The following is a 281,954-nucleotide window of genomic DNA, read 5'->3' on the forward strand; positions in this document are numbered from 1 at the left end:
TGTCGACAGCAATTTTCACCTTAATTATTTTTGGTGGCAGGAGTCGGGTGGCCGAGGACGTGTCCAGCACGCGCTAATGTTTAATATCCGCCAGGATAATGGCGGGGGTGTCGAGGGTTTCGAGGGTGGTGAGGGAAGTCGGGGAAGAGCCCTGAGGAAGACACCCAAGCCAAACCAAACCAGACCAGACAGCTATGCAAATTTCCGACTTTATTTGTGTATTAAAAGGAGACCGCCGTTGTGATGAACCAGGGGAATACCTTGTGACGTGCGACAGTTCGTGGAAAGTTTTCGAAGAACTCTACTTACGCAAATGTAACAAGGTTATCGTGCCGCTAGGTGTCAAGACAATAAATATAAACCATAAATATCTGAATAATATTCAAATTTATATGGCCATTCAATAAATTGGCGCCGTCAAATCACTTTGAATTTGTTATATGGCGAAAAAAATAACAATAAATTGATACTTTAACAATCGTAAAAGCAAGTGCGTAAATTCCTTGAATTATTTAAATGAAATGCACTCCTTAAACCTTGAAAATAGTTTGGTTTTCGATAAAGGTATTCTAATTTTCGTTTTATTGTTTACATTTATTGAATTGTTTATGCACAATTGAAAAACACTTTTACGAGTGTCCCATGGGTGAGGTTTACAAGTCTTTACATCTAAAAATAAATTAAATGGAAGGTTTAAACTTGTTAAATAACTCTATTTTAATTAATAATTATATATTTTAAAGTGATTACATATGAGGTATGTAGGTTTGCCCTAGAGTTACAAAACCTACAACTATCCAAGTATTCCCCGAAAGTCAAGGGGCATCTGCAAAACGGAAGCGAAGCGTGTGCTCGTAAATTATTGTGGTCGCACACAGCTACAGGACACACACACACACACACACTGACAGCCGCAGGATGTCAGCTAGATGTTGCTGTGTGCGGCTGCGTTTGTTTGCCCATTTGGGCCATCGTCCTTTCGTGTCCTGGCTGTCTAACATTGTCCGTTCATTGTCTTGCCATGGCCTGTTTTTTGTGAGCGGTGAAAAAGTGGATAGTGGAAAATGGGAAGTTGGAAGTGGGAAATGGGAAAGTGGGGGTGGGGTTTTCCTTTCTGTTTGCCATTCAATATTGGCGCCGTTGTGGCCCCTCTCGGCGACTCCTTGCAAGTCCTTGCCGCTCTTCCTCCACTGCCCCTTCTGCCATAAAATGTTCAATTAGTTAATGAAAAATTTTCCAATTGGAAAACAACATTCGAGTCCAACTAACGATGTGGATTGGCGGGGAAAGGGGAGAAAGGGGGAGTGAAAGGATAAGGACAAGGGAAAGGGGCCTTTTGCCTTTGTGGACTATGCCTTCAGGTCGGAAATTTATGCATGTGATTTATGCACAACAACGATTGCCAATTACAATATCATTTCTCTTCTTGTCTCCTCGGCTTTGTGTTTGCATTTGTTCATTTTGTCGTGCCTGTGGGCTCCTTTTTCACCTTTTTTACCTGTGCCTTCGGCCGGTTGTGTGCGTGTGTGGGGTGCCATTAAGAAATCAAAAAGTCAAAACACGTGAGGAATTATATAAGTTAACATACGACAGCGGGAGTTTTCGGAAAGAGCAACCAGGGTTAAAGGATAAGGAACTGCTTGGAAATTAATTGATTTTTTCAGAGTTTTGTGATGATTAAGTATTTTTTGATATATATATCTCCTTTGTTGATGAATAAATAGAAGTTTATTTTAATTTGTTAGTTCTCCTATCAATCTTATGTTTAGTTTTGGGGGACTAGGAAATTGTTATCCTGATTTTGTTTATGAATACATGTGTATAACTAATATAATACTATACCATAATATATTATATTAATTGGAGATAATGAAAGAGAAAAAGGTCCTAGTTCTCATATCAATGAATCTTATGTTTAGTTTTCCCACTCCCCCTTAAAAGATACTCATGTCAAATTTGAATTAGAGCAGAACATTGGTCATTGGCACGAACCCTCTCAAGGGCCCTTTAACCCCCCTTAACCCTCGATGACCCCCTCCCCGCTGAGCACCCAAGCATTCAGCCATCGCCAGAATCAAAAGTCAACAACTCTCGCTTTGTTTTACTTTCCCAGCAAACAGAAATTAAAGCCAGAGAAAAGCAAAACGAGTGGCGGACAGGAAAAGCCAACGCATGACACAGAAATTCAGGGAAGGAAGGTGGTGGCAGAACAAAAAGCAGAAAGCGAACTGCCGTGGAAATGGGGAAAACGCGCGAAGGGAAATGATGGAAATATTGAGAACGCATATGAGAAGAGCAAAAACCCAAAAAATAGTCGAGACTTTGGCGCGCGGCGTTCGGTAAACAGGGGAAAAACGTTCGGCAAACACAAACTCGCTGGTTGACCGAGCATCAATAGAGCGGCTAACTTGCCGGATTTTCACTGTGGAAAAACAAAGGAAAAGCTCGGCTCGAATGCGGGAGTTTCCTGTGCAGGGCGGCTAATGAAGCCTGAAATCGATTTGTGGAGTAAAACAGAATGCTGCGCTCTATTCCCCTGCGATCTCTGATCGATTCAAGCGAAGGGTGATCGCCACTGAACCACTTGACCCATCTGCACCACCTGTGCCACCCACATTTCCTTCAGCTTCGGTGGATACCCGATCGACAGGCAGCTGTTTCCATCTCGGAATCCCCGAATTTACAGCATTCATCTTCCTTTTAGTGGCATTACTTTTTGTTCTTCGGCAATTTACGACCGCAGCCTTTGTTTACTTCCCCCATTGGAGCTCATTTTATTGGCCTCTCCTCCTCGAAACTTAGCTCTGCACATGCCTCACACATTTCATACACTGACAATAAAACGGGGTGCAAAGTGTGAATGGTATATGAATAATATATCATTAGGAGTTCCCTTAAAGGCAATACATATTATTTCTTTAAACACAGGAAACCAATTATTGAAAATTTCTGAGAAAAGTAGTTTTTAAATGATCAATTGAGTTAAAAAGAAGCAAAATACTACAGTTTTCGCTTAGTGGAGTGGTTCGATGGCGACGCAAAGGAAACAAAAGTGCTCAAGCAGCACTGAACCACCGAACCAGCGAGCCACCGAGGTGTCAAGTGTTTTGGCTTATCTTCTGCGGTTGCTGCCTCTTGTTTGTAGGCCAACATCATGGAGTTAGGATGCGAAAACCAAGATTCTTCAGGCCGCCGACGTGTCTGCTTCTCGAATTGCGTCAAAAATTATCGCCATTAAATGTAGATGAGCGTTTAGTTGTAAAGTTATTGGCCCATAAATAACCCCTGAGTCTGCAGTTATCCGCATCCTCAGGTTTTCGAGGAGGGGACTGTTTGTTCTCTTCATTCATAAAATGAATGTGATTTATGAACCGAGGTGCTTGCGGATCTTTTGATTGCGGTTCTAATAAGGATGATAGTCGTTGCAAATTGAAATTCATTTGCTGATTGAGCAGGAATTTAGTGAAATAAAAAATGCTTAGTCGGTGGGAGGAGAAGAGAAATTTTACAAGACGAAGTTTATGTGACAGTGAGGATTTAATTGATTATATTTTAAAAGTCTATTTAAAAGTTTGAATAGTGTATGTCAAGGTATAAGTTTATTTATAGAAAGGTGCATTTGTTCAAGTGTTTATTTAAATTAGTAAGTAATACAATTTGGAAACTAACAAAAAATATTGCCAGACTTTGTAAAACATAACGATTGTTTCTCACCTAAAATGTTGCTAGCGCCATCTATTTCAGAGATTCAAAAGTACAACTAAAAGCGGGAGTTCCTGCCTTGACCGTAAGGTGGCGATCTGTTGGTTGCCAAATAAAAATACAAGGTGGCGCTAGGAAGAAATAAAACCAAATTCTTAGTTTTAAATGTTGGCAATGTAAAATAAATAAGATCTTACGTTTGATTAACGTACTCCCCCATAAAAATAGTCCGATCTTCATCAGACATTTCTGTAGTCTTCGATTTTCGCCTCAAGCATTCCTCAACACGTCGACTTTTAATGCTTCTTAAGCTGCAGGAAACCGCGGGAAAGTTATTGGGCATTCCTATGGACTCGGCATAGAACAAGACTGCCCTGTTGTGACTGCAACTGTCTAATGAGTAGATAAATTGATAGAAATAGTATGACGTTAAAATGATATTCAAGTGAGCTTACAAGCCTCATGAAGTAGCTTACTGGCGGCAACAACGTCCACGTTTTCGCAACCTGGTTGGGGAGCCTGTCCGAAATTCGGGTAAAAGTCTACTGTGCCTCGAGGTGTTATGTCCCCGAAAAGGGGATAATCCGTGTGGATCACATCCACAAATCGAGCGGCGTTTGAGCGCAAGCTGTCATCCGATCGACTCGAGAAAAGGGGAAGCGCAGGATCGAGTCCTGTGACTCTGCCCAGAGATCCATTGAAGTGCCGGCCAATTCCTCCAGCGATGTGAGCTCCCAGGCTGTGACCTATGACATGAACCCCTTCGAGATTTATTCCATGCCGCTGGAGGAACTCCTCCAGCAGTTTCGCAAGAACCCGAGCGACTTTCTTCACCGCCAAACGGGAGGTGGGGTAATCCAGATTGGCCGCTGGTCCCCAGTCAGCCACGAGGACATTCTCGAATCCCTGGGAGGTGTAAGCTTGGGAGTTCCAAGGTTATAAGGTGACTGGAATAGTACCACCTCTTACCATTTCTCAGCGGCAAAATAGAGCCATGCGTGCGAGATCCCAGGTAGCCATGAACGATTAGCTTAACGGACTCCGTTGTTCTCAACACATCCACATTCTGAAGGAGCACATCCCCCGAGGGCTTCAGGTAGTAAATGCTGCTCTGATCCAGCAGAGAATCCAGCAGGGCGGCCTGCAGCCCCAGAAACTGGCAGATGATCGGCACCAGACAGAAACTGCTCTTGGCCATGACTGAAGTAGAGTTCTCCCCGGAAAATAACTAGAATTGGCAATCGAACTCCACCCTTTTATACCCCTGGCTAGCATGCGATCCTCTAATCGATCGATTAGGGAAAATCTGCCACAGATGACGCACTTTCGGCTGGCTTTTCGTAAGATTACTTTATTATCGCTAGGTATTAAGTAATTTCCACATATACTACACACACGCACATGAAGCTTAGTTAGTTAGAATGCAAGCAATCGGTATTCGGTAGTGGGACTTCCCTGATTTCGGAGATGGCAGTTGGCTTTCGACAGCAGAGCGCTGCATCCTATCGCCTGAGGAAATCGGATCCCTCGCCTACGGGCTTGATCATCCAGCGGACCTTCTTGAGGGAGCTGTTCCTCCCCCCCAGGGTTTCCCACCACATCCCGGTCTCCCCGGCGTCCTTCTCGTTTGGGGCCAAGTACCTGCCGAACAGGTTGGTGGTGGCGCAGTTGTTGAACCAGCCGGCGCCCTTGTGCTTCGTGGCGCAGCTGCAGTCGACGCAGTTGTCGTTGTCCTGGTCCAGAGTGCTGAACTTGGCCCCGGCGTGGTAGAACAGGGAGTCACCCGCGTTGGGCTGCAGGTCGTCCTGGAACCTGCCCAGCAGCGAGAGGGGGAACAGCTCCGGCTCGCTGCCGATGGCGAAGGGGGCGTAGCCGGCGTAGAACTCGGTGCCCGAGGAGTCCTCCAGCACGATCCGCAGCTCCTGCAGCGAGGAGGAGGTCAGGGCGTGCAGCTTGTTCAGCCCGATGAAGAAGTCGCCGGCCAGGTTGCCGAACCCGTCGCGGTAGTCCAGCCATCCCCGCTCGAAGCTCACGTCGTCGGAGCTGCGGCTCAGCACCACCGTCCACTCCTCGGCGCACTGCACGTAGAAGGGCTCCCACTGGGGCTTGAGCTGGATCCTGAGGAACTGTGAAATTAAGGGCTCTTCCGCACAGCTGGTGGGCAAGGGGCGCCCGGCGGGGCTTCCATGGGGTCCTGGTGTTTGGAAGAAGTCTGGCCTTCCCGATTCGAAGCCTTTACTTCTTATCAAGTGGCTCTGTCGCCTGGAAGATAGGTTTCCTATTATTATGTTTATTCTTTGAATGGTTTTTACCCACCTGAGAGTCCGCGTGAGGTTGCCCACTTCAATCTGGAGAGCCCTGATTTTCACGTTAGTGGAGACCAGCAGGGTGGCCAGGGCATCTAGACGATTCGGAACACTCACTTCGGATCCAGTTGCCTGATCCTGCGGAACATCCCGGGTATTCCTCGATAAATCTGTAGGGTGGAATATCAACGCTACTTAATCTGTTTTATTTAAGAAACTGAGTAGACAGAGAGGCAAACACAACACCGAAATCTCTTAAGCTCAACTAGGTTACCCTTCATCTTGTGTCGGTTGTTTAGCTTGTGCTTTAGCTGCCTAACTCGGCGAGGGCCAAAAACCTGATCGGTTTCACCTTTAAGCTCGTCCAGGGTGCTCCTCGAGAGCCGCTGGATGTGCTCGAAGCTGTCCAGTCGCTGCTGGAAGTCCAGTTGCTGGGCCTTCATCGATTCCATGCGGGCAGCACTGCTCTCCACCAGCTGGTCCAGTCTGGAAAAACCCACAAGTTCATATCAAGCGAAGAGTAAGTGGTGCAGCGTTGTTCTAATCGAAGTGACCCAAATGAACGACCCCGCCAAAGCTTGATTTTGGGTCTTTCCTTCTATACCCACTGATTAGAAAAACAAACTAAGTGGACCGGATAACGAAATGTATAAAGCATACAATCCGACATAAAAAATGAGCAATTAAAGGCAACAAAGAACGAAATAGATTAACTAAACAAGCAGCTAATTATAAACACTCTCCGGATGCGTGCGAAAATCAGAAGAAATTTCTGCGAATCTATTGCAATAAATTTTAACCTAACAAGAAAGGAAGCCAGCTTCGGCGAACCGAAGCCTATATACTCTTGCAGTCATCACAGATGTCGGGCAAAATGCATAAAGGCTAAGCCACAATAAAGTAATTATGAATTTCTATTTATTTTTCCCCTTGTTTCTATTAATTTTCAGCAATTAACTAATGATAACTAATTTATTCTATACTGAATTTAATTTATTTTCTTTTTGTATCCTTATTTCAGGTCATGGTTATGGCGAAGAACAGACAGAAGGCCTGCGCGACCCAGTCTCCCGACTCATCCCGAAAATCCACATTGCATCAGCCAAGGAAGCGAACGGGGACACAACGTTGAATTCTAAATTTAGCAATAGTTAATTCACTAGACTCGCATCTAAGACTCACAAGACATGGATTGTCCCAAAATCTACAGTATAAACCTAGGGAATAGTTTTTCTAAATTATATAAAATAAAATAGAAATATCGAAATTTTGCATTATTTTTGGGGGTTCAATTGGGAAATATGAAAGGTAGGCGATTTTTTGGGTTTGCAATTTTACTTAAAAATTTGTAGCATAATTTTGGGAACAATTAATTTTTAAATTTTTTCAATTTTCGTTTAAAAAAGTGTAGCATACTTTTGGGGGCAAGTAAAAATATTAAATTTAAAATGTGGCCACCTGCTATAGCATTCTGTTCGCCTGGTACTTCAAAGTGAGCACTGGCTAAAATTTTGAGCTTGGCCGACCGATTTCGACGAGCAAAATTGAAATTTTTGGATTTCAAATACCAGGCGAACAGAATGCATTAGTAGGCGATTTTTTAGTTTTGCAATTTTACATAAAAAATTTGTAGCATACTTTTGGGAAAAATTAATTTTTGATTTTTGCAATTTTCATTAAAAAAGTGTAGCATACTTTTGGGGGCAAGTAAAACTTTTAATTTTAAACATGGCCACCTGCTATGGCATTCTGTTCGCCTGGTACTTCAAAATTGGTTTGGCCCAAAAATTTTGGATTTGGCTGGTCCGCCAAGTGAAGGAAGTTTGGTTGAATATGTTGGGTTTGGCTGGCTAATATTTAAAAAGGGGCCGTCCCTAAATCTCGTGACCCAAATTTTTTCTATTTTGCCCCCCTCCCCTCCTATGTGACGCATCACACATACAAATTATAACCCCCTACAACATAACGTAACTCTCTGATGAACCCCCCACCCCCCTAGTCAATAGCCTCTTTTCAATACCCTCTGCAAGGGTATAAAAAGCTGCAGCAGACGTTGCCTAACGATCACATTAATGGCAGATAATTGAAAGCCAGGTTAAGCGATGAATTCTTCTGCCAAATAACTCGCAGCTTCCAAAAAAGGCGCTTCCACACGTTTACTGTTTTAGCGGATATTTTTCGAAAGTGTTTTAAAGACGATTTGTTGTCTATTGAAAACCAGTTCTCACTTCTTATCGATGACTTCCAGCCGGTGGCGCTGGTCCTGGTCCAAGGTCACCAAGACACTGACGCGGTCTTGCAGATTGGCCATCAGCTCCTTGAAGTCGCAGCTTGGGGGGAATGTTGGTGGTCCCGGGACTCTGGAGATTGGCGAAACGGAAAGGGAGACGGGTCGTTAAGCAAACACGAGGCCAGCGCATTGAACTTGTTCTGGCCAAAACGAAACCTGCTGGCCAAAAGTCAGCAGCTTGAAATTCACATTACGGTGGACGATCGAGAGAAGAGCAAACATCACGTTATGCTAAATACGTTTTTGCATTTCGCACAAAGGGTTTATTTGTGTTATTTATCTTTTTTTGTCGAAAGAAATACTTTTTTGGCAAGCTCTTGACTTGTTTGTTTTATAGGCAATCTGCTTTGCTACGTTGTTTTTCAGTTTGGTTGCGATTCTGCCAATTTTTAATTTAAATAAAAATGATCAAACTTTGGACTTGCATTAATCACTTGTGAAATTGAAAGGAAACAACACAAATGTGCAGGAAATACATATACATAGTCAGAAATTTTTTGATAAGCACTGTGACATTTTTTAAAGCGCTCTGACATTTGTTTTCCTATAATTTATACATAGTTTTTTTCACTCATTCGGATAGTTTTTTTGTAAGAGATTTCTTGTTTTGCCCACCGATCATTAGCTCGATGTTAACCTGTCTTTCGATCGTCTGCCGTATTTCGACTGTGACGCACTCGGAAGTTACTGGGCCTGCGCGACCGCGTCTGGTTAATTTGGGCGTAACGCGGCGGAGGCGGAGGGGGCGGGGCCTGGGTTACTCCGGGGACTTCCACCACGGAACCAGTGGCGAAACCGCAGATCGCAGCCATGAAAACCAAGGCTAACGCCCCTAATTTCGGCATCATCTTGTCACTTGTTTACGCGGCTCACGAAACTAACAAGTCACTCGGAAACATCCGAGAATAAGACTCCCAACTTTGAGTCCACAAAGATAAGCGCGCTGAGTATTTTAAGACCGTTCAGTTCGATACTCGCGAGGGCACTAAGTGAATATCAAAATCCGACAGCAGTTCAAAGAAGCTTTCGCTCAGCAAAAAGCTTTTTTAAGATGTTGGGTTTTGTTTCTTTGGGGATCGCCTTTGTTTACACATCTGTCTTAAAGACTGAGAAGAATTCCCCGGGCTTTTTCCTCAATTTGGGCTGTCAATCATCCAGGTGATTACCAAACATACCAAGCATGGCAAGCCTCCTATGGCTTGTTTAAATCGAAGAACAATAGTATTGAGTATTGTTTATTGCTGGTGCAAAAAAATGAGAAGATGGAATCACCACTATAGCTACTTATCTTAAGCTTAACTATAGTCTTTAGTATATCATTTTAATGCTAATTAGCATTTCGCAAGGAGTGTTGAGTATAATATTGATGAATGAATTAGCTGTCGCTTAAGTAATATTTCATTAACAATGTTGGTGGCTTTAAGAACTTGTAATCAGCTACCAGTTTAACGTTAGGTAATTTTAAGTTTTATTAAACGTATTTTACAGCTTTATTCTTTTGAGATTAGGCAAAATTCTAAACATGATTTACTGCCCGTAAACCTACTTTTCCAAAGCTCCAGTCTTAAGCCACAAAAGCTAATTGCCAGATAATTTTATGCAAACGATGCCAGGGATTCCCTAACCTCACCTTTCGAAGTTCATTGAGTAGTTTGCATGCCAATGATATGCAAATCCCATTCATGGCAGTTTGTGTAGGCCTGCCTCAACTTCTAGCCATATTACACTCATATGTCGTCCGATAAGAAAGGGTTTGCCTTCGCAACCGGTGACTAATTGTGCGCTGGATTGCATGCCAATGCCCAAGTTCTCGACCCCTGTGATTTTCCCCGCTGCAATGACATTCTATATATAGAGTTCTACGAGCGCAATTTTATTTATATGGATTTTGGCCTTAGCCGTCATCAGCTAGAAATAATGAAAGACTCACGAGCAGAATACACTTGGATGCAACTGCATTTCCCATTCGGTTTTACAACTTGTTCACGAGCTTACCTTTGATTTTTGTCAGCTGTAATTGTTTACAATTTCAATGGTGATGGATTTTATGGGTTTCTGAAGGCCTACAGCTGCATCCGCGTGGCTCAAACCTTTTCAGCTGGCCATTTGCGAATAGTTCGTGCCGAGATGCCCGCTTGAAGATACCAAAAGTCAGGCCCAGCGTCAGTCATCTCTATTTGGTGGGTAAGATGAATTGCTGGGGTAATGACGCAATCATCGGGCGATTGGGAAAAAATTTCTTTACATTGTGCACATTGCTTGTCATTTGCCAAAAAAGAGTTGCGTCATTAACATAATTAATGCCTTTGAATCCCATTGATGCCACCCTTTTCCGCCTCCATCCAATCTTCCGACTTGTCATCCTCTTGAGAAAATTCATCACTTGAATTGGGGATGAGTTTATTTCAAAGGCCGCCAGCACTTGAAGCAATCAAGAATTATTAGCCCATATTGTTATTTATTGCTAGACGCCAAACAACCGTCGAAATTTCTTGGAAAACATAAAACAGAACACTCAGATCGTTACTTTTGATTGGCCTCGGCCACTTTTTATTAAATATTAAATTATTGTACATGTTTAACTTATTCAAATTGTATTTAGTTGCCATCCATTTGTGTTAAATTATAAACATTCAATATTTTTCCACTTCTAATGCGAGTACACCCACAGTGTCTGTACTCCAGCCAAATATTGTTTGGTTCGTCTTTCGCTACATAGAAATCAACTACAAATATTTACAAAATCTTCATTCATATTTTCTTAAGGGTTGCGGGCTTCACCCGCCTTTCGTTTAACTATACAAAAATGCTTACGAGGTAAACATAAAAATTGCATGCTCCATCTAAACTATCGCCTATCTGCATCGAGAGTTCGTAATTTGCGTTAATAGATTTATTTTGTTTTTAACAAAGGTACATTAAATATTTACGACGAATTCAATGCATTAAAAATATTAAGTTTCTCCTCGTTCCAGCCCTCCGCCAGTTAAGTTTTACCTTTCGTTCCCAGGGTTCCGAGGGGGGAGTTGCCCTGCCGCTTAGCTGCTATATAGAATAAGTTGCGCTAAAAACATTCTTAGTTATTTACTCGTTACTCATTACGTTACTCGTTTCGATTACGTTAGGGATTAGCTTAGTTTTCTCTCCACTACCTTTTGTTTGGTTTGCTCGACTCGTCTCGCCTCATCTCGTTCCGAATGTTGTGCAAAGTAATCAATTGGAGTTGCTCGGAAAATGCATCGAAAAATGATTTCTGCGCCTCTGATAAAATCTGCATTAACGCAAGCGGAAACGGAAACAAAGTCCTCTTCAATCTCCGCTAATTCGTTCGATTCTGTTCGATTCGATTTGTTCCATTGGCCATTGGCTTAAAAACTATGGACGTAACCTTCGGGATGGGAAAAGTGCAAAAGTGCGTTGCCATGCTTCGTTACCTTTTGTTTAGCGATCCTACAATTAATTTGGTAAAATTCACGGAAAACCGAGGAGAAATGAATGCGTAAACATCCTCCTTGCTAAATTTTGAGTGCGTGCAAAATTTTGTTTCGGTCTAACGTACCTCTCCTCTCGGCTAGCAAATAATTATAAACAATTTCGCCTGCCCAGCTTCTACATGCGTTGGTTCTCTAAAGTGCCTAATTCTTTATCTTTATTAAGTTTTCGTTTACTTTGTGTGTTGTGTGTGTTTACCTTGCTGAAGTGTTCGAGTGTTTGTTTTTTGCATACTTTTTTCATAAATCACAGAAAAAGTTTATTCATTTGAAATATTTGGTTTTGGATTTGCATTTGCTTAAATTTGACTTTTACCTTTTGCTACAAAATATAATCTGGTTGTGGAACGCTATTAAAACGTGGCCCTAATCGAGGTGTTCTATATAAGTATCAACTATCTGTACGGGCTTGATATCTCCTAAGAATCGTGTCTTGATCAGAGAATCTTAGCAATTTGATTGCCTACAACTCAAATTGGCTCGTCGCTCCCATAGATTTATACGATATTCATAATATATTTTGTTCTACGCTTAGTTTGCTCTACTCAAATCGTTTTTGATTCATTTACTTGTCTCAAAACCATGTGAAGTGTCTTTGATTTCAATTTGCACATTTGTTAGCTCTCGTTTGAACTTCTCTTCAATAGTTGTGGAGCCCGAAGTGATCGGGCGTCCTCTCGTTTTGGCCAAATACGTTACGTTTCTTAGAGTATGGAAATGGATTGGGCTTAGTTTCGATTCTTCTCGCTACAAACTCTATGTAAAATACTTGGTTAGGTTACTTTAGTGTTTAGTTGATGGCTATTTTATCTCGAATTTACGTTGGTTGATTGCTAAAAATTTGATTCTACTATTTGCGTTCTTTGCTAGTTTAATTGTTTATCTATTCGCTTAAGTTTGCATCGAAAATTTCATGATTTATGATCCGCCAGCCTCGCTCTCAACCTTTGATTTTTTACTAAATGTTTCTAGGAATTCAATCATCTTATCCGCGCGCCAGCCAACCTCTGTAAAAAGAACTCAAAAGTTAAATATGAACATAGGAAAACAAAACCTGCAAACTTAAATGGTATAAATGATTTAAATTTATTCGTTTAACATATGTTTTTAAGATTGTTTTACTTGCTTTTTACATAAATTCATTTAATAGTTATAAAATTATCACTTAAACAGCGCGGCAAATCGATATAATTTATAATGACAAAGGAAAGCGATACGAAATCATACAAACAAACAAATAAAAAGAGCTGTGAGTGGAAATGAAGACAAAATAACATTTTGTGTCCTTGAATTTTCCCTGTGACGATCTAAATTTAGTAAAATATAAAATTTAGTTGCATAATTGCTTGGAAATAATTGTTGAGCGCAATTGGTGTTTTTTTCAGCGCATTCTCGCCAACCCAATAATTTTTATAAATTGCACTCTATTAAAGCAGTCACCAATCAAATTTTTATTTGAAAAAAAATTCTGAAAAGTATGGCGCAACAGCTGAAACCGATCCAGAGACCTATTTTATAATGCAGACACCATTTTTCAATAAGTCTGTGTCTCGCTTTCAGTCGCTTGGCTTTAGTTTTCAGTGACACTACTTCTGTGACTGCAAACGAAAGTATTTCGTGGACCACAAAGCCAATTCACTCACTAAAAGCAATCTTTAAATGTTAAGTTCTTTAGCTTACAAAAGAATACAGAAAAACATGTCTGCGCTTTGACTAAACTGAGTATCCTTTTCGCGGCTGCAGGATGGCGAGAAACCTAAACTAACTTTAAGCGATTTGACTGAAAATAAAATGCCGCCGTCGGTTCCATGTCTTCTGCTAAACTCCTCAGCTAACCTCGCGAAATCGAACTAATAACTAAAGTATCATAGAATTATAGTACAAACTCTCGCGCGCGCGAAGTTATTTGCTTGCGTTTATATATGGCTGTCGATTGCTGGATGGTGCGATAGGTTGATTGACAGATCGGTAGTCCGGGAGGGTGGTGGTTGGGTGATTGATGCCGAGGACTGTGGTCCTAACAGTAGAAACGTACGCCATCCACAGAGAGGACTTGCTTTAATTTTCATTTATTCTGTCGATTTGGCTCCGTATAAAGCTGCACGCCTTCCACGGTGAAAATTGAGGTTTCTGTTTTGTAAGGGCGAGAAAGGACGTTGGTAATTAGTAAAAAAAAAGAATGGAATTATAATTGTAATTAAAAAGTTTGAGTTATGACAACATGTTGGACTCTGACCATGACATAATTTAATTTACGGCCATCGACGAGCGACAATTAAAATGGCCATTGGCGAAATTACATTTCCAGCCACACATGATACACCCACGCAGTTGTCAGGCTCGCCCAACCACCCACAAAATGCACTCAGCTGTGTACAGTGGACACTCTAATGGGTGTAATTGTTGAACATTGCATACATTGTCCATAGAGCTTCATCCTAATCCAAATAGTTTTAGGTACACAATCTTTACTGCTTAATAAACATATCCTTTCATTCACAATGTCCCTGTTTCTAGTATTCACTGTACTACACAGTGTGCTAGCCACATAAACCGCTTACGGGGTGTGATGACCTTTTCCTGGCCATGATAAATGAAGCGCATTAGTTGCGTTTTAATTGATTCTATCTGTCCACGCTGCGTATACGTAATTTACCACCCCTTTGCAAAGAACTGGGTTTGGAGTTCTCCGCAGCGACTGTGATTTAGACCGAAATTAGCATGGCACCCCATCTGGATTTGTGCGGGGAAAAAATATAACCAGTTCTGTGTAAACAAATCACGCGTTAATCGCATTTTAAGCACACTTTAAGCTGCCCTCGATTAAGTGCAAGTCCGAGGGGGGGAATTTGGAATTTGCACTTTATTCATTTATTTTCGGATTTCCCACTGCATTCTCGAGTGGCTTTGTGCCCCTATTTGTGGGTATTTGTATGTACTCTGAAAGCCCTCTCCATTGCAGTTTATTCTCCATTCCCCCCTTCCCCTTTCCCCTTTTCCCGTCGAGTTCCCCTGCACTGCATTTGCCAAATTGCATAGTCCACAACTCGATGCCGGTCTGTAGGTCTGACCCTTGAATATCCTTTTTTCGGAAATGTTTCCATTTACCGAGCAGCATCCGATAGGAGGTCTGCTAATGAATGCAGGCCCTCAGGAAGTCGGTTTGCATTTTATTTACTCGAAAATGCAGGGATTCTCTAATGGCATTGGAATAGAATCTCGGCCAAAAATTACGAGTATTTTTTAGACAAATTAATAACAGATACTCACAGAAGTTTTCTGTTTCCAATTCGATGCTCTAGATAATAGTAACTTTTTGTTGAGTGTACCCAGGCTAGATTGCGGATTTTAAAACGAACCTTTATTTACTTTTAGATGTTCACTTATAGCAATCTAATTAGTGGACCAGCTTGATTTTCTGTATTTGTCCAACAAGTTTGTCCTTTGCATTTGGTATTTATTTGGCCCAACTTGTTGCAAACTTTTGCCACCACTCGAAGTACAAATTAAAACTGGCAAATGCAATTACTGTTAACTGTACCTCGGAAACACTCGCTCAGCCGGCGAGGAAAACTGCTCGAAAGGCAAACAAATTGTCGCGAAACTTAAATGAGTTGTCCCTGCAAAAGAATGGCCACCTTCGCGAAATTTTCCCTGACTTTCCGCCAACTTCGGGCAAACATTTGATCCTTTTTTCCCACTCCCTTTTCCTTGCTTTGTTAATTGCTTTTCTTTCCGGCCACAGACAAAGGCCGTAAATGTTTAATGCACTAATTCAATTCGCAGGACTCACCGTCTGGCAATTCGTAGAGTTTCTTTGGCAACTGCGCAAAGTACGGATGCTGCAGTGCATCGTCGGCGCCCAAACGCTGCTCCGGATTCAGCTGCAGGAAGCCGTTCGCTATCGTCTCGCCCTCGATGATGTCGTACAGTCGTGGGAAGTTGTGACCCAGTTTCCGAGGTCGGTAGAAACCTGTCCAAAAGAACCAAATTAGCTTTAGCTCTGGTGTTCAACGTGGCCGAAAGTCCAGCCAATTACTTACCCAGCTTGTGCGGCTTGTAGCCGGGAAAGTGGGTGACCCCCGCCCACGTGTCCTCGGTGGGCGTGCCCAGCAGTTTGAATATCTTGTCCAGCTGATCGTAGGTATCACGTATGCCCGGGAACGTCGGCATCCCGGTCACCATCTCCACGAAGATGCAGCCCACGCCCCACATGTCCAGCGAGGTCGAGTACTCCGTGCTGCCCAGCAGGACGTCTGAAATGGTCACGAACCTCGGGTAAGTAAATGCACCTCGGAGCTCGGAGCTCCTCCGTTTTGTTGCGAAATAAATTGCCATTTAAAACAAACAAGAGGGGGTGGAGGAGGGGGAAAGGCAGGTGGAGCAGGAAGAGAAAGCTCCGCACTTCCTCTGCTGCTCTTTGCAACCTTTTTGTTTATCTACTCTGCCGCTTTTTGGCCAGCAGCTAGCCAAGTTTAGAACTGCCTGGGGAGCACACGAGGTACTGTTTAAATACGAGGAGTTAAAGGTACCTAACGATCCCATCTAAAGGGTTTACAAAACTCAACAAAAACATTTAAAGTGGTTTAATAACTCGAAATGGTAAACAATTTAAACAAAGGCCTCTATTTGCCTACACTTTCTTTTCAATACAGAAACCGTTTTGTACTTCTTTTGTACCCAAATCGACTGAACTGTTTTGAAAATTTGTACCCTAGTGTGCTGCATTTTAGTTTCCACAGCGATTTTCCGGCCAGGTGGCGACAGGTGCCCGTGGCAACCACATCCGCATCCGCATCCTCATCCGCAGCTTTCCCCTTTTTTTTTTTTTTTTTTGTTTTTGCCAGATGCCGCTTTTTGCCTGCCGGCGTTGTCTGCCAAGAAGTGCAGATTAAATTTGTTTAACATGCTTCCGAACTATTCCCCAGCTGACGGTGATGGCGTCCAGAGTACAGGGTTCAGGGGTCAGGGGTCAGTTGTGCGGGAGGGGACTGCACTATGCAGGTATTTCGCCCGGCACAAAGTGTTTATGCCCAGGGAGTTGCATGTTAGAAAAATTATTCCTCTATCTCTGCGCTCTCCTCGCTTTAGTTTTTCATTTTCATTTAGCTCGCCGGCTAAATTGATGGAAAAATCCCTGCCATGCAGAGCGAATTGTTTACCCATTGTCGAGGGAGGGATCTGGATCTTAGTGGCGCATTAATTTAATCCCGCCCGAGCTCCTTTGCCGAGCGAACAATTTTCAGCCTGTATGGACGCCAATTAATTGGCTTTGCGAGCGCAAAACAAACGAAATAATTTAATGCGATTTTCAAATTGGTTCGACTTTGGGCTTGGCTTGAGCTCAAACTGCAAATTGTTTGCGCTGCTGAAGAGTGATTACTAGTTTTTTTATTTTGGCTGTGAAAAGCTTACATGGAAAGGCTCTTAAGTGTTCAGCTTTGGAGGGATTAAAAGAAAGGGAAGTACTTCTACAAAAATCGAATGCAAAAATCAAACCTACACTTTGTTTGGTTCTAGGAATCTCACAACATAATTGCTTGCTTTTGTATTTTTGGATAGTTCTGTATGACCTTTTAATTTAATGTTAGGTACTGAAATATTTTCACTATGAACTCTCGGGCTTAGAAGTGAGGTACCCCCTCTCCTTTCCCCTTTTTCATTCGGAAAACTCACCTGGAGGGCGGTACCATAACGTGACCACCTCGTGGGAGTAGGTGTGGCTGGGCACGCTCTTGGCCCTGGCCAGTCCGAAGTCGGCCAACTTGAGCTCGCCGCAGTCGCTGATGAGCAGGTTCTGCGGCTTGACATCCCGGTGGAGGACTCGCCGCTTGTGGCAGTAGGACAGTCCACGGAGCAGCTGGAAGAGGAACAGGCGCACGTTGCGGTGGTCCAAGCCACCGGGGTGCTTTTCCATATATTGCGACAGATCGGTATTCTGAAATGGGTTGGCAATGCATTCAAATTATTACTAAAGGCTAGAATACCTCCTAGAGAAGTTGTTACGATAGATGCTTCATTCTTTCGATCTCCCAACAATCTTTAGGATCTTTTAAACTACTCACCACATATTCAAAGACGAAGGTCAGCGTCTCGCGCGTGTGGACGATGTCGTGCAGCGTAACGATGTTGCTGTGTTTCAGTTCTTTCAGCAGCGAGGCCTCGCGAATGGCGGTGAAGGGGGCTCCCTCCTCCTCCTGGAGGCGAATCTCCTTGAGCGCCACCCGCTGGTAGGTTAATCTGCAATACAAACGAGGAGGGGGAATTAATAAAATAAATACTCGAGCGGGAATGTCCGACAGGAACAACAATTGCACAGCTGCCGGCGAGGCAACAAAGAATTAGGCTCGCAATTTGTGGTAGGAACCCTCCCGAAATGTCGTCCTTGCCGAAAGTCAGGACATGTGGTGGGTGAGGACCGAGGGGCTGTGTATATTAAACAGACATAACGACCCAACACGCAGGGAAATGTACGGCAAACACTTAAATTAGGATAAGGGACAGGACACGGAAAGGCAAAGAGGACACAGCATCGCAGCAGTGATGGCAGCTTAGCGTGTTTTTTTAGGCCAAATTACTGGTTTTTCTAGCAAGAAAAAACAGCAAATTGGCCATAAAAGGTCAAAAATGATCAAAATATTTAATGCTACACCTTTTTGAGCTCGTATTGACATGTACAAGTGATTGGCATTCAAATCTGAAAATTTTTAGTTTTGGCCATTTTTCGCAAAAAATGATGATGTAACCCCCTTACCAAAAATGCGACAAAATGGCCAAAAAATGAATTTTTCGAAGTCTGCCAAAAAGTGATTGGGGTCGTTAGCCTAGGTGCTAAGCTGCAAAAAACAGTCATTCTTTTAGTTCTATGACCCTTTTTGGCTGAGATAGAGCTAGAAAGCCCCAAAACATCTCATATTTTATAGTCGAAAATAGTTGTATCTGAGTTTTCAACAAAAATTATTAAATCTCTCCTTCACTGTGATTACAAAACGTAGTTTTTAAAGTTTTGCGCTGCTAAAACATCTATCTAAAAAAAAGTGCCAGCACGGAAAGCGGGTTGTGGATGTGGCGCTGGGGAAGGGACACGGCGGAGGACATTTGAAGTGTCAAATTAGGTTAAAATATTTGACACTGCCGCGCAGACGTTGGCAATTTATGCGGCTTTCTCGCATTGCCAGGGCAACATCTAATTGGCGAGGCGAAGACCGCCCAAAAAAGAACGCTGCAAGGAGGCAAATCTCGCCATAAAGTAGTTGGCTTTAAGAGCAGCAGCCAGAGTGAATTTGCGAAAGTTTCTTAATGGCTCAAGCATGCCAGGATGAAGATGTCACTCGAATATGTCAAAGTGGAGCTTCTAGGGGCTGGAATTTATCACGCCACCAGCTAATTGGGCAGGCGAGGGTTAATGACGATGATGAGGACTCCTCGTGACGAACTTGGTATCATCAATTTGTCGAGCAGCATCATAAACTCCGCCTGGCAAGTAAATATGCTCGAAATACCCAAAACTTTTTATCGCAGACGTAAAAATTCACCGAGTTCTCCCCGTTTCCGAAGAATATCTTCGGGTTGCGAATTAAACCTTTTATGCCATATCAAAATGTATTCTAAAACGCACTCGGTTAATAAACCTTCATCTAGGAGCCCAAGAAAAATGCCGTAAAAAGCTTATGTCCTTACCGCATCGTGAGCAATTTCCCTGCAGAGGAAAAACAGCTGCCAGGCAGGAGGGATTTTCCCAGGAAAATTGTACACAGAAAGGAAAGTGAGTAAAAGCTAAGTTCATTTACCCGCCTAATGGAATTTTAGTTAAGAACCTACACTTTTTTCTCTGTGCATCGCAAAGCTGTAAAATATCTAGATAATTTTTCAAGTGCCCAATGGCGGAAGATTGTAAAGAGGATTTGTTGATGCGAAACTTTGTCTTGTTAATGCTAAAATAATACGATTTAGTTAAGCATAAGCCAAAAATTGCGTGAGCCATCAAAGTTGGGCAGAACTTTTGGCAATCAAAGTTTCCCCAGCCAGATGACGACTTTTTGCGACAGCTGACCTACTAAATGCTAATCAGTACTCGACTTCTGCTCGACGGATTCCGGCTTGGTTTCTTGCCCTTTTCTGTGTTTGCATAGGTAGAAAATAGTACGAGAATTCCGGAACAAACACAGTGGGAAATACAAAGAAAACCAGGACAAGGCGAGGGAAAACGAAAGTCAAATAGAAGTGAAATCATTCATGAAATCTTTTACAATTGGCAAACGGAGAAGGATCCAGAGTCGGGGGATTCATTCGGCAGAAAAAAAACAGTCCGAGAGGAAGCATAAATCTTGGAGAAGGAAAGTGACCTAAATTTCCATTTGAAAAGAAAAAAAAGAAGAAAAAACAGAGCGCCAGGAGTCGCAGGCTCACAGCAAAAGGACTCTAAACAAAGGCGAGGCCTAAGAAAAGTAAAAGCCAAAACTGAGGGGTCACATTTCCATTCGGCAGATAAATTAGAGCGAATTAATTGCATTTCGTATAAACAAAGGCTAATTGGAACTCATTTCGCATGTAAGTGCTGTCGTGCATAGCAAATGAGAAAAGGAAGCGGGGAACTAGGAGACTTAGGGGTACAATGGCGAGGGAAAGCGAGGGAAAACGAGGGAAAACTCCGGCGAAGAGGCTGTCAAACAACTTTGTTCGTCTTTCACGTAATGCCCATTGTTAAAAGGAAGAAGTTCGGGCCAACACCAAAGCAAATGATTGTCAAATAAATCAAAAACAAAAGGGAGAAGCAGGATGAAGTGTGCGGGAGCAGGAGGCAGCAGGAAATGGGAAAATGGGGTGGGAAAGAGGGTGGCCAAGTGGCTGTGACAGGCAAAAAAAAGGGGATTGGGTGGCATCTATCATCGGAAAAGCAGGACAGCTCTGCTGTCAGAAAGGTGACGAAGCTCCCTCTTCCCGCTTTTCCAGGCCCATTTGTCAAATTATGAAGGGAAACCCCTCGTAACCCCGACTCCAATTCGAACTCCGGCTCCTTAAACAACTGAAATCAGTGCCAGACGAGGCGCAAATGAGCCAGCATTTTGTACTGCCATGTTTTCGTGGAGGGGAGGGGGAGGTGGAAGGGGAGGGGTAACGGAAAGTAGGCTGTGGAAACCCAAGGAGTCAACTCAATTGTGGGGCAAGTTTTCACAGAAGTGCACTGCACTGGGGTAAAAAAGTGTACTTAAATTTAACAATGAGAATTGAAATAATTGAGAGGTTAATGAAATAAATTACAATCCAATATTAAAATAAATAGTTATCACTATGTAAATCTTTAGAGCATTATAAGTTCCCAGTTTCAAGACCCTTCTTTCAGTTTGCTTCTTATTTTCTTACCCTTTGGGTAATTCATCTCAGTGCAGAGTTAGGCCAAGCCAACAATTTGGAACAAAGGAAGAAAAGGAGCCGGGAAAAGGACACTCCCGCTGCTCCTGCTGCTGCCAGTGCAATCTCCTTCTCCCGCCGGGTGACCCACATCGCTCCTAGCCATATAGCTACATGGCTACACAGACTCATATCCCAGACCACCCTTTTGGCCGTGATTGATAGCCACATTTGCATGGCTCTGGCTGTAATGAGTCTGCCAACGGGGACAAAGGCGGAGGGCCAAGAAACCGGGGAAACCAGAAGGGAGAGCTCCGAAAATAAGTGGGTAAACGGATGCACGAGGAAACTAGCGAATAAATCAAGCCAAAATGACGACACATTTTTTCGAGCTAAAAAAGCGAATCCATTTTGATCGGGGTCCATCACAAAATTCAAGCTGCGAGATGTCGGCAATAATTTCTTGTTTAACCCACTGACACGGCGACCCAGTTTGGGCACTATTTGGTGGGGATCCCCCTTTATTTGGGCGTGGTACTCACTTGCTAAATCCTTTGTAGACCGTCGCATAGGACCCTTCGCCCAGCGGCTCCAGTTTGACGTAGGCCTCCTGCTTGCCAAATGGGGAGTCGCCCTGTGGGAAAAAGGACGAAAGCAGAGGAGAAAAAACAAATGGAGTCGAGTGAAAAATGTATCATGTTTGTTAATTAATTAAGCAAAGTTAGTTCGCCGTGCGGTTCAGTTCGCGTTACATTAGCGCATGATGTAATCAGCGGGAATGAATGCCCACTTTAGCAGCCCACATGTTTGCTTTCCAGCTTGTTTTTCAATTACGCGAAAGCCAACGTTGGTTTTTTAGCAGGCCTTTTAATTAATTACTTAACAGGGAGTTCGCTTTGCAGCTCACTGGGTAAACACAGTTGTTCAAATTTATTGTTTAATTATACATATTATTTGTGGGCCTAAAAGTATGCTTTCAAGTGTTGAAAACTAATCTGTAGTTTTTTCATTTGCCGTTCAGTCTGCAAGCGGCGCCACAATAAAATATTTGAAAATGAAAAACTTACAATTGTTAAAGTTCTCTGAACAAGGAATATCCTTTAATTCGATGCACCAAAATATATAAATTACAATTCAATAAGACTATCCTTAGAGTCACCTGCGGCTTTCTTTCTTAGTTTAGGTTAAATTTATTTATAAACGGGAACACTCAATGCCTAGACAAAGGGTCCCAACAAGATAAATTTCAAAGAGAATAAAAATTTTCAATACCAAACCAGACTCAGCAAGGCTGACTTCATGCGAATGCAGCCAGAAACAGTTGGGAATTATATTGTCAGGCGAAAAGAAAATTCAATGCACACATAAGTATGCTATACAGAACTGGATATAGAGAACATTAGGTGGTTGATGCCTTAAAGTCCTTATTTGTTATTAAGAGGACTATTACCTCAGAAATGTTCTCTCTCGAAATATTTAATAACTATATATACGTTAATATAAAAATATAATGAACTCTACTTACACCAAATGCACTGAACCGTTTGCGTCGCGGATGCGTTTCCTGCTTGTTGAGAAAGACCTCGGACTTGGGTCTGGGCGGCTTCTTGGGTCGCATGACCACGTGCGAGTGGTACTTCATCTCCTCGCGGATGTCCTCGTCCAGCAGCTTGCTGTCGGAGGACACGGAAAGCTGTCTCTGGACGCGATCGTGGTGGTCGGTGCTGTCCGTGCTGCGCCAGTCTGCAAAGGGAAAATAAGGCGAAACGGAATGCTTGAGTACGAGTATCAGCCAAAACAAAGTGAAGCAGGTAAGAGCCAAAGTGCAAAGGAAGAGCCGCTTAATGAGCAGTCGCCGGAGCAGCAGCCCCACTTAAAAACCAAATTAGTGGCCCCGACAACAGCCTTCAAGTGAGTCGCAAGTGGAAGGCAGCCTGCTCAAAGGACTATTTACGTACACTCGCTGAAAAAGGCTATCTGGAATCGCGTTTACGGAACTTTACTCAAGAACTTGGCTGTCTTGAAGTGCGAAATGTATAAGTCTTTTTGCATATTTACTATTTAAAGGAACCAATGTTTGCTATTTACAAAGTATTTTACCTATTCAAATTATAATTTTATGGTTCAACTGGAATATTTATATTCCTTTATTTTTTGCGGGGAATAATTAATTAAATTTTTTTATTGCTGATTGAGGTTGAAGTATTTTTTACTCCCCTTCAATGCATTTTTGCCAGCGTAGGAAAATAATTGCTAGATGGACCTCGCATTTCTCATTTCCTTAATGAGCACAAAGGTGCACAAGCGAAAAGAAAGGAAGAGAAGTGGAAAACTCCGCCAGCGAACTCATTATGCACATCATCAATATAATGAAGAATGAGAGATGCCGGGATCTTTGGCCGAAATAAATCGAGTCTGGCCAACCTTGAAATGGCCGGATTGAATGAATGACTGGCAGACGTAGGAGAAGTGGGCCATGTTTGCCTTGCCCCAACCTCGTTATAATAAAATGTTTCAAAAGCAACCGCAGCAGATGGCGAAAGTTGGTCTAGGACAAAGTTTTGTGGGCGGAGTGCAGGTGTGCTGCCTGTCCAGGTGCGAAATCTGGGACTGGGTCACCTAGTAACCCGCTGATGATATTTCTCCATTTTCCATTTCCCACTCCCCATTTCCCATTTGCCCATTCATTGACTTTGCGGCGCCCCGGGCTTTCCGCCGAGTTCACGCCCGCCCAGCTGCGTTCCCTGTTTGTTTGGTTTTCTATTTGAGCACTAATTACATTTTAAATTATGTTTGCTTTTCCCAGTTGCAGTTCGCAACGTAACCGTGACTGACTTTTCGCAGGTGGAAGGCGGGGGGAAGTTTTCCAACTCAGGTGCAGCAGCATCTGCTGCGTTCGTTCGTAATATTTATTCAACAAAGTTGCAGCCGCTCTGTAAATTGCTTTGCTTAAAGCGACGGCTCTTCAAGATTGGAACTTCTCCAAAGGAACCAATGACACACATAGCACTAACACTAAAACAAATAAAGCCAAACATCTCGAGATATTTTCCACTTGCGAATTCGCAACATGTTTCCCATTCGACTTTACTTTTTTCACTCGAATCATAAAAAATTTAATATTCGCTCGCAAGATGTTCTTCCGGCAAGAGTTTCCTTATTCCTGCGGAATGCTTGAAAAATTACTAACATAAAAATTAAAAATTCAGCAGCAGCTGATTGTAGAAAAGAAAACTTTGAGCAGCCCGCAGAGAGCCATAGAACGGGGGTGGGAGGGGTTTTCCGGGCGGAAGGAAAAACTGACGAGCTGGCGCTGAAAGATGATCCAAAGAGGCAGCACGGAAAGAAAAATAGTTCTCTTAGATGTTATACTTTGTTGCAATTGCGATATAACACAAGCAAATAATTTCTTTTCAAAGAGACTCACAAGTAGTAGGTAGTTAAATCAAAGAATTTAATTTTAACAACATTTTCTAGGCACTCGATTTGGTTCTCAGTGCATCATAGAAGGATACACATCCTTAGCTTCGTATCCTCCGCTTGCTGACAGCGATTAAATGCGCAATATGTGCCATAAATGAGCCAAATAAAGGAAAAACTTCAATAAAACCGAATATATATTTCAAAATGTTCTCGTTTTTCAGCCCGCCCGCTTTTATTCCCTATATCTTGTCTAGTCGCTCGAGTGGAATGGCATTTGGCGTCGTCTCCTTTCCTTTTCCTCGCTTTCCTGGCAAATCAGCGAAGGAAGAACAACAAACGGCGGCAAGCATTTGATTTGCAAAATTGACTGAGCATTGGAAAAGTGCCTGTAAAATTGGAAAATGAGAGCGATCGCAAAGGGGAAGGGGGCCGACTTTGGCCGCTTGCTCGGAAAGTCCTCAAATTGAATTGCTGGAGTGAGTGAGTGCCAAGAGCAGCCAGCAACTGCCAGCCAGCGAATATATCCTTTTGGCAACGATAATTGGATGCGAGAGTGGCAATGCGAAAGTTGCCATTTTTGGCATGGATATTTTCGGGTCATCATAACGATTATTGTTACTTCCATTAGAATGGCTCGGTTATGGATATGGATATCGATTCGGATAGGAGAAGCGAATTGGGGCACAGAATGTGCTTAAGAGCTTTAAAGATTTCATTATGGTAACTATTGATATTAACACACCAATTGGTACAGGAATTCTCTCCTCTTTAAGAAGGCTTAAAACCTTAAACTTTTTTGGCAGACCCTTTCGGTTACCTTATCTCCACCTGACCCACTTTGGTTTTATCTTTCCCGTTCCCTTAGTTACCTTTCGGCACACCCCATAAAGTTATTTAGTATTCCATTCTCTCCACTCAACTCTTTTATCGCCCTCGCTGGATGCCTTCCCCTATATTATGTTTCCCCCGTCCAACGCCTCCGTATAAAGTTTTATTGCATTTCCCTTACACATATCTTGCCACAAGAAAAAAAAAGAAAAGTACATATATAAATGTGAAAAATCTGTGACGCGAAAATCTTGAAATGCAAACGAAATCAGTACAGGAAGCTGTCGCCAAAAAAAGCGGAGGAACTAAAATGAAAGAAGATAAGTTGAGGGAAATTCGCTTGTAAAATGAAAACAATGAAAATTATGCAAGCGCATCAAGGAGAGCACTTGCAAAAAAAAGATAAAAATAGCACTGGGGATTCTGGGGGTTTCAAGGGAAAGGAGAGGGGAAGGGGAAAGCAGATGTCCACTGAGGCTGTCGCTGATGTCTGGTATATCTGCCCCCCTCCCCCTTCCCCACTCCACAACTCGTCCTTCGACCAGGGTCTCTTGTTGATATAGTTATGCAAATGCTATGCAAGGATGTCACGTCCTCCCGCTGACTTAAAGCCACGCACACATGGGACAAATACAAAGTGAGTGTGCCAGGGGAGCGGTGAGCTCTTCCCATTCCTCTGAACACTACACTTGAATAAAAACAATGAAAATATATAAGCAGTCTAAAATAACATAATACAGATACCACCGTTAACTACCTATATATTTATTATTCTTCAGAAAGAGTTGAAGAAACAGAAAGGAACACAAGAACTAATAGTTGTTTTATCTAGGATTTCATTTCTTTTGAAGTAATAAATATTTTCCTAGCTATTCTACTTGAATTTTAATAACATTAGTGCCACAGAAATGTTTCGAGTGCCCCATATTTGTTCGGTATGTGTGCTCTTAGTCTGCGGCCCCATCCGCTGTTGTCCTTTTGCATTATTGCATATTATTGTAATTTCTGTTTACTATTTGTTTTTGGCTTTGCAACAATATTTATGTCTTTTGGGGCCTGTCTGGAGGCTGCATGAGCGTCATAAAAAATAGCGGAATCACAGCGGCTTGTTGCATAATGCTGAGTGGGTCAGCCGGCGGCCACGCCCCGGAAAAGCAGTAGTGTGCCGTGGAAAGCCATAAAAAATGTGCGCATAAAAGTTTTTACTTTTCATTTGCATAAGGATGGGGCACGGGGGAAATTGGGAAGGGATCGGGCGAGCCTTCAAGTATTATTCTTTTTTTTATGACCATGTGTGACTGTATACTGTATATATATTATTATTCATATGCGCGTGTCGAGCATTTGCGTAAAAATTTAATAAAGCGACACTCGAAACTCGACACTTCCGCTTTGCTTTTCGCCCACTTCCGTTTCCCATTCCCAGTTTTTCGGGACTTTTCCCGAATTTACATGGTTGCCTTGGCCGGGAAATGGCATTTTGATAAGAGCAATGGCAACCCTGGTCGGCCATCGACAACGAATTTAAAATTGCCCAAAAATAAAGGAGTCTAAAATTGTTTCTCCCGATATTTTCCCCCAAAAAAGGATGTGTCTATGGCGTTTTATCTGGCGACATCTCAGCAGCCCCCGATTTTTCCCACTCCACACTCGCTGTTTATGTTTGTGATTTATTATTCAAGCAAGAAATTAAATTTTCTCTTTTTACTGCAGCTCGGCATCGAACTCATCCTTTTTTCTCGGCCCCTTCCACCAACTGTCTGCACGTTTTGGCATCGCTCTATGCCCCCCAAAACCCCCTTTTGGCCATGCTCTTCCCGTTTAGTGCCTAAATTTATTGTGTTGTTGTAGAATTCAATTACAATACTGAGAACGAAGACCAAGAGGCGGCGGAAAGACAAAAATCTACCCAAAATGGGGGAGCTTTTGGGGTTGGATATGCAATGTTGCATCCTGAAATGTTTGTTTTCCATTTTCGAAGCCCCCGAATCATGAAATGCCTGATTAAAGTGAAATTAAATTGTTGCTAGACTCAAAGGCTTGCGATCCCAATTCGAGTTTCGATTAAAATCTACATCCATGATGGAGATTTAGGAGGGCAAAGGATGTGCAATGTATGCCTTGCACAAATATTGCCTTATCTCTTTCAAAATTCATTCCCATAAACCGAGTTAGAAACGTTAGGTAAAGGGAAATCAAATTGATACGCAGTAAGCCTGAATTTAGATCAAGAAGAGCATAATGGAATAAAGCCAAAGTTGTCAATAAATTGCTCAACAGTTCTTGAAGCGAATCTGCGACCGAAATAACCATTTAGTCCTTGGGAAACTTCATATTTTAATGGCCACCCCCTTGTTTAGTATGCAAGATTTATAGTCGGCCAGAATTCAATTACGGGGATGACAACCTTTTTCGGGCGCAGACTGCATCCTTGAATCCTTGAATCATGGCATCCTTGAATCCTCGCTAAGCCAATGGGCTTGTGCAAATGTCTCAATATGACAATGGTGACCCGCTGCGTTTTGTCATTACTTTTGGCTGTCGCCTGCAATCGTCCTTTCCCCCGCCCAACTTTTATTGACAAAAGGATGCGATCCTGCGAGCACAACAACCGACTGCTTGACATCTATTTTAATGACATTCTCAAAAGCTTTGCCGCATAAAATATGGCAATTTAAACTGCTGTCCGAAGAAAACTATTAAAAGTCTGGGATATTTCCGGTTTGAAGGAGGGAAAAAGGGTAAAACCGAGTCAGGACATGCTGTGCAAATAAGAATATTCAAAGTAACAGATTTAGAGGGGGGAATAATAAAAGCGTTTTACCTTGTGGTTTGTTATTATCATTTTTCGCAGACTCTTGTGCTAAAAATAAACAAAATAGAAAGAAACGGGGGGAGAGTATTAAATTAAAAAGTGTTTCATTGAAGCAAGTAGCAAAAGTGCAAACTATAACTACGGAAACAAGCATTAAAGTACGGGAGGAAAAGGCGGTTAAAAGTGCATTCAAAAATTAATTTATGGCGCAAGCCAGTTAAGCTCTGTTTTTGCCCAAGGAAAATCCACTCGGTCACGGAGTTTATCAAAATATGGTTCGGATTTTATGATTTACAATCAATTAAGTGTGTGGGGTTACGATGTTTACGAGCGTTTTTTGCCCTCTGAACTTTGTTGACAAATAAAAGCATAAATCGCGCGTAATAATTGGCCGAAAACAGGAAAAGCCAAGCCAGCGAAAGGCAAGCACATTTAATGGCTTATACACAAGCGCATTGGACATGGTCAGGAGAGCAGGACAACAGAAGCCAACAATACAAGCAAAGTGAGCGGGGAAGCACATAAAAGTCGTTAAAAGATTTACTCTATTCCCGGTGCATGCACTGTGGAAAATAACGAACAACTACTCAGGTAAATAAAGTGATGACTGAAGTATGGTTATTCTTATTCTATAAGTTGTTAAAATGGTTTAACTAAATTATAATCTATACCATAAACTATATTATTATTTAAGGATAAAGTACTTTTAAATCCTTTTCTCTCTGTGCAACTCTTATAAGTATTTATTTCGCTTTTCGCACTCTCCTTTCGCCGGATAACTTTCCTCGCGTGTTTTCGATTCGTTTTCTTTGAATAAGGAATCGACATTTGATTAGAGATTTCGGTTTTCTTATGGGACTTGTTCTAGTTTTTCGGGCGTGAGCGCGTGTCTGGGACTTGAGCTCCTGTCCCTGGCGTTCATCACTTCCAATTACACTCTTATTTATTGCGGAGGATAAGTGCAGAAAAATAGCGAAGTATCAGCAAATTGATTTGTGCGTGTGGATTAGCAAGGGCATTTGTGTCTGGTTGCCCAAGGACTTTCGAAGATCGAGTTGTCACTCGATGGTGTGTTTAATTACTCAAACCCGATCGGAAAACAATCGATTTCGGGTGCGAAAGCGTTTCCAATTAAGCGGAGGCGAGGGAAAACCAAGAACGGCCAACGGACACGTACAAACAATTTTCAAAACGTGGCAAATTATTAATTGCTGACACTGGGAGTCCCTTTTTTTTTTTTTGCTACTCTTGAATTAATTACCCACACCCGCGTTTAGTAACTCTATTAGTGCGGAATGGTTAGGAGTGCGCCAGATTCAACACTTGAAACCATTTTTCGACTGAGGGATTGCCACATCAGTGGGCGAAATCCCTCACAAAAGGCTCAAGACTTCAGCAACAGACATCGACCACTTTGATGTTTCGTAATTAAGGAGAACAAATCCTTCCTCGTTCGAACTTTTCCTCTTTTCCTATTCTCCGCACTTTTCCACACGCCACATCCTGGCGAGACAGCCAGACAAACACACACTGAACTGTATGTATTACTTAACAAATTACATACAAATTACTTTACTCCGTTTTCCCTCAAGGGGAAGGGGGAGCATTTTCCGCTCTGCAAACAAGGAAATGGGAAATCGCTAAGCGTTTATAGGGAATATGAAAGCTAGTGGTGCGAAATTAAACTTTCACGAACGTAACATAATTCCTCTATGTTTTAATCAAGATCCCTTCGAGAGTATAAGTTTTACTAAATTAACTTCTCTTGTTTTTCATAGTAACTACTATTGTTTGGGTCGAAGTCCACATCACGCTACCATCTCTATATGCTATATCCCCGATATGCCGCCTGTCATGTCAAAATGTTTACTTTCGTTGCCTCGGAAGGAGTCTTCAGCTTATTCGTCTTCAACTCTTAGACATTTGTTTGTAATTCGCAAACAAAAACAGAAAACAATTGGCGGCTCATCACTCATCATGTCATGAGTTTTCGGGGGTGGACGGAAAACATATGACGGCATATTTGTCTCAGCAAGACAACCCTTTCTCCTACAAACTCACACATTTAAATTGGCTGGGGAAAAATCTGAAGGCACCCAAAATGCCACGCAAAACTGACGTTGATGGTAATTAAAAGCGAGTGGTTTCCATTCTAAAAGGGTTGAGTGGCGTTGGCAGTGTCGGCATGAAATGAAATTACTAACGGAAAATTAGCGGCATGGCACACATGGCGTATGCTTAATTTCCTGCCTTCCCTTTGTCCTGTTTAAAAGCAAAAGCGTGCGAGAGCGCTGCAAATTATGCTCATCATTGTGACACAATTAGCGGGGCGGCAAAAGCGGTGAAAGCTGTGAAAGCTGCACAAGCGGCAGCAGCGACTTGCAACTTAACCCTAACGGATGTCGACGCGTCCTCTCCTGCGGTATGGTGGCAACTCTGGACAGTTGCACTTGGAGAAAAAACCATTGCAAATGATTTGTAATGAAATATAAGTAATATAAGAAACTTATAGAACATTGAACCATTCTTAGAAGATTTTAAAATGATAAGCACTGAGAATTCATCTTGAAAATCTGATAGCTATTCAAGATCTTTATAAGATTTTCTTCAAGTGCCTTAATAGGAGACAGGAGAGACCAGGATATTCTGGGCTAGGCCACTGCGCACACACTGCAATTTTGCCATTTTTCTATGAAAGTCATTTCATGCATGCGGAATTAGTTTATGTGCGCAATTTCAAAAGAAGTGCCGCAACGGGGAAAAAAGGGAAGTGGAAGTGGGAAAATTTCACACTAAACGCTGGATATTATGCAACATTGTTCATGGGAGACGGGGTTCTCCCCCTTGAAAATATTCTGCGGTCTTGCAGCCAGCCGAAGGAGGAACCGAGAAAAATTACCGACTAGCCACTTTTAAATTAAACAACCCAGCCAATCTATTGCCCCCTGTAAGCCAGATTAATTCCAGCCAACTTCGCCTTGACCAAGCCCCCCATCGAATTGATTTGTCACAAATGCTCCATCAGAGGAGATTTACAACCTCAATTTGTCGTCTATTTACCGGCCATTTCTGCCCAGACTCCTAAGACGTATCGGAAATTGCACAATGGAAGTGAAATGAATTGATTTCTAATGCGATTCTCCAGCCACACTCTTTTTTCATCGCAGTTTGGGGAAAGGTGAAAAGTTGCGAGGCAGCAACAGGAATCCAATTTACTTGCAGTTGCAGCTTCTCTTTGGCGGAGCAAATATTAATAAGCAATAAAACGGATTCCTCCTTTCTGTTTGCCATGGGAGATAAAGATTTATCAATAATATTTTTACTGCTGGTCGTAAAAAATTAAGGACCACGAGGAGCTGCTGCTTGAGTAATTGAAATCGCTGGCTGGCTTTCGTTTTAATTAACTTCAAAAGGTTTGCTCGATAAACAAGCCTCCGAGGCATATACTCGTACGGGTACATAGCCTTACCACCGGATTCCATCCCAGTTATTGGCCACTGATTTGCGGCAACTGCAAACAAAAGGCGGGGGGCGTGGTCGCGGAGCTGCCACTGCAATATATCATCCGTTGTTTGTCATTCCGTGCAGACCAAAAACAAAAAAAGCGGTGGAGAATATACGAGTATACGCAAGTGCACAATGCCCCATGTTGAAGTCCCGTCATGTATGGAAACGCCGCATTGTTTGCCGCTGCGAATCGCTCAGGAAAATAGCAAAAATGGAGCAGGATCGCCGGGCAATAGCACACCGAGCTATTGAGCGAATCGGGACTGAGGATTCCACAAAGGACACACGTAGACAATTTTAGCCCACAAAGCGGGCGAATTCAAAAGAGATGTTTGGTCAGTAAATAGGCATCGCTTTTGGTTGGCGAGAGCCCTCAGGATTGAAGTGGCACTGATTGATGCAGGAAAGTGAATAGGAGGGGGACCACTAAATACCCTTTAGGATATATATTAAACACACATAGAATATCTATACCAACAGATACATTTCTATTAATTAAACCAAACATGCGGCGTTTGAATCCAGGCTCATCCGATAAAATATGCAAATGAAACCACACATTTAATGCTAAAGTAATCGACGTTTGATTAATACGTTAGTGCAGGAATCAGGGAACTCTGGCCGCAATTTGTGCAAAGGCTATTGCTACTCCAAAACTCAATCATTCCCAGTGGATGCCTATATCCCCTGAAAACCCCTGAAGCCCAACCCGCAACCCCCTTTCCCTTGGTCTTTGCTCTGCGAAATGTAAACGACAATCAACTTGAAATGCAGCTCTCCAAAAACGTAATGGGAATAATTTGCAGCAATTTCATTCCGAAGGCCTCTCACACAGACACAAACGCACGCACACGCACACGCACACGCACACAGTCACTCTCGCAAATGACAATCAAAATTTGAAGTAGTCTGCGTGGCAGGAAGGAAACGGAAACGCCGGCTGACCAAATGAAATGCGTAGGCCATAGGTAAACCAGTGGGGATAAGGCCCGGCGATGGCGATGGCTATACCCGTGACTATATGACTACGGGATTGGGATTCGGTTGGGGTTTCGGTTTGGTCTGGGGCTTGGCGATGCCCCAAGGCTGTCACAGCCAACACACATAACGGACGTTATCTGTTCCGGAGGCCAGGACACGCATATGACGAGCCAGGAGCAAAAGGAGGGGAATGGCTAAGCCCAAAGACCAGCAGGATATACTGACAGAATTTGTTATCAAGTGGAGTTATTAGAAATCTGAACATACAATAGAATACTGCTGGGAAGAAGAAAGTATTTCTTAGGCATTTAATTTTTTATATATTTCTAATATTTTTGAAATAATTAAATGCTTTATAAATGTTGGAAGATCATTATAATTATATTATTTTATTGAACTAAATTGAAACTAATTAAAGAATTATTTTAACAATTGTTCCTTAATTTGCTTAAGAGTTTAATCCATTGTACACTATCTATTTAAGATATATTTTCAAGTTTCTATTGCTCCATAATTTTCTCTCACTGCTGGAAAATAGAAGTGGAGTGTCGGCCGGCTTTTCCCAGCGGCCCAATACCCAAATGTATGGCAATGCCAGCTTTGTAGGCGGGTCTGTGTGGACAACCACATTTGCAAGTTGCTTATAATTCACGCACACCTTTGCCTCCTGAATGTGTTTCAAGGATATCAGTTGGCACACGCAGACAGGACAGCCTTTAGTTACAATTGCCACCACCGAAGGCAAAGGGCGACCCCCAGAGCATCCCTCCCCCGCCAGCCAACCACTTTGTCATAATATGAATCTAATTCCGTTTTTGGGGCTCGGGTTTCGGGGTTCGAGACCCGAGGTCCTTCGATGACGCTGTGGATCCTTCAGCTGTCAGTCGAAATGTGCGCTGATTGCAACCAAAATGCCCTCAAGTTATCCTACTTCTCGTGATCCCATTCAGAGATACAATATTCGTATTATCCTCCTTCTATCAAGGCTATTAACAAGTGGAAGAAGTAAAACCTTTTAAGGCTGTCCTGTCCATTTTTTGTTGTTCGCTGGCCCATTATTATTTTTATTATATCGAGCGGTGTCTGCCAAGGAATTTATAATGACAAGCGAGAATTTTAATATTGTGCCACTTTCTTGGTCCTCCTTGGACTTGGGGGCGTGGCACTGCCCATGGGCATTGTTGGCCGCAGCGAGATGCAATAAAATAGAAGCGCTCATCAAACCACGGGGGCGATGCTCATGGCCGGGCTCCACTATTAAAAAGTTTCCCAGCACATTTTCAGGACCCGCCCGTCGGTTAAGGAGTAATAAAGGCGGGGCGGGGGGAAAAAGGATGTCCACTGTGCCTCAAGTTGGCCATAATGAGCTTAGTATGCATGGAGCGGCGAATTGTCAAAAGACATTTTCTGGACAATTTTCTTTTTCGTCATACAAACGGAAAACGGGAAGCGGGGTTTTTTTACGAAGGAGAAGGACAATGGAAAAATTGCCAGTGGTGAGCCGAAAGTTGGAGGGGAGTGGCTCGGGTTTGGATTATTATAAAGCTTTCACTTTGCTTAGTTGGGCAGACAAAGTTTCAAAGAAAATTGATTGCATTAGTGAAGGGGTGTGCGCTAAAAAGAAACATGAGCAACATTTAAGAGTGCCAAGCTAGGAAAAAAAAGTATACATAATTCATGAATAACTATTTTTATTTCCTTATCATATTTATGTTCATCCCAAATTTAATCATAGAAACCATGTTGACACCCCTCTCCTAATGAATTGAGTTTGCGAGTGAAAGAGTTGTTATTTGTGTGCATTTGCCACAGTTACCCACTGTGGCATCTCTTTTAAACAAGCCAATTAGCAAACTTTTCATTTATCAAAGCTTAAAAAAGCCTTTGGCCTTTTGATAAGCTCACACTCCCTTCGAGTTACCCCATTTTTTCCAGCTTTTCCAGCTTCAGACGTCATGCAAATGCGGTGTAGTTGCCGGAAAAACACTCGAAAAAAGGGAAGAGAAAATCAAACGGAGAGAAATATGCGGACCGCAAATTTTCCATGTCATTGCATAAGTCGCTTCATTAGCCCAGCCAAAAAACGACCGAAAACCACCAAAAAATTGTCTCACGCAGAATGACATCAAACAAAAAGGAGAGACCAAAGGAAAAGCAAAGAATTTTCCACCCAAAAAAAAACTAAATCATTAAAACACAGAATGGTTTCCAAATGCGGCGGAAAAAACAAGTCAGCGAAGGCGACGTTAATAAACTGCAACGATTCTGACAGCGAGGAAGGGGTGGTGACCCCAAAAGGGGTGAGTGGGTGGTGGTGGGTAGTGGGGTGGCCTTCTGGAAGCCACAAGAAAGACGCTGCCGAAACCGCAAGGCGTCGGGTGAATTCTGTGCAGAGATTCCGGTTGCGGCTGCCAGTTAGAATTTTAAAATGAACCGCAGGAAAGCGCCTTAATAGACGTGGAAGGTATAAAAAGCACGCCGAAAATTGTCAAAGGGTTGTTAAAAAAAAAGGAGAAACACCACCCCCACAAGACACGTTCACAAAACAAAGTGAAACAAAAAGATTTACTTTAAGTATTTTGCCAATAAATTTAAATCACAGACAGTGAAAAGGGTGGCTAAAAAGGGAGCAGGAAGAGGACCCAAGGAAGCGGCATTAAAAACAAACAAACGCACAGGATCCTGCGAGTCAAAGTACAAAATAAAAATAAACAAAAGCTCAAACAAGAAAGGATGGCAAAAAAAAGGAAAAAAAGAAACGCGTCAGAAGCCAAATAAAGCGTTAAAAGGATTTATGCGCAAGTTGAGTAGAGTTTATACAAGGACCTTCTTCTTTCACCCTATAAAAGTAGCTTACAGGTGGAATGACCTGGCTTTAAGGGAAGCCCAGAGAAAAACCTTAGCACACTTTATCGCCGAATTCAATGTCTTTCAGGCCTTGTTCCCCTGCAAATTAAATTCATTCCTCGAATTTATGCTTCACGCATAATTGTAAAACACGCTTTGCCATCTTTATCGGGGTGGTTTTAAAAAGTTTTATGCGAGTCCTTGTGGCCAATATGTTTTTCGCAATTTTACACAGCTATGTTCGCATAATTTGCGCATATAAACAATAATCTTTTGCGAAAGCGCCGAGCATAAATTGTTCATATCCTCCGCTTCCCCTTCTCTAATGGCAAACAGCGTTGTTGTTTTGCTGAAGATAACTTATAAATCATGTAATCAAAACAACAACAAAAACGGGAACAGCATGAAAAACTGAAATTGCTTTTTGCTGATGGGAAAGGTGGGGGAAGGGGCTGGGAAATTGCGGGGGCAGCGGGGTTGTGCTGTGCTAACTGTGTTGAATTTTCTCTGCTGGCTTTCACAACTCTGTAATTTATTGTGCGTTATATAACTTTATGATTGCGTGGGTCGAGGGTGGCTCAAAAAAAAACTTTTGCAGAATTGATTCCGATAGATAAGGGAATTAAAAAGTTTGCATCGATAGTTCTGTGAATTACGACAAAATGTTTGGACATCTCCCGACTTGAACTTGTTTAACTTTAAAGGGCTAGAACAAAATACCTAATAAGTATTGACAGTCACGCTTCTACTTTACACAGCATCCCACTTTAAATGCTGATAGAATTATTTGCAAACTTAGTAAAAACCTTGAAACTAAAAGAATTCGTGTCGTGACATATTGTAAACACAAAATGCATTTCCCTTTCATAGGAATAGTTTGCACACCAATGGAATTCAATGTCAGACGACGCTACTTGGAGGAAAGTCGGAGAGTGGTAAGTGCTCCTCCATGGCTGCGAGACAATAATGGGTTTAAAGCCCGGGAAAGATATATGGAGCATGCACAATTTCCATTTGGTTATGAATAATTCCCTTGTTGCTGTGCAGTTGCTTGTTAATATTTCCATTTCCGTTGTTTTATGGCCCGATTCCGAAAGGCCTAGAGCCTAGACATCGGTAAGACAATGGATATACACGAGTACACAAGGCGGCATTAAGGGGGAGTACATTGGAGTTCGGGTTCGAGTTGAGTGGCCCGCTTACAAGGACAATAACAAGGAGCAACAGCTTCAAGTACGAGCAACAAATGAAGCCATTACATTCACGGGCTTATCGGCAATGTCAACGGGTCTCGGCCACCTCGCCGTTTCCCTCCGCACCCAGGAAAAACTGCCATTGTTTGCATAAAATTGCAATTTACAATTATGAGAAAAACAGTCGCAAGGAAAATGATGACAGGGCGCCACGCTTATCGCGGAAGTTTTTGCTCAGATAAGCTGCAAGGCGAAAGGCGAAATGGAACAGAAAGAACTTGTTTGCATTAGCTAAATGAGACAAAAATTTGATAAATTGCAAAGAGGCTGCGGTGCACAGAGAAAAATTCAGCCACATTTTGTAGAGCTTCTTTATAACATTAAATACAGCGAATACTTTTTGTATTAATTTTTTCTCTGTCAAGGGAAATATGTTAGGGAATTCGCCCGTTGCACCAAGGGAATTAGGAAAAGCCGAGAAAATGGAACTCGCTTCCATAATTAGACACGCCGCTCACACAAGATGGAGGCATAAATTATTGCCAGTCAGTCTGGGCGGAATCGGAGGTTGAGGCCTGGCATCTTATCATTAAATTAGTTTCGGTGGAGGAGGGCAGCTTAAATGAGAGATTATTACACAAGCGGGCGATAAATTAGGCAAAGCCTTAGAATGAGGCCATTCGAGGCTTCAGTTTTGGCAAGTTTCTTACAGCTAATAGACGAATGCCCTTACTGAAAAAACAAACTAGACTTATTGTACAGAAACTGCATATTGTTAGTAGGTAATTTTATATTACATTATCTAAGCAAGCATAATATATAATATTTAGTTTGCATAACTCACCTCCATATCTGCAATTTGTCTTGTCAGCGGGTATATTGCCATTCGGTTCGAGGCGGTCCAAGTATTCCTCCGAATTGTAGCCGTTGTATGGAACTTTGTTACCGTGGTTGTGGTGCCCGCCGTGTCCGCCGCGGTGGTGGTGGTGGTGGTGATGGTGGTGCGTCGAGTCCTCGCCGTCTTCGCGGGAGATTGCTGCAAGACAGGAACAAAGGAAGCCGCAGTTTAGTTCGAGCTCTCTCCAGGTTCTCTCCCGGGAAGCGGTGCCCTAATTAAATTACAGGCCATTGAGATGTCAATATCCATAAACGCTGGAGTGGCAGGCAAGCCACTTCAGTTTCGGACCCTCCCAACTTCACTTTTCAGCTTTTCCCCCTTCAGGCCATTAGCCTTGACAGCCAAGTATGAAGAGGTGAAGTGGTTGGGGGGTCGGTTCTCGGGATGCCAATCAACGCCTATCGGACAGCCTCCCTTTTTTCGGGTCAATATGCCAAGCTCTTTGCGGTTTTGTGGCTGTGAAGCCACAGGATTGTGGTCCTGACTCCTTGCCCTGAATCTGACATTCTCCGGCAAATGTTTACATTTTCTTCCAATCAACTTAAAACCCAAACGACAAATTTTCTAAATTAACTTTCCACAGTGGATGCCTTGGGTGCACGTTTAGTAAAAGAATAGGTAGATTCACAAAAGAAACTTAAGCGAATGCAACTTCCTCGTAAAAAAAATATGAATAACGATATTTCCCTTATACCATTTAAGTAATTTGATGGGAAATTATGATATTCCCACTCCTTCTACTAATTTGCGTTCCCTTTAAACGGGGTTTAAGCCAAACCATTGATAGTCACAGCTCATAAAGAGGAGAATGAGGGTAGAGAATGGTCAGGGGTTTTTAGAGGGTGTTCAGGCAAATATCGTGGGTACTTTGAATGTGCCGAATATGCAAATGATTCGACGACGGGGAGGCCACGGCAAACAAAAGGCGAAAAAATTGCCTAAGCTTTTGTACAAATTTATATGGCAGCGCCGAAAAAAGGACACAAAACGGGTAAAATCACGAAGGACACTGGAGAGGCGGTGCTGGAGAGAGCTCGCTGCGCCTTCCAATTTCCAAAACGGAAACACAAAAGGCGAAACCAGCAGGGCCATGTTGGCCAAGTTTACCTGGTCCGTAGTATCCCGTCGAAAAAAAAAGAAAAAAAAGAGGAACACGCGAAGCGAGTCAAACGGAAATTGGTTGGATATCAGCTTACCGCCGCGACTCACATGCAAATCCTTTTTTCGGGGGTCCTGGTGAGCCTGCAATTTGCTAACGATATGCATACAAGTGGGCGTGGCAAGTCGCCAGAAGGGAGATGGAGAGGAAATCCAGAGGATTTCCCTGGAAAAAGTCAATAAATTCTAATCAAGCGGAGTGAGCAGGCAGAAGCCAAAGAATGAGCAGCAGAAAAAGCTCGGGTTTCTAATCAAATTCTTCTGAATTTTGGCCATTTCTTGTGCTCCCACTAATGTTCATCATCTGGCAGCAGACAAAATACATTATGGAGAGTCTTAAGCTGCGATTCAGGGCATCAAATATGTTTAATTAATAGCAAGGGCAAATATGCAACCCAAGGGAGACCGAAACATAAGTTCCACCCTCGTCCAGAAGAATGATGTCACCCACCACAAATCACAAATTACCGCAAATCGTCGCTACAAATAAGCAATTTATTTGCAAAGTCGACGGAGGAGTGGGTCTGGTGTCCAAAATGCAATGCGAAATGCCCCAAAATCATATCTCAGCAGTCTGGGGAAAGAAATCCCATAAAGTTGTGCCAAAACACGCCGGAAAGTGGCTGGAGTTGGGAGAAGCTGGAGCTGGGAATGTAATCAATAAAATATGTTCAGCATAAAGTACAAGCCAAAAGGGAGTTGGCTGATTTTTTGACAGGCGGGCGAACTTACAGCTGAGTTTCGAATATTAGAACTACGAATTTACGCTGCTTATAATTTAATATAATAGCTTGGCTGCAAAAGTTATCTTCCGTTCAAGTTCTTTGAAATCGATAACCTTAATTTGTGTTGAAGTTCATATTCGGTGCTACTATTTTGGCCCTGGCTGTATGCACATTATGCAATCCGACCGCAAAACCAGAGATGCCACACAGCATTACATCAACTCCGGTTATGTTCTTCCCCCAATTTGAGAGCCACACACATTTCGGTTGGATCGCGTAGCCAAAATGGGAAATAAGCATTATGTGGCGGGCAACTTTTGGCAGCTCTGCCAGGAAAATCGGAATACTTTAAAAGTTCTCTTCGCTTTAGGGAAGCCTGGCGATTTAAAACGCCAACACCCAAACAAATTCCGCTGACGCATGAGTGACAGGACAAGGCGAGAACACGGAGCTCGGACTTCGGCAGGACACCAGAAAAGCCAATTGGACAAAGTCCGCAAATTGCAGGGAACCCAGAAGAAAGAGACATAACGAACCCGAAGGATAGAGACGGAGATAGAGACAACAGCAGCGGCCAAATTAAATCAAGGCAAAACCACAAAAGGAAAAGGCCAGCAGAACGAGGAAAAAGTGCGGAAAACTTCATCGAGTAAATGCAATAAATTTGCAAGGATCTGGAGATGGAGCGGAGGAACATGTCAGGACGACGGGAGATATATGGTTGGAAAGCGGGGGCGAATCGAAACCTATTACGCCTCGGGCACAAGGAATTCGTTTGCACTCCTTTCCCGAAGGACTTAACGGGTACTAAAACCCAAAAAGCCCCGAAAACTTCCAAAACTGAGAAAGTGTTGAGCTGGCAAGGGATTGGCAACCTTAGATAGCCATAAAAACCGGATCGGGGCAAACGTCCGATGATTATGACGAGCCAATGGGTAATCAAATGGTTAAGGCTGGCCGTTTCCTGGAATTTTATGCGATAAGTTTTTGTACTATGAGCAGGATAAAGGAAGTTTACACATGCAAAAATGTGGTAAAAACAAGAAGGAGTAACGAAACTCTCAACAATAAACCTAAACCTTTGGAGCTTTGTTTCAATTTGATTACCGTCATTCTATTTTTTTACTGTGTGGCTACAAATTCGCTTTTTCAGGATTAAACCCCACTCAAACCAAACCTCCTTTGGCCAACAGTAACTAACGCAGGCAACGCAGACAATAGACGAAATCAGTAATTTATCCTTCAAATTGGCCGCCGCAACCCAAGCGAGCAGACAAAGCCAAATCCAATTGAATCCTGGGAAACCCAGAGCCAGAGCTGATGTGACACTTCAAATGCTGACAAAATACATCGCATTAACGAAGCTTCCTTGGCGGAACAATGGGAAACGGCGTTGCAATTTGCCGAGTCAAATTAAATGTTAAATTTCGAGAGATTGCACTCTGTGTGACTGATGTGGTCATGCAATTAAGGCCTTTGCAATTTAATCAATTTATCAATTAAGCAAAAAAGGAAAATCAGGAGGGCCCTAGGACATTTCAACTTCTGTGCTTCTGTGCTCCGTTTTTCAGCTCTCAGTGCTACTTTCAGCTACTGCTTTAAAAGGCAATTTCATTAGCATTTCAAAGTGCCGCTCGTGGGTCCTCCTCCCCCTCACCCACTTTCCCAATTCGCCGGCGAACAGAGTCAATAATGTTGTTAATTGCCCTCCTCCAAGTGGGCGTGGTCCTCGCCGAACAATGCTGTTGCGCGTCGGCAATTAACTTTTGTAAATAATGCATAATTGTCGGGCGGAATGTGGAAAAATAAAAAGCGGGAAACAACGGGTGGAAAAATATAAAACAGGAGTAAAAACAAGTACTGCGTCCAATGAACTGTTTAAACTTTAAACCACTGGATTCGGGGGCAAGAGGTTCGCGGCTGATCAGTCTGCCCGGTTCAATTGAATCAGCTGGCCAGACGGGCGGTTAATTGTTTAAATGATTTGCATATTCGAGACCAAAAGAAAGATGTTTACATGGCGATAGAGTGTAGAACTGCAGGAGATTGTAATTTAATCGAGCCATTTCGAAACTAGTCTGCACCTCCTTTAATTACCGGGCCATTCAAAAAGCAATCTTCCTTTAAACTAGATTCCAATTATCCTCTATGCACTCAATTTTATTATAAATTTTGCATAGTTTGCGAGCTGATGAAAAGTGCGAGTCGAAGGGGCATCCACTCTCGCCGGCGACAGCGATGGCTGTGAACTTTTTAATTTAATTAATAGACGCTGCCGCACCAACAAAAACGACAAAGAACGAAAACGAGACAGACGCCCTGGAAAAACAACGATATTAACGAGACGAAAGCAAAGGCATTGAATTACACGAAGTTCGGCGGGGAAGGAAAAATCAGGGGAGGGGCATCTCAACTAAGGTGTGCGTCTCCTCCATCCAACGCACTTAAAACTTGTTATTAATTAAAATAATTTCTGCAGCCGAGGCGTGTGGCAATTTATGGATTCCAAGGATTTAAAGAGCTCAGTTTCGGTGGCGCACCACAGAAATGTCAGCTCCTCAACCGTTGCAGGTGTGGTTACACAGTAAGAAATTGTTAGCTACTAAAGTTCTTTAAAAGATATTGTAGTGAAACACCTTCCATAATTTCGTTGCTTAAAAGCTGTATTTTCTGGCCAAGATTGCTATTGAAAACATACAATATGTTTTCACTTATTAATACATTTTTTTTCCTGTGCTTCTTATAGTTGCTGCTCCTGTTCTGTCCTCCATCTCCACAATTTTCTTCAGTTAACAATTAACTTTAATGACTGTAAAAAGAGCCATGTACCGAGGCACTTAAGTGGCGCATTTTCGGACGGGGAACCACAGACGGCAGACAGAGAGTTGAAATTGTAAAATTGTTTGTGGCATTAAGTGCGGTTAAGTGGTTTTTCCAAGGTGTCCTGTCGCCTCCGTTCGACTTGATTCTTTTTGACAGAAATTGAAAATTACAACAGCTTTTATACTACGTCTTCTATGCGCACATCAAAGTGAGTGAGCTTAAGTCAGTTGCCAGAAACCGATTTATGCTTTTGTCAGCTGAATTTGAATTGGAGTTCGGCTTGCAAGCCCCGAGGCTCCGAAAAAGGTGAGCAAAGAAATCAACGACGACTTGTAAGTCCTGGCCAAACAAGTTAACACTTCTGCGGGACATTTTCGAGCAAGGAGTGGGGGCAATACGGAGTGAGGCAGCCAGACAATCAGACAGGCCTCGAGGCTCTAAAAGGAGGATTCACCAGAAGGGAGGATTTGCGACACAACAACTGGCAGAAGGTTCAAATGCTCGACATCGAAAAGGCGCAAAGTATAGGTTTCTTACGTAGATGTTAGACACCTTTAGATACACTACAAAATAGTTAAGGGAATAGGGAATAGTCAGTTTAAAAAAAGTGTACAAAAGCTAAGATTTGTATTTATTTCTTTTTAGTTTCTATTGAATAAATAAGTCGTAGCTTCTTCTTTTTAAATAGTGATTGGTTGACTTCGTCAAAGAGTATTTATAGTTCGTCTTTTAAGAAACCCGGTAACCCAAGAAAACTCCATCCAATTCCTGTCAATTGAACACGCAACATTTGGGCCCTGAAAAGGATATCCAGTGGCAAATAAAATATTTAAGCCCAACATTGTGCCAGGACATGGCCAAATTGAAGGCTCAATAAGGCCAACTTTTCCGCACTTGCCAACAACCCGATTTCCCCAACAATTCCCCCTGCCTCGCCACTAAACCGTTTTGCAAAAATTGTCAGAGGCCCGTGGCAAAATATATCCTTTGCCATAACAAATAAAAAAGGCCGAACTTTTTTGGCAAAAATCAATAAATATTTGAGGAGCCGGAAGGCAGGGAACAATCCTCGGGATTGCATTTAATTTAAAACTCATAAATACCAAATGCGCTCGCTGGCTTCATAATCATAAACTGTGAATAAATTGCTGTGTAGCGAGATACAATTTGTGTGATCATCTTCTCCTGCCAAAAACCAAGGATGAAATGTTATGGAAAATTATTGAAAATCTCCCAAGTGTAATTGAGTGTTAAATGCGACCCATCGCCCGTGTTCAAGTCATCAAAGTGTCAGCAGGAAATAATTAAGAAAATATTTAGCCAGTTTTGTTCGAGGCAAATTGAAATTGTTCACGAAACTTGAAACACGAATTGAGCAGCGGCATCGGGGGAAATCCAAGGAAAAGTCTGCAGACACAATTGCCGCTCCACTTGAGACACTATTCCCGATGCTGGATGGGCATTATAATAGCTCCCTCACTGTCTGTTAACTTGGCAGATGAGCATGCTCGAGGATTTCATTTGTTGAAGGCTTCAACTCGTACTTCAGCTCCAACTTGACTCGAACTTTCTTCTACTTACGCATATTTTAAATGCACAAAATATGCTCCAAAGGGTTGCTAAAAGGAGCGACAGGGCTTCCCCCGGCAAGCATTTTTGCAGCAATTTAATTTGCTCCTTTGCATAACAATCAGCGGGGAGCGTTCCTAGCAGGGATAATCAACGTTTTCACTCATTATCATTATCAAGTCGCTGACTTTTCTCCTCCATCTCTCCCTGTGTATATGTATTTGTATATATATTGCTATCTGTATCTCCGCGCCTCGAAGTGGCCTCTAGGGTCTTCAGCTAATGGCCCGCGGCGCCGGAAGTTTTTTTGTGTAGACTCCGAGTTTCGCTTTGCCCCAGCTCCACTATTCCGGAGTCTATAGTGCACTTGACTTTACAAAATATAAGGCAACTCTTCTGGATCACATAGAGAAATGCCTTTAGGTTTAGAAGTTTATCTACTTCAATAAATATTCATCTCATACTTAGGTTAAAAATACCAATCAATAATAATTCATCAAGATACATAAGGCCTCCCTTTATTTTTTTTTTTTTGATAGGGAAATTAAATCAATAAGAAATGGTTCACACTTTTTCCTGTGTATTTTTACCTCCTTTCTCACTCTTTATCATTTTGTTCGGAGTTTGTAAATATGAAGTTTGATAAGTGGGCGGCTCGGGAGGGGAGTGTCTAAGTGTTTGGCCTGGTTTAGGGGGCAACTTGGCAGCTCGGTGGGAAAGGGGCAAGAAAGCAGAAAGGACCTTCCCACTTTTGACTTGGCGCAGACGGCAAACGTCGCCGAAAAAGTTTCTCTAGGTGCAGATTCTTTATGAGATTACTTGGTCTTCGACAAGATATGAGAATAGACACTCACCAACCATAGAAAGGTGCATTTATCTAGGGGTGCGCACAAATTTCAGCTCAAAATAATAATTTCAATGAATGAAAATGGCTGAACATTCCGCGAAATTCATGGCTCATTAAAAGGAATTTATCTAATTAAGTTTTGGGTTCTTGTACCGCCCCTTAAATCCTTCCTTTTTTCTCGATTTCAGCCCACTGTTCTCGAGTTCTTCTGCCACCCAGTCACGCACTCACCCACACCAAGTTTTTTCGCCAAACAACTTTAGCAGAATGCTTTTGTTTATGTTCTCTTAAAATGGCAATCGCTGACTCCTCTGGCTTTTCTTTGTGTTTTTTTTAGGTTGCCACAAATGTCGTTACGTGCACAAGTTGCGCTTTTAAAATAATTACAAAAGAAGACAAGCCGAGAGTGCAGTCTGTTCTGCCTCAGCGAAAAAATAAAAATATGGTCAAAGTTTCCAAACAGCAGAGATGATGGGAAAAAAGTGTAGCCGGCTTTTGTGCGACCCTGTGGGGAGGGGGCAAAGTTTAAGGGCCACTGAATGAGCAGCTGTTACACAAGAAATTGTCTGAAAAGACTGCACTATGGCATATATCTATATATCTGTATAGATTGCATAACGACATCAGTTACCGGTTGACTCAAAATAGAAAAACGAAGTGAAGCCAAGTGTGGCTAATGCGAAAAGGGCGGCGATGGAGGCTTTTGGACTCAGCGTCTTGGAAAATATACTACCAGTACTTCCAGCCACACGTCAATAACTTCATGCCCAAAAAAATATATATACGTATTGCATAAGGAATAGCTTAAATACGCAGCAACAGCAACAAAATAAGAACAGCCACGGAGCTTAGACAAAATGTATTATGCACGGACGATAAAACGTTTTGTGTTCGTGGGGCAAAAAAATGGGACAACAAGGAATGCAGGAAACAGTAGACAATGCAAGCCCCCGAGCGCCGGGGCACCGAGGTGTTAATACTTGGGTGGCTCTAACCAAAGCAGGACAAAGGGGAGGGGGGTTCCTGCATTAAAATGCCGCCCACGCAGGTTGACACTATTTCTCTAGGAAAGAAAAAAGTTTCAAATTGAAGGAGGAAAAACGTTGAGTTTGAATTCTAGATCATATTAGATTATAAGTTACACATCAAGATTAATAATCCCTTAAAGATTCCAGCAAAGCTTTGCAACACATGTCACCAAATATCTTTAATTTAAAATGCATAAAGAATGCTGTGTGACTTTTCTTCAAGTGCCTTCGGGTTTGGACAACTTTCAGCCACGTCATCAGGCAAACATTAAGTCGGCAGCATCCTGAAGCTGAACTAAGGCTGGCTTTTGTGGGGGCGTTAATGGGTTAAAAGTGCGCTTAGAGCGTGTATAGATTTTATAATGTGTTTGCTCTGAGTCTCACCTCCGTTCCAACCCCTCCTTTGCATCTTGCATGAGTTGCAGTTTTTTTTAGCATCGAAAGAAAGGAAAAAGAGGACGACACCTGCAAGCGGCATTTTTCTCACTCGTCCTTTGCCGTTTTCACTTCCGCTTCTGCTGAGCTGGCAAACTTTTCCCCAAGTGTACGGTTGCGGGTGTGTGCGTAGGTATAGAGTGCGTATGTGTGTGTGGCTTGATTACAAAATACAGTTTAATGTTGATTACACATGCAAGGAGCACAGCCTGCAGGCCAAGGAATAGCAATTGGATTACACTCGGGGAAATTGACTAGAATATTTATACTTAAAAAAATATCCAATAATCAATTTAAAGAAGTAGTCCACATAAACTAAATTTAACATTTAATTATAGAAGCAAGCGACATTTTCCTCAGCCAACTTTCCTTTTTTATTGATTAATATATTTCTTTCTCTGTAGAAACAGGCTGTTGCTGATGGCGACTTGGCTTGTGCCGTAACAAAAGACTTCTGCTGCCAGTGACTATCCATCTCCACATCCCTATCTCTATCCCCATCTCTTTCCGGCAAGGTGTTTCCCTCTCTGTCTGAAGCTCAGTTGCTCTTAAGCCTCATTACTCATACAATGTTGACACTAAACTAGTTGTCTGGCATGCATGCATTAATACAAAAGTGTGAAAAATGCTCTTCCTTGAAATTGCTTTGGAAATAAACCGGATAGCTTTAACTTTCTGTAAGAAAATTCAAGGAAATATTCAAGGTACCTAAGGGCATTTAAAACATTGCACAAAGTTTGGAAATGGCTGGAATAGTTAAGGTAAATACCAGCACAGTTTCGTGTACTAAAGAGCACCGGTAAACAGAGTCTACAGTTTGACATCTACTGACCAATCAAGCCCCTCTAAAAACCGAACAAAACAATCACGCAATCAACTTAAGTATGCAAATTATAATAAATTTGTTTTGTTTATGAACTGCTAATGATTTGGTTACGATTTTTATGTGTTTTGTTTTCTGCCGCCGCTTTTCCTTCTGTTGTTTTTGCGTGTGCAGGAAATGAGGAAAACTGTCGCAAATTTGATTTACAACACGCCGGCGTAAGAGGAAAAAAATTGTTGCAGCAAAATTTCCATGTCACCCACAGAGTCTGGAAAGACTTGACAATTGTCATGACAGATTATTCATTATTCAACAATGCGCGGCGAACGTGATGTAGCATTTGAAAAGCAAACGACGGCGATAATAATAATGATGCTTCTGGAAGAGTGAGAGTTGCAAATGTGATAATCACCAAATTGTATTAAATTTAATGCGATTTGGCTAAGTTTTAACACATTTTCTGAGGGCACGTGAACAAAGTTGTCGGGCCGCATGGAAAAGTGAATGTTAGCCATGAAACCGCGTTTCCGCTCCCCAGTAAGTTTATCTTTTTCGCTCACGAAGGTGTTAAATGGAAATCGTAAACCATTTTCTTTGTCATGAAATGTGAATGGATGTTTTTTTCACTCTATATTCGCTGCAGAGATATTGTTTTACTTGCACTGTATCGAATTTAACAAATGGAAAGTACTGGTCAAAAAAAAAAAAACATATTCAGCTCGGTTTTTTATCAAATTTAAAGGCTTTAAGTGAAGACCTTAAATACTTGAAATACTTTTCACAATTTTTAGGGGAGGTTTTCATTTCTTTTAGTACCGAAATTTCCCTTATTCATTAGCCGACAAAAGCCCATAAAAAGAGGCAAAAATCTGTTCTGCTCCTGAAACTTTCCCCCATTACCCGAACATGTCAATCTAAAAGGACCTCCCAGGAAGCAACCGGAACAGAAATTGAATTTCCAGTTTTTCTACCTTCAAACGAAGAGAGTAAACATTTTTGGATAAATGAAATTGAAAACTTTCGACAGCTTTAATGAAAATAAATATTAATTTGTTTTTCGGGCCCTCGCGAAGCCTTTTAGTCCGCGGATTAGCTTGTCGGTTCTCAGGAGGCTGCAAGTTTCGACAACTTTAATTGGTTTAAAATTAAAAACTCCGAAGTGGGATAAAGAAATGCAAAAGGAAGGAGGAACGGGGAGTGGGGAAAAGTGAAAGAAAATACGACACAGAAATATTTTGTGACAATTTCAGGAGGTGGATTGTTGGCGAAACACACCCCGGTTCACATGAATGGCTGTCAGTGGCAACGCGGCAATTTTCTATATAAATCATAAGCGAAAAAAACAGGGCAAATAAAGAGAAAACAGGCAGGAGAGCTCGTTTATCGAGTGTTTAACTTTGGTTGGGGGACTCGTTGTTTTCAAGAGCCTCCGAGTGGGGTTTCGGTCGGGAATCCACCTTTGGAGCTGGTCAAACAATTGTGTGCCTACCGCAAAACTGCAGAGGGCTCCCCATATCGATTGCAGGTCCCAAAGCCCAAAGCTCCCAACCCCCCAATCCTATATTATGCAAAACCACCCCAAACAACCGTGCTGCCTGGCTGATAAGCAACATGGCAACAAAATGTTGAATGTTGCAAATGCCAACGTGTGGCAGCTTGTGATAGCAGAGCACAAGACTCCCAAAAAGGGGGTTGCTATTCTATACACTAAGAAAAACATGTGAATAGAAGACATTTGTCCATAAAACCATTTAGAATAACCACATACTTAAATTTATTGCATTTAATTTAAAATCCCTTTGGATTGGTTTTGAGTACTCCATATTTATTATACTAGTAAACCCAGCGAACTCCGTTCCGCCACCAGATGGCGATAGTTTTAGGTAAAACTTCGTTTGGTGTTTAAAAGATAAAGAAAATTTTTTTTTGTTTTATATATGAAAAGGAAAAATTTTATTTCGATACCATTAAAACTTTGGCCATTTCCGAGTGTTTTGCAATATTACACGTTGGTTCCTCAATAATTTGAAGATTTAACGGTAATTTTAATGCTGAATGAGCCGTTTGGCATCTTTCTAACAATATGGCTGCTATTCCCGAAGAAGCAACTGCAACAGCTATGTTGGATCTCGCCCGAACAGTTGCTAAAGCTAATGACATGAGGAATGTCTTGTCAGTACCACCAGGGGCATCTAGGAAATATAAACCACCATTTTCTTCATCGATTGCCTTCATTAAAGTATCATAAACTTTCTTCTGTTGGGAATTCAACAGGGGTACATTCGTTTGAACTAATAAATTTAATTCCTGGTGATCATATTCACGTTCCCGTTCTAATTCTCGATTAAATGCCTCATTCATTTCACGATTTGGCGCTGGCATTCTAACCTGATTAATATATTACCGCACATGAGGTAACACTTATCTTCGATCAAGAGTAAAACCCGATAATGTATCTCCTCATTCATCAAATTGTTCACAATCAGGATGGCGACTTCGTCTATTGTTGGAGCATTAAATGTCCTTTTGTGTGTTCCAGATGGTCGTTTATCTGCTTTTATGACAACTTTATAGTCATCATTTGGCATGCGCTCTAAAGCACTCTTAAACAACCTGATGTTCATGAAGCAGACACTGCAAGTCTTGAAGAATTGCTCGTTTCATCCCTTCATTGATCGCATTCTTCCATGTTGCCCATGAAATACGTGTATATTTTTAAATTTTTTTTGTGTATCTTCGAAAGGAAGTAATGATCCAATTCGATGGTGAATCTGCCCTTGTATCTAAGATAAAGTAAGTTATTCTTTAACTAAATTCTATGTAATACCAAAAAAAACCTTAAAAGTCGGATTAAATCCTCGTTCTTCGATAATATCTGCCCCAAATGACGTCATTTGGAAACAACCATTGTATTTTCGGGTATTTGCAAGAAAGTGGCGTGATTCTTGTGTTTCACCACAAAGCAACGAATACAATGGCTCAGGTGGCGGAGTCAACAATGGCAATTTAACTTTACCATTAAAGCAGCATAATCCAGGCGTTTCTCCGGAAAACTTCAGTGCACCGCAATACTCGCAAACAACGTCCATTTGCCCAATGCAAACGCTAGGATGCAAGCTGTAATCAGTGATGGAATCGTATTGAAACGCTGCTCGATTCAAATCAGCACTTGATAAATTTCTTCTGCGTCGCAAATGATCTATTTCTTGACCTCTGTTGTAAGCTCGACGATTCTGCATTGTCAACCGAGCCGTATTACGGATTGCCTCTCTTTGCTCTGCTGATTGAGAAGCACGACGTCGACCCATACTAACGCGGTTCTGTTCACGTTCATTGTTTTGTTCTTCTTCAGACCTTCCATTTGCAGTATTTCGTAGTCTTCTTGCATTACGGCTTTGTCGGGAAAGATTCGATCGTCTTGGTCGCAGCATTATTTATTAAACTTCCCTTCACTTCAATTCACAAAAAGCACGAAAAACTTCACTTCAATTCAATTCACCAAAATCACAAATAACTTCAATTCACTTCAAAAAAATTGAGTTAAAATGCTATGGTAGTGTGTGCTTGTCAGTTTGATGAGGTAATAACTCAGTTTATATGCGATTTTTGGTATGTCGAACGGAATAAAAAGTACCCTAACTCCTATTCCGGGCTCTAAGCTACCTTCCTACCAATTTTCAGCCAAATCTGTTCAGCCGTTCTTAAGTTATAAGTGGTGGAACTAACACAACTTGCTTTTATATATATAGATTTTAAATGCTAACCTTTTTAAATAATTCTAACCACTCTTTTCTCTTTGTGCACTTTGTTATGCCCATTTTGAGTGATGTATGACTGGGGTGGGTGGCTTTGGGGTGGTGAGTGGTTGAGGTGGTGGTTTCAGGTTTTGGTGGCCATGCAAATCCGTCACGGTGCGTCCGCCGCTGGTCCACTGAACCCCCGAAAATGCGACGACAAGCGGCATGGTGTGAGCAATATTTTCGCAGCGACTGTGCGAATGTTAACCCATGAACCATATACCGTGGGCTGGGACAAAAAGCCCTGCGTGGCACGTGTCTGCACTTTGAGCTCAAACGAGCCAGCAGCCAACTCCATTAGCGGCGGCATGGGCGTCGGGGGTTAAGCGGGAAGGGGGAAAGGGGGTTGCAAATGCCATCACCTGAGGCCGCCGAAAAACCAAGAGAGGCCCGCTTATCGAGGGAGTCCTTGTTGCACGATTGCAGCCTTTGCGATTTTATTTCCCCGAGCTACTTTATTTTTTCCAAGCCGCTTGTTACCCACTGCACTTCAAATGCAGTGAGCTATGAAACCGATTCGGCAGGATAAAGGTGCGCAAAGCCTAAGGATATTCTTTAAAGAACTTTAAAAAAGCAAATACTTAAAAATATCAGACAGTTGTTTTCTATGGCTTACTGCTTGCGTTTGTAATTTAAGTTGTTTAAATCTGTATAAAATCGTTTTCCTAAATTTCAAGTCCCTAAAAAGACTACCGTTAAATCTTATAAAATTTAACGAACTTGAACTATTTTCCCATTCTTCTTTTCCGGTTGTTTTAGCAGCTTAAATGCCTTTCCATAGATTCTCAATTTAGGAGATATTTCCTCTGGCATTTTCTCATTTTCAGCTTTGGTGGCCTGATTTCTTGACTTTTCCCGCCCCCGAAATCCCCCACTCGTGCTCACGTCTTGCTTCATTATTTTTTATAGCCAGGCCATTATCTATTTACATATGTCTAGGCCATCCGCCGTCTCCTTCGCAGCTTTACTTTTATTAGATTTCGCATTTCCATTTTATTGGCAATTCTCGCACAATCGCCTTCAAACTGTGAACTCGCATTTAGCGCGAGACATTCGCACTTTTCAAGTTGGCGTATTAAACATCCTTCAGTGGCATCCTCCCAGCAAACATTTTAGCTTGCATTTCCCCGCCCCCTCAGCAAACTCTGGCTCTCAAACAGATTTACATGCGATTTGCATAAATTGAGTGCTTCCTTTGAGGCCGCCGATGATGACGATGCGGATGTTGTCGTCCCAGCTCTTTGGAGTTGCTCATGTCCCGGTCCCCGAGGCCACTTCCCTTGAAACCCCCTGGTTAAGACCTAAGACCCCCTCCTCTGGGCTCCCTTTTCAAATGAATTTAAATCTCTGACAAAGAAGTGGGCTGCCGTTCCGCAAAAGTTAATGTTTCAATTATCCTATAAATTCAAAGGCAACCAAGTGCACTGGGAATAGTAAGTTAAAGGTGATCCAATTTATAGATCAGAAAATAAAAAAACTTTAAATTTAATTAAAACCATTTGCTTATTATTACTTTCAAAATAATACCCTCTTTTCTTTTTTATGCCTGAAAAATTAGTTATAAAGCAATTGTCCTTTTTAAAAAAGCACCCCTATTGATTTCTGCCCGCTGGGAATTATTTTGATTGGAATTCTTCTCGATTTTCGGCCACATTTTGGGGGTCATTGAAGGGTTAAGCGTTTACTTTCTGCATTGAGTTTTCCGGTGGCCTGAGAGTGAACAATTTGATTTGACATAATTGGGGTAAAGTCAAGCGGAAACGATTATTGTGTGCATGTGAGGGTAAGTAGGGGGAGGTGTGGAAAGTGGGCGTGTGCACAAGCAAAGTAATTCAATTTCCCGGCTTGCAACTTTTTTGGCTGCTGGTCAGCGAAAAAAGAGAAGGGTTTGCTTTGGCTGGGCATGTGTAACCCATTTTTTTCCAGTCGGCTGTCGCATTGCGTCAGCGAATATGAAGCCACCCACCACCCACTCGGCACCCTCTTCTCACCCACTCAACTGCTCAACCACTCACCTGCCAACCCCCACTTAACCCACCCAGGCAGTTAGTTTAAACTTGTTTGCCTCAACTTTTTCCGTTTCTAGCTGGCCTTTGCATTAAAAATGCATGCGAAAGTCGTTTGACAAAAGTTTTCCTCCACGAGAGACAAAAGGGGAGGCGGAAAAGCTGGGCGGTGGGTGTGGGAGAGGACACCTTGAAGGCCAAAGGCAAAGTTGCCCCCGAAGCAAAGTTGACAGTTACATGCGGGTTAGACAAGATTCTCCCAGAGATTCACTTTAAAATGCAAGGACTGCGAGAAAGCGGCAAAAGGGCAAAGGTAAGGGCTAAGAGCTTAAGGACTCCACTCAGGCAATCGATAATTTCCAGCAATTCAATTACGGGTTTCCAGGACACACGACACAACACAACACATGCCACAACAAATCGAAATTCCCACGCTCATTGAAATGACTTCAAGGCGAGGAAAATATTATCAAATGACGGCAAAAACATCCGAGTTATGTCACACAAATGAACAAAATGATAAGGAAAATTCATGGGAAAATACTCGGGGAAAATTCGTTGGCAAAATGTCAGGCAAAAATGTTGACATTGTTCGGCTTAAGATACAAAACACACGGACTGCAGAAAAGAGCGGGCATTGTTGGGCGAAGAAGTTGACAAATCAAGTTTTCCTCCTTCGTATTTTTCTTGTGCATAACGAGCTCATAGCTCATAGCTCACAGCTCAGAGCTCAGAAATGTGTGTGTTTGGATAGCAGTGCATCAAACGAAATGAAAAGATGAAAAGCAAACGAAAAGAAAATTATGAAAATGCACAAGAGGCAGTGCTCTAATGGAAAGGCTTAAAGGCAACTTGTCAAGTGAAATGCGAGTGAATACACAAAAATCACAGAAGCCAAACTTAAATCTCTACGGCTAAGAAATTCCAACAGAATATAAGATAAATACCATACATTCTCATTTCCCAATTAGGATTAAAGATTAAAGCATTTGCGGACACCTTTAAGCTCGGCTTTCAATCTAAGTGCATTAAATGTTTACGCATTTCTCTAAACCTAAAGTGATCCTTCAGCTAATCCTGCTGAGTAAACTTAAGCTGCGAACTTAAAAAGTTAAAGTCTCATCCGCAATCCATTAGAGCCAGTCAAAGTGCCATAAATAATGCCCCACAATGCATCAGAGGAGCCAGACACAAATACAAATCGCCGGGAGTCGGGGGAAAAGGACTCCAGTTGGTAGGGAAGAGCACATGCTCACTGCACTCCCATCCGGGCTTTTATTCAAATTGTCAACTCGAAATGGGCTGCAAAAAACTGAAAATCAGCACGCCAGAAAGCAGAAAAGAACAGAACTGCAGAGTTCAACTGAGCGTATGTGCAATGTTTGCGAATGACAATTTACGAGTGGCCAGAAGGACGAAAGCCAGGACTCCGGCACTTCTCCGCTAATTGCCAGCAAAACAAGCTCTCAAATCAACTTTACACACCGAGGAAAATTCCAGCCAGCTCTTGTAACGATTTTAAGGTGATATTTGCTGGGGCCACACGCTTTTTACTTTTTATTATTAATGGCCTGGCGAACGGAGGCGGCCAGACAATGACTCATATGCTAATTTCGGCCACAACAAATGTTTGGGAGCCAACTTCGCACACCTCCAACTTTTAAGTCCCCTTTCCCGATGACATTGAACGATATGCCGCCTGTTTTCCTGCAGAAGGAAACAAGATGTTGGCCCACCGGTGGGAAAGCTCTCACCTTTTTTGCCAACTTTGATTGATGGCTATTACAAGTTTGGCTTGTCTAGTTCCTTTGTTTTACGCTTTTTGCGGCAACACTCAAGGACATTCGAGAATAACTGGCGAAACACCGAAAAGCTTTCAGTCAAATGAGTTACGACACACACGGAAAAACCGAAGCAGGGAAAAATGGAAAAGTAATCTGTTTGAGGTGAGAAAGTTAGGCAATCTGTGCAAATCAAAGTTTATATTGCAAAGCCGAAGCCAATAAAATATTTAATATATAATCTTCGTTCCGAGAATTTCAATTATAAACTTTGGCAGCCTCTAAATGAAAATAAAATCACTTGACAACTGGAGGAAAGCTGAAGACTGAGAATTATATATCATTTGGCGAGCAACTATTTCCACAGCAAACTTCAGTTTTTAATAAGCCTGAAAGTTTGTTAAACTTCTTTTTTTTGGGAAGTAATTTCCAAATTTACGACTTTACAGTGGCGCCCTAAAACAAGAACTTTAAAACTGCCCAAAAAGGGAAGTAATCCAAAAGGAGCACACACAAGTAAAATAAAAAGCAAAAACTTGTTTATGACTTGCAAATTTCCGGTAAAAGCCAAAACAAGTGCAGCTCGCAAAAAATGGGACTAGAAATGGGGAAACTTGTCCAAGGAGCAAATCAACTTTTTCGAACTGGAAGGAGGATGGCAGCCGGAGGAGGATGACAAACGAACTAGAAATCCCCGCACTTGGGTAAATAACTAAGACGGAAGTGGAGCCATTCGACCGGAGGCCAAAGGCAGGACGAGATGAGGTGGGCAAATGAACTTTAAAATGGATATCCCCGAGGTGGAAAGCGGAGCCCGAGACTCGCAACTAATGTAATCAAATCAAAATGAAACGCCCGCCAAGCAACTAACCAAGGCAAATTGCCAGCAAGAGATGAGCGATTTTGGGAAGGGTTGGCAAAAGACATTTTAGACATGCTATCTAAAATACCTCATAAATAGTAGAAGTCCTTAAAACCATTGTTAAAATAGAATGAAAAAATAATTATCTGATTTACTGTTCACTCAATAAACTTTTTAACTGATAAATACCACGAAAATCTGATTAAAGATAGTAAAGAACAGTTTAAACCACATCATATTGCGCTCATAAAGCAGTTTCATTCTTCCCCACTGAAAACAAATTAAATTGAAAATGTCATTCCCATATCGCCGGCCATCTCTGGCGACCGGAGAGCATTGGACTCGAGGCAATCGGAAGATGGCGAAAGGAAATATTGTCATTGAAATGCAAGTCCTGTGCCACCGCGACTCCACCTGGCCAAACGCAAATGCAAATTGAGCGGCAGTGGGGAGTTGGTGCGGAGACAACAATAATAATAATAATAAAGGAAAAAATAATAATTTGCAACAAAAGTCAGTCAAGTGGTCGGCGGTCGGTGGTCGGTCGGGTTGGTTAACCGCAGAAGAGAGTTCAGTTCTTGCCCCCCGTTTGTGCCACTGTCAATATTTGCCACCGCCGTCTGGTTTGTCATCATCATCGAAGTGATGGCTTCTCCATGGTTCTTCATCGATATGCAGACGACACAGAAATCTCAGGACAAGGACAATTTTTTTGTTTTCTCTTGGATTGAATTCTGTGGGACTGAACTGCGAGGCCTCAATCTTTTGATCGCCAGCGCAGCGCACTTCATTTGCATGCAATCATTTGTTTATTTGCTTGTAAATAAAGCCAGGGAGTTCCTGCTAATGGAAACGATAACTTATTCCCAGAGTTGCTAATTGAAGTAGCTGCCTTCAAGGAAAGTTGAGTCATGTTTGGTCTTAGGTCTACAATCTGCGTACGTTTACGTTTTGAAGCACCACAAAGAAACCATAAATGATTGAGAGGCTAAGAGACTCTCGTCCTGCTGCAAAAAGGCGTAGTAAATTTAAATCAGCATTACTTCCCACTTTCCTGCGGAAGCCTCAGACATTTTCTGGGTGGAAAACAACTGACCCGTGGTCAGAGTGAATGTAAAAAAATAATGGAAAATAATTTTCAATTTGCCTGGGCCCCCGTCCTTCCAGCAATTTATTGGAATATGTTTCTCGGCCCTTCCTGTTCGGTTCTGTTTTTATTTTCCCCCACTCGAGATGTATATGTACAACGGTAATTCTAGACGCTTGGCATGCGCCGCTCGTGGTTTATTATTACCCCCCACCCCCGACTTTTCCGAGCCGCCTTCCCACTCCAAGTGTGTGCTTTGCTCTTCTTGAGCCAGGCAGCCATACAGCCAGGGAGGCAGCCAAGCAAACATTTCCAACAGAGGAAACAAACAATAATATGTGAAAAAGGAACAAATATATACTAGAGCGTATATATGAAAATAAAGGAAAAATGCTGGCCAGACCCTAACAAGCGAGACAATAGCCAAAAGCTGTAAATTGTGGGCGGGGATGGGCGGCGGGCCAAGCAACAAACTAGAACAATGAACGGCGTACGAATGTCTAGAGGAATGTCTGCCGCCTTGCCGAGCAGTGGCGTCCAAACTGTAATTAAAACTGTGCCTGCGAAACTGTGCAGAGTCAAGAGTGTCAAGTGCAAAGATATGGAAAAGAATTTCCAAGGCGAGAGCCGAGGGGAAACTCACGGTAAGAAGGAAATCATTTTACGGCCGCATGACAGACAATAAACGAAAACGGGAAAACAGGAAAACTTGGGGGCGTGTAAGCCGAAGGTTGGTGGAAGGAAGAGCTCCGGGAAGCCATTACCTCGGTGGTGCAGGTGCCACATTTGCTGTGGGCACACATGCACACAGCCAACACCTTGAACCAGTTTAAGTGAAAAGAAAGGAGAAATTATGGCAGAGTGAGAGCGCGCTGCAGAACTCAAAATAATGAAGTGCGAGGGCGCCGACACTGACATTTTCCTCAAGACCGGGAAAGCCCTGATGACGAGGAGTCGACCTGCCCGCCGAGCAAAAGTCATTAGCGAAGCACATGGCACAGTGATTTAGCATTTAGCAAAAATAAATACTAATCTGATGCATTACTTATCTTTAGAACCATAAGAAACGAGCTTGTTGTGCTGATTTCAACGCTCATTTTGTAAGAAGAAGGAAGAAGTTTTACATATAATACTATCGTGGTATCAAATAAGTTTTTAAAAGTCGCTTGAAGAGTCACTTTTCCCCAATCTCGGACCAGTGTACCGCTGGGTGGGCTTTTGGGGCAGATTTGTGGGGTAAATGCCGACAGTCGGAGCTGTCAGGAAATGCAGCAAAGTTGCCTTTTGCCTTAGGCCGAAGAAGAAATTCTAGACGTGAGTGGCGGCCACTCCTCTGCAATCTCGCCTCCTGTTGTCAGGCCCGTGCCCCTTGTCAAATATTTAACACTTGGTTTACTTTGCATTTGTTTCGCTCCCCGTGGCACATGGAAATTAAATGTTTACGCTTTTTGTGGCAGCAAGTGGGCGTCGACGTCCCCAACTCGAGGAGGCAGCGCTCAAGTGGATTTCATGGGGCAACAACCAAAATGGCAACCAATTTGGAGAACTGCACATTTCCATATCCATACAGCTTTGCCCGCCCACGCAATCAATGCGGCAGAAATATTTCACAACTGCAGAAATGCAATCAGAAATCAGGAATCGGGAATCAGGGATTGGGAATCGGGAATCGCGCCAAATGCCGACCAAATCACGTAGCATAATATTTTGTTATTTTGTCGGTCTGCACTGCGTCTGCATCGCATTGACAGGCATAAGTCTGTGAGATATGCCACGAATGGAAATCTATATGCGAGAGCGGATTTTCAAAGTCACGCGCCACCGAACAGCGGAGAGCATGGGTTAAGACCCGCACCACCACAAATGGCTAAAAGTCAGACAACAATCGATGATGAGCACATGTAGGGGGTGCAGGGGGTAAAGGGGGTTAAGGAGTGGGTTTCCGCAGAACAGCATAGAAATTTGCAGAATTCTCTTGGCAAACGAGCTTTGAATTCATCCATTTCTGATTAAAGAGGGAATAATTTTCTAAAGAGGTTTCTTTAATGTTTGTGGGAATTAAGCTTGAATTTATGGAAAATAAATATGTGATAACTTCTTAATTTAGTAGGCAGAGAAAGCAGGAATCCGCTGAATATAATCTGAAATAGTTTACTTTATATTCCGCTTAAAAAATAGTGTTCCCTTTGCAAACTCCCATCCGCTTTCACTACAAGGAACATCAGTGGAGCTTGAGTCTTTGTCGCCTCAGAAGACGCCAGAGAACATTTCTATTAAAATGCGAAAAGCCTTTTGTGGCACCCCCTCCCAGTTTTCGGTGTATTTCCCTTGTTTATGCGGTGGCTGTCTGGCTGTGTGTTTATCGGCGGAGCTTCTGCTTTCGCCGCTGCTGTTGGCATTGCACTTTGCATGCAAAAAACATAATAATCGCAGGGGGAGGGGGATAGTGGGGGTAGAGTGTAGGGGGAAGGGGGAGGGGAAGGAGCACGGACGTGTTAGAGTCTTCCGATCACAAATGTCGTGAACGTTGTTTGACGTCAGCATAAGCCACCGAAAATAAACAATACCAGAAGCGAACAAAATGCAGCGGCATAGATAAACAATAAACAAAGACACGAGCAGCACAGCACAGCACAGCATCAGCAGAAATGGCAAATTGAAAACTGCATTAAGAAGCGCCCAAAGGAAAGGGGGGCGAAGGGGTGAGAAGTCGGGGGACGATCCCTTGACATTCAGAACAGAATTCAGAGTCATTGAACGAGCAGAAGACAACGAAAAAAATTAAAGAACAACCTAAAGATGCCAAAAATAAAGTTGTAAAAGAAAAAATAGGAACCAGACAAACTGGCGGCAAGCTTCGCTAGTTGTACACTTGAAGATATTTACGGAAGAATTATTTATAATAAATAAATATATCAAAAAATTAACATGTTATTTTTTTTAGTTAAAAAATTTACAAAATTAAAAGCCATTAAACCAAAGAAATAAATACTTTCTTAACATATATTTTTCTCTCTGCAGCTAATTGCGAAATGACTTTCAAACTATTCCAGCCTAATTGAATTCTACTCGCGTTGCCAAACAACAGACATGAAAAAACCAGTAAACACCGCCAAAGAAACCAAACAACGAAAATAGTAGAGGCCGCATTGAAAACAGAATTTTTACGATTTACGTCGGAAGGCTGTGAATTTCACTTTAAATACTTTTATTATGGGCGGTGAGCCGCCGAAGAAAAAAAAAGAAAAGGGAAAAAACTCGTGGGGTGGGGAGCTGCTCGCATTCAAGGCACGTTTTCCAGGCAACGTTGACGCTTGGTTCGGCGCAAAAAGCTTTGGCTTTTTCTCCGGCTCCAGGCAACACATGTACCTGTAATGGGCCCATTCGACAAGAGTCGAAACAGCAGCAACAGCAACAATGAGCCGTTTAAAAACAAATTATCGAACATGTACGGAACGCCTGTCACCGGCAGAGAGTGAAATAATAAAACGGAATAAGGGAAAAATGTTTATGGACAGTCAATGATAGTCGGCGAAAATGCAGAATAATCCCGAACACGAGGGCCCAAGGGGTTAAGCTGTCTGAAATGGGGAAATGTGTTTGGGGATCGGTGAAAAAAGATAAACACATACAATTGACAGAAGTAGAACAAAGCTAGTGATGTAATGCAACTCAGGGACTGCCAGGTAAATGTTTAGGTGATTTTTAGTTTTTTGCTAAGCGCTTAACATCTGTATTTATTTGTAAACATATCAGCTTTTGATTGCCTGTTTTAGTGCTCATAAAAGGTTGGTTGCTGTCATGTTTAACGAATTTTAATGCCTAAATGCATGTTTAAAGTAATGGAATTAATAATTATACGTTTTATTGGTATTTAAATTACAAATTAAAAGCAAATATGTTCGGCTTCCAGGAAATCTTATAAACTTTGGGCCAGCTAACCACATAATTAAATTTCATAACTGTTTGAATTTTCCCCAGCCGCCTTAACCCTTAACCATTAACCCCGTGCACAGTTCACTGCCCAGTGCCACTCATCAATGTCACAAACATGAGCGCAGGAAAATCGAGGAAAACCCTCCATTTAAGAGGCCTCACTAAATTGCTCAGAAATTCGTGTAATAAAACATAGAAACACCCGCATAAATTTCTTTTCAACGCGCTGGGAGCGTAAAAAAATCTTCCGGTTTATGGATTTTGCGCTGGAAACATATAGTATACGTATTTTCCCATATCACACACTTAATAGTGCAGCATTTAGTGGGAGAGGGAGGGGAACTGCATTAAATGTGCTTAAGCGAGCGAGAGGTCATGTGCGTGATTACTCATACGCCGTGTGGCCGTCGCGGAGATCATCTCCTGGCATGCCGGAAAATAAATATAAAGCCGAGGCGAGCTGGTGAGCTGGCGAGCTGAAACTGAAAGAACGCTTCATATCAATGACATGACATATTAAACGGGCCACCAAAGCGGATTTGTCCACACATACGTACTCGCAATCTCCAGATAAAAGTTGGGGTGGAAGGTTAGTGGGAGGGAAGTGGGCGGTGGGGTTTGGGGGCGGGGCCGATGGCATCTGTAGCGCTTCTGCTCTTCACAAATCAGAGCGTAAATACAATGCTGAAAGGCGATGAGAAGGCAAGACGAGAAGCGAGAAACGAGAAGCGATGCGTGTTCAGATAGCGGAATCTGCTCAGTGGCACTTGAATGGACTGCGAGGTACAGTGGGTGCACTTTAAGTACAGTAAACTCATGAGAAATATTCTAAGAAACTCTGTTAATCTGCTATCAAATCCAACACTTATTTATACTTCTTTATAGGTAAACCACTCAACCACTTTTTAATTGATTTTTAATCACATCTTTATCATTCCTATTCCAACTTAAAGCTCATAGCCCGCATTTTTCAGCAGGACAACTCAACCCCCGCTGCAAATCATTCGCCAAGGGCTCTGCAGATTCACTCAAAGCAGTTATCACTGTATCAGAAGCACATATGCGGGCAGGGTCCAGTTCGGCCCATCTGAGGGCACTGAAAAGACTCGTGAAGTGGGGGGAAGTGGGGGAGTGGCCTTATATAGAGGGTGGGAGGGAGTATGGAGTTCGAAGAGATAAAAGCGGCGATGGAGGAAGCATCAACAGTCGGCGGCCATTAGCTGCTTATCGCGCTTCGTCTTCGGCTGCTGATTCTTTTATATACGTTCTCCTCCTCCCTCTTGGTTTTTCTTCTTTTTGTCATTGAGTAGGACGGAAAATAGCAGCGACAGTGAGCTCAAGTGTAAAGTTGGCAAGTGGCTGCGACTGGCGGCCAGATGGACGGACACCAGTCAAGGGTTAAAGCCATAGACAACGTCGAGTGTGTTTGGCCATGGCTTGTGACACAAATGTTATCAGAAAGGATTATGACAAGCCTGCGAAAAGGGGGAAAAGCAGAGAAGCCGAGAGGTGGAACACTTTGCCGGGAACTGTATCAGTGGCACAAAGAAATAGAGACGCCGGCGATGATGATGATGATGATGCGACGGCGACACGATATAGCCGACAACCAAGTGTCAAAGTCGGACATTCGACGCCATAAAATATTTACACCGAAAGGAAGCAAGGAGCTCCGGGCAATCTCGAGAATCTCACTTCAGTTTCGAAAAGTTATCCTCTATTTCCCAGGCAAAAAATAAGGAGAGGAGGGATAAGTGTCACAATTGTCGGTTAAGTAAGTCGAGGATTCTCACTTCAGTCTGGAAGAGTTTGTAGCTCTTTCTCACTCAAGCCTTTCAGATCTAAGAACTCTGAAGAACTAACAAATTAGGTTAAAGTTTTTTTACAACATAGCAAATACACGAATAAAAGTGAATGTAAACTAATTTATGTATAGGAAACCATAATCCCCAAACAAGAATATAGTTCGAGCATTCTTATCGTAAAACCACTTTATAGACATCTTGAGAGAACACGAACCCAACAATCACGACTCCCATGAATCATTCCCAGTTATCTGCAGCTCAACGAGAACCAGAAAACGCAGGATGACAAAGAACTCTCGATCGCCGCAAGTAAACACACATAAACGTTGAGTGTATGTGATTCCGGTGTGTGCTCTTCTGATCTATGGAACTCACTCATCAAAAGCTGGAAAGGAAACGCGTTGAATTCCCTGGTTAATCGCAAGATACACAGCAAGAAAAGAAAGTTTACCTAGTACAAAAGCCGACCCTCTCTGCGATTCTAAAGCTGTATTCTATATTCTTACAAACAAAGTGCTACATGATATTAAAAACCTCATTAAACATTTCCAAGTAAACAAAGGTAAGTCTTTTTTTGTTGCGTGTAAGTACTTAATTTCTTGTGCAACGTCTTGCAGCTTCATAACTTTTATGGTCGTCGAATGAAGCAGTTTAGAAGGAACGACAGTGAGTTGCAGGCACAACTCAGCCACAAGCTGGCTGTAATTAAAAACGAGGGAAGACCAGCGGCAGCTCGTGCGGCAATTAACGATAGTTAAGCTGCGAGTATCAGTTCGCTGACAAACAGCCACGACAAGTCCAACGAGTTGCAACTACTGTTAGTGGGTTTTGCAATGGCCTTGGCAGCCAACTTGCAACTTGCAACTTGCAACTGGAGTGACATTCTTGGGTTTTATTTCTCTGCTTTTTAGTTGCATCAGCAGCTGCTGCGCCAAACTCCTCAATAATGCAATGAAAACATTTAAACTTCAGCTGAAATAAAATCAACTTTACTAGTTCTTTAGCTTTTCTTCGAGGGCCATGCAACATTTATGAGCCGAGGAGAAGCAGAAGCTCCCAAATGGCAAAATCGTGAGAAATTGTTTCAATGCTAGCTCAAGTTGCATTCGAAATTGTTTCCGCTTGAAGGATTTCCCAATTGTTGGGGGGCTGTTGCAACTTCGAGGAGAGAACGCTGACATGCTGGGTGTGGCGGAGAATATTCGCTAAAAATTTCATCTTTCATCGAAATGAATGCTAAAATTGCTCACTGAACATGAGATGAAATGTGGTAAAATTATTGGAGCCATAGGGAATTTATTGTTTTTGGTTTGATTGATGAAAGGGAATCATTTAAGGAACTGTAGGTTCTAAATAAAATTTAAAGAGATTCCCATTTTAGAGGAATTATAATTATAATCCTGAGAATGTAAGCTTATAATTGATTGCCTCAGCTTTGAACAACCTTTTCCAGCACCATATTAAACCATACAAGGCCCATATTTTCGGTCTTTCAAAACAAAGACTCCGACACAAAATGTCAATTAAATACTCAGGCCACATACGGTCGGTTTTTGAGTCAAACAAGACCATTAGTCAGATATTCAGGGGCTTACCTGTGGCAATCAAACTGTGTTAACGTTTTGGTGCCGCAGTATCTTTGACTACGCCTTTGACTAGCTCGCAAAACAGAAAACCACTCCGATTATGGGAAGAAAAACAGCTGTTCGCCGAACTAGTTTCTGGAACAAGAAATGGAGGCAGCAAAAAAAGCCAAACAAAACCAAAAAAAAAACCGTTTGCGTGGGCGTTGAAAGACAATTAGCCGCATGCCGCAAAATCAAACTACCGAAACGGGTTTTTCAGTGAGTCAACTCGGTGCAAACTATACGGGTTTCCATGTCATGCCCAAATAACCACCACAAATGCATGGCGAATTTTATGAAATCCAAAAATTAGGGGGAGCCATCGAACCATCCACAATCCACACACATTCGATCAAGTAATTCATCAAAATTTGTTTACACTTCCCCCAATTTCTGGCATAGTTCGGGGTCTTTTGTCTGTCAAATTGCATTTGACTGGGAACGAGTGCATTCAATTACCCCGCGAAAAGAGCCAAACTGACAACCTATCAAAATGCTTTTTTAGACCATTAAAAGCTTTTCCCACCATGCCGACGCAAACGCAAAAAATCGATGGGTTTCCGTCTGAAAATGCGAATTTGTTTTGCATTTATTTCCTTCTCGTTGTGTTTTGTATCTGTTGCGGTCTGGCAGGAGCAAAGTTTTTTAAATAAAAATTGCGTCTACTTGTATTTTTTATTTGCGAATTGTGCTTTCGGTCAGAAAAAGCTAAAGGACAGCATAAAAGAGCTTCGCTTTCTGTTCGTCTAAATGCAAAATTTCGGCATGGAGTGGGTACTGAGTTACCAAGGGTAAAGTTGATTGAAGTTTAGGCTCTTTAGGGCAGGAAATGTTTTGAATTCATAACAGATACTACAGAACTTGATATGTGCAATAAAAACCATTGAATGAATCGCTTTTCACTGCAGAGCTAAATTCTACAATTTAATTGCATATTGCTTGGCATAACTTAACAACAGTCTGATGAATTGCTATAGCTTCAACTTCACATTTGACATTATCTGCACCGCCTTTTCGAATCAAACACGTTTTCGAAGCCCCAACTTTGTATGCAATAATGTAAATAAATTTATCTATAGAATATTGCATTACCATAACTAACTATTGTTCGAAAGAAACTGCACCCACATGAAATGCAATCATAGAATGACTCAACCCATCGAGAGTTTTTCCAGGGAACATTACCAAGTAGAGGCAAAATTGGTTAGCCACAATTTGGCTTTGGAATAGCTATTTCTAATGAATACTCACTTAGTCTGCCGAAGCTGTGCGATAGCCTCTTCTTGAGCTTCTGCAGGGCTCCTCCCTTCTTCTCGCGCATTGTGACGCCTGAAAATAAGTGGGGAAAAATATACATAAATACATTTACGAAAACAAATCACTTAATTGCGCTGAAATGTGAGAGATTTATTAAGTGACATGCAGTGATTGCATAATGATGGCTCCAATCAAGTTGTCTGTTTGTCAGTGTGTGTATGTTGGGAAAACTTCAAAACAAACAGAGGAAACAAAACACAGATTTCGTTGTTATAAACGAACATAAATCAGTCGAGCGTGGTCGCCCATAATAAACAGGGTGACCCCAGAGACGGAAAATTGGGGGACTGCATTTCCCCAAATGAATAATCAACACATTTTACACCAACCAAAAATATTCGACCGAAAATAGAAAATGCATTTCGCGGTTTATTTTTGTATTCGAGGGGATACTGCTCACTCCCCTCCACGATCCATTGGTATAATTAAGTTTTCTTTTTAATTCCGTTGTTTGTCAAAATGATCAAATAATAACATTTAGCAAAAAGCGCTTGTTTGAATGTTCAGTGAGGCATGAAAATTGTTTTCTGCTATTTCGAGGGGGTTTCAATGGGAGGAGTGTCTGGCTTTGCTGGTTTGTTGATTGCATTAACAATTTGTAATTGAGTTTTTACCCACTATTATTAGAACACACGAAAAAAAAGTAATTTGAGTGGTCAAATGTAAATAAGCAAGTGGGTCAGCGACTGGAATTGTGTTGCGTTACGAAAGGAAAAACTATCATTGCTTTGAAATTATTTGTTAATGTGTTTAATCAAAAACCAATCTAAATTGTTACTTGTGTTTATCCGACTCCCACATTTCCTATTCAAATCTTCTTGTTTACACTTCCTGATCGCAGTCTTCTTGATTATCCACCAGTTTCTATTGGATTACCACCATCCGAATAAGGAAATTGGCACTTGAGCAATCATTTGTCAAACTCTTCACAACTCTTAAGTCGCAGAACTGACACTGATTGAGATGACCACTCCACAACGACCTCCACAATGCCCCTACGTCCATATAATATCCGCTCCATTCCCCGACTGCCCACAGAACTAAATAACAACATGGAAACCAGTTTTGTCCGAGAATAAAAGCGACTTTGACAATTGCATACAGAAAATAACTAAAAACTTCTCTCCCTCCATAAAGTGTACTGCTCGTTATTTATTTACCCATATATGAATATGCGAGCTGTGTTAAATCAGGCGACAAAGTGCATGCTGGAGTGTTGAGATAACTTCTTGTTCGATCCCCCTGAGTATTGTTTGGGCTGTTGTCGAAAGCAATTTGGCTTAAACAAAGCAAGAAGAAGTCAAGCCCAAGCAATTTATGGCCGTGGAGTGCTTTGCATAAGTTCTAAGCGCCTCCCTCCCATTGCCACCCGCTCTTCAGCTGCAACTCAATTACGGGGCCATCGGAGTCATAACTATAAGCTGTTGTTGACTTCTAAAACGGCTATTCAAAAACATAACCCGGGGGCTAAAAAAGAGGGAGGTAATTTGACAACAAAGAACTTGGATACAGAGAGAAATTAACGTTTCTAATGTCAACGCAAAACTATCAAAAATGTATGTTGATAGTAGGGGTTTCTTTAATAATAACACATGATGATACGTGATCCCCAAACCTATTTTAAAACCTTTCACTTGAATACCTTTTAAACTATTAATTTATATTTATATACAGTTTTTTCTCTGTGCATCACAACAAAGAGGACCATACAGTTGCGTTGTTTTTGGTGTTGTCTATATAAGTGAACTGGAAATATGATTACGATGGCGATGCTGATGCTAATGCCGGTTGACAGAGCCAGACACAACCAGGCGAGCCAGGCGAGCCAGGCTAGCCAGGCGATTGCATATAAATGACACTCACTGTGCACAGTGATTTACATAAAATGGCGCCAGCCTTAATAGTTTTTGATAAATGGATGTCAATATTGCAGGCGCCCCTCCCCGAAATTGGTGCGGAGTTGTTAACAGAAAACTTATTTAATTAAATGCGTGGCGCAAAAGTTTCTTCTCTGCGACGAAGTTGCAGTTGCAAAGCGGCATTGCATTAATGAGTTGCATATGCAAACATCAAAGTTTGCAATCAAAATCAATGTCAGCGCCAGACGACGACGACAAATTGTGGGCAACCAAGTTCCAAGTTCCCAGTTCCCAGTTCCAGATCAAAGGCGAGCGATATAGGCGAGAGATATATACTACACAGACAGGTAGAGTTGAGTGGCATTGAGTGGGTTCAATAGCCCGAGGTTCCCTCGCCCATCCGCCCATGATATCTGTTGGTTGGGCGTGGCCAGTCAGGCGTGCCACAGGCAAAAATAGCAAGAGCACTGGCAACTGAACAGTCACTCCTGCAAATGTTCGTCAATGGCTGTGACATCTAATTAGAGAACAAATAATGAGGAGCCACAAAACAGGCAAAAACAAATAATCAAAAATCCAAAGGTGGGCTCAAAAAGGAAGGTTTGCAAAGGCAAGAATTTTTTATTGACTTTCCCATGATATATGGGAAATATTAATTGATCCATCCCTTATTGGTTTTATTGAGTCTACTGTTTATGTTACCAGAAATAGTTCAATGCTCAGTTGATTAGTGGATATCAAATATTTATAAAAGCCTAAGAGGTTTCTATAAATTGCAAAAAATTTATGATAGTTCTCTGAATTAAACTCCTATCTTATTCTCGGTAAGCAAAACGTAATGTACGTATTGTATATGTTTACCAAAAATCTCTCTCCCGGAATTCCGTTCTTGGAAAATATATGTTTATGCTTCTAGTCAGATTAACCCAATTTATACAACTTAGTAGTTTACAAACTGTGCAAATTTTCGGATCGTTTTTATCCTCTAACAGGTGCCGAGCAAAGTGCCCCTTTCGAAACGTATTTATTAGCCACAAAAGCAGGCCGGCAATTACCCCCTCGAAGAAAACGGCACCCAAACAGTTGACACAAGCCAAACGATATGACGAGCACTTTCCAAATTTCTTGTTAATGACGTAATTACCTTCCGCCGAGCAAAACAAAGGCGAAAGGAGAAGCAGCCGGCGAGGAAAAGTGGAAAAGCGCGAGACAGGCGTGAAAATCGTGAAAGAGGCGAAGCAGATTTCGTGGCAGGCCACACGACGTATACGTGACATTTTGGCCACGACACTCGGCAGCTCACCCACAAATGTGTGCAAAATAATAGAAACATTTATGCAATTAAATAAATTGAAACTAAATGCATATAAAAGATAAATTTAACTTTTTTTGTTATATTTTGTTTATGGAGTTTAAAAACTTGTTTAACGATTGTTAACCGAAATCTTAGTAATAAGTTATAGTAACGATTATAAAGTGGTAAACACATTTGTAGGCAAGTATCCTTTCCGCTTGCTCTCCATCTCCTGGCTTTTAGCCAACTTGCACACATTCTCTGATTCAATGCAGGGGAAAATAGAATGATGAGAAAAATTACAAAACGGCTAACAAAATAGGGAAACGCAGAGCTGTTGCTAGCAAAAATATTTTGACACTTTTCGGCGACAAGCAGCTGACTAATTGCGAGAGTTTAGCTCTTTTGGAGAATGCATAAAAAATCCCTAAAAATAGAAGAGATTGGAGTAAAATGCATTAGCGACAGCTGACGGAACTGCTTGTCCAAGAATGCTCGATGATTAAATGGCTAATAAATGACGCGAGAATTTTTTGCCACTACTCTCCAGCTAGTAAAAAAAAAATTGTGGGCCAAAAATAGGTAAAAGATGACGGCGAAAAAACGCAGTCACGTGACTGGTGAGGGAAATTAAAAAAAATAGGTAAATTCACAGTTTTTCCATAGTTCATGATCTAACTGAACCCGACTAAAAAACTGAGTTCAAGCTTTTATCAATATTAAATTTGTTGGGCAAACAAAACTTTATACAAATTTTATTTATTTTGCGGCTTATTAATATGCAATAGAGGGAGATGCAAAGTCTGTGTTTAATTAAAAAGCATTTGTAACTAATTAAACGTTGAATAATGGAATGTCCAAAGCGGATGAAGCTTAAACTAATTAAAAAGCTCCAGGCCAAAGGAAAGTAATTAAACATAAAAACTATTAGAGCTTAGCATTAATATAAAACAAATATTGATTTGCACTCATAACTATCTGAAATTAAAACCTATTTATTTTCGTTTTCCTTTACGCAAACATAAATTTCAAGTTTTGGCTGGCCTTAACCCTTTATCGCCGGAGCTTTCTACGCCTTTGGCATCCTCATCCATCAGCAGAGCTATAAAACACGCATCATTTATTTACCAGGCAAATAATAAAATTAAAAAACCATAAAAAACACAGCCTCGAAAAGCGTGATTATTTAGTTTTGAAATATTCATGTTCGCCCGAGGCAAACACAAATTTTATTACCATATAGAACTATTTTTTATCGCCGGCCCATCAAATCTAATCAAATTAAAGTCGGAGAAAGGGAGAGTTTCCTCGAAAGATGGGGCGTGATGGATAAGAAAACTGGGTAGGAAATTAGTCAACCAGTTGCATGTTTTCGTAATGGAAAAATACGTATATATTTTTGGGTGAGTGTATTGGCCACCTGTTTTAATAGTTTTTGCACACGGCAACGCCAGCTTTTTGACTGGAGTTGCGTGTTCATGAATCGTTCGTCTGAAACTCGCCAAAAAGCAGAAAACTTGGCAGAAGGAGGGACCTGCCGAATCCAAGCATGATTAAAATTGAAACGTATTTTTCAGAAAGTAACCCCAAAAAGGGAACAAAGCTGAAGCAGCTGGAGAGTTTAATTGGAGTTGAGTTTTAGTTTCAAACAACTATTCGACTTAAGCCTCATTTCTTCAAAGTTAATCATTAAAACAGCTGTAAAATTACACATGAGTTTGGGATACAAAAACATGCTGATAAGAAACTAGAGGGTTGGGTTGCATGGAGATAAGAAAACAGATAAGCTAAATCGAAATCTGTGGGCTATAATAACAGTTTAATAATTAATATGGTACTATAACAGGGTAGAAGTTTATATCTTCCATTTTTCATTAACAAATAGTTAATAGCTTACTAGTTAAATTTAACGATTTTAATAAAGTCCGAAAATCAGAACTGCGTTTCGATCATAAAACAGCCATAATTCTCTAATTGATTTAGCCATCGGTTGCCAGCCTCAAACTTAATCAATTTGACATTGTATTGCGATGTAAAGGCGGCTTTCATAATTAGACAGCCGAGAGCGACTTGGGAAATAATTAAATTGTATTTAGCCTAAAAGCAACACCAAAACTAGTTGGCCACAATCTAAACGAGTTGCACTAATAAATCAGACGGAGATAGAAACAGATATTCCATAATGAGTTTCGGATGCGTTTGCTTGATGTTTGCTATTTGATTGAAAGAGGGAACCGAAGGGGTTCGTATTTGGAGGCTTATCGCCGACCATAAAACATAATGTCTGATTAAATAAATGATTTCGATTTGCCTCGGTTCGTGACGTCAGTGGTTCGTCGCCGGCGATCGTCTTGGGTTCAATGTTCCCTAATAAACAAAATAAAGTTCAATTCGACTTGAATTAATATCAATTGAGGAAGGAGAAGTCGCTTTTCAAACGGGTTCCCAGAAAAAAGAGGGAGATAAATGGGCGAAAGGGAGGGCAGAAAGAACTGGATTGCACAATTTTTCAATTAAATGCAGTTTCTGCTTCTGGCAGTTGCATTTATATAACTCTTCTCTTTTATTTCTCCCCTGCTCGTGTCAAAATATTTACGCTTAATTTTAATAAAATTTACTTTGAAGCCTGCCATTCTTCTTTCCGTATTTGTGTTGCATTTTAAACGGGGCTTTTGCCGCATATTTTAAAATATGCATTTATTTATTTGCATTTTGAGGCACTGCATCAAATAAAAAATACATGTATATTTATTCGTTTTTTGCGGATGGGGATGAGCAGCAGGAAGTTGGGGATTTGTGAGTGATGCAGGAATTTAAACTGAGAGTTTAATTTATTGGGCATTTCTTCTGTCAATTAAAGGAAAGGAAAAAAAAAAAATATTGAAGAATTTTGTAAAGAAATTTCTGGGATTAAGGAATTACTTATAAGGAATAAAAACATTAAGCTGCAAAAACTTTATAAATTAGTACACACTCAAAAAAATTCTAAATATTTTTTGGTATTCTTTTCTATATCAAAACGTATTCTCTTTTCCTTTTCATTTTTTTTCGGTACTCACTGAACTTGTTTATATTTTTGAAGTCTATAAAAATAATAAACAAATGCTTTTATTACACTGTGAATTCCGCTTAACTAAAAATAAACCGAGTAACCCTAAAAAACTGCCAATTAAAGCCAATCAATACAAATAAATTAAAAGAAACAACGAAACATCAAGTTTTTGTTTATCTCCAACAGAATTCCTTCCGAACAGAAATTCAAGTACAACAGAGGAATTTTGTGTGCTCCAGTGATTAAACAAAAATATATACATAGTATGTATAGGGATTATTTATGATGTGTATATACGCACCGGCACCAAAATTATTGTTGTTAATTTTAGTGGGCTGACTGATTAATTCGGCCATGTTGCTGCTTTTGATTCGAAGATATGCACACAGTTCAGTTTGTTCAAATGTTGCTTAACTGATTATTTAGTTGGGATAACACACTCGTTTATGGCACACATTTCTTTGGTTTTCTTCGGTACTTCGGTAAATTTCACTGGGTTTCAAATCCGATGGAGATATATGAACTCCACACACTGCACACACTCTCAAATTAAATATACGGGCTTATCAATTTTTTTATCAGACGTCGACGCCGAAGTTGCAGCAAACGAGGTCAAATATTATCTGCAGACAAAACAACAATAAATCTACGACCACAGACAACAACAAGCACCACAGAAAAAGTTTGCCGCTCGCAAGACACTTTTTTGTTGTGGGCTCTGCTTTTTCTGGGGTGGCGATTGTTAGGGGTGGTTGTTGGTTTTTATGATTTCCAAAGGTTTTCAGGTTCTGATGGTAATCGCAAAAATCAGTAAACAAATATTTTAATACAATTTTAAAGCGAATATTGGCAGCAAAAGCCAAAGTTAAACGTTTTCCGCATTTTTTATAAGCTGTCCAGTAATTTATTTATTTCTCGTAAAAAAATTAATGATATGCAAATAAAAACTTGAAACGGTGGAATTTTAATATTTAGTAAATGTTTCTGTTAAAGTCACTTTTTTCACACTTTTTTTTTCCATTTTTTGCACAGTGTTTGAGTTGTTATAAGTTTTTAGACTTTGTAAAGTTTTGAATGTTTTTGCACATTAATTATAATATGTGATTGCCAACAAACAATAAAAACAAATTATAATTGTTACAAAATTCACACTTTTTTGCTAATGTTTCGCAAATTTCGGGGTGTTATTTTGAGGATTTCTTAGCCGGGACGCACAACCTGCCGCTTTGGGTTTCGCACACGAAATGAGGTCAACGAGAAACGGGACAAAGGACGTCGACTGCGGAGCGGCAGCGACTTCGACTGCGGCGTCGGCGTTTTACGTTACGCCAGGCGAACAAGAAGAAGAAGCGGTAAAAGTAGCGCAAGGGCGACCAAAAGTGGGCGGTGGGTGGTAGTTCTACAAGGTGGTGCTCTCTCTTTTTCGGAGAGCTCAAGCCGGCTTGTGGAACCTAAGAGAGCGAGAGAGCTGCAGGAGTCCCGCTCTTAAGGGGTGAAATATCATGTCCTACCCCGCGTATACGCAATGCTACATGATTCAGGACTTGAGGGTGAGGGCAGGTCGCGACTCAATCGGAAAAAGGGGTGGCAAAATCAAAGGATGCGGGCTCAGCTTAGCTGGGTCAAAGGCAAATCTCGTTAAGAGATCAAAAACAAGAAGTATAGCTCGAGCTGTGCAGTTTGGCAGTCACTGCAATTCCGAGCATTTGCGTCACACTTTTCCGGCGATGCATGCAAATTGCGAGAAGGGGAAAAATATCTTGAGTCAGCTGATCGAAATCGAAGCTGCGACTCGGCTAGTGATTTACAGGAATCTCAGATAAAATTACAAGTCTCTTCGGATATCTTTAGTAAGTATATTTCTGGTCTCTTTGTTACTCATGGGGCATTTTTCATTCAGCTTCCTCAGAAGTTCATTATCACGATTATCTCGCATTGCCGCCAAATATTTAAACTTGAAAGTCACGCACCGCCTTGAACTCGAACAAATTATGATACATATTTATTTTTGGTACAGTGGTCTCTAATGCAAATATATTTACTTTATTTGAGTTATTTAAATGACCATTGTTATCCGTGACTATTATTTATTTATTGAGTGCAAGGCTATGCTCTCAAGAACTCTAACATTTTATTAGTAAATATATTCATTTTATTACCCAAAAGGTACACAAAAGAATTATCAAAATAACTAAAAACCATTAGCACCTTAAATGCAGTGCTAATGGATTTTTAGTGCTTTAAGCTATGACTTTCTTTCCCAGTGACTACTGTATTTAACTTTTAATGATTTGGGCTTCGTTTAACTGTGCGAATCGTAATTGCCAAAAGAAAAAAAAAACCCAAAGATAGCAATAATAATGAACTGCTCTGGCTCAAAAATAACCTTCAGTTTCGGTTTCCTTTTCGCAGCTGAACGCACTTCAACCCGTGCAAAGCCTCGCAAATAAGTGGAATTCAAATAAACGTGGGGGCGCTGGTCCCAAGGGTTAAGCCGGGGGGACTTGGGGGTTAAGGGGCGTTAAGGGGGTAGAAACGGACCCGAACTCGGACTTCTAATTGAAACTAGAGACCGCATTTCGTTGGGGTGCGCACTTCGCGGCTCCGGCTGCTCAAATAGCAAACAATTCAAATAAACAAACACAAAACACACACACGAGGCAAATAAATAAATAAGCTGCACATAACACAGGGCAACAACAATAAGGGTACACAAATTATTAAATATGATTATTATATTTATTGCGGCCCATTATTGTTGTTGCCTGTTTGTTATTTAAGCTGTGATTTATGAGGCTGCGACAAAAATTCAAAAAAAGCCAGCAGCAATGTGACGTACAATATCTGCAGTTTGAAAGCCACTGGGCGAGTGAAAGAGATCGGTAGATGGCGCGCGAAAGAGACGGGGACAGAGGGAGCGAGCGAGAGCGAAACGTCAGCCGCGGCGAACGTTCAATTGTGAACTGAAAACACGACAGCATCATCAGCGGAGCGACAGCAGCACGAAGCAACACAGCAGCAACATCGCAGGCACTGCAGCAACATCGTAGCAACACAGCAGCAACATTGCAGCAGCAACACCCCAGTGACAGCAACATGCAGCAGTACCAACAACAGCAACATCGCAGCAGCAGCAGGAATTGCAGCACCAGCGACGTCGTGGTGAGTTTTCCCCGCTTATTTCAGCTACTATCAAAATTCATTCAGGCAAAAAAAAAGAAAGAAAAGCGCAGCCGGCAAAGTTTGAACAGCTGAAGAAGAGCTTTGCGTTCCGGTTTAATTCGCTTCGCTCGGCTTACGTCACAAACAAACACTGAGAACCAAAAAAAAAGAAGCCATAAAGCCACAGAGAGAAATATGCAGCAAATGATTGCATTATATAAATATTGGGATATATATTTAAATCTGAACAATAAAACAAATTAAAAAATATTGTATACATTTATATAATTTTTAAATTTATTGGAATAATAAATAAATTATATTTAACGAAATAATAAATTATAAAGTGTTCAAAATGTTTGGTTATTAAAACCAACAAAAATGTATACACATTAAAGTCACGAAACTTGTTTTGTCTGCTCATTCAGCAACCAAAACAAAGCACAACAAAACCAAAAAGTAAACAAAATAAAATAATAAAATCAAAACAAAAGAAGAGAAGAAAAGAGAGAAAAGTGCTGATGTAGCTGCTACGAGGAAGTGTTGGCGAAAATAAATAATTTAAGAAGCACATTGTTTAATGCAGCAGTGGCCGAAAAGCATGAATCATCAGCCAAAAAAGAGAGAGGGAGAGGAAGACACCGAGAGAAGGAGAGGGAGTTAGGTGCAAAGGCATCCACAACAGAGAATCTGAGAAAACGGGTATCCAATGAAGGAATGTGGCCACGCAACAAACAAATGAGAGAATAAACTCTCTCAAATGACTTGACTTCCACACGATTTTCACCACTCTACGTGAAGAGAGCAATAGAGGGGGACATGGGGGTGGAAAAGAGAGGGGAGACTGCCCAAGAAGGAGAGGGCACTACACATTGGGGCATCGCACATTTGGTGCTCTATTTTAAATTATTAATGAGCGGCTTGTTCAGTTATTAAAAGCCTGGGAATATCGCAGAAGTCTCCCTGAAAGAGAAGCATTCTCTCTCTCCTCCTGCTCTTTTCTTTCTCCCTTTCTCTGTGCAATTCCCCTGCGAGTTCTCCGCGTAGCAGGCGCCAAGTTAAGAGCCCAAATTCCCCACCTAAAAAATTTGATTAGGTCTAGCCTTCGGTTTCTTCAGCTTTCTTGGCAATAAAAAAGGTTTTATCTGTTTAATGCATTTCCGAAAAAGGATACGTTTTCCTCCCTTCTTTAGGGATAGGTTAGGTTTATCGCATGATTTCCAATGATGATTTAGAGACCCATTAATTATTGGTATATATAATAATTGAGTTGTTACTTTACAGTTTAATAAAGTAAGGATGAAAACGTTAAAAATAGCATTACGAAAAAGGTAGCATAAATTTAGTTTTCCTAAAAATACTTCTAATACAAATTAGATACTGCTTTTTGTGTTCAGTAAGTTTTCTGTTCCCTTATGGATTTTTTTCATTTTTCATTTTGCAACTCTTTTTCTACTAAAACACATCGAAAGCCATGAAAACATGTCAAACCTAGGGGCTACCCATCTTCGGCACCCCTTGCACACGAACCCTTATCAGGACTTTGCCGCAAAAAATATCAATCATTTCCACCGAGCTGACTTTTCACGCAGGACCTTTCCTCTCCGCCCTTCGTTTCAATTACCCGAAACCGGGCTAATTTGCATTTGGATCGCCCGGAGGCCTGAAAAACCGTACCGCAAAAACCGCACCTGGAAAAACTTTTGCGGCTGCCATGCGAGGAAAATAAATTTTGTAGTCATGGTGCTTCTTGTTGTTTGGGGCCCGAAAGTGTTGCATTTGTTTAGGCCGGCGAGACACGCACTCCCCCCACCGAGGAATCCAGGCGGCTTCTACTCGATTTTCCCCGGGAAAAGGGCCTCCTGCCCCCGGTTTTCCTGACTTTTCCCTAAGGTGACCAAAAGGCGGAGCAACAGTCACACAGGCTGAGCAAACAACAGGAGGCTAAAAATTGCGTGTGAAATGGTTTTAACTTTTGCTTTTTATCTTCAGTGCTGCACTGGCACGTGAGGGTCCTTGGGAGTGGGTCCTTCGAAGTTACGCATACGCCGTGTTAACCAATTCATGCTGCCAGCTACCAGTTCATTCTGCTTTTTATTGTGTACGCTCTGAACCGGAAAGGCGAAAAGTTTGCAAGGCACTGAGAAAATGGATACTAATTAGGGGCTCGTATCTTTATTTAAGTTACATAACTTAAAATCTTTAAAGTATTCAAATATAAATTCAAGCTAGTAAATAAATAAACATAATATATTAAAGTTTTATCTTGATATCAAACAATATTATTTCTCCCAGTGTAAGTGCGTGTTCTCAGGCGGCTTTTCTCACTTTTTTCATCTGGCTTAACTCAACAAAAAGTAAATCTTCCTCTTCTTTGTTGCCTTAGTTGACATTTTATTTCTTACTTTGCGTAGGTAAATTTAATGGGAAGCGACGTGCCCCTCCTCAATTTCCTGTCATGCTGCAGAAACTTTCGGCATTCGAAATGAATTTTATTTGAAATCGAAACGGATTAAGGGCACCAGAAAAATAAACTCCTTCGATCGACCAAACTGGCCAATCAATTCGGACTCGGGGGCGTGGGTGTGTTTTTGTGTGTGTGCCAAGGGGCGGGGCAAATGGACCGGCCAACTTAATTGACTTTTGAAGTGACTAACCATCAATCCTCGACCCAAAAACCCCCCACTTCACATGTGGGTAACATAAAATCATTTAAATAATAAATGCTGCTAAAAGTTTATTCGGGGAGCTTAGCATGTAATCAAAGTTTGGCTAATGAAAACATTTGCAAAATGTTTGCCCCAATTTCCCTCCCGCTCGTTCCACTCAGACTTTATGTGTGTGGGTCCATAAAATCAATAAACTTAAATAACTACAAATAACTGGGAAATTGGGGCACAGCCCAGCAAGGAGGAAAGGATCTAAAATGCAATTACCTTCCTCGTAATCCTCTTTTTCCACAGGATTTGGGATGTATGCGATGAGCTGCAATTTCCCACACGTTGGCCTTTGCTTTTTTTCCCCAATACATATATATACAAACATATTTGCTAATGAGATGGATTAAGGACCAAAAAGTTGCGGACAAAGTTGACCGTCCACTTCCCTCTCCGAAAACCGCAATAATAATTCATGTTTACGTCAGCCAAATAAATATGCTAAATAATGTTTGCCTGTGTTTGTTGTGGTTTAGTTATGGCTTTGCGAGAGATGAGAAAGGAAATTGACAATTTCCTGTGGAGGGAGTTGCAGCGCAGGGCATTAAATCGGATTTAAATGTGCGGGATATATAAACCAATTAAAGGGATTCGATTAAAAGTATGCAAACAAGAAAAAAAAGCTCGCAAAAAGTTAATAACATTTGAATGGGTTTTCAACGGCTTCTTATCATGGTTGTTTTTAGATTACATTTCTGAATGACCTCATTTTATAGAGAACATAAATTACAACTTATTCCATTGCAACTTAATTCCGATTTTATTCGGTATTTAAACATAGTGGAACGCAACAAAACTTAAGACTAATCTCACAATAGGATGAAATTTCACACATGTGCTAGAACCAATAAAGTCTTAGCTATAAAACCCAAGCAACTCAATCGAAAGGATAATTAAAAATCCGCCTCGACAAAGTCGGTTTATAATGTCATAACATTCTGGCTGCGCCATATATTCCGCACATTGGTTTCCTGCCCTCGATTCCCCATTCGCTTCGTTCCCCAACAGTCTCTAACATTTCCCTCTTGAGCAAACCAATCGACCATGAACTGGCCGTTCTTCAAAGCCCCCTAAGCCCCCTATTTCTCATCGCATACTCGAATGCGAGAAGGCCCCTCCACATATTCCGGCAATCAACAATGAGCGAAGCACAAACTTCCGGTCTCACTTTCATTCAATTCTGCCCTGCACTTTATTGCAATAAAAGAGGAAAAAACAAACGAAAATCGCATAAAATGCAAAACGTTCTCGGTTCCACTAAAAAGGTCTATAAACATTTTGAGTCATCAACTTGGCTTTTTTTCCGCCGCGCGAAGAGTGCGAACCAATTTACAGCTATGCCCAAAAAGAAAACAGAATTAAAGCAAACAAACAGCACGCACAAGCGTTTAATGGAGGCCGAAATGTGGGGATGTGGGGGAAATAGCAGCTGATGACGACGAAAAAATAGGAGGAAGAGCCCCACATGTGTGACTCTGCAGCGAATCGAATTGGAATAAAATGGGGAAAAACGGAAATAATTTCCGTGAAAAGTGGCAAGTGTCTCAAGTGCTTTAATTGCCCGCAATCCGACAGATAGTTTTCATCTGCGCAAAACTAATTTGAGGGCACAACTCTCGAGGGGAATTAAATATATGAAAAATAGGAGAGCTACTTGACGAATGTCTCAAGTGCTTCAATTGCTGGCTAATTTTCTATAGACAGAATGATTGGAAAAGTAACACTATAAAAAGTACTCTATATAAAGCGAAATAGTATTTTTAAGGGGTCACATTTGTTTAAAAGGACACGCTCAAATTTGCATAAAACCATTTGCATATAAATTGCCAAAACTAATTAAGCCACAGATATTTCAAACGTTTTTTGGTACGACAACACAAAACCACAAATATTAAATAATTTTATTATACAAGCAATCACAGTTTGCACAAGATTTTTTTGTTGTAAATTCTCTCTATAATTTAATTGCCTGCAGCGATCTGCAAATATAATTTGGCAAACTAATTTGACGTGCAACTTGGTGGTGCTTCTCTTGCAGACTAGTGTAAAGTTTAGTTCACTTTAAAATTTGCATAATTAGACAAAAGAGTTTGGCCGGAGAGTTGGGCAAAGTCCTTGCAAGGAAGTGAACTCCTCTTTTAACCGTCTACCCTTTTTCCCTCCTCTTCAAACATTTTCCATTTGCATTCTGTTTATTTTGCGATTGAAGATGCAACTTTTGTGGCTCACAAATCTTTTTTGTTTCTTGGCTTTCCAAGGGAAGCAGAAACTGCAGTCGGTTATTTATTTATTTTTCTTCTGGCTCGGTCTTTCAGCTCAGCCAACACAAAACTTGGCTGGCTGCTGAAATTATGTATTTGTGGAGTTATGAAATTTATTAGCCTCAAATGGTACACTCCCATCTTTCTAGTTTTAATTGGAAGTTGCAGCAGATTAAAACAAATGTTCTTAAAACAGCAATTTCTCGGAATATCTGGTGTGTTTGCTTTGCTTTGTCGTTTTATTTTGATTAATGGTTATGTGAGAACAAAACCTAAACAGCGCATGAGTTTTTGGGGCGGAGGGAAGCTTTTGAACAGCGGGAGTCCGCATAGTTTTGATGTTATTGAGTTTTCAGGTTGATTAGTGCTCCTCAGGAATTGTTTGCCAGGCATTTAATTAAGTTATTTTCGGTTAATTACAAAGCAAACGTTGAGGTGATGTCATCAATGCGAAGTCGAAGCCATTGATTTAATTTAAGCAGGCTCTCGAATCCATTCAGCTCGCAGTTCGTTTGTCAGAAGTTAATTAAGCAACTGAAGATGTGGAATGCAAGAAATTCGTTTCGTTTCCCTTTATGCAGAGCATGAAATGTTCCCTGGCCATTCAACGATAAAAAAAACATGGACGAGGAGCAATATAAAAACAGGACATGCAACCATGGCGATCCTGGTGGCAGGCGGTGAGCAAATTAAAACGCTTCGCAATGCACAAAAGGGTTAAATGGCTTAACCGATGGGCGGGGGCCTCGGGGGGCGTGGCCATTGTAAAGGCCAATAAAACTGCGTGAGTAATGTGGCAAATGCCGGCCGTCGAGGGAGTTGCAGCTCATAAATTGATTGAAGCAAAGGGAAAACTGATATGGCAAAGGAAGTACAGGGAACCATTTCAAGATAAATATGCAAAAATGGTGAGGCAAAAAACACTCTGCAGATCTTAGTTACTTTTAAGATACTCAAATTTAATTATAGCATACACGTTTTGCATATTTCTCTCTTTTAATATTTGCCAAAATAGTATTAAGAGTAATTTCTGTAAATGTTAGCATACATTTTTAATTATTATAACCTTACATTTTCTTTCCCTGCAGATGAGAACAAGAACGAGAACGAGACAACGTCGACTGGCCAACACTTTAGTTTAAGTGTGCGATACCGAACTGAGCCCACGTGGCGTATGAGTGACGTGAATTTATGTAAGCTGTCCGAGGAAGGAAGAGCGGGGGGAGAGGAGAGGGGAAGGCGGAGGGAAACTGCTTAACTTGCCACACGTTCTAATCAGTGAATGCAACTGCAAACATTTTGTTTGCCTGCTGCCCAAAGTTACTTCAGCCGGGGAGAGTGGAGAACCGGTTTCAGCAGCAGTTGTTCACCTTCAGCGTCCTTTAAGCCAGACTGAAGCGAGAGTGACAGGGAGGCAGGGGGGCTACGGTGATGGGGAGGGACCTCCGCCCGGCCAATGTTGCATGCCACACAGACCCAAACCAAAGTAAACCAAACACAAAACGAACCAAACAACCGACAACTGAGAACTGAGAACTCAGAACCGAGCACCGAGAAACAACAACGGCGAGAACAACAAAAATAAACCCAACGAGAGGAACAACAAGAAGTGTTTGGAATGCACAATTGAAATTGAGATTTATGTGGCCATCAGATACCCTGTACGAATGGGAAAGGGCAGCAAGTCAGAGGGTAACGAGGTTACTTTCTAGAGTGTACAAATATTTAAGGAATGTATCATAAAGAAAGTACATAGCACAGGAAAATAGATTTGCTTTAATGGAATAATATTGATGCATTAATTAGATATGATGTGCATCTGATGAATTTTTTAAACTCTTATGAAATACCCCCTCAACTCACATTACCCCCTGAAAAATGCCGCTACCCTGGAAGTCACAAATCAGCGACTGCATTGGCCAAATGCCTGGCATGCTGCTGCTGTTGGTAACTGCTGGCTGGCACAGCTTGGAAAACTCACGGAAAACACCGGGGGAAAGTGGGAAAGGGGGAACAGGGGCAGGAGGGAGCCACAGCTGGGAATCACTATGTATGTGGGTAAACCAGTTGAGTGGCAGGCTGCTGGCGATTCTCATTCCGCTTCCAATTCCAAACTCCCAAATCGGTGACACAACAACAATAAAGCACTTCAGTTTCCGATGGAGAGGCGGGGGAAAGTGGGTAGGAAAGTGGGTGGCTAGGTGGGTGGTGGGAGAGCGAGGTACAACGTCGGCAATTACAATTCAATTAATGCGCTTAGTGCAATTCTTCTTCGCCTTCGTTCCTGCATTCTTCGCCTACTTATGCCCACTTATACTTTTTCGCAGTATAGTAAACACATGATAAGAAGCAGGAAAATTGCTCAAGAAGGCGGGATGGAATAGGGGGAGGGAGTGGGCAAAGGGGAAAGGAAAGAAACGGGATGGGTTGGAGTCCAAGAACTTGGAAATTTAATCGCCGCCGCACAAAGTTAAACGACCGCGCAAGTTGCTTAAGTCGCAGACGTGGAAAAGTGGGCGGTGGGAGGTGAAGGCCAGGCGCACGGGGGCGTGGCATTTGACAGCCGTCGTGGCAATCAGCTCATGTGTGAGCATATTGCTTTCGCTAAGGGCCCAAGAAAATAATTACGCTTTAACATAAAAAAAATATTGTATTATTATACTGGTTAAAATTAAAATCCTGGGATCTACAAAAATAATAATTTAGAAATTATTTATATGCGAAATTAAAATAAAAATTAAATGTAATTTTTTGGTAATAACTTAATAACTTTGTTCTATGTTGTGTGCCTGACTTCTTTATTCGAGCCCTTAACTTTCAGTTTGCATTGCATCCTTATAGGTGCTTACACCGCTTCTTTTTCTTCCTTCTATTCCCCCCATCATGGGTGTTGTTTTTCAGGTTGTTAGGGGGGCAAAAATGTGCGGAAAGGGGGCTTTGTTCCTTCAAGAAAAGGCAGCGTTGCACAATGAACGGTTTTAAATTGCATTTTATTTAATTAAGCTTACGGCATAAAAGAAGAAATTGAGACAGGGAGAGTCGGAAAATATTCTCGAGAAGTTTTCCTTTTTCTTTAAACAAGAGAAACTCCACAACTTTTTTGGGTCTCCAGAAGATTTGTTTTGTGGAATCGCTGAATTTGTTTTTGGGACTCAACAAGGAGTTTGTGGGGAACAAACAAAAACGAAGTTCAGCCAACAAAGAATTAACAATGGCTGAAAGAAATCATTACAAACTCTTTTATTATAAGAAAGTTTATAATAAGGGAGTTTTTTATGGTATTGTGCAAATCATTGAAAGGTGAATTGGGATTAAACATTAAAGGGAACTTATATTTCCCAACCAACTAGGTTTTGTTTCCTCCTAAATTATAAAAAAAATCAAGGGAGATCCTAATGCCTCTTAAGTGCTATTAAAACAATCCCCACTTAGTCTTTCTTCTCTATACCCTCATCTAAATATTTTTTTTTGCCAAATCTCACTAATTAGCAAACAAAATAATTTCCACATCTCGGTTGCCAAAGAAAAAACTTTTCACAGAAATCCTCGTGTTGGTTTTCACTTTAAGCAAATAGAAAAGAGAGCTCCATCCTCTCTCTTACCCTTAGTTTTTCCTTTTTTCCTCTCAAAGGTCGCGTTGGACGAGACGAGTCCCCGAACTAGCGTTAAAGTTACATAATAAAACTAATAATAATTATCAACGCCATTGTCAGGACATCAACAGAACGGCGAACCAAAACAAACAGCGAACAGGCGAATAAAAACCATAGAGTAGAGAATAGAAACTTGATGTAGGTGGTGGGATTCGGATGATGAATACACGATAAAAAAAACAAAGTTTTCTTATATAAACAAACACTTTATATAACAAAAGAATATATTATAAATTTATATTTTATAATATTATTATTATTATTACTATTATTATTATAATATTTAAATTATTATAACATTTGGTTAAAGTAATGTGGATTTTCTCGCTGTGCAGCAACTAAAACCAACTTTTCTGCTGTTGGTGTTTGGTGACATGGTCTCAAAGAACAACAACTAGAACAAGCGAACCGGCAGCAGTTACACCATTTGCCTGTTGTTGAGGTCCTGGCGAGATTCCCTCTCCAATTTTCGCCTTTTCTCATCTCGGCTGACACTGCAGGGGGAAGCTGGATGGCTTCGCCTGCCCATCATCGTTGTCATTGTCTCCTGGCAACAACAACCGGAGAATCAGCCACAATGAGCGGCGCAAATGGCAGCCGGGACAATAAAATGTCATAATGAAAGTTTTCCTTTTTTAAAGCTATAGAAAGAGCGAAGGCGACCGGCGAACGGCGTTCTCGAGAGTTATAAATGGGACAGACTAATGGGATTGTTGACTGGTCTATATGGCGGCAATGGCTGACTATAAAATGGCGGTTTAGTCTCATGTTTTGGGGCATGTTTGCCCTTGACAATGGACTGAATACGCTTACCAGAAAGCGAGAAGGATGATGGAGCATCTTAAATGTGCCAGGATATCGAAAACTTACCTGAAATAAAAGAAAATTAAATCAGTTAGAACTAGTGGGTAATAACATTTAAAAAGTGGCTTACTAATTTTAATTATTTGTGCAAAGCTAAGAGACAAAGAGGCTTTAATCGAAATCAAAATAATTAATTGTAGAAAAAAATGCACACAGTAAATGTTCATTAAAATGTTAATCTGTTCAATTAACCATTTAAACACATTCCTTTCATATTTTTATTGATAAATGTCATAATTGCAATTTGCAATATTTACATTCACACATTTCAATGCATTTTCCTTTGTCAGCGGCTGTTGTTTGCGGTGGTCTATTGAAGTCATCTCGCTGCTGAACAGAAATTAAATTACTTAACCCTAATTAGTATTGGCATGACAGTGAGTAACCGCGGCTGAAACTGCCACTACTACTGCTACTGCTAACTGTGAAATTTTCGCAGTTGATTAATAATAAAAGACAGCCAAAGTTCAGTCATGCAACACGACTTGCAGAAGCCATCTTTCCGCAGCCAACCTTCAGTTTTGGCTTAGTTCGTCTTCGTTTTTCCATCCCGGGTGTTGAGAGCGGAGACTCAAGTCTGGGATGCCTTCACATCAATTAGTGGTTTCATGTTGTGCATGACAGGCGAAGTTGCTCTCAAGATTTATATCAGGCATGTGTATAACTTCCTCTACGATTCATAGCTATCTCTTTCAATGCACTCAGAAAATACTTCAAGTACCGCAATGGTTTTATAGTTCTTCACAAATAAAATTTGAAGAATCCAGAAGGTGTTCAAGAAATGATCTATTCAGGAGAAATGTTTACTTTATCGATCCAATTCTTTTTAGAAAACTTTCACAAAAGACTGACTACCTTTCCAATAACCGATACCCAAAATCCTTCGAGTGTAAGAAATGCATGTTGCCTTGGTATTCAAGGATTGCATTCTGCGCCTCTGACGAGGTTGTCGTTCATCAACGTCTTTTCCCAAGGAGCTTTATTCTCCGTCTTCATTTTCCATTCTGGGATCCCTGTTTCATACTTTTTTTGTTCTGTTTTCGGGACTCGCAGGTGTTGCCCGCTGTCTGCGATTCCAGCTGATAGACAAAGTGTCAAATGAGTAATGCAAATTGCAGGCAAAGGCAGCCGAAGGCAGCCAAAGGAGCTGCCAAAGAATCCTGTTTGAGCGAAGGGTTATGGAGCAGACATTTGCATATGTAGACCAAGCAGCGCTTCCTTTTGGCAATTTCAGGGTTCTTCGTGCTCGGGAGTTTCTGGTTAGTTAGTCAGTCACTTTGGCAGCGTTTTGCAGCTGTCATGCATATGGAAGTAGGTCGTAAATCTCTGCCACTTTCGGCTGCCTGCAACGCAGATTCCATTGCCTTTGCATACTTGATGAATGCGAGTGCAGAGGATGTGACGCCCTTTTGATTAATAACTGCAAATTGCCATAATAGTTCACATGATTTGCTCAGTCTCCTATTTACGACTGTTGTGTTAAGTCATGAGAAAACGGGAAATATGACGTTTGTATGGTGTGAAAATTGGGAGTAGTTTGTGATGCAAGTTGCAAATAAATCTCGAGAGGTAAGGAACGACTTCCGGTATCTCCGACAAATCCCCACTTGGTGGATTTGTCGGAGATACCGGAAGTCGTTCCAAAGCAATAAAATCTTTAAGCATCGCATTTACAATTAAAGTCTACTCTACTCAACTTGCTGTAAAACGAACTTATTTAAGAACTTATTACCCCTTTAAGCTCTTTGTTATTTTTTAATAAATCTCTCTCCATTGTTACCTCACGCTCGTAAAACAATATTAAGATATTACTTTGCCCCATTACCTATTTATTTAACCATTGCTGCCACGAACAATTTCGCTTCAGCCCATCTGCCTTCCGCCCGTCGTCGCTTTAAGCTGCAAAAACTGTGTCAGTTCAGTGGTTCAACATTGGCCCAATCGACCCACAATCCGCAAAACCTTCAATATGCAGCTCAACCTCAAAACCACCACCCATCCATCCGTCCATCCATCCAGCAGTTCGGCTTTCTCCTCGCCTGGCAATCATAATTGGTTGGACAATTTGCCTCCGGCAAACATTTACAACATTTTACATGTAGAACGGCTTCCATGACCGCCTCCTCCACTCCTCTGCTGCTCTGCTCCCCTTTTGACCCCCTCGATACTTTTTAATTGAATAAAGTGCACTTTGAACCAGCCAACCCAAAACTGCCCCTGGGCAACACGCCCATCCAACTTGTGACACTTTCATTGTGTAAAATGTCCTGCAAAGAGTGAAGCTAAAGCAGAACTACAGAGAAAAAGATTTGTAATTTTGTAACCTTTTTTTTGGTTTAAAAATTTTTGAACTTAAGCTCAGATAAATACTCCTTGCAATAACTTTAAGTATATCTTAAATACCTTACAACTTTTAAAGAATTGTGTACTTTATATTATTTAAGATGTTAAGCAGAATGTTTCCATGTGTAAAAAAAAAGCGGAGAACGGAAGGCAAGACCAAATGAAGCATGAGAAGTGAGAGAATCGTGCGACAAGCAATTTTTCTGGTAATAAAAGTGCGCCAATAACCCACTGCACTCTGCACCGCCCCACCCAAAACCCTTCCCCCCCTCATAATCCCCCTCTAGCCACATTAGGCCTACTCCACACTTGCCACACATAAAAAGCCAAGGAAGCAGGAGGCGGTTAGATTGAGTTGTGTGTAGGCCTCTCCACTGATGCCCCCGATCCGTATCCATTCATTTCTGTTAATTTATTGCCCTGTGATAGCCAAAAATGGCCGAGAGGGGAGTGGGCTGGAGGGGAGGGGGAGGAAGCTGTCTAACTGCGGAGGTGGGAAGGTGGAAAGTGGGCGGTGGAAGGAGGAAAGAGGAAGAGCTGGGGAAAACCATTGCACGTCGCAAGTGCCAATGCTTAAAACTTTTTGCTACGTGACTCGACAAGTGGCCAAGAAAAGGCAGCAGGCGCAAAGGGGAAGCAGGAGGTTCTGGCCAATACGTGGCTCAAATATGCACGCACGCATACACCAGGGCAGCCCACAAACAGTGAGAGAAATAAATAGTGACAAGAACAATAGAAGTCATATGTACGAAACTGAAGAGACATACAATCAATACAAATTCATATTTCCCGCAGATTTTATAAAACGTTTTCTTGAATTTCTGTACTATTTCTAGTACCAATTTAAAGTAATACCAATAACCAACTTTATTTTCAGTGACTAAACTCCAGCAGACTGTTGCCATCAGCGTGGCTCCTTCGTGCTCGCTTTTTTGGCCCGCCTAATTTCTTTCCCGCAGCATCGCCGCCCGCACTCACACGGATACACACGCACACACATGCACTCGGCGGGGAGACACCGACACGCATACATATACATAAAAATCAGGTCATGTTCGCTGCTCAAAGTAATGGAATTTGTAATGCGTTCTCCCGCTTTTCCGCCCTTGTTTTACCGCCCACCGCCCATCCAGCGCCCCCTTTGATTGCCGCGGAATGTCGTTCTGTGTGCTCGTCTTCGTCTTGGTTTTTCCTGGCTCCCTACCGATTTTCCCCCTGCTCGCCCGCACTTTCCCATACCCCTTCTGCCCCCCAAAAAGAAGCAGAAGCTTTTCCCCATTTGCCACTCTTTCCCCTGCTTGATTTTGCGTGCCCGTCGCTGCAAATTAACTTCTTCTTCTTCGGTAGGGTGGGGGGAGGAAAAGTGGAGAGGGAGGGGCATAGATGGCTGGAAAAGTAGGTCCAAGGGGGAGGGGACTATCTTAAGATACAGGGAAATTCGCCTGTCAATGCTCAAGTGGCAGGGCAAAAGTGGAAACTTCAGTGGCTCCGCTTGTTTGCCATTATTAACAATCTTTGTTGCCATTTCCTTCGAGTCTGCCATGTGTTCCAACCACGCCCCTCCCACCGCCCCCATTTCGCAAATGTATTCAATTAGTTAACTGAAGAAAAATTACATCATTAGCTGGAGGTTCGGCGATTCGAGGGGAGGGAGGACGACAGGGCGACAGGAAACGCTCGGGAGGTTTATTAAAATTAATAATTGTCCTGGCCCGACATTAAAAGAAAGCGGTGATAAGGGGGCGAAGATGTCCTGGGGAACGAGGATACTTTTGATAATAATAGAAATTTAATGGAGTCGACAATGATGAAAGGGAGTGCTTAAGTGTGTAGTTACATCTGTGATTTGCGGAACAAAGGAACTAATTGAAACCTGATTCCATTGAGAGTTTCAAAGGAATTAAGTAGGAAATACTCAGGCAAACAAAGGGACTTCAAACAATCAAAGGCTTATGACCACTTTAAGCCAAGAAAATGATTTGTTTAAATTTAAAGCAAACTTGATTCAATAAAACTTTAAATCATGCATTATAGATACTTTATCACACCCAATTTTATCACCCACTTCGCCTTCTCCTCAACTTCATTATCATTCCACTCGAAAGTTGATCAACCTAAGTTCTTGTCAACTTCAGCTGACTTTCATCATAATTTAATTAAATTGGGTGAATAGAGAACATGCCCCTCCCCACTTTTGTGGTATCCTCCTCCAGTAAGTTCAAGTCAATCGAGCGACACAAGCTCTTGGGCTCTTCATTATTTGGGTCATATTGGAGGGAAAATTCCGGCCAAGAAAAACTTTTCAATTGGCCTAATGACGGGAAACTTCCTGGCACAAGCACTTGACTCGACTGGCTGGCAAATTGGCCAGCAAAATGAGCCAACTACAAGGAAAAGTCGATATTCCCCCACCACGACAACGCCCACAACTCCGCCAATTGCATTCAACTACGACGAAGTTTTGGCGTTTGCTAAAATGTTTTAAAAATACTAAATGCAATGCAAGTGCGGAGAAAGCACCAAGAAAATTAGGAAAGCAAACAAACAAACAAGCAAGCAAACAGCAAAGACCACGAAAACAAACCGAAAATGTTGCATTCCATCGCTGGGCAAAAACTTTTCTATTTTCACACATTCGTTGGCCAAAATCCAAGAACTATAACCGAAATATGCAACCTATATGTGTTTTTATATCTATATCCAATGTGCCATCAGAAAGCGCGCAAAGTGCTGGGAAAATTGTGGAAGAAGCTCGCCAAGAAAAAAGGAAATGGGAGTGGTTGAAGTTTGTGGGAAATAGTGTGCGAGAAATCACTGAAACTAGTTCGCCGATAAAGCAAATCCAAATAAGATATGGATTTGGGTCTTTTTGTACAAATAAAAACACAGTTGCTTAAATCATTCTTCGCAATCTCAGTTGATCCTGCCGCTCTTAAAATTCGATTCTTGGCACTTATCCCAATAAAGATTACGCTTCCCCGGTCATTTGCACTCAAAATGCAATATGCACGCCCGACCATATAGCTAAAGCCCCATCTAAATCAGTCGAAGGGAGCACCTCGGAAAAAGCCAGACGGAGTCACAGACGCATCTGCTTAGCATATCAATGCGGAGCGATTTGCATTTAGAGCTGCCACCACAGATATTAACACCATTTCGGTGGGGGAGCCTCCAAAAGTCTTAGGTGTTTGTTATTTATGCGTCTGTTTGCACTAATTCCGCTCGTACAGTGAAGCCACCTGAAGAGGGGCGGTGGTTATCCACAGACAGGCATGGACAGAGGTCAGCGAGCAGAGGAGAAGTCGAGGTGACGTCCGTGAAGTGAAGTGACAGTCTGCAAACTTAAGCGGGCTTATCAGAAATTCTAATTGAAATCAACAAAAGAAAAACAAAGGCAACGAAAGTGAAATATAAATTGAATTACATATTTTATGCAAACAAAGCCGGGCGAACATCCCGGACCGTAACCCTTTGCCCCGCACCCTTAACCCCTTTCAGTGCGATTTGCCAAAACTTCTGCTTCGTGTCAACATGACGCCTCATGCGGTGTCCACATGGAAACTGAGAGAAAATGTTAAGAAATATCTACCAAAAAAACAAAAGAGTAATTTAGATACCTGAAAACTTGGATATTTCCCACATGAAAGGGGGTCAAAAATTCAACTATCGAAAAGAGGAAAACTTTGAATGCAGTTCTTTTATGGATGCGATTACAAACGTCTAGAGGTATCCCACTTTGGAATCTGTCTAAAATTGGCAAAGTTATAGGAATTTATAGATTTTATTAAGAAATCCTTTCAAAATATTACAAGATTTCCTGTGAGTGTCCGTGCAAATTGTAGCTTTTCCTCGGGGAGGGTAAGAGCCAAAAGGATATCCCTGGACTTTCCCGTCAACTCCCCATCCACTTGAAAACCCTCCCCTGGGCAACATGTGTCTTTGTTTATTAAATAGTTTCTGTGCAAATCCTTTGGCACTTGCTTTGTGCCTTGTTGGAGATTATTGTGCATGTTGGAAATCCCGGACAACCCTTCTATCTTGTCCATCAATTAGTGTAGAGTGCAACTATTTTTATGGCTTACTGAGCAGTTTGCAACAAATCCAGGGACTTTGTTGAGTTGTCCACAGCAGCAGGGATTACATAAAGCTATTTTTTGTTAACTGCTACTTGACAATGTTGCTACTTTGGGATTTCTGCTCACGTAGTTGACATAAATTGAAAGTGCAGAGGTAAAAGTAAATAGGAAATACAGAGAATTATATTTGGATTGGTACTCGAAGGGCTTTAAGAAAATTCAAAGGAATTCTACTCTATATTTATGTAGAATCGTCAAAATGTTCAGCCCATAATAACTGGCATTTGGGACTCCCATTAAAGAAAGCACCTGATCACATTCAAAGTGCCATCAAACCTCCGCTCACATATGATAATTAGTTCTCGCACGTCTTCTTATCGAGCAACACCTTTCACATAAAGAATAAAAATCGAATAAATTAAATTAAAAAATCAGATATATATCTGCATAATTTCGGAGACAACGTGAGGCGCCTGACAAAGCTCGTGGCTCGATTTGCATAGAACTGAAATAACAGCATAATAATGAAATCAAATCAAGACGGAATGGAGTGCAAAATCAAATTAAGTTCTGCTGCATATGGAAATATTTTACCCAACTAATTCAATTAACAGCACAATGCAAAAAGGGCAAAATATGCGGTGTGTGTGTGTGTGTGTGAAAGGATATTCCTTTGTTGGGCTGGGGACCTCGGCGAAAAGACGGTCGGGTCCTTGCCCTCGACTCGATCAAAGGGGCGCAGGACAAAGGGGCCGAGGCCAAAAGGAGCCGGACCAAGGTAAAATTTCCGTATACAAAACACGCGCCACATGTGCGATTGCCAGCTCCCAAGGATGTGGCAGGATGGCACGATGGCAGGATGGCAGGATGGCAGGATGCTGGTGCCGCTCGCAGGACGCTGATGGTGACTCAAGAGCACTAAGCTCCAAGCGGCAACATCCGTTTCATAAACGCAATAGTTGGAGCCCAGAGAGCCAGGCCAACTTACAGTGGTGGCAAACATTAAAAGTTTTTTAATGGTAAATTAGGCTGTGCACGGTAAAAATAATATTATAAACTACTTCCAATTATATTTAAATAAATATAATTTCTACAAGATCAGTTGAAATGGTAGTGGCAAATAGGTAAATAGGTTATACTAATAATAACAGAAACTGTTATTTTCATTTTAATGAAAAGCTGGCGAGTATTCAAATTCTTACAAGAAGATTTACAAACTATGAAATTTACGCTGCATTGTAACAGCCCAAATGACAGCATTATGTTCTTGACATCAACTAAAATAAAGTTTGTTATTTACTCCCTGTCAATTTGGCCATAAATCACCCCCCCTTGATTTTTGTAAACCTTGAACCACAGTGCAACTTCTTTTCACATCAGGCCAGAGGACCAAACGACCTGCCACACAAAACCTTGCCCAGGAGTCTGTGAACTCTCTGCTGGCTCAAGTTCCTGTGTGCCTGTGTGACAATTTTCCATGACCCCTTCCTGGCTTTACCGCCCGCCCCCTTTCCCATCACCTTTTGTGTGCTATTTTCACGCTTTTACGCCGCAATTGTTGTGGCAACGTGGGGCGAAGAAGGAACTGCATTGAAAGCGAGGAGAGCGACTTTGCCTAACCATATGAAAGAAGTGATGACTTTAAAACTAACCTACAATTGCCCAGCAGCCAACAGTTTGATGGGGTTCCATTGTGGCGACAGTTTGAGAGCGATTGCGGGCAGGAAGTCTATTTAGGCCGGCGTCTATTGTGCGGAGGTCACTGAATTTGTGGGCTTTATGCCAAAGTTCGTGAACTTTTTGATGGCAAACACGGCAAACCACCGTCGCCAGCCACTTTTTCAATCGAACGCCGAAAGGCGGGAAAACTCATTAACAAATTGCAGAAAGTGCTGGCTGTCGGGCCAATTTCCCCACCTGACCATGACGTGAATTATGCAGCAGTTCTGTGCAGGAGACAATCGCAGAACGCCCAGACATGCTCCACATTTGTCTCGGGTTAACATGTCACGAAGTCGCCACGTCACGACTTTGACAACATTTGATGGCTCTGGATGGTTCTGGATGGGTGGGAATCGGGGATCGGGGATCGAGGGGAGGGGGTTTGGGGATGATGCACACAGCGTGATGGAACACTTAGAAGCCATTAATAACTGGGTTATGTAATCGAGACAAGAACCCAGTGAATGACAGCCCAAGAGCCGCCGAGAAGTGGAGCCATGAGCAGCGAAGCGAGGGAGGTCAAGAGAAAGCTGGCTGCGGCTGTCAATGAACGAATGTGGAGCATTCAATTGTCAGTCTACACTGAAAGACTTCTTTGGAATTAGCTGGAAGGTAATGGTACGATGGCGTTTTGCTTGGGGTAATTAGATTATGTTCTATGGCATTTCAGACTCATTTAACCACGGATAAGTTCTCTGCTTAATTAGAGTAAGCATTGCATAATCTTATCGCAATAAGTAAGTAGTTATATTTCCAAATTCTTTTTCAAGTGCATAAGTTGTATGGTTTCATAGCTAAAGTGACTGACATTTGATTTCCAGAGGGATTCGGTTGGTCATCTCACCTTCTCCATTTAGTTTTCCCCAGTCAAAACAGGCGTTTCCCACAACCACGACAATTTCAATTTCGATTGCCTGGCAGAGAGTGTGACAAGTGTCAACAATTATCAAGTATACGCCACCTGGTCACGAATGCAACCAACACCGGAGCCCCGTTCCCATTCCCCGGCTGCAATCTCCCCGCGGAATGACACACGTGCGTCAATTGCCACCGAATTAATTGAGCGCGCTCATGAGACTGCCAATTAGCGGAATCAAGCGAATTTATGGCCAACAGCAGCATAGCAAAGCGAAATGTAACGAAAGAAAAAGGCACAAGCGAAATGCTAGGCAAGATATATCAATAGACAGATATACGAGTATATTGTATATATGCAAGACAAACGGAACATCAAATCGGACTGTCAATTTGTGAGGTCGAGCAGAAAACGCGTGTCCAGCCCATAAAAAAGATGCTAACAAAATTCTCAACGCAGAAATATGATAGAATAGAAAAGAAGATAAACGGCAAAATACTTTTGTGAAGAGCAGAGAATGTCAAAAATTAGCAACGAAAATAAATGAGGCCCGCGAGAAGGAAAAAGACATTCTATAGAGAAAGGAAAACTTTTCGTGAAGTTTATTATTATTTTTGCTGCCTTGCCGGCCAACTCTTTACACATTTTGCTTTGGTCGGGTAATTTGGCCTTATCTCCGCTTCGGACAACAAAAGAAACCAGAGAAGTGAACCGCGCAAAAAATCTATGAGAAACTTGTCGCTAATTTTGACAACAATTTGCAATTTGGCCCTCCTCCTCGGCAACTTCGCTAAGGCATCTTAATGATGGCTAATTAAAAACCTCAACTGTCACAAAGTAACGAAAAAGAAGAGAAAATAAAACATTTTTATCTGCTTGCCTAAAAATAAAAACGCAGAATATAAAACCAGATAAGTCCGTCGTGGCAATTAAACAAAATCATTTTGTGCTGTATCGTTTTGTGTTTGTTTGGAAAACAAAAGATTGTTTCGCCCGCGTTAAAAATAGCCCGTTGAGATGGCCAAAAATATCCCAAAGTATCTCGAAGATATGTGGCGTGGCATGCGGATAGACAGACAGCCAGTCAGACAAGTGCTTTTGTTATTCCGAATGGAAATGCTCGAGCAGCAGCTGAAAGCAAAAGTTGCCGTTCTCGCCCACGCATTTTCCAGGAAAACCGGGGAAGCAAAAATGGGGGTCTGGCGGAAAAGGAAGCCGCAAACAAATTACAGCCTCCGAACGACAGCTGTAGCTGTGGAGGAACAATTGCAGCGACAAGCATCCCACAGAACAGTCGGCTGCCTGTCCAGAGAACTGGGAAATATACATTCGTGTGGCAACTGAAAGTCAATAAATACTCAGCTATGCAAATACTTTGAGAAAATTAGGGAATGTATCTAGGTAAACATGGAAAGGAGAGTGGGTAAACGAAAGTTTATTTAAGATATTTATTAGAACGCCGTTGAAACTGTTTAATCTCCTGATAATCCTCATGCCTGTCCTTAATTGTATAAAAAAATATTGTCTATATTCAAATACGAATGGTTTTAAATCTAAGAACACCCTTTAAAGGGCACGCTTTTGCAACCTAGACTTTCTGTCGCACAAGGACATCTCACATTGAAAACTAAAATCCGACAAAAAACGCAACAAAACAAAACAAAACACAGAAGTACCCAAGAGAAAGACCAGGAACACAATAACAAACAGAAAATGGCATAATAGGCCTTGTGGGCGTTTGCCAGTGGGCGTGGCAGTGGCGGGAGGCCAGAAGGGAAAAGCGCAATCAAGCGTTTCTACATAGTTTTGCCGAGAAACAAAAAAAAAATTACAACAAATTTTCTACTACAATGCCTACAGAACACTAGCAACAAAGAGGAAACAACTTTGCACAAGGCCCCCATAAAAAAGGTAAAAAATCATAAAAATGCCTGGGAATACGAGTGGATAAAACGCAATGCTCATAAAAATTGTTACGCACATTGAGCAGAGGCAGCATGTGTGCGAGCCCAAAGGATCTCCGGAAAAAGGACCCACACCTGAAGGGCACCGTCTGTTGCTCCACGCAAAATTGAAAAAAATACAAATTTCACTGCTACAGTTTCCATTTTCATGCCTTAAATGCTGGAGCTTTTTTCCTGCAATGCCTGCAAGTGGCAGTAAAATTAAATGAAAATTGGAGCCAAGCAAAAAATATACAAACCGAAATAAATACAAATTATATGCGCTGGATAAGGGAAAACTAGATGAGCCGGCAACCGAGACGAGAATTTAACATGTGCATTTAATTAATGTTCATTAAATATTTACAAATTGCGGTAGAACACCGCAAAATGTTTTGGGATGCATCTGAAAATGGTGTGAAATTCGGGAGGACCAAAGGGTGGGGGCAAAACAGTAACTGCGGCAGGACAATGCAATTCGCTCGTTCTCACTTTCCATCTATGCCTCTATGTGCATGTCAGGGTGATCCACTATCTGACTTGAATATAAGTATAAGGTAACAACTATACAAAAAAGATTTGAAAATAAATCAGTTTGGCAATGGCTTTGCAGCTCAAACATTTTTGATTATAAAAAGGTCTTGAAATTGGTTATGATTAAATACAGTGCACCCTACTGATTGAGTTTGGTTTTCTAAGTGAGTGTGTCCGGTACATTTCACATTCTGCGGTGCCATTTGGTTGGGGCGTGCGAATTTTCAGTTCTATTTGGTTCGATTTGATGCGTGTTCCGCTGCGGTTGGCACTTGGAACCGTCATAGATGTCGGACATGAGTCCTTCGAAGGACCGAGGGGGGTCAGAGGTCAGCGGGTCAAGGGGTTGGGGGTCCACTCTGTGCAGTGACAGTGGTCAGTGCTGTTTGAAATTTCGGTTTTCGTTATTGGATTTGCGGTGAAGGAAGCTCCAATGGGCGAAAAGTCAATAGGAAATAAAGTTCAAGGAGAGATGCAAGCGGATTTACTAAGTTTATCAAGATTACAAACTAAAATTGCCACTTGAACAGATTTAAAGGTAACTCTTTTGAATTTTACTCTTATTTGGAATAAGATAATTAAATATGTAAAAAGTATTTGAGAATGATTAAATAGTTATGAAACAATATTTACACGTTCCATTGACCTGAAACCACAGTCCATTAGCATTAGGTACTTATCGAGAATGCAAGGCATGCCTTGAATACATGTTTAATTAGTTTGAGAAGCTATGCACATGCAATTGAGCATTGCAGCCTCTTCCGAAGGGGAATAAATCAATCAGTGTTCCAGGCAGGTGATCAAATAAATTAAATTCCTCAATTATTGCTAGGAAGCCAAAACCATAGCAAAGGCCATAAACACTTTGGCGTCGAGACCATAGTAATTGCCATGAGTGAGCAGATTTTCCAGCCCATTTGGTAGTTGTGCGTCAATGGAGAACGGGGAACTTAATTTGCAAAATATGCAAAACTTTACAATAAATACAGAATACAGAATTTGGTACGCCGCGTATCGCATCGATTCGCCACTCAAACTGATTGCGAGGGAAGTGAAAAACTGCAAAAGGAAGCACAAACAAAACCGAATTGCGAGTTTCCCATTTTGGCATAACGATTTTCCCTCTTTTCATTTTCTCTTTTTTGTGAACTGTGTTCGATGACAGGCAAAACGAGGCGAGCGACAATTAAAACCGAAATAAAAACAAAAACCGAGAGAAATTGTTAGGCGATGATGTCCGAGATGATTCCGCACGATACGTCACAGAACATTCAACGTTACTCGAGTGGAAACTGCGCTCCACCTAATGAGGGGGTGTTCCCCCCAGGAAAGGGGACTGTCTGCGGATTCTTTGGGTCGGAGTAAGTCATGTTCAGGTGCTGCGTGATTTGAATGGAATCTATAACCTTTTCCCAGTGGTTGAAAAAGGAATGTTGGTTACCACAGGAAAGAAATATCCAGGTAAGGAAAGAGCTTTAATGTTTAATTAAGTAGAATTACATAAAATTTAATATTTTTTATAAACCAATTAAGTGTAGTCACGCTGCCATCACTAATCCGAAGGACTCAAGCAACAAACCGACTGAACACAAATTTTATGCGACCACGCGCCATTTGATTTCCCTCGAAAAAGGGAAAACCAACAGAGAAACGGGTGGAGAGTAGAGTAAAGTGGAAATTCAAATGGAAATACTTGAAGCGGTTGCATCGACCAGTTTATCAAAAAGATGCTCCCGAAAGATTTCGCCCCCTCGAGTTATGCATTTCTTTCTAATGAACTCCCGGCCTTTCAGCGCTTTCCTCTTGGCTCGGCTCCTCCGCCTTTCCCGAGCAATAAAAATCGTAATGGAGCAGGGAACATAAAACAGAACGCCGCAGTGGACGCAGAGCCTTTTGGAGCGGGCCGAGGTGAATTTTATGCGCGTAATTAGCAGCAATTAGGGCGGAGGGGGCGTGCGGATATTCAATATTCGGTAAACAGAGCTTAACATGGACTCAGGCCATTCATTAATGTCTGACGGCAAATTATTTCTGTTTTCCCCGTGTGTTTGCCTTCTTCTGTATCTCTTTTTGTACCTTTTATTCACACGCCTCGAATGGCATTTGCGAAATGCAAATTACGCTAAGCAAATTAGCGCGGAAGCGCCAAAGTGCAAGAAAAGAAAAAAACAAGAAAGGAAAGGGGGAGTGAATTCGAGTGGGGTGTGCGCCAGGGAAATTCAAGACAAATTAGCTGGGAATGTACAATAATGCGCCATATGCGGGTGCACAATGCCAAATGAGCTGCGAACGCCGTTGCAAATAAGAAAACTAAGTAGCCACAGAGGAGATATTTATGGAAATGAATTCAGGTGACTCACTGGCGTAGGAAAGACCTACAGGAAAGTGTCAGGGAAAGGTTAAAACTGGGTTAAAGGTTCGCATTACTTGTATTCTAACCAAATTGTAAGCCGAGTTGGTTTGAATGGGTAAATATTCTTCCATTGCAAAATAGCTCTTTCTAAGTCATCGTAGTGCTCTCGAGCTAACTTCTTGACACCTCCGAGTCGTTACAATTAAATGTGAAATATAACCGCGGAGCAGGCTGTGCAGGTGCAGCCTCTGAAGACCTAGTTAAGTTGTTAGAGTGCACAATAAACTCATTCATAAGTCTGGCGTAAAGTCTCACAGCAATTTAGCCAAAGTCTTCACACCGCGACGGATTCGCCCACAAATCAAATTGCAATCCCCGAGAGCCGGGGAAAGCTGGACTGGGTTGGGTTTTACCTGAGAAGGGTTATATTGGTGCACTCGGAAAAAAACCTACAGCAAAAGCTTAGTGACATAAGATATAAATAAGTTTCGAGTGACATATCTATCGCTTTAAATTTCATTGGAAGATATTTTTGAATCCTTCTTGTAAGGGATATTACTCGGTGCCTACTCGTAGTAAATATTTTGTATTTATTTTTGCGAGTGCTGGGAGGGAAACAGGAAACGCGATGAACAGACCGACACCTGGCCTTTCTGCTCATGACAAACTGCCACTCCAGGCGTGCCTGGGAAAGCGGGAAAAGCGGTGGGCAATTGAAAAATGACGCCCGGCCAGCCGGTGGAAATGCATTCAGCAAATGAAGCCGGCCCAAAAGCACGTGAACCGAGCAAACAAGCCTCAAAAAGGGAGCATCAGCAGCTGTGGGAATCCAGTTTCAATGCGACCAATATGTCAATATGCAGACTGCTGTTTGAGCCCATTTTTTGCCTCTTTTGCCCACTATATGTTCTATTAGCGATCCACTAATTGCAAAAATTTGTTTCGCATTTATCCGGTGAGCCGTCGACAAATAAAAGGCCAAAAGCGAGAGCGCGCGTGTGGTTTTGCTGCTTTATGATCATTAAATATTTGACAAATGTTATCAGCGATTTGGTTATCGGTTACCTGATGCTGAAATAAACTTATAAAACGGTTTGTGTTGACCCTCAGCTCTAGGCCCTAATTGAAAACGGCAATCGGAGTAGAAAAATGTAAAAAACGCACACACATTTTACCCCTTGTTTGTTTATGTTATTTGCCCTGGGTAAAGTTGCATTGGCTGCGATAAGCAGCGAAATCACAACTGATAAAAAAAATAAAAGTCAAATGAACAGACATCAGAGACAAACAACAGAATGTTATGTAAATAGTAATGAGATAAGGGAAATAGTAAGCTGAAATGGAGTTTTCCTTTGGCCAATATGGAATAATATGTGTCAACTAAAATAAGTATTTTTATCTTCAAATATTAATAATAAAAATAAATTATTTTCTGTTCTTATAAATATTGCAATTCGAACCTTATTTAACATTCAGGAATTCATTAGCTTTAAGTGCATTCGATTTTTCCGATGCACTATATATTGAGTGATTTTAGTGAAAAATGCAAAGTCCACTTTATTCGTCTATTATATGTATACCACTCAAATGAATCACGTTTCATGCTGTGTCATTCCACTATCAAACATTCCTCTTCATTTTAGTTGATAAGAAACAACACAGAAAATTACTTCGAAATGAGAATGTTAGGATAAAAATGGCAGCCAGCTAACTTGTCAGTTTGGCAGTGTTATCTGCCAAAAAAAAAACAAAACAAAGAACAACGAACCAGAGTTTTTGCACAACTTTCATCGAAGAAAACCGTTAACCGGCAACCGTTAGCCCTGATTTAATTAGAAGATTTTAGCTTGCTTGCTACAGTTTATCAAACTCTGAAAACAACACACGATTTTAACATCAAACTGTGACCATGGCTGGTATTTCATTTTTTCCCTCGTATGTTTCTTTTACTGGCTCTTAAAGCAGGTTTTCCATTTGGCCTTTGGCATAAGCCACACACTGAACTACTCGAGTGCCCAGCAAAAGCCGCACAAGTCGCTCGTTTGAATGTTTGGCTTTGTGTGTCAGTGTTTAAGCCATACAAATATGAGTAAAGGTACAGTGGATGCGTTTGAAATTGGAAAATAAATGTTTGGTTTTATTGTCTTGCTTTGAATTAGGGTAATACTCTTACAGCCAATCATTACTAGTACATAAGAAACTCTTAAATTAAAGTAAAGCACGTTCCCTTTATCTAGTGTCTACCGTTTGAGGTAAAGTAAAACGTCGAACAAGAGAAATATGCATGATGTTGTAGCTGCTGTTGTTTTTTGTGATTATTCCTCTCTTTTTGTGGCTGCTGCGCGTAAAATCAATAAATTCGAGCGGGTTCAGAGGTGACGACAACGTCGAAAATGCTTATGACCTTCAGGCCTCCCGCTGACCTTCGCAATGGCCCCTGGCCCCGCCCCGCCCCTTTTATTCCGTGTTACCGTTTTCCGCCTTGGCAATTAAATTTTGTACGTAACTTTTTACACTCTTGCTGGCCGGCACTTCTTAATTATCGTTGTTAAGCTGGTTATGGTTTGTTGGCGCTTTTATGCCTTGGCCTTTTCTTTATTTTTTGTTGAAATTTATTCCCCAGCAGTGGCATTCATTAATATCTTGCCTTATTTGCTGCCCTCGCTTCGCTCTTTTGGTTATTGATATTAATAAAACTTTTCTTTCTTCAGAGACCAGAAAACAAATCCGCCAGCAATCGTTGCTCAACAAGTTACGTCAGAGGGGCAAAATGATGCGTTGGTGGAGAACTCAAATGTTTTGCCCGGATCCCTGAATACAAAACAAAAGATTAAGCTCCGAGGGATTAGGATTACGTCCCTGTATGCCAGGCAAACAAGTACACGGAAGTCTTTGGCAAAGTAAAGATAAGCGGAAGAATTATGGAACTTTACTTTAACAAATATGCCTACGTAATTGCCAAAACTTTAATAAAATGTTTAAAGTTTGTTTGTGTTGATACCAACCAAATGTTTTAAAAATAACAACATTCAACTGTAATAGTTATGAATTCGATGTTCCTAAAAAAAAGTTCTTTAATATTTTAGGAGGTAATTAAACTTAATTGCTTTTTGGTTTCTATTTTTTATTTTTATTTTAAGAAGGTTGCACTAAATGTTGGTTGACCAACTTACTTTAATTGCAGAGTTTGACTTTAACTGGAAGCCAGCAATTTAATATATTGGATTGCCTTGAACTTATGAACCTTGCGTTTGTGTTTCTGCTATTTTGTGGGTGAGTTTTGTTTTTTAACTATTTAGTTGGCAATAGGGAATTATTAACTACTTAGAATATACTAAGGAGTTATCTCTTTTTTAATGGCGGATCTTGGTTTTGAGATTACTTACCATCTTTAGCGTTTGTGGCCGCCATTGTTGTTGTGGTGGCCATAGTTTTATTAGTTTTTGATTTTGTTGTTGGTGTTGTGGTGGCAGAGGCCGCTGCCGACGCCGACGTCGCTGCTTTGTAGAAAGCCGTGGTTGTTGTTGTTTCCAGGGCGTCAGCAGCTGACAAACTTCGCGAACAGTGCATTAGTCACCTGTTTTTTACAGGTGCAAAAGGGGTGGCAAGTGGGTGGTTGTGTTTATCAGCTGATAAGAGGGAAAAAACGCGAAATTTTATAGTGACCGGGGAAAGGGGTGAGGAAATGCTGTTGGGTAAGCGGAAACTGCACAAAATCTAACCAAGGCAACATAACAAGATCACTAAAAGCTTGAATTCTTTTTAATTTGTTTATTTAATTCTTTTCTTTTCTTTTAAGATAAGATTCGATAATTTCACCTCCTATAAGATTTAATTTTAATATTTCGATTTGCTGTTTGGGTGATTTCGGGTAATAAATATTGCCTGGTTGGTTTTTGTGTTTTTTTTTTTTTTAGAAATCAAATCTATAGATTAATATTTTCGGGTACTTTTTGCTTGTGTTTTTTGGTTCACTTCATTGGGCAAAACTTTCTATTTTTCTCTTTTTTTTCGTTTAACATATTTTCAGCGCACCTGCAGCCGACGTTATGTATAATTAAATTTATAAATTTTTTTTTAATTATTGGGGCCTTTCTTCTTGTTGTTTTTATTTCATTTTGGTTGCATGTGCGTCGGTGTTTATGTGTTTGTGTATTCGCGTATGTGTGTGTTTATACGAATGTTGGTGCACTGTGTTTTGTTGTTGTTGCCAGTGACGCGAACGCGTGCTTTACCGCTCGCACCTGCACGTTTTGACTGGCTCGAAATGTTGCCGCACGTTTCTAGCAGCCGCCGCACATGTTTTCGTTATTTAAACGCGTTTATTTCTTTATAATTTAACAATTGTTTTTTTACGGCGACTCGCGGAGCGAGCTCGAATTTGGTCACACCACATCGCAAGTGAGGCCGTGCGTAGCCCTGTCGCAAAATACCAGGCGGCGCAAAAATACCAAAGCACGTAGCTGAAAATACTGCATGCGTCTAACAGCACACACATAACAGCACTCTGTAAATTTATATATATTTAAAAAATCGAAAGAGATTATATCCTGCTTTTGCTGTATTTATTTAATGCTTGTAAAAAAATGGAAACAGGATCGAACATTTAAATACAAAATACAATTCACCGTAACATATATATCTTACTATCACAACAACATCCTGCCATCTGCACATCTGGCAACGCGGTGACAAATTTAAAAAACCGTTACACTAGGCTATTTCAAACTTAATTAATCTTATGCATTTAGATTCCTTTGAATAGTAACTTTAAACAAAAAAAATCTAGAATGCAAAAATTGTAGAAGAGATCATATAAAAAAATTACCACTAATAAATGTGTTTTACTTCAGTACAAGATTGATCAATGTTATTTGCAAAATTGAAACACTTTTGAACCCTTGGCGAATTTCCGAATTTTATTGTTTCCAATGAAAAAGGCGACCTTGGCAGACACTTTTCACACTTGTTGGCCAACTTGGCCAAAACGGTGACCTTGACAGCAAAATATGACACAAATATTCGGACAATAAATCGCAAACGGCAACAACAAGCGGCTTAGTCCGATAAGTGAGGTAATTTCGGATGACGAAGATCACCCGACTTCTCCCACTCGCTCCCAGTTTTTTTTGTCACCCACTTTGCGCGGGTATTTATTATTGTTTTTTATTTGTTAGTATTCCGCACGATTGTTGAGTGAAAGTTGCCACCGTTTAGAGTGATGTGTTTTTTGTTGCTGCTGCCACGCCCCGTCCGCCTTATCGTCACCTGTCGCTGGATGTGAGTGAGGTGTTAATTCGACAGTCAATTGTGTAAAAAGAGTGCGGCTAACAATTGCATAATACCCAGGCTGAAACCGAAACTCGAGCAAATTTTTAGGGCCATCGGATCACGAAAAAAAGCACTTAGCCATCAAACAACTCCAGGAAAAGCCATAAAAATCGACAGAACCGAAATGGGGTTTTTTTCGGATACTGGAAAACGTGTTCTCCCCGTGCCGAAATCAATTTGGAGCTGCAGAATTGAAAGCCACAAGCTGGGGGTCATAAAAGCACATGAAAGATCGCTTACGAGATCCCAGAGCAAAGTCAATGTCCTTAGCAATCCACTTCGATCTTTGATTTCTTTTGATGCCCTCGAAAAGAGCATATTTCTTTTGTAAACATTAGTCTTAAGATATAGTTATTCATAAATAAAAAAATTATTAAAGTCAATCCATATATAATACCTACTAGGTTTAAAATATTTAATTTAGATTTAAAGACTTGAAAAGATTCTTTAAAACGTATTTGAAAGGGTATTCCAGCCTTGTATTCCAAATCACGATTTACTCACTCGGTTCTTTATGATCTTTGCTTGTGTATCGTTTTAGCCCTTGCAGGTTTGGCCTGTTTGCAGAGCTCTTGTTGGCCAAAGGGCCAAGAACGAGTTCTGTCCGCCGATCGAGTCGCAAATGGACCGATCGATCAGCGCATGAAAGTGCCATGCGAACAGGAGATAAGTTTTCCTTCTAGTCACTGCGGCGTTTTCTCCGCCATCGAATGACCCATTTAACTACATTCAAATGGACTCATTTGCATAGAACACATTCGGATTCGGATTCGGATTTTGGTTCGCCGCCCTCGTGGGCGTTTGTTTCGGTTTCCGTGCATTTCTAATGAATTATTAACCCAGAACCGGGGAAAACGCATCCCAGAGGTGCATCTTCCCTGCAGAGACAGTCGGGCCAAAGCTAATTGACTCTAAAAATAGCCGGAGCAGGTTTCTCCGTCTCCGTCTGAGTCTGGGGAACGGGTTTCCACCGAAGACCAAAGAGCCAAGCAGCAGAACGGCGGCCCAAATGGGTTTCTTGTAGGAGCGTTTAACCAAACAAGAAAACGAGAAAAATCTGCCGATCAAATGTCGCTGCTGCGATCGAGTCAACGAGGAATGATAGTGAAAAAGGTGGAAAAGCAGCAGAAAAAGGGGGAGTTATGTACACAGGCCGCTGATCATCGACCGATTCCAATGCAGACTAATGGCCAATAGCCGCACAGTAGGACGATGCCAGGAAAAAGTAATTAAATTTCATGTTGATAAATTTTTAAATAAAATTTTATGGCAAAAGAGATTATAATATCAGCATGATTGCTTATGCATAACATATTTGTTCAAAAAAGTACAAAAACTAGATTAAATATATGAATGTTTCTCACCTCCTCGTACATATTGTAAATATTTAAAGTAAATAAGGATTTACCGTATGCAGGAATAAAATACATAGGTTTACGTTTGCTAAAATAGAAGGTCCCTAAATAAACACGGAATTATTTATTTAGGATGCAGGCAATAACTTTTCCAATTTCTAGATAAGAAAGAATGTAATGGTTTTTAGTTATTTGTAGAAGTGATTTTTTTGGCTATACCTATCTGCAATCCTTGTTATGTTAACCAAATACTGATGGCCGATAAAGCAAACACGATTGATGACGGCTCTGCGGTTTTAGCCACTTTTGTGCCCCATCCGCTTGGCCAATTACAAGTGCAGCTTCTTGTGCAACCTCTTGGCCAAAACCCTTTTAATTCCCGGTTCCTTTTGCCAGTCGAGTCCAGCCTGGTCCAGTTCAATGACATTCGGGACAGGAATTGGCCAAGCCGCCGGCGTTGATACTGCCACTTTTCTCCATCTCTTTTCATTTTAGCCCTGTTGGCTTGTTTGTCTGCCAACAAAGTTGACTGCGACTGCGCAGCCGGCGGTTTGTATAAAATGCGTTGGGCCTAAAGAAATTTCACACAGTTGCGGCCGAGAGGCGCTAGTGAACATATCTTGAGATTGAAATATATATTTTAAATAAGAATTAAATAGTACTTAAATCGTTGAAATGAAGCCCGTTGCCTTGATTCTGGTTTTCCTGGCTTTAAGCCAAGGCAGAGTGCTCAACTTACCCAAGGAGGCGGTTGATATTCCCGTGGCCATTATCGAGGACAAGGAGTCGCCAGTGGCCTTACCTCTGGTGAAGGAGGAGCCCAAGCCAGAGGAGCAGCAGCCCATCATTCCCGAGGAGAAGGCCAAGGTACTGAAGGAGGAAATTAAACCCGAGATCAAGGAGGAGATCAAGCCAGAAATCAAAGAGGAGGTTAAGCCTGAAATCAAAGAAAACAAAGAGAAGATCAAGGAGCAGATTGAGGAGCAGATTAAGCAGCAGATCAGCGAGAAGCTAAAGGAGAAATCCCTGGATGTCAAGGAGCAACCTCAGGAAATCAAGGAGGAAGTCAAACAGGAGATCCCTGAGATCAAGGAGGAAATCAAACCAGCGGAGGAACCTGTTAAAAAGGATCTGAAGAACCTGCCAGCCGAGGAAGCAGTTGCTGTGCCCGCCGAGGAACCAAATCCGTTGGATCAGGAGCAGCCGGAGAACCAGGATGGAGTCCAACCCCAGGTGCGCCAGGCCACCCAGGCCACGCCCACCCAGCAGAGCACCACGCAGGGCAACTTCGTGCAGCAGTTGATCCAGAACTCCCCGATCGGCCAGTTCCTCAACCAGTTCCAGCCGCAGCCAGCCAACCAGCCAGCTCCCGCCGCCAATCCCGCTGCACCTGCTCAGGCCCAAGCCGATGACGCCGCTGCCGAGGCTCCGGCCACGCCGGCTCCCACGGTTCCCGGCTTCCTCAATCCCCAGGCGGCCATCACCTCCGCCCAGCAGGCCGTCCAGAATGCCGCCCAGACCGCCGTGAACGCCACCACGCAGGCCTTCCAGGGCATCCAGCAGTTCGCCAGCAACCTGGGCAACCAGTTCCAGAACACCCTCTCCAGCCTGACCGGCCAGCAGCAGCAGCAGCAGGCGGTGTCCACCACCCCGCGTCCGCCCGGTCCCATCCAGCAGTTCGTGAGCAACGTCTTCGGGGGCAACAACAACGCCACGGCCGCTGCTCCCGCCGCCCAGCAGAGCGGCAATCCCCTCCAGGGAATCATCAACTTCCTGGGCGGCAATCGCCCGCAGAACGCCCCCGCTGCTCCGGCCACGGAGAAGCCCGCCGTGGACGACAAGATCGATCCCGCCAAGGACGAGGTCGCCGAGTTCGTTCCCGAATCCGAGAACGAGGTGCGCACGAGCGGCGAGATCGTGGACGACTCCTTCGAGGAGGCCGGCGTTCCGGCCAACGAGGTCATCGTGGTCAACGACGATGCCGGCGAGGCTGGAGAAGTGGTTGATCCCGTCCAGAACCAGCCAGTGGCCACCGATGCAGTGGCTCTCTAAGAGGTTCCCATCTGGAAGATAACTTACAAACCGACTGATTTTTCGTCCACTCTTTCCGATTTCCATTGAAAGCGAGGGAGTGGATCGGAAAATGCTTCTTTAGTTTTCTAAGTGCATGCACCGCAACAAATTATTTATTTCATACTCAGCCCAGGAATTTATCTATAAAATGAGAGAACACAAATCATTAAATAAAAGAAGTAACTTTACTAAAAAGAGTTTATATTGGGAGAAGAAGTTATTTTGGGAAAAAGAATGGAAACACTCCCAGAAATTATTCAAAAATTATCTCATATTTATTTGAATTACTTCCATTTGTTTTCTTGGTTTATTATTCTCGAGATGTTTTTGGTTTATCTTTGTTTTGTTTCACATTAAGGTGGTTCAATAGCTCAAAATGGTTACTTCAACCGAGACGCGGTAAATGTACATTCATACACATTCATATAAGGCTAAGTATCTGAAGTGTTTCGAACTTAGGCGAGAGAACGAAGGCTTCCAATTTAAACTAGGTGTCGCAGCTGGAGTTGAACTTTTGCCCAAATATTTAAGCTAGTTTCCATATACTTTGATTTTTTTGTTGAAATTCCATTTCAGTTTTCGCTTTTGTGTTTTAGTTATTCTTTAGCTAAGGTTCTGGGGCTCGTGGGCTGCCTTAAGTAATTTTGGGTTTGAGCTGGAGAATGGTTCTACTTAAAGTTAGTTTGGGTTTCTTAGAGGGAAGAAGGGAAACTGGGGCAGTGATTGGGATTTGGGGCAGTGTTCTATTGACTGAAGGGATACTTTTGATAAATTTGTAATGCTGAAAATCGGATCGTTGAGCAGTGAGTTACAGGTGAGGGAGCAAGAGTGATTATGTGATTATCGGAATCGATTTAGTACTTATCCAAGTAGAGTCTTTTTCGAGATTGGTACATGAACTTAATAAGACTTTTGATTTGTTCGATAGTTTCGTAGGATAGTGCGTAACAGGCGGGGGATCTGTGGAGTGGATCCCCGTAACTATAGTATGCAAATATAGCCGGGACCTCCTTCCCTACACGAAGTGGAATTTATGCTAAGTAAACGTTCGTATAAGTTGGCCAAACATAACAGTGTCTTAAAGCATTTGCTCTGGCATTTCGCTCAGTGTATATGTACGTGGTAAAGTAATCGAGATATAGAGATATAGATAGCAGCCGTACACGGGTGTAAATATCGAGTAAATATCGAGGCATTCAATATAATTTTGATTGGTGTGGGGTTACTTTGGATAGAAAGTACTTGGTTCGTTCTTCTGAAGCCGTTCAATGTTTTCTGTGTCTTGTGGGTCGGGTATACACGAATAGGTGAATATATATGTTATGTTTATGTATATATAGATGTAAATATATGTGGGTATTACAATCATATGTCTGTTCAGATACGTTTACAATGCAAGTGTGTCCGTGTCTGTATTTGGTTTCCGTTTCCGTTTCCGTTTCTGATTCTGTTTCTGATTCTGTTTCTGGATGAACGTGTATATAGCGTGGCTAATATATAGTGTCTTTGATTTAGCAGTTAGCAGAGGATTACAGTTCTCTATATAAAGGTCATCTAATAGGCAGGAATGAGTACAGTTTTTTTCCGGCAAAAAGGTACAATACTTGTATATATAGTTTCGATATACTGATCGGGTTGGCTACAAAGCTTAGCGCTAAGCTTCTGCTGCTGGACAAAAGGCTCGAATCGAATCGAATCGAAAACAAATCAAAGGTCTGAAACTCTCCCCTCGTTTTTGGTCGCTTTTATAAAAATAAAAATCCACTTCCGCTCCTCACACTACCAAAAAATATTGCACAATCGGAATCTAGAAAATATAAAGCGCTTATCAAATATCAATCGTCCATAGCGTAATTATCTGTATATCCCTATAAATATAATTTATGTATATCCGTTGTAACCTAAGCTTGGTTTGGGTTTGGGTAAATTTTCGAATTCTTGTGGGTTATATTAACATGCAGACATCAAAAAGTTACGCGATTTAGTTTATGTGTATAATTTCAGTTATATCGTAAGAGTAACCATATCATATGTCTTAGATTTGCTTTTGGTTTTAGCTGCGATTGCTGGGGTGCCTTTGGGGCGTTGGTTTTCAATGGAAAGTAAAAAAAAATTGAATTAAGGGAAGACATTTTGAGACAATATCATAGATACTATAAATCAAATTCATAAATTTAAATCACAATTTTAAGAATGATGATGTTGGAATGTTGGATTAAGAAAGTTAATAGAATAGAAATTTAATTATAATTGCAAAGTAACACAAGTTATAAATCCAGTTAAAGAACCAATAAACCAACGCCCCAGATATTTCTCCCCCGATTGTTCAGATTATCATCCTAAGTAGTGTAGCTCCAAAGCAACTTTAGCTAGCTTAGATCGTAGATTGTGGTGTAAGTATTACATTTATCGTACATATGTATAGTATCATTGCTATTAGCATGTGTCCTTGGCTTCCTGGCTTCTGGGAACCCGTCGCCCAACTTAAGCGCTGCTATATCGACTTGTAGAATGCGGAGATACGAACTAAAGGTAGCAAAACTAGACTAGAATACAGTTTGGTTTTGGTTTCCTCCTCGAGTGCGTGGCGAGTTCCGTGACCCCGGTTGCTTATAAATTCGTTTCAGTTCTGTGGGGTGGCAGGACTCCGGCGGCGGACGACTGGGTGCTGCTCTTGGTGGCCACGGCTCCGCCGGGCGTGGCCATCCGCACCCGTTCCCCCACTCCGGGACCCAGAATCCTGCGCTGCAGCAGGCGAGTGGCGGATCCAGAGGCCTGAATCACGCCGGGATTCGCCGATCCGTGGCCGCCGTTCATGGACCACTCGTTCTGCTTGAGGAGAAACTGCTTGACGTTGTACTCCATCTGGGCGATGTCCACGTGCTGGGTGGTCGTGTGCAGCTCCGCCTGCACGGAGCGCGTCTTGTCCGTGTCATTGGGGTAGTACTTGTAGTTCAGGATATCACACGTGGGCTGTTCCGGGCAGACGAGCGCCTCCGACCCCGAGGACGTGGACTCCCCGGCGGGGCTGGTCTGGTCGTTCGGCGGTGTCCCCGAGATGGTGGTGTACGCCACCGGCAGTCCCGACCTGGTGGTCCTCCTGTAGTAGGTCGTGCACATCTCCGCCTTCTTGGGCGGAACCGCAGTGCTTCCCATTGGATTCTCTGGCAGAGAGTTGCTGGTGATGTCCGTCTTGGGGGACAGGGAGTCCTCGGTGGACTTCTCCGGATAGCCGTTGGTCAGCTGCTGCGGCGTGGTCTTGTAGCCCGAGTCCATGGAGAGCTTCTCGATGGAGATGGAGTCCATGCGGTCGAGCGTGGAGTACGAGGACTGGCGCTCCGTTCCCGAGTTCGAGTCGCTGGTGGGCGGCGCCTGCTGCAGGTTGCGCTGCTCCAGCTGCTGCGTGTTGTGCTGCACCCACTCCGCCACTCGGCTGAGCTGCTGGCGCCGCAGAAGGACACTTTCCTGGTAGTCGATGGCGTCGCTCAGCGAACTCGAGTTCGCCGAGTGCTTGGGCGAGTTCACTCCGGGATTCGGAGTCGCCTCGCAGGGCTTCACCTCCGCCGACTGGTCGACCTCGGGACTGGGGGACTCCACCTGGGGCTCCAGCACGGGCTGCAGGGCCACGTTCTCGTGCGGATTGGCGGGTCCTTGCCAGGCCTCCACCGCCGACTGCGCGTTGCTCTCCTTGCTGGTGATGATGTCCTTGCCGTCGTTGAGCTCCTCGTCCAGCAGCTTCTCCCGCCGCTTGTAGATCACCGGCGTGTAGGTCTCGATGGACTCCAGGTTGTCCAGCAGGATGTTGCTCTGCCCGTTCTGCTGGATCCGCATGGCGCACAGGCGCGGTCCTCGGTACTTCGGGTTCTCCGCCTGCAAAGGATAAATAGTTTTAGCATACTCTTATTTAAATGCAGTTTTTGATAAAATTAAGTTTTGGGTCACCACTGGCCAGTTTTGGGTCACCACTATAAACTTCTGAATTATTAGGGGTATCCCACTTTAAAATCAAATTAAGGTACTCTACTTCCATTAAAACCCCTTTCCCACCTTGATCGTTTTTATGAGGTTCCTGTTGAAGGTCTCGAACATCTTGGCCCCCTCGCAGCTGCTGGTCTTGTTGCTCCACAGGCTCTGGACGCTTCCGGAGTTCGTGGACTTCAGCTGGGTTCCCGATGGCGCGGCAGGAGCGGGATTGCCTGGAGGAGCCGCCGGAGCAACTGGCTTGCTGGGCGCCGGTTCGCAGACATCCTCCAGCTTCACGGGAGCCACTGTTTGCTGGGGAGGAGCCTGCTCCGCTTCCAGGAGACTTGGCTGCGAGACTCCGGACAGCAGGGGCTTGCTGGACTCGTCCTCCAGCTCATCGGGGACCACTCCCACCGCACTGGCTTCGTACTTGTTGAGGAGCTGCAGGGCGGTGCCTCCGCCATCGATGAACCTCCTCTGGTAGCCGTTCCTCAGCTGGCCGAGATTGCTGGTCTCCAGGAGATACTTCTCGGCGGCATAGGCGCCCAAGTGGGTGGTCGGGTACATCATCGTGGAGGTGGTCAGCTTCCCGTTGGCATAGTCCGCGTTCTGACCGGCAATCGAGGTCCTTTCGCAGAGGCGGTGGTGACCCAGAATGGGGTTCACCATCAGGTCGTCCTTCTTGGCCGGAGTGAACAGCTTGTCCATGTCGTTGAGGTCCGAGACGGAGCTCTTGGTCTCCGAGATGACGGAGTCGCTGGACTTGACCATCTTCATCAGATACGGACTGTTGGTCCGCGACGGGGAGTTCAGATTGCTGTGGCACCTCAGGCAGAGTTGGGTGAGAGGCTCGTTGAGTCCCGATCCCTGGAGCTGCAGCTGGTGGGGCGTCTGGGTGGCCACCGAGTAGGAACGGGACACGTCCGCCAGGACCTGCAGGTCCTGCTTGCTGCACTGGCACGTGTCGCAGTGCTTCACCTCGTTCGCCTTCAGCTCGTCCTCCAGAAACTTGGCCATTATGGTGGGCGAAATCATGTCGGGATTGGTTGCATTGTTATTATTGTTGCTGATGCTTCCGTTGCTCTGATTGCTGCATTTGTTGTTGCTGCTCGTGCTGTTGTTGTTGTTATTGTTGTTGTTGCTAATGGTGTCCTTGGTGTTGCTTGTGGGCTGAGTTGACTGCTGCTGAGGACTTGCGACCGCATTCCCGTTGGCGGCATCTAAATTGGGGATAGATATTTAAATTAGTAGAGCTACTAGGAAGAAAGGTTTAATAAATATGATATATTTATAAGTAATTGCAAACAAATTGGATTGGGGAAAATAAATGTTAAAGGTAGTTAAAAAAGCTTGTTAAGTAAACTTAAATTACGGTTTTGTGCAATTCATTTCGCTTCGAAGAACTTAATATTCACAATTTCTACAAGAAAAGACAAAGCCAGCAAAATCGATATAAATTAGACTCAATGAAAACTAGTTTACTCCAATTTGACTATGTTGTTGAGCTCGACTACAAAAGAGCTGTGTGCAAAAAATTTGCCTCGCAAAATATGCACATATTAAAACTAACAAAAATTTCCCAAATTGATCAACAAAAGTTTCTGGCCACAATCATGCCTCTGCAGCATTTCGGACAACAATATGTTTTCGGCAAAACATGTAAACATTTCCGAGAGCGAGTCGGAAAAACTATGCCAAGAATTATTCTGCAGCAGTTTCAAATTGCAATTATGACAACAAAAACGGAAAACAATGAAGCGAAAAAGGGAAATAATATATACAAATTAAATTGGAGCGCAGGCAATTAATGCAAATGAACAAAACCGATGAGGAATGAATGCCAATGCAGAGCACAATGATGTGGAATACGAGCAATTATACAGCAGCAATCAAATTGTAAGCTACTGCCAATCAAATAAGTGAAATCAGAAATTAAAAAATAAATTTACCCCGTGGATCTAACATCTACCAATTCTAGGATTGCTATTATTCTATAGTTTCAATGGTTAAACAAAATACTCTTCTTAAATTAAATGAAATAAGGTGGATGAAATCAAAGGGTGAACTTAACGCAGTCTTCGTGATTCAGTCGGGTGCCTAGAAAACGTAAATCAACAAACGAAACGTAAATCAAAATGCGAAATCAGTTGGAAATCGGGGAGAAATCAAAGGGTTCAACATGGTCTACTAACACCTACCGATTCCCCGCATCGAGTAAACCATGGCCGTGGGCGGGAAGGGGCAGGCGGAGGGGGGCGGCGAGTCGGAGGCCGGAAGCACTTTGTAGGAAGCTGTGGTGGCCACGCCCACTCCGCTGTTGCTGCACTCGGAGTCGGAGTGGGAGTTCGTCTCCAGTCGCATGTACGCCGACACCTTCGATTGGATATCAATGGGTAGCTGCATCGAGAGAAGTCATTTAGAGCGATTTCTACCTAGAAGGGGGGTTTGGGGGAGGGGAGATTACTATATATATATTGGATACGAACCGAGGACACTTTTTGGGACACGAAACTATCCGGCTTGCACTGCAGCAATTGGATGGCCAGGCTAATGTCGGCCTTGTAGCGTTCCTGTGCAGGAAGAAAAGAGAGCGAGAGGACACAGATAAGAAAGCGTCACGGAAGTGGTACAACGACCAGGATTACACTGGGAGAAATATATGCTATAGTCTTAAAAGTAATGTGCATTTCTATTGTAAAACCTTAAGATTTATTTCCCTATAAAATACTGAATAGAACCTCAAGCACTGGTTGTGTAATTATAGTTATTATTATTTCAAAGCTCCGATACACATTTTGTATTTTAAGGAACTTTTTCCAGTGAATTTATTATCGTGCGGTTGGTTGGTTGGCAGTGTGTTTGCATGGGTTAGTTTGCGAGTGTAGCTTCTTGCTTCTTTTGACACTTTTCGTATGCAAATGTCAAATATGTTTGCTGTTCGTTTTGTTTCACTCGACTCCTGCCACTGCGAAAGTTCACTTGCCGCGTCCTCTGCCCCAAAAACCCTTTTACACATTGTTAAGCAAACTTTTTTCAAGGGGTATGGCTGTGATTTAGGGGTGTTGGGGATTGTTAAGATTGCATTTTTAATTGGATATTTTAAATTTGTAAAGGCTAATAGTTCTTTTCCTTACTTGGCTAAAATATAAAAAGAATATTTTTCAGATAAATTTTATTTATTCTTTTTAAAATGAAAAGGATACAATCACTTCAAGAACAGGTAACTATTTCCTATTGCCTAATATTCAAAGTTTAGAAATACCTTTTTATATTTAATACACTATTTGTGTATACTCTTAGTGTTAACTATTTCCAGGATACTTGGCAACCGATATCCTTACCCTCTGAGGACAGCCTTCTTAGTTCGGTTCGCTGTTGCTTTTGTGAATTTTGGTGTCAGCGGCAGGGCCTCAAAAAGTTCGCTCCTGTTTTGCTTTTGTGTTTGCTTTTTCCCTTTATTTTTGTGGCACACACGAACACACAATCACACACACCCAAACACACACACACATACAAACAGGAGGAACTTTCAGATGCCTTTTTAAATTTTCACAAATGCGATGCACTCGAACTTGTTAAACAAGCAACAACAGCCAAGAAAAACAGGGGAAACTGAGCGGGGGAAAATGCTACGACTGCATTGGTGACCCAAATACAACAACACCACAATCCAAATAGCAACAACAACAACAACAACAGCAGCAGAGGCAATGGCTTCGGGGAAAATGGAAAACGCAGGATGGCAGTAACGGCATTTTGCACCACGTTTACCAACACTTACACGCCCCACCGCCCAACCATTTTCCAGCTCCGTTTCGGTTGGTTTTCTCACGCTGCATTTTCACACAACAGGGAAATCCACACGGTAAGAAAACACAAAATCTTTTTTAAACAATTTTTAAACTTAAAAAAAAACTCTAAACAAATATTACATTTAACTCGATTATTTTATATTGCTTTAACTTCCAAAGAATGAAGGAATTTCTCTTTAGACAAAACCCCAATCCCAGTTGTTTTTCCCTGTGCAAGGAAAACAAGGAAGCGCAATGGGGGAAAAATAGGAAAATACGAGTGAGAGCCTCGCAAGGAACTGCGAAATGACGCCGCTTGCATTTTATGTTCATTTTCCCTTATTTTTCTTTGCCACGTCTTCCCTGGCATTTTTATTATTTTGTGTGCTCTCCGGGCTCCGCGCTGCGAGCAATTTTATAAATAGAAAAATGCATAAAAATTGCATGAAATAGGAATGAAATAAATTCCGACTGGGAAACCGGAGGAGGCGGAGGCGGAGGCGGCCACAGCCACTGGGGGCGTGGCAAGTGGCCCGGCTTGGAAGTGGCAGCTAAATAAGCGGATGCATTGATTGAACTCGAAAACGTTGATTGTCAGTTGGGGCAAGAGCGTGAAAGTAATTTCTTTAAGCAGGGCATTATTGTGTTGGGAAATGGAATTCCACTTCCACTCCGAATTGATTGATGGATTACAGCCACAGCTTATTCGTGCTGCACTCGTTTGTACTCGCTTGTTGGTTTCCTATTGCCAGTCATAAGCTTTCCGATTATTTTCCTTGGAATGCACTTCTGCTGAAATGCAAGAAATTTCAGATTTTTCCTTTAAATTTTGTACAGTATTTGAACAAAAATGAACTGGATTTTAAGGTATTTGTAAATGCAGTAAAGCTATTTAACTACAAGCACTACAAATTTGGCATGTTTTTACTGCCCAGCTCTTTGAAATTAAACTCCCGCAGATCGTATCTCTTTGATCCCTTAACAGTTTCGCCAACTTGATTGACCCATTTTTGCGGAGATGCGCGTCTCTTCAATCCAGTTTAGTGGCGCAGCTGCAGCCATAAAGAAAGCCACCCGGAAAACCACCCGGAAAACCCCCGTCATTGCATCGCCTGCCATTGGCAGCCCTTCAGAACCCATTTGCCCAACTGGCCTAAGCACGTTCGATACTCGGCGAATGCAAAATAAATTCCCAGCTTTGCACTCTTTAATGAAGAGCTTCGAGCTTCGAGCACTCCATCAGCAGTCCGTGCTTCAAGGACTGCAAGGACCTGGGCGCTAAATTTAAAACGTGCCACGGCCGGCCATCGATTCGAATCGGTTTTAATTAAAAGCCGGCTCCCCGCCTCCTCCACATATTTAGAATTGCGTGATTGCAGTGCAAAGTGCATGTCGGGGAAGTAATAAAGATAATTGAATCATTAGCGTGTGTAAGCTAATTGTATGCATTTAATTAGCAGCCCATAAAATCCCCTTGCCCGAAATCAACTTCGACTACGATTCATATAGATGCTGGCACTGGACCCAAATCAAACATCATCAAAGAGGGCTTAATTGCCAGAGAAGTGCGGTGGGGGAAAATGCTTTTTATGGCGAATAAAAAGGGAGCGGCGAAAGCAACGAAACAATGCGCTGTTAAGCATTAAAAAATTCTTTAAATTCCTGCAGCTTAAATGTTTTTACATACAGCAAGTTCCATTTCCGATATCCGTGATATGTAATTACTTATATTCCCAACGCTTATTTGCCATAATTTTTTGTAAATACTGCAATATCCTCTCGAATGCAGTCACCCCGTAGCCTTAATTAATTCACCCATCAGATTCCCCTGCCATATTGTATGCGACATTAAATTCATTGCATACTTTGCGGCTGCAGGCGCGCGGAAAACCCGCAATGAAAAGGGAAAAGCGCGGAAAAACGAGAGTGGAACGTTCCGCGGCAAAGGAAAAGCGTAGCACATTCGTAGGCCGCAAGTCTGATTGCCTTTTGTCGCTCTGTTTGTGCGGCTTCCACAACCCAGTGCTCCTCCGCTTTTTTCGCAGGTTCCCTTTTTTCCGGTGGCTTAGAGTCCGTCACGGCTTTTGTGCAATTTCACGCTTGTTTGCTGACCAACAGCTGACCGCAAGCCAAAACCAGAGCTCCTGGAGAGTAGGAAAACCGGTTTGCCGACCGGGAAAAAGGGAAAACCAAGGGGGAAACTCAAAAGAGGTGGCATGCATGTGCGCTCGCCATTTGCGGTGGCTTTTGATTCGGCAATAAAACGCGATGACAGGCGACAATTGGCGCCAGTTTGTGAATAGCATGCAAAATTGTCAAATAGCTGCGAGGTGCCAGCTTCATAATGAATAATAAATTAGTTATGGCGGGCAAAACAATCAAATTGGGGCAAAGGAAATTACACATTAGCTGTGAGTTTTCGCGACTGGCCAATTAGTGAAATCAAATAAAGCGCTGCATGCGAAAAACCCCATTGCAGTTTGGCGGTCATAAACTTTTTTATAGCTGACATAAAATTCGGTTTAACTAGCAGCACGAGTTTAATTGTTTTCAAATTGTTTAATTCAAGTTTAAAAATTTTGGGAGCGACATAGTTGGATAACTGCCGGCCATAAAAGTGGAAACCGATTTTGGCTGTTTAAATTACCAACATGGATGTTTCCAGCATCTCAATTAACAACTACGCAGTTCCGATTAGACCCGCATAAACATTTGGCCCCTCCCCATTTCCCCTATTTTCCTGGGTGGAAAACGTCGCTAGGAAAAGCAAGTTGGAGCTCTGTTTGTGTCATTTGGTCCACGAGAGATTTCCGCCCCACAGACACACACATGTTAACCCACAGCCAACGATGCATGTGCACAAATATTATGGTTAATTATGTGGCACAGTTTTCCCACAGAACAGAGAACGGAGAATAGAGAACACGGCAATTTCCCGACTCTAATTAACATTTTTCCGTGCGCTGCCACGCCTTTTTTGTGCGAACGCGAATGCGAATGCGAAATCGCCGTCTTTAAGTTCGACCAACCGCAAAATCAAAACCACAAATGCAAATGCCAACTAAATTATGAGAAAATTAATTTCCACAGATGACAGCCGCAACAACAAGAGCTGCAGAATTGCATAGTAAATTAAGTTACTGCAAAGGGGTTTTGGCTCAGGGGCGGCTGAATCTAATTAGTTGCTCAAAAGCCCAGCCATCGTTCAGGGTTTAGAGGGGGTGGTGCGGTGGTGCGTTGGTGGGTTAGGCCCTGGGTGGTGGTGCTGCACCCAACCAGCAAGTGGGTGATGGACTGCCGGCAGATAGACGGAGACAGGCATTTGAGCTAAGTGAATCTGCATGTCATTCATGTCAGGACATTTAGTGCAGCAGGATGCGTCGAGATGAGCTTGTTTCACTGCGGGAAAACTCCAGCCAGCTGGATGAACATATGTGTTTAGTTCTGTGAATACAACTATGAAATACAATTATGAGATATAATTATGAAATATAATTAGGGAAAAACCAAGTTGTAGTAGGGAAATCACAGGAAGGTCACAGGGAATATCTTTTTACTCTACTTTCATTTTCTGAAAACTAAAGTAATGTCATTTCCCTGGGCAATTTTCCCGAGTGCCTGCTAGCTGCTTATGCATCTGCCCAATTAGTTTCAGCCTGGTTGCACTCCGGCATTCGGATTTATGTGATTAATCAGGAAGGAACAGAGCATCCCCATCCCCCGTTTGGACTAGGACAACGGCTACAATCAAAATCCGGGTAATCTGGAAAAAACTAGCTGCATGTGCTGGCCCTAAATTTGCTCGGCAGGAACAACAAGAAAATGCTGAAATGTCAACATTTCCCCATAAATACACTCGCACACATGGACCCAAAAATTAGCATAAGCGTAAACATTGCCAAGTGGCATTTAGGGAGTCAAACATTTTGGCACTGCATTAAATACACAGCATTTGCACAATGCCCAACTGGAAGCGAACATAGGCGGCGATGAAGAGGGTAAGGGGGAATCCTGTACACTGCCACTGCCAAAAGCAAATAAAATTGCCCAAAAAAGCATCAGGACCCACTGATGATTGGCCGCCTCACTATGCCCGATGTTGCCACATATACGTACAGTTTTCGGTGGCAAGGGTTTAATGCTCGCTTGTGCGTGGCAAATTTGTAGAATTTACATTTTTATTCCTCGGCCAGAGGAATATTATACAACACATGGCGAGCATTAGAAGGGACGGAGCTAATGAAGGCTAAAAGGCTCTGAATACCCTTAAGATGATTGGCATGGGGTTATCCCATCCATAAGGGGGATTATCACGGACATGGATGTTTGTTTTTATGTTTTATAGGTGGCTTAAGATGAGGTAAGGATGAGGTTCTAAGAAATTGTTGGCTTTTTTTTATAGGTTATATATTTCATGAAGTTATAAGTAGAGAAGAGATCTCATATTTCTTGACTTGTAATTGTTAATATTATCCCATTGCAGATCTTTCCTTTGTAATCTCCTGAATAGCAGACAGTAATCATTGAATAAATAACCCTACCTACAAAAGTGGTATCGAAATACAATAACAATACAATGTAGCAAGTGAATTCCTTTTATGGGCGAAACTTCCTAGGAATGCAATCATGGCAACATATACCCATATATCAACGGTTAAACCCGAATCGTTTCCGATTCATTCGTGGTGAACTTTTCACATTCCCATTCAGAAAGTTAATGTACCTTTCCACCACCGAGGAATCCCATTTGAAATCCCCTCCGCCTTCTGCAAAGCGAAAAGGCAAAACTAAAGCAAAATCATTGAAACTTGCACGAGGCGCATCATTTATTCATCACGCACAGTCTGAATGACAGAAGGACATGGTCGTACATTATTGTGTGGCACCCCCACTCCATCCACATCCTCACAGCAAATATCCTTATCCAAACACTCGCCCACAGTCGAGTCGGTCAATCATGGAAATGGCCATAAATGTATACGTACTGTTTGCATTTGTGTTTTCTGTTTTATCTTGCTTGGATTTGAAAGTTCGATCCCAGATCCACTTGCTCGAAAGTGCGAAAGTTTCCCGGCTTCTTGACTCTGGGAAAGTCAACCCCAGAAGATGAAGGCTAATCTTTTTGTCCCCGAGAGTGTTTTTGTTGGCTTTTCGAATTTGTGTGGCCGAGGATGTTTTCATCACTAATTTGACCACACAGGGTGGAAATAAATTATTTTGAAGCAAGCTCGTTGCCCAATTTTAGTTTGTTGCCTCATATTTTCAAGTATCTTGAAGTCGAAAGAGTGAAAAATGTTTATTTAATTTTCCCCTTGGTTTAATAACTCATTTAAATTTCCTTTTCAAGAGGGTCTGCTTCGCAGCGAAGTGGGAAACCAGAATTTCTGCACCTGTTCGCCTTTTCGTTTTCACCCTCCTTTTATTTCCTTTTATTTTTGGTCTGCGTTTCTTTATTTCTATTTCTCCTTTTCTTACCGAAAGCAGATGTAATTATTTTTAATGAGCGACTGCAGAAATACACATGAAACACATCGTGGAGGACGAAAGAATTTTTTATATGGGTCGAAGTGTGTCTGACGAAATAAAAAGGAAAATGTCCCCGTAATTCAGGCAGCAAAAGGCAGAAATCAGAGTGAAAAATGTGGAAAATCATCGTGGGCATCATCGTGAGCAAAGGCCCCAAAGGGCATCAAATCTTTCAATCTAAAATCCAAATATTGTAACATCATCAAACCAGTGACTTCATTAAAACCAAGGAGCGCAGGGAAAACTTATTTCAGTTTCAGGTCAAGAAAACTCTGCGTGTGTGTGTGAGTTTCTGTGTGCCACACTAATTTGAGGCTTGTGTTTTAATTAAAAAGGACAATATATTTGCATGACAGGCACGGCGATGAAACGCCCGGAGACGAACAGCTGGCCCATAAAGCAGCAGCAGCCAAGGACATCAGGATATCAGGACACCCGTTAAGGTGGGAACACGAAATGAATTGCTTAATTTATGTGGACCTCTTGATTAGCAGCCTTTCTAACGATGAGATAATCCCTTAAGCCAACTAAACTTAAATCTCAACTTACAATAAAAGCTTCATGCCACAAAAGGCATCAATTTTCTGCAATCAATATGCCCTTCAATAATTCAGATACCCCTTGGCAAACAAATGTGGGAATCACGTCAAAATTAAATTGACGGATCGATAAAAAACAGATTTTCCATAAAAATGCGTTTCAATCAAAAAACAAAAATACGCGATAAAAAATAAAATCAAAGGGACAGGCAGACGTGGAGAAAAAAACAAAAGGCCGTCGACATTGCGTAAGCGAAACGTGCAAAATGCTGAAAAGAAGAAGCCGAGCGTGGAAAATCGGGGGGAAAGTCCGGGAAAACATATCACGATGAATCATGCAGCCAGTTGGCGCCAAATGTCAAAAACAATGCAACCTCGCAATAAAGCCAAAACAACAAATTATGATTTACAACAAGAGAGTGGAGAAGCCGGGGGAAAAAGGATAAAAAGCATAAGTAGAATGAAAGGAATCACTGTAATTACAAAACCTGAAGGAAAACCCGGGATTAAGTACACGCATTGTTACATTTATACGTGCACGTGTTGCAGGGTTGGGAAAAGATATTGCACGCTTTACACAGTGAAAAACAATAGGGTACATGACACAAAACATCTATTTTAAAAAGTCAATTTACAAGGCTTTACAGAGAATTATAAGTGCAGGTCTATTGTTGGTTAAATTATCATAAATCTTATGAAAAGTCTGACATATTTTTAACACCCTTTATTTGCTGTGTACCTACAATGTGTGTGATTTGTTGTGGCTGCTCTTTTTTTCGTCACTTCAGGAGCAAAAGTTGCTCGGGAAGAGAAAATTTATTTGCGTGTCGGGCGAACAGGGAAAAATTGGCGGGAAGGCACCCCGTGAAAATGCGTGGCATGGAAAACAATAAGGAAAACTCTGCGGCGAAAGGAGGCGGACCCGCAAATGGAAATGGAAGCGGAGTGCTTTGGCGAGGGCAACGTTAAGCAGTTGCAATTAGTGTGGAGTGTTTGGTTACGGTGAGATCCTGAAAAGGATTCGAGGCGTGTGTGAACAACCTGGCCTAATTGATGGGTGTGTGAGTGAATGAGCCGGCGAACAACCATAAATCAAACGGAGAGGAATGTAACTAATGAATAGTTAAGGCTAAGGAGCATCAGCAACAGTTTGATAAATGTAAGGGATAGTAAAAGACTATTTAGAAATTCAATATTCCCTGAAAAATTTAAATGGAATTTCAATATATGGTTACTCGTGCAATTGAAACTAATCAATTGAGCAATCACAATTATAAAATAAAGCTGCCCTTAGCAAAACTTATCTAAGGTTTAACTTGAAATTTAGGATAAGTGCAAGATATTTTAAGACTTCTGCAAAATAAAAATCTTTTTAAAGGCAAGGCAGCTTAGCAACGCAAAATTCATAACTCTTTTTGGTTGACTGCCTCTCGTTTCTGCTGCTCGTCTGCTCTATTTATTTAATATTTATTTCAAATTTATTTATTTAGCAGGCCGCCGCGCACACTTGGAAAAGGCCAAAAATGAAAAAGCACACACACTCGTGCGGAGAAAATTCTATGCCAAAATCGAGGACCTCGCAAAAAAGGCATTTTTGGGGGTTACAACTTTGAAGCCTCAAAAGGGGAGGAAAAACCGAAGGATGGAGAAGGGATATATATATTTAGTATATATATATTGGGCCAGTTGCTGCTAAAAGACCAACCAAAGGTGTTTCAAATGTGTTTCCAAAGTGCTTAAAGTGCCGGGCAAACTATTTGCAAAATTTCCGCTTTTTTGTGTTTGTTGTGTTTTTCGCAGGGCTTTCCACGTTTTCCATTTTGCGGGAGAAAGATCGAACAAAGTTTTCACCCCGGTAAGCAGCCAAGCAAAGTGATAATGTGCACAAAGTAAAAGTAGAAGCAGGCAGGCAAACAACCCAACAACCAAACAACCAACAAATAACAACCGCACAACAACAGCGAGTTGTAAAGCTTTTACACTAAACAACAAAGTTAAGCTGGATATTTTTTCCCTATCTTGTGCAGTTGCACAAGTTTTATGACTACAACAGAAGCTCACAAACACCGACAAATACGGAAAAATGCGAGGAACTGCTTTACAACACGCACGTGCAACGCGGCGTATGCGCAATGTCCGTCTCAAAGTGGCTGTAAATGCATAAAGGATAAGAAGCGCTAGGAAATAAAACCAAATACTATTGCCTCAATAACAAAGCAGCTTACGTTGAATCGAACAAACGAAATGCAAAGGAGAGTGGGGATTAAGATTGAAGAAAGGACACAAAACAGTGGAGAGGAAAAGCCTAAGGAAAGTACGATAAATTGTAATTACCTAAAAGGATTGCAGAAGTGCAAGGAATTTTTGTGGAGAAAATCGGATTGCCTGGCATCGCAAAAATTGCAATGAATAAAACGATTTGCCTGAAACGTAATAACAATTGTAAGAGGTTTAATAGGAAATGTATAGAAGGGGTAAAAAACATTCCCCCCTTTTTATTGTGCAAACTCTTTGCCAGCTTGTGTAGGCCCATGGAAAACCAACACTAATTCTGTAAGTGCACAGGAACTGGCACTTTAACCCGCCTGGACTTTCTGCAGAGGCCATCAAGATTGATTTATGTAAATGATTGCCACACTTTGCGCCAGATAATAAATAACCCCACGGAGCCGAAGGAAACTAATCAGAAACTAAGAGACAACAAGAGCGATAAAAACGCAGGGGAAAAGCGGTGAGGAAAAGCGGGCGGAAAAGCGGGCTGGAAAAGGAATGAAAACCCGAGCAAACTTCGCCGTAATGCAGCAGTCGCCTTTTGGCTTTTGACTGACGGACAGACGTTGGGAATTTTTTGCATGCCACTTAAGCCCTCCTCTTAGCCAAGAACAAAGGCGAGAGAGAGAGACGGCCTCTGGAGGAGCGAGGAAGAGGGGGATAGTGATGGTGGAGCACCGGCGGAGCAGACACAATGATATATTGCTGATTTGCGTGCCGCAGCCGAGGAAGTTTCCTTTTACAGTTCGCTAAGGGCAATTCGATATGCATACATCAAGTGCAGGGACACGACCACCACTTCCAGGATCCAAATCCTGAACTCAGAACCCCATATTCCTTACTCCGTACCCCTCTCTTCCCCCGGGTGACGACCTCCATTGCAAAGTTGCTACATGGCAAATAGTACGCACCGGATTGACAAATGGTCGGGGCCGGGGACTCGTAATGGGAAAACTCCAATCCGCCCAGAGATCTGTTGTGTTTTCGGATGAGATCCGCTAGTTGTGCTACAAGTTTTCATGGTATATCAACACGGAAGTTTCCGATGCTAACAATGCCTCCCAGCGACATCGGTAACTCATGAGGGGGGCTAGTCGTTCCCTTAAAATAAGAACAAGGTCTTGCTCTTTAAGCTCCCTGCAATCCTGCAACTTTCCCAATGGAATTATTTTTGCCAACCCAAGTCGAAGGACAATCGGCCACAGAGAATGCTAACAATAGTTGACACTTGGCTTTAATCGCTGCAACGAGGGTAACGCGAGCAAATTAAAAAGCTGCCAACTAATGGTCCGCACCAAAAACTCATTTGCGCACTTGGCCACACTGGTGCTGGCATTAATAGCTGAGCAGGGCGGAAACTTCGGAATGAAAATTGCATAATTCCAAGCTGGCCATGCCCCACTCCCTACTCCCCACTCCACCCGGGAAAACCAGACACATGTGAAACTGGGCGGCAAAGTGGGCGGAGCCCTCTCCACATGAAAGTTGCATGTAATTCCAGGAATGTAGCTGCACATTCTCTGATATGTGCACTTGTATTTACAGCTTTTGATTTTGCCATTTTTCATTTTGGCATTTTGTTTGCCTAACAGATTTTACATCCCAAATTTGGACCCCTCGCGTTGTGCAGATTTCATTGTGAAACGAAGCCACCATGTGGATGCTGTTGTTTTAGAAATAATAAAAATATACAGCAGGCTTTCGGAGTTATGTGGATTGAAGTGGTTTAGGGAACTCCAGAAAGTTTAAACAAGTTTAAAAGTTTAATGGAGATTGCTAGTTTTGGCAATCTGATCAGAGGTGATGAAGAAAAAAAACATTCCAATTGAGAATTTCCACAAAAGGTCTAACTATTTGACAGTGGTTTTGAATAAAGTTTGCTTGCCACTTCAGATTGAATTGCTTGTTATACACTTGTTCAATCACACTTGAAGAACCCGCTCATATCTTCAATAATTGCCCCGTATCAGTGGCTTCTTCTAATTTCCCCAGCTCTCGATAAAGGTTGGCCAACATCTTGAGCTCTAAAATTGGCCACATTTACGTAGAGTATACTTGAACATTTCCTCCCTACCTGCCACATTAATTTATCTTTCCAGCCACTTGAGCATTTTCTGCTTCTGGCATGCAAATCCCCCACCACTCGCCGACCCACCAACTCACCCGTTCACCCATTCACCCACTCACCCACTAACCGTTCAAATTCCACCCACTTCAGCTTAAATTGCTCTCAAAACTAAAGGCTCGCATATGTAGACACTCTCGTGGACGGACACAATCCGACTAAATATAGTAGCACCCCCGGCGGCGCTAGAGGGTTAAAATGAGAATTCCGGCCACTAAAAATAAATGGGAGACCAAAGTTGAGTAAAGTAAGTAAGGCTGCTATCATGATTGATTCACCGAATTAAGGCTAATTGCATAAAAAATATGAGGTGCACATGTAGTCGGCAGTAGGGTTGAAGAGCAATTAAGGCTAAAACAGCTATGAAAATACACTGGTCAAAAAGAATTTCAAAGTATTACAATTGATCGAAATAAAAATCGAATACAACTTCATTACTTTATGTGTATTTAAGCTTAAGCTTTAATGGTGTTGCTACGGTCTTTATTAATTCAATCTGACCATTAACCTAACCCAGTTTTTGTCAGTGCATTTAAATATATATAGACGGCGCCACAATCATGGACATGGACATGGCTACGAACACGGACACGGACACTCAACCCTGGGCACAACAAAAAAGGAACTGGGAACTTGGCGCCAACATTTTGCGTTTGGCGCAGACATTAAAATGCTTAAAATATCGATTTGTTACAAAGGCTCAAAATGTAAGGCCGCCATTTGGGCCAAAATGCTCAAAGCGGAGCGCACGAGCAACAGTCTGCCACTTAAATAGCCGGAGAAAATGGATGGAAAAGGCAGAAATAGAGAAAAGCTGCGGTAGAGATTTTCTCGGTATACATATTTGAATCCAATTTGAATCTTATTTTTCTGCAATTATAAACACAAATTGGGGAGGAAAATTTAAGGCAAACGTTTTTTTCTGGGTAAGCCAAGACCCAGGGCAATAAATATTTTTATATGTATTGTTTGTCCTTGGGAAATGTTTTAAATGTGCGGAAATCGTTGTTCTTAAATATGGAATTATATTTTCTGACTCTTAGCTACCCAATTTCTGTTTCCAAGTTTGGAAACCCATCACTGCAAGTGCGAAGCTATTAATCTGTTTGCCGATTTATATATCCTTGCACCTATCAGCCGCCCAACTATGTGGGCAATTTATCCAACCATCCATCTGGATGGGAGAATCCATCAATTTGTCCATGCTCAAACACTCGGCACTTATTTTTTGTTTTTGGGTATCTGTGGCCGGATCTTCTCCTGTCTTTTCTTCGCCCGAATAGACATTTATAGCCCGAAAAGTTAGCCCGAATGTAAACCTGCACATCCTGGCCAGTTGCCTCGGCTATTTAGTGTGTGTCTATGGCTTCCCTTCTGCCTTTTTTCCATTTTGGGAGCCTCCCAGCTCACCTTTTTGCCAAACTTCGCTTTGCACCTGTGTTTTTTGGGTAATTTCTGCCGACCGCTTACGGGGGTTTTTTTTTAGCATTTAGGTTTTATGTGCGCCGGGCCAAAGGCAAAACGGATTCCTATCATGACTGAGAACTCGGCTCTGATTTTTCCGCACTGTTATTGCTGTAATATGAAACAATTTTTTTTCGTCCCCTTTTGGCCGAGTTTTCCGTTTTGAAGCGTTTCAACTTTCGGTTCGGTTGTCCGTGTGTTTTACGGGTTACGGGTTTACTCCACGGCTACGTGCATTTTGGCCGCATATTTTCCGGTCGTGATGCTACTGCCACTGCTACTGCGAATGCCACTGCTACTGCTACTGCCACTGTCGTTGTTTTGGTTCATTTCACATGCACCCGGAACCATTTCCATTGTTTGCGCGGGGAAATTAAAAAACCGAACACGCAAAGCGAACTGGAAAAATGTTTTGTGGGCAGCGCAGGATGAAGTGGAAAGGAATCCCGAATTGTTTACTTTGCATTCGCGTAGCAGATAACGGATAGTTATGGGCATTATAGGGGATATGCACGGGGGTTTATAGAGCGGCAATGCCCGTTGATTGAATGCCGGATTTTCGCATATTCTTTATGGGGCAGGGATCAAATGTTGCACGGAACGAGTGCGGAATATTCTCCACGGACTTTTTGAAATTAAAACTGAACGATTTATTACAAAAAATAACAATGGATTTTCTGCCCGTCTCATGGAAAGCCAAATTTTAAAACATGAAAATAATAATAGTTGCTGATGGACGGTAACAGATTGCATGAATATTCAATTAAATTCAGAGCGCTTCCAGAATCAAATAAAGCTAAAAGTCCAAATAAATCTAAATTCGCTGAACAACTGTGTCAATTCTAAACGTTTTGGTTAAATTATCGGAAAATCTGCATTTAAATTGGTGGAAAATCGTATTCTACAACACCCCCTCTGATAAATACCGCAAATGAAGTTTTCAACAGGGGATTATATTGCAAATAGCTCTCTCAAATTTAACCAAGCAAAAGTTAATATAAATTCATAATTGGCTATAAGCTGCCAAATTCCTTCCTAAATATTTAATAAGCCTCCATCGTTCTCGTTCCCCCTTCAGTTTCTTAACCAGCTGCTGTAATCCTCTGCGAAATTTCATTAAGCATCTTGATGCACGCTCTATCTCATTACCAACTCCGGACCCACTTAAAACATTTGATAATTTAATCACCCCGGAATTTCTATTATTTGGTTCGGCTTATTGTCGGTTAAATCACAGACAGATTGGGTTGTTGGGCCAAAAAGCAATTTTATCAGTGGCCAAGCAAGTCGACGAGCCCACTAACCAACTGCCAACTGGCAAGCCAAGCGGCAACCAACTCAGCACACTTAACCGCAAAAAGCACCACCCAACCATCCAACCATCCAACCATCCAACCACCCGACCACCGCCCAACCACTCGCCCACCTAAGCCGGCTGGCTGAGTGCTTAGTGGGATGCCACATTAGGCAAATATGTAAATAACTTTTAAGGAATTAAGCGCACTCACACAAAAGCCGAAAGAGGAGCCAAAGACGTCGAGTGCCCAGGAGGAACGTCTATGTGCTAGACAATACATAGCTCCTTGGGTCTTGCTTATCAGCCGATAAACAAGGCCTACAATACAATCACTTATACGCCATGTTGCACCGGTCTGTTGGACACAAAATGGGGCATGCAACAGGGGGAAATCCCATGGAAGCGGAAGGCAATGAAGTGCGTTTGTGCACTTGGAGAAAATGCTTGGCTACACGCATCAAATAAAGTCTTGCGTCAAAAGTCACAAGAGCAAGAGACAACTAAGTGGCGCCCAACGAAGGGCACAAGCTGCATCTTAGAGCTTTTTACTTGTTCGATTACTCTACTGTACTTTTCAGCCAATTTCTCTCTGTGTTTTAGGTGGAAAACATTAATTACACACACGTTTGCCAGAGGACCAGAGCAGGCAGTCCCGAACAGCAGCCACGAAGAGCAGTCAGACCAGAAGGCAAACCACAAGCGCGTCATTACCAAACAGGGAAAAGCGGAGATGGATAATGGAAAGCGGGGGTGGTGGGTGGTGGTGGCATAGTGGGAAAGGACCTGGGAATTGAGAGTGACGCAGAAAGGGGGCCAACGGGAATTGGGAATCGTTTCATACTTCGCCACGTGAACTCCTGCTGCATTTTATCTGCTCCAGTTGCAAAGGATGCGACGCAACGGGACTCTCCACGTGCGAAAGGGACAAACACATCGGACGTAAAAGTGTGAGAGGGACGGAGGACGGCCCCGAGCATATTTACATTTGCTCGGCATTTAATGCAAGTGGGAATTACAAAAGGAGGGCGTGGCTAACGATGGTGTTGTTGTTGTCCTTGTTGTTGTCCTGGGTGTCTGGCTGTCTCCTGGCAGGCGATTTAAAATATTCGAACCAAGCCGCAGAAAGAAAGAGTGAGCGATGGGGATAGTTGAAAGCAGGAGGGCCTAGGCTTAAAAGCATGAACGGAAACAGCATATTTTGCATTACACAGTTACAAATTAGGGACCAGCATCGATTTTTAATAACTTTTTTATAAAAAGTATAAATTTATATGAAATACATTTTGAAGAAAGTAATAAAGTTCTTTACATTTCTCGAAACTTTAAAGTAAGTTTTCTAAACGTAAACAAATTCATAGAGAATGCTTTGATGTTATTAATGGGCGAAGAGATTTAATCAAGCCACAATTTGTCTATTTCTTCCTCTGTAATACTCTGTTCCCAGCTTTTCAGCCAGCATTTTCCCGTAAGAGCGGTAAACAATAATAACGGGCAACAACAATGAAGCATGATGGCCCTGGGAGGATTACAGGACACATCCATGGAAGGCGACGCAGGGGGGTTCTGAGGGGGCTTCATGGGGGGCGAGGAGCAGAAGAGCTGAAACTGAAGCATCGAGCGAGTATGCGACTAAGTGTTTTGCAACGGAAATGCCGGGCTATCATGCAAAAAGCCACTGTCAGATTAACGAACCATGGCCAAAACAGATAGCGGGTGGAAGGGGGCTGAAGCGGGTGGCAAAGGGGGGATGAGTGGGGTGGGGGGGACGGTTGAAACGTAGGTAGCCTGAAGGTAAATGGCATCGGGAGACCCGCTTTTCAGGCACGTGACGCAGCGACAGTCCATGACCAAGTGCTGATTTTTTATCAGCCGGATTGCTAGGAAGTCGACAGGAAGAAGAGGAAGAACGACGGGCCAAGAACTGAACGAAAACTGGCAAAAAGGTTATTGACATTGTTGTTTCCACTCTCCACTCTTCATTCTCCACTCACCGCTCTCCGCTCCCCAAACTCTCCATCTGCATTTCTGTCTCGTCTGATTCGTTCACTTCAGAAATTCGTAGACTTGCTGGCAAACAGACGGCGAAAAAATGCAGAATGAAAAATGATCTGAAAGCTGGGAATTATGGTGGCTGAAATACACTACTTTAAAGAGAAAGCTTAAAACTTGTGACTTTACCGTATTTTTAAGGGTTTGTTACTTTTAAAGTTTTAAACCATAGATCTATAAAGATTGAATATCACGTATACGTTGTGTGGCCCCTTCTTTATAACCCATTAAACAGCTTCTAACCAACTCTTAATCAATTTGTCCATATCTCAAACCATATAAATTGAATGAAACATAAAATCTGGGCTTAAGTTTTAAAATTTTAAGGTCTGTCTCCTCAAAAGCAGTCATCAATTTCTGAGCGCTCAAAACAAAAGCTCAATTATTTTTGATCACCAATAAAACTTTGGCGAGCCACTTCGGATTGCCACCCAGCAATCAAAATGCAAGTCCCGCCACTTGTGTGTGACAAAACCCCTTGAAAACATCATTGGATCCTTCAAGCGGGTCCAAAACCGCTTAAAAGGCATTGCATACTTGCAGGCGCCTCCTTGAGAAGCACAAAAAGCATAAAGAGCGCCAGCCAGGACAAAAATAAAACGCTGCACAAAAACAGCAACAGCAACAGAAAAACAAAGCAAAGTCAAGCGGAACGTAACAGAAACTGCGCAACTTTGAAGAGGTGGAAATGCTTTTTAAGTATTAATTTGCGCAAACACTCGACGCAGCGACGAAAAAGCGACGAGGAAAAAAACAAAGGCGGAAAAAAACAAGTTAATAAAGCAGTTGCAGCTGTAGCACCTCCTCAATTTCTGTTTTCCCTCCCCCTTTCCTCATTTCCACCTCTTGTTGGCTTGCACTTAAAATTAAAACTGAAACAATGCAATTAGGAAATTACAAATTCAAAATCCAATCACTAGAGAACCAATTATTAAGTAAAATATTCCTCCTATTCTTTTTGTAATAGTTTAAATGCTTGTCAAACTTAAGAAATATTTTAGGACATATGTATGTTTGGGTGATATTATATTATAGTTTCCACTTGTCTAATTAAATAGATTTTTTCAAGTATTTTGATTGTTCTAGTTTATTTCTCCTCAGTGTAATCGCTTCGCCCAATGTGCCACTAATTGCTTGCAACATGGTCTATCGTTTTGCGCAATCACCTCGCCCGAACACCTAGGACACCCGCAGGACAGTTCGGTTAAAAGGTTTCCCAGCCAGCCCCCAATGCAACCTCCCCTTTCATCGGAGTGCATTTTTACTGTTTTGCGTTAATTGAAAACTTTTTTCGAGCAGATATTCGTATTTTTCGCAGCATGGCAGAAACAAAACTGAATTGGAAAACTTTTCTAGTTTTACCCACACTACGAAACGGAGTGTGCAAAGTTGTCGTAAGTAGAAGGGCAACTCAGAGTTTTTAACGCTTTGCCGCCTTTCATTTGTTTAGACTTCAGCCCCCTCATCCAACCACTCCGTTGAAGGCTTAAAGTTGCAGTGGTCTGCCTCCCCCGCCAAAAAAAGGGAAAACACCCCGAATTCGGAGCCAGACTTAAGTGTGTTGGTGTTTCCTCTCAGAACTCGGCGGCCAATTAGTCGGTTGCATGAAATCCGAGGAAAGTGCAGGATTTCGGGGGCTTCAACTGGTTGTGGCAGCTGTTATATTCGGGACTTGGACTTGAACAAATCGGAAATCCCTCTAAGCTCTTCGGGCTGACGCGCTTTTTCACTGCAACATTGTAAGGGAATGAACTGAAGTCGAAAGACTTTGGAAAGTACTTTTTTCGCTAAAAGTGGAAGCTAATATTCAAGAGTAGTTAAAGGTCTTTATTGCCCTTCTAATCAGTACTTCGACAAATCTTTAGAACACGTATTTCATTACTAGTTAATGACCTTTTAACATTTGCACGTTATAAACCTATAACCTGTTCATTAATGCGCAACTAACAAGAAATTCATTCACAAAAAATCGCTTTGAAAGCTCTTTAAATTCATAAGTGACTTCATACAACAGGTTTTTTTTTGTTTTCTGGGAGAGATAAGAGAACTTTTTACAGATTCTGCAATCTATTTAAGCGACTTAAAACTATAATCAGTTTATTTTAATTAAAACAACTATTGTACGAGTAACTACTCGATTAACTGTTTATCATGGATAATATAAAACCACCTGGCTTACACACATTTCTTCTGAGAAAAGGTTTACTGAACCCTTTCCCCCATTATTAGGAAAACTTTTATAAAGACAATACGGGTACTTACGATTTCCCTCTGCAGCTTGGCGATGTTGAAGTTGGCCTGGGCGAGCCGGACACTCAGAGTGGCCACATCGCTGGTCAGCTGGGCCCGCTCGCCGGCGTTCCGGTCGACCAGCTTGAGCATCTTGTCCTCCAGGCTCTGGTTGACCTTCTGCACCCGCTTGTGCGACTCGTAGAGCCGATCGTACTTGTCCTGCCACGCGATCACGCTGTCCTCGAGCTCCACCTGCCGCTCGCTCTCCCGCAGACAGGCCGACTCCAAGGCGAAGAGCTGCGTCTGCTTTTCGATTAACGCCTGCTGCAGCTGTTCAATTTCCGTCGCCGGGGGGCGGAAGTGGCCGCCGTTGCGGGGGGGCGTGGCAGCTGTGGATGCAGCCGACGGGGCTGATGTGTGGGTGGTTTCTGCCGCTTTCGGTGTGGCCGCCTGCAATTGAGTAAGCACACAGAATGAAATTACGAGCTGCAAATATTTTGTAATTAATTTCGCTTCCGGAGAGCCAACGCATACCGGACGCAGAGTGTCACACTGTTTCGGCTGCAAAACCCGTACTGAGAAGCCCGGACAAAGCGGGCTCCGTAGAATGCTGCGGACAGCTCCATTATTCTACCAGCAGATCTCCTTTCCCGTCGCTCTGCTTTTCTTCTTTTGCTTAATTTTGAAACAACATTTTAAAAAGCTTTGAGCTGCCGTGTCATAAAAATGCTCGTCATGCCCATGAATTCGAGGGGAAAGGGGACGAGGGTCGGATTTAACCCCACTCGCACAGCATCTGCTGCAGATAAGGTATTAATCAATGGGTTAAGTCCGGGTGAGAGTCGGAATACCCTTCCAATACTCATTAAATGTCGACTGGATTTTCACAGATATTATTATTTTCCACTTCCACCTTAGAGCTTGTTTGTACATATTTAAAATTTAATTGCAAAACAATCTTGGATTGTGGCTTTCAAAATGTAAGGGTGAAGTCACCATTTGAATGTAAATAGAGCCATAAATTGCTTAAAAGGTAATACATTTTATAAGGTAGAATCTTTTGCTAAAATTTAGAAAGATAACAAATGTTGCGTGTATTTTTAAAATTTTGTTTTAATGTTTTTAGGATCCAAAGACCCCACAGTTCGGTACGTAGAGTACACTATATGGATCTAGAGCTGTTGACAACTGATAAGCGAAGTGTAACTGTGGATTATACCGCACGCAAACAGAGAGAAATTCCAAATGCAGGAGAGTGAAAAACAACGAGGGAGATCACTTAAAGAGAACTGAAAAAGTTATAATGCATTACATATGAATATACACAATTAATCATCCTGATAGTCGAAATATCGTCGAACATTGTCTGTTAACACTATTTAAAATACTTTGCAGATAACAGCAGTTGCTAAATAAATGAATTAGTCTAACAGCTTAATTATTTCGTATGCTTTCTAAAAGTTACCTAACACTAGGAAACTTTGCAGTAAGGCACGAAAATGTAGAGTTATCAAGCTCAGAGGAATTTTCTATTAGGTTTATCTTTATAAGAAATTACGGCGCATGTTCGACACCTATAAAAGCACTGCGCTAAGTTCAAAATTCTAAAGTGTTTTAGTCAACAAGTTGGAAAATGAATTTGTTGTGGAGTATCTTAGTCCTGAACATTGTTTTCAGAGCAATAGGAGTTGTGGTATAGTCCTTTAACAATATAATATATATAAAACATTATAAAAAAAATACATATTTCAGAGCGCAGAAGTCACGACAAATTCACCAACAGAGGTATAGTCCTTAAACAATATAATATATATAATACATTATGAAAAAAATACATATTTCAGAGCGTATCAGTCTCGCAATCACCAGCAGAGGTATAGTCCTTAAACAATATTATATATATAATACATTATGAAAAAAATACATATTTCAGAGCGTATCAGTCTCGCAATCACCAGCAGAGGTATAGTCCTTAAACAATATTATATATATAATACATTATGAAAAAAAATACATATTTCAGAGCGTATCAGTCTCGCAATCACCAACAGAGGTATAGTCCTTAAACAATATAATATATATAATACATTATGAAAAAAATACATATTTCAGAGCGTATCAGTCTCGCAATCAACAGCAGAGGTATAGTCCTTAAACAATATAATATATATAATACATTATGAAAAAAATACATATTTCAGAGCGTATTAGTCTCGCAATCAACAGCAGAGGTATAGTCCTTAAACAATATAATATATATAATACATTATGTAAAAAATACATATTTTTTAGAGCGCAGAAGTCACGACAAAGTCACCAACAACAGAGGTATAGTCCTCAAACAATATAATATATATAACACATTATAAAAAAAAATACATATTTCAGAGCGCAGAAGTCACGACAAAGTCACCAACAACAGAGGTATAGTCCTTAAACAATATAATATATATAATACATTATAAAAAAAATACATATTTCAGAGCGCAGAAGTCACGACAAAGTCACCAACAACAGAGGTATTGTCCTTAAACAATATAATATATATAATACATTATGAAAAAAATACATATTTCAGACCGCACAAGTCACGACAAAGTCACCAAAAAAAGAGGTATGGTCCTTAAACAATATAATATTTATAATAATAATAATAAAAGTTTATTTCACAGGAAAAAAAGGATGAGGTATAGTCCTTAAACAATATAAAAATACACTATTTAAAAGTATATTTCTCAGATGGATAAACTTAATGACAAGATAAACGCCGAACTTGAAAAAATTGTTTCCAAACATGGTTCTGATTGCAGTGGAAACTCTGAATTTTCAGCTTACCTGGTTAAAATTCGCGAAGCGATTAAAAAGGATAAAACCCACATAGAAGAAAAGTTTGACTTGAAGTCAGACTTTGAAGCCTACGATCGACTGCGTATAACGCTGGAACAACAAATCGATTTTCGTATTGTAGCCATTAAGAGTATGCTTCCCTTTTTCGATCCCAGCAGCTCATGCTATCAGTTTTACCTAAAGCAAAAGGAAACACTTACAAATTCAAAAAAACTAACTAATGAGCAAAAGCAACAACATTTAGTTGAAAACTCGAACGATTGCCCCAATACAGACGATAATGATTCGGATTATGATTATATTTACTAACGCAACACAAAATTTCAGATTGAAATTTTTAAACATAAATGTAAAAATGTATTGTACAACAAAAAAATGTTGCCTTGTTGCTTAAGTTACTTTTTTTGTTGTACAATACATTTTTTACATTTATGTTTAAAAAATTTCGAACAACAGTGTGGAAAAAGTGTAAAAAAAATAATAAATATTTACTTTAATCACGAGCAGAACCCAAAAAGCTGTTATTAATACCAATACTCATCCGTCTCCGGATAGTCCAATTTAGTTGAGGATTTCGAGTTTAGCAGCGAGTCTTGGCGCAGATGGCTTATGGCCGGAATCAAAGTGCAAACTACGTTCTCAAACAACTAATTGGATTAACTTGACACAAAAACGAGAGGGAGTTTGAGTTTGCAGCCAGAATGTCGCCAGTGGAAACTTTGTCTTCGGTTACTCCTTCGACTACTTGAAACCGTTGGAAAACCGCATGAGTTTTCCTTTCGTCACATATGAGCGACATGGGTTGGCGAGGAAAAGTCGCCCGCCGCCCGGGCTCAAACCTAAAAACTGCAAAATGTACAGAAAATTTAATTAAAAAAGGATTTTCGGCCTGGCAAGTTGCTTGGCTTCTCCTCCGCTGACTTGGCCCCTTTCGATTTTTCTCGCCTCACTCCTTCTGCTAACACACATTTTCTCAAGCCAAATAATTTTTCTTCGCACTCCGTTTTTGCCAGCAACGCATAAGAAAATTCAATTTATAGTTTGTGTGTGTGGGCGTGGCAAATTGCCAAAGACAGACAATGCCATTAATTAATTTGGAAAGCATTTTGCGAGCGGAAGAAGGCGGTAACAATTAAAACGGAACCGGTTAAAGTGCCGTGGGTGTTTTGGGGGCCAAAACAGTGAGGAGCTGGCCAAAAAGTTTGCTACCGGCCTGTCCATGTGTGAGTTTCCGGTCCAGGCACACATTTTCCCGGCATATGATAGTTGTTTTCCCCCTACGATTTGTTTGCCTTTGGTCATTAAAACCATTTTCGTGTTCCAACATTTTTCTGCTTTTATGTCGACATTTGTGTTGGGTTTTTGCTTGCGGCTCGTTTTTCAATAATTTATTAAATGCTTTTTGTTTTGATGTACACAAACAATTTAACATGCTAAACGGGGGGGCTGTCCGTGGCCTAAATAGCGATTGGTTTTTATTATTGCCTCTTTTTGTTAATCATTTATAATTGATATTATTAAGGATTATCTCGTAAATTGAAAAATAGGCTAGGTACAAATTTTTCGTTTTTGCTATAATGCCCTGTTAATTATCCTCCTAGGATGATATCGCATTTAATTTTCCTGTCAAGATTCCGATATGTCTGTGACAACTTAATATAGAATGTGGCTCATGGCTTTGTTAAATTGATTAACCCCTAATTAAAATTGGCAAATCGAAACGTTTCAAAATTAAATTTTATTTTGCAAATCGCTTTTCAAAGCTGACCAAATTATCTCCCTTTAAATAAAGTTTTACAATAAATAAATAATAGATTAAGTACATCATGAATGAATCGCTGGGCAAAAGGCTTTTCCAGACTTTTCGTCACCAAAACTTTTCATCAAATTCAAAGTTTTAAGTCCTCCTTTTTGCTTTCCACTTGATTCCCACTTGTATCTTTTCGCTGCTCATTTTTCATGGTTAAGAAAAATTTGGGGAAAGGAAAAGCTGCTTGTTGAGTTTTCCCATGCACGTTGATGACTCTCCGAAAACCGGTTTCTAATTGTCATCCTTTCGCTCGAAGTGCATTGGAAAACCCAAAAAGTAATGAGAGGAGCTTGAGAAAATGCGCAAAATGGGGAGTTCGGAGTCCTTGTCATTATTTATTATGTTGCTCGAGTCTTTCATTACACAAGCATTTTTGTCTTTCATTTGTTGCCTTTTGTGTCAAAAAAAAGTGAAGGGAAGTTACAAGGAAACGAGGGAGAATTTCTTATCAACCGAGGATGTTGTCGCATTCCTTCACTGCTTATTTACAGTTATTCGGTTGCTCATTTTCTCCGACATTTATCTCCTCACCCACACAAAGGCTTAAAAAGTGGGGGAAACGGAAGTGTGGCGCCCAAGTGTAGACTTTGAAAAAAAAGAATAATTCCCATCATTATAGAGTTCGAGGTTCACTTTGAACTCAGTGAAGAGTGTAGAGAAGAATCCTTTTTGAACTAGGACTAGAAATATCTGTATATTAACAACCATTTTTGAACAGTATACCTAAACGTATTAATATATTATATATTTTATATATGTAAGGAAACTACGTACAGTTTTGTTTTACAAAAGAGTATGATTATATTTAGGTACGCAGATTTCCTCCCCAAGGAACTAACCTACAGTTCTGGTTCATTTGAGGGGATAATTACAGATCCACCAAAGTCCCTGTTCCCCGATATCCTTCCTGTTGTTTCAGTAACCCAAAACTCGCGACTCTTTCCTGGCCCAATCGATAAACAAATGCGGTAAACATCAATGGACAGCGGGAAAGGACCCAGCGGGAAACTCACACAAGAGTGCTTGGGCAAACAACCTCGTTGGATGATGAATGGAAGGTCAATCGCCGTGACCCCGGCGAAAAAGAGAAAAAGTGGGGCCAAAGGCAGCGCTGACATTTAACGCAAAGCGACGCGAGCCTGTCAATGCCAATGTCCTGGATGAGAAGCCAGGATACGAGGATGCAGGCAAGGAAAGGGGATAGGGGGAGGAGACAAAGCAGAGGACAAGGAGCAGCTCGAGATCCCGACCAGGAATGTTTATGCGAATGCCTGGGCACAAAAACATACGTGACGTGCCTCACTTGTTATCCCCGTCTCGTTTACGTTGGCTCTCTGGCCCTTTCTATTCATGAATTTAAGCACTCGAAAAAAAAGTTTAAGTAATCAACAGAATTTCCAAAAAAAATTCATTTTACAATACTCAAAGCGATTAACCTATACATATTTTAAAATACTACTACTACTATTTTAGAGCAATTAAATTAGGAAAAATGTTTTTTAAAATTAGTATAGCTATCTAATTTGGGGAACCATTTTCTTCCAGTGCCCTTAAGCGGCGGAAGCGATGTGCACCGACTGACAGCTGAAGGAACACGAATAAACGAGAAGTCCTGGCAGCGGAGAAGCGAAATCCCTCAGCTGGAAAAATGCCTCATCTTGGCCTGACAGTTCGCCGAGTTGCGTCAACTTGTCGTCATATTTTTCAGTCAACTGAAAGTTCTCTATGACTTTCTCGATGTGAGGATATGTGTAAGGAGGGACCAGATTGCGAGTGTATGTGTGTGTGTGTGTGTGTGCTTGTGTAATTAGGATAATGGTTGCAGTGGCAAACCATCAGGGGTTTTGCCATCATTCAATATCATATTTATAGATGCCACGGCAATCGCTTAAGGCTCTTTACCATTGCAGAATTATTTACTGCGGCACCTAAGCATTGAATTTATGATTCCTGTTGACTATTTTAACAGATATAAGAAAGCTTGAGTAGTAGAATAATAGAACCTAAGGAAATCGCAAACAATTTCAAGCGTTCTAAGCTATTTGACAATTATATTAAAATCATGCTAGTAATAAAAGGGTATTAATCTTAATGGTTGAGCTCAGTTTAATTAACAATAAGGCTTTCCAAGTAATTATAACCAGGTTGCACTCATAAACCCAAGCATAATGCCACTGTACATTATCATTAAACCCACAGAAAATGGGTGGGTGTGTATTTCGACCCATATCTTGTTGTGCGTCTGTAAACCTGGTTAAATATTCCGAACATTTTGCGCCTGACACATTATGTTAATACGAATGTAGTTTAATGCTGGCAAATATTGAGCTACATGTATTCAACTCAAACCACGCACACACGTACACAGAAAGACACGCAAAATTTATGCATATTTTGATGACATTTTGAACGCAGAACGCAAAATGTCAAATACATAAAAATGAAAAGCCGACGATACGAGTAACAAAGTGAAAGAGTAAACCGAACGGCGAAATCATTTCATCCAATACACGCACATTACGTTCCCCCTTTTACACAGAGCAAAATCATTTTTATCACTCGCAAAATCATAAATAAGTTAAAGAGAAATTTAGTTAAAATTATGTAACTTCTTAATAACCACTTGGCCTCCCATTTCTTAATAAGAATTCATTTTTGTTTTGATTTTAATCGTTTAGTAAAAACTGATTATCTTTTTTAATTCTCAGTGCAGTGAAATACATATCGAATAACACGAAAGCGGAAATCGATGACGGCCATTTTGCCGTAAATTGAGGCATTTTGCCCCAACGCTCTTGTAATTGTACCGCTGAAAGATGGAAAGTGACGATGGGGGAAAACGGCTGGGAAAATGTAGAAAATGGGAGGTGGCAAGAATATCTACTGGATGGCGGCGACACATTCAACCGGCTATTTTTAGCTCGATTTTCATTTAATTTGCTGCCCATGCTGCATAACTAAAAATGGCGAACGGTAGTCAAGCTTAAAATCCAAGGGAGGCCCTGGAAAACCGGGCGGGAAAAACCAACCGGCGGTTTATGTTTTCAATTACGCCGGCCGCGAAATTTGCAATTTAGATAGCAATTTTTAGGGGAAATTTGAGCGTGTTTTTATGTTTTTTTCTTCTATGTTTTATTTTTGTTAGTAGTATCCACGCAATTTGGCAAATTGTGCGCAGGGCCAAAAACCACGTATGTGCGGGGCTAATACCAATTTCTAGTCAATTACGCAAATTTTGAATGTTTAAAGACCCACTTTTTGTGTGCAGGAGAACTCAATTGGTTTGAGCGCAGAATTTCTGGGTCGAATTAAAATTGTTGCAAAACTCGTTATAAGTAAACACGTTAGCTAAACTTTATATTAGTTCAGCATTTTGAATAATAGATAAATTGTTTAGTAATTTATATAGTTTGTAAAAATAGTAAAAAATGTTATTGTAATTTTTCTTTGATAATAATAGAATGAGTAATTGTAATAAATTTTGATTTATATATACTTAATAGTATTTTTAAAGAAGTTTTTTTTTTGCAGTCGTTATCAACATTTACAGTGACCGAAAAATGTATCTCAACAACATTTTCCTCTTATTTCGTTTTACTTAAATGGATAAATACACATCTTGTTCTTGGTAATTAATAAATAAATTCCGTGACCAAACAATGCCTAGTTTTCAAAGTAAACAAGCATTTGTTATGCTTCTATTTGCACATAATATGGCCGCAAACAAGTCAGCTAACTTTTCTAATAATTTTAATTGGCATTTAAAATATTTGCTATGCAAATTGTGTCGCCATGGGTTGTACAATTATTTGTCTTTCAGTTTCCTTCCTGCCGGGTTTCCTCCGGCTTTTCCACATCCCTTGGACCCCTCGTTATCTGTGTGTGTTCAGAGACTTGGAAAATCCGTGTGCAATGTCAGTTGCGAAGAAGAAGGGGCAACTACGAGTATTTATGTGGGTGCAACGTGGCGTATGATTAATGAAAAAGGGGTAGGAAAAGCGCATCGTGTACACACAGTGCATATGGACAAAGTTGAGAGAGCAGTGCTTCTGGCAGATAAAAAGTAAGCTAAGTAAGACCCAAGTAAAAAATGGGGGATTGCAATAGGAATCGATTAAAAACAAAACGTTGATTGAATTTCCCCAGCACAAAAGCGGTTATGACGACTAAAGGGAAAATGGGCAAAAGAGTGGAGGAGGATAATAAAGAAAAGTCGAAGACAAAGCAGCAATGCAGTGGCAGGAGCAACAACAACAACAATCCACCCCGCCCCCGAAATGCCAATTTCCACTCGAGCTTCTTTTTTCTTTGGCTAAAAGGGAAATAAGCAATTTCAGCAAATAAATCGTAAAAAGTAAAAGTAATAAAATCACGAAAATGAGAAAAGAAACCACGCTCATACAGACACACACATGTGTGCATGGAGAAAATGATGGAAAAATGAAAATACTCGTTGCTATCAAAAACAGACAGCAAACACAATCGCAATCGAAGTAACTGAGAAGAGCCGGAAAAGTCGGCAAGTGCGGCAAATGCGGGAAACTCGGGGGAAAAGCCGAGTTGAGGGCGTGAGATAACGCTTAATGTGGTGCCAACGGTGGTGCAAAGGACCTTGATTAGGGAAAGCCAAGAAATGGGGGAACATCACAAATTAATGAGTCAATGTTGGCACACGAATGCTGAAATCGAAGCGAGTTATGAAAATATTGATTTTGGCTCAGCAAGATTAGTTTGGCAAAGTCTTTATTGTTTCAGAGGAAAATAAAGGAACCATTCTAAATGTCCAATATACTATGTTTGTCGCATTTTACATTAAATATTCAGTTATAATAATAGCTAGTATTTAATGTCATTGCTGGAAAATGTTTTACAAAATTGGTAAGCCCTATTGCAACTTATATATGCCCACACAATTCCAGCAAATTGAATTGGTTTGAACACTTGCCCGAATTCATTCAAACATTTCCCATCAACTTAAGCAGCTCTCGCTTGGCAAACTTCAATATACAGTCGACTCTCGTTAATTCAAACCTGCGATAATTCGAACCTCTCTATAATTCAAAGTTATCACGAGGTCCCTACGAAATCTCTTTATATTTCGAACTAAATCAATACATTTTCATACACTTGGTAATTCGAACGAAAAAATCATTGATATTTAACAAAACCACGCGTTAATTCGAACTCATCAGCGTCTAACACTCGACAATTCAAAGTTGCAGAGAAAAAAATTTTGCGACAAGTTCAAACTTGCCTTTGTTTTTGTTTTGATTATGTAGTTTTTGACGCACACACTTCTTACGAATTGGTTTGTGTAGTTATTCAGTTACTGTTACTCTTTCGTTGGTATGCATATTAAAAGTTAGTGTTAGCTATGAGCCCTAGAACAAATTTCGAACCATTTGATATTTCAAACACTCGATAATTCGAAATATTTCAAGAGTCCCTCGAGTTTCGAATTAACGAGAGTCGACTGTAATTGATTTCTCTCACAGACAAAGCCATTCCTAAATTAATCCCCCTTTTCTATTGGCCAAACGGAGGAATGCTAATCAAGCCGGCCAAAACAAACCGAAATTCGAGAGAAAATCGGGCAGGAGACATACATATGAAGTCATACACACTTGGAACTTTTCCAGCTTTCCCCGCCAGAGCAGAAAGGAGCAGATAAAGAAAATTCCACACACACACAACACACTCGTAGTTTTCCGACTTTTCCGGCCGCACGAAGGAAATGAGCAAGACATTGAGTCACCTCAAATTGTGGGAGTGTGGAAAAGCTGGAAAAGCAATCAAAATACGGCAGAGACAAAGGCGAAGATAAATAGAGGCAGACAAGCAAAATATTGCCTTTTCTGTGGCGAGGCAACAGGAGGAGTGAGTTGCCGCAGTCGAAATGGGGCAGGAACAATCTGAGGAACTCAGTGGAAAAGCGAGCTCGAAATAATAATAAAAAAGTAAAAAAACCTTTTAAGTATTTCATGCTTTTCACTCTATATAAATTTTAGCCTCTCTATATTTTTCTCATTTATTAATCTCTTCTATCTTTTACATCCCTGAACTATTAAGCAATGTTTTCAAAACCTTTTTGAATAGATATTACTTTGTTTTTCCGTTGACTTCAAGGGCGTCGCTTCTTAAATTATTGTTCTCTTTTTTTGTAGCTAATGAAATCTTGTATATGCAAACAGTGAGCAATTTTGAGACATTCCATGTTTTGCCCAGTTGCCCCGAAGGTATTTCGAGTTTGGAACTCCTCCTTGGCGCCCGCCTCGATTTTTACGAGCCATGAAATGTATGCGGCAATAAATTGAATCAAAACATCTAGGATTTGACCTTGAGTGCCCGGGACAGATGAACACATCAAGGATGCACAAAGGGCAAGCAATTTTACGGCATGCAGTCCATTGGCGGTCAGCCCGGGGCCATGAACCCTGCAGATGTCCTTTCGTTAGGCGGGGGTGTGTGCATGTCAGGACCTCGGGGCAATTTCCCTTTGCAACATACTCGCACACTCGCAGTCAGTCACACACGAGAGTGTGCTCGTGGGCGGGCAAATAAGCATAACGAGCTCCATTATCCTTGGGGAAACTGGTTTGGGATGCAGCCTTGGTCCTGCATTACGCATACGCCATGTGACTCACAGCGGAAGGCGGGGAAAGCCGGGGAGAGCTCTTTTGTTGCACCGCCAAATTGAAATAATATGCAGGGGACAGCAAATTCGAAAAGGAAGTTGAGAAGCGAGAACCCGAAACCGAGAGATGAAAAAACCATGAGTCAGCAGATGTTATATATACAGTTATCGCAGGACATGGGAGCCGAAGGATTAAGGGTGGCGTGGTCGCTGCGAAAATAGACGTTTTGTTGTTATAGTCCACAGAAATGTTGCTTTAAATGAATGGCTAAAAACCTTTTAATTTTGTTTCTTTCTTTTTATGAAAACGTGAAATTTGTCTACCAAGTTGTTAAGTAGTTAACATAAAGTTTTTTTAATAGTTTATTTACAACAATGTTAAGTAGTTAACATAAAGGTTATTTAATTATAAATGTACATGGTTGAATCAAAGGTCCCTAAATTTTTTAATGATATACCACTTCCCTCACTAAATTAAAGTTTATTTTTTATAAACAAACTGTTTCAAACCAAATCAAGAAAAACCCTTTACTTAAACTGTATACAACTTCTCTTCAGCGTTATAACCCTCAATTTAAAGAGTAACAATACTGCAACATAATGGCTGCAGGACACCAGGCAGCAGGAGGATGCAAGTCCTGTAAACTAGAGGCCATTGTACACACATAGGTCACGAGCGACAGTTCCTGCTCTTCTTTTGACTTTTGTTTCGGAAGAGAGCATGAAACGAGTTTCCCCCGTATTTGCCCGACCCACCGGCTTTTCCCCATTTTCCGTTTTGCCGGCTGGGGCGGCATCATTAACATTATGTAAGCAGCAACAAAAACAACAACAAAAGCAACAACGACCGGCGACAGTGACAGCAGCAACAGACGGTAGTCCCTTTCACCTTTCTCCGCTCGCCAAACTACACCTGAAGTTGTAATTTATGCTCTGACAAAATGGCGCACACACAAAAAAATGGGGGTGGCAAGTGGGTGGAAGAAGCCTCTCACGTAACAAAAGGGGGCTACAATGGTGGGAAAAAAGGGGGCCAAAAGGGCCGCATAGTTGGCCTATGTGTTGCACTTGACGGGGTAGCTACTTTTATGTATTTATGTATATATATGTATGTATATCAGGCGCTTGGCCTTTATGGCCGCATAAATTAAAGCATCAAGCATTGAAATATTTTATTATAAGTTGAGGATTCGCGGGAACTTCAGCTTGAGGAACACAATCAGATACAACGAATAGTAAGCCAAGATAAGCCGCAGCCATAAATTACACGTTTTATTTAGGAATTGAAGGATTTCTTTGGTTAATAGAATTTTTCGTTCTTAACATGAGAATGAGACTTACAGAAATTATAAATAAGAATTTGAAGTTCCCAAGCAACACAAAACTTAAGTCGTTTTTTGGTAAAGAAACAATTTAGATGGGATTTGGGTTTCACATGACCCAATTTCTCAAGAGCTTCTGCATATCTCTTCCGCACCTTTCCGGGAAATTAATTTAACGACTCCAGCATTTGCCCGCATCCGCATGAAGAATCGGTCCAATTCGCAACTTAACATCCATCAGCGCCGGCAGCCAAAACTTTAATGGCTGGCCGTAAAAGGAGGAGCCTCGCGGAATTGTTTGTCTTGCCGCCACAATTCCGAAGCGGAGAAAAAGCCAAGATACATACATGCATTTACCTAGGTGGAAACTTTTGAGCAAACTGCATAAACGAAACTTCTTATAAAGTCTATAAAACGTAATGACTCGCGCTACATGCGCACCCAGAGAAGTATGCAACAAAAGTTCCACTGACTTTGACTTGACAGGATGAAAATCAAGGAGAACACAGGACTCTGGGAAATTCCAGCAGGAAAATATTAAGTTTTACACGGTCCCAGCTGGGGGGAATTGATTAAAGCCACAGTGGCAGGGAATGAGGCGGATTTTCTGCAGGAATTAAACGAAATTGAAAAAGTTCAACGCGCCACAAGGAAGTCTTTAAATCAGCTTCAGTTGAATAATTTCGTTGGCTTCCATAGTTAAACTTTTTAATTACAATTAAAAATACTCAATAAATAATACTCATCTTATATTTCCGCAATAAAATGCAAAATGACAAATATTTATTGTATTCTATAATACAGACATACAAAATTAAAATAATAATACGGAATAACTTTTGACATTTTGCTAAATGAAAAACAACAATTATTTAGGTCAAAGAGGGTCAAAAGAATTCTGTTCGATAAATTAATTCTTTGTTTGTATTTTTCCCTTTCTATTTACTCAAAACAAAAGCAACGTCTAAAAACCAATTGCAGATTTATATAAAACAACAACTTCAGCTTGAAATTGCCCGCATATTGTGACATTTAAAAACTTAAAATGACTTTGTTGCTTAAATTGAAGCTCCACTGTAGGCGGTAAAGCTTCATTTTGCATTTATGACGTCAAGTTGAGTCGCTTACGGAGTGTAACTGCACTTGAAAATCGCCCAAGGCTCTCGACGTTGGTCGATGGTCGAAGGATGAAGGATTTTCGTGCAACAAAATGTCAAATCACCGACACCAGGCCACCGATACTAGGACACTTTCACCCACACACAGACAGCAAACGGCAAACCAAATTTGCATGCTACGCCGCGCCAGTGTGTTTGTATTGTGTGCATGTGAATGGGGAATTGAAATTGGTTTGCAAAATGGCAGCTCTTTATATTTGGCCAGTGGTTGGAGTCGTCTGCACTTGTCACACTGATTTCTGCCGATTAGAAATTAATCGAATTTTACTGTCAAATCGAAAGCGGCGGGCGTTCAGGAAGTTGCCGTTACGTTGCCATGGAAATGCAAAAAACAACCAAACCCAGACACGCACGCATACTAAGACAGAATGGCGGGAGTATCCTGGAAATTAAGGTGACTCTGTAAATCTTTTACTCGAGCTCTGAGATTTGTTTGCATGACGATATAAATATAAAATACGCAACACAAAATGTAAAATGAATCAAAAAATATATTTTATTTGTCATTTGCAAATATACATATATAGAACCTATAACTATGTTGTTTAAATAATATTTTAAAAACTCCGATATCAAAAATAAACTTCAGAAGTCCGAAATCTGATTTTGCATTTCCCGACCAATTTGCTACAAATTGAATCAGAGTTATACTCCCTCTAAGTTCTTATATATTTATTATTGGTCCTTGTGATTGAACCACCCTAATGAGCAACACACACACACTTTTGCAGACTGACAGACACTGACACTGAATGTTACGCAGTCGGCGGTCCTATAGGCAAAATACCGTAACATTTCGCCCAACGAAAGATAATCTCTGTTTATATAAGCTTGGAATATTGGGAAGGATACTACAAAGAATCCTTCTCGATATTGGATTAGCTTTATTTCACTTCTCTCACCTGTTCCACAACTGTCGACATTTTGTTGTAAGTTTTATTGTATTTACTGCACTCTGAGATATATTTCTCACTTTGTCGCTGTGCTCTGTACACTTTTTATTTCAAAAAGATTCAACAACTTATTTCTTAAAGCCGCACCGCATTTTGCTTGTTTCTTTCTGCTTTTTCGATTTTAATTGTACGAGCTTTAGGGTGAAATTCGCGAACCTATGATACGCAACGAATCCGACGAGTTGCTGCTGCTGAAATCAACTAAAAATCCTTTTTTGGCGAGCAGGATACTCACGGATTTTTATCCTGCCGAAAGGACAAGTGCGACCAGTCCGAAAAATATACCAAAACAATTGTGGGTGGGAAACTTCGGTGAAATACCGGATGGTTAATTTCACTACCCCTGCTACGGCCACACTTGTTATCAGTTTTCAGTGCTCCGCACGTTTTCTTGTAAATAAATAAATAACTTATAAATATCAACCTAAACAGACATGTTTCGCCTCCAACAGTCGCAGCCCGACCCCGCCGAGGAGCAAAAGCGCGTGGCCTCCGAAGTCCGTTTCAATTTCATTCTGTTTGGCGCAATTATCGCAGCTGTTCGACTGGGTATGTAAAGTTCTTATGTAAAGTGCTCTATATAAAACAACTCATTTGTTTTCTCTGTTAAAACAGCTCCCGTGGTCCTGCAGCAGATAAATTCGGCATAGGAATAAAGTTAACTATATAATGGAAGATCGGGGATAACCATTAGCAGTTTGCTTCTATCAGGAAGTTATCAATTACCTAGTTGTTCAAGCAATTTTAGTCAAATCATAATGGCACGCGAAATGCATTTATCTAAAGGCACTTTGGCTAATGGGCAAAGATTTAACTCAAGGCATTTTTAAGTTTGAATAAAATTGAGGATGTTCCTGAACATAAATCGTTTTACAAAATGTAGAAAGTGAATAAACACATAAAGTAAAGAACAAAAAGGAATGGGTTTAATTTAAAAGCTCTAATGCGGTTTCAAAAAGAACCCAAGTCTGCAGCATAGCTATCACTATATTGTACCACTATCCAAATATAGCGGGAAAATAGCCGATATGCCATCTCTGACTAGTATTTTTGTGGTATTTTATTGCAAGTGCCAGCACTGCGTGTGTATAAACAGCTGGCAAGAAAACAGTTGGCAATAAGAAAGAAGTTTTTGTTGAAATGACGGCGTAAAACCCATTAAACCAATTACCATTATTGCACGATCGAGTCGCCGTACATATGCGTATATAGTAACGTAGCAGATAACAAACAGAGAGAAGAAAAAGCGGCGAAACACGCTTAACATATGGACGTGCTCTCCAAGATAACGAACGAAGTAAGGTGCCGCGTTGCGTTTTGCCATGTTTACACTTAACGTCTTTAGATATCTACTTTGACAGGTACTCCCGATAATATATAATGGTGGCGGCCAAGTACGAGCGCCTGAATTCCGGCGAGGTGAGTGCAAATGGAAATGCCAGCGAAGCGGAAGAAGAGGAAATCGAGCTCAATCTCGGCCAGAAATCGCAGAAAACGACGCTGAATAATGGAAACCGTTCACGGCAGAGCAACTTTAAGTACGCTATCGGCAAGTCCGGACCGGGAGAAACCCAGGGAGTTGGGGAGACCAGCACTTTAGCCCAGGAGAACATGATGATGCAAATGGCGGTGGGCACGTTGGCCATCATTCTTTTGTATCTGACGCTCTCCATCTCGCTGACCTTCTACCAAACGGACATCAATCGGCAGATGCCCTTTCCCCTGGCCATCGTGACGTACCACCTTGTTGTTAAATTTCTTCTGGCCGCGTTGGCGCGAAAGATTTACAGGATGAGGATGGGCCGATCCAGGGTCCAGCTGGATTGGAGAGTGGCCCTGAGGAAAATGGCACCCACGGGAGTTGCCAGTGCCATCGACATTGGGTTCTCCAACTGGGGGCTAGCCCTGGTGCCCATTTCCCTGTACACCATGACCAAGTCCTCGACGATCGTCTTCATCTTGCTGTTCGCCATCGCTTTGGGCCTTGAAAAAAAGGTAAGGTTTATTTTATAGAAAGAAAAGGGAGCTTTAGAGCCCTGAAAAATAATTCTCCGGTGCAGAGTTACGTCTTTATATTTTTATCTTTTTAATTATAATGAAAGCACCCAAAGAAACAAGCTGAAAACTAATTCATTTTTTGTACTGATAAAAGGCATTAAATCAAAACCTTTTGTTATTCAATTGTTGCTCAATCATTATATCTGACAACAGTCAGATAAAAAGAAAATTGAAAATGATATCTCGAAACATATACTAAGAGATTACAAATACTTGTAATTATATTGGTTAATAACTTTTCGTTTTCAGATAAGAAAAGTTTACTTATTTATGAGCATGTTTTAAATATTATTACTGCACATTTTTATAAGTTAAATTATACGAAAAGGCTATAACCGCTTTAAATTAGATTGAGTATCCATTAGAGAATCAACATTTAAAGAACATCGAAAAACTTTAAATTCATAAAATGTATCATGTGTTAACTTGTTCCTCAGGTTTTTCAAAATGCGTTGCAGCTAATTTTAATTTCGCACCCCCATACAGATATAGATATTGATTGTGCATTAACGGCATTATTTACTTTTAGAGCTGGTATCTGGTGTCGATTGTGGGCCTGATAGGCACCGGGCTGGTGATGTTCACCTACAAGTCCACGCAGTTCAACGCCCTGGGCTTCTTCTTCATCCTCTTCGCCTCGCTGAGCAGCGGACTGCGGTGGAGTTTTGCGCAGTTCATAATGCAGAAGTCCAAGCTGGGATTGCACAACCCCATCGACATGATCTACTACATGCAGCCGTGGATGATTGCCTCTTTGGTGCCACTAGTCTTAGGAATCGAAGGTGGGTTTCCGAAGTCTTTATGCTGCAATGTGCATTTAATAACTGGTGATTCCTTAAAGGGGCCAACCTCTTCGCAGTAAGCGAGGACCTGCACAACCACTCCTCGCACGAGATTACCTGGGCTATTGCGAGGATAACCGCTGGAGCCCTGCTCGCCTTCCTCATGGAGTTCAGCGAGTTCCTGGTACTCTGCAAGACCTCCAGCCTGACGCTCTCGATAGCCGGGATCTTTAAGGACATCTGCCAGTTGGCCCTGGCCGTGACCCTCAAGAAGGACCAGCTGAGTGTTATCAACTACATCGGCTTGGTCATCTGCCTGGCGGGCATTGTGTGCCACCTCCTGCACAAGTACACCAGCATGAAGGAGACGCAGAGGCAGCAGAAGGAACAGGGGTTCAACGACGACCAGGACGAGTCGCCCGCGGGGGAGTACAACTTCAACGAGGGCAGTGCGATTGCGGGAGTGCATGTGAAGTCGCACTCCACGCTCACGGTGCCATTGCTGGAGCAAACTGATTCCGAGGACGAGTCTGGCCACGACCCCAGCAACAAACAGAACGCCTCCGATGTGATCTTCGATGTGCTGAAGCGACGCGACATGCAGCGATGAAAGCCGATCCTTGTACAGATGTCCTGTAAATGTTGTAAATTCAAACGATCCTATGTTACGAGCTCCATTCCCCACACAACTACTTACTACACTGGGATAGCAATGCAGGTTTAAGTAAGTTAGTTAGTTTGAGATTTCCCGGCTGCTTCCGACACTGAGAACTTTCCGATTTCCCGGTTGCATTCCCGCTTTGTGCATTTTGCAGCTATAATTATGAGGTAAAAATTAAAAGAAATATAGATAACTCTCTTTTTTGACTGCTTTCCATTTTGACAAAACAAACAAGACAGCGGAACGATCGGTAATCTTTGGACAACAGGTATTAGTTTTCCACAATTCTCTTAATTTTATCTGAACATTTTTAAATTGTCAGCTGTTTTGTGCCAATTATCAACATTTCTAATTTGCATTTTAAAATTTTTTGATTGTTGTCCAACGCTACCTTCAAGCCCCAAAAACTATCTCGTTTTTTTTTCGTAAGAACTTACAATTAAGTCTTGAAACCTCTGTAAAAATAAGAAATAAGAAAGCCTTAAAGACCTTTTATTGTTCCTTAATTGGCAACTCCAATCCGGCATTCCAAATTTATTTGTAAACAGTTTAGTTTTAAGAAACTTTGCATTTGACATCTTGAAAAATGTCTGATAAAATTAAACACGAGCCATTGTTTTTGTAGAAAATTATAAATAACGTCTTTATTGTTTTAGTTGATAACGCCTCATTTTTGTTGAGTTTTTGACATTTTGTATTCATAAGTTTATAAGGTAATTTCAAGTATATATTAAACACGTATATATTAAAGAATATAACGATTACGATATGGCGGCGGTTCAAATCAATTGAACAGGGTCATATCCACGCTATTGAGGTATGGGAACCGGAAAACTATTTGGCGTTGCGCCAAATGATATTGGTTCGCCTATGCTTTACATTACTTATCTTTGGTTTGCTTTAGAGGCGGTCCATTTTCCGGATCATCTTCGAGGCGCTGACGCTTGAGAGTCGGCTGAAGCTCGGAAACCGCTTTGGTCGAAACCGGAGCAGCTTCCTGCAGCTGCACTGTAATGATGTTGTAGGCACCCACCCCCAGCGTGACCACTTCGTTGGACACCACCAGGCCTGTGCGTTCGTTGAGAGATTCCTCGAAGCCGGAATCGGGACTAGACAGACTCTCGTTGCTCTGATTAGACGGAAGTTCGCAAACGGGCTGGAGTGACTGGTAGAAAGGGTAGCCGGACAGCACGTCAATGAAGGGCTCGACGTGGGCGTCTGTGTAGGAGGTCAGTCCGACGAGGTACTGCGACCAGCGCCTGACCCCGCTGACCTGGCGAACAGCCGCAATGCAGACGGCGGCCAGCAAAGAGGGGGGTTCCCTGGCGAATGTGGTGACTGTAAGGGAATGCAATGTTGTACAATTTCGAACACTGTTTCTGGCAAGACAGCCTGCTTACTGGTCAATGTGAAGTCTGCCATGCGGAGCAGCAGCTGTGCCAAGACGGCCAGCATTTGCTCAAAGCTTCCGTATCGCTGATAGGGCAGAAAGTTATGCTCCCTTTCGATGTCATTCAGCATCTCGGAGTAGGCCGCAAAGTCGGAGCGAGTGAGGAAGCTGCAGGCGAACAGCTCCACAAAGCTGGCAATTGTGGGACGCACCAGCTCGAAGTCAAGGAAGCACAGGAGCTTCCTCTCCACGGCCTTGTATTCAAATCCGGTGTAGGCATTCTTGACCAGACGGTTCATTTCGCTGTAGCGCGGGATGAACGCGTCTGTGTTCTCGATCTGAGCTGCAATATGGAGACTCGTGATCGCAACGAGTTGCAGCTTGTCCTGCCGGATTTTGTAGCGGTCCATAAAGCGATCCAGGTAGTAAGCGGCTGGAATAAAAAAGGATTATCAAAAAATATACTTCTGAGCACCAAGAAAATGGTATCATATTTGGTAGTTTAGGTTAGCAAAGCTCCACTGTACAGTGCTCACCCAGGTGCAGTGCACATCGACTTAGTTTGTAGGTGCCAGTCACTAGTTGGAGCAACTGCAGCATCTTGTAGCGTTCATCCAATTGGGGAGACAGGAAAAATAGCGGCAAGCGGCGCATCTCCTGCTCCTTCATGGTCAAAAATATGTCACGTGCATAGTCTTTTAGCCAATGGGTCTTCGCCAGGCGCTATAAATTGGAAACCAGTTAATTATATCAGAAATTATCAGGATTATTTCGGAAACCAAATTTCATACATAAGTTCATAACCAATTACCTCGACGTCAGATTGCAAGTGATCCTTTTCCAAATTAGGATTCACCACGAAGATGTTCTCCTCGACAGCCAAAGTCTCGTCCATCTTTTCCTAGTTTTCTTCAGTTCTTCACTTATAAAAATCTTCACCTATGCGAACTGAAAACTCCGATGCGAATAAGGAATAGAAAACAAAACCCGGAAAAACATGGCGGGATAACGGTGCTTGTCAGTGCTACCACAAAGTTTATCGAGCAATGCTGCCAGACTGAAAAAGGATTATGATCTAACCTAACTTTAGCTATAATTCTGATGCGTTTTGTTTTTCAAAATAGATGATGATCCAGTCGTAAGCTACTGTTTATTTGGTAAAATTGTGCTTTAGGGGCTTTATTTAATTAGTAAAAAATAAAATTTATAAACTTCACAAAAAAATCAAATTTGCTTTCCAATTCATTTGGAACTTTAGTTTCTTAAATTGTAAATGCAGAGAATACAGTATGTCTGGTTGGCGTTTGGCTAATAGGCAATTGCGTCAAGGCACAAAAGATTCCAACCGAATTGGGTCTTCTTCCTCTTGATTTTGAATAGATTCTGGCAGCTCACAACCAAAATAGGCGTTGTTGTTGGCACAAAACAGGATGAGTTGGCGCCAGCAGTCGTCGACGGCGAGAAGATGGGGGTTCCCGAAGACAATCATCATAGCTCGAGCTCGCGAAATGGCCACGTTCATTCGCTTTTTGGAGCGTACAAAGCCCAGGGAAAGCTTGGAGTCATTCCGAAGAATCGATTCCGAGGATCGAACCGTGGAGATCAGCATTATGTCGCGTTCCTAGAAACAAGATAGAAGGTTACCGAGGGTATTTTTCGTTTGACTATTAACCCACCTGTCCCTGAAACTCCTCGACGCTGCCAATCCTTGGCATGGCCACATCAGTGCCAATGAACATGTTGCGCAGCATCTTCACCTGCTTCATGTAGGGCGTGAGTATTCCGATCTGTTCCGGACTCACGTTGGCGCGATACAGGGCGATGGTCATGAGGAACACCTCCTTCACCTCGTGGGGATTAAACCAGGAAGGAGAATCGTTCTCCTGCCTGTTCTCCCCAGTGATGCCATAAAAGAACGTGCCATGTGCCTGGGGCATATCCTTTTCTGGCTCGAAAACCACTCGCAGCTTGGAGAGAAGCTGAGATTCCCTTGAATCGCTCTGAGAAACCATCGGGATCAGTTCGTCGTCGTAGAACAGCTTGCTGTAAACGCTCATAATGGATGGCAGTGCTCGGTAGTTGTACAACAACTTGGTCAGCACCACGGGATTGTAGCCCGAGCTTTCTGGAAACCTCTGAAGGTCTTTTTGATACGGCGAATGCTCGAGCAACCGTTCCAGAAAGGACATGCAGAGTGACGTATTGCTCGAAAGCCTATTCAGCGTAATTGCCTGCAGCTGGCGAGGATCACCTGCCAAAACCACTTGGCACCGTTTCCTGCTGAGCATTACAATGGGCACCATTGTCTCCGGTTCGGTGCACTGACCCGCCTCATCGAGCAGCGCGTGGGTAAAATGTCCTGGCGGGAACCCCATCTGCAGGAAGTTACCCAAAGTGGCGCACGTCGAGATGGTGATTCGGTGGGTGCCAATGAATTTCATCTGGCAGCGGAGCTTCAGTCCGGATTCGGTGGTAACCATCTTTAAAAGGAGGGTAAACATATGCTGTAACGTTACGGATACAACAAGAAAGAAGTCTACTCACACTGTCAGTGCAGGAGCCCGCAGCAGCGAGATCAATGGTGGCACAATAGCTCATTAGTTCGGGCGGAATCAGGTCCCTCTCCACTAGATTGTGCGACACAAGCCGAATGAAGTCTCCCTGGAGCAGAGCTTTGGATTCGATGAGTCGCTTGGTCACCAAGTCCGCCGCGCTGTTTGATGGTGTCCCCACCAAGATCCGAGCACCTGGCAGATTCCTCACCAACTGAAGGATGGTCTCCACCAGGGTTACCGTCTTTCCAGTGCCCGGTGGCCCAAAGATCACGTACGGAAGGTCCTCCGCCTCCCCACGCAGGATATTGTACACAGCTCGCTTTTGGATGCAATTAAGCGAATCGTTGTACCATGGCAGCTTCGAGTCATACAGGTACATATCATCGCCCTCCATTCGGACCTCCGACTGGGGGTTCTCGCGCTTGGTCACCTTGCTGGGAAACAGGAACTGCTCGCCCATGACGCTCAATATCCGCGAGACGGCATGGTGCTGCTTGCGGTAACCAAAACGCGAGAAGTAAAACTCCAGCCGGTAATCCTCGCCATTGTACTTCCCCTGGAAACTGGCGTTGAACTTGAGCAGCACGCGATTGAAGAGTACCTTGTGGATAATGCCCTCGTACGACTTGTTATCCTTAGAGTTGGGCTCCACCCAGGGATTTATGGCTCGCACCACATCGCCAATGACCAGCGAGGGACGACGCTCGGCCAGATTCTCGATCTGCAGCGCCAGATACTCCCCATCTCGGAGAAAGTGCGCGCGGTCTCTGTCGTAGTTGCGGAAACTCACGAAGCACTCTATCTCCTCGAGGTGGAGATACAAGCCCATGCGCTGCACATAGTTACTAGCGTTTAGAGACTCCGTGACGCAGGGATAACTCTGCTGCAGTGAGTCCAACATTTCCTGTTTCCGTTCGACGGTTAAATAGATCCGCCGCAACTTCTCGGGGACCTTTAAAAAGTATAAGAGTGATGAAATTATATATTCACTAAACCGAATCAATTCTCACCTCGAAAAAACCCAACCGCAGGGAAACAAATCTGCGTTTGGTGGTACTGTACTCCCCCGGCACCACATCCCTTTGGTTGCACCAAACTTGGTTGGCATAGAACTTCGATCTCTGAAGCACCGTGCGTCCGGGAGCCAAAAGACTTTCGGCGGCTACCAAGCGCCTCTCGGCCTCTTCGGCTTCCTCTTTAGTTTCGCATACGATAACTGTGAAAGACCGATTCACTTTGAACCTATCAAACTTCAGGACGAAGTTCTCGGTCGCTTCGCCCATGAACTGGGTATGAATTTCGAAGATCATTGTCAAGCTGCCGCCACTAACAATGTCCCGGGGCTCGAGAGGTTCGAGCAAGCTCAACTGAGACTCACTGTCGTTGGAGACAACGACGCTTTCCAGACGCAACTGGCGACTCAGGTTGTTGGTCAGCTGTAACGAGATACTCTGCTTTTGCCAGAGCTCCGTGCTGATGAAGCGGTTTACCCCGGTAACTGAGACCGCTTGATCACGGCTGGAGGATCCCAAGCCTGCACTGCGTTGAACCTTTGTGGCTCCAAAGTTCTTTTCCAGCGGAACAAGCTTAATGGCTCGCCTTGTGAATTTGGACTGAGGAATTTAAATACTTTTAGTGAAGCTCTACAAATTAAATGTGTATTTTTGCAACTCACATACTGACACTCGATAAGATCGGCGAGCAAAAAGTCGCCCAAGTGGGGATCCATTCCCGTGGGCACGTCCGCTTTTAAGGCATAGACCTCCGGGCCCAGAATCAGCAGATCCGTGTAAACGCGCTCCACAGTGCACTTCTCACCTTCTTCGATGCGCGTGGGACACACCTTGGTCACCTGCAGAATCTCCCCTTGTTTATCGACGTATCCGTCGTCCAGCTGGATGTTGCACTCCAGGCGCACGCGATCTCCAGTTTGGGGTACGAAGTTTATTTCGATGTTGTCCAGTTCGACGGTGAGCTGCCCATACTCCGTCTCCACGTCGATGGAGGAAGCCATGCGCTGGCAAATCAGGCCTAAAACGCTCCTCATTTCCGTGTTGAATTGGATGGCTTTCTGGGTTTTTAGTTTATCCAGAGCTTCATCGATCTGAAAAGATCGTAACCAGTTGTGTTATATTATGATTTCATTATATACTATTCAAAGAGAGAAGAGATTTCCTCACCTGGTTCTGATTAGGGACCTCCCAGCTCGGCTCCACGATGCGCTGCACCTTGACCACCCGGATGTCCTCCTCGTGCTCCTTCTGAAAGGTCAGATATTCGACGACAGAGCCGACGCTCAGCTCCAAAAAGATGCCTTCTGCCGCCTTGCTATCAAAGAAAAGGTTTTTGTCGATGGCCCCGCTGTTGCTGGTCAAACTAGTGATCACTCCTTTTCTAGCACAGCAGCGGCTATCCTTGTTGATGTCCAAAGCGGACAATTTCTGCGTAATTTGACGCGTCTGGTTGGTTAAAGCTTCATCCATACCCGATGGATTTGCCTCGTTCTGCCGCCTAATTTCCTCTTCCATTATTCTTTGATCCAAGAAGCGATTCTCCTGCTCAGCACGCTCCATGAGAAACTCACGCTCCCGATCCGCGTTGGGGAAAAGCATGCGATAGAGTGAAATCATTTTGGTTCAGATTTCGTATGGGTTCTGTTTCTACTGAGCGGGTTTTTTGTCGAGACTCTCGTACATCCAGTCGGTTTCGCTGAGGTAGCCCAATTCCTTGCGCAGATTCTGCAGACGCTTCAAATGGGTCTCCGTCGTCTCCTCCGCCTTCCCGCCCTCGGCTTCGGTCAGCGATTCTGCCTTGTCAGCTTCAATCTCCGATTTCTTAGCCTGAAGTTTATGGGGCAATCGTTAGTGTAAACATTTGAGAGCTCGAACCAAGAAAGTGAATACACTTTGAGATCTTTGATCTTTCATACTATAATTCTTGTTTATGTTTAATCAATTTTTATTGCTTAAATGTAAAAAAGAAATAAGTATTGGGGTTTTCAAATTGATTTCACCACTTTAGAACGCCAGCAAGAAATGAATATCGTTTCAGTAGTGTGAAATTCCTATCCTTTTTTTAAATTAGTTTTGAATATGTCAGATTGAACTTTTAAATATGTAAACACAATTTTAAAGCCGTATTCCCGATATTATATTTTAGTAAATACGACGTAATTTAAACGGATGTCACGCACATGTGATTTACTTCCATAGTGAATTTACACGATTTTACTGTTATTCTAACTTTCATCTCTTTCGCACAGTCAAGCACGAATGCAACAACAAACCTCTGTTTCGTTGGTTTCGGCGGCAATATTGGAAGCCGTACCGCTCGTGGAAGCTTCTTCTTTAATAGTTATACTTCCAGATGCTTCGCTGGACATCGTCCAATCACCAATTCTTCAGAGATGTCGAACTATAGTTTAAAAATCAAAATCGGCTTAAGTTTTGGAAATTCAAAACCTCAATTGGTAGCCGGCTTTTTGTTATTAAACAGCTGGCTTTTGTTATATACCTAATACTTACAAAAGTTCTAAAACTTTATGATTAAAGGGACGATTTTACCAAAAAATCTTTAATATATATGTAGTTTATATACTTGAAAATTAAAAATTAAACACTGAACATCCCATCAAAAAGCGTCTTCCGCGAACTTTTGGATATTGTGTGGCCAGGAGTAAATGCTGTAAAATACCTTCCAGCTATAAGGAAAATACCAATAATGTCCCACTTTTGTTAACCCTTAAGTAGAGTAATATACATTTTTAAACATTGTGCTATTCATCATGGGTACCCCTCAAATAAATGTCATTTGAGCATAATTAACCTCTTATTGAAAATATTTCAAAATAGTTTGACTTTATAACAACTAAAATTATGTTTAAAAATATTCCGCATATAAATTATTGAAGCGACAAAAGAAGAAATTTCCGCCACACATGAGACGAATACATGGAAATTGAAAGCTGTTGAATCATCCTTCGACTTTCCTGTGATTAATACGTTTTAAGATTATGCAAAAAACTTTTCACAGTCAAATTCGGAAATCGGCAATATAAGAAATTACAGTGACACATGTGATGAATACTGTGGCGGAACGTATATAAATGGTTCACCCTAAACAGCGCACGCCGGCGCCGGGCAACTCTGGCCGCGAGACAATATAATACCGTCAGTAAGTGACAAGTTTTTATAAATTTTTAATTGCAACCAGTATTTTGTACACCTCTTATCCAACTTTCATAGTACGACATATACCTGTCACCATACTATTACAGGGTATATATCTTATCGATAATTGCTCATCTTGTCTTTTTCAGTTATTCCTCACACGGTCACACTGCCATCCCCCTGCGTCCACCCACTCGTCCAACGTGTTTGTGTGCAGAATTTCCACGGTTTTATTTAACCGACTGAAAATTGGCAATCCACCGTGCCAAATATAGCCCTTGATTGCTCAACTCCAAGGGAGCAGGACCTCGCCGAAGCAGCCAGTGCGTCAGCGTCAGGATCAGAAGATCAGGAGCACCCAGTGGAAAAGTCCTCCTCATCTCCGTTTTTTTTTGGCTGCCAAAGCGTCGCGTGTGCGGAACTTTCAGCGGTGAATAATCTAGGGTTTTTGGTTCTTGGCCAGCGGAGGAGCGTGTTGCAGTCGCAAACGGGAAGATGGTTAAAGCTAAAAAGGGCAAGAAAGAGATACTGACCAAAGTCGAAGGCGGTTCCTCGGCGGATGAAATGTGAGTCTCTCGAAAACCACCTGCCAACTTGGCAAACTTTCTAATGGGTCTGGGGTTTTTTACAGCTCCGATGTGGACAGCGACCAGGTGAGCCTTAACAACAAGAAAAACCAGGCCGCAAAGGTCAACAAAGCTGGTCAGGATGATGTCCAAGCGCTGACCAAGGGCGTCAAGAAGCTCAGTGTCAAGGGAAAGGGCAAGGCAGCCAAAAACGAGGACTCCGATGAAGAGGAGGAGGTGCCCACCAAAGGCAAGGCCTCCAAGAAGTCCGCCTTTGATCTTTTGATGGACGACGACGACCAGGATGAGCCGGCAGCCCCGGAAAGCCAGTCGGAGGAGGAGGAGAAGGTGGTGGCCAAGCCCCAGAAGAACGAGAAGAAGGGCAAGAAGGCCAAGCGCAAGAACAAGGACGACGACGACGAAGATCTGGACAGAGTTTTGGCCGAACTCCAGGCGGAGTACGCCGGCGAGGCTCCTGCCACTACCGTTGTCTCCCCCGAAGAACTGGCCGATGAGTTCTCCAAGAAGAAAAAGAACAAGAAGCAGGTCAAGCAAGCTCAACCGGCGGAAAATGCCGCCGAGGATGAGGCCAGTGAGGATGAGGAGGGCGGTGGCACCGTGAAATCAGCTGCACAGAAGAAGAAGGAAAAGAAGGAGCGCCAGAAGAGGGAGGCTGCCTTGGCCAAGCAGAAGGCAGCCACTGAACCCAAGGCCAAACCTGCAGAGAAACCTGCTCCCGAGCCAGAGCCCCCAGCGCCTGAGGAAATCCAACCGGAAGCTGGCGAGGAGGATGAGAAGACCAGCAAGAACAAGAAGAAGGGAAAGAAGGACAAGAAGGCCGAGCCCGAAGAGGAGAAAAAGGACACCAAGAAGAAGGGAATGTCCGCCGCCATGGTGGCCGCCATGCAGGAGCAGCTGAAGAAGCGCAAGGAGGAGGAGGAGCGCCTAGAGCGGGAGGAGGCCGAGCGCATCCGCCTGGAGGATGAGCGCGAGGAGGCTCGGCTGGAAGCAGTGCGCCTCGAGGCCGAGAGGAAGGAGAAAAAGAAGCAACGCGAGGCAGAGCGCAAGGCTCGCTTGAAGGCCGAGGGCAAGCTGCTCACCAAGAAGCAGAAGGAGGATCGGGCCAGGGCACAAGCTTTGCTGGAGTCTCTGAAGGCCCAGGGCCTCGAGATTCCCGATCCCAACGAGAAGCGACCCACGCGTCCAGGTAAATTGATATAAGATGTAAAAACCATTTGAACTTGCTAGTGAAAGTTATACTTTGTGCAACATGTCTTATTCAAATAGTTCAACTTTCTTTTTAAATTAATATGCAAGTGTTCCCCCTTTTGTTTTTGTGTTGGAAACCAAAAGTGTTGCAACTAGAGAGTTTTCTGCTCTTCATTATTTTTTTTAGAACAGCTTCTTATCCCCTTTTTCCTTCCAGGAACCCGCATCCGTCCGAACAAAAAGAAGGGTCCCAAGGAAGAGGCCGCCGAGGAGGAGGCCAAGGCGGCGGAGGCCCAGGCGGCTGCCGCTGCCGCCTCTGCGGCTGCCGACCAAAAAGAGGAGGAGGAGGAGGTCAAGGAGAGCTGGGACGCCACCGACAGCGAAGCGGAGGCGGAGCCCGAGGAGGAATCTTCGCAGGCCACCAACAATGGCAAGAACGAGGCTGCCGAGGAGGAGGATGAGAACACGGAGGATGATGACGACGATGAGGACGAAGATGACAGCGACGATTCCGATGAGGATAGCGATGACTCCCAGGAAAAGGAAACGGCGCTGGCCAACGATCCGGAGTCGCGAAGACTCCGCGCGGAGGCCCGAATCCTGAAGCGTCAGGAGGAGGCGGAAAAGAAGCGCTCGACCGATGAACTCAGAGCGGGAGTAGTTTGCGTGTTGGGACATGTGGATACTGGAAAAACGAAGATCCTGGACAAGCTTAGACGCACTCACGTGCAGGACTCCGAGGCGGGAGGCATTACCCAGCAGATTGGAGCCACTAATGTGCCCATCGAAGCCATCAAGGAGCAGACCAAGTTCGTGAAGGCTTCCGTTGGCTTCGAGCATCGCCTGCCCGGCCTCCTGATCATCGACACACCTGGCCACGAGTCCTTCAGCAACCTGCGCAACCGAGGATCCTCCCTCTGCGACATTGCCATCCTGGTGGTGGACATCATGCACGGCCTGGAGCCACAGACCATCGAGTCCATTCAGCTGCTCAAGAAGAAGAAGTGCCCGTTCATCGTGGCCCTCAACAAGATCGATCGGTTGTACGACTGGAAGCAGCTGGCCAGGCGGGATGTGCGGGATGTGCTGAAGGAGCAGGCGAGCAACACACAGCTGGAGTTCCAGCAGCGCACCAAGGAGGTGATCCTGCAGTTCGCCGAGCAGGGACTGAACGCAGCCCTCTTCTACGAGAATACCGATCCGAAGACGTACATCTCCCTGGTGCCCACCAGTGCGATCACCGGCGAGGGCATGGGCAACCTGCTCTTCATGATCGCCGACTTCTGCCAGAACATGCTGGCCAAGCGGCTGATGTACTCCGAGGAGCTGCAGGCCACCGTGCTGGAGGTCAAGGCTCTGCCGGGCCTGGGAACCACCATCGATGCCATTCTGATCAACGGCAAGCTGCGCGAGGGCCAAACCATGGTCGTGGCCGGCACAGACGGACCCATCGTCACCCAGATCCGCTCGCTCCTGATGCCCCAGCCCATGAAGGAGTTGCGCGTGAAGAACGCCTACGTGGAGTACAAGGAGGTGAAGGCCGCGCAGGGTGTGAAGATCGCCGCCAAGGACTTGGAGAAGGCCATTGCAGGCATAAACCTGTTGATTGCCCACAAGCCGGATGAAGTCGAGATCTGCACGTGCGTTTTATCTTAGAATTTACCTGTGATTGCTCTTAACTTTTTTTGGGTTTTTTAGGGATGAAGTCGCCCGGGAGCTGAAGAGTGCTCTTAGCCACATTAAACTGGCCCAGACGGGCGTTCATGTCCAGGCCTCCACGCTGGGTTCGTTGGAGGCTCTTCTCGAGTTCCTGCGCACATCTAAAATTCCGGTGAGTGAAATCAGAAATTCTTTTTTCGTAGAAAGACCAAAGGTCTTAACAGCGAGTGGTTTTCAATAATTATTGCATACTCTTGGGCGAAAGTTAATATTCGCAAGTGGGGAGAAAAAATGGTCTTGTTCAAGCGAATATTTTAGAAAGAAGAATAGTTGTAAAAGAAATGTTAAATAGCTGTCAATATTCAGAAACATTTTCTGCAATTAAAAAAAACCAGATAAAAGCAAATTCAAGTACCTTTATGCGTTGCAAATTATAGAACACACGTGCCCCAGCAAGTGCAACAAGTCCGAAATGAATAACAACCGAAAACCGAGGGAGAGAAAATCCCCCAAGGGAAAGATCTCGGACGATGCGCTAACATAATTTCGCACCGTTTGTTTAGACAATTAGCCGAAAGAATATTTTCGGGCCAACCACATAGATCCCAAGATCGGAGGGAGAGATAACCTTTTAATAGGTGAGCTCTGCAATTTATGTACACATTATTTATTTCGGCCCATGGCGGGATATTTCTAACAGCTCGTATAGTCCGACTATAAACAAAATATCTCCAAGCGAAAGACCTAGGAAAAGACTAGTACGCAGTTTGGAAAATTTGCGATTTTCTTGGCTAATATCCGATATCTGGCGAATTGAATTCGGTGCGGCGACAAAGTTGTAAATTCTGCGCTGGCCAAAAACTATTTCGGATGGGGAATTATGAGTGCGTGAGGAGGCGGGGGCCTTGGGACGTGGGATTTCTGCTCCTGTCTGGCGGACTGCGCCGTAAACATAAAAACGCGTATTTTTGTAAGATGCAGATGAGCCCAGAGGCCGTTCTAGCCAGCAAAACGATGCTGATGATGGCGATGATGAAGATCGCTGGGATGAATCATGCCGAAAGAAGCCGAATGGCGGGCGCCCAGCCAACTGAACACGCACTGTAACCATTTCAGTGCGCTGTCTGCCCCCCAGTCTCGAGAAGATTGAACACCCAACTAAAAATACTGGCCGCTCTATATACACCATGTAGATACGCACTCGCGGCGGCGGTATCTGCGTACTCTGGCATATTCCGGCGGTGTATATAGCATACTGGTGTACATGGCCGCAGCGGATATGACAACTCAAATTCCAATTTAGCAAATATTTATTTTCTAGCAGCGCTTGCGCCAATCAATTTCGCACGCCTTAAATGAGTGAGTTAATCGGGTTTGCTTGGCGTGTGTTTTTAATGGCAATTAGATAATCAGAAGCACTCGCCTCCTCGTTTCATTTGATACTCTTTTTTTTTTAGCTGGCCTCAGCTGCGGAAATGTTGCAACGGAAGCGCGGATAAAGTGAACAAAACAATCAACAGACGAGCGCATATGGGCCATTTGATCCAAGACCCCGACATTTGAGCGTTCTGTTGTTTCAGCAATTTTCTATTTTCGAGCAAACTCTTTTTCGTTGCCCCACACACAATTTGCGTTTTTTTCCGAGTCTGTTTCTGTTTCGTTTCTGTTTCTGCTGACACTACAAGCTCATTAGCGGCAGCAGCCCACATTTGCTAAGGTTTCCCACAGTGTCATCATCATCTCCGCGTGGCCATCATTATCATCGGCAGGCCGCAACACTTTCCCAGGCCCAAAGGTTCCTATACGATCCAATACGATCGGGCCGAAACGCCAACGCAATGCAAAGCACACCGGGCTGAAAAGCTATGCAAATTAGCCACCAAATGCAGCCACAGGGCGCGTGGTTGTGAGCCGAATGAACGAGCGACTGACTGGCTGAATGACTGACTGGTTGACTGACTGAATGATGAGACCAGGCCAGGGACGTTCCAAGCCACAAGGGGGTCGTCTCTCAAGTGGATCTCTCAGATATATATAAAAATATATTGATCAAGTCTAAGACAGAGCTCTGCTTTTAAAAGACTTCTAATGTGGTTTAATGGAAGTAGAAACAAAAGTAGATTGAAACACGTAACTTTATTTTAGTAAAGCAACTAAAAAGCCAAATGGTTTTTCCAAGATTTTAGCTAATTGAAAACTCTTTCAATCCCCTCCCCAGAAAACTCCGCTCCTATCAAAGTTCAACCATCTGAGCTTCCTTTTGTCTCTGCGGCCCACTGAAATAATTTCCAAGTCGCTTTCTGAGTCGCGCCCATTAGATTCGGTTTCGTTTTCGCTTTTTGGACGACCACTTGGACTCTTAATGAATGAATTAACAATTTCTGCAGTCGCATGCACATGTTGTCCATATGGCCACGACTTTTTGTCGGTTTCTTCGATATGGTGTCGTCGGTTTTTGCTCTTTTTCCGATTTTGTCACATTTTAGACGAAAAATTTGTCGCCGTCATGTTTAGTGCGCTCGTTTCGAAAATCAATTATGGCCAGCTCACTTGACTGACTGACTGACTGACTGACTGACTGACTGACTGAGTGAGTGAGTGACGAACGGACAGAGTGACAGAGTGACGGACTTCTGCTGGGGGCTATGTTCATTCATGATTTGAGCCAGAGATGCTGGCTGGCCATGTGGGCCGACCATCGACCACCGGCCGGCTACGTAACAAGTTTCGCCTTCGTTTAAGCCAAATTTAGTAACTGGCTAGCAGCATTCACAGACGCTGCGAAGCTCGGCTCTACCTTTTTTTGGACCGACTAATGCTATGTAAACTGCCATAAAACTTTATGGTTATCGCCGCCAGAGTCATTTTTCTAGGCACCCACATGTGATGGCGGCCTTTTGGATTCGGTGCCTTTGCTATTTGCCATTGCTTTTGCTTTTTGCCTTAGCTTTTTTCTTGCGTGGCCGTTGAAATACGAGCAGGGTTGCCAATTTATTGGCACTGCCAAACTGACGGCCGGAAATTGTCATTTGAGTGCCGCTGGCCGCGGCTGCCGTTCGAGAAAAAAAAAACCAGAAACCGCTCAAAAGTTTTGTCTCGCTTAGCCCATTAATTTCTGACACGTCGCAGGTTGCGTTGATTGGCGATTGCCAATCAATCTTTCGCTTGCACCGTTCCATTAATTGGTATTCAGGCGATCTGAACCCTTTCCGTCACCCGAGGTGTAAAATAAATCCATCGATTTTGATTTGAAGAGGCAGAACAACCTTTAAATGGTTAGGATAGATTTACATCACATTGGTATCTGTAAACATGTTTTCTTGCATGAACTCCCCCTGTTTTTTGATTGAGTTGTTCGCCTCTTTAATTTGGTCAGACTCATACATCATTTGATTGGGTGTTTTTGCATTTAATTAATTGACAATAACGCAGCAAAACGAACAATAAGTTGGCTTCCAAAAAGAGCACACGCCGGGAACAATGAATTGTATGGAAAACAAATCAATTACAAGTGTGCTGCTCTCCCGCCTATATTTAATTTTCGTTTTTAATTGCGTCCCACATATTGAACTGCATTTATGGAAGTTGTGGCTATACTCGTAGTTGTTATTTGCCATTTCATTCATTGGTAAACATTTCAGCTTGTTTGTACAGGGACACGAAAACACTCGCACACACTGGCACAGATGCTCGTACAATAATTCATTTCATTGATCAAATAAACATTTGCTACACATTTCGATAAATTAAACCCCCAGCCCCGCCCCTTCTTCCCTCCGCTCAGCAGGGCGTATCTGTAGAAGCAATAACAACAAACAACAAACAGCAAGTAAAGCAAGACCTACCGATCACTGCCGCCTTTTTGATTCATTCATAAAATTGATTGCACTTGTTGCCCAGCTTTCGGTGGCCATGTGTTTTGCGGAGAGTGTGCGTCACAATCACGATTAACCATTGGCCCATTCCACCTTATTTTTACCCCCAAGCGTCTTTAAATACTTTTCGAAAATATTCCCCTTAAAATAATGTAGGTAGATCACCTCCTTCTTCATATTCAATAGAAACAACAAGTATTTTTGTTTTTATAAGTATGCATTCAATTACTTAATGTGAGTCAGCTGGGTCTTAAAAATAAATATAAAAACCCATAAATTGTCAGCTTATTAGGCGTTGGCGTTCTTTGGAAAACATGCAACTAAACATATCCATTCTTTGGGCCAAATAACAGAGCCGATAAAATCCATGTTAAAATGCATTTTTCCGCCTCCAGTCAACAGACATTCCTCGGTTACGTCATGGAAAATGTTTTCGCCAGATTTATGGTCCGTTGGCTGCACATTTTTATGATCGCCTGCCGGAAAAACCGAGCCAAAGACAACATGAATGAACGGCTGCTACCACTCTCCATCGCTCTGTCCCTCTCTTTTGGCCATTGCAAACACCGTTATGCATTTGGCCCGCAATTTCTTTAGCCGTTCGCAGTGATGGGAAGTTGTGGTGTTGATGATGAATGGTAAAATATGTTTTATATTTTAGTTGAATTTTATTGAAAGGATAATATATTGTTACCTTACCGATATTTTAAATATTTTTGAGTTTGTAAAAAACAGAAACTCCCACCCAATTTCCTACCATCACTGTCTGATTGCCGTTGATTCTGCAGCGGTGGCTTCATTAACATTTGCCCCTCGTAGCCATCAACCATCACCATCACCATCAACGGCCAAATGCAGCGGTGCTGCCGGCTGCCATTCATAAAAAGGCGGTGTGCAGCTCTCCAAGTTGGTTGGCTGCCATTTGGCTTATACAACGAACGAACAGCCTGAATTCGCTGCCCGGGCACCGGGCACCCGCAACGTGGCAACGTGGCTCTGTTCGTGTTCATTCACTCATTTTGCAATCCACACACTCGAGCGAGTGCCTTACCTGTACCTGTATTTTCTTTGCACAACAATGTGTCCCGCAACTCTTTTTGTCTCGCTGGCTTTTCCTCACTGCATTTTTCATGAATGAAAAAATTGCGCACTCGAACAATTGCTAGACGGTGGAGGTCTTCTTCATTTTTGAACGGCCACCAGTGATGGCAAATTTGTAGGCTATTCTGTAATATTTAAAAAAATTAATAATAAATATTCAACACCTCTTGAAAATCTGAACTGAACAGAAGAGAGTATTTGTATTAATTAGGTTTTGATAAATAGTTTGTTTGCATCCTGAACCAGAAGTTGGCAACTCCAACTCAACCTGTTGACCTGCTCCAATCTCCTTCCCTTCAGATAAACTGATGGGTGGGGGGATATATCTCCCTCTTTCTCCACCAGATGCTCCATTGCTGCATTTGGGCGAGAATGTAATTATGTAGCCATCAGCTATTCCTATGCATTCATTGCGCTGCGGTTGCCTTTGCCATAATTGTGTGCCACTTGTTGTTGCTGGCTTTGGATTTGGTTTTAGTTTTGGTTTTGGATTCGCATTCGGATTCAGATTCAGATTCAGGTACAGATTCGGATTTGGATTTGGTAGGTGGGCCAGGTGGGCAGATCCGCTCGCAGTCGCAGTCGCAGTCAGCCGCAAATGTGTACGGCCGACGTAATTTGATTCCCACATGCATTTTAATTAAAAGTAAACAACAGAAAGTTTCGCAAATACAGCTCGTCATGCTCGGCGACTTGTCGTCCGTTTGGGGCCGCCATTTGGCACCGCATTTGCAGGTTTGCATGCGAAATGCGAAATGCAAAACGCGAACGCGAACTATTCAAAACTATGCGAATCCACTGCCAACGGTTGCGAATTGCGGATTTCGCCCACTTGCGGCAGAAGCTCTGCTGCAGTAGCGGCAGTTAAGATAATTAGCCACTCTTGGCCAGCATTTGCGACTGGGTGGACATCAATGCTGCAGCGCAGCAGGTGTGGAGATAATTAGCCAAACTGGTCAGTTTCTTATTTTTTGGGAAGATGTTATATGTATTTGGTTAGGAAAATGGTTAAGTTTCTACTTGCAAGTTTAGGAGTTCTTCTGATAGTGGCTTTTCTGAATATCTGGAAGTATAATTTAAACAAAAATCCTCTATTTTAATCAACAAATTCTTTATTCTTATGCTGATTAAATTACGTTTCAACACGGCAAAGGAACTACGCAATTAATGAGCGAAAAACAAAATGCCACGCAAATATCTTGGGAAATATTGAAGGCATAAAAACTGGCTAGATCGAGTGGCGTGACGTCTTCGGGGGCCCATTCATGAATGGCTCGATGGGGAGGGGAGTAGAAGGGGGTAAATGCGACCCCGAAGAAAAGACCGGACCCAGAAAATGTCCATTGTTGGGTGCTTAACCCTCTCCCCGCCCGCTTACTTTTTTTTTTTTTTTTTTTGGACGCTCTTCGTTGAATTTCATGAATGAATTTAATTTCGCTGCGGTCGTGGTTCTTTTTCTTTTTCTCATGTTTAGCGTGTTTCGTAGTACTAGTTGGGCATTACGGTCGTCGGCAGGAAGGAAGTGAGGTAAGAAGCAGACAATGCCAATGTTTTCATTAATGCGACGCAGTTGCCAAAAACAACAAAAACAAAATGCCTCGGCAAGAAAACAAAAAGTAAAACTACTGCGGCATCACGAATTGTAAATGCCCTTCCAGGTATAAAAGGATTTGATCAGGAAATTTAAACGCAGATCGTTTCGGAATTTAATCAGAAATAAATTTGGGAAGTTAGAGGTTCAGGAAGTGCAGGATTGGGTCACCATTCTATGACTCTGGGTTGTTTAAGTGAGGTTTAAGGTTTTAATTAATGCTGCGATACTTTCTGCAAGAGTATTAAGAAAGAAGGAAGGCATGAGCAAAAACAATGAATGAATGAGTGAACCCAAGTGAATGAGTAAATGAATGAATGTATAAATGGAAAGACGAAAACAAAAACAACGACGGAAGCAATTCTTCCTGCCCCACACACACACACACACACAGATACACTATCAATGGCACACAGATACGCAGAGTATCCCACAGATACTTTCCAGAGCTTATTGCTTAATTTTCATTCATAAACACGTAGCGACCGCATTTTTCGGAAGCAAAGGAAGTTGAAAATAATAGATTTGTGTTTGCATTTAAGAACCTCAAAAGCGAAGCGGAAGTTCTCGAGGAACGTGCGGCGTTCTCGAAATCATCGCAATTTTCCAATTCCGAAACGGAGGTTTCCTCGACATTAATCAGCTGTTTGGGCTGTCTGTCAGTCACTAAGTCGACATATCCCATTAATTTAGTTGTTTTCCCATCAAAATTGGCATTATTGACGGCGTTTTAAAAGATTTAAGCAATCTATTTGTGATCTGAGCAATAAATGTTGAACAGTCCCCCTTCTAAGCCGCCATAAAACAAACGATTGCTGCTATGATATCATTATCTCTATTTTTATTTAATATAACCCTTTCTGCTTTTAAAAATCAGTTTTCTAGAGTTTACTATACGGATTTTATAAACAATCGCCGAGTGTGTTCGTTCACCTGTCTTGGCTTTTCGCCCGTGTCATCGATAACATTGAGTGGCGTTGCCATTTGACGTCAGCAGCAAAAAAGGGGCGGCTGGTGGGCGTGGCCTTCCACCTTAGGCATCCATGTTCGTGGGGCTCTCTTGCTAATTAGCTCTCCATTCGCATGCGTTTTCATTTGCCACTTACGCACTTCCCGCCCACAAATTCCGCCTTTTCTCGTCTCCGGCTTCTGGCTTCTGGCTTTTCAGGCCTTTTCTGCTGATTCCGATTGTGGAAACTGTGGATGCTGCTGCGTCAGCCAGCCGCACGTACTGATTGTTTGTGCGAAATGATATTCAGCTGGAAAGCGACTGCCGGCTGCCACGTGGAAATCCAGCCCACTCCCTTTTTACAGCTCCCTAGCAACCCAATCAAAATCACACTCAAAAGAACGTTTACCCTATTCAATATTAAATAATTTATACTTTCAAAGGAAGATCATTGGAGATCATCTAACCACTGAAAAGCTATCCCCCAACAAGTGTTTTGTTTTATAGTTTAAGTACATTTTTCATTATTTGATAAATACTAAATAAATACTTTTTTGAGTGCAGAAATGGGGGCATTCGGCTATCACTTCCGTTTGCACCCGTTTTCCGTTTTACATGCAATCGACGACTGCTCTCCTTCTCGCCTCCTCAATTACTATGAATTTTCTTGTTCGCTTTGTTGCCTCTGTGCCACAATTGCATACAACAATAAACTTCCGATTTCATTCATTGTTTTGCTGATTGCAAAACTCTTTCTCCCGTTTTTTCTATTTTTTTTTTATATTTTTCCTATTTGCTTTCCGTTAGTTACACACAATTTCTTTTATAACAGCGTCAACAGCCGAGGCGTTTCGCAGTAATGAATGAAATGCTCGTGAATGGGTTAAGCTGTAATTGAATTCAATTTACAATCGAAGCACTTGAGCAGAAAGCAGGCAATTTTAAGTGACGTCAGACGAGTAATTACAAGTGCTACATAAGTTAATACAAGCTACTTTCATATTTATTTATGTTTTGAATACCACCTAAAATGAATTTCATATCAAGCTTAGTTTAATCTATAAAAAATTTATTGTATGGAAGCGCTTCTTAAACCTTCAGCCTTAATACGTAATTTATGCCACGATAAACTGGCATTTAAATTAATCCGATTAATCTAGCCGATAAGCCGACTTTTCAATTCAACAACTCCAACAGGCAGCTGTAAAAGAGAGAGTAAAACGAGTGTGCCAGTTGTTAATGGGTTTAATCGGGGGCCTCTCATTATTTCGGTCTTATCGACAACGCATGCATATCCGGTGGCGCAATTAAGTCGCTATCGACAGCAAATTCCATTTGCCCCACTCACTGAAGTCCACCACCAGCACCACAGCAGCCCACCAGAGCCACCGAACCGCCCAACCATCCAAGTCCATCCATCCATTCATTCATGTCAGACTCTCGCGCTGCGCTGTTATTTTTATCAATGATCATTTGTAATCATCTGGCGACGAACAAAAAATAAATAGAGTAAAAATTGAACAGCTTCGATGTGAATGAACTCATCGCCAGACTTTCCCGTCTCCTTCTAATGTCTCCTGGCCATTTGAGAAATGTTTCACTTTAGTGGACCGCTTGTTTAGTTTAGGTTCTACTATATTCCTCTCTTCGATTTTCCCATTTCGTTTATTTTTTATGGCCGTGCGACTAAGAATAGCCAAAGTTTTCTTTGGGTCAAATGCTTTTGGGCCAACTGGCGGCGAGGAGGAAGCATAAAAAGAAAACTTTGCAGCCGCACATGGTTGACAACATAGTATCTCAAAGTATGTTTACATGTCTGCTTTCTGATGAATAAAATACTTATAAATATCCAACGAGTCCATTTGCTGAACAAGTTTGTGTTACTCTTTTAAAAATAGGTTTGCAAATTTAGTTTCTGTATGAAACAAATTGGATTGGAATTTAAATGAACAACAAAGGGTTGTAATATCTTTAAACAGTTCCTAATTCTATAAATATTTGGTTTCTTCAAGTAGTATATTGTTCTTTAAAATAAAAATTCTGTTGTTGAAACTAATTCTAACTTGAAACCCTTTCTATTTCTTTCAGTACTCTGCTATCCGAATTGGACCCGTAGTAAAACGCGATGTGATGAAGGCCTCCACAATGTTGGAACACGAGGCGCAGTGAGTAAACCCAAACTTATCGTTTCTATGCTCACTTTCCCCATTTTGTTTGCGAGGCGGATGTGTCATATGAAATTATACAAATCGCAGTTCTTAGGAATTCGCTGAGTGCGGAATTCGTACCATCGAGAACCCAAGAGACTTCGGAGTAGTAGTAACTCCACTATCGAATTCACTTTCGAGGGGTTTATTGAACTCCCCCATTGAGGGATTTCGCAAGCAGAAATTGTGTCGACAGCTGGGAAATTGATCCCGAGGTTGTTTCTATGAATGACAAACGGAACGGCTGGGTATTACCCAATGCGACGAAAGTGATGGCTCGGGAATTCTTCAGAATTATATTTCAGACACTCGATAAGTATCTCACTTCCTGGTGACGAGATTGCACAGAATGTTGGTAATACCGGAAGCGAGTTAAGTCACTTTAAACCCAGAACTACTTTTTGGAATTCAAAGTGCCCTTTCCCCACTATCCAAGTATTCAATGAACCCTTTCCTTGTATTTTACCACCTCTTCGGCTTGTGCCTTTAGCACTTCCTCCCGAGAACGTGTCCAACTGGCGGGCAACACCTTCTGCCGTCCATTTGCAACAGCACTCACATTTCATCGGCGAAGCAGATAGATACGGCTGATGCAGTGCCCCCTCCATGTTCGCCTACATTGTAGGCCATTGCCGCTTTATATTCGAGAGATTGAAGCAGCAAGAGGTGAGAGGTAAGAGGTGCGGCGAGACAGCGAGAATAAACGACTTTTTGATATATGACAACGAACAATGCAATTTTATTGCCGCTTAACTTCATTAACACACAGCTCCCCGGCAAACCCGTCCACCCGCCACTTGATAAACAACGCAATACGGTCGGATCTTTGAAGATTGTGTGTGATATTGGCCGACGAAGGAGCCGCTGGAGCTGGTCGGGTTAAGTGATTCATTTAGCGGCAATCACAAAATGCACTTTGCCGGGGGGATAAGCCGGCCGAGCGGGCGGGACGCCCATGATTTATTGTGGGGAGCGGACCTTCGAGCCGGCGGCTTTGTCTCATTAGCGGCACTAAGTGGTGCCAAATAGTCCACTCGCCGTATCTACTACATCTATATCTTTCTCCTCCAGTCCAATCCTGTCTCTTTTGCCTGCCTGCCGGTTTCCAATTGCGAAACTATCTTCGTGCTCTGCTTGGCAACAAGAAAAGCCTCAGATGCAGATGCAGATACAAATGCAGATGCAGATACGTTTGCGTTTACTCTTACGTTTACGGCCCACTCAAATTACGCTGTCACAAGCGCGAAAACGGAAAATGTGGCCGCGATTGTGTTTGTATCTGTATCTGGTGTCGCTGTATCTTGTATCTGCGCCCAAGACGGAGCACTTCCGTTTCCGGCCCTTCTGCGCATGCGTGCGTTCGCCTTAGCCTCCGCCAAGAGTTGCGTCCACTTTTAGGCCCATATCCGCCCATCGGAGCGATACCCGCCCAAGTATCTCCTGCCATGTGTGGCTGCTCCTCGCTTATTTATGATTTCTACGCGCGTGGAATTTTCGAACCATAAAATATTGCATTTTACGCTGCGAGCAGCGACCATAAGACCATAAAGATCGTCTGTCCGGGAGAAGAGTGCCTTCGATGGGTTCTCCACCATACTGTATTCCATTTATCTCCCTTCTGGGGCTGTCGCGTTTACGAGTCCCATAAAATGTTTAACTCTTTTTATGTGATCTTTATGCATAAAATTGGCTCGTCCACTCGAAAGTGATCCGCTCCAACAATGGATGGGTATTAATTGCCCCTCAGGGGAATCCTCGTAAAAGTTTGCCGCGAAAGTGATTGTTTCGGGGGGTTCTAAATTGTTAATGCTTGGAAATTCACTATTTTAATGCATGATCTCTCCGATCTCAACTGGAAATTAAACTTCTATCAGACACACAGATCCATATATCACAACGACTTCCGATTAACCCTTGTCATATTAGTTCTCTTCGCTCCCAAATTGCCCATAATTCATAGATCGATTAGTCGTGGACTCTCTCCTAAACTGTTTTCGCCTCTGCCCAAACAGATTTGATCCCCATCCCAATTCCAATTCCACAATCCCGTACGTGTTCGACAGATCCCAAAAAGAGCCCCTCATTAGCCGACTCCACTTTGGCTTTGGGACCTTTTCCTGTCGACGCAGAGCTTCGATTCTCGAAATGCCAACCATTTCCTGTCATTGAAAGCCCCGCACGGCAGAGTTGGTCAAGCCGAACAAACAACATCTTGAGCCGCTGGATTCGACGGACGAGAGGTTGTTGGTTGTTGTGATTTCAATTATTAACGCTTCCTGGTGCCCCAATCGCCATGTGGCCCGATCATTAGGCCAGCTTCTTCTTCGGACAGGAAGAGCAGCGCGGCAGTGGTGTCATTATGGTTATTGTTATTATTATTCAGCTCGTTGGTCGTCTCTCTGATTACATAGACGTAACACTGGCTTTTAATTGTTTTAAATCACCGCGATCTCTGTTTGTTTTCTCCCCCGCCCCTTTAGGTATGCTACGATCCTGGCCTTCGACGTGAAGATCGAGCGGGAAGCGCAGGAAATGGCCGACTCCCTGGGCGTGAAGATATTCCAGGCGGACATCATCTACCATCTCTTCGACAAGTTCACCGCCTACCGCGAGGAGCTCAAGCAGAAGAAGCGCGAGGAGTTCCGCTCGGTAGCCGTCTTCCCCTGCAAACTAAGGGTAAGTCAATCATATTTTTATTTGCCACATCAGCCGGAAAATAAAAATTCACCCAATGATGCATTTAGAGAATTAAAATACAAACTTTTAGAGGCAGGTTACTTCAAAATAAGATTAAAATAAGAGAAGTTATGGACTTAGAATTAGAAAATTATGGTCAATTTTCAGCAAACCCATTTTTTGCAAATTCGGAAAAGGGTTGTAGTATAAAAATTAAAGAAAATCGGTCAAAAAAATAAAAAATTAAGTAATGATGCAGTTTGTTAGATCACATCACCAGTCGGGAACTAAAGACGGAAACCCAGGGTTTCGGTGTCATTATGGACATTATTTTAATGCGCCCATGTTCGTGTTCCATTTCCCCCTTCTCTCTCCCCTTCCTCTCGCGATCTCCTCCTCCGTGGCTCTTCCGCTCAGCTGCAATTACCCCCGAAAGCTACAGGTGTAAAATGCAATCTGCCGCGAACTGAAAATGAGAACGAGAATGAGACCGAGACTCCAACTCCAACTCCAACAAGTAAGACCCAGAATGGATCTCCAGCTGTGGCTCGTCTCGTCTTGACGCTGGCTTAATGATGCTGGCCAACAAGAACGGAGCGGCGGCTCCAAACTCCGGGCTGGGGGCTACGATATACGTACGTGGTAAGCCGGGCCAAGACAAGCACTCAACAAGCGATTAGAGGCAAAGCCTCGGATCCCAGCGGACGGACGCCTGCATCACGTCCACACTTCCTGCTCAAATAATGTTTAAACAGCGTATTTGATTTATAGGCAATCATTAGATTTCGGTCGTATGCAATGTTGGGACTCAACACGCCACACTCTAAACTCCACTCGGGGCCACTCGGGTCCACCCTGGTCCACTCTAGACCACTCTAGCCACTGGGCTCCCACTGTGCTGGTAATTGGACACACGGCGCACAGCTGTTGGTAGCATTCGTTCGATCTTGTACACTCAAAGTAGTGCACTCTAAATATTAATTTTGAACAGATAAATATTTTTAAATATATTTATTTTTCATTTTATCTTCTGAATTTGATTCATTCGAACTAAATTTATATGAAAAGAAAATTTCAACTCAGTGTCCCATTTTTAGCAACCAATTCATAATTCATAAATCATTATTCCGAGTGCATTTGGCCACTCTGAACCCAACGATTCTCTGGAGTCCAAGTCGCAGTCGCAGGTCTTGTAATAACAATGACGTTGTTTAGTTTGAGTTATTAACTCGCCTTCTGTCTTAAGGAGTTTACTGCGGAGCTGGGGAGAAATGGGCATGTGCATGTGGAGCTGGAGCTGGGGAAACGTGTTCTCTGGGCCACTTTTCTTTTTCCCCGGCAACGTACGATCCATTTTCTTTGCCGGCTGATTCAGATTGTGCCGCTTCTTCAGCTCCGACTTTTGCTGCAGGCGGCATCCCATTTGAGGCCTTCTTCAACAGTTGACGCAACGGAAATTAAGTTGTTCTTGGTGCAGCCAAAGTTGTTTTCGTCGGGTGTTTCTACTACACTCTATTAACGAGACTGCAACATTAAGTAGGAATAATATGTTTGCAATTAAAACAACTTTATATTCGGCTACAATATTTTAAGCATCCATGAATTACAAAAAGATCTAAAATAATTGAAGAGTTAATAACTAAGCCAATCTCAGGAGGTTTAAAGCCATTTACCTCCTTTATAGAGTATCCAGTATCCCAACTGACTTATAGTTGTTATATTATCTAAAAAAATCCGTTGTTGGCATCGGCTAAGCCACCATAATTATCGGGCATTACTTAAAAAGTAGTTGCTAGCCGGCCCATCGTAATCGATCGTTCCCGATTGCGCCGCTTATTAGTTATACCCCACAAAATCATCGTCTATCTAACAGTCATCGATCGATATAATTATTAGTTGTTTCATGATATCTCCTCGATTCTATCCCACAGATACTGCCACAGTTCATATTCAACAGCCGAGATCCGATCGTGATGGGCGTGATGGTGGAGAACGGCATTGTCAAAGTGGGCACTCCGATTTGCGTGCCCAGCAAGGAGGTAAGTGCACTGAGAAAAACAGATGATGAAACTATAGATATATGTTATAAATATTTCCTTACAAATGTGATATATGGGTAATTACAATAAGTACTTAAGAGGATGCAAAGACCCATAGGAAATCTTAAAAAAAAGTATATATCAAAGATAATTTGGAATATTTTTCCCTCTGTTTCCCACAATCTATTCGCTGGCAAATATTTGACTATTCTGCGAGTCGCGCCCCACAAAAGGTGCCATTCAATGGGCACGCATTGGGCGCGAGTGGTGCAGATCGGCGGAGTAGATCGCGGTGGTTGGACTAAGGGGTTCTCTATGCGCACAATGGAGGCACAATGGAAGTCCTTGTCTTCGGACTCGATGTCTTGTCGGTGTGTTGTCTTGGGAATCGTGTCAAGTATCCAGTATACAATGACAAGGAGGCCCGACGGACGAGCTGTTTGTTTGATTTGCTACCTTCGGCGGGGCAGCTTTCATTGTTGACACAGGTGGTGCGGTTCCATCGCCATTATACTGGGCTCTCCATCTGGATGTGCGTGCGGAATTGTGAGTTGTGACGGGGAGCTGGGCAATAGTTATTAGCTCATCGGGCGAACGAATTGCGTCGCAAAACGCTCTCGAATTCCATCGTAATAACCACCGACTGGCAGGCTCAATTATTGTCCTTCCGTTGATGTCGATATAAAAAAGAGATATGGGAGATGGGAGAAGGGAAGCAACGACGACGACACTCATTTCAATTTATGCGCCGACATGTCCTGTTTCCCGTTCGCCAGCGACAACAACTGTGTTTCCTTTCCACTTCTGCCACTCCTGCCACTTCTGCCACTTTTTGTCGCTTCTTCGATCTTGTGCCAAAGGGTTTATGTTCTGCTTCCCGTACCGCTCTTGACTTTTTACCATTTTCAAGGGGGAAGGGACAGTGGCAGGAAGACGCAGGAGCAGGAGGACCATTCATTGGCAATTATAACTTCCTCAATTATCCGAGAGAAGCGCTGCTAAGCTGTGCGCTTCCCGTCATTCATCGTCATTCTTTTCAACGTCTTCTCCCTCTTGCTTCTCGCTTTTTGCCAGCTTTAATACTGATTTTAGTGCGGGGATACCCTACGATACGTTCAGATCGAATTTGTGGGTTATGGGGAACAAGACAAATCGAATATAGATAGGATAGGATATATATTATTAGGTTACAGTAAATATTATATTAAATTAATTAAAGTTATTAGTTAGGTAACCCCAATAGTTTCTTTCTCTTTAACCCTTTTTTATTTGAAATAACAATGTAGTTATTCCCTTAATAAAGCTGAATCTTCCAGTTAACCTTGGTGTAGCTCATCCAAAGAGTCCCCGCAATTCAAGCTCACTTTCCGCTGGCGGACACATGTGATCGTAGCCCCTGCTGCAGGTCCATATGTCCATTGGCAATCCCCCTCCTGATCCAATTCTACTTTAGATCTGCACTTCATTTCTGCCCAAGAATGCTGCCATCGTCATCGAGGCCGCTTTGTCGCTGTGCCTTGCGACTTTGCCCGGCTGATTTTTGCCTTTGCCTTTGCCTTTGCGATTTCCGTTGACTTGCAGCTGGGGGAGCGCTTCTTCGAAAGGGTTGGGGACTTCTCCGGCTCTGGCAGACCCCTCCTCCTCCCCGCTCCCCCTCTCTCCCTTTCCCCAGCGACAACTTCCTCTGGCTGCGCATGCGTGCCAGTCGCTCCACCAGATGTTCTCGTCTGCGGCCCTTGTCTCTGCCTGCCTGCCTGCCGTTGATTACATTTATTAATTATATAATTAAATCTGTAATGGCAGGCCACTCCGATCACTTGCTTTCTGGCCTTTGTTTCTCGGTCCGCGTAATTGTTTTGAGCCGGCCAAAACATCCGTTCTCACACGGCTGCGAAGAAGACAGAGCCCAAACCACTTCCACTTCCCGTTTTGGGGTTTGTCAATCCGTTTCGGCCACGGGGGTTAAACAGCGAACAGCGAACAGGTGACCATTGTCTGGCGCTCTGGCTCATCAACCCTTAACCCCTGAGAATTGGGGACTGAAAGTGTCAAAATGCGGTAACGGGATACGTCTGCCGACGGGTCGATGGGTTAACCAGGGTGAGGAATCAATGGAGGGTCAGTGGTCAGAGGGTTCATTGGTTTCTGGGGTTAACCAGGGGTTGTGATTGAAGGTTGCTTAAAGGGATTGAACAAGTACAATAAATACAAATTTTTAAAAGTGCAGCTCTTCAGTAAACTTCCTCTTTTAGGAAGACTTTTCCAAACAGTTTTTGATACAAAAGAAATCACCCAAATGGCTGCTCTAAAATTTCCACAGGTCGAAGGTGTTTACCCAAGAAAGCAAAGAAAATCAGCGCCTGATTAATCTTGTTTAGGGAAATGCTGATGATCTCAGGATCGTTTCCTCTTCGATACAAAAAACTTCTTCGACGAATTCAATTAAAATTGCCGATCATCCCACCTTTTATTTAGCCTTGAGGTCACCGTGGCTAATTAAGCAGCGATCCGGCGATCTCCCCTGCTCTTTCGCACTCCCCAAGCTCCGCGGCCGTTGTTTATCCTCCGGTCTCATCAGATCCGCCCCGATCTGCCCCCGTGCTCGTACATCAAAGAGTTTCACCTTATCGAAGGCCCGATCTAAGCCAAACACGCCCCATCTCGCACATCCTCATCTCCCACTGACATCACCATCATCCGAAACCCAACCGAACTAAAGCGAACCGAACCGAGTGGAGGAGCGATCATCTGCATCCACCTCAACCGGGGAATACATTCGTTATTCGTTCCCCTCGCTTCCTCCTGCGACTGCCTCCACTGCCGCACTTAAAGCCAAAGCCAAAGCGAAAACAGCAAACGGAAGTTGGAGGCGTTACCCAGCGCCAAATCCAAATCCGTCAGTCACTTAACATATGGACGTTGCGATGCGAGTGTGTACGTGTCTACGACCAATTTATACGGGGGATATCTAGCTAAGGCTACTACAGTCCACCCTCTATACAGCAAACTTTCTAATTAGCTTAAAAAAATATAAATTTCAACTATGTTTTCTATAAAGAAGAGTAATTCCAAATAAGTTAAACTTAATATCCAAAGAAAGATCCCTTATAATTGGAACTGCATTTCTGATTCCTTTTTTTATGGTTTACAAATTGCAAACAGTAGTATCCCCTTTAGAGTCGCCACTGTAATCGAATCTGGTTGGCTCCTAAAGACGGTCTTTAAGGCCGGGGAGACAGACTCTGGCAGATCACTTGCAGATCGTCTTGCATATGTGTATATAGATATTACTTTGCGGTCTGCTGTTGCTGTTGCTGATGCTGATGCCTTTCCTTTGCACAGACCGCAGAGAAACCAGAAATCTGGTGGCAGAAAGAGTTTTCGGTTGCGCCGCCTGCGATGGCGATGGCGATGGCGAAGTGAGATCGAAGCGATCGATATCTTTAATATTTTCATTCATGCCCCGAGTGGCTGGCTGCTTGTAGCGGAAATGAAAGCTCATTCGGTGCGCTGCTACTGCTGGTTTTTGTTAATTAAATGGCCCGCGGGCTCTTGCAGTTTTTCGATTTATATATACACGTATATTTATATAGTGGCAGTTGCCTCGGTTCCGATCGTTCCGATCCCATTGCCCCTTCCCTTTCTGTTGATTCTGTGGCTAATTTATGGGCTGCGAGTTAAGTTTAAGTAGGTAAGGGTGCCTCTCCCCCTTTCCGCCTTTCCCCTCCGAATCTCTTAATATTTTCAGACCTGCCGGGCCATTTAAGTGCGAGATTTAAAAAAAATTTACATTCTGTTACTCCACCCCGGGAGCTTAGAGCCTCTACAATTTCTTGTAGAGGATTCGTTATCAATGATTTTCGATCGTACCGGTGATAAGCCAGTAGCGACTTATCCTAGCGGTGGGGATGCCACCTGGCGCCATCTAGGAGTGACGAAAGTTTTTTATTGTTGGGTCCATAGTAACGTGGACGAGGGGGTGTGCGGGTCCGGGGAGCCGAAATTTGTTACTAATGTTAAGTGAGCGATAGAGCATAGAAGTGGTGGAGATTTGGAAAAAGAGACCGTTTCTTTTTCTCGGGGAGCCTGGGGCTCGACTTGAACCCGGGCCTTCCGAACCGGAGGCCAGCGCTCTACCTGCTGGGCCACCGTCCCCCTCGAGATTTAAGTATTATTTTTTATTTCGCCGGTCGCCTCAATTGTTGAGCCTTCATGGCTTACGACTTCCGTTGTCGCCGCAATAAGAACTGAGTTGATCTACGCGATTCTTTTTCTGTTTCTGTGAATGAACGAGTGAAAGAGTCTTATGGGCTTTGCCGTTGAGATTGTGAAAGCGCTTTTTATGGAGAAAACAGAATGAGATAGGGTGGGGAAATCCCTTGGACTGTCTTCTGCTATCACAATAGGCAACAAATATATTATAGGTCTTATAGATTCAATTGAAGTGTTATTGTTTCCCAATAATATAATGTCTTTCCCTTTAAAATGTTACAAGGAATTAGTTTCTGGTTTCTCGACTACTTGTAGGATTGCTCAAAATTAACACCCTGATTATTGCGTTGCTAATGCCCAAGATCTCCTGAGATCTTCTTACCCATCGAATTCGAGAACCCGTGAAGAGTATCTCACTTTTCAGATAACAATCAATGATTTCCGTACACTTCCTCTGGGTTTTCGGAACTGCGTCATCTTTCGCCGTTCGGGGTTGCTAAGAATTCAAATCGGTTTACGGATACGTGTGCGACAAAGGAGCACTTTAGACAATGCCACAATAAGTGGCACACGAAGAACCACCATAATAATGATGATGGTGGATGGTATATGGTAGATGGTAGGGAGAGGAGCGGTGGTGATGAAGCGATAGAAACAGCGTTAAGAACCGGAACCAGTAATTAAATACAAAAGAAGTCGGGAGGTGGAAGTGGAAGTGTGTAGATGGCGAAAGAGAAAGAGCTGCGGAAGCGGATTGCCGGCGACCCAAAGACAGCCAGCTGCAGTTTTTTTCCCAGTTTTTTCAGCTGGCTGAAAACGGAAGCAGAACGGAAGTGAATACTTCCGCACGTAGGAACCAAATAATTGGCTGTACTGAGAGAAATTTATATACTTTGTTCTGCATTACCAAATTAATTTTAAGTTGGTTAGATTAGAGAGCGGATAATCTGAAGTGTGAAACAAAATTATAATAGAGATTTAGAGTATTTAATATAAAATCATTAAATCCTGTAAAAGGTTTAATCAGTATTTAGGATTTTATTAAGATTTTTTTGTCCTAGATAGTATACTTAATTTATTTTTCCAAGTGTTTCGAACTTATGAATGAAAACGCATAGATAGTGAGCGGAGTTGAGTGCTCAAGGCAGAAGTGTGCTGAGGTTGCCAGCTGGTCGGAGTCAGGGAGACTCCAGGGGAATCCTGGAGCGGGGAATCGGAAGTGCAGGATCCGAGTAGGAAGTAGGAATTCTCGGTCGGAAGCAACCCCCGAGATAAGGCAGGTGTGCTCCTCTGGACGTGCCGAAGAAGCGGGAAAACGGAAATTCAGCTTATGAATGAATAAGGGAATGGAATGGGCGATTCATGAATGGGCCGGCCCATCTGCGAGATACATTCGTATCTTATTATGATAAGCGGGGGCGGCGGCGGAGATTTCCCAATAGAACAGTTGGAAGACATGTGGGCGCACTCTGCCGTGCCGAGTGTGCCTGTTTCTATCGGATACGGCCGCAATAAAAGCTTTTAATATAAAATAGAGCAAACAGACCATAACAAATAGTGGCAACAACAACACGACAAAGCGGTCGCAACTCATGAATGAAAACTACAAATACGAAATTAATGCAACAAAGTGATTTTACTGAAATGGAAATAAATATCGCTGGGGCGGAGTGGCGAAAGTAGGTGTTCTACTTAGTGATTTTTGTAACACGAGTTGGTGAATAATAATACTTGTGTAAAGTTAGTAAAGCGTTAAAAAAGAAGTGCAATATTTAATGCCTGAAACTAGGAATACTACTATAGTAAATTAACCATGTTTCTGTGATTGAAAAATTCTAAAATTTAAGTAAAATATTTTCAGAAAACCTATCTGTTTTTATTTCTCATATGACCCACAACTAAATAATAAATAATAAATCAACTTTTATAGTAACTTTCATTTACCACAAATGTGTTATATTGCCCGCTGAATTTAAGCTGAACGTTTTGCACGTAAGTGCCGTTGGCCATGTATGGGTGTGTATCTGTGTGTGCGGGTCTCTCCATTTGTTTGTTTGTCTGTGCCTCGCTTTCGTTTCATTCATAAAAATGCTTATTTCCTGTTGTTGCCTTGACTATTGCCTAGGCCATTTGCGGACAAGGGGGCTTGGGGGGTGGTGGGGTTGGGGGAGCTTCGTGTTTCGACGGCCATAAAACACACACACACACTTGGATATTCGCGCTACACACAAACACTGGCAGTCGGGCAAACGATAAGATAGTAAAATCCGCTTAGATACGCGCTTTTTTTCGCCCCGTCTTCATGTATCTGCATCTACACGTTAAAAATTATAGCGATATCAAATGCAAATTTACAGATTCTATTATACATCTTTTTTTTTGTAACATATTAACAAGTGTACAACATCAAATAGAAGTCAATCCTGCAATAAACCTCCAATTTATCTAATAAATCAATTGAAGATACACCGATTCAAAAGTGCACCTCGCTGCACTTATTTTCTCTCTGTGCACGCTTGCCTTATATATTTATTTTACTATGAAAATAAACTGGCAGAGCAACAGCAACAATGGCTGCGATTACAAATGGCAATTGCAATAAAAGCAGACCGACCAGCAACAACAAAAGAAATTAGCGTAATTAGCAAATTACTCGCCGCTCTCTGTTTCTGTTTCTTTTTTATTATTTTTATTTTTATTTTGTATTTTCTGCCTTTGCCTTTGTTTTTGCGGCTTGGAAATTGACGTCGTCGTCGCTGTGTTCTGTTTTCTGTTGGTTTTATTTCGCTTTTGCTCGGTCAGTTGGTCGCCTTCGTCACATTTCAGTTTTTCTTGGCCGGAAATGCTGAATTTGCACAAAAACCAGCGGAAAACTGGCATAAAAACGTTCTTATTCTCGGCTGCTTCCTCCCTTTTTCCACCCATTTACACGCGCACCCAAAATAAATATACTTAATTGACGTTTGTTTAATCGCTAAATGTTCTCGGGCTGCAGGCCGTAAAAATAATAAAAAGCGTGTGGAGGGAAAGCAACGAAAAATGAGGGAAATATTATAAAGAGCAGACGTAACACCTACGCGAAAATCGCCCAACTAAATGGAACAATAAACCGGCAGCAGAAAACAGAAAAGGGCTGACAAATTGTCTGGCGAAATGCAGCAGAGGTTGAGGTGCCTGATGACTTTTTCCTCAACTTTGGTTTGTTTTTAGTTGTCGTAATAACTCACAACTGTTTGAAAAGCTGATTATCTCGTGGGAGGAATTTCCTCAATGAAAATGTTACGAGAAATAAGTTTCGAGGTAAAGGGATAAGCAAGTGGAATAGGTCAGGATAAAGTGGGCGCTTTTGGAATTACAGAAACCACTTTTTATTAAGACTTTAACTTTCCAAAACTAATACATATTATTTCTTTGCTTACTTCAACACCTGAACGGTTATTTTGGTTTATACTTCGTGTAGAATAATTTACTATTTGTTTACGCAACTTTAAGTGGGTGATGAAATTGCAACTTCCGCACTCTCCACTTTCGCGAAATAAACACGGCAAACCTACTTAAAGTTTCAATTTATTTGGCTGGGGAAAACCCACTAATGGAATATTATTTTATGGTCGCTCGGTGAGACGCCAGAACCTTGGAGACTCCTAGGCCCGCCAATCGAGAATTATTAATAATAGCCATTAACTCAGGCATTGAACTTGATACGACTCTTGCTGATAGCTGATGGCCGATGGCTCCCCTTCCAACTACTCGCATTCACTTCCTCCAGAGCAGAGTCCAAATCGGCCTGCATTTTCGGCTTCTTATCACCGTATGTTATTTTTAAATATTCTTTGTTCCATTGGTTTCATCACCGGAATTCACTTACCTGGTCGCATAATTGATTGTTTTGCACTTGGACCGATGTACATATGGGCGAGGCCGGGAGACTTCCCCCTCTTTATTGACACTACTGATTAATGGCCATATGCCGGGCAGCTGGCGGGTATCTATCAAGTATTTCCGATGTCCGATAACACGGCGTTAACCCAAACAAATTAAACAATAATCAATGGCTTTAATTTTCGCTTTTCGAGTGGCGCAAACCACGAAATTAATAACAACCGAATACAGATATACCCGACCGCTAATCATTTCTAATCAGCGGAGGTCTTTAGCACCTTGGCAACAACTCCCACCTGGGACTTACCTGAGTTTCGATGACGCTGGCGATGGCAAAAGCAATGGTGATGACGATGGTGATGGTGATGAGGTTGCCCACCAGCTTCCTGTGAGTGAAAGATTTTCTTTTTGGCCTCCTACGAGTGGCGAGTGCTGGTGGTGGGCGTCGCTGCACCGGAGGTTCGAGATGCTAATGAGCATGACTAGACTTCTGCTGACGATGACGATGAATGGATGGCTCAGAGCGGCTGTCTTGGCTTGTTTGGTAGGTGTTGTTGGCATTGTTATTGCCGCTGAAAGCCGCGTCGCTGGGCGTTGCATGGCTCCACTTGAGGGATGGATAGTGGCATAAAGATCTAAATATAACTATGTTGTACCTTGCTAAATTTAAAAAAAAATTTTATATTTTTTTTATTTGATCCAATTCAATGGTGCTTGTCTAAAGAAAAGTTGAAAAAGATTAATCTTTTAGCTGTCCTGGGTAGTACTGTACATTTAAATGCTTCATAATCAACTTTTCAACACTGAAAGTTTCCCTTTTATCATTGTATAAAATGTATTGTATGTAATACTTATATTTCCCAACCCTGCTGCCCACCTACTCTACCAGCTTCCCCCTCCAAAATTGTTGAGCTACCAAGATCTCCTCCGGTTGTCTTCCAACTGCCATCCATACTCCTCCTCTCGAATCTTGTGGGCAGCCAGATGAGTGGGGTTATCTGGTGGTCCGCGGACGGATGGATCGTGATCATGTTCATGATGACTATATAAATGCTTCCTCAAATGTGGGGGCTTGCGGGCCGAACTCGAATCAGCGACAAGTTCTTCTTTCTCCCTCGAAGAGCATGACGTAGGCAACTTTGTTGTCGATCCATTTGAAAAGCGTAGACCGGCAGCCCGAGGGGCTGATTCGGTTGAGACTCGTTCGGTTGAGGAGAATCCAAGACCGGCAGCCGCGATTGGAAGAATCGATGTGGCTACTGTTTTTCTCATATTTTTCGAGGAGGGGAGGGGAGGGGAGGGGAAGGGAAGGCCACTCGAAGTTGCAGCTGCGCAGAGCGAAGACCCTGAAAATGTGCTTTTCGGAGTCCCCCGACGGATGTTGCGAATTTTGTCTTTGACACATATAAATGTCAGCATATCGTATATATGCGGTAATTCTCTCTACGGTCAACTAATTTAGTGTTTCCTGCTGACAACAGCACTAACAAGCTGCAAAGAAATCAGAGAATTGTGTCACTAAAATGTTTGTGCTACCCGAAAAAAAAGCTATCAGACAATCTATTTGTTTGTCTCTCTTCTCGTCGTCGTCGCTCTCTATCAAACAATTCATAAAAGGCCAAATTGTTTTTGAATCTCGGTTTGTTCGCTTTCGATTTGTTGTTTTCGTTCATTCATACAAGCAGCGCTTTTTCGAAAATAGACGACATCCGGTCTGCACGAAAAATATAAATCATATTTTTAGATAAACGCCGATACACACACACACACACAGACGAGCGATCTGCCAGCCAGAAAAAGTTGTAGAAAAAATATACAAAATCGAACAGAGCAGAAAAAAAAAACGAGCAGCGGAATGTAAAATGTTGTTTTCGTAGTCAACTTGTTTGGGTTTTTGGCGACACGAGACGGCTGCGTCGTCATCGAATTTTTTCTCGATACCCAATAAAGAATTTGTTTTTTTTTTTGACATCGAAAGAATTTTTCTATTTAGATTTAGGATTAATTCATAGAAAGTGGGTTGTATTAATTAATACTATAAATACTTTTCAAAATGTTTATTTTCCACAAACAATTCCTACCTTTTATTTCAAGGTTTTTGACTTGTTACTTCTGTTTTTTAAAAGTCATTAAAAATTTAGTATTTCGCATTAAAAAATTCGCTCATAAGAATCGGATGGCTCTGCCAATTTATCTCCTTTCGAGTCGGTTTTCTTTTTGCCACTTGCATCAACAGGCCCATCAATTTCTCCTCTCATCATTCGGTACGAATTTGGTATGGGCCGGGTTGTTTCCCCATTCCCCCGACGAACACCATATCTATCTGTACGAGTATATCATAAATATCCCCCGCCGGGATGATTTCGTTGCTCTCATAAAAGACGAAAACTGCCGGCTCGCACCGCAGAAGCAGAAGCAGAAGCGCAATGTTGAAAGAAAAAATTGTGTGGAAATGGAAATAAATTAACACATTTAATGAAAATTTTCGAAGAGAGCGCGAAAAGGCGAAGACGTCGCGGCGGAAGACGTGGAACGGGGCGTATGAGTAATCAGCGACAGGAAACGGTGACAAATGCTGCCCCCTTTCCCCTTCCCCTTCCCCTGCCGCCTTCCCCTTCGGCCAGAGGGTGTGTAAATGTGCTATGTAGCAGCTATGTGCACCGATAGCAACAGGCCAACAAAAAATTTCAATAATTTATTTGGTCTGAATGAAGTGAAATACGAACGAGGGCAGCGCCGTCAACCGCCATTGGGGCGCCCACAGGAAACGCGGCGTTGGCAACAGTTTCCTGTTTTGTTTTTGCTTTTGCTTTTGTTTTGTCGAGTGCAAACGGGTTACGACAACAAACATGTTACAATTTGGTTCAATGACTTTGTTAGGCCATCGAGATAGGAGCAGAGTGCACAGCGAGAAAATCTGGAGTTCTGGGGAATTTTAGGGATTCATTGATTTCGTTTAATTAGAAAGCTCTGTTAACGTTTAACGTTAACTAGAATACTTTATTATAAAAATTAAACTATTTTTAGTAAACATCTAAATATTTTAGGATAAATACTTACAATAGTTTTTACGAGTGCATCGAGTTTGGTGTTAAATGTTATCTAGTAAGCTCTCGGCACTCCACGGAAAGCGTAAGTAAACAGAGCAGTGTAGGATCCACCCACGAGTTTATCAGTGGAATTGAGGAAGTGGTCACCGCATGTGAAACTCGCGCCAGATGCGCTGATAAGACCCACCCACCCGCACACCACCCTCTTCCACCTTTTTTTTTGGCAAACCTTTTATTAAGCGCTTAACGTGGAGTTATTTTACGGCTCTGGCATGCCAAATGAGCTCGGTTAACTTATCAGCGATTCAGTCGATGACATGCGGAAGTCCCCAGCCCCTAAATGTCCCCGTTGGCCAACTGATTTACTAGTTGCCGCAATATCACGCATACGCCCCATAATCCACGTATGCCAAAACACTTTCACAATTTCCCTGACCATTTCTATTCTTTCTTCGCAGTTTGTGGACATCGGAATCGTGACGTCTATCGAGTCGAATCACAAGCAACTCGAATTTGCGCGCAAGGGCCAGGAGATCTGCATCAAGATCGATCCGATCCCCGGGGAGTCGCCCAAGATGTTTGGTCGCCACTTCGAGGCCGAGGACATGTTGATCAGCAAGGTAAGACCACCGACCACCTACCAAAATGATTGGCAATAAATTCATTAGTGCTCGGGAGCGGAAGAGCCAACTTGGAACTCGAGATAGACTCGAGTGCATTATTGTCGGGAAGCCAAGAACCGCAATATCATCGCTTCGAACGGGCATGTGGTTGATTTTGATGGCCGGATTAGATATCTGAAGTGGGGCAATTGTAACCTCACTTGTTTTTAGTGACTTTATTTGGGCTTGTTTTATGCAATCACTAATTGTTTTTTAATTGTCTGAAAGTAGTTACTCAGTATACCGAATTTATAGTTATAATTTATATTAACAAGAATATCTTCTATAATATTTGTCAGCAATTGAAAGTTATTTTCAACAATAATGCATTTTCTATGGTTATGAATAGGTTTCTAAAATAACGTTGCATTTTGGCCTGCTAATTTGCCAGTCATTCGGCTTAATTGATCGAGAACCAGGCTGTTATTCAGTGCGAATTCGAGTGCAAATCACTTACGTTGAAGAGCGGCGCGAATCGAACCATCGTGTCGTATCAAAGTTGTCAATTGCAACTGGATGGCCAGGGGCAAACCCACTCCACCTCCTCCTCCTCCACTATAAAGCTCCTCACCTTGTCCACTTCCTCCACTTTGGCCAGTTGGCTTATCAAATTACATGGCCAAGTTGTGTGTCAAGTGTTAGGTGGCTACAACGTCGAGTCGTATCGCATCGAATCGAATCGAATCGAATCGAATCGAATCGAGTCGAATTGAATCGCTTCGAACGACATTCGACGGATGACTTAACTGGCTTAAGTGGCGCTGAAAGGCCTTTGCAACTTCCTTTCGTTCAATCATTTGATTAACAATTACTTACCAGCTCTGACGTCAAGCGGCCTTCATGAGTGGGCGGTGGTTAAAAGGGGGGTAAACAACAAGCTGGCCAAAAACCAAAATCGATAGCTAACTTCGTTTTTGATTCATTTTTGTCCCTAATCAGCGGGTGACATCGGTGACGTCAAAACGCCAGGCGGCGCTAATTGCCCATTGAGTTGGCAGAGCGCTTTATTCAATTAATGCTGCGTAAAAATAAAGATGAATGGATGTATTTTTAGGCCTACAAGCTGAGGAAGAAGTCACTGCGCGAAAAAGTTGGACCTGCAAACTAAATAATAAAGTAGGGTCATTCCAGTACTCCTTTAATATTTTTTGAGTTCATTTTTCATTTGAGATATCAAGACAGACTTTTGCATCCTAAAAATAAATTAGGAGGTAGACATTATTAAATTTTTTATTGTAGTTAGTAAATCAATCGCTATTAAGTGCTCTCCCAATGAAATTTCAAGTTTCTGTTCTTGTCAAATTGGATTATGCTTCCAATTTAGCTCTTCAGCGCTGACCTTTTGGCGTTTTCGCAGTGCAGGCTCCATCAAGAGCTATTAGGGTGGCTGCCACCACCCAATTGACACACTCGGCGTCTATTTATAGCCCGCAGTGTCCTTGCAGGAACCTGGGAGCCGTGAAAGGGTATTATGTCATGGCTGACCTGATGCTCGGCCCTTGTGAATGCAGGGCCGCTTTTCGAGTGGAGGGAGGGGAGTGGCCAGGTCCCCTCACCCAGATATATTGCCATATCGCCATAGTTGACCCCAGTCGCCTGCTGACGTCACGTTTTACCTTCCACGGCGAATGCACTTGCACAGTTCAGCGACCTCCGAGCATCGTCACCATCGAGCTAACCCAGTTTCCTCGGATGTCGACCCAGTTTATAGTGTGCTTTTGCAACGGGTTCGGTTTTCGCCGCTGGCGGTGTTTCATTTTGTTCTCTTTTCGGATTTAATTTGTGCACTCGCCTTTTATCAGCTATGACGCACTCGGCGACCCAAAATGGCAGAGAACCCCACCCCGAGGCTCGGAACCCCCTGAAAATTGGAGCTGAGGTCGACCATCAGCGACTTTGGTTTCGGCCTTGTCGGTTCACCCGCAAAATTGGACAAGGCCTTTGGCATGGCTTAAAATAGCTGCAATTAGTCGAGATTAGGAATTCATAGGGAGCTGAATGGGCTTTTCAGTGGGAGGAGAATTCCAGTGAAACCGAATTCGATGGGGATTTAGCTTCCTTGTATTTTACTAATCTGAATTGCTCATTGAATTTCCTGATTTAATTCGATTGATCATTAAACAGAACTATAAAATCAGCAAGTCAGAATAAGCATTAATTTCGACTGCCATAGATAACCAATCAATGCGAACTTAACTTCAGGCTCCTCCGATATCCTTCAACTCTTGGCTGAGGACAAAGCCTCGCCCATTTGCCCATTTAATATTCACAGCCATAAATGGGGACTCCTCGAGAGGCTTTATGCCGCTTATCGTTTAGAGAAATCTTTTGTGCATAAATACATACGGCTCCAATAATCAAAACCATTGATCGGGCCTAATTAATATGCGATGCGCCAAAAAAAGAGAATAAAAACCCAGAGATGGGAATAAAAATAAAAATAATAATTAATCGGGGGAGCTTATGGACAAAGGACAGAGTGCTGTCTTTATCAAGGGCGTGCTGTAATCGGACGTTCGGACTTTCGGGGGGCCTGAAAGTGGAACTATTCATGAGGGTCCGCTCGCCATAAACGCGCGGCATTAAAAAACGCATTAAAAAGGCGCCATAAAAAATGGCGACACTAAAATAGCTTCGATAAAGCGTCGCCGGGGGCATAAAGTATAAAGTCGGGCTGTATGGATCGGATGCGAAAAAGATGGAGAAAAGTATTGTTCAAAATGGCTTTAATTGTTATGCGCCATATGTCGGGGTTTCTGGGGAGGAATGGGGAGAACTGGGGACACGTGCCGCCCCGTTGCTTGATTGATGGGGCAAGCAGTCGCGATCTCCCTTCGGAGTTTTGACAATTGGCACGTTCCAATTGTACATTTTCGCCGAATCCATAATGCCGATGATTTATGTGTAGCGCAGCGTGTTATTAATATGCATTTAGAGTCATGGGTGTTGGCATTTACTTCTCTACTTTGAATAAACCTTAATCTTAATTTGTATTTTGAATGTCTCCTTTTCAGATCTCTCGACAGAGCATCGATGCCTGCAAGGACTACTTCCGCGAGGACCTAATAAAGGCCGACTGGTCGCTGATGGTGGAGCTGAAGAAGCTCTTCGAGATCCTCTAAGCGGCGGACTCGCTTGCCAAACTTCGCAAACGTACAACGGACGAGGGATCTGCGCTAGAACTATACTCGTACATAATTAAATACAAACTACAGACTGTGCGCTCGTGGTGTGTCCCCTCGAGTTCTTGAGTTCTGGAGCTCGAGCAAGGACCTTTCTCTTAAGCTTAGTTTCATTTATGGTTTACAGCCGAGTCGTCGCAGTCTTCGCAGACGTCGTCGCTTGGAGAACTCTGTTATAATGGTTTTAAATCAAATTTTTGTAAAACGCTTATTGCGAACATCCATTTTTTGCCTGCGATTTTGTTAGAGCCAACTTAGAATAAAATGCAAATGTTGTACAACGGAGAGAGCGTGTGAGGCGTGTGTAAACTTTGCAGACTGCGGCTTTGGCTTTGGGGTAACTGTGTCAGCGGTGACGTCACGCCCAAAGGATATTGACCCAGTTGGCATGCGCACAGGTCCTTTTCATTCATAGCCAAGTCATTGAACGCGGCAAGGATGCCGATGAATGGGGCAGCCGAGATGCCTTTACTGTGCTATATGCTGTATGCTGTAAGCTGTGTCCTGTGGCAACTGCTGCTGCTTCTGCTTCTGCTGCTGCTGCAGCCAAAAAACTGGGTCATCCGCCGAGCGGGTTCGTTCACCCAACTGCCGCTGGAAGGACGACTGTGGCGCAGCACCAAAGTATGCGGCAAGTTACGAGCCGCAGTTTTGTGAATGACGCAAATGCTGCCGGAGCAAGTATCCTTCAAGCGGGCTGTTGTGCTGCGCTGAATGGGCTCAAGTGCCCGAGTTGCGACTGCTGAGTGCCAGGATATATACTGTGTGCTATGTGCCCGGGCCATTCGTCCTCGAGTTCTGTCAAGTGCCAGCCATTTCATGGGGCGTTGCAGCCAGATACTTTCCCAAGGAGAAACTGTCGATTAAGATTGGATAAGCGGCTGAGGCAGGCCAATTATGTCCAAGGTAAGCTGAAGTAAAGTTATTTTTAGCCCAAGAAAGATATAACAATGTATCAGGTAACCTCAAAGAAATCATTTAAATTTAAGTATTATCCGTAGTGATCCAAGTGCTTTATCAACTTTATAAATAACATTCACCTAATGGCCCCTCGAAATCAGTTTCTAGAAATCGTCAGAGCAACCGGACGCTTTGACCAAAAAAAAAGTGGGCCATAAAAAGTGCTATAAAGCTCAAAGTATATATATTCGTGGAAGTGCAGCAAAGTGGTTCGCAAAGTTCTATTTGCAAGTGCTTCGGTATCGCATTACGTTATTTCTGGCACGTAATTCCGCCTCAAACGGAGTGAGGTGCCGTAAAAATTCAAAGGAAATTATATTCTCTTCGCTAAGCCAAATGCCCATCAGGCGTGTGCCGTTCATTGAGGAAAAATAAAGATTGCACATATAAACACATATAAACATCCTGCGCTGGCTACGTGTCTCCTCGGTTCATTCATTGATTTTCTTGGCCAACTTTTGCCTTGGCCAAAACGCGCACACACATGCGCGCAGATGGAGATGGAAAATCCAAGAATGACATTCCCCGTCCATCGCCGCTTACTGGGCTGGAAAATCCATCCCCCGCCGTAATGGATGCCGACACAAATCCTCCGACAGTCCGGAGAGTGCGAGAGCGAGCAAGGATTTTCATTCACAAGGTGAACGAGTGGCGCGGATGGCGTTCAGCATCCACAGAAGGGCTGTGGAACTAGGGCAACATTCTCTGCGGCTGTGGTAGGTAAGTTTCTGCCCCACAGCCTCCCCACTCCTCCCTTCATCCCCCATTCTGCATCCCGCATCCTTCGTCCTTTGGCGGTGTTTGTTGTGTGGGTGGCATTGGGTTCATTGAGGAAAACGAACCGCCTGGCGAAGGACTTGGAAGGCCACTTGGCTGTTGGTAAAGTGAATGAAGAATGAAGAGGTGAAATAAAAGTCATAGGGAATTCTAAACAGATGTATTTCAACTTTTCAGCTATTCCAGTTCATTATTTATTTATTTACTAGTATCAATAATAAGTTTAGAATATTTTAACATTTTTTAAACAATTTTAAAGGTAGGATAGACATTTTCAAAAGCTTTATCTTGGCATGCAATTTGTTTTACCCAAAGTTGGATTATTTTAGCTGTCACCCCTTTATACCGCTTACGTTTAAAAATAATCGGAAATGGCCAATCCGCTCGACCGCTTTGGTTCTAAGGAAAAAATCTATTTGCTTCCGGAAATTCGAAATTAAAACTTCCAATAATTGGCAGAACCCATCAATCGTCGGGCGGAAGCGGGATTGGGAACAGATCTGCTTAGGCGAAAATAGCAGCGACGTCAATTGCAGACGTTTTTCCAAATAAATATTTGCACGTGCGTTGCCCTGCCACTTGTGCTGTGTATTTTCCGTTTTCTTTTTTCTCTTTTTTTCATTTTTGATTTTTTTTTGGGCTGGCTGTCCGAAATTGCCCCGAGTTCATGTTTATACATTTCACCTCGAGGCCGATGTGTTACCTCTGCCACTGCGGCGATAATCTAGGACACTTGTGACGTCAGGCGGTAAATCTGATGGTCGGGGGCAGAACATATATTCATTTATTGCGGATTGAATGCACGGAAAGCCATCAAAGCCAAACGCAGACAGCAACTCGGCCAACTTTCGTACATCTCTCTCATTGAGCGGTTTCGTTCAATGAAATGCCACAATGAAATTTCATTTATTTATATTCTGTCCGCTCGCATTGATACGTATTTATATTTTTGTATGTTTGCCCAAATATATGTTTTCTGTCTCTATCGAATGGCAGACCACTTTTTGTTTGCCAGTTTGATCTGATCAGATGATTCATTTTTTGTTGGTATTTCAATTCCCTGGGAGAAGTCCAGTTTCGGATGGAACTCCATTGGGAATACTCCTATATTGAAAGGTGGTTGGGAAATAAGGATTGCTTTGTTTGTCATTAAAAATGTATACATAATTTTAAAGGATTTTACTTTTATTTTAAATTTTTTGGTTAACATATTTTCCTCAAATTCGTATAGGCGACATTTTAATTAGACATTTTAAGGTGAGGATGTAAAACATTAAAATTAAAGTTTTTTTCTCGTAGCTGCTACTTTTGTTTGAAACATTTTAACTTTCCACAGGTTCCCCTGTTGGATCGGAGCTTTTTTGGCTATTCATTCTTAAATACACATGTGCAAGTTTTTATATAGATGTTCGATGAGTCCCGTCCAAATGTGGAGCTGGCAAAGTGGCTGCTCTCCGCCGAATTTGGGGCCGCGTTCGACCGGATGTCGTTGAAAATAATATTGAAATCTTTATTGTTCTCACTGATTAATTTATGGGCCACTAAACGAAATGAGTTTCTGGGCGAGCGAGCTGTTCGATTTCGGTTTTGGGAAGGGGTGAGGAGTGCCAATTTCAAATTTGTCCCGCCGTCTGGGGCAGGCAGGGCAACCCTGGCCGAACAGCTGATGGCGGACGGCGGTGACCTTGGGGCTCGACGGGGTAATTACAACAGCAACCCCCAGTGAGAATCGACTGGCAATGCCAATGTCGAGGCGACGCCTACCGAAGGCCGTTGCCAAGGCGACCGAGTGGGCCAGGACCCAGCTCATTGGGCCAGGAAATGCAGGCGAGAGCGAGTGGGCGGCCGTCGGACGCGGCGGTGCATTCAAAATGGCCGTCAAACTGATGACCTTGAGCGGCGAGCGCCCATTGGCCGTGAAGTGAACGGGGGGTGGTGGGCGGCGGCGGCATGCAAATGGACGGAGCTGGGAGCTGGGAGCCAGGAGCTCTGGGAACAGGAGCAGCCAGCAGCCAGGAGCCAGCCAGCCAGCCAGGATTAGTCCTGCAGCAGGAGCCCGAGCTGCAACGAGGCCCGAACGAAGCGCACGAAGCCCACGCAGCAGCCGCTCGGCACTCGGCTCCGGGGGCCTTCGGCTGACGAATGGGGATTCCCCTCCGGAGACGAGATCCTGTCGGCCGTCTTCGGCATCGGAGGATGCAGCACCGATGCAAAAGTCGTGCAACATGGGCTCAGTCACTGGACGAGAGTCAGGCTGCATTCAACGTGCAATCTCCGAGAAATTCCACATTCCAAACAGAACTGTCCACCAAGTATATACAGCCGATACATATAGTTGAATATTCCAGGCAAAGACACAACGCAATTAGCGATTAATATATGCCGCTCACAGGGCGTATGCGTAATTTAGTGCACAATAGTGAAAGTGTTGTTTTGAATAACTGAATAACTAACAGTGCTTAGTGGTTAAGTAACCTATTCGAATATCCAAACCGAACATAGGTTCAGCCATCGACACTTTATTAGGCCTTAATCGTGCCATTAAACAATTAACCAAGGCAGCTCATCAAGTACAGTTGCCACCAAAAGGCAAAACAACTCAATCAACCCCAAAACCCAAACCAAACCCAACCAAACCAAACCAAACCAAAACGAACCAAAGCGAACAGTGCCGACACAAACAAACTCTAATCAAATTATCTGCATTATCTGCAATCGAAAAGAGCGAGTCGAGAAAAACTTTTAACCAGAACTCATCCGTCAACGAAGTTCCTTCCATCGGTGAGTAGCCTCCTTGTTACCTGTCCATCTTCATCAATCCCCACTCTCCGGTGCACGGAACACAGTCGAATAACAGCCAAGTGTCCTAAGTCCTTTGAATTGCCAATTGCAACTTTCAATCTTCACTGTTTGTTTCGCTCTCGAGTGCCAAAAGTCACCTAAAGGTTAAGTGGCCAGTGCTCATCCAGTAGAAAGCCATTAATATATTTAAAACTTACAAATTGCAACCAATTGTTTATACCATAACTCTGGTTGCAATTGATAACAATTTATTTAATTTATTTATTTAATAATAATAATTTCAGAGGAAAAGCAATTATTTCTGTAATTATTTATTTGCGTATGGAATAAATATTTTGAAATGTATACCTCGAGCTCTAAACAAAGTTATCCATCAATTGTATCAGCTTTAAGCAAATAAAAAGAAACCGAAGATGCTAAGCTTATCGAAAATCTTCTACCTATTTATACCTTTATATCTTTTTTTGAATGTTTACTTCAAAAATAATTTAATTTTATCAGTAAGCCATAGCTTATGTTTATGGTAAGTTTAAAGTACAACATAAACAGATTTCGTTTTTGTTATGAAATTAAAAACAAACTCTTTAATAAAAAATATAGCGTTTTATAAATTATTTGGAGTCATAAATACGAATAAATAGGAAAGGTTCGTTTTCTAAAATATTTGTTTAAAATACGATAGCAACACTTATGAAAGTACTCTTTTGACCTTTTAAAACCATTTTGTAGAACCTTTTTATTATATTTTAACAATTTAGTTATACCTCAAACATTAAAAATATATTTGAGAAATAATCTTGATTAATATTTAATAATTATAGACACAAAAAAACATTCTGGATGATTTTAGGATATCCATTTTCTAAATGCTATAAATAAAATACATTTCCACAATCCAACGTTATCATTAAGTTGCAAAATATCATAAAGATAAAGCAAATCAGAACATTCGATTTTACCGAAAGATAAAGTGCAGAGCTAAAACAAAACATTTGGATCGTGCACTTTTGAGTCCGTATCTCTATCTAAAACTTATCAATTCTTAATGTTTCTTTTTTCGCATCCCAAGGGCAAATCAGAAGCTGCAGCTTTAGAGCTTAGGTTTTCTGGAATGCCATAAATCATTTTCACTGCCCAAAAAAGGAAAAAAAATGGAATCAGAGAGAAGAAGTGGGGCGAAGGGGACTGGAGAAGGCTCTTAAGTTAATTTAGTACTTTGTGCGCTGTGTCAGATCATTAAAATTATTTGGCGACTTTGAAAAATTCGAAACAGTAGCCCACAAATACCGACAGCTGAACGAATCTCGAAATGAAATTGGTTTGGCTGATGAGGATGGAGATCGTGGCTTCGCCGGCTACCCGCTGCGATTGTCTGCAGATGTCTCATAAACATGAGGACCAACCAGACCCCGAAAATATATATCTTTTTACGAAATTTGTATAATCTGTATGCGAATCATAATGACGCGAAATCAAGATCAGGCCGAAGGCTGAAAGCCGAGACACACTTTTGCCTTTTCTGCCAGCTCACAGTGAATCTGGGGCCCACAAGGAATTCGAAGACATTAACCCATTTTAAGTAGAATACCATCAGTGGTTTTCGAATTCAAAATCAAAAAACCTCAATAAGGAGTTACTATAAATATTAATATATTTAGAACTTAAAAAAAGAAACCAATTGTTCATACAATAACTCTGGATGCACATAAAAAGTCCCCTATAGGTATTCATAAAATTGTTTTTAAACTAGGCTCCTTGAACTTATATTGAATTATCCACTTTTAAATTTTTAACAATAATTGAATAAAATAAGCAGAGCTTTAGCTTAATGTTTAGACTTACTAAATAATGTTCTGACCTGTTTTAGTCACCCTACCCATTATATACATGTATGTGAAGGCATTTCTTTTAGATCCCCAGTGGGTTAACGTTTTGGCTGTCTCAGAACCATTCAATTAGCTCTTTTTTGGGACTGGCGTTGACCAAGACTAATGCGCACATTTCATGCTGATCGTCGCAGGAATTCCAATTCCCTGCGAGTGTGTTCTCCGCGGGTTTTGTTTTTTGTTTTTTCGGGTTCTGGGATGGGCAGGGCTCCTCAGAGACCCTTTCTTCGGGTCGGTCGCGTAACATAATTGCGTGAAGAACTGCGTTAATTTCCCAAAAGACTTGACAGCGGATGTGGCTACTGGTCTGCATTGGTGACTCCTCCAGCCTCCGAAAACCGAAAACCGAAAGGTGACCAGTGACCAGTCGCTGCCTTCTGCTTTGCATTGGCATTCCAGAGACTCTGGCACCGATCCGATCCTCTGGATCGCGCTTTCTGGCATTTTTTGAGTCGGGTGTGCCAATGGGTTTCGTATCTTACTCGTATTTATTTTCTGCCATAAATGGCTTCCGGTGGAGTGTCCAGTTTTTGGCTCACGCTGAATACGCATTCACATTGGGCTCCATTTAAGGTGGTTCCGGGGGCTGGGGTCTTCCAATAAAATTATGAATAGGCCATGTGGGCAGGGGCAACTCCCCCGCCTTCGAGGCTCCAACTACTCCAATCAAATTATGAGCTATGCGTTCCAGTTTCGGCTGTGGGCTTTTCTCAGATCTCCACTCGACCTCTCTCTTGCTCTCTGATCTTACACCGCAAAAAAACATACATCAACAACTGATAATAACTCATATTTAAGAGATTATACAAACAAAACGAAAATGTTGATTATTCGACAGGAAATAACCATATTAGGGTCAATATGGTCTCGCATATATTATTAATAAAATATGATAATAATAAAATATATTTTATGACTCATATAAAAATATGTTTTCTTGAGTGCTCACTTATCGATGACAACGGAAGCGAGTTGGCGTTGCCGTCGTCATTTTGCGTTTGCCACAAATTTGTTTAGTTAAAGTATTGATAGAGAAAAGAGAAACAACAAATAAACACAGCTTTTGAATAGTTTTTCATGTGGGGGTTCCGACGGTTCCGGCGATGATATGCAAAGCTCCGACGGGAGGGAAAGCCGCGGCTTACAATTCGGCTTTGGCTTCGAGCCTACTTTGTCCATACTTGGTTAAAACTTAAATATTTATTTAATATTCTCCCCCAGAAAACATGTGTCACCCAGATTGACATTTTGCTTTGACATTTTACTGATAAAGTTCTGTCGAAATTTTTGAGAAATTTTCGGGCAGCAAAAAGTTCATTCACAATTTAAGTAATGTGAATAATTTCTAGAAATTTTTGTTTAATCTTTGGTTTTTTCCAATGATTTGCTTTCTTCTCAATGAAACCTTGCACTTTTAGTTCTATAATCAATTATTTTGAGCATGTATATTATGAAAGTTCTTGGAAACCTCTTCGAGGAAGTACATTTCCCACAATAGTAAATATTTACCTCGGCATTATCAATATTGACAAACAACAAAGACAATGCCAAAAGTGTTTGTTGTTTTGCATTTGGTCAAGTCACGAGTTAGCCCCGTGACTCAGGCGACTGATAAACCATTACTCTTATCTGTGAGATACAGATACTCGAAATGCTGTTGTTCTGGAGGAATTAGCGCAGTGCGTAGAAAGTTTCGCTTCTCCAGATCCAGATGGGTAAATTCGATTTGAATGCGGCCTGGCCCAATTCAGCGGTCCAAGTTTGGGGGACTTCTGGGGGAAAACCTGAGCAACTTGCTTTAAATGAGGCGTGTTATGTAAATGTTTCTCTTTTTCCCATCTCCACTTGATTTTTGCTTAGTTTTTGTGACTAGATCTGGCCAAATGTGGAACGCCCACATAGGAAGGCTGGAATTTAGTCAAGACTTCATTAAGCCAGCCAGTGGCGTAGACTTCTAGTCATTAGCTGGCTAGTAAAGAAATATGAGGAATGTAAAATACAATTTAAGGTGGTATAATATCTTGGGCTTGAAAAAAAAGCATCCAAAAGCTGCTAATATTAGTCCAATTTATCTCTTTTTTATAAATTGTATTTAAAAGTTTTTTGAGGCGAACTAGCCCCAAAAATTCGGCAATTCCACCTACGCCGCTGATGCCAGCCAGTCTGAAAAGTGCGGTGGAAAAAATTGCCATATTCGGTGTATTTTTTTCGTATTGTAACGCTGATTTATGGCGACGGCTCGTCTGCACTGGAGAAGTCCAGCAAATACCTGCCTTAAGCACTCTTCAATGGAGTCGAGCGAAGAAAATTGCATGCTAGCCAATATTCGATGAATATATATGTTGTACGTGTAAGCCAGAAGAAAAGATTAACAATATATTTAATTTGCAAAGCCAATTTCTGTGTTTGCGCACGAGGCCGGCAGCGCAGTCGACGTCGACAGAGCGTCGGGCAGACCTCCAATTCCATTCATTATAATCGGGGCCCGTTCATTTCATTCATAAAAAAGACGAAGCGAAACGAAACGAAGCGAAGCCGAACGCCAGGCGAATGTATCTGTGTCCGTGAGAGAGCAGTGGCGAATTCGCCGCGCGGCGAAACTGGCTCTCAGCAAAAAAAGAGTTGAGATTGAGATATTTCTGTGTGAGCGAGAAATTTGCATGGCACACGTAGCTACGTATGCTCGTATATCTGTGTATCTGTGCCTATTTGGAATATGCCACTTATTTATTTTGTATTCCGCAGATACTACGCCCCATAGTAACCGAAAAAAACATCACTTCCCCGTTCTGTTTTTTGGGCAGGCCTGGGCTAGTCTCGGAATTCCGATGGGACCCTCCACTCGAGCGTCTTTGTTTACCCCCCGATAGGCTTGGCTTATTAGACAACACCCATACCCGATTTTGGTTCATTTTTCACATTTTTCTCTCTCTGTGTTGCGACGTCGAGAAAAGTGCTACTGGTTTTGAGTTTGACTTGGAGATTTCGAGACCAGAGTTGTCGAGCTTGAAAACCGCACGCGCCGCTCAGTCGTGTATCTTTTTTATGGCTTGGCCGCGACAACTCTGCTCGAGGGCAACAACAAAAACAACTGCTGGGGGAAAACAACAGCAACAGCAACAACAACAAAAACAATGACAACCAGTCGCGTTGTTGTGTTTGCTTTTTCAACATCATTTACACTCGAGAGCTACGAGCTGTTAAAACCGTGGGTTCCTCTTAGAGATATATAAAGAATCAAATATAAAATTTTTCAAAATGTGTAGCCAAATTTTAGAAATTTTCTGTTTCAACCTTTCGATTTATAAGGTAATTTTTTTACTGAATGAAGTCATTGAAGAGATGTGACCTTTAGGTGTGAATGATTTTGCACCTTTGTCTCACCTGCGCTCAGCATTTCCACACACACACATGGACACACGTGGGCACAACATCTTATGCTTACCTTACCTCATGCAACGAACCCATGCACACACACACCAACCCAGTGGCTGGAAATCCAAGCACACACACGGGGAAACATCTTGAGTTGTCCACGCATAGATACAACCCCCGCCCTCCAGTAGCCCACCCCGCCCCCAACTTTCTCCCAGTGTGTGCGTAATTTTCATTCATATTAAGCCAACGCGACGCAGTCGGCAGCGCAGTCAGCGTTTCTAATTTTCTATAGACTAGCTTTAAAAAAATCCTTATTTGAAAAAAACTGCGGTTGAATGTTTTAATTCATCAGTTTAGCATCCCTATTTACGAGATTCAAGGTGTGTAATTGTTGTTATTCTGGTTGCTACCGACTTGGCGAAAACACGCAAGAGGAAAATTTCATTGAGGGAAAAACGTAGATAATATGGAAAATGAGTCGGGCCGAGTCGAGCCGAGAGGTGATTGGCAAATTGGCGACGGGGAAAATTACCAAGTTTATGCACGCAACGGCCGGAAAAGCGACGACGACAGCACACCCATTCGTGGAAAACTTGTTCGGATCGGGATTCGCCGCGTAGGCAATCCAGCTGCTTAACCCATTGAGCACTCAACTTTTTGTTGGCCAAGATCGTTTAGTTTAAAGTTTGTAGCTCGATTTTAAAGTTGTTTTTATGGTCATTTTCTGATATTTACTTTACCCCCAAATTGTGTCTTTTACTATATGGCTTATAAAAAATTAAATAATTTTCAAACAACTATGACCTTTAATGCTAAAAATTTTCTTTTTGGTTTCCATTTTGTATGCAAGCAAAAGGAACTCGAAAATAAACCTTAAAATATTTTTGTTGAGCCCAGAAGGGTTAATGGTGGGTAGAAGGCAGAGGCTGTGGAAGGGGGGGGTCGCAGCGGGGGCCCAGCTGTCGCTTGGCTTCGCTGTATTTGCTGTATTTTTTGTATTTGCCGTATTTCGCTGTTGTTGCCTTTTGCCTTTGCTCTGTTATTTGTTTGCGCTGCGAGCCGTTCGCTGTTTGCATTTAAATTTAAATGAATGAAAAAGAAACTGGCTGAATTCGCCTCGACCCCGCCACTCCCCCGCTCCGAAAGACCCCCTCCGAAAACGAACGAGCGCGCCTACAAGTTGGCATATTTTCAATTTCCGTTTTTTACACAAACACACGCAGGCACACAGATACAAGTGCGTGGTGGAGGGGGGCGAGGCGGGAGGCGGGTTTCGGTCGAGGGGGGCTTGGGGAGCGAGGGGCGGCAACGTCCGGTTGGTTTTTAGTCGCCGCTGTTGCGCTCGCTCTCCGGTTCTCGGCTTCTCGCTCTCTCGATTTTTCTCTCTCGCAATGGGTTGGTGGTTAAAAAGTTTGAGGGGGACTGGGGGGCTTGGGGGCCCTCTAACTAAGGCCGTTCATCGCCTGCCATGTGCCTTTGGCTTTACAACAAGAAAAAACGCTGTAACACAGACGAATTCGCCTCGCGAGAGACCGATGTGCCCGCTCTCACAGATACATTCGCCCGAGGTTTGTTCGTATGAGTGAGTTTAATTCGCCGCCAGCATTTCCTGTGCTTGTTTTTTAGCCTTTTCAAAGGGTTTCCTCAACACCTTTTTTCGATGCGATAATTTTAAATGATTCTACAGGGTTTTTCAATAAAATTGTGTAGATTAGCCCCACAATAAACCGTTAAAATCCGCCGTAAAACGCCCATTCAGCACTGGCTCTCTCACACACACACTGACTTTTTGAGAATGAAAAATTTCGTTCAATTAAAAGGCAAAAAGAAAAAACAGGGGAGTGATCGCCGGTCGCCACTCCGAATTCGCCGGCTCTCCATGAGCTGGCCGCTCTCGCCGTGAGCTAACATCTGGCTCGTTCTGAGTCAACAGGGCGCTAACAGCGGCATAACAGAGGGAACGGCCAAGCAAAACGACTGCGGCTCATTTCGCTTCAAAACCTCGTGACGAGCGGTTGCCGCGATTGCCGCGTTCGCTGTCTTTCCGATTTCCTCAAAACCAAGCCACTTCTCATCAAACTGCAACATTTTTTTTCGAAGCAACCCGACAAGCAACAATAGCCTGCTAAACGCAACAAAACAATTCACTAACAAGCCGCGCTAAACAACAACGGTTCATTGAAACGACCAACAACCAATCACTTGAGAAAATATTGTGTGTGGTGAAAAGTGAGTGTTTATTTTTGGGAAATAGAAATAGAAATAGTTTACCAAGCCAAACCAAACCAATCGCTTCCAATGGAAATCATGTGCCTACAAATGCAAATTGCTCGAAGAAAATCAACAACGCCTGTTTAAAAAAGAAAAAAGTCCAACTCAAGCCAATCAAATACAAAACGTGTTGGTTAAAAGTCAAATAAAAAATACAAAATCAAACAACAACAGTCTCTCGCGCACACAAATATTTTTATATATATATGTACATATATAAAATTGCATAAAAATATTTTTTACTCAAGACGAGACACAGATACATTCGCCGCTCACACACGCGCACACATAGGCGACGACGTGGCCCCGCTTTCAGTGTGTTGGAGTATCTGTGTGTGATTGTGCGACGCCAGCAGCGCCGCCAGCGTCGCTGCTCCAACAACAAAAACAAAAACAACAACACCGCCGGTCGCCAAAGTTGATTATTATTATTTTTTTGGCACGCCAAAAACCGAGCGAATACAAAATAATACGAGGTTGGCAAAAATAATAACAAAATCAAACACCGTCGCCGGCGTCGTTTTTGTGTTAATTAAATTTACTTTTGTGAATGAAATGCGAAAGAAAGCAAAGCGAAAAATCATCTTTAATAAATGCTAAATAAAACCAGCAGTCGCGATCGCGAGTAAGAATCATAAGAACCCCCGCTCCAAATCGCCATTGGATTATTCCCAACACAAAAAAAAAAAAAAAAACAAAACGAAAAACGTCGAAATCATCGCCGCATTTTGGATACACCTCGAAAAAGGATTACACAACATACAGCACACATCTACGGTGATTAATTACGGAATTTGTACCACGGATTGCTTTTGAAAATCAATGTAAGTTCGCCCCCACAGCTGCCAAGATATCTGGGCGGGTATATGGGTATATATCTCTCGGATCCGTAGATACTCGCACACAGTCGCACAGCAAACGCTGCAATTTCAGTTAATCACGTTTTGGCGTCCAACCTTCGGCCAGATGGATTGCCAGGAAATGCACAATTCTTGATAGAAATAATTGGTGTATATGTTTATTCCATGCGAATATCTGATTAATTTACGACTGCGTCGTGACATGTTTTTCGCTCGAAAATAAACATAAGTGGAGATCAGCGATCGGGAAGAGATACTCGGTGTGGTGGGGCCATTCGTGTTTTTCCGAAATAAAACATCACAGGAAGCTAAACATTAGCAGCTAGCGCTGATCAGGAAGTGTTTTAGGTGTTTGTGGGTTATTAATTAGTACTTATGGATGAGCAAAAAATGATTCCTCCTTTTGTCAATACTCTCCCCGCCATAATTCATCCTGGCTTTGCCCTCTAGATTTTCATTGAAGAAAACAAAACGTTCTATAGTTAGAATCGCTTTGATCTCGTCTGAGAGTGCTATAAATAAATATATATGGATGCATTAACTGTCAAAGTAGAATCAAATAAATTTCCCTGCTTTTTATTTGATACGCAGACTGTTGCCGTATTTTTGCGGCTGCCCAACAAATGTTTAACTGACATTTCGAGTTGTTTGTTCGTCTGGCCTCGTCTCGCATCGGTATTTACTGATCGGACCGGACAGATAATCCCCACACACACACACTCACACATAGAGGGGAGTATCGCTTTTTATTGAAAATAAATTGCTCTCCGATTCGGGCTGCATCTGCGGAGAAATTCTAGAATGTGGACTTATAAAGTTGTTTCATTGTTGCCCAGAGATCAGCGACTGATAACTGATAATGTCTATCCGGCGATCGATCGGTCGATCGATCACAGAACCCCGTTCCACAGAGAATTCCATTCACAAATCACAAATCAGTCGACTGACGACTGACGACTGACTTTAGCTAAACCCTCTAATCAGTTGCCCACTTTTCTTTGTACACTTTTTGTTTTGATGGGATGGATGTGTGGCAAACCTTTGGACACTCGATCGTGTTTTTCTACTCTATTTTTAAACACTTTTCGTGGGTTTAATCTAGAAAAGAGCCATTTCGTGGGGCCAGGCATTTCGTCATCGATACTTTTTCCCTTTTCGGTGGCTCGATAAGAGCCGCAGGTATTAGGCCCGTTTTTTGAGGCTTTGCCTCTGCTTTTGCTTTCTTTTTCACGCTGACACACGCTTAAAAAATCACAAGAAGAAGAAGCAGAAGCAGCAGCTGAAGAAGAAGAAAAAGCAGAGGGGACTGATAAACCAACGAAAATATTTAAGTTTATTTACTTTTTGCTGGCTGTTAATTTTTGGGGCTAACGGAAACGAGAGGCAAAATAAATAAGGGAGGCGTAAAAACTCTTCAAGCGATAAGTTAACATTTTTTGATCGATGGATGGTGGTCTCTCGCCTTTTTCGTTCGGCAGAGGTTTTACCAATTTTCAATTGAATTAAGTGGCCTTCCCTGGGCTCTGAGTTCTGTTTTTGCTGTTTTTGATTGTGCTTCGGCTTTCTGCTCAGCGCTCTGTTCAGCGTTCTGAATTTATGTCATAGCCAAAAATACACAAATACAAATTTCATTCATAATGGAAGGAAATTCTCGCGCTCGCCTCGCCTCTGCCAAAAAAACATGTGCACACAAACATATCTGAATAAATAAATTAAATGCTTAATTTTTATTAGCTAAATAAACAGCTAGACACACGGCGAAGCACCAGATCCACAATGACGTTGATGACGCAGACGGCGGATAGACAGACAGCCAGATAGATGGGGAAGTCGTGAAGGTTCCTATACCACATATACATACTATATATACGGCTTACATACCTATATAGCACCTATTTCTGCGGTCGAGCAGAGGGACTTTGTAGATCACCTGTAACTTTGTATGGGGGACTCGCCTTTAATCAAACCCCGCGCACCTGATTTATAGCCGTCCGGCTATATATACCGGCCATCCCGTGCATATATCTTCCTCCGTCTTATTTGGGATATCGAGAATAGCCAGCAGAAATAAAATTACACGAACAACGGGCGAGAGGCCGAAATGACAGCAAATTAATTGCATTCGCAACACTAAAAATAGACAATCGCGAATCCGTTACCAAAATGTAAGGCAGGCCAGATCTGCATGGGCATATAGCATATAGCATATAGTATGGTGTACTATATAGTATGCTGACGACAACAACCGACGACATAATCGAAGCAACGGCTCTGCCCGTAATAATCTCTGCGGACTGCCGAAAAGATATATCAGGGCGATCGGATCAGGTGGAATGCGGGGTTATTCTCACCCATGTGACATTTACTGAACTCGAAACTAAATGAAAGGTGAAGGGGTTGGATGGGTTGGATGGTCGGATGGGAATGGCGATGGGCAGCGCACGCTTCAATGGGCTGGGATTTCAGATATGCCATATAGATAGGCAGGGCACCTACATACAACGAGTACGAGTATAGGAAAGTATCTATAAGATATGTGTTTGTGCTGCCAGCAAAGCAAAAGCAAAACGCCAAATGACAGCCCAACAAGAACAAGAACAAAACCGAAACCCAACTGAACTGAACTGAACTGAGCCACAACAACACACCACAACTACAACAACAACAACAAAAACAACCAACCAACCAACAACAACAAGAACAACCATTTTTATGCCGCAAGCAAACATGTGATTTTCATTATTTTTGTCGTCGCACCGACGCTGAAAAAAAGCCAGCGAAAAATGGCCTTTTTATTTTTGAAAATTATAATTTTTAAAAATAAATCGGGCAACAACAACAACAACGAGAACAACAACGAGGCGAGGCGAGTGTTTGCTTTTGGGGGCCAAGACAACAACTGCAATTGAAAGAGCTGACGACTGGGGGATTTATGAAGACTGCGAAGTAAATTCAAGGGGTTTTGGGCAAACAAGCAATCGTTTTTGGGTTAATCATTAATTAATGGGTCTGGGGAGTAATTATAGAAAGACTAGACGAATAAAGAAGCTATTTTGGGGTTACCCTTTCAAAATCGTATTTGCGGTGCAAAGGCTGGCGAGTAAATCCTTTTGCTTAATAGATTTGTAATTAGTTTCGTCTATTTTTAACCTTTCAACACCATTGTGAATCATAATCGACTCGATTGCTATAAATACCCCCCTCAATACATGCCTAAGCCCCATTCCATGGCTCTAGCTGCGTTTTGGGGCTTTGCTGGCAAATCTTGTCCATTAGCGAACTAAGACAATAACTGCACCCCCTTCGTTTGAGGGGGCTTCCCTCAGATGAGCCCACGCATAGAACTCGCTTCCGATTGTCCAGTTTGGGGGCTCAGTTCAAGGGGAGTGGGAACTGGGAGGTGGGTTGACCACCCAAGAGGCGAGTCGGTGGTCGAGCAACGCATACAAAACGCTCATTAATCGAGCGTCTTTAGAAACGGCCTAAACACACAGGCACAGCTCTATGAACACATATATATCCATCCATCCATATATAGTATATCCGACTATATGTGCGCAGCTAGCAAAAACAAATCGCTGGCCCATAGAATTGTCGTCAATGAATGGCTGACGACGACGACAACCTCTGATAAAGCCAAAGATGTTGATGATGAAAACGAGAATCATGATGGCGATGCAGTCAGCAGGGATAAAGTGATCAAAGGACCACATTCTTGGCAGGATTGAGGGGTGGAGGGGTGGAAGAGTGGAGGAATGGCTTACTGCTTATGACAGCCCTTTGAATTGGACCCGTAATGCAATTGCCTGGGCGTGACCTTTGCCACCAGCAGGTGACAACTTGGACACGTCCAAACAAATGCGAATGCTGGCAGTTCGCTCGCCACTTATCCTCGCTTCATATGCAAAGTCTGCACAAGTGCACAGAGAGAAATAAAGTTGAAGACTAAAGGAATTGGAAAGTTACTTATTTAGGGAGGGGTGCAGCCTCTTCTTTGAGAAAACCTTCATTAAAACACTCTTATCTTGCTGAAAACTATTTCGAATAGGTTACCCTTATCAGTAGAATCTTTCAGTATTCAGGAACATCCACATTGGTTTTCCACTCTTCCCAATCTGATTCCATTTTCCTCCGTGTGAGGTCAAAAATAACTAAGCGAGCGTGGGCCAGGACCCTCCGTGTATCTATTATATCTGCGAGCGAGCGTAGGTGACCTCAAGACGGGCCCACGCAGCCCCCTTGGAAGCGCCTCCAGTGGGCGTGTTCGTCCACCCAAAGCCCCAGCATTCCTTCCATCCGCTTCCCCTTCCCCTCCCCCGGAAAACACTTTAAGCGTCGGCTTTCCCCGCCAGTCTTTCCTGCGCCTTACAGGTGGGGCAGTGGAGCCATGGGGACGTGGGATCGGGGATCGGGGTGCGGGGACTGGGATGTGCACTATAAGACTGCGGCTTTCCGCCTCCTTTTCCCTTTTTTCGTTCGTCGGAAAAGCGTCGAGCTAAAAATAGATTTCGGTTGCCACGCTTCGGGGAAAATGAGGAAAATTAGGAGCGAGGCAGACGAGTCAAGTGCGTGTATCTGTGCGGCTTTTGTGGGCGGTTGGGTTGGGTTGTCTTTTTGCTGCTGTGTCTTGTGTGTCTGCCGTTTTGGGGGTGTGTTCGTGACACGAAAAGTTTGAGATACTCGAGTATGCTCCCCGCTTTTAATTGGGTGAGGAAAACTGTGCGTTTTAATAGCCACCTTTTGATGTTTGTAACCTGTCGTTGGGCATAAATCTCTTTAAAACAGATGTTTTTTATATAAATCTTGGGAAGATATAGGAAGTGTTTTAAGATAGGTCTACTCCTTCAAATAAATTCTTACAAATATATATAAATTACAATTTATATCTTGCCAAAAATGTGTTTGCTTCACATCTCCAGCCATTCAGAAAAGTTTCCAGCCAAAGTCACGCACTTTTGGCCCTCATTCTTTGATCAACTTTGGCTTTCCCTTCGCGTCTATGTGTTTGTGTGTGTGTGCTTTTGGGTGGGTGGTTGTCAGTCTTTGGGTGGGTGTAAGTGTGTTTGTGTCTGAATCCGAATCTGTGTTGTTGTACATTAGGGCGGGTCAGGTTGTTTACACTGCCTTCTCGCCAATTTCGGGTCTTTTTTGCTCGCGAGGAGTGGAGATTCGGGTGGTTTTGCGGGCCTATTGGGGACCCAATTGTTGTTGCTATTTCGGGGCAAGGACTCTATAAATAGCAGGCAAATTTATATAGCAGACACAGAGACAGACAACCTGGCGTTTTGTCGCTGTGTGTGTGTGCCTGTGTGTATTGTGTGTGTCTTCCATTGACGTCATCACCAGCATGTCATGAGTTTGCCGTGCAATTCTTATTTATTTGGTTTCGTCTCTTCTTTTTTCGGGCCAAGCCAATGAGCATTGTCTATGTGTGTGTGTCTCTTGCACGCTCACACAGATACTCACCAACACAGAGACGCTCTGCCAGCTGTCGCCTGTGCAGTCGACGTCGCTGCCGGCGTCTCTGCCGACTTCTGTGTGGGCGTTTGCGCGTGTAAGGATGTGAGCGGAATTTTTGAATAGCACACGCAAATTAGATATAGAAAATTATGTGTATGCTCTATGCTCACGGCTCTATTAGTGCGCCCTGCCCCGCCCCCATTGTACGTTGTATTATATTGTAGATTCCCCGATTCTCGATTCCGCCTTCCGAGGGGGTTGGGCCGTCTTCCAATGCGGGGGCGTTGCTCGGGGATGCGGAGCAGGGAGGTTTATCGCGGTAGTACGACCATGATATCACCGGTGGGAAGGTTACTGTGCTATCATCCCGAAATTATAATGACAGACCGATGCGATGATGGAGGAAAGGGGTAGGGAAATGCGTTCTATTCCGTGGGAAACATTAAAGTAATCATACTTTCACAAGAAAGATGTTATAACATGTTTTATACAAAAACTTATAAATTCTTTTTTGTTTACTATTGATGAAGTAATACATCATGTGAAGTCATAAGCAGTCCAAATTTTAAACGAAAGCAAGGTAAACAATCCCACTCGAAGGGAAGCACATGATTTAGGACAAGTTTGGTGTTTTGTTTTCATAATCTGATTCCATTTCCCAGCCCCAAAGCAAATAAATCATCCCACATATCATTCCTTGGCAATGAAGCAACTCGACCCCTACTCCCGATCTTCCCAATCATTCAGTTCTGTTCGGTTCGGTTCGGTTCTGTTCTGTTCTGTTATAATACCCCATTTACGAGAGCACCTTTTCAAGAATGAAGCGAATGCAGGCGATTGAGAATTACAACAAAGGCGGACGGGCAAAAAACAAGAAAGAAAGAAATAGAAATCCAAAATGAAAGGAGAGCAATCACCCAGAGAGTGAGACGGCTAGATAAGGAAAAGCAGGCTGGCAGCAGTAGGAAAAAAGAGAAAATTTTTCACAATGAAACATAGAAAACATCTGTTGGATGTTTCCATAAGACTGGTGGAGGAATCTCGACCGATGTTGCTGCTGCCGCTCGGATATTGCTGTTGCAATAGTGTTGCTGTTGCTCTTGCTATTGTTGTTGTTGTTGTTGCTATTGCTGTTGTTGTTGTTGTTGTTGTTGTTGTTGCTGTTGTGCCTGGCCAGACAAAAGGTGCAACAACAATGGAACACCACTTACGCACTTGGATGCGGCAGAAAGAGACGGCGATGCCGGGGCAACACATGTTGCAGCTTTCTTTTTGGCTGCCACTTAACTGCAACTCACTTCAGTCATTACAACGCACGGAGGAGAATTCTACCTGAAATCTACCTACTTTACGCACCACACAACCATACAGATATACAACCAAATGCGATGCGGTTGTTGTTTCTGTTCTTGTTGTTGCCTAGAGAAAACGCAGATTCGACGGCACGGAGACAATCAGCCCGAGAAAATCTTAAGGTCGATCACTTGTAGTTTATGGGCTTCTTCTCCAGCTCTTCTTCTACGGCTCATCTTCTTCCTCTTGTTGCTCTTCGCGTTCTCCAGACCAGATCAAACCAGACCAGACAACAGAACAGCATTATAGCCCGGGGAAAAACGGGGGAGAAGAGCTGAGTGGCTTAGGGGAACTAGTTCGTGGAGAACCCCATTAAAGATGACTTACATTTCAAGTATTGCACAAAAAGTGATTATTTATCATTAAAGTACAATATTTTGTTTTAAGCTTCTAGTTCCTCCTTCAATTAATCGTTATTTCACTTTAAACAATAAACACTGGATAGTCTTTATAAACATTAACTAAATATAATGTTGGTTTCTAGGTAACCCAATATCATTTCCGAACCAGTTCCCATCGGTGACATCTCTGGAGGGTCGACCGTTGTTGGGTTGTCTGGGCCTCCAGTTTGATGGCATCTTCTTGGCTCAGCTCATTTGTTGGTGATTTGATCTCCTGCCTCTTCCCGGCTTCTTCCTCCCCCCCCGAAATCCCCTCTCCCAAGATCTCAGCCAGAGTTGGCTTCAATGATTTCTACAAAAGTAGAGGAAAACCCGAAGCGAACCATTCCAGACACAAGAACGAACGTAATCATCATTATTATAATTATCATTGGAAGGTGTATGTGTGTGTGTGAGTGTGTGCCTTCATTAACACACACTTTCAGCCCTTTGCCACATGTGCTGCTCATTTGCTTTGAAAACTATTAGCTGATGTTGCTGCTGGGGCTGCTGTTGCTGTTGCTGCTGCTGATGTTGCTGCTGCTGCTGCTGTGGCTGCAACATATGGTCGGTTGGGCATTTAAATAGTTTAATGATCTGTGCTCTGTGACTGGCCTGCTGGTGTTGTTGTCGTGGCAGCAGCAGCAGCATCAGCACACCAGAAACACCAGCAACAACAGCAATATCAGCAGCAACATCCAGCGATTCCCGTTTCAGTTTCAGTTTTCTCATTCGCGTTCGGTTCCCTCCGCCGAGTTGCCTGCAGTCATTAGCGTTTCCTGTGTAGGTTTTTCATCTGTCGCTCTCCGCATTTCAGTTATCTACTCATGTGTGTCTGCCTTTTGAGCGTGTGTATCCGCACATATTTTTAGCAGGGCTCAGAAGGCATATTCCAAAAACGCAGCCCGAAAGGGAGATTCCAGGCCGAACAAAACATATGAAAACTAAGAGTCGATTTAAGCGTTTTCCATCGCCAGAACTTGACACAAAATCGGAACGAGAGCAGAAACTAAGTAAAACAAAATAAGCGTTGAGACATTTTTTACACATCATTAAATTTAAAGCACGATTTCCAGACATGACAAAATGAATTGCAATTCGTACTTTTTGTGTCGTCATTGCTGACGGTTCCAAAAATGCGTCAATAAACCTAGATCAGCACTAAATTGAAAAGCTACAAAGTAGGCTTAGCGAAAGCACCTAGAAAAACTAAAAGGTTTTCAAGATGGTTTACTTACTTATTTATTTTTAACTGAAAAATGGCCCAGTAATAATTCGTCCTGTGTTTTTTTGCTTGGTTTTTCTGAATTACTTAATTGGGTCACGCTGGCATTGCTCGTTGGGCAATAACTTTTATTAATTCATTTGACAATTGGAACGGTAAACGTAGCCGTGATAAGGCAGAGATCGGACTCCTCGGTCGCCAGAAACATTATTCGCCGGCTTATTAACCAGAATGGCAGCCCCAGCGAAAAACCTGTTTGCATTTGATTTTCGCCAGAGTTTATTTTTGTATAAAACGCTTCGCTTTGTGTTGCTGTTGTTGTTGTTATTGTTGGGCTGTCTGCCTGCCTTAAATAATTTTATTTAAATCGCAACTGGCAGTGACACTTGTTTGCGCAAACAGCCAAGCAAGCAGGCGAGCAAACAAACAAACGCAAACCAACAAAGGCGAATCTCCTCGAATCGTTTGAATGAATTAGCCGGGCGACAAAGACCTTCAGCCCCCCTCGTATTTTCACTTATTAATGAAAACGTTTCAAATGCCACATTTCACATTTCGTGTGCCATTGAATCACACTCTCTGCCAGCGAAATAATTTATTTTTTACTCAGGCACTGCTGCGATCCAAGGTCAAAGTTTGCCCAACGCAAAAAAACAACAAAAAAAAAGAGAAAAATAAGTAAAAAACGGCGAGGAAAAAGAATTTTAGCGCAATTAAAAATAAGCGAGTGAACGCAAAAGCAACAAAATTGTTTTGAAATTACGTACTCTGTGTTGTTGTATTCTATCTGCTGTGCCCAATTAATTTAAGAATGAAATCGAAATCTTGGCATTACTTTGGGGTGTGCGTCAAGCAGCCGAAAAGATCGGCGCTGAATTATGTTTATTTATTTTTTATTGGGCAATTTGAATATGTTTTTTATGGCCCGCATTTACACCTTTTAATTGGAATTGGGCTGGCAGAAACTTGCAGCGAATTTATGGTTAATTAAGAACTCAACTTCGATTCGGAACGCCATTTAGCGAACTATATCTGTATCTCTATATATATTTAACCGTAACATCAAAGCCTTTCTCCCAGAGTTCATTCTTAAAAAAGCCTATAAATAGTTTACTACCTAGAATTCTGTGTATCAAAGAACGGAAAAATCGGAATGACGCTTACAGTTTTTCCCCCGAAAATCGCCGAATGTCGATTGCCAAATACACAAAGAAGGAGGAGGGACCTGTGGCGCGATTTTCTTATTGGCAATCAGCGGCGATCCGCTGCCACTGCCACTGCCTCTGCCCCAAAGAAAAGCCCCATCCACTCGCCCCACGACGTGTGTTTTCGTTGATTTTCTATTTTGTTTTTCCCAATTGTGATCATTCTCGAAAATTGTTTTTGAGTACCGGACATGACGTCAATAAGTGGGCGTTTGTGTTAATTTTTATACCCCCGAAAAATACACACACTTAACTCAAAATACCTACGAATGTGCACGTGTGTGTGTGTTTGTGTGTGTATTTATTTCTTTTGGGGCGTAGAAATTCTCGTTGGCGCTTAAAACCATTTTCATGCGGCACAATAATAATAATAATTCGTTGGGCTTTTTATCGCCAGATATAGGCGCAGATGTACAGCGGAGGTGAAAATAATAGTGGTAAATCTGCTTTTGCTTAAAATATGCTGCCAAGAGAGAAGAACTCTTTTATTTAAAAAACAATGCAGTTTACAATAGAAAGTCTTCTGATTATTATTGCAAGTACTATTATTTTGAACTGGAGTGTCTGCTGGCGCTTTTATTAATTTTTATGGAACAGCGACGCCATCTATTAATTTCCTGTATTTCCTTATTTGCCAGGGGCACCTCGTGCCTTGCCTTTAATTATGTGTAAACAAATATTTATCTAAACGCGGCGGGACTTCGATCGCATTACTCATACGCCGCGTTGACCGGATTAACTGCTGCATCGCTATAAATCCGAAGGAACATGCCATTAAAATGCTGTTGTCTCGCCATTAAAATGCTTTTTCGCGATCGTGCCATAATTAACGTGATCATCATCGACACCGAAGCCGAAAAAATGTACCCAGTCAAAGTTCAATTAGCATCGTTTCCTTTATTCATTCGCCTTCGCTTCTTGAAGTATACAGAATCCGAATTCGAATCCGAATCCGAATCGGAATCGCTAATTTCCCTCTGATATGCCAAATCGAACAATTATGAAAGTTATTCCGTTTATTTGAATGGCTCTACGTAACGCGGAGCGGAAGTGAGTGGAAAGTGCGGGGAGAACTCAGGGAGAATGCCTGAATGGAACTTCGAATACTGCCGCCGGATCGCCGAATCGGATCAGATAGGCGGGGTGAAAGCAATTAAGGCAGATAATGGGGGTTAGCGGTGTCGAGGGCGGCGGATCCGTGAGTACGAATAGAGAGTTTTCGGATCCAAAAGCCTCAGCTCTCGCGGCCAGCATAAATACCATATAGTAAGCAATTTGATCTCCGGCATTTGGCAGTGGAGCCAAGCCCAGTTTCCCTAGAAACCCCGAAACACAAACTCCGAAACATCATGTCCCGCCGATTCGAGTGAACCCGAAAGCATAATGAGCCGAAATAGTAATAATCATAAAGCCCCGCCATGTTTACATGAAAGCCACGCCGAAAAAAAAGAAAAAAAAAAACAAAAAAAAAAAGAAGAAAACCGTCTTTATCTGTACATATAAATATGACGACGGGCGACCTTCTCTCACTTCGGTTTCCTAGCTGCGGAATTAATTACAAACACTAAACCGTCGGCGAGGAGGAAAGTTCACTGCCGGCCATTTAATCCAAACAAAAGCATAAAGCATCTGGCAACTGGCACTTTGGACCCAAGGGGCACGCCTCGTGCTGGACTGCCTCTAATGCCACTGCCACTATTTCTGGGCTCTGTTTGCCCTGCGTTTATCCATCTACGTGCCATTTTTGTGGCACTTTCTTTCGAGGAGCTTAAATATATTGTAGTAAATAGTATTAGTAGTAGCTTAAGCCAATATGCAGTATTACGTAGAATTTAAGTATCCCTTGATCAGATGACTAATTTCTTCTATTTATTCCCTCCATTTACAGAAAGCAATCGCAGCTGTTGGCATCTGCGAAAGGATGAAGGCACACCGAGCTGAGTTCGGGCGCAGAAACAACGATCGGCGGCATTGAGGTTCCCGATCCCGATTCCGATCCCGATCCCGAACCCAATCTCGGATCTCGAGGAGGAGCGGCGACTCGGTCTCGCGGTGGAGCAAGGAGCGAGCTGCGAGCTGCGAGGAGCGGAGGCGGAGGCGGAGAAGTGGAGGAGTGCAGCTGGGCAGCCGGACAGCTGGGCGGGAGTCCTGGTCTAGACACTACATGGATCGCAGGAATGGCGGCGATCCCTTGGCGCCACCCCGGCCCCCGAAGTTACTACCGCGAGTGCATCGACCAAGGGCGCCGGAGCCGACGTTAAGCGGTGTCGACCAGCCATCATCAGTAGGAGTAGCAGTAGCAGCAACAGCACCTGCAACAGCAACAGCAACAGGAGCACCAACAGCAACCACAATCCACAACAACAATTCACAGCAGCAACTTAGTATTAGCGCCGCCACCGCCGCGAGCAACAACAACAACAACAACACGATATCGATTATACCCGCGTCGGCGGACATCGACGACTATCAGATCCACCATCTGACCTTCCTGCCGCAGCGGCCGAGCAGCTTGAGCCGGAACAGCAGCACGGCCTCCTCGACGACGGCCACGGGTCTGAGTGTTTCCGGTTCGGGCTCCGTTTCCGGTTCCAGTTCGAGCTTCACGCGGCGCCGTCCGCCGGCACCCGCACCGCTCACAACCAACAGCAACACAAGCAACAACAACTTCCTTAGTCATTTCCAAAGCGCTGAGCCGGCGAGCAACGCTCTGGGCCAGCCGCCCGCCTCCCCCGTCACGCTGGCTCAACCGCGCCCCGAATCCGAGCGGCTAACCAACGAGTATGTGGACACGCCGCTGCAACACGCGACGCGCTCGCAGCACCCGGCTGGCCAGCAGGACAGCGGCCAGACGACCACCCACCACCTGCTGCTGCTGCCGCAGCGCAACCAGCAGTTGCATCAGCAGCATTTACAGCAGCAACAGCAGCACCTGCAGCAGCAGCAACACCTGCAGCAGCAGCAGCAACATCAGCAACACCTGCAGCAGCAACATGCGCGACTGGCGACGACGACGACGCAGGCGACGTCCCTGGGCAGCGACCACACCGACGGCTTACTACATTCGCACCTGCATCTGCAGCACAGCAGCAAAGCGCAGCAGCAACTGCAGCAGCAGCACAGCACACCCGCCTCGAAGCAGCCCAGCCCGCCCAGAATGGGAATGGGAATGGGACTAGGACTGAGCCAGCCGATCATCACCAAGCAGCCGGCGGCGCAGAAGGAGCACATGCACGCGCTGGAGGAGCTGCTGCAGCAGGGCGCAGGGGGCGGGGCGGGCGGAGCACTCGTGATGGCGGGGGATCCCGCGCTGGCGAACAACATCGTGTGTCCGCGGTGCGAGCGGTGCCGCTGCGAGCAGTGTCAGAGCCCGCGGCCGCTGCCCCAGACGTGGGTGTGCAACAAGACGTGCCTCTGCAGCGCCGAGTCGGTGATCGACTACGCCTCCTGCCTGTGCTGCGCCAAGGCGCTCTTCTACCACTGCGCCCGGGACAACGACCTCGACTGCGACGACGGCAACGGGACGCCCTGCGTGGACAACCCCTGCTCCTGCGGCCCCTACAAGCGCACCCAGCGCTGGGGCTGGCTGGGCGCCCTCTCCCTCTTCCTGCCCTGCCTCTGGTTCTACTGGCCGATGCGCGGCTGCATGAAGCTCTGCGAGAAGTGCTACGGCCGCTTCGCGGGGCGTGGCTGCCGCTGCCAGGGCATCGGAGGGGGCACTGCTGGCGGAGGAGCGGGCGGCATCGGGTCCACCAGCAGCATGCTGCCCATCGTGCCGCTGGGCGGAGTGAACGGCGGCGGACTGGGCGGCGGGGTGAGCCTCTCGGGCGGAGCGACGGAGGGCGGACTCGGGCCGCTGGCCAACGGGAAGGCGCTGGAGCACGGATGCAGCGCCGCCAGGAGCATCCTGCGCAAGGGCGACCTCACGCCGGAGAAGCGGCTCCTCGACTCCAGTCCCGACTACTGAACGGGTTCTTTGCCCCCCGCGGCAAAAAACCCCGTGGCACGAAAGGGAGGCCCACTGGAGGAGCATCTACCCCCCACATATATACATACGGAAATATTTAATATATATGATTTAAAAGGATATTTAAAGAGAGAAGGAGCGATAGGAAGATAGAACGATAGAAAGAAAGAAAGAAAGAAAAATTAAATAACCAAAGACTGCAAACAGATAATTATTAATTATTAGAAATGTTATTTAAAAAATAATTTTTGCTTAACGAGGAAAGGCGACGAGTGGAGGAAACCGACCGAGAAACGAATGCGATTAGGAATTATTTTTCGAACGATTTTTGTATTATTTGATTTTGTTCACATGCTTAACAACAACTCTTCAGTTCAATGTTCAATTTCTAAGTCAAATTCTTACCCTATAAACGTAAATAGTTGTATGCAAATGATTCCAATGAATTTTCCACGAGTGTAAAGTAAACGGGCGAAAGTTTTTATTGTTTTCGTATACAAAAACACCCTAAAACTGAATAACTGAAAAACTGAACAATTTGGGGCGAGCGTAACAAAACACCAGATTATATATACCTATATACACACACGGGAGAACTTTTAGAGAAATATTCAATGGCGTAAATTAGTCAAATATTATACTATATATACCAAGTCCAGTCCATTTTTGATGTTGTAGAGCGAACAGAGCCAAAAGCCGAAAATTACACAAGAAATATTGTAGAACTTTACGAATTTAAATCTTAAATTGATTTGTGTGTTGATGTGTGTATTGTATTGAGGGCGACGAACTTTTCGATAAATTTAGAGCAGCCTATAGACAGGTGTAAATGTGCTTAGCTATCGATCTAGACTCTAGATTTACTGCGAACTGCGAACTGCGAACTGCAAACCAAAAGTCAGTTAGTTTACTTTACCATCTACGAAGCCGGAACAAATCTTAGGAGCGAAAATATGGGATAACGAAATCGGTTGCTTATGAACGTATTTTATAGTGAGGATGGCTCCAACCAGCAGCCCCAAAGTGTGAGCAAGATTGTATATACATATAATAAAGTTTTTAAGCGAAAAGCAAAATGTATATACATATATATATACAAACATATATATATGTGTATATATACAATGCAAGCAAATTCCAAATAATAGAAAAACAAAAGAAAACAAAGCAAAACTTAAGTGTAACGATAAATCCACATCTAAATGCAGCAAATACAAACAAACAAACAACAAACATTTTTTGTATAGATTATCCATATGAAATATGACAACAAAAACAGTGGCAAATTAGCAACTTAAAACCAATTTATACACGTAAAAGCAAGAAGCAAGCAAAAGTAAATTAAAGATTAATGTTAAACACTAAAAACACATTACTATATGCTATATATGTAATCTGTATATGTACTATATATAACTATATATATACGCCTAGATATACACACCAGAAAACTATGCTTAAAACTCCTAACTTCTAAAAACGCAACAAAAAACGAAAAAAGAAAAACCCCAAAAAACAAACTAAAAGCTGGAAAAACTCCTTAAAGCCTAGCCGGTAAAGAAAATTTAATAAGCGCAGACCTACGACAAACCCAGAAAAAATTATACACGCATAAAGATAACGATAAAGATAAACATTAATATCTAAGGCACTCTATACATACAAAACTATGCATAATGAATATTTATTTTATTTGTACATTTCATTATAATAAAATAAACTGAGTAGAAGACGAGTACGCGATGAGTAGGGCGAGTATGTGGGGTTCGAGTGCGAAACCCTGGAGAACCAGAAGAACTTTATGTAATGTTTTTAGAATGTATGTTCCGTTAAAAACTACAAAATAAAAAAAATCATATAATACTAAAAAATATAACAAATTTCTCTGTGTTTCATTCGAAGTTTATAGAAAATATTAGAGAATATTTTTTGAAAGAAGGCTAAACTGGGATGCTAAAGTGAGACTCTGCGAGGATGTATCTCTACCTCGGTGTTTTTCTTTCCTATAACTCACGATCCCTTTTCTCCCCCGATCTGTTATACGTATGTATGTGTGTTTGGGCCCCTCTGTATTGGTGTGCCAAATGGCTATGGCAAAACTAAAGCAGCTGTTTCCGGTATTTGATTGATAGTGAACTGGCAGTTTGTTTATCTCGAGCGCACACGGACCGACCGGAGGCCCCGAGAACAGAACGCGATTCTCGTTTGGCTTCGGATTGGGGCTGCTCGCACAGATACGCACACACACCGCCAGAGCCGCTCACACACACACTCACACACATGGCCATCCAGCGGCAAGCGAACGACGATGCTTCTGCTGCATTTTGCGGATGCTATTTGGGGCCGCCGTCGGCGCACTTATTTTTAAATTACTAAAAACTGAAAAACAAAAAAAAAACTGAAAAAGCGGAAAAAGCAAAAAAAAGATCAGAATGTTGCTGCCGTCGCCGATGTGTTGCTGCTGTGCCGCTGTTGCTGTTGCCGTTGCTGTTGCTGTTGCTGCTGCTGCTGCACAAACATTGCGGGCGGCGGCAACTCACCGACAACCTACGATGAAAATTTACAACGGAAGGCGCGCATCAAATGTTGCAGCCACATAAACACTCGAACACACACACAGAGAGTGGCCCGTGTACTTAATTTAAATTTAACTGCAAAATATTTTCACTCGCACTGGAGGGAAGTCGGGAAATGTTTCGAGATCTCCTCCAAACTCGCAACCCCTTTGGTTTGCCGGCAGCCCTCAGCTGATCGAGCTGAGCTCAAGATTGTGGCTTAGATTAACCCACTTAAACTAGGTATTCAATACTACAATTGTACAAAAAAAATAACGAAAATGTATTAAATAATAGAAAATATCAAAACAAGTTTAAATGCAGTGCCCAAGAACAATGACTTCAATCTAAATAGGAAACAATTCGCAGCCCCTATAAAATGGGTTAACTTAGCACGTGCAAAATTGTGTCAGCTGCGCGAATTTCGCTTTGTTTGCCCGTTTGTTAATTAATGCAAAGTGCAGTAACCGTTTTGCATAATTGAAGGCAGCGACTGACTGCCCATTGCCCATTGGGGCATTTCATTATTCAATCATAATTCGCGCGCTCAAACGCAAATTACAAACAGTCGGGCTATGGCTATATACTATATACTACATACTACACTATGGTATGATGGTGTGCTATGGTGTGCTATGGTGTGCTATGGTTTGGTGTGTGCGAGGGGCTGGTGATAACCCAGCGGATCGGCCGGGGTTGTCGGGGTCATCCGGGTTTCGCAAAAAGAGGAGCACAAACAAACGGGAGGCACAAGAAAAAGAGAATGAAACCGAAAGAAATGAAGGCAAATAAAACATGACATTTTCGCTTGTAATCAGTGGAGGGGGCACCGCAGACCCACAGACTTGCGAGGGGCCCCCGACTCGGATCGAGACTATCCCCCGATAAGCCTTGCTGCACGAGACCTGCCAATTCGCTCCAAACTCGCTCCGATTGACACACATTGGCGAGCATCACTAAAAAAAAACTCTAATTTTCCGACCAAAAGACGTTAAGCTCTTAATGGATTTTAAAAATTTTTCCACTCAAAAAAACTGAAACTGAAAAAAATATTTGAAAAATAGTGGCATTTCCAACTACAAATTTTGATTTTGACCGATTTTTGCAAAAAATGGTGATGTCAAAAAATAATTTTTTTCGAAATCTGCCGAAAATAATCGGTGCGCCTTTCTTCCGTAAGTCACATATTGACCGAATACAAGTATTCAATGATCTGTCCAATTTGTGATGGCACGCCCAAAACTAGTTATTTTTCTCTGTGTAGCGAATGAATGGAGCAGCAGCACTGAACTCGAACTCGAATACTCGTCGCAGACGCAAGATGCACTGCCTCTGATTGAAGTGTGCTATATTTAACGAGCGAGCCGATTGCGTGCAATGCAAGTCTGCCAATTCGAGCAACTCCCTCCGAAGAAACCCCTCCCTTGCCACGCCCCTGGTCGCTGACAGTTCCTCTAATGAATGAAGTTGATAAGGGGCTCCACCGACCCGATGGGAAATGCACTGGACAGAGAGAGACATCGCTATTGCTATCGCTATCGTCCATTGATCATTAGATTTCCGAATAAACTATTATTATGCACGCCGGCATTTCCATTTCCCTTCTCATTTTCCGCATTTTCTATTCGCATCGATATCGCATTTCGGAGGAATTTCTTTGAAGATTCTCTCATTCACTGCACGCAATGAATTAACTTTCGATCAGTTTCGCGATATCTCTAAGTAACTTGAAAGTGTACTGATCGTTCTCTAAATATTAAAAAAATACCCACTGTAGAATGTTCTTTTTTACACTTAAAATAAAAAAATAAAAAATTTATGAATCATTAAGCTGGGAGCTCAAATAAAAATGTTTTGTTTTTATTACAGTGATTTGTTAAAATTATTTACTTTAATGAAGTACAATAATAAAATATATTATTACTTAAAATTCTATATGGCAAATTAAATTTTTAAACGTGAAATTATGTTTAATAAATAAAGTAGGGGAAGGTGGGGAATCGTGGGCCACGTTTATATTTTGTTAAATATCTTAACAAATAAAATTTTTTCCCAAAATTGTAATATGGTATGTTATTCTACATTAAATTAGGTAACTTTTGACTATTACACTTTCTTACAATTCTTTTGTTTTTTCCGACTTTTCGTGGCTTTAAAAAAAATGGTGTTTTGGCGATTTTCAAAAATGGTGGGGAATCGTGGGCCACCCCCGTATTTGAATGAAAATCAAACAATTATGATGCAAAACTTTATTCAATTAGTAGAAATGACAAGTACAGTTATTTTAATCGAGAAAATGGAGAAGGATTATGCACAATCAATCTGATACGCAATTTGGGCACGTAAATGTGTTGGCGGAGGTAGCACATTTTGCATGGACATCTCGACCACATTCCATGCATGCAACTGAATTGTTCTTGGTCAATTTCTTTGGCATTGACTCCAAACAAAGTATGCAGAAGTCAACAAACATCATAAACACAACATACCAATGTGATTGATAACAAAAAATTTAAAAACACGGGTGGCCCACGATTCCCCACCAAAAGTGGCTCACGATTCCCCACAAGCTACTTTTTGCAAAATAACGGCGTGTAATTGACTTGTTTAAGTGTCATGCAAAATTACTTTTGTATGTTGAAAAGGAAAGGTCTAACGATAATGTGAAACATATTTACCTGTGTTTTGTCGTAGCCTTTCGTCCAAAAATGATGGAAATAAAACACACAAAAAAAGTGTTGCCGATACTTTTTTTGGGCAAGTATTGTGCAAAGCGAATAAAACGCGTGCGTTTGTCAGCAACCAATGTAAAAATGATTTCAGGTTAAAAGAAAACGATGACAGGTGCATTTCACTATTTATCTCAAAATACTGCCGAAAGGTGGCGGTGGCTCACGTTTCCCCATGGCCCACGATTCCCCACTTTCCCCTAATTAAAAGGGTTTTAATTGCCAATGAATCCGAGTAACTGTAGGACTGTCAGATAACCTTCCAACTTTGTTTGGGGACCAGGTAAGGTATTACCATCGGGGCTTCTCTGGGCTTACTGCCAATTGGCTGAGGGTTGATCTCTCTGATTGCCGGAGGAGAACCACTGATACGGCTGCCAGCGAAGCTGCTCTAATGAGCAAGGAAGCGGCGCCGATAAGCTATCAGAATCCGTATCAGTATCAGTACATATACGTATAGACACCCTGCCCGGAGACACACACGGTGGTACATGGCCACATTGTTTGGGCGCTGCAAGACTCTCCTCGCACTGCAGACATGCTGGAAGCTTTGAATGACAGATCAATGAAATCATTATGAATTCGCTGAAACCGAAAACTGCGCACACAGCGTCGAAAATCGCAGGAAAAAATGCCAACTCACGGCAGCTTTCGGGGAATTGCAGAGCACCAAGCACCGAGCACCGATGACCGAGCATCGCAGCTTGTGGAATGGGAACAGGTTCGAGTTCTTGGGTTCTCAGATCCTGCGGCGGCGGAAGTCGCTTGTGGTTTCGTATTTATATGCATCGCCCGTCGATCGTTATTCGGTTTGTCCCTGCACAAGAAAAAATTCAATTCAAGATTTTCCTGATTATTTAGAAAAATAAAAAATAAATAAGTAATGAATAAACCTTAGAAATCCTTTCAGGATAATATTCATCATTATAATATAAAATAGTTTTTCCATCATGCTTCGTATATTTTTTATTTTATCTTTGAGATATTTATCGATTTAATTTCTTCCTCTGTACTTAAATGTTTGTTCCTTGACTGCTGCCGAGGTGCAACAGGTGCAAAAATCACAACAAACACTCACATCCGCTGCGAGCTGTTTTCTGGTTTTCCTCTGGGTCTCCGTCTCCGTCTCCGTCAAAAGGGAACGGAAGCACCTGTGATATGGACGCGGATCGCACGTGATTTCCTTGGCCTTCCGATGGACTCCGCCTCCTTCCCCTCTCCTTCTCCTCCACTGCCTCCTCCTCCTCCTCGGCGGACAATTAAATTTGTTTTTATGGCCCAAGTGCTGTACACGTCCGGAGAGTTCGGGTTCGAGACCGAGTCGCCCCCTCCGATCTGACAAATTCATTTGACACTTTGCCAGCCTTATCGTCCCTCGATGCTGCCGCCGTAATTGTTGTTGTCGAGTGCCATGTAGCTATAGAACTATAGCTGGAGCCGAAGCTATAGCCCCCTGGCTCACTCTATGGAGCCCCAGCTAAAGCTGAAGTTGGAAACTTGTTTCGGCTTTCGGGCTTTCGGAGTCGCATTCTCAACATGTTTGCCATGTTGTCTATGTTGCCCGCGTGTAGTTGTTGCTGCTGTTGATGTTGCTGTTGTTGCTGCTGCTGCTGTTGTTCCTGCTTGAAGCACATAATTACCGCAGCGCGTATTTAATCCGACAAATGGTTTCAACCTTAGTTGAACTTTGTCTATGGGCCGCACTCAACCCCTTGTAGTTGCTGGTTGCTGGTTGCTAGTGTTGCTGTTGCTGTTGCTGTTGATGGTGTTGCTGCTGCTGGTGCTGCGATGTTGCTGCTGCCGCCTAGCATTTCTAATATTCCATGACAGCCGCTTGAAGCTGAAGCCAAAGCGATTTCTGTGGTTACAATGTAATAAACCTTGACAAGCTTCGGATGGGTTTTTTTGTTGGTCGCCGTTGGCGGAAGGGGAGCTCAGCCGAAAATCTTAACTCGCATGTTGGATGATGTCAAGTGCTCGCGGTGTTTAAGTCCAAGTGTTCTGGGGGTATGCAATTTAAGACTATTAAAATGAAGTACAGTATTATAATTTTCTTGTTATAAGATAACAATTAGGGAGTATGGAATATTACTTTAATTCAAACTGCTGTTTACCTGAAACTCAGATCGTTTCCGAAAACCATTTCGATCTTTCCACTCTTTGAACTGCCAGACTGCGCACCTGTCAACCCCATCCCCCATTCACGTAGACCCGAACCCCGCCCAGCAGCAACATTGCAACATGGCCAACGATCCCCTCCCGATCGCAGTGCAATTTGCAACTGTGCAACTGCAACTGTGTGTTGTGTGCCACCCGAGATACTTTATCTTTTCCGCCCATCTATCTGCATAAATAGAGAGGAGGAAGATGCTGCCGCCGCTCCACATGTTGCTTCATTCATTCCCGATCCGAATCCAAATACGAATCCGAATCCAGAACGGAGTCCCAATCCCAAACTGACGGACTATGATAAATAAAGTAAAGTGCATTTCCGTCAAAACAAGTTTGTTCTATTAATATTTTCAATACTTCGAATTCAGACAGAGATGTTGTCGGCGGTTGTTGTTGCTGCTGCTTCTGTTGCTGTTGTTGCTGTTGTTGCTGTTGCTGCTGCAGTCGCGAGCAACTTTCACTGCAGACTCAACCGAAAGATCACTAGAATCATTTTGTGGGGATGCACTGTAAGAAATGTAGTGGTTTTTACTGGATATAGATTTCATATCGAAGAATTTATGAAATAAATAACTCCTAATGTGTCCTTTTGATATTTATGCATATAATTTGAATATATAAATAATTTAAAATTAAATTAAATATTTTTTCTTTGTGTACGATTCGTGTGCGTTGATTTGTAGGGGGCGACGACGTGCTGGCATCGTTTTAATTTGGCCGATCTCCCCCTTTCGGAAAAGTGCACCGCGTTTACAGTTATTTTTATTGGAGCCAAGCAGCGCGACAATTCATCCATCATTTTCTGTTATGATTTTGAATATTCCCCCTCGGGTTGGCTTAACCCATGGCAGCCCCCCCTCGAACTGGCCCCCTGTTCGTATTTTGGCATCTGCATTGAGGGGGGCACTTGTCTACCCCTCCTCCCTGCCCCCTCCCGAAACCCCCGCCCCTGCCCCTCTGAACAGCATCCGGTAATTATGCGACACGCTGATTAAAATGCGTTAAACGCACACCAACACATACACATACATATGTATGCCAGGCGGCTTGTGTGAGTGTGTGAGTGAGGTGGGTCTGGAGTCCAAGTGAAATCTTCGCCTGCATTAACGAGTTTTCCGTGACGCGTCGCCCCTCGCTTCCCTCAGCCTCCTCCTCCTCCTCTTTCTCTTCCTCTTCCTCTTCGTCTTCTTCTCATTCTTTTTCTTCGTTTTCTTTGAGCCCGCTGCTCTTATTCTTTGGCCTCCGCCTTTCCTTTCCTTTGCCTTGCTACACTTGATTTCCACAAACACACACACTCACTCAGACTTACACTTGGGAAAATTTATTGGGATTTTTCAAAATAATATTGTGAAGCCTTCAATATTTATTATTTAATATAATTCACTTATCACCAAAAATATATTTTATATATAAAAATATATATACAAGATCTCAAGTAAATATTCTAAAGAGTTTAGAGATTATAAATCAATCATTTTTTCTCAGTGTACAACGGGAGGAAGAGGAAGAGTGAATGAGAGGAGACGGCGTCTCCTGATATGCTGGCTCCGCTTCTCCTTCTCCAATTCTCCTTCTCGTTCTCCGTTCTGTTTCTTCTGTTTTGTGGCGATCAGGTTACCTGTTTGGGGAGGTGGGGGGAGAAGCGGTGGAGTGCTAGGGGGTGGGGGTGATCGAGGAGAGGGGAACAGGGAAGGGGGGGCGGGGCAGGGGCAGGTGGCCAGCAGAGGTTTTCGTTCGGTTCTGCGGCTGTTACCTTGCCGGTTGCATGGTTTTATCTGCAGTCGTTGCTGTTGCTCTTGTATTTATTGTTGTTTGCATACCCTACAAAAACCTTAGAAAGGTTGTTGGGTATATTCCCTTATCGTACAGATCATATCACAGAAAAAATATCAGGGAATATTTAATAAAACTAAAATTATTATAAGTTAACCTAAAATTAAAATGGATTCTTAATTTGGCCTTACCATCCTGTATTTATCAAAATGATATGATATATTATACCTGTACATAAATTGCAATAATTTTTGAACTTTGAATTCTGCAAAGGTGTATTAAAGGAGTATCTGTTTAGTCGCTTCCTAGATTTCCTAGGCTCGTTGTTGTTGTCATTATTTTCGTTGGCCTTTTTCTTTAACTGTGCACGTTGTGCAGTTGTTGTTGTTTTGTTGTTCTTCCTCTTCGCGTTTATTGTTGTATTTTTCTGCCATTGCACTACACACGGCATTCGTCCTCCAACAAAAAGCGAGGCAAAGTCGTAAACAGAACAACAACACCCCTCCACCGCCCACCGCCCCGCCCTTTTCTTCAACACTTTTCCCCCTTCTACACAGAAAGAAATGCAGTGCGATATCTACTATGTACTCTATTCATTGAATTTTATAGGGATTACAATTACATAAAACAATTTTGAAAGTTCAAAATCGGAATACTGCATTTTTTTAAATTCGAAGATTGATGATTGATCGATCAGATTGTAAAGTAGTTTTTCTTTTTTTGAGTGCACTTTCTGGAGGAACTTCTCCGGCAATGTAAAAGTTCTTTGGTTGCTCCATCTCAGTTTTTTTTTTATCGTATTTCTTCTAACTCGTCGTCGTCGTTGTGCGTGGATGTTGTTGTTGATTTTAGTGTTGTTGTTCGTGTTGTTGGGGCTTTGTATGGTTGTTGCTGTAGTTAGTGGTGTAGTTGGTGTTGTTGTTATTTCTGCTTGTCTCGTTTATTGATCGTGTTGCACACACACATACACACACATACACCAAGAAAGGGGGACTAACACACACAGTTGCAGTCACATACGCAATTCAATGAAGAAATGCTCCAAGTCAATGACCCGGAAATTGTGTCTAAAAAGCAAAACAACAACAAAACCAGCAACACCAACAGCAACAGCAACATAGAACTTTTACCTAGACATCGGCGCATGCGACTGACGTTGCAAGTTGCAAGTTGACTGCTGCAGTCCAATGAACCGACTGCAATTCGCAGCCCGCAGCTTTTTGCAACAATTGCACGCAGAGCGACAACAGCAAAAGCAACATCAACGGCAGTGCAGCAGCAGCAGCAGCAACAACAGCAACAGCAGCAGCAGCAGCAACATCAACAACCAGCAACCAGCGATGACAATCAACACAATTAATGCTCATCCGGCCAGCAGTGTAGTGATGCTTGGACTTCCTTCTCCATCCTGTTTAACTAATATGTATATCCACAGCCCTTGGAAATTGCCCGCAGGTCTTAAACACTTTTGAAAAAGAAGATCAACTATTTAAATGACTTCCTCTTCTCTTAGAAAGCCAATAAATAATTGTTTTATGGGAGTGTTCAAAAACCAGAAGTATTTTTAGGATTGGAATGTTTTGGCAAGGAGTCACTTCATAATGTTCGGAGTCCCATTCCTTTATTAATTACAATTTTCATATGTGTACCTATAGGTGCACAGGTCAACCAATGTAAAACCCCAACCCCGATCGACAGCCTCTGACAATTGTGCATCATGTCATCCCCCTGGGCCATTCGCAATTTATTGCATATCGAAAAAATTAAGCACAAAAGTTCAGTGCCATAGGCCAAGTCGTTGTCATCGTCATCGTTCCCACTTGTAATGAGAATTTATGTGCCGACAAGATGTGCATAAGATCCCGAGATGGGCAGTTCGGGGGAAGAGACGAGTTGCCGCGGACCGAAAGTGCCGGCAAACATGCAAACTGCAATTAGATTTGGGGGCAAGTGTTGTGAGTTCTCCGATGGCGATGGCGATGGCTATTTGGAGCAGGGCAATTGAGGCAGGAATATTGGAAGCGATATAGAGTGTCTGTCTTACTAGAGAAATTATGAAGCAAGAGAATATCTTTTTCAATCCAAGAACTTATTCTTCTTACCGCAGTAGGTGATCTTTAAGCCAAATAAAAAATTATAGCATGGAGGTAGAAACAAGAATTTATAAGTGAATAAAACACCTTCTCAAATCATCATCACTTAACCCGGTTTTATAAGAAGGGGGTCACCTAAAGTCCTTATCGAGGTCCCCCTGATTTTCACAAGAGTTTCCAGAACCATTCATCCGCAACCAAACGATGCGTGCAATATTGAATCACTTGGCCATTGAAGGGGGTCAAAGTTGCTGCCAGTCTCACGACACAATTCGCATATGGAGCAGGCCGGGGAGACTCGGGCCCCTTAAGATCGGAACCACCAGATGAACCGGAGAGTCTCCCCCTGGAGAAGAATGGAGATGGAGAACGCAGAACGGAGAGCCGGGAGAACGAGCCGAGAGATGCGTGCTCGACTTTACGTTTCGCATTTAATGCAATTAACCTCAAACTAAATGGCAATCACTTTAATTTGCTTTAATTAAGCTTTATATGCCTATCGAGGGGGCGCATTGAAGGGGGCGGAGAAGGTGGAGGAGGTGGAAGGGGTGGAGAAGGGGGAGGAGGTAGCCAAAAACGACGCCTACATCGGATGACGGTTCTTTAATTAATTACGGGGAGGGAGAGGGCACTTGTCTTCTCTTGTCCCGCTCCGCCACTCGACGCCCACTGGCAACTATGGTAGGCATGTTTCCTGTTCTCCTCGCCCGGCTCAAGTGCCCGCCTCGTAAGCCCTCCAGGATATGCCCGAGCATATGCTGCGGTGCTCCCTGCCCATCTGAGCGATCCGATGATCCGATCCGAGGCCCGGATTCGGAGGAATCGACAAAAGAGCTCCACGCATGCGCACACTTAACGAACGCTTAACGGATGTTTCTGCCCCCTTCCCCTCCCCCTCCCCCTCCCTCTTTCTCTTTTTCTTCTTCTTCCTCTGCCCCTGCCCTTTCCCATCCACTTTCCTCCTCTTCCTATGGCTTATAAAGAGTCCCTCATTGTGGGCCGACACTTGTAACACAATCAACCCATGGGCTCGAGTCCCGATCTCGGCCTGAACCACGACCTGACATTTGTTTCCTACACTGTAAATAAAAAATGCATAGAATAGAAACTACCAAGCAGAGGGCAATAATGTATTAAAAAACAGTTTTGCAAAACAGGAGAATACAAACCATAACTTATTGCTTCTTGTTTACTAAAATAAATCATAGCGTTTTGATGGTCTACTTGGGTTATTTTCTTTTTCTAGTCTCATGGTAGTTGCAGAATATTTTTTTGAGTGCACAGTTTCCCTGTTTCTGTTGCTGCGCGACGCTCTCCACCTCCACATCCACCTCCGCCTCGAAATCCATCTCCGGCTACTCCTACTCCACTTGAGATTCTCGTACGTGCCCAGATGCGTGGGAATGACGAGATGTCTGGAGAACTCCGTCAGAGAAAGAGAGAAAGACGGGAGGGGTGAGCTGTACGGGGTAGGGGGACTAGGGCAGTTGCTCATAACTCAACGCCAGGCGAAATTCGAGACTTGTTAATGCGCCAAATAATATGCGGCGACAGCCAGCCGGAATACTCGTACACAGGGCCTATTAAGAAGGGCATTCCGGAGGGGATTCAGCCCGAAAACAATTAACGAAAATCATTAATTTGTTGCCTAGTGTAGGGGCAAATTAAATGAAGAAAAAAGTCAGAGGAGCCACACAAAATACCCCGTGAACACGCCACCGATCGGTGGCCGGCGATCCTCGATGCGAATTTATGAATGTATCTTTCGGTTTCTTTCACGAGAACGGGCACGCAACGCAATCTCTGAAGGATCGCGTCTGGAATGTGGCTTAAATTATGACTTAAATGGCGTTGGCAGTTTATGCGGCTGCCCGTCTTGTGTAGATGCTCATGATCACGATCTCATGATCGTCATTACGAGGCCGAAGCCGTCGGATTCTTGGCGTTTTCGAGCGGAAACGGCGCTCTCGAGCTGCGAGACTCTTGAGTTGGCTTTTAAGCCGTTTCGCTGGCTTTCTTTTTCAGTGCTGTTTCGCCCATTCTTAAGAGCTTCTCAGCAGTCTTTCCCCTTCAGCTCACTCCATTCCCCAATCCCCAAACTCCAAACTCCAAACACCAACCTCCAAACACCAACCTCCAAGCTACAAGCTTCATCTCCAACTCCAACTCCACTTTCTTGACTGACTCTCCAGTTGTGTGTTTGCTTTATTTGGCTGACGTGAGGTTTCTTCTGCCCGGTTTCTTCGGCTTCGTTTTCTCGTTTTTGGTCGTGGCTCGCATTCTTGGTCACATCCTTCACAAGGTCATGGCAAAGATGATGGGCAATGTGAGGCAGAAGTTGGCTCACCTCGGCACACAGTAGATACGGCCCAGCATAGGCACACACGTATAAATCGTATTTAAGCAAAGTAATCTCTGGGCAAATAATTGTAGACGGAATGCGGTTTCTGTTGGCATTTCCATCTCCATTTCCCCTGGCCATCCAGCCAGATCCGTCCTCGTCCGCCCCTCAAACGCCGAGCACTGAAATGTTCCCCGATGTTTGCACAAATTGTTAGCGACTGCCGCAGAGATACGGTTTGTTTTGGTTGTTCTTGTTGTTTGGCTCGCTTTTTACGCTCTCGCCCCGCCGGCTGTGTACAAAAAAATTTAAGGGAAAACGTCCACAAAAATAATGTAAAAACATTGTGTTTAATGCTGGCTCTGAGATTCTGGCAATCAGTCGATGCTAATGTTGGCTGGCCAAGTGAGTTATGCTCGAATTCTGCCGAAGAAAGTCTCTAGAGCGAGTGGAAGATTCAATGGATTAGATGATCGAATAAGAACTTCTCTTGATTATAGTTAAAATAATTTCTAAGTAAGGTGTTCTTATAAGACAGAGTTGTGGGTTGCTTTCATAATACTATTTGAAGGTTTGCACACCTTTCTGACCTTCTGCTCATTATGTTGAAAATGGGAAAGGTATCCGAACTGTTGCCATATTCTGTTATCTACTCGAAAACCCTGCGGAACCCATCACATTCCAACTATTCCGAGTATGACTCCCTGAGATGACATCGACATGTTTTTCTTTATTTTCTGTCTGGGTGCTGGTCGCCGTGGTGCGCTTCACCCTTTCGGCTGTGGGGTGTTAATAAGATATCAAATATGCATGTGGCTGCGCACCATCGGAAGGCCCAGAACCAATCCCAATCCCAATCCCAGTCGGACATCCAGTCCCAAAGACCGGAGACCAGAAATTCGGGGACCCAGAGACCAGATTCAGTGGAGACTTTGGCCCGTGGCCGGCGCGAGATCTTGCTAACGAGGCGCGTTTGAAAATGCAGCACATAAAAAATAAATAACCCAGCTGAAATCGGAAAAAGTAGGGAACCGAATCATTGGGTTCTCTTCCGCTATTTTCTTGAAGCTTGAAATCGCTTTACTTGAATAAGAAAACTTGAGCTAATTTCTCTATGTTAAATTAGTTATCAATGAAGGTATGTTAACTGATGTTCAAATTATTTTCCATTTTCTGAAATGGAAACTATTTAAAGTTTATATACAGATGAACTCTTTTCATTTGAACATAAATACCCCAGTTCAAGGGTATTTTGAAAACGGCAGCAGCCGAAAAGTGCGACACAGCCGGCGTTGAATGTGCCCTGAAGTTTTGTTTATTTTCGGAGATAAAAAAAGGAAAATAATAAATCGACAGCGGCAGCGATTCGACCACTGAGAGGCAGCGATTCGACTGGGACAGCTCCATAATAAATGCCCCAAAGCACTCAAAGCTTTTCTTATTTATTTATTTTCGCGCACACAGATACCACAGGCCGTCGGATTTCTTCATTATGCGATTTGATTCGAAAATAATTCAAACGAATTTCGTGCCTGCCAGGCTTTCAAGAGCGCGTGCGCAGCCGTTCGGCGGACAAAGGAAAAGCCACTCGCCGTTTTCGCCCAGTGTATTCCACATAAAGCGTAGCACGGTAGCCAGAGCTACAGGTTCGAGTGCGACTGTATGTGTATGAGTGTGTGTGTGTGTGTGCACGATGACGCTGGTAAAAAAATAATGAATAAAAGAAAACCTGTACACAAAAAACCAGACAAATAAACCAAATACAAAAGCCTTCTCCTCGAAGTCCGTCGTCTTGGTCTTTGGCTCGGTTTTAGTGCGTGCGGCTTAACTGCAGCGTGGCAAACTGGTCCGCCGAGTGCTCGCCCCTCCCCACCTCTCACCTCCCCCTCTACCCCCTGTTTCCCCCACCCCCTCTGCAACCAAGTCACAGATCCCAGCTCCAAAGTGCTGCTGCACAGTAGCCGCATGCTGGCTGTAGTTCTCCATCCGCTCCTCTATTCGCCGCTCACATCCACAGCCTGATTATGCACCTAAAGAAAAAGTAAGAAGAGTTCAAAATATACTTTAGAATAAATGCAATACCATATTACAAATTTTGAAATATATGAAATTCTTATAAAACATCATAAACCTTTTATTTACTATTTTGTTTTGAGTTTTCTGTTGCTTAAGCCTTGCTTTTAATTATTCTTATGTTTTCTTTTCATATTGATAATAAATTGGAATGCAAGTTTTGTCAGAATATATTTTTATATATTTATTTTTAATTCCAGCGGGTATCCAGCGGTTGATAAAATTGTCCACTTCTTTTTTGCAAAGTGCCTTTGCAGCTCCGATTGCAATTCTCCTCTGCAGATTGTGACTCCGACTCTGCGGCTCGTCAGCGATCGCAGCCTCCTGCGAGAGGCCTTCACGGCCCCAGAACATTATGGCTAATAGTTGGCCGGATCCCCAACTCCCCCCCTCCCTCCCCTCCTCTGGCTCTACCCCTCTCAGCCCACCGAAAAGGAGGCGTGGCTGCACTTATTATTATGCGCTGGACTGTGTTTTTGTTTGGGTTTCTGGCGTTTTTGCTGCTTTTCTGTCTGCGTCTGCACTGCGTTTTCCAGAGAAATCTGTCGAGAACTTTTCCTCGTTCTCGTACGTCCTTAAAGGTCATTAAACGAGCCCAGCTTGTTAGGGATCATGATCATCGCCATGCCTTCGGACTGACTCACATTTGGGTTCCTTTCGTTGCTCGCCAGGCTGATTGGCTTAATCATCGCTCAAGTTCGGCGTCAAAGGTCGCGGAAGTTTGTAAAAATTTAACGACATCGTTTTTGAAAAGTGCCAGTGCCGCCGACACTCGAAAAGGGTTGCGCTTTAATTAATTAATCAAATCGACAGTTAAAATTCCTTACTGATCTGACTCACGATCGGCTGAATGGGAATAAAGATTACACCCATCCCAATGCTGCTTTTTGAGATGATGATAGTTAATGGTCAAGGGGTCAATTTGTAAGGCGGCTTTGGGTACACTCACTTCTCAGAATTTTTCCACTCTCATTCCCCCCGTGAATATCAACTTAATTAACTGTTAACTGTAAAGCCGCATAAAAAGGCGGACGGGCGGAAATGATTGCGTATACGGCTGCCAAAGCCCATGTCCAAAGTTAATTCCAAGTCGCATGTAATAATTATGTTGATGGAATATTCATAACAGGAAATCCCTTTTACAGTGCGAGTGTTGTGATTAAAATTACATAGAGTCATGCACAATCAATGCAAATGGGAATGTAAATGTTGAATAAAAATTGTACGCAGCCCATTCACAATAGGATTTGCTGTTGTTGTTTATATTGTTGTGGTTGTTGTTGTTGCGGCGCAGTTGCTCACTGAATATCAAATTACTGGGCATGGATTTTTGAAGAGGAACTCTGGAGTGCACTGCGATGTACACTTGAACCGAATGGGGGTGAGTTGAGCTAGGAAAGTGTAGTTTATTGTAGGGGCACCATTAACCGAAAAGGGGAATCTGAAGATGTTTGGTTGAATTATTCATAAATAGGTCAGGTCAGTATTGATTCATTAATTGTAGGTATATATCTGTGCACCATTAAATGAAATTATCTCAATTAATATGTTGCTGCTTTCTGTAGCTGCATTGATTGATTTAAATATCCTACTATAGGTCCACTGGACAACACCTTCCAGCTGAAATCCACTCCACTTTTCAGGGAGCTGAAAAGCCCGTTGCTGTCTTGCACAGTAGTTATCGCATAAGCATGCACATCAAATGGGATTTATTTATTAGCACCCCACAACATGAGGCTATAGTCTCCGGCTATTACTTTATACAATGCCGCTGCTTATTTGGATAAACATAAGCCCCCAAAGAGCATTAAGCATGAGCGATCCATGCGAGGGCCACACACACACCATCTATCCAGCGAGCCAGCCAGCTAGCCAGTCAGTCAGTCAGTCATTCATCCAGCGATCCATGCCATATAGAATATACACACCAGGCGATATCCCATACTACACCATACCATACCATACCATTCCATACCATTCTATACCATACCATCCCATCCCATCCGCTGCTGGGCTCATTCACAGGCACTCGGCGTCGTCGCTCGCCTATTTCTGTATGCGTAACGCAATCTATTCATAAAATAAAATTAAATAAAATAAAAAACAACAACTGCGACCGAGACTGCGACTGCGAGCGACGTCGGCGGCAGAAAAATACATATTTTCATTTACAAGACCGGAAGAGCACTTCCTCCCTGATGTGCTGTTGCTTCTCTTGTTGTTGTTGTTGTTGCTGTTGTGATTGTTGTTGCTGTACCATCATCAATCGCGGCACCCGCACCAAGATACAGTGGAAGCCCATGCTGATGATGTTGCCGTGCTGCTGTCGTATGCTAAATACTAAAACTAAATGCCTGTTTGAATATGCAACTCTGGCTGGGGGCCACAGCCACATCCACGTCCACAGTCATCCATCCCCAGCCTTCCGATCCCATGTGTTTAGTTCTGTTGGACTAGCAAACCGCTTGTCTGTCCGTCCATCCGTCCGCTCGTCCGCTTGTCCGTTTGTCCGCTTGTCCGGCGGTTCCGTTGTCCGCTCATTGGAAATGCAATGCCATGTGTGTGATTTTTATTGAAGCACATCCAGATATAAAACAAGATTTATGCGAAATGAATATATTCATGTACGGCCAAGCCGATGAGCTGGTTGGATCTCCTTTGAAAAAACAATAGCCGTAAATTTTTGAAAATTATGATCAAAATAGGTTCTAAACTTGAAAATTAACCTGAGGAAAAATATTCATACAATCCCAACTGAAAACATAGTTTGGAAAAAAGAATTCAATATTCTCTGAGCAAAGCATTACTATGGCAAGACCCTGTGTTATTAACCTGTTCCAGATACACCTTAGCATTCACTCAGACATTTGTGCGATCCACGATCCAATTAGAAATTTTCCGAACGTGGCTGGGAAAATATTTGAAATAACATTCTGCGCAAAACTGGCGCCTTTGCAAATTGCCCTCGACTAACCCGAAGTGCTCATTAAATCGTGGCGTAAAAATTTTCGGGTGAAAATTCTTAGTCAGTTCGGGAGGTGTGCGGAAAAGTCGGAAAATTGGGGAGGAAAATAGCGAGTGGGGCCGAAATAAATTCAAATTGGAAACCATGGCCATGAGGATATATTTACGGCACTCGATATTTATAGTTTGAACTCAAACAGGTGTAAACCGTAAAATGGCAAAACATTGTTTAAATCATTTCATTGTAAACTCCGCGCTGCCCTTCTTATTTCTCGTGTTGTCCAAGAGTGTAAACAAAAGTGCAAACAAATTGCTGAGGAGCAAAAGAGTGGAGAAGCAGAGTGGGGATTCCAGGAAAAGCCAAAAGTCCGGGGAGCAGCGGGACCCAAAGGGGGTCCTCGCTCTCGTTTATAATGTGTGTAGTTCATCAAAATTTTTTGGCACGCGGCCCCTTGCGGTGGCATTGTTCTGGTGTTCTGGTGCTCTGATGCTCTGGTGTTGAGATATCGAGCCGCAGATACCGATACTCGCGGATACAGATACGTCTGATATGCACACGCACAGCACAGGAACACAACAGATACTCCACACACGCTCACGGATCGCAGGCTTAATTTGAATTATTTGGCCGTAAATAAAGCACAATGGGAGCGGGAAATGGGATTTTTATTTCGCTGTCCGTCTTTGAATTGGTCTCCCCGACTGACGGAGCCCAGAAAAAGCATAAATATTTATTATCATAAGAAACAGCAGCTCCTCATCCCAGCAGCATCAGCACCAGCATCGGCAGCAGCAGCCTCAGCAGCCCCACTGAAAAGGAAAACGATTTCTCAATGTCTTTTATATCGGTATCGCAGCAGCCCAGAGAGCTGCGCTTCGGCCCCAGTTTCCCTTGCCGGTTCTTCGCCTTTTGTGCCACAGCCACAGCCGAAAAAGAAAAGATCAACTCTCTAGAACTGTGAAAACCCGGCTAAGACCTGAAGATACCATGTAATTCCGGTTTTTAATGAAAACTATGGAAAAATAAATTTTTCCATATATGTTTTTTGTATTACTTGACCAATATGTAACTCACAAAAAAAAGGCAAGCTGTTTTAGACAATTGGGATTCCTATCTAACGATCCCTTTAATTTTCCGGCAGATTGTGAACAAAAATTTTTTTTGCCAATTTTTGCATTTTTGGTAAGGGGTAACATCATCATTTTTTGCGAAAATCGGTCAAAATCGAAATATTTTAGGTGAAAATGCCACTCGATAGAAATTTTTACCACGATTTCAACGATGTATTACATTCCATATATGAACGATTTTTAAAACTTTTATGGCCAAAAAAAGCTTTTTTATACGTATACGTAATAATTCATATCACGTATACGTTTAGTGTAACATTTTTTTTATTTAATCATAAATATAATTTTTTTACCCAGTCAAAGCTAGAATAAATAGAAAATTATAAGCCTCCAATAGATAACAATTTTCCGATTTAAACAAAGGAAACTAAGGAACAGGCAATACATAGACACATGCAGTCCCAAAAGTATGCTACAAAAATTGACTGCTTGTTATAATAAAGAGCAAACAAACAAAATGTTTGGCGTTGGATCAGGTGAATGCCGATATACCTTCGGCGGTGTTTAATGCACAGGGTATTCGGGCAAGACAAAAGACAAAGACGCGCTCTTGGAACCGATCGAGAAACTTGTTTAGCACGCGTTACAGCGGCTGCCTGTTTTTCAGAGCGGGGGCTTTCAAACTGTTTGCGGTCGGTCACTCTTCAGTCCCCCTCCCTTCCCCTGCAACCCCTCGCCCAGCTCCTCGATTTCCCCTGAAGACCCAACCCCGCCCACTTGGCTCCCATATATAGTGTAGTGCAGGGCTTTTGGATATATAGCTTTACATACGAGTGTATTTGCTTTTGCCAGCGAAGAAGACTCTCGGCTTAATCCGTTCGGCTAAACGTTGATTACTCCGATCCGGAATCCCCCGCCTGCCATCTTAGCCCCCCCAAGCCCCCCTCCCTACTGTCTTAGCCCCCCGAAAGGCATCCCTGCGTGGGCTCATTGTGGAATTTCTACACTCATTCTTGATTGTTTCGTTTCGTTTTACGCTCTGGGCCAAATGTGCTGTGTTTGGGCCTGCATTCCAGCTGAATTGGTTTTGCCCGCGACCGAAAAATCTCTTTCGACCTGGCCAAGCCCGATTTTGGTATTGGGACGGTCTGGGGGGAGCGGTAATAAATTTGAATTTCAATAAATTATTTTGTTGCTACAAGACAGCCAGCAGAAGACCCTCTTTTCCACTTCATTGTGCTCCGTTCCCTTCTGAATGGTCAAAAGTCCGATCTTGCGTGGATTTCATTCAACAAAAATTTTCTGTTTAGCAATTTCTTTTTGGCGCTGTCGTCTCCGTCTCCGTCTCCATTTCATTTTTATTTATTTAGTTTTGTATTTTACCATTTTACCATTTTTTGCCCACCATTGTTGGCCAAGGCTGCCGCAGATCGATTGAGGGAGGAGAGGGGTTACATGTGTACATACCGAGATCGAAGATCGGTCGTAGTTATGGTCCGATGAAGTGATCAGGCCTTGACATTGATCAAATGCCAAGAGCACTCAGTTGCTGTGGGCGTAGGAAACACATTTTAAAACATGGCGAAATATTAGGGAAATAGGTGAAGCACAGGTCTACAAATTGGGTTTTAAGAGGAAGTTCAAAGTTTTCGGTTAATATTTGCTGGACTGCTATTTGTTAGCGGTGATAAATAAAAGTGTAAGATGCGCAATGCTTAATGAGCTCTACCAAAAATCTGGCAGTAGCCATCTGCCTTATTTTCAGCTCTTAAGTTATTCGATTTAAACACAAACTGTGGCTTTGTGGGCTCCATGAATAATTACAAAACGGAATAATCAAATTAATACTGGGTTAATGAATGAATCGCCAGCCAGATCTTAGGTAGTCTCGCTATCAGTCCAAAAAATCTGCTGCCCTGCCAAGCTACTGAATTGGATGATGACGATCATTCATTTAGCGGGGCCAAATACCCCGAACGGGGGATATACGAACATTTCCTGATTGCCACAGCTTGAGATCTGCTTGGGCCTCCGACTTAATATCGGCCTATAACCATATATAAGGCACACAAGTGCCGGACACCTGAGGAGCGGCATAATCCGGCAGCGGCATTAATTCATGGAAATTCCGTCAAAAGAAATTTCTAACCCCCTCCATCGCTATCCACATTACTCTCTCGCATCTCTCTCACATGGCAACCAGTTTTAGGTTTCTTCTTCTATATTTTTTACTATTTTTTTTTTTTTTTTTTTGGCAACGGCGTCAAGTCAACTGACAAAGCTAACAAACAACCTTCGTCATTAGCCAAACTATGGCATGTCAACGAAAATTAGCATTTTTTACAGCGGGAGGCCGGCAGCAACAACTATGAGTCTGTGAGTACAGCTACACAAAGAATATTTTTTTTTAATTTAGTAGAACCTTTAATACTAAAACTCCCATTTGGTTGTAGAATTTTCTATTTATCAATGGAATAACCAAAGTAAAAAAATCTTCATAATTAATGTTATGTGGTGCTGAAGTGCTAAGGGATTCTCTTAATAAGTATGTTACAATTTTCTCAAATACCATATATTTTTTCCGAGTGTTTGAGAAGTACGTAGGGGGCCCCGAGAACCCGATTTACACTTGGATTTTAGCGCTGTAAGATGTGAGCTGTTCGAGCTTCGTCAGATGCGTAGGTAAGCCGACTTCGGTCCGCATGATGAACTATATCCACTTTATACACATTTTCTAGTTGTTGTTGTCGCATTTGTGCCGCTCGGTCGACCGTCGCTGCTGCTGCTGCTGCTGCCGCTGCCGACGCCGCTGCCTCTGCCTCTGTCAGCGTCTCTGTCGCTGCCTACGCATCTTTTGCAATTTCGTTTGAGCCGCCCACGCATTTGAGTTTGCTTAGAAATAAACGGCAAAGCAGCCTACAAATTCAAATTAAAGTTGTATTCGCATTATTCGCTATATTTTTTGACTACACAGAAAGAAAAATATCTTTTATGGTCACTTACTGCTTAAATAAACAGTATTTGAATCATAACAAGGCAAAAAATAGTTAAAATATGAAATAATATCTTGTTAAAATTTGGTAAAAAATATTTTTTCGGAATCCGCAGGAAAGTGATAGGAATTGTTAGACAGGGTTCCCAAGTGTCTAAAACAGTGCGCCTTTTTTCTGTAAGTAACATATTGGCTAAGATACCTAAAAAACAAAATTGGAAAATTCATTTTTACACAAAAATTCATCATCGTTTTTTAATGTGTATGCCACTTAAAAACAGCTCTCGTGGGCTTTATGGCCACAGATATACAGTTCGTTTCATTTGGATAGGACACCTAGCAACTTTTATGGTTAATCGCTCGTAGCGAAGACAAAAATCGTTGAAAGCTAAAATTTTTTTTAAAGTTATAATCTCTGTTCTATTGTGATTCTAAAATGCAGTTACATTTTTTCATTATTGCTTTCCACACTTTTTTATTTGAGCTTTTGCACTGCTGCATGGTTTTTTGAATGCTGAAAATCGTTTCATTTGGATAGGACACTTGTCAGAAATCACTTTTGTACAGTGCGCAGTTTGTTTAAAACGTTTTTTTTTTTTCAATCTGATGCTATTATTGATCAAATGGAACTAAAATAGGCCTTGGATCGGCACTCCAGGATAAAGATGGGAAAATTATGGGGAAAATTGATGCATATTTGGACTCAGGCCATAATGTGACCCAAATCGCCACGAAAATAAAAAAAATCGCGAAATGTTGTACACAATTTATTAACAGATAATGAAAACTATAAAAAAAATTATAAAGGGCTCCAAAAAACAAAGTTAAACGTTCGAGATAAGCGGCTTCTAGTGAAAAAGGCCTCCAATTTCCCCATGTCCTGCCCCGTTTTGGCTCATTATGAGGCCAACAAGGCGTCTAAAACCCCATTTGGCGGACTTTACACACTTGCTAACACTTGGGGCCATCAAAAATGGCAAGTTCTCCAAGAATCACAGAGATCCATCGTCAGGCGCGGCACAATTTTGGAAAATACAACTTTAAAACGAATTGGCGCTCAGTAAGCTATTCTTAAAGGCTCCTGCTAAGCTCTATTTTAATATTTTTTAATGTTTGGATTATATTTAAATGGCCCGGATGGGCTCAAATTAAGTTTTTTTCATCGAAAAATATAATCCAAACATTAAAAAATATTAAAATAGAGCTTAGCAGGAGCCTTTAAGAATAGCTTACTGAGCGCCAATTCGTTTTAAAGTTGTATTTTCCAAAATTGTGCCGCGCCTGACGATGGATCTCTGTGATTCTTGGAGAACTTGCCATTTTTGATGGCCCCAAGTGTTAGCAAGTGTGTAAAGTCCGCCAAATGGGGTTTTAGACGCCTTGTTGGCCTCATAATGAGCCAAAACGGGGCAGGACATGGGGAAATTGGAGGCCTTTTTCACTAGAAGCCGCTTATCTCGAACGTTTAACTTTGTTTTTTGGAGCCCTTTATAATTTTTTTTTATAGTTTTCATTATCTGTTAATAAATTGTGTACAACATTTCGCGATTTTTTTTATTTTCGTGGCGATTTGGGTCACATTAAGGCCTGAGTCCAAATATGCATCAATTTTCCCCCATAATTTTCCCATCTTTATCCTGGAGTGCCGATCCAAGGCCTATTTTAGTTCCATTTGATCAATAATAGCATCAGATTGAAAAAAAACGTTTTAAACAAACTGCGCACTGTACAAAAGTGATTTCTGACAAGTGTCCTATCCAAATGAAACGATTTTCAGCATTCAAAAAACCATGCAGCAGTGCAAAAGCTCAAATAAAAAAGTGTGGAAAGCAATAATGAAAAATGTAACTGCATTTTAGAATCACAATAGAACAGAGATTATAACTTAAAAAAAATTTTAGCTTTCAACGATTTTTGTCTTCGCTACGAGCGATTAACCATAAAAGTTGCTAGGTGTCCTATCCAAATGAAACGAACTGTATAATACAGTTTAGAGCCAGCCCGCCCGAGTGTCTGCCACATTTACCACAGCTCCCAGCCGGTACCTGAGTATCTGGGTATCTGGCCACGCTATCCATCTAAGCCAGCCTATCTGGAACTGTATCTCCGTCTCTATCTCCATCTGTATCTGTGGCTGTATCTATCCGGCCATCGGTTAAACCTCTAAAGTGCCATAGATTATTATAACACACGCGCTATGCGACTGTGCTGCGGTTAGCCGCAAAACTCAAAACCGAAACAGACACTCCAAGCCAAAGGCCCCACACGGGCTATACTCGCTGCTATACTAGCTGCATATATGCACCGCCCACCCTCCTGATTCTCCGCCCCTCTCCGACTCCAAATTGGGCAAAAGGGGGGATGGACCCACCCATTGGGAGGAGGAGCACTAGCGCGAATTAAAGAAAAAGGCTGTCAACAGAGCAACGGTAAAGAAAATGAATGAGAGAAAAGCCCACAGCGGAAATGGCAATGTAAAAATAAGTTATGGTAGGTGGATGTGGTAAATAATATTAACATGAGCGGGGAACGGGCTGGAGGAGGGGGAACACACCTTAAATAGTTCTATTACCATCTTTGCCGTCAGCCCTCCTCATGCTTATGGAGCTTTCAAACTTAATATGTTAAATGTTCAAATTATTGTGTTTTAAAACTGAATTTAACTACTTCGGGCAGAGTAATTCTACTGATTATTTCGTAAACTTAAAAAAAGGTATGATTTCTGAACATAGATCTTCAGTTTGAAAAATAATTAATCAACTGCAACAAACTATATTTTTCTCTGCAAAGCACTATTAACCAAAATTAGTGAATGGAATTGTAAAAGCCACAAAGTCTCGAGAAATATGACAAAAATCATAAAGTCGCAATGGCCACGCCTTCTTTGAGACACATACTTTTTGAAATGTTTGAAAGTGCTGCCAAAATGCAGTTTAATCACCTCCAGAAAGACAGCCCACATGGCGAACCCAAAACGCAGCCCACACCAAATATGCACATTAGAGAGCACGTAGAGAAAGAGTGGGTTAAAGGCGGGGACTGGGAAGGGGGTCCGCAGGGGCGGGGGGATCACATCGATCAAGCGGCTGCAGATTTAATTACCAGACTCGGTTGTACACTCACACAAAATGTTGATCGCTTAGGGATGGTATATATTTAATGGGGAACTTTTACTTCTTGTGAAGTTTACCTTTGAAGCAGTAGGGCTTTTCCTTCGGATATTGTAATTGTTTTTTGCTTTGTCTTCTTTTATGAAAACTTCCTAATAACCATCGAAATTTTTCTTAGTGTTTAGATTTTCACTCGCCTGGCAACAAGCCGAAGCGAAAATGAAAGCTCGTAAAGAGTCGCCAACGTAGAGCTGCCCACTCCCCCACTTGTCTCCCCTCGACACTCCGGTCCCCACTCTCCTCCACTCCTCTCCCCATCCTCTCTCGATTTGGGCGTCGACGTCGCTGCCGACGCCAACGCAGCGAGACGCGCTTGCCGCCAACGTTGAATGAAATTTCATTCACAAAAATCCACAAAAACGAAGCCAAAAAGGCAATGGACACCAGTCACGCATGCGCGGATCGGATCGGAGTGGATCGGATTGTGTTTTTCATTTTATTGGGGCTCTGGGGACCTGGGGAGCAGGGGGTCGGTCTCCAAAAGGGGGGCCATCGCAGAAATTACAGCGAAAAATATGCAGCATGTCTGGGCGTCTCGCGAACGTTGTTGCCCAACCGGAAGTATTAAATTCCAATTATGGCGACAAGATATTTCGCCGACCCGCGATCGTTTGTCGCGCTGCCTTTATTGCTTATGAATTCATTCAAAATCAGAGGGTTTCGGCGGGGAAACGGAGGATCTCCGAACGCCGATCGCCGATCTCCACTAGCTGCCCACGACCTCCATCAAACGTCGTCGCAGTCGCTGGCGGACATCGTCGAACTCGGGCAGGGGCACCAGGTTCAGCTCCTCTCCAGAATCCAGTCGGTGGTCGTACAGCTCCTCGCCATAAACATCATGCCAGTCTGAAAAGCAAATGTACAAATTAAGTTTTTAATCAGAAAATTATTAATAGCTTATGTAGAGTTGTAAAAAACTCCGCTTAACTCTAAATATTCAGTGATTGTTTTCACCTTACCTCTGCTAAAGTTTTGGGAGTGGAACCTCACCCACAAGGTGTACCTATATACATCCGTCCTGAGGCTATAGCCCATTATTTTTATGTTCCTTAACTTCGGCTTATCGCTGTTTGGGTGCTTTGTGGGCAGCATTCCGGGTCGGGGATACTGGCTGAGTGCCACATGTTCCTCAGCTAAACAATATATAATTTTTATAGATATAAAAAAGATATAAAAAATATATTAAGATGTGTTAAGATACTCACCCCTGCCCAAACCCATAAGCTGAAAGTACAGGCTCTTGCCCTCGCCGCAGGTCAACTGTAGAGAGTCCTGGCAGGTGGGGAGCTTGGGTAGCGCAGCGAGATCCACCAAGGTGGGAAACACATCCAGAAGTTCGGTGATCCCGTGGTAGAACTTCGTCTGGCTGACCGGGAACTGCGGACTCCTTATGATCAGGGGCACCCTGAGGGCCACCTCGAAGTTGCTGTACTTGGCCCACTCCGCGTGTTCGCCCAAGGACCAGCCGTGATCGCCCAGAACCACCACCACCGTTTCGTCCAGATTCAGTCCTTCGATCAGCTTGCCGAACAGGTCATCCACGTAGGCCACCGAGGCGTAGTATCCCTGTCGAATCTGAGCTGCTTGGTGCCTGGAAATCGGTCCGTAGGGAAAGGATATGTTGGAGTGCTTGAAGTCGTCCCTGGCCCGCACATCCGTGAAGGGGTTCCAGGCCACCGCCGGCATGTCCGGTGGCTTCAGTCGGTCCTCCGTGTAGTTGAAGAACTGCGAGAGGCGGAACCGCGAAAGGAACTGTCGCGGAAAGCGGAAGTTAATGTGCGGCTTGTGGAACCCCATGGCCAGGAAAAAGGGCTCCCGATTGTTGTTCTTCCGGGATTCCACAAAGCGCAGTGCCTCCGCCACGGACTCAATGTCCGGCAGGGTTTTGTACGGCTGGGTTTGCAGGTCCACCGGGCAGATGAGGTTCTTCCGCAGAATGCCCTCGCGATCCGGACAAACCGGCGAGTTCATAAACTGCTCGGTTCGCGGTCGGAAAGCTGGAGCTGACCAACTCAGGGGATAGTCGTCCGTGTTGTTGGAGGACAGCCCCGGATGAAATACCTTCCCACAGCTGTATGTGTAGTACCCGTGCTCCTTAAAGTACTGCGGCAGAGTCGTGAAGTTACCGGTGAAAGTGCGCCAGTAGCTGTAGAAGTCGTACAGGTGCAGGGTATCCGGTCGTCGACCCGTGAGAAGGGAATTTCGGCTGGGCGCACAGAGTGATTGCTGAAAAGGTTTACAATATATAGCAGTGATAGCAGTCAGATAGGTTGTTCCGCATAATCCTTACCTGGCTATAAGCCCTTGTGAACACATGACTTCCCCGAGCGAAGGTATCCAGATACGGGGTGCTGGCCAGCGGATCACCATAACTTCCCAGCACTGGACGCAGATCGTCAAAGATCACCATCACCACATTGGGTCTTCGTGGGGGAAGAACTGCCTCCAGCAGCACTGGAATCATCAGCGAGAACAGGAGGCGAGCAGTGGTCATGTCCACGGCAAAGGAAATTCGCGACTGTTGACTCGAAGATGCTGACACGGCGGATGTGGATGCCGGCGAATTTGTTGTGCTACCCTGTGCCCATGAAATCGGATAAAGGGGTATATCAGTAACTTATTGGTTTCGAAACAAACTTTACAAACATTTCTGCAACTAATAAAGTTAACTTTTTTATTTAAACAACTGTAAATGTTTTAATTTTAACAAGATAAACAAACGACACTTTTTTTTATTACTGTTAGCGTTACCTTTAATTTGTTGATTCCTCATGAAAAAGATGAAATAGTCACGTAAAATGTACATATGAGTAAAAGCTTATCCCTTACTTAATGTTTTGGGTATCTCTGGGTCGTTATTTCCGGTTTATATCTTCCACTTGTTTACAGTTTTCGCGGCAAAGCGTAAAGAGCATGGAAAATACGGACGCGGGCGTAATTCAAAACCGCCCTCCATTATATTTCAATTGATTTTAACGGAAGCGCGCCTCGACGACGCTTTCAGTGCACAATGAACACAGTACAACTTTCATCAGTTCAACTTTTAATCACATAAATGTAACCACTATTTACCAAAAAACAAACATGTTTTGAATCACGGACTTATCATCCATTATTTGTTTATTGTACATATGGAATATTTGCACATATTAAAAACTTTAGTAAATTTAGAAAATGTCTGCCTTTTTATAATAAAATCATTTTATTTCTAATCACCATTTTAAAACTATAATAATTTTATACACTTTTTAGAGGAAACAAGACTTTTCTTTAACCAAGATTTTTTAGAATAAATGTTCATAATTTTTGTTGATCAAAATCGGTTGGTAAGCAAGTTCTACTGTACATGGCCACTCTCTTTATAAGCAATCGCCGGACAGTGACTGGAAAACGGGGGCACACCGCAAACAGCCATGATTAATATTTACATATAATATTTAACGATTTGTGAGCTAACGATTATTATTAATAAAAGTATTGGAGTTTTGTGATATCAAAATAACAGTCGTCACTGAGGAATAGTCACAGGAATCCGCCGAAGGCGAAAGGGGTGTGTTTTTTCTGATTTCTTTGTATATATTTCCTGTTAGAAGTCCTTCTGTTGGTGCAGCAGAGCTGCAAGGTTTTTGAGGAATCACCTGTAGAAGACGGTTACAAAAGCCAATAGGGAAAATGGGGCTGATTTAGTATTTCTGTGGGAAAGACCCTTTAGAAAATTGTTCCGCAGTTGGAGCAGCGTTTCTCCCGCATCGCCAAGCAGCAGAGGATTCCTAACGGGAAGAAGAAGATGGCGCAGCACAATCCGCAGGCAGAGTAGGTGTCTTCCAGGTAGCCAATCCTGCAGGCGGGACATCCTCCGATGACGATGATCTCCGTGGGCATGGCCACCGGAGCAGACTGGATCACAACACTCACTGGCGTCGTCTCAAACGCTCCGTAGGTGGGCGTGGGCATGTGCATGTTCGGGGGTGGCGCACTGGGTGCTCCATGATGAACGCCAGCTATTAGCCGGGAATCTGGGATTAAATACTGCTTAATTAAACGCCTTTTAAGGGCCTGATTCTTACCCTGCGACGGAGAATTCATAACTTCCTCGTAGCTCGGCGGCGCAGCGTCTTTACGGGTATCTGCCATTCTGGCCGGAAAGCTTTTTCCCGTGACTCACTGCCTCTGTGTTTTGGGGCGATAATCTAGGCTTTTTTACTTCGCTTAATTGCGTTAACGTTTTCTGTTTTTCCTTTGTTTTGTTCCCGCAGAGTGCAATCGTTGAATCAGCTGAGCTCGATAACTGAGAATAAATCGAATAACATATGTAGGCGCCAATCTATCGATTTGAATGTTGATTTGAAGTTGAATAAAAACGTAACCGAAGTAATTATTTAGCTTAATAAAACAATATGTTAAATTTAACAAATTTATTATATCATACCTAAAAATTCGAACCTTCTAAGTATTATTCTAAATTTTCTTTTTCGATTTTACGAAAACCTACTGGCAAATTTGTAGTAAGCATCTATTTGGTTTTGCGTAAGCGAGGATTTTTGTTTGGCCAGCACCTTTTCAAAATCCTGCAGCTCAATTTCAGTGGCCTCAAAGTCACGCTGGAAAGCCTCGATGGCAGCCTCATTGCAGAGATTACACAGATCCGCGCCAGAGCAACGATCAGTGCGCGTTGCAATCTCATCAAGAACCACATTTCGGTGGAAGGGCATTCGCTTAGCGTGAAGTTTCAACAATGCCAGACGAGACTCCTCATCCGGGGCTGGAACATGGATGAGTTTGTCAAAGCGACCGGGTCGTATCAGGGCGTCATCGATCATATCCGGACGATTGGTCGCCGCCACCACGAGTATGTGCTGTTGAGTGCCTCCACCCACAATTCCGTCCATTTCGGTGAGCAAGGTGGATAGAATCCGCAGCTGAACTTGCCCACCGCCACCGCCACTTGAAACTGTCCTTCTGCCAACTAGGGAATCTATTAAGCGAAGATTTTATGTTAACTTGTACACTTTTTGGAGAATTGATCTTATCTTACCAATCTCATCTAGGAATATCAGGCAAGGTGCGTTTTTACGCGCGGTGTCGAAGATCCGCGAAATAAATCTCTCGGCACATCCCACGTAGGGCGAGTATACCTCCGCCGCCGAGGTGGCAATAAAGGTCATGTTGGCCTCCTTGGCCAGGCACTTGGCAATAGTGGTTTTGGCACATCCAGGTGGTCCATAGAGCAGCACTCCCTTGGGCAGAGTCAGTCCGAAACGGGCGAATGCGGCACTCTGTCGAAGACCCGCCAAAACAGAGACTTGCAAGGTGCGTTTCAGTGACTCCATTCCTCCGATTACCTCGAAGCCGGCCGTCATTTTCGACACTCGCACATCCGTGCCACGCGAAGCACTTGGCTGGGTTTGGAGTAGCGACTGTCGAAAGACTTGCTCCACACTGGAGGTCTCTTTGGTAAGAAGTTCCTGTTGCACACGGCGAAGGAGGAGATTGAGATCAGCCATTACATATCCCTGTGTGTTCCTTGCTATGTGATCAAGCAGAGTATCCGAGACATCCAGCTCATGGGCTTGGCAAAGCTCCTTCACGAGCTGCCTGCGCTGCTCCTCGCTGGGCATCTCGATGGACACTTCCCGCACAAAGCGTCTGCGCGCGTGTTCATGCAGAGAGTCCGGAGATCCCGAAGTGGCCACACAAATGATTCCCTGAGGCAGTGCATCTATCAGTTTGTAGAGCTGTGCTGAGATGCGCAGGGAATTGCTGGAGTTCTTGGGATCTGCAGAACTTGACGAGGGGCAGAGCAGCTCCAAGTCCTCGATGAGTATAACAATGGGCACTGGAAAGGGACAAATTATCAGCATTTGGTTTCGACTAATAAAAACCGCAAAACTTACGTAAAGGTCGCAGCTGCTCCTTGAAAATTTCCGCAGCCTGGAAGATTCTTCTCAACTCCTCTTCTGTTTCACCCGGATAGGATCGCAGTACCTGGCTTGCTGTTATGTAAAAGCAGTTGCAAGTATGACGGCGCAAGAATTCTCCAAGGAGGTGACTTTTCCCGCTGCCCACAGGTCCCACAACCAATGCCGTGGTAGGAAATCTGTGCGAGAAACTGCTCTCTGAAGTTACCAGCAAATGCTCTAGGTCCGCAATGGACTGCTCGAAGCTGTGGGGCAGGTATGTTGACGTGGAAACTAACGAATAGGGTAAAGCCAATCGTGTGTCCTTAAGGAGAAGCTCAGTATCTCGATCTATTTCGAAACATTCATTAACTGCCACGCCTGGCACATCGAGGATCTCCACACAAGCAATGCCCAGCTGGGTAAGGCGTTTGTGCTGCACACAGCATCCTTTGGTGAGCTTCAGGTGGCGCAGGAAAACACTAACATCATCCTTCAGATCCTCCATAGAAACCTGAGGCCGTTGCAGTAACTCCTGAGTAATTGTGACTACACACGAAATCCTCTCTGGACAGGAAACCATTTCCAGTGGTTCTAAGAGCACCAACTGCTGATTAGAAGGTGAAAATTTCGATGTGGAGGTGACCATTCCATCAAGGAAGCAACAAGTTTCACTGCCGGCACGCGTTGTAGCCCAACAAACGGCGAAGCTTCCATCGGAGAGGACGCATCGGCACCATCCTGTCGACGGAATATCCTCCTCTTTGGGCACATAACACTTTTGTGTGCCTAGATCGCAGTCGTCCAGCAGGGAAAGCGGAAATGCCGGAAAATCTAATTGCGTTTGGTGCATATTGTTTACCTCTGTTCGACTCAAACGATAACTTATCGATTACAACATGTGACTGTTTTAACGGACTCACAAGTATACTTTACTTCCTTACGATCGAGATGAAAACATTAAGCTAATCAGAACAAATATTATTTTTAAATTTCCGTATTTGTCCTAACTAACAAATATTGCCAATAAGTTATTTAAAAATGTAAATTTAGCTACTTTTTAGCTGCATCCTCGTATCGATAGTCGCGATGGTAACCGCGATAGTCGCCGCTCGCGACACATATAGTCGCACTCTTCTGACGCCATCGCCAATTCGTCGCCGCTGTGACGCAGAATTTGTGTAAAACCTTGTAAAGTCTGTGTTTTTTCGCGTTCTTAACTTGGCTTATTGCGGTAAAGAGTGGATAACAAGTGGCGCTAAACCAGTGTCCACACAATTTACGCCGAGAGCAGCAAGTGGGTTTCGATTAAGCTGCATTTCAGAGAGCGTTACTCACCTAGCCGATCGATCGGCGTTTTTCTCTATATTTTTCTCGGCTTGTGTATGTGTGCGTGGGTGCTCCATTCATTTCTGGGACTTCCTTGAACTGCGTGTAGGTAAACAAACGCTGCCGATGCGCGAGATGGCGGACCTGGACGCAGTGCACCTGGGACTGGACGAAAACGAGGCGGACATCGCCGAGGAGCTGCAAGACTTTGAGTTCAACACAAGAAGCGAGGCCTCTGAATCAAACGCCGGGGACTCCTCGGACTCCGAGCCGAGTATCAGCTCGGTGAGCACGGCCACATCATCGCTGGTGGGCAGTGGCAAACGGAAGAGTAAGAAGGCGGCCAAGGAAAGCCCACAGCCCACGGTTGAGGCGAAGTCTTCCAAGGGCTCGTCCAAAAACAAGGCCAAGAGGGAGCTGACTCCTGAGGAACTTAACGGGGGAAAGAAAAAGAAGCGCACGGCCAGTGAGTCCAAGAAGACGTCCATTTCAGAGTCCTCCGAGAAAGTCAAGGACAAATCCCCGCAAACCGAGGAGCGTCAGCCGCCCGCCAAGAAGCCGCGCAGCAAGAAACCCTCCAACGCGAACGATTCCGGCGGTCACAAGAGCGACGTCAGCGAGGCAGAGGACGAGAAGCCGGCTCTTCCGGCTCTAGAGTCTGACAGCGAGTCCTCCGATTCGGACTCAGGCACCCAACACAAGCGAAACGGGGGCAACGGAGGTGGCAATGGCAGGGGTAAACCCAGTTCAAAGAGCTCAACGCCGGAGAAGGATTCCAATGGCGGCGGAGGGTCGCAGTCACATTCACAGAAGGGCTACGACTACATGACAAAGCTGAACTATCTGTTTCGGGACACGCGCTTCTTCCTCATCAAGTCCAACAACAGCGACAACGTCCAGCTGTCCAAGAACAAGAGCGTTTGGGCCACCCTGCCGCAGAACGACGCCAATCTTAATCAGGCTTTTAAGGAGGCCAGGAACGTGCTGCTCATCTTCTCGGTCAACGAGAGCGGTAGGTTACAATCTGGGAAAGCGCATATAACTATATTCTAATTCCAAACACACATCACCGTAATCTGCTTTTGCTTACAGGTAAATTTGCAGGCTTTGCCCGAATGGCGGCTCCCTCCCGGCGGGACATTCCCCAGGTGGCCTGGGTCCTGCCGCCCAGTATTTCGCCCAAGGCGCTGGGCGGCGTTATTGAGCTGGACTGGATCTGCCGCAAGGAGCTCTCCTTCAACGCCACCCTGCACCTGCACAACACCTGGAACGAGGGCAAGCCGGTCAAGATCGGTCGCGACGGCCAGGAGATCGAGCCCAAGATCGGTGGCGAGCTGTGCAGGCTCTTTCCGGAGGACGAGCAGATCGAACTGACCCCAATACTCAAGAAATCCAAGGAGACGGCCCGCGTGATGCGGGAGAAAGGCATCCACGTGATCTACAAGCCGCCGAGGAGTCTCTCATCGCGTGGCCACGGCGGAGGAGGCGGTCGTGGCGGCGGCAGGGGTTCAGGCCACGACCAGCTGGGTCCGATGCGCCACAAACGGAGCTACCACGGCCCGCCGCACCACCGCCCGTACCGTCATCACCACGGCATGGGCCTTCCGCCAGGCGGTGGCTTCAAGCGCAGCGGCTCACCCTACCGTCAAATGGCCAGTGGAGCAGGAGCTCCGCCCGGCGGACCTGGCGACATGGCCATGCCGCTGTGGGAGCGCTACATGTCCTCGGCTGCAGCGGCCGAGGCCTATGTCGCGGACTACATGCGCAACATGCACGGCCAACTGCCGCCGTTGCCCTTCGTTCCTCCGTTCGCCCAGCTGCCGATGCCAGGAGCTGGCGCGGGAGCTGCGGGGGCCCTGCCCCCGGGAGCAGCGGCCGCCATGTACGAGCAACTGCCGCCACCGGTGCGGTACTACGACGGACCGGGAGCACCGCCCCTGCCGGACTACCCGCCTCCCCAGCGGCCACCGCCACCGGGCTTTGACAAGGCGCCGAGCTACGAAGAGTTCGCCGCGTGGAAAAACGCCGGCCTGCCCACAGTGCCGCCGCCGGGCTTCCCCGTCTACGGGGGATCGGCCAACGGCGGCAGCAATGGGGCTGGCGGGACGGCTGGAGCGCAGGCGTCATCGGGCGGCGGCAGCATGGGCGCCGGAGGAGTCGGAGGATCCGGTGGCGGCATGGGCGGACCCGGCGGCTATCGGAATCGGGACGGCAACAACGGCTCCGCGGGCGCTCGTCGGCGGGAGTATGGCAATCGCAGCGGCGGATCTTCGCGGGATTCGCGACCGTTTCGCGAGCGTGGTGGCGGCGGCGGCCAGCGAAGCTATCGGGACAACAGGCGCTAGGGTCGAGATCGTGCTGCTGGCCCCGCTAGAATCGGAAAGTGTAATCCTAATCCTATCGCGTGTGAAATGCAATGATAAATGCTGAATGCGTTACGGTATAAGCAAAAAGTTAATACGATAAATCCAAACCGCAAACCGTAGACCTATGAAAGCCGGCTATCGTCTAAAGTCGATACAACTCTCTTTCCCCTTTCTCTCTGTCCCGCTCACCAAAACACCCCCACCACCCACACTATGATTTAAACAAACTTACGACTTAAGCAAATTTCAAAACAACAGAGATCTTAATGCTAATTAAATATTTTAAACCACAAAAAAAAATACAAAATGAAAGAGAGAAAATGTGAACTTTATTTACCCGAAAGCGAAAATATATAAAGAGCGAGAGAAAGAGACTTTAAAGAGACGCCCAACAACAACAACCACAACCAACAACAACACCATGAACGAACTTAAGTTAACATGAGAGCAGTGATCAATCAGTGATGTGTGTATCGTGTGTGCCAAACCCCACAAGTCCCATTCTCATCAAACCATCCCAAGCCCATAAAGTTCCGAAAACGAGAGTTGGACTCAGCAAAAGCAGCCCCAAAACAAAAAGGGGACCTCTGCCCCACAAAGACCTTCAAGGACCTAAGCGGAGCCCAGCTCCGAGTGGGGACTATAAGTTATAATCACTGCTACCTAACTTCAAAGACGAGGGTCCAGTCGTTTCGATCCGATCCAAGCTTCCTTATACGTAGTATAAAACTAATGCAATCATTTTTAACACTTACATGTCTTGCCGACAGAAGACCGTATGTATTCCAGAAACAGACACACATCCGCCTACACTTTGGCCCGGAGACGAAATCGCTCCGGGTCCCTTTGGCCCCATAGAAATCCGAACCGTAGCAATCCGAACTGTTTGACCCACTGGATGGTCACCGATTCCCCATCGAATCCACTCAATGACTGCCACATTTTCACGCTTTACGAGAGCATTGACCGCCCGACAAACACCCAAACACATTCCCGGACGGACCTAGGGAGTTTGCTCTGTTTCTTTGCAGTATCTGGACCCACCGGATGGAAAAGTACTAACCACATTGCGGAAAAGAAAGTGGAGAGAGACATGCTGAAAGACTGATGCCTAATAAAGAATCCAGCTGGTTACAAAATTTACTACAACTCTCTTATTATTGGGCTGCCGTTATGAATGGTCATATAAAAGGGTTTTATTTATTAAAAAAAGGGTTTGGACAGCTGTCTGTTTATTTATTTGTGAGTATTCAAATAAGTTTCCTTTAAAAAGATTTGTTTTTTTTTTTTACTTGATTTGTTGATATTTCCGACAGGTAATGAGTTTTTTCATTAACGAATCAGTACTTTAACAAACTGCAAAATGCAAGTAAAATAAATGCAAAATAGAGTTTGCCCTTGACAACTTTTAAAGGTGTACTGTAGGTCCGGGAAATATTTTTTAAGCAATTTTAGATAAATATTCTGTACTTTTTGTGCTACGTGCTGGGAGATAAGTTTTCAATTTAAAAATTCGCCATACCTTAATTAGTTTCAAATTACCTATCAGACTAACTATTGTGTAAAATATTTAAAATAACTAATTTACAACTTCGCATTTTGTGAAGACTGCAAATGATAAGGTTTAGATGGGCTCGATTTTAAGAAATAGAATTTTGGTAGGATTGGCGTAAAATAATAAAAGTAAAGGCTTTACTGTACATTAATTTTTATTAGATAATCATAGTGGGAGAAATAATAACATGCAGATTTTAAATTGATATTAGCGAGCTCTGATGCTTTAGCATCCTACGCACCAGCACTTCAAGCTGGGGCTGCAGTGGCCATCGGCTCGTCCTTCCTCCTTGCAGACTCGACGACAGTTGTCGCTGTCGTTGATCCTACAAGGACCCTTGTACCTTCTGGAAAGACAGTCGGCGTCGGCCTCGTTGGCTCCCAGGACAACCAGCATCAGGACAGCGAAGAAGGCGAACAAGTACTTGATGTGCATCATGTTGGGAAAGTTCTTGGGAGAGATTGGGTGGTGATATTTCACGGAGGAGCTTATATAGTACCCGACCTCTCGGCCGAGCAGTTGAGCTTTCAGTCGGGTATAATTTAGTTTTCACATCAGTTTTCAATTTAAATAATCGCCATGCCCTAAATAGTTTCAAATTAATTATCAGTCTAACTATTGTGCCAAATACTTAAAATAACAAATTGGCAACTTGTCTGAAGTGTGTTTTGTGAAGACTGCAAATGCTACGATGGGTTCGATTTTTAGCATTTTGATAGGAATGGCGTAAAATAATAAAAGTGAAGGATTTAATGTACATTAATTTTTATTAGATATTCATAGTGGGCATAATAATAACAATATTAGAGATTTTAAATTGATATTAGAGAGCTCTGATGCTTTAGCATCCTTCGCACCAGCACTTCAAGCTGGGGCTGCAGTGGCCACTAGAGCGTCCTTCCTCCTTGCAGACACGACGGCAGGTTTCGTTGTCCCAGACGGCACAAGGACCCTTGTACCTTCCGGAAAGACAGTCGGCGTCGGCCTCGTTGGCTCCCAGGACAACCAGCATCAGGACAGCGAAGAAGGCGAACAAGTACTTGATGTGCATCATGTTGGGAAAGTTCTTGGGAGAGCTTGGTTGGTGATTTTTTGTTGAAGTATCAGCGACTTATGATATGGAAGGCCTCGCGGAGGCGCTTATATAGTGCCCGATCTCTCGGCAGCGCAGTTGAGCTTTCAGTCGGGTATAGGGAGAGATGATCAACAATTGATGATACAATTGCAGTCACTTCACGTACTTCGGGGGAAATACTTGTTTTTATCGTTCTATATTATTTGTAAATTGGATTTATTGCTTGAAACACCATGATCATTTTAAAAATATTTGCTTTTCTTCACTGCTGTCTATATTTATTAATAATATTTATTTAATAGAGTTTACCGCACATTACTTGTTTGCTCCAGTCAGTCAATAGGGTTGGGGTTAACCCAAGAACTATAGCGATAAAGAAAACATAACAACAAGATGACAAAGAGTCACAACCGCAGACTAATTTAATAAATCTTGAAAAAAGATCCCCGTGAAATCAAAACGAGTTCTCCACAGATGAATTTTCCTTCCAAAAATAATAAGCCCTTCAGAGATAAAAATCAATTTTAACCCCTTGGAAAAACGTTACGAGATACCTTTAGAAATATATATACTTTATACAGATAAGCTTTCCTTCCAAAAATAATAAGCCCTTCAGAGATAAAAAGCAATCTTTATCCCTTGGAAAAACGTGACTAGATAACTTTAGATTAATTATACTTTAATTTGTACCTCAAAATTTTACTATCTAGTATTAAGAGTGCTGAGCAGAGGTTTGTTTACAAAGTAATTAACATTCAAATGGTTGATAGCGCAACCCCTGAATAAAAAAAAGGAACAAGAAGCAGATAGGAACCCATAAATTAAAAACGTAGCTTTGGTCAATCAACAGGGAAAATCCAACGTAAACACACTAGATTAGAGAACTCATTAACTGATTAGCTGAATTGTCAATTAATAAACAATTCCAATACTGCCAGGAATTATATAAGTAAAAAAAAAATAAAACCACAGTCAACAAAATATTAAGGGGTATCGGCACATCTCGGACGAAATATAGGGGATGGCTAGGTCAAACGGACTATTGTTGACGTTGGTCAGGAAAACATAAACATCCGCCATGGCTTAATCTGCTACTTCTGGTTATTTACTTTTAACGCGACGCATTTAAAGCCCCATTGCAAGAACAATATTTAAGGCAGAGAGAGGATTGTTAACCTATTATTATGAACCTATATAATTATAACCCCTGCTTATCGTAGGATTCTTATTTGCCGCCGCCGCGATGAAATTATTCTGAGAAACCATCTTACCTTTAAAAACTATTGCTTCTGTCGCAATCCCGAAATATTTCAATTTTGAATTTGGCTGTCGAACAATATTGCATACCCAAAAGTAACCCGACTATTGCATTCTATTTAAAATATTCCAACAAGAAAATTTGGTACACCTTCAACTTTTAAATTTATTAAAGTAACAGTTTTTTGGAGTTTTTGTTAATGGTAATTTTCCATAAAAATGTGTGGCATACTTTCGGGATCTATTGGACAAATCTTTTAAAAAATATTGCCATATACTATGGCATTCTTTTAGGATCAATTGGAAAATTTTAATAAAAAGAGTATCCACCTACTATGGCATTCTGTTCGCCTGGTACTTCAAAGTGAAGTTTGGCAGAAAATGTTGCGATCGGCCGAACGATCCCAACCAGAAAATTTGTGACACTTCGCAATATGTTTATATAGTGTAAAGTATTTATTGTTTAAGGTATTTTTTTTAAGAAATTAAATTTAATCATACAACGAACAAACTTACAGATACATTTTATAATGCAATTAAAACATTGACTTTATATATATATAATATTTCATTTATACTTTTCATCGCTTTAGCTTTAAGTAGACACGTTTAATTTTCAATTTTTCGTTTTCTGTTTGTTTTTGAATCGGTTTGCCCTCGGCGGATACAAATTAAATAATTATGGTGTATATAAAAAATACAAAAACAATTCGTCCTGGCTGGGTCCTTACTGCGGCGGGACTTGACTCGACCGGCGCTTGTCCTTGTCCTTCTCCTTCTCCTTGTCGCCCTTGCGTCCGAAGATGCGGAACATGCCGCTGCGCCGCTCCTCCTTGGAGCCCTTGCTGCCCTTCACCCCGGACACGGAGGATATGGACTGGGCCTCGCTTTCGCTGGAGCTCTCTGCCGAAACGCGCGAGAAGCTGATGGAGTCGGGCTGCAGGGAGACGGGTCGGTTGCTCTCGAAGCGGGTGTTGCCCCAACCTGGTGGGATATAGAGTTGGGATTAGTGGTGCGAAGGCGTTTTACATAGAGAGATCATGCACATGAGGAGTGTTTCGAGTGGAGCATAACATAGAGTGGGATTCGGAGGGTGAGCAGGCAGTAGAATATAATACATAGCTTATCATATACTATTACAATATAGAAAGGTAACTAAAAACCACTAAAAGGACTCAAGTGTAAAACCCATGGAAGTACTTTGCAAACTGGTGCGCAGATAGGATCGGCGGGTTAGCTTCACCGGCTTGAAGGTCGAGGCACCTTATCCACCAACATGCAGGCATTGGAAACAAAGAGAAAGGAATAAGTTTGTACAGGTCAACCACAACCGAAAGGCATGCACTTAGACTTAGGACTAGGAGTCAAGTAGTTATATAGTGGAGAGCTTGTTAGGATCAATGAGGTTCTTCTAACCACCGAGTCCGATTCCGATTGATTCGTTATTGTTATTCAGATGCAGACCCATGTAGCTTGGATTACTGATGGCGTGGCTGGGCTCCGCGGAGCCGCCAGTGGATGATGACTTGGTCGATGAGGTGGGCGATGAGGTTAGGTGCCACACCGTGCGACTGCTCGAGGTCACTTGGTGGGTGGTGGTGGTGGTCGAGGTCGAGGTGGTGATCGTCGTCGTGGACGACTGGTGGCCTCCACCCGCGATCTTCGCATTACCGTTGCCATTGCTGCTGGCCCCGCTGCTCGAGTAGTTGATGGTGCTCCGCTTGGGACTGCCTCCGGTGGTGCCTCCGTTGTTGTTCTGCGCCTCCATCTCGATGAACTTCCGCGTGGAGTCGATCCTGCCGGAGGGAACCCTCTGCTGCTGCTGATGCTGCTGCCTCGCCAGGTTGTTGTTGTAGTAATCCGGCTGGTTCTGCTGACTCGCCGCCGCGTTGAAGGCGTTGATCCTCTGCTGGACCTGCGCCTGGTGGCTCTGACTCTGATTCTGACTCTGATGGGAATGGGAATGCTGATGCTGATGGTGACCACCCACTGGTGGCATCGTCGTTGGCAATGGCGGCGGATTATCTACACCACACGACATCGCGTTGTTGGAGGACAATTTGTACAATGTGAGTGGAGTAATGTGGAGGTCGGGGTGTGTGGACAGAGACACTGGTGGCTGGGACTGGGGATCCCCATTGGTTCCCTGGTTGGAGCACTTACCCGATTGTCTGGCCTCGCTGTTGCGCGTCAGCACTGTGCTGTCGTCCCTGCTGCTCCCATTCTGCTGCTGGACGCCAGTCAAGCCGGCGGGCAAAGTGGCGGATTGTTGCAGGTCTACATAATATATATTTTAGTTAATCGAAAGAGCTAATGGAAGCACTCCCTACCGTTGTTGGAACTCTGGCGGTTGCGCAGCACTACCAGGTTCTCCTGGCTCTGGCGCTGGCTGGCCACCGGTGGTGCTCCTCTGGGCGGGATCGGTGGCCTCTGGTCGAATCCGGCGGTGGACGAGCTGGGTGAACTGGGCTGGGATTGCTGCTGCTGTTGCTGTTGCTGCTGCTGCTGCATCTGTCGCTGCAGGAAGGCCATTTGGGGGGTGGCAGTGCCGTCCAGCACCTGACCACCACTGGTCCTTCGCTGGGAGTCGGGCGAGGAGTTGCGGGAGCTCACAGGCGACTCCACACTGCTGGTTACCTTGATGTCCGGCGAACTGCTCGACTGTTGCTGTGGGAAAAACGCTAAGAATTAGTATGGATCTTTCGAAAGGATGAGGATTGCTACCTTCATGGACTCGTCGTAGCTGAGCAGCTGCATGTTTGGCGGCAGGCTGGCGTGGAAGGAGATCTTGCGCACCCAGTCGTTGAGGATGTCCAGCGAGGGCGCCTCGAAGAGGAACTCGGAGCCGTCGGGCAGCTTCAGCCGGAAGACGTACTTCTTCTTGGTGTAGTCCTCCGCCCGCTCGCACTTGGCGCCCAGGATGTTCACCGGGGCGGTGGCCGTCTTCTGCTGCAGGAAGTCGTTCTCGTCCTTGAAGAAGCACACCAGCTGGCCGCAGAGCACCGTGTGGAACTGCTTCCAGGAGCGGACCGGCGCCTTCTTGCCGCCGGACTGCAGGCCGTGCTTGCGCTCCAGGCTGCCCTGGATCTCGACGGGCGGCAGGTCGAAGCCCTCGCCCTTCTGGTTCTTGCGGAACGATTGCGCCCGCCGCCTCGTCGTGAAGGAGGGCGTGCGCTTGGCCTGCTTCGGCTGCACCTTCATGCTCTCCGCGCGCTTCACGTTCGCGTCGGCGGATCCGCGGCGCAGGCGGTCGCCGAACATGCCGCTGGAGCTGCTCTTCTGCAGGGCCAGGTGATCGCTATCGGCCGCCTCGCCGAACGGAGGACGCAGCTGGGCCGCCGGCGACTGGCCGCCACTCGCCGTCTGGGCGGGCGTCACCATGGGCGCGGAGAAGATGGGCGTCTTCTCCTGGGAGGCGGCGTTCTGGCGGTGCTCGTGCTGCTTCTCTGCCCGCCGGCGCTCGTCCGCCAGCCGCTGGAGCTCGCGCTGCTTGAGCTGCTCCAGGCGCTCCTTCTCGAGTCGCTCCTTCTCCTGCTGCTTGCTGATCTTCTCTTGCTCCAGCTGGTGGCGGAAGAGCTGCTCCAGCAGCGTGATCCGCTTGATGGCCTGGAACTTCTCCTCCTGCGCGGCCACCGTCTTCTCAAAGTCCTCGTGGCGGCGCAGCAGGTCCTCCACCTGGGGAATGGAGTCGCCCAGCTTGGCGTCCTTCAGCTGCGGCTCGCGGCTGCTTATCCACTGCTCCAGGATCTCGGCGTCCTTGAGGAAGAGCTGCGTGTCCAGGTTGAGCTCGTAGATCTCGCGGCGCTTGCGCAGCGTCTGCTTGAGCAGCTCGTGGCGCGCCTGCAGCACCTTGATCTTGTCCTCCACCTCGTGGGCGAGGAAGTGCTTCTCGCGGATGAGCTGCTGCCCGTTGGCGGCGAACTTGGCGAACGTCTCGTCGCGGGCGCGGATCTCGGTGTCGTGGTCCTTGGTGCTGGCCAGCAGCAGCTCCGCCCCGGCCACACTGGTGGCCAGCTCGGGCGCGGTGATCTTGGCCAGCATCTCGTTGATCCAGGCGATGAGGTCGCGGTACTCGTCGAAATACGACTGCAGCTGCTCCGCCTGGCTGAGCTTGTTCTTCCGGGCGGCGGTCTTCTCGCGGAGCTCCGACCACGCCTCCACCGTCTCGTCGCGCTTCACCTCGATGTGCTCGCGGGCGTCCGGGTAGATCTCGCCCAGCTTGACCGCCTCGGCCAGCACGGAGTCCACCTGGGCCTGGATGGCCACCAGCTCGGACTCGAACACCTGGTGCTTGCGGCCCAGCGCCTGGATGCTCTCCAGATCCTGGCCGTAGTCCTCGGAGATCAGCGAGGCGTCCTTCTCCCCGATCAGCTGGATGGTCTCGTCCGCCACGCGGTCGTACACGTGCACTTGCTTGGCTCCTGCTAGGGCATCCTGGCGGGCGTGGACCAGGTCGCGCAGCTCCTCCCACAGCTGCTTGGTCTCGTCGCGCTTCGCCTTGATGGAGCTGCGATACGGATTGTTCTCCTGGATCAGCCTATCGCCGCGCTCCAGGATGGCCTCCACGCGCGCCTCGTTGGCGTTCAGGTTGGACACGAACGACTCGAAGGCCAGGATGAGCTGCTCCACGTGCTCCACGTCCTCGCCGTAGTCCTCGCTGGCGGTGACCGCCATCTGGTCGCCCACCCACTCGTGCAGCTCCTCGGTCTCGCGCAGATACTCGAACAGCTTCTTGCACTCGCCGAGCCGCAGCTCGCGCTCCTTGGCCAGCCGGAGCAGGTCCTCGTACTGGCTGCCTACCTGGCCGTTCTTCTCCTGGATGTTGGCGCTGTCGAAGTGGTTGCGCTCGATGAGACCAGTGGCCAGCTTGGCCACCTTCTCGATGGAGGGCTTGAAGGCGGCCAGCTCGCGCTGCAGCACCTCCAGCTTCTTCTGGTGGCCCTGCACGGAGGCCTCGTCGCGTCCGTAGTCGCTGCTGGCCAGCACCGGGCGCTTCTCGCGCATCCACGCGTCCGCCTCGTTGGCCTCCACGTAGAAGAGCTGGCTCTCCACGGCGTCCAGCAGGCGGAGGCGTCGGATGGCCGCCAGGTCGCGCAGCTGGACGAGCTGCTTCTGGAGCAGCTCCGACTTGTACTGCAGCTGCTCGCTGGCAAAGTGGTTGTCGCGGATCATCTGCTGGCCGCGCTGCAGCAGCGCCTGGATGAGCGGCTCCTGCGAGGTGAGCTCCGCCTCCAGCGAGTTGTGCTTCTTCTGCAGGCCCTGCACGGAGAGCAGGCTCGTTCCGAGGTCCTGGGATCCCGCCACCAGCTGCTTCTCGGCCAGCCACTGTAGCTCGTCCTCGGCGTCGCGCAGGAACTGCTGCAGGCTGAGCGAATCCTCGAGGTTCTCCCGCCGGATTCCGAGTGGCTCGTGGAGCGTGTTGTAGCGCCGGATGCTGGCGGTGGCCCGCTCGTGGATCTCGTGGCGCAGGAAGTGCTCCGCCTGGAAGAAGAGCTCGTCCTTCTGCTTCAGCTGCTCGGCCAGCTCGCCGTGGTGGGCCACGTCCGCCTCCAGGCGCTCGTGCTTCTTCAGCAGGTTGCTCACCGCGGCGAGGTCCTTGCCGTAGTCCTCGCTGCTCAGCTGCAGCTCCACCTCGTCCATCCAGCCGTCGAACTCGTCGAGGCTCCGGTTGAAGGCGAGCGCCTCGTGCGCCTGCCGCAGCTTCTCCTGCTTGTTCTGCGAGGCGGCCTTCAGCTTCAGCCAGTCGCCCTCGAGCAGCTGCACCTGCTGGGCGATCTCGTCCCGGGCGAAGTGCTCGCCGCGGATGAGCCGCTCGCCCTCGTGGATTACTGACTGGACGCGCGGCGAGTTGCTCAGCAGCTCGGCGTCGAAGGCGGCGTGCTTCTGGATCTTGCTCTGCAGATTGCTCGGCTCGCGGTAGTTCTCATCGAGGGCCACCTGTAGTTTCTGGACGAGCCAGCGGTCGATCTCGTAGAGGCTGCGCAGGAACTCCTGCAGCTGGAGTGACTGGGTGAGCCGCTGCTTGCGCTCCTCGGAGAGCTCCAGCAGCTTCTGCTTCCTCCGCAGAACGTAGGCCAGCTTCTCGCGGATGAGGTCCGCGTCCTTGGGCTCGCCCTCCAGGATGCTGCCGGCGAACTTCTGCAGCGTGTCCACGTGGTCGGCGTGCAGGAGCTTCTCGAACTCGTCGTGCTTCTTCAGCAGCCGCTCCACGGCGGTGTACGAGTCGCCGAGGTCGTCGTTGTTGAGGAAGGCCTCCTTGTTGGCCAGCCAGAGCTCCACCTGCTCCACCTGCGCCTTGAACAGCTGCAGCTGGTGGGCCTCGGTGAGGTCGCGGGCACGCTCGCTCCACGCCTCGTTCAGCGTCTGGTGGAGCTCCTCCAGCACTACCAAATGTCGGCGCACCTGGTTCTCCTGTTGCTGCTGCTTGGTCAGCTGCTCGCCCTGCTGCTTCAGCCCGGCGAAGGCCTCCTCGCGACCCTCGATCTCCACCTTGCGCTCCTGGTGCAGCTCCAGCTGCGTCTCGCAGTCGTTGATGGTGGATGGGGCCTGGGCGCTGCGCATCTTCTTCACCATGTCGTTGACCCACAGCTCCAGCTCCTTCACGTCCGACACGAACTTGTGCGCCAGGAAGGCCTCCTTGAGGAGGCTCTGCCGGCGGACGGAGAGCGCCTGCAGGTTGCCCCACGACTTGTGCAGCTCCTCCAGCTTGCGCTCGATGTGCTGCGCCCCGCGCTCCGGATACTTCTTGATCAGGAACTCGGCGGCGGTCTCGTGCTGGTCGATCTTCAGCTTCACCGCGGACATGTCGCGCTCGAGGGCCTCCTCCCGCCGGATGAGCGCCTCCACGGCGGCCAGGTCCCGTCCGGTGTCGGTGGAGCTCATGGCCAGCGCCTTCTCCGCGATCCGCTCCGCCGTGTCGTCCACGTCGCGGTTGAACACGTGGATCTCATTGGCGCCGCCGAGGAGAGCTCGATAGGCATTGAGAGCTCCTTGGAGCTGGCGCCAGTTGTAGTTGAAGTCCTTGCGGCGCTTGTCCACGCTCTGCGTGTCCGCAGGGACCTGCGCCTGGTTGATGAGCTTGTCGGCCAGCTGGTTGATGTGCCGCACCCGCTGGTCGTCCACCCGCATGTCCGAGTCCACATCGTCCAGCTTGCGCATGAGTGCGTTGCAGTGCTCGAGGTCGCGGCCCGTGTCGCCGGCCTGCACCATCATCTCCTTGTCGCGGATCCAGGCCTCGATCTTGTCCAGCTGGCTGTTGAACTCCAGGCTGTCCTGGGCCTCCTCCAGCCCCCGGCCGCGCTGCTCCAGCTCGGCTAGCAGTCCCTGCCAGGCCTGCAGGACCCGCTCGATGGCCTGCTTGATCTCCGGCGAGGACTCGTGCTGCTTGCTCAGCAGGATGACGCCCGTGTCCTGGATCTCCTGGATGCGGCCCTGGTTGGCGGCCACCTCGGCCTGGAAGGCCTGGTGCTTCTGCAGCTTCTTGATCTTCTCGTCCAGGTTGGCCACCTCCGCGAAGCTCGACGCGTCCGCCTCCAGCTTCTTCTGCTTCTCGCTGATCCAGGACTCCGCCTCGGCGCAGTCGCGAACGAACTTGGCGTACAGGAGGGCATCCTCAAGCTTGTAGCGGCGCACGGCGCAGAGGTCCTTCACCTTCTGGCGGCGGGCGAGGACGCCCTGGAGGATCGTCTGGATGTTGGCGCTGTCGTAGTGGCGCTGCTCGATCAGCTTGCGGCCGTGCTCCTGCAGCAGGGCCACCTTCTCCTCCTGCGTCTGGATGAGCCGCTCGAACTCGTCGTGCTTGCGGATCTGGTTCTGCACGTCCTCCACCGTCTGCCCGAAGTCGGAGCTGCTCAGCGCCGCCTGCTGCGAGCTGGACAGGTTGTCGATCTGCTTCGCGTCGCGCAGGAAGCAGAACAGGTCGATCTTCTGCTCCAGCATGATCTTCTTCTTGTTCCAGGCGGCGTGCAGCTTCTGCCTTTCGTCCAGCATCGCCGCGCACTTCTCCTCCACGTCGGCGGCGGCGTAGTGTCCGGTCTGCACCATCGAGTCGCTCAGCTCGTTCAGGTAGCGGAACTTGTCCTCCCGCGCCTCGATCTCCCCGTAGATGGCGTCGTGCTGGATCTTGAGAGCCGTGGCTCCTGCCGCATCGCTCACGTGCTCCTCCGCCTGGAGGGCAGCGCGCAGGTTCGCGGACCACGAAACGATGTCCCGCACGTCGGTGAGGAAGGTCTGCAGGTCCGAGCTGGCGGCCAGCCGATCTCCGCGGGCGGTGGAGCGCTCCTTCAGGTCGTTCCAGGCGGCCACCACCTTGTCCTGCTGCTGGGCGATCGCCGCTGCATTGGAGGGATACTTGGCCTGCAGCCGCACGGAGTCCTCCACCAAGACTTGGAGCTGTGCCTCCAGGGCCACCAGGTCGTTCTCGAAGCCCTCGTGCTTGCGCAGCAGCGCCAGAGCGGAGTTCAGGTCCTTGCCCAGCTCCTGGGAGAGGGCGGCGTTCTTGTCCTGGATGCGGAACAGCGCCTCCGCCACGTCCCGGTGGAAGCGGTGGATCTCGCCCGCCGCGTGCAGCTTCTGCTCGCGCTGGTTCAGCAGCTGCAGCAGGTTCTCCCACGAAGTTCTGAGAGAGAGAAATTACAAGTTTTATTACCATATTTCACTAAACAAACCAATCAAAAAATATGGTTTTATAACTTTTTCTGGAGAAATAGTGCTCAGAACATGGAATGGCATACACCGTTGGAATCGCAGTAAAATTTCCTATATAGTGGTATTTTTACCTAAAAAATTTTATTTTTGCCCAATTTTCGCAAAAAATGATGATGTTACCCCTTACCAAAAAGTCGAAATTTGGCGAAAAATTAATTTTTCCTGAATCCGCCGGAAAATGATAGGAATTGTTAAAGGGGCTATCAGTTTCCTAAAACAGTTCGAATTTCAGCTGTAGGTGACATATTGGCCAAGATACAGCCAAAAACCCACCAAAAGAATCAACATTTGGGCCAAAAAAAATAATAAGTTTAACTTTCTACCGAACAAAAAATTGCAATTGTTCTTAGGTGATAAGAATCTTTAGGTTAACCACCCAAGTATCTAAAACACCGGCCCTTTTAGCTCCCTCCGCTCACCTGAGTTGCTCCTGGCGCTTCTCCACCTCGTTGGCGTAGGGGCTCTCGGAGTCGATGAGCTTCTTGGCGAGCAGCTCGCACTGGTCGACCCGATCGGCGCCCACCTCGACGCGGTGCTTGAGGTCGTCGAACTTGTTCTGGAGCAGCTGCAGGTGCTCGAAGTCCTGGCCGTAGTCCTCCGAGGAGGCGGCCTGCTCCTGCTCGCGGATCCACTGCTCGACCTCGTCGGACTCGAGGAAGTACTCGTGCTTGTAGAGGCTCTCCATGAGCCGGCCCTGCCGCTGGGAGGAGAGCTTGTGCAGCGACTTGAGCATCTTCTCGATCAGCTGCTGCTTGGCGGCCAGCACCTTGCTGTCCGGGTGCTGCGCGGCCACCATGGCGGCGCAGCTGTGGCCCATCTCGGTCACGATGCCCGAGTAGGTGTCCAGCTCCAGCTCGATGGTCTTGTGCTTGGTGAGCAGCTTGGCCGCGGAGTCGCGGTCGCGTCCGTACTCCGTGGAGCGCAGGGCGTTGTTCCGCTCACCCAGCCAGGACTCGATCTCGCCGGCGTCGAACAGATACTGCTGGGCCTTCAGGCTCATCTCCAGCTTGCGGGAGCGCTCGCCGCAGTGCCGCTCCAGGTCTTGCCAGGCCTGCTCCAGCTGCTGGCACAGCTGCTCCACCTGCTCCCGCTCCGGATGCTGCTCGGCGATCAAAGACTGGCCCGAGAGCAGCGCCTTGTTGATCACCGGCTGGTGGCCCTTCACCTCCGCCTCCAGCTTCTTGTGCTTCTTGTGCAGCGACTGCGCCTGGTGCAGGTTCTGGCCCAGCTCGTTGGACTTGGCCGCCGGCAGGTGGTCTCTGATCCACTGGAACTCCGCGTCCAGCTCGAACACGAACTTGTGGTAGTTGAGGCTCTGCAAAGTAATTCAGATTAATATGGAGTCCTAATTCATTCAAAGATTAATAGCAATGGTAAAGAGGTTCAATAGAACCTGAATGTAATCTCATATCCCTGTTACGCATAATACTGCTGATGTACCTTCTCTAGCTTCTCCCTCCTACGCTGCGTGGGATCGCGCAGGTCCTTGAAGCGCTGCTGCAGCTCCTTGGTGCCCGCCTCGATGTTCTGCGCATTGAAGTGGCCCTCGTGGGCCATGTCGTCGCCCGTGGAGACCAGCTCGGCCACCTTCTGGTCCCAGATGGTGATCTCCGACTCGAGCAGCTGCTGCTTGTTGATCAGGTCCTTGCAGCTGCGCAGGTCGTTGCCCACGTCGCCGCTCCTCAGAGCAGAGTCCAGCTCGTCCACCTTCTTCTTGGCGTCCTCGAGGGCGCGGTTGTGCTCCCGCTGGGAGGCGGCCTGCTCCAGCTTGCGGCCCTTGTCCTCGGAGAGGGCGAGCAGCTCCTTCCAGCGCTTGTTCAGGTCCGCCACGCGGGACTCCACCTCGGGCACCCGGTTGCCGGCCTGGACCAGCGCCTGCCCGTCCTTGGTCACGTTCCGCAGCTGGCCCTCGTTGGCGCGCAGCTCGCGCTCGAAGGCCTGGTGCTTCTGCAGCTTGCGGGGCAGGTTGCTCAGGTCGCGGTAGCTCTCGTCGCCAGCGATCCTCGTCTTGTCCTGCAGCCACACCTTGAGGTCATCCGCCTCGGCGGCGAACTTGTGGAAGTCCTTCGAGGCCTGCAGGAGGCGCTTCCTTTCAAAGGCGCGATCCTTGACGGCCTTGCGCTTGCCCAGCACCTGATTGCGTCGATCTCCGATGCTGCAAGTAAATGATTCGTTTAATATCAATACCATTAAGGAGGCGTATTAAATTAATATTAATTAATTAATATAATATGAATATAATATATTAATTAATTAATTAATTAATTAATAACAAACTTTACAGATTACAAACACTTACTATTTTGAATCGTAGTGATCGTTGGCAATCAGCTTGTCCGCGTTGTCCGAGAATCCCTTGAGGATCTTGTCCTGGGCCATCAGGCTCTTCTCGAAGTCCAGGTGGCGCTTCAGGATGGCCTCCACTTCGTCCAGAGAGGACTGTTCATAGGAGGTAATACCAATTAGGAACCATTTATTAATAGATTACTCAAATAACTTACCCCCAGGTTGTTGTACTCCAGGAAGGCCTCGTGGCTCTTGGTGGTGGCGTCGATCTTGTCCGCCTCGCGGTTGAACATCTGCAGCTCGACGCACTGCAGCAGCCACTTCTGCTTCTCGGCCCAGCCGCGGTGGATGGCGTCCTGCTCGGCGCGGAGCCGCTCGACCACCGCCGCCGTGTCGGCCATGTGCTGCTTGCCGTCGGAGAGCTGCTTGCCCAGCTGGATGACCTCGAGGAACTCGGTGTCGTGGGCGCGGATGTCGTCGCCCAGGTCGTTGTGCTTCTTCAGCAGGTTGTTGGCCGTCTCGACGTCGCGGGCGGACTCATCGGCGTTCAGCTGGTCCTTGACGGAGTCGATCCAGGCGAGGAGCACCTTGGCGCTGTTGTTGAAGATCTGCTGGCCCACCTCGCTCTCGATGCGGTTGCGCAGGTCGCTGCCGCGCTGCTGCACCTGCTGCCACATGTCCTGCACCTCCTGCTGGCGCCCGTTCACGTTCTCCTTCTCCGCCGGGTAGGCGTTCTTCACCGAGTTGCCCAGGTAGGTCACCCGGTTCACCTTGTCCTCCACCGGGGCCAGCTCCCGCTCGAGGTTCTGGTGGCGCCGCTGCAGGGCCTGCACCGTGCGGAGATCGGGGGTGATCACCGCCGTGTCCAGCTGCAGCATCTTCTCGCTCATCCAGACCTTCGCCTCGTCGCAGGTGCGGTTGAAGAGCTCCACGCTGGAGGCGCCCTCCAGGCTCTTCTCGCGCTGCGCCTTCGCGTTGTTCAGTCGCTGCCAGATCTGGTGGATCTGGCGCTGGCGCGCGATGATCTTGTCCAGCTGCGAGTGGCCCTGTCGGCGGAAGGTGTCCACGGCGCCGTCGATCTCCTCGACGCGCTTCGAGGCGGCCGAGAGGTCCGTGATGAACTTCTCGAACTTGCGCTTCGCATTATCCACGCCCTCTCCTCCGTCTCCCCTGTCGCCTCCATCGCCATCTGCGCGGATCATACGCTCCTTCTCCTTCATCCACTTCTCGAAGTCGTCGCACTCGCGGTAGAAGCCGAACAGGTGGATCGAGTCCTCCAGCAGGGCGTGCCGCTTCTGGGCCATCTCCTGCAGCTCGTCGTACGTCTGGTTGATCCGCTGCTGGCGCCGCTCCACGCTGTCCGCGTTCTCGTTGATGCTCTGCGTGGAGGTCCGCCGCTGGACGAGAGGCTTCGGCGCCACGCTGACCGGCTTGATGCGCTTCACCGGCACCACCTGGCGCACCAGGATCGTCTTCTTGACCTTCTGCAGCGACTTGACCTTCTCGGCCTTCGGCACGATGCAGGCCACCGGGCGGGGCTCCACTTCGCGCACATAGTTGGCGGGGACGAATCCCTCGACACCGTTGTCCTTGCGCACGCACCACCAGTCGTCGTTGGTCTTGGACTTGAGCAGCATCACCTCGCCCTTGTCCATCTTCATGCCCTGGCCCTCGAAGGGGAAGAGCGACTTGACGTGGGGCAGCAGCTTCGTCTCGGTGACCTTCTTGTGCTCCAGCTTCTCCACCCACTCGTCCTCCCACACCTCCTTGGGCACCAGGCGCGTCTCGTTGACCCACTCCTCCTGCTCCGCCTCCGGGAGCTCCGGCTCCGCGGCGGAGAGCTCCAGCGTGCAGATGCCCGCCTTGATCAGCTTGTCCGCCTGCTGGTTCAGGTTGAGGATGTCGCCGGAGTAGGCGTTCAGCTCGCCCTGCAGGTCCCGGTGCCGCTGGAGCAGCGCCTGGGCGGAGGGCTCGTCGCTGCCATAGTCGCGCGAGTTCACCAGCGCCATCTTCTCGTTTAGCCAGGACTCCGCCTCGTTAGCGTCCGTGTAGAACTGGTACGCCTCGGCGGCGTCCTCCAGCTGCCGCCGGCGCAGCTCCACCAGCGCCTCCAGCGCCTGCCAGTGCTCCGCCAGCGAGTCGATCCGGCTCTGGATCTCGCCGGAGCGCGGGTGCTCCTCTCCGATGAGCCGCTTGCCCGCACTGGACATCTGGCCGGACTTGGGCTTGCGCGACTTGATCTCGTCCTCGAGCGCCTTGTGCTTCTGCTGCAGCGAGAGCACCGCTCGGAGGTCCTTGGCCGTGATGCCCGTCTTGCAAATGCGCTGCTTGTCCACCAGCCAGGACTCCTCGTTGTCGTAGTCCTCCATGAAGTGGTGGAAGTTGCGAGCCTCCTCTAAACGAGCCCGCCTCGCCGCCGAGCGGCGGAGGAGCTCCGAGTAGGCCTCCTCCAGGTCGGCCAGCCGCTGGGCCAGCAGGGCAGCGTCCTTGTGCTCGGAGCTCTTGTAGGGCAGCGCCTGGCGGTTGAAGCGCTTCAGGGTCTCGCCATAGGTGTTCACCTGCAGCTCCTGGAGCGAGTGCGCCTGCAGCAGCTCCTCCACGCCGAGCAGATGGGGGCCGACGTCCTCGGAGGCGAACTGCTGCTGCAGCTCCCGCACCGCCTCCGTGGTGCCGGCGATCTCGCGCAGCAGGTTCATCAGGTTGCTCATTTGGGAGAGGTTCAGGCGCTGGTTCTCGAGCAGCTCCAGCAGCTGGCGCCACTTGGCCATCACCTCCTGCTCGCGACGGCGCACGCGCTCCTTGCCGTGGTAGTTCTCGCGGTCGAGCTCCTCGGCCATGGCGGTCAGGTCGTTGAAGCGCTCCACGCGAGCTAAAATGTCCGCCGAAATGGCCTCGTGCTTCTTCAGCGTGGCGTCCACCTGGCGCAGGTAGCGCGGGTCGGAGAGCACCTGGATCATCTCCTTCAGGTAGCCCTCGCGCAGCACCGACTTCTTCTCGAACTTGTAGTTGAGCTGCTCGAGCTTCTCCTGGCGCAGCAGCTCCTCCCGCAGGGCCACCTCGCGGTGGTGCTCGGCGTACTCGAGGATCTGCCAGGCCTTCTCGATGTCGTTCACCAGCTGCCCGTCCTGCGGATTGTACGGCGGCTGGTTGAGCGCCTTCAGCAGCGTGTTGATGGTGAAGTACAGCGCCTCGATCTCGCTGCGCTCCTTGTATCTGTTTGATATCATTGGGGTGCCATTAGTATCGCTATCAGATCCCATAGATGGAGTACACTCACTTGGGCGGCTTCTCAATGGTGCGGTACTCCTTGAAGGCCAGCAGTTCCCGCTGGATGCCCTCCAGCGAGTTGGGCAGGTCGCGCTGCTCCAGCTCGAGCGTCTTCTGGCGGATCCAGCTCAGCAGGTTTGTGGTCAGGCCCTCGTACTGGATCTTCTTGCGATCGGCGTCCATCAGCTGGCCGACGATCTGCGGGGAAAAAAAGAGGAGAGAGGAGAGGGTGAGGGAGCTGGTTGAGCAACTTTCTAGGCTTAGGTCTGGGGACCCCACCCGAATCCGAATACGAAAACGAATTCGAATCCGATTGCTATTCCGATTGCGATTGCGATTCCGATCGGGAGCCAATCCAGTGTGAAGTAGAGCGTTAACTGTGGGACACCGTTACGCTGCAGCGATTCCCAGAGGCGATGGGACTCTGCCAATGGCATCCGCCTCTGAATCCGACCCCAATCTGAATCTGAATCGGAATCTAAACCTGAACCTGAACCCAGGTCTTCTACTTACATTCGCGATGCGCTTGCCGCTCTTCTGCTCGTTCTTCATGCGTGCAAAGGTGTGATAGTAGGAGGCCACGTAGGTCAAGATCGACTTCTCGTCCGGTCGGGCGGAGTCAATGTCCTCCGCATCGAGCAGGCTGAAATTGGGAATTTTTAATTAATATGATTGATATATAATAAGTATTATTCCATTGCCATTTCATCATTAGGAAACACTAAAGAGAAACAAACCCTAGTGCTGCAAAAAATATTGTCTTAATATCACAACCCATTTAAGCTACGATTAGGTGATATTTTATAAAGAACTACAGAGTATAAAGTACTCTTTAAGTAAGTTTAAAATGTAATCAAGCTTAGTTCTCACCTGGGAATGCCCAATTCGTTGGCGGCCGTGTCGAAGGCATGGTTCAGATTGTCCAGGTTGGAGTTCTTCGAATTGACAATGGTGCTGTACTCGAACAGGTCGGGGCGGTGCGAGTGGATGAGCGCGTTGAATCCCAGCCCGGAGCGCCAGGAGTTGGTGAAGTCCGTGATGTTGACGCCCGGATAGCCATGCGTCTTGCGCTGGCACCACAAAAGCAGCGCATCTTTGGCGGATCGCTTCTCGCTGGACTCGTTCTCCTCATCCTGAAAAACCAGATGGCAACCATTAATGAAACTCTCCTAATTATGCGACTTTGTAGCAGCAAAACTTACCACGTCGATTTCAATTTCCTGAATCTGAAACCGCAGAATGATGGTCCAGATGAGACCCAGGATGAGACGGGGGTTGCCATCGACAATGTCCTCGGCACCGATCGACTCCAGGCGGACCTGAGAAGCAGAAACCATCGATGCATTACTACTCTGCTGCTCATTCTGCGCACTGTCTCCTCTGCATTTCTTTCATTTCCATTGAATGGCTGTGGAGTGGGTAAGCCGCGTATTGGGTTACCAGAGTGCCACCACTCAACCCACGGAGGCGGAGATAGCGATACTCGAATCCAAACTGGGTCTCTCCACCGAGTCACGCATTATCAGGTGGGGTGCTTGACCTCCGCCGGGTTCAACTGGGTCGACCGACCGCCTGCCATTTGCATTTATAGTAGGTCAGGTAGCCCGCACGGTAATCCCAGCTGATATCGATCTAAATCGCATTATCATAGCTACAAAGTGGCCAGCGCTCGGCCACTGATTTATGGCCACGGCACAAATTAAGATGGAGAGATCTCTGCTGAGTTTATTTAAAACTCAAAAACCAATTTCAGTTACGCCCTTTATTATTTACAGGTATTAATGACCCTAAAGATTTTAAGAATTTTTATGCATTTTTTAAAATATATATAAAGATTGGGGCGTTTCATGAAGTTAATCTAAATAATGATATGGAAATTAGCTTTACATATTTTTTTGACCTCAAAAAGTTCTTCCGACAACGGGGCGTATATTATATTTTGGGATAATTTTTGGGAAGGGATCTATCTAATTTAGCTTGATTTTTAAACTGCAGCCTAAAAATTATTACATTTCCCCTGAAACAATTTACTTTAATGTTCTCTATGGAAAACGTTCCGGAGCATAAAGGTTCAGTAGCTCCGCCATTAAGTTCACCTAATAAACAACTGGAATTTCCGAGAGCCGTGCTCCCCTGAACGCTCCAATGGTTCCCCAGGGATCCTCCGTCAAATGCTCGCTTGTGCGTAAATCTTTCGCTCGGGCTTCTTTCGGGCCTAAAACCAATTAAAATGCACTCGATACCCGTGTCACACACAAACACACACGCGAGAGACAAGCCCGAAAAACAAATAAAATGCGACATGGAATGGTGGAAAGTAAAACCGAAACTTTCACTGCAGGCGCTTAAGAAGCAAAGCGAATTAGCTGGGCAATGGGACAAATTGCGGCGTTTAATTGCTTCTAATTAGATTAGCACAGAGGCCCCTGACTAACCAGAAGACGCGAAACTATGTCGCACGCTAAGCTGCCGTTTTGCACAATTAAAATCAAATGCACACGAGAGGTGCAAAGAAAGTCCGCTGGATCCGTTGCTGGATGGAAAATGTGCCACGCGAAGTGAAGTGGAGAAAGAAATGCATTAGAAAGTATGCAAATATTTCAGAAATTGCCAAGAAAAGTCGGGGCCCAGGCGAGGTAATTAAATATATACTTTTAAGCCGTGTCTTGGCGTCGTCTCCTCTCACTTCACCCGAGTCTCCAGATCCCCCAGTCCCCGTTTCCTCGGATCCCCTCGGTATCCCCTTATCCGAAAGCCAGATCCGCGCTGCTCATACGGCAAACAAAGCACGCAATGGCCACGCGCAGCTGCGCAGGCGCGACTTGCACTTTCTACAAATGCGTAGAGAGCTCTCCTCTTACCAGTCTTCACTCCCCAGTCCCCACACACAACACAACACAACACACACACAAATGGGAAAATGCTATATCTCACCTTGGTGTGCAAGAATGCCAGACTCTTGTTGACATTTTCGATTTTATGGACGCGCATGCGTCCGCTGTTCGGCTTGCCCAGTTTCTCCGACGATATGATCTCCAGCAGCTTGAGCAGCTTGATGCCATCGGCCAGGTCTGTGAATAGGTCTTCGACCTCCATTTTGGCCTACGGAGAAGACAATAAGCCCAAATGTGAGTTGCATTCATATAGACATTGGAGGTGCCGTACAAATTTCCACCAATCAAAATATGAGGTGAATGTATAATTTTGGGTGTCGCTTTCATTTTCAACAAATGCTTTGACTTGTGATAACTTGGGAATGGTTTATAGCTGGTTTATAGTGGATATTATTAATCAGGTAGGTTATAGTTTTGAGAAACCTTCCCACTTACTAATCAAAGTCACAATAACTTCTTTGCACTCACCTTGATCAGAAAGGAGTTCATCCATTTTGTGAATGTCTTCTTCTGAATGTGCAGCCGCTCCTCCTGGAGCGTCTTGATCCGCTCGTTCTCGAACTTGATGATGCCGTCCCGCTGGGTCATGTTGGCGGAGTTGCGATTCGAAGGCGTCGACGTCTGCAGCGCGGAGTAGCCTCCCGGCTCATATTGTGATGCTAAAGAACAGGAAAAGGAACAAAACAAATCTCGGATTAGTGGAAGTCGTACGAGTGCGGCGGGAAACGTTTAGCTTTTCTGTTTGTTTTGATTTTCCCCTCGCAGAGCAGGGAAATGGGTAAGCCACCTGACAACAGTCCAAAATCAATAATGGGCAAACGGCAAATGGCAAATGGAGGAAAAATACGGGAAGTATGTGGTAGAGATAGAGAAAGCACACCCGTGACGTCCGAACCCATTGATTCACAGATAACAGGTTATCGCCAACATAATTGACTCTATAAAAAACACTAAACACTGAACACTGTCTAAAGTTAGGCGACATTCCAAGGCAGTTTACTTATAGCTTACGCGTAATTCCTAATTTTAAACCATTCTATCAGCGAGCCTGAGCAATGTCGCAGATTACCGTGGGGAATTACTAACGAAGAGCCACAAAATGTTCAATTTCGACACCTCATCACGTAGTAGAACTTTTCAAACCGTAAAGATAAGCCAGCTTGATTGGCGTTTCACATTTGGATCTTAATTGCACAAGCTTGCTAACAAATTAAACCATTTCAAAAGGTTGAGAAAGGAATATAAGTCTTCGGATAGCATAAAAGACACTATAACCAAATGTCAACATCTTTCAGGGGCTGTAATATTTATAAAATAGTCGCTTGTATAATTTCATGTTTTCGAAACTTGTACGACTTCATAAAAAGCTAAATTGATTTTGAAAACTTCCTTTTGTAAACATGATTATAGTAATTACCACATCTTCTGGCAGTTTTCTGCCCATTCAACTATAAACAAACCAAGTCGGAGAGCCAAGCTTTCCGTCCCAGTGATTATACCCCCAGCAAGCGTATCGAAAACAAAATACTACCAAGAGATATTGTTGCCTTGGCGAGCTTATCTGTCGACTGCCGAAATTACTTCATACCCGTGGAAAATGCTTCGCGACTGTGTTACTTTTTATCAACGGTTCGATTTACGTAATACTGGGCAAGAGTGTATGCCAAAAATGGCCCGGAACCAAAAATGGAGCGGAAACTGCAGAAAACGAACCCGTTTTTCTAGGCCGTCAGTCGGCCGACTCATTTGTCAAATATTTGCGCACTTATCAACCGAAAACGAAGTTCCACCCAAAAGGCAGATAAGAGCGGGTTACTTTCGTTTCGGTTTCAGGTTGTATAACAATCGAGAGTTTTCCAATTCCAGGGAAAGTTCAAGTTCAAAATCAGAATCAAACCTACCCAACGACTGGCGTTCGTAGGATATGTATCTCCGATATTCATTGCGCGAGAAGTTCGAGCGAAGAACGCTGTTGTACTCCATGGTCTTTGATCACTGATTTCGAGGGGGTTTCGCAAGAAATGTTTCTGGGTTTTCCAGCACCAAGTGCTGCTACTAGGGTTACGATTTCGCTTTTCAATTCTTTTCGGGGCGGGTCACTAGTTTTCGATTCTACAGCAAGTTGCTCGCGGAGCCCGCGCCGTTTAGTCACTGAAAAAAAATGTGGGCCCAACAGAGCGCTGGCCCCCACAATTCAGAATTCAGAGTGGGGGAAAGCTTCCTCCCCCTTTTGGCTGTGTTTATCAGATGAATTAAAAGCCAACCCAAAAGTGGCAGCGAATTCTTCAACTGGCCTATGGTGAATTCCTTTTATCGCACGGCGATTGCGATTGCAGGCGGCGGAGGGGAAAAGGGCGGGGGATCGGGCAGATCTTCGCATTGACATAAGGCCAAATAGGCCCTGGGGCTTATCTTATCGCCGATAAATCCCGCATACCTCGGACATATGTTGCCAGGTATTTATGGAGGGGAATGCACCGCAATATCAAGTTATTTATGGAGCCCTGTCAGAAGCCGCAGACTAATGAATGGCCCATTGAGTGAGTGCCAAATTTGATCAATTCCCATGACATCATGCGAAAGAGCTGTAATCTGCAATCTGCTGCCTGCTCGAGTGAGTGTCATAGTGCCGCTATTAGATCGTTAGCCACAAGTGCCGCCAAAGCCAAACCCGCTGAGGTCACCTGGAAGGCATTCGCCCATTCGACCATTGGCAAACAGAACACTTCGCTTTGGCAAACAGAAAAATCAATTAAAAAGAGGTGAAAACTAAACAATAAAAACGAACAACACGGCCAGTGTGACAATAAACTTTACCATACCGCGATAACGATTCGCCTTATCAGCATGGAATGGCAAACAGAACGCGAAGGGATCCAATTGTTGGAATTAGAACTGCGGCATAACTTTAGGCTTAGCCGGAAAGGCAATTAAACCGGGGCGATATATCCCAAAAACAAGGAAACATACAGTGCGAGCTCCTCAACTCACACACAGCTGTCTTTGTCTATAAACTATTTATAAAGCCCGCGTCAGGGGCAAATGCGAACTGAGGGTCGAATTCCGGGCATCCTGTTTACTCCAATCGGGATTCCGTATAACACCAGAGCACATGCGCGGCAGCTGGGCCTCGGGAGCAGGAACCCTCGAGCCGCGCGCCTCTTTCTATTTTTAAACATCCACACTTCACTCATCGCAAACACTCTAAACACGATTTTTTTCGTTTCGATTCTTTTCGGGGCTCTCGGGCAGACCTTAATCTCCGGCGTTCCACATACCCGGTTAGCTAATGAACAAGGCGTGCAACAACCTCGGAATCGTGTAAAAATTTGCATAGATCAATAAACATTTAGCATTTTGTATGCTTAATTTTAATGGCCCATATGCAAAGCCACAGATATCATTTGGCCAACACAGAACCACTTGATACTTTAAAGTATATCAAAGATAACTAAAGCTTCTAGCTACTTTGCTTTTTAGATACCATCTCAGCTTTTTACCAGATTTAATTACTTTTGCGTGAGTGATGGAATACGTCTGATAAAAGCCCAATTTTACTGACATCTCGGTTTTAACGCAAAATAATGAGACCTATAGCTCGGCAAATTAGGGAATTGGTGGGCTTTGTTGTCATCATTTCTATGCATAAAATTACCTCATCAGTGGCTGGAAATTAAAATTCGGTTTTAGCCTCAGTCAAAAAGAAGAATACAGACGAACAAAAAGTAGAAAAGCACAGTGTTATAAATTCTTTTGTTTGTGCCTGGCATGCTAAACAATTTTCAAATCAAAGAGAGAAAATAACAAACAGTTTTGAAGAGAAAACAGCTAAGCTGCGCCAAACTTGGTTTCAACAATGGAATCAAACTGGATATCTGTTTTGGGAGGAGTTATTCTGAGCGCTCAGAACATCAATGATTTATGAACACTTAAAATGTGTATATTCTTTATAATTTTTAGATTAGTTTTAAAAGATTTATATATACTCCTCCCATAAATCTATGATGTCCGTTTTATTGAAAACCCTCTTCAAACCTTTACTCATAGGCGGAACCTTAATTTGGTTTGCTGTTTAGAAATGATTACCAAACATTTGGCTGATTATTGTCTCATAACGATTGAAAAGGCAAGAAATATTACATACTTCGTCTATTGCTTTTATGGCTTTGGTTGCCTTTTGCTTTGTTGAAATCGAAATTGTTTATAGAGAGCTTCACTTCGCTCGTTTTACTCGCTCCGATCGTACGTGTTGTTGTCTATGTGATGTGCCCCAAAAGATATTTGCGAAAATTAGTCAATGTTGAGCTCAGAGCTCAGAGCTCGGAGCCCCCAGCTCCTCGTGCCCATTGCCTTTATTACTTTTTGGCATTTGGTCACGCCCCCCGGAGGGGCTGTACCACATACGATCTGCGATATACACCCGCAACCGATGTTGTTTTGATGACATCACCGCACCTCGGAGTCGAGCTTGGTTCAAAGCCCAAAAATTCGTTTCGTTCTTCAGGGTTCTGCGCATGCGCCACCGGCTACCGAATTTAATTTGGTTTTCTCCCTGCTTTCGCATTCTGTTTGAGGGCCTTGTTTATGCAAATGCTGGGATCGATTATTTGGGGCGCCGCTTCAGCGGTTTTAACTGATTTTTTGTGAGACTCTGGCAATGAAAACAGTTTTCAATTGGTGTTTTCCAACGGCCTCTAGCTTTTCCCCAGGCTGGGAAAAGCGTCTGAACCAAGCTTTTAATCTACACACCAAATAGTCAAGCGATGACATCACTACTCGCAAATAGAAATCTCTGGGGACAAAAGAAGCAGCTGAAGATGACAACGGGTGGGATTTATAGATTCCGTAGATATGGCACAAATTCCTCGAATAAATTTCTCTAAAACTCATCTTTTGGCACAATAGAAATCAATTAAAATCGAAACTTGCTGGGTATTGCCTAATTTGCAATGAATTTCAATCGACTCGAGAAGAACCATTAATTTTGCGACCAAGGAGGAGCCAAGCACGCGTCTCCATTTAATTGTGGTATAATTAAGATTCGTTATGGCGGATATAGGCCCATTAAACCCGATGGTTTCTGTAACAGTTGAGATGAGTTAAGCAACAGGTTTCCAAGCACTTTGATTGATTTCCTTTGATTGTAGGGGAAGTGCCAGGCAATTATGAATCTCGCGAATCCAGCGGCGTTAAGTGTGACTAAGTCGGTGTGATTGATTATCTGAAAAGCATGCTAAGTCTTTAAGATTTTTCAGAAACTTTTGCAAGCGGAAACAGACTTTGTAGCCAGATAATAACTCTAGCAATCGAACTTCAGTTCGTTAATCTCCTATGGGAAAATTTGAAACTTTCACTTGAATGACACAAAGAAAATTGTCGAAAGCCAGCAGAAACTTTCAACGACTCGAAGTCGAACTTAAGCTGTTCTACCAACTGTATTTCTGTTTGGTTTCTTTCCCAAAAGAGCTGGTTTCTGATTAATTAGTGGTGCCTACCCACTTCCTATTCGAGCAGGGTCGAAAATATGACTTAATCGCGAATGATTTGCATATGGGGGAGAGACTCAGTGGAAGCCGAAACACGTGTGAACCCAAAATTTTAAGCTTAACGAACGTTGAGTCACCCGAAAGATATCTGGATACGGTATTCACATACCATATAGCCAGCACTCATAGTAAACACTCAACAGTCACAGCAAATCCAATATTTGCACACTAATCTAACACTTAACGGGGGCTTTGAGATATTTCCGCCGCGTTTCGCAGGAAGTTTCCAAAGAATATTTTCGTTATCGACTTGGTTTCGGTTGGGTTGTTTTCCGGCAGAGTTCAGTGGGGTAAGGTCGGTCCTATCAGCAGCAACCCTCTCCTCGCTTTAGTTTTAATTAAAATGTACCAAGTGGCAATCAAACGATCGTCTGACAAGCCGGGGAACAATTCAATTTCATTTTTGACAGCCGGGGACCCGAAGATGTCACGAAAACAAAGGCAACGAAATACTCCAGCTAGTCATAACTCATATCTTAAACATCTATTCCGGAGACTAATTGAAATTGAAATCATGTGAGGGGCCCTTGGAGGGGGCAACTTTGCCCATTGAATTTTTAATTGGCTAAGCCTGAGAACCGAGAAACATAAATGTTTACTCAAGTGTCGGGCCATAAAAATAAAATCGTCATCGAAAACGAAATATAAATTTGTTACATTAGGAAAGGGAACTTGAATTTGAAAGTTCTGGGCCTTGTGGCCCATCAGACTTGTTTAACATCGGCAAATGTTCCATAAAATATGGATTTTAAATGAATCTCAAACGATTTTAATGTGTTTTTTACGAGCCACGAACTCTGATATGGGTTTGTTATTACAGACAGCCCAAAACAAAATTGCATTCCGACTTCAAAAAGCACGTTGCGCAAACCACAGAGCAAAACGCGAAACAAACACCCAAGTCTACAATTACACGACAAAAATTCAGATTCGATGACGTTATAAGCACTTCAAAGAACACTCTTTTGCGGGTTTGTGTGCAAACATTTCATGCATAATTTTACTGACGAGTGGGCTTTAAGAGCGCTTGAAAAGAGAGTGCTTGGGTTAAAAATAGCTAAAGCAATCAGTGGGAAAGGCTTATTAAGAGACGTCGGGGTAACCTTTATTCCGATCTCTCAACTTTTGAGAAATTTTACCTGTAAAAGTTTCAATGATCTCGCAAAGCTTCACTTCAAAAAAAAAAAACTAAATGCGATTTGATTTTGTTTTCTATCAGATTTTATAGTAATCCCCAATCGAAGTAAAGCTACTTTCTCGCAAGTCTGTTTTTATGCAGGTCTTTTTCTATTATCTGACGGATTTCGAAGTAATCCCTGCTTGTATCTCGTGGCTACTTATGCCATTAAAAAGCTCTCACCCGAAAAACACTCCCCAAAAATGTAATTTGCTTATCGGCACAATGAGATTTGGCCACCACATTTTATGGTAATCCCCAGACGCAGAAGTATCTCAAAGCTACTTTGCACATTCCTCTAATCAAGCCCAGTCCCCCGGGGAACACTCTTGCGATCTCGACTGCCGGGTGGCCAACTGGAGGAATGCAAACTTGTTTCTGCCTTGCGGCATATGCAAATTCCCATTCCCTACTCGCTGATGAAGAGCTCGCCGGGCGCTCGGCGCGTCATAATCAAATCGTAAATATGGAATCGGAAAAAATGAAAATAAAGATCACAAGACTTCACGCTACAATGCTAAACAGACGCAGCAGACTCATGCTTTTTTCGGACGGAAACCGGTAAAAATTACAGCAAACAAAGCCCCGAAGAAGAGCAGACTTCTGGAGAATTTTGTGTTTGGAAAGCTCCACGTAGCTGTTTAAGTTCCCCCCTTTCAACGCTTTCCGTTCATAACTGGCTGATTGTCTGATGTCAGCGTTAAAGTAAATATTTTCTTATTTAAGCGTGTAATTTATTTTCAGTCGCCGCGCGAGAACATAACCTTTATGCAAGTTCGACTCCGACTATTTTTTGTCGAGTTGGGCTAAAAAAGTGTTATATAAGCGGGTCTCAAGGTTACTCGGCGTGGTTTTCCGCTCCATGCAAATGTAAAACATTCTGTAAGCAACTTAGTCACGACTACGAAGCGCTTGATCATCGACTCAAGTTGATCTGAGTTCCCAGCTATTTAATAAGACAA

The 281,954-nt window shown here is 43.7% G+C and overlaps 20 protein-coding genes and 1 non-coding gene across 49 annotated transcripts in view; 7 read left to right on the forward strand and 14 right to left on the reverse strand.

Annotated features, from left to right (window-relative positions):
• Positions 1-623: 623 nt before the first annotated feature.
• On the reverse strand, positions 624-4,935 carry LOC108099196 (lipase member H-A). 3 transcript variants are annotated; one of them, XM_017202568.2, is made up of 5 exons: positions 4,672-4,935; positions 4,158-4,622; positions 3,900-4,095; positions 3,715-3,833; positions 624-669 (listed from the first exon to the last, which is right to left on the reverse strand). In XM_017202568.2, exons 1-4 carry the CDS (start codon positions 4,898-4,900, stop codon positions 3,761-3,763), a joined length of 963 nt encoding a protein of 320 aa, XP_017058057.1. In that variant the 5' UTR covers positions 4,901-4,935; the 3' UTR covers positions 624-669; positions 3,715-3,760. The 3 variants fall into 3 exon arrangements, with proteins under 3 accessions (XP_017058057.1, XP_017058058.1, XP_017058056.1); XM_017202569.2 differs by lacking the exon at positions 624-669 and having other exon boundaries at positions 3,589-3,833; positions 4,179-4,622; XM_017202567.2 differs by lacking the exon at positions 624-669 and having other exon boundaries at positions 3,590-3,833.
• Positions 4,936-5,033: 98 nt separating this feature from the next.
• On the reverse strand, positions 5,034-9,272 carry LOC108099195 (ficolin-2). Of its 4 annotated transcripts, none has more exons than XM_017202566.2 (5): positions 8,976-9,272; positions 8,237-8,368; positions 6,361-6,494; positions 6,019-6,178; positions 5,034-5,964 (listed from the first exon to the last, which is right to left on the reverse strand). In XM_017202566.2, exons 2-5 carry the CDS (start codon positions 8,317-8,319, stop codon positions 5,205-5,207), a joined length of 1,137 nt encoding a protein of 378 aa, XP_017058055.2. In that variant the 5' UTR covers positions 8,320-8,368; positions 8,976-9,272; the 3' UTR covers positions 5,034-5,204. The 4 variants fall into 4 exon arrangements, with proteins under 4 accessions (XP_017058055.2, XP_017058054.2, XP_043063719.1 ...); XM_017202565.2 differs by having other exon boundaries at positions 6,283-6,494; XM_043207784.1 differs by having other exon boundaries at positions 8,237-8,366; positions 8,972-9,272.
• A 3,579-nt stretch (positions 9,273-12,851) lies between these two features.
• Positions 12,852-102,351, reverse strand: LOC108099068 (cyclin-dependent kinase 14). 6 transcript variants are annotated; one of them, XM_017202346.1, is made up of 12 exons: positions 102,190-102,351; positions 101,332-101,574; positions 65,191-65,268; positions 37,579-37,770; positions 28,216-28,254; positions 22,666-22,883; positions 21,683-21,774; positions 17,855-18,029; positions 17,466-17,727; positions 15,833-16,045; positions 15,583-15,762; positions 12,852-13,919 (listed from the first exon to the last, which is right to left on the reverse strand). In XM_017202346.1, the coding sequence occupies exons 2-12, from the start codon at positions 101,513-101,515 to the stop codon at positions 13,855-13,857; spliced, it is 1,698 nt and encodes a 565-aa protein (XP_017057835.1). In that variant the 5' UTR covers positions 101,516-101,574; positions 102,190-102,351; the 3' UTR covers positions 12,852-13,854. The 6 variants fall into 6 exon arrangements, with proteins under 6 accessions (XP_017057835.1, XP_017057833.1, XP_017057832.1 ...); XM_017202344.1 differs by having other exon boundaries at positions 101,981-102,351; XM_017202343.1 differs by having other exon boundaries at positions 101,896-102,351.
• Positions 22,341-22,405, reverse strand: LOC122319936. The gene has a single exon (XR_006245404.1). It is a non-coding gene; the product is annotated as a U7 small nuclear RNA (small nuclear RNA).
• A 2,874-nt stretch (positions 102,352-105,225) lies between the features above and the next one.
• Positions 105,226-106,892, forward strand: LOC108099170 (20-hydroxyecdysone protein). The gene has a single exon (XM_017202529.1). It carries the CDS (start codon positions 105,307-105,309, stop codon positions 106,681-106,683), a length of 1,377 nt encoding a protein of 458 aa, XP_017058018.1. The 5' UTR covers positions 105,226-105,306; the 3' UTR covers positions 106,684-106,892.
• A 65-nt stretch (positions 106,893-106,957) lies between these two features.
• LOC108099169 lies at positions 106,958-146,889 on the reverse strand. 3 transcript variants are annotated; one of them, XM_017202526.2, is made up of 6 exons: positions 146,655-146,889; positions 131,992-132,411; positions 113,154-113,237; positions 112,866-113,064; positions 110,752-111,887; positions 106,958-110,574 (listed from the first exon to the last, which is right to left on the reverse strand). In XM_017202526.2, exons 1-6 carry the CDS (start codon positions 146,673-146,675, stop codon positions 109,315-109,317), a joined length of 3,120 nt encoding a protein of 1,039 aa, XP_017058015.2. In that variant the 5' UTR covers positions 146,676-146,889; the 3' UTR covers positions 106,958-109,314. The 3 variants fall into 3 exon arrangements, with proteins under 3 accessions (XP_017058015.2, XP_017058014.2, XP_017058017.1); XM_017202525.2 differs by having other exon boundaries at positions 112,860-113,064; XM_017202528.2 differs by lacking the exon at positions 146,655-146,889 and adding an exon at positions 132,496-132,542 and having other exon boundaries at positions 112,860-113,064.
• On the forward strand, positions 133,547-135,235 carry LOC108099171. 8 transcript variants are annotated; one of them, XM_043207698.1, is made up of 13 exons: positions 133,548-133,654; positions 133,714-133,746; positions 133,806-133,835; positions 133,895-133,924; positions 133,985-134,014; positions 134,074-134,103; positions 134,163-134,192; positions 134,254-134,289; positions 134,350-134,385; positions 134,445-134,480; positions 134,540-134,575; positions 134,634-134,648; positions 134,701-135,231. In XM_043207698.1, exons 1-13 carry the CDS (start codon positions 133,595-133,597, stop codon positions 135,115-135,117), a joined length of 819 nt encoding a protein of 272 aa, XP_043063633.1. In that variant the 5' UTR covers positions 133,548-133,594; the 3' UTR covers positions 135,118-135,231. The 8 variants fall into 8 exon arrangements, with proteins under 8 accessions (XP_043063635.1, XP_043063637.1, XP_043063640.1 ...); XM_043207700.1 differs by lacking the exon at positions 133,895-133,924 and having other exon boundaries at positions 133,547-133,654; positions 134,701-135,234; XM_043207699.1 differs by lacking the exon at positions 134,163-134,192 and having other exon boundaries at positions 134,701-135,233.
• A 169-nt stretch (positions 146,890-147,058) lies between the features above and the next one.
• Positions 147,059-147,622, forward strand: LOC108099143. Its single transcript, XM_017202486.1, has 2 exons — positions 147,059-147,254; positions 147,321-147,622. The coding sequence occupies exons 1-2, from the start codon at positions 147,140-147,142 to the stop codon at positions 147,353-147,355; spliced, it is 150 nt and encodes a 49-aa protein (XP_017057975.1). The 5' UTR covers positions 147,059-147,139; the 3' UTR covers positions 147,356-147,622.
• A 153-nt stretch (positions 147,623-147,775) lies between these two features.
• Positions 147,776-150,991, forward strand: LOC108099141 (solute carrier family 35 member C2). Of its 2 annotated transcripts, none has more exons than XM_017202483.2 (4): positions 147,776-148,002; positions 148,051-148,700; positions 149,293-149,545; positions 149,605-150,991. In XM_017202483.2, the coding sequence occupies exons 2-4, from the start codon at positions 148,086-148,088 to the stop codon at positions 150,153-150,155; spliced, it is 1,419 nt and encodes a 472-aa protein (XP_017057972.1). In that variant the 5' UTR covers positions 147,776-148,002; positions 148,051-148,085; the 3' UTR covers positions 150,156-150,991. The 2 variants fall into 2 exon arrangements, with proteins under 2 accessions (XP_017057972.1, XP_017057971.1); XM_017202482.2 differs by having other exon boundaries at positions 148,067-148,700.
• LOC108099142 (cyclin-J) lies at positions 150,820-152,617 on the reverse strand. The gene is made up of 4 exons (XM_017202484.2): positions 152,408-152,617; positions 152,133-152,319; positions 151,607-152,029; positions 150,820-151,544 (listed from the first exon to the last, which is right to left on the reverse strand). Exons 1-4 carry the CDS (start codon positions 152,489-152,491, stop codon positions 151,087-151,089), a joined length of 1,152 nt encoding a protein of 383 aa, XP_017057973.1. The 5' UTR covers positions 152,492-152,617; the 3' UTR covers positions 150,820-151,086.
• Positions 152,618-152,745: 128 nt separating this feature from the next.
• On the reverse strand, positions 152,746-156,781 carry LOC108099140 (probable RNA helicase armi). Its single transcript, XM_017202480.2, has 6 exons — positions 156,332-156,781; positions 155,827-156,255; positions 155,162-155,764; positions 154,141-155,103; positions 153,273-154,076; positions 152,746-153,217 (listed from the first exon to the last, which is right to left on the reverse strand). Exons 1-6 carry the CDS (start codon positions 156,779-156,781, stop codon positions 152,921-152,923), a joined length of 3,546 nt encoding a protein of 1,181 aa, XP_017057969.1. The 3' UTR covers positions 152,746-152,920.
• A 30-nt stretch (positions 156,782-156,811) lies between these two features.
• On the reverse strand, positions 156,812-157,811 carry LOC122319881. 2 transcript variants are annotated; one of them, XM_043207691.1, is made up of 3 exons: positions 157,676-157,811; positions 157,438-157,565; positions 156,812-156,991 (listed from the first exon to the last, which is right to left on the reverse strand). In XM_043207691.1, the coding sequence occupies exons 2-3, from the start codon at positions 157,531-157,533 to the stop codon at positions 156,812-156,814; spliced, it is 276 nt and encodes a 91-aa protein (XP_043063626.1). In that variant the 5' UTR covers positions 157,534-157,565; positions 157,676-157,811. The 2 variants fall into 2 exon arrangements, with proteins under 2 accessions (XP_043063626.1, XP_043063627.1); XM_043207692.1 differs by having other exon boundaries at positions 157,665-157,811.
• A 183-nt stretch (positions 157,812-157,994) lies between these two features.
• LOC108099157 (eukaryotic translation initiation factor 5B) lies at positions 157,995-191,465 on the forward strand. The gene is made up of 10 exons (XM_017202502.2): positions 157,995-158,324; positions 158,470-158,886; positions 158,952-160,093; positions 160,313-161,735; positions 161,794-161,926; positions 171,359-171,435; positions 173,958-174,153; positions 176,085-176,192; positions 187,795-187,956; positions 191,013-191,465. Exons 2-10 carry the CDS (start codon positions 158,816-158,818, stop codon positions 191,118-191,120), a joined length of 3,420 nt encoding a protein of 1,139 aa, XP_017057991.1. The 5' UTR covers positions 157,995-158,324; positions 158,470-158,815; the 3' UTR covers positions 191,121-191,465.
• An 11,496-nt stretch (positions 191,466-202,961) lies between these two features.
• Positions 202,962-219,584, forward strand: LOC108099136 (protein sprouty). The gene is made up of 2 exons (XM_017202475.2): positions 202,962-204,078; positions 215,626-219,584. The coding sequence occupies exon 2, from the start codon at positions 215,902-215,904 to the stop codon at positions 217,702-217,704; it is 1,803 nt and encodes a 600-aa protein (XP_017057964.1). The 5' UTR covers positions 202,962-204,078; positions 215,626-215,901; the 3' UTR covers positions 217,705-219,584.
• Positions 219,585-244,234: 24,650 nt separating this feature from the next.
• Positions 244,235-246,637, reverse strand: LOC108099193 (iduronate 2-sulfatase). Its single transcript, XM_017202561.1, has 5 exons — positions 246,389-246,637; positions 245,928-246,215; positions 244,843-245,863; positions 244,597-244,770; positions 244,235-244,483 (listed from the first exon to the last, which is right to left on the reverse strand). The coding sequence occupies exons 2-5, from the start codon at positions 246,129-246,131 to the stop codon at positions 244,344-244,346; spliced, it is 1,539 nt and encodes a 512-aa protein (XP_017058050.1). The 5' UTR covers positions 246,132-246,215; positions 246,389-246,637; the 3' UTR covers positions 244,235-244,343.
• A 179-nt stretch (positions 246,638-246,816) lies between these two features.
• On the reverse strand, positions 246,817-247,908 carry LOC108099194 (brain protein I3). Of its 2 annotated transcripts, none has more exons than XM_017202562.2 (2): positions 247,705-247,908; positions 246,817-247,653 (listed from the first exon to the last, which is right to left on the reverse strand). In XM_017202562.2, exons 1-2 carry the CDS (start codon positions 247,769-247,771, stop codon positions 247,346-247,348), a joined length of 375 nt encoding a protein of 124 aa, XP_017058051.1. In that variant the 5' UTR covers positions 247,772-247,908; the 3' UTR covers positions 246,817-247,345. The 2 variants fall into 2 exon arrangements, with proteins under 2 accessions (XP_017058051.1, XP_017058052.1); XM_017202563.1 differs by having other exon boundaries at positions 246,817-247,638; positions 247,705-247,813.
• LOC108099191 (transitional endoplasmic reticulum ATPase) lies at positions 247,841-250,401 on the reverse strand. 2 transcript variants are annotated; one of them, XM_017202559.1, is made up of 4 exons: positions 249,532-250,401; positions 248,673-249,473; positions 248,130-248,612; positions 247,841-247,925 (listed from the first exon to the last, which is right to left on the reverse strand). In XM_017202559.1, exons 1-4 carry the CDS (start codon positions 250,385-250,387, stop codon positions 247,909-247,911), a joined length of 2,157 nt encoding a protein of 718 aa, XP_017058048.1. In that variant the 5' UTR covers positions 250,388-250,401; the 3' UTR covers positions 247,841-247,908. The 2 variants fall into 2 exon arrangements, with proteins under 2 accessions (XP_017058048.1, XP_017058049.1); XM_017202560.1 differs by lacking the exon at positions 247,841-247,925 and having other exon boundaries at positions 248,034-248,612.
• A 275-nt stretch (positions 250,402-250,676) lies between these two features.
• LOC108099186 (YTH domain-containing protein 1) lies at positions 250,677-254,372 on the forward strand. The gene is made up of 3 exons (XM_017202553.2): positions 250,677-250,831; positions 250,973-251,875; positions 251,956-254,372. Exons 2-3 carry the CDS (start codon positions 250,990-250,992, stop codon positions 253,206-253,208), a joined length of 2,139 nt encoding a protein of 712 aa, XP_017058042.1. The 5' UTR covers positions 250,677-250,831; positions 250,973-250,989; the 3' UTR covers positions 253,209-254,372.
• Positions 254,373-254,920: 548 nt separating this feature from the next.
• On the reverse strand, positions 254,921-255,268 carry LOC108099015 (drosomycin). The gene has a single exon (XM_017202249.2). It carries the CDS (start codon positions 255,220-255,222, stop codon positions 255,010-255,012), a length of 213 nt encoding a protein of 70 aa, XP_017057738.1. The 5' UTR covers positions 255,223-255,268; the 3' UTR covers positions 254,921-255,009.
• A 264-nt stretch (positions 255,269-255,532) lies between these two features.
• On the reverse strand, positions 255,533-255,906 carry LOC108099014 (drosomycin). The gene has a single exon (XM_017202248.2). It carries the CDS (start codon positions 255,836-255,838, stop codon positions 255,626-255,628), a length of 213 nt encoding a protein of 70 aa, XP_017057737.1. The 5' UTR covers positions 255,839-255,906; the 3' UTR covers positions 255,533-255,625.
• A 1,643-nt stretch (positions 255,907-257,549) lies between these two features.
• The window catches only part of LOC108099074 (spectrin beta chain, non-erythrocytic 1), a 31,604-nt gene continuing 7,199 nt past the window's right edge, over positions 257,550-281,954 (reverse strand). For 2 of the 6 annotated variants that reach the window (XM_017202366.2, XM_017202365.2), the window contains exons 3-17: positions 274,738-274,928; positions 274,310-274,477; positions 272,578-272,694; positions 272,246-272,508; positions 271,889-272,018; positions 271,386-271,573; positions 268,324-271,321; positions 268,122-268,261; positions 267,263-267,977; positions 266,242-267,137; positions 259,841-265,733; positions 259,447-259,783; positions 259,280-259,393; positions 258,533-259,141; positions 257,550-258,100 (exon numbers count right to left, since the gene is read on the reverse strand). In XM_017202366.2, the coding sequence (XP_017057855.1) occupies positions 257,844-258,100; positions 258,533-259,141; positions 259,280-259,393; positions 259,447-259,783; positions 259,841-265,733; positions 266,242-267,137; positions 267,263-267,977; positions 268,122-268,261; positions 268,324-271,321; positions 271,386-271,573; positions 271,889-272,018; positions 272,246-272,508; positions 272,578-272,694; positions 274,310-274,477; positions 274,738-274,857 (12,945 nt within the window). In that variant the 5' untranslated portion in view covers positions 274,858-274,928 and the 3' untranslated portion in view covers positions 257,550-257,843. Of the gene's footprint in view, positions 258,101-258,532; positions 259,142-259,279; positions 259,394-259,446; positions 259,784-259,840; positions 265,734-266,241; positions 267,138-267,262; positions 267,978-268,121; positions 268,262-268,323; positions 271,322-271,385; positions 271,574-271,888; positions 272,019-272,245; positions 272,509-272,577; positions 272,695-274,309; positions 274,478-274,737; positions 274,929-276,170; positions 276,423-281,954 lie in introns of those variants that run through there. The other 4 variants (XM_017202364.2, XM_017202363.2, XM_017202367.2 and 1 more) reach the window with 4 other exon arrangements.

The sequence above is a fragment of the Drosophila ficusphila genome, unplaced genomic scaffold, assembly GCF_018152265.1.
Source record: "Drosophila ficusphila isolate 14025-0441.05 unplaced genomic scaffold, ASM1815226v1 contig_286, whole genome shotgun sequence".
Lineage (NCBI taxonomy): Eukaryota > Metazoa > Arthropoda > Insecta > Diptera > Drosophilidae > Drosophila > Drosophila ficusphila.

Bases quoted from the DNA above. Each gene is read 5' to 3' on its own strand.
- LOC108099136 (XM_017202475.2), top strand. From the start codon at position 215,902: ATGGATCGCAGGAATGGCGGCGATCCCTTGGCGCCACCCCGGCCCCCG.
- LOC108099142 (XM_017202484.2), bottom strand. From the start codon at position 152,491: ATGGACGAGACTTTGGCTGTCGAGGAGAACATCTTCGTGGTGAATCCT. The intron at 152,030-152,132 runs GTGAGCACTGTA...TTTTTATTCCAG, and splicing joins TCGATGTGCACTGCACCTGG to CCGCTTACTACCTGGATCGC. The intron at 151,545-151,606 runs GTAAGCAGGCTG...ATTCCCTTACAG, and splicing joins GGCAGACTTCACATTGACCA to TCACCACATTCGCCAGGGAA.
- LOC122319881 (XM_043207691.1), bottom strand. From the start codon at position 157,533: ATGTCCAGCGAAGCATCTGGAAGTATAACTATTAAAGAAGAAGCTTCC. The intron at 156,992-157,437 runs GTTTGTTGTTGC...CATAAACTTCAG, and splicing joins CCGAAACCAACGAAACAGAG to GCTAAGAAATCGGAGATTGA.
- LOC108099196 (XM_017202568.2), bottom strand. From the start codon at position 4,900: ATGGCCAAGAGCAGTTTCTGTCTGGTGCCGATCATCTGCCAGTTTCTG. The intron at 4,623-4,671 runs GTAAGAGGTGGT...GGAACTCCCAAG, and splicing joins TATTTTGCCGCTGAGAAATG to CTTACACCTCCCAGGGATTC. The intron at 4,096-4,157 runs GTAAGCTCACTT...TCTACTCATTAG, and splicing joins TAAGCTACTTCATGAGGCTT to ACAGTTGCAGTCACAACAGG.
- LOC108099141 (XM_017202483.2), top strand. From the start codon at position 148,086: ATGGTGGCGGCCAAGTACGAGCGCCTGAATTCCGGCGAGGTGAGTGCA. The intron at 148,701-149,292 runs GTAAGGTTTATT...ATTTACTTTTAG, and splicing joins CTTTGGGCCTTGAAAAAAAG to AGCTGGTATCTGGTGTCGAT. The intron at 149,546-149,604 runs GTGGGTTTCCGA...GATTCCTTAAAG, and splicing joins ACTAGTCTTAGGAATCGAAG to GGGCCAACCTCTTCGCAGTA.
- LOC108099157 (XM_017202502.2), top strand. From the start codon at position 158,816: ATGGTTAAAGCTAAAAAGGGCAAGAAAGAGATACTGACCAAAGTCGAA. The intron at 161,736-161,793 runs GTGCGTTTTATC...TGGGTTTTTTAG, and splicing joins GATGAAGTCGAGATCTGCAC to GGATGAAGTCGCCCGGGAGC. The intron at 187,957-191,012 runs GTAAGACCACCG...TCTCCTTTTCAG, and splicing joins AGGACATGTTGATCAGCAAG to ATCTCTCGACAGAGCATCGA.
- LOC108099014 (XM_017202248.2), bottom strand. From the start codon at position 255,838: ATGATGCACATCAAGTACTTGTTCGCCTTCTTCGCTGTCCTGATGCTG.
- LOC108099170 (XM_017202529.1), top strand. From the start codon at position 105,307: ATGAAGCCCGTTGCCTTGATTCTGGTTTTCCTGGCTTTAAGCCAAGGC.
- LOC108099186 (XM_017202553.2), top strand. From the start codon at position 250,990: ATGCGCGAGATGGCGGACCTGGACGCAGTGCACCTGGGACTGGACGAA. The intron at 251,876-251,955 runs GTAGGTTACAAT...TTTTGCTTACAG, and splicing joins CTTCTCGGTCAACGAGAGCG to GTAAATTTGCAGGCTTTGCC.
- LOC108099194 (XM_017202562.2), bottom strand. From the start codon at position 247,771: ATGGCAGATACCCGTAAAGACGCTGCGCCGCCGAGCTACGAGGAAGTT. The intron at 247,654-247,704 runs GTAAGAATCAGG...ATTTAATCCCAG, and splicing joins TATGAATTCTCCGTCGCAGG to ATTCCCGGCTAATAGCTGGC.
- LOC108099193 (XM_017202561.1), bottom strand. From the start codon at position 246,131: ATGACCACTGCTCGCCTCCTGTTCTCGCTGATGATTCCAGTGCTGCTG. The intron at 245,864-245,927 runs GTAAGGATTATG...AAACCTTTTCAG, and splicing joins TCACAAGGGCTTATAGCCAG to CAATCACTCTGTGCGCCCAG. The intron at 244,771-244,842 runs GTGAGTATCTTA...TATATTGTTTAG, and splicing joins GCTTATGGGTTTGGGCAGGG to CTGAGGAACATGTGGCACTC.
- LOC108099015 (XM_017202249.2), bottom strand. From the start codon at position 255,222: ATGATGCACATCAAGTACTTGTTCGCCTTCTTCGCTGTCCTGATGCTG.
- LOC108099143 (XM_017202486.1), top strand. From the start codon at position 147,140: ATGTTTCGCCTCCAACAGTCGCAGCCCGACCCCGCCGAGGAGCAAAAG. The intron at 147,255-147,320 runs GTATGTAAAGTT...CTGTTAAAACAG, and splicing joins TATCGCAGCTGTTCGACTGG to CTCCCGTGGTCCTGCAGCAG.
- LOC108099171 (XM_043207698.1), top strand. From the start codon at position 133,595: ATGAATTTGTTGTGGAGTATCTTAGTCCTGAACATTGTTTTCAGAGCA. The intron at 133,925-133,984 runs GTATAGTCCTTA...TACATATTTCAG, and splicing joins TCTCGCAATCACCAGCAGAG to AGCGTATCAGTCTCGCAATC. The intron at 134,015-134,073 runs GTATAGTCCTTA...TACATATTTCAG, and splicing joins TCTCGCAATCACCAACAGAG to AGCGTATCAGTCTCGCAATC.
- LOC108099195 (XM_043207783.1), bottom strand. From the start codon at position 9,146: ATGATGCCGAAATTAGGGGCGTTAGCCTTGGTTTTCATGGCTGCGATC. The intron at 8,367-8,971 runs GTCACAGTCGAA...CAATCTCCAGAG, and splicing joins GCCCAGTAACTTCCGAGTGC to TCCCGGGACCACCAACATTC. The intron at 5,965-6,018 runs GTGGGTAAAAAC...CCTATCTTCCAG, and splicing joins AACCTCACGCGGACTCTCAG to GCGACAGAGCCACTTGATAA.
- LOC108099140 (XM_017202480.2), bottom strand. From the start codon at position 156,781: ATGATTTCACTCTATCGCATGCTTTTCCCCAACGCGGATCGGGAGCGT. The intron at 156,256-156,331 runs GTGAGGAAATCT...CGATCTTTTCAG, and splicing joins AGGTCCCTAATCAGAACCAG to ATCGATGAAGCTCTGGATAA. The intron at 153,218-153,272 runs GTGGGTTAATAG...TCTTGTTTCTAG, and splicing joins TCGAGGAGTTTCAGGGACAG to GAACGCGACATAATGCTGAT.
- LOC108099169 (XM_017202525.2), bottom strand. From the start codon at position 146,675: ATGTCGACAGTTGTGGAACAG. The intron at 111,888-112,859 runs GTTAGTAGACCA...TCCCCAATTTAG, and splicing joins GATGCGGGGAATCGGTAGGT to ATGCCGCCAACGGGAATGCG. The intron at 110,575-110,751 runs GTGGGAAAGGGG...TATCCTTTGCAG, and splicing joins ACCTCATAAAAACGATCAAG to GCGGAGAACCCGAAGTACCG.
- LOC108099191 (XM_017202559.1), bottom strand. From the start codon at position 250,387: ATGCACCAAACGCAATTAGATTTTCCGGCATTTCCGCTTTCCCTGCTG. The intron at 249,474-249,531 runs GTAAGTTTTGCG...GTCCCTTTCCAG, and splicing joins GGAGCAGCTGCGACCTTTAC to TGCCCATTGTTATACTCATC. The intron at 248,613-248,672 runs GTAAGATAAGAT...TTCGCTTAATAG, and splicing joins GATATTCCTAGATGAGATTG to ATTCCCTAGTTGGCAGAAGG.
- LOC108099068 (XM_017202346.1), bottom strand. From the start codon at position 101,515: ATGCACTGTTCGCGAAGTTTGTCAGCTGCTGACGCCCTGGAAACAACA. The intron at 28,255-37,578 runs GTGAGTTATGCA...GTTTATTTTTAG, and splicing joins GACAAATTGCAGATATGGAG to CACAAGAGTCTGCGAAAAAT. The intron at 18,030-21,682 runs GTGAGTACCACG...TTTGTATTGCAG, and splicing joins GTCTACAAAGGATTTAGCAA to ATTAACCTACCAGCGGGTGG.